Below are 288,358 nucleotides of genomic sequence, written 5' to 3'. Positions count from 1 at the left end.
GTAGGTTTTAGGAATATCTGAAAGGAGGAAAGAGAGTGGAAAGATTTACAGTTTATCGATAAATGCTCTTGATGTGCGTACCGTGATGTCATAAGAACATAAGAAGTAGAAATAGGAGTAGACCATTTGTTCCTTTGATTCTGCTCCACCATTCAATACCATCATGACTGATTTTCAACCTAAACCCCATTTTCCTCAACTCTACATCTATATCTTCCGTCTCCCTATCCATTCATTTCCCCTGTACTCAAAAACCTATCGACCTCTGTTTTGAATATAAAAATGTGGAATGCTGTGACTCATTCTTTCACAGTGGTCATACTAATCTTCCCTATATCAATCTAATTTTGGACCATACATTGAGCTGTTTTTGGGATCAGCACACAACACAAAGAGTTAAAATATCTTCCTGCTGAGTATGAAATGCACTCTGGAAGACAAGGGTGTCCTCTCAGATAAAGAAACTGAAGGACTGTGTGAAATTGACTTATTCATGTCTTTGATGATCTGGTAGATGTTAATCTGGTTGCTTGTGTTGATAGTAATAAAATGATCTGAAGAGTTTGTGAGGGCAGTAGAACCATGGAGCTTAAGGTCATATGCATGGAATGTAGAGATCAAAGACAGAAATAGTATAAGAGTTGTGAGTGAAAACTGTGCAAAGTGTTTACAGAGTCCTTATTTTTTTAGATTCATTCATGGGATGTGGGCATCAGTGGCAAAGCCAGCATTTATTGCCCACCTCTAATTGCTCTTGAGAAGGTGGTAGTAAGCCATCTTGTTGAACCACTGCAGTCCATAGAGCATTCATGATGTTCAGGAAGGAGTTTGACCCAGCAAGAGCGAAGGAAGTTGAGAATGTTGTATAACTTGAAGGTGTTCCCTTGCTCCTGCTGCCTTTCAGAAGCCAATTCTCTGTCTTCAGGCATCATGCCTTTGGCAACCATGGACTTCTGTGATTGGTCCATAGTTATGCTTGGCAAGATACTTCTGTGGTTTTTAAAAATTCATTCATGGGATGTGGGTTTCGCTGGTTGGGCCAGCATTTATTGCCCATCCCTACATGCCCTTGAAAAGGTGGTGGTGAGCTGCCTTCTTGAACCGCTGCAGTCCATGTGGTGTAGGTACACCAAAGTGCTGTTAGGAAGGGAGTTCCAGGATTTTGACTCAGCGATAGTTAAGGAACGGTAATATATTTCTAAGTCAGTGATTTGGAGGGGAACTTCTAGGTGGTGGTGTTCCCATCTATCTGCTGCCCTTGATAGTAGTGGTCGTGAGTTTGGAAGGTGCTGCCGAAGGAACTTTGGTGAATTCCTGCAGTGCATTTTGTTGATGGTACACACTGCTGCTACTGTGTGTTGGTGGTGGAGGGAGTGAATGTTTGTGGATGTGGTACCAATCAAGTGGGCTGCTTTGTCCTGGATGGTGTCAAACTTCTTGAGTGTTGTGGGAGCTGCACTCATTCAGGCAAGTGTGAAGTATTCCATCATATGCTTGACTTGTGCCTTGTAGATGGTGGAAAAGCTTTGAGGAGTCAGGAGGTGAGTTACTCGTCGCACAATTCCTAGCTTCTGACCTGCTCTTATAGACACAGCGTTGATATGGCTAGTCCAGTTCAGTTTCTGGTCAATGGTAACCCCAGGATGTTGATAGTGGGGAATTCAGTGATGGTAATGCCATTGAACATCAAGGAGCGATGGTTGGATTCTCTCTTGTTGGAGATAGTCATTGCCTGACACTTGTGTGGTGAGAATGTTACTTGCCACCTGTCAGCCCAAGCCTGGATATTGTCCAGGTCTTGTTGCATTTAGACATGGACAGCTTCAGTGTGTGAGGAGTCGAGAATGGTGCTGAACTTTGTGCAATCATCAGCGAACATCCACACTTCTTATGATGGAAGGAAGGTCATTGATGAAGCAGCTGAAAATGGTTGGGCTGATGACACTACCTTGAGGAACTCCTGCAGTGATGTCCTGGAGCTGAGATGACTGACCTCCAACACCACAACCATCTTCTTGTGTGCTGGGTATGACTCCAACCAGTGGAGAGTTTTCCCCCGACTCCCATTTACTCCAGTTTTGCTAGGGCTCCTTGATGCCACTCTTAGTCAAATGCGGCCTTGATGTCAAGAGCAGTCACTCTCACCTCACCTCGGGAGTTCAGCTCTTTTGTCCATGTTTGAATCAAGGCTGTAATGAGGTCAGGAGCTGAATGGCTCAGGCAAAACACAAACTGGACATCAGCAAGCGGGTTATTGCTAAGCATGTGCCACTTGATAGCACTGTTGATGACCCCTTCCATTACTTTACTGATGATCGAGAGTAGACTGATGGGGCGGTAATTGGTCTGGTCGGATTTGTCCTGCTTTTTGTGTACAGGACATAGCTGGACAATTTTCCACATAGCTGGGTAGATGCCAGTGTTGTAACTGTACTGGAACAGCTTGGCTAGGGTCTTGGCAAGTTCTGGAGCACAAGTCTTCAGTACTATTGCCAGAATATTGTCAGGGCCCTTAGCCTTTGCAGTATCCAGTGCTTTCAGCCATTTCTTGATATCACATGGATTGAATCAAATTGGCTGAAGACTGGCATCTGTGATGCTGGAGACCTCTGGAGGAGGCCGAGATGGATCACCCACTCGGCACTTCTGGCTGAAGGTTGCATCAAATACTTCAGCCTTATCTTTTGCACTGATGTGCTAGGCCCCTCCCTAATTGAGGCTGGGGATACTCTGCAGTGAGTTATTTAATTGTCCACCACCATTCACGACTGGATGTGGCAGAGTTTAGATCTGATCCATTGGCTGTGGGATTGCTTAGCCCTGTCTATCACTTGCTGCTTATGCTGTTTGTCACGCAAGTAGTCCTGTGTTATAGCTTCACCAGGTTGACACCTCATTTATGGTATGCCTGATGCTGCTCCTGACATGCCCTCCTGCACTCTTCATTCAGCCAGTGTTGAACCCCTGGCTTGATGATAATGGCAAAGTCGGGGATATACAGGTCTATGAGGTTACAGATTGTGTTCAAGTACAATTCTACTGCTGCTGATGGCCCACAGTGCTTCATGGACGCCCAGTGTTGAGTTGCTAGATCTGTTCGAAATCTATCCCATTTAGCATGGAGGTAGTGCCACAGAAAGATTGTGCGGTGGTCACTTCTACTGATACTGTCATGGACAGATGCATCTGCAGCAGGGAGGTTGGTGAGGATGAGGTCAAGAATGTTTTTCCCTCCTGTTGGTTCCCTCACCACCTGCCGCACACCCACTCTAACAGCTATGTCTAGCTACCTTTAGAACTCGGCCAGCTTGGTCAGTAGTGGTGCTACTGAGCCACTCTTGATGATGGACATTGAAATCCCCCACTCAGAGTGTATTTTGCACCCTTGCCACCCTCAGTGCTTCCTCCAAGTGGTGTTCAACATGGAGGAACACTGATCCATCAGCTGAGGGAGGGTGGTATGTAGTAATCAGCAGGAGGTTTCCTTGCCCCTATTTGACCTGATGCCATGAGACTTCATGAGGTCTAGAGTTGAGGACTCCCAGAGCAACTCCCTCCTGAACGTGTACCACTGTGCCACCACCAGTGGAACAGAACATACCCAGGAATGGTAATGGTGGCCTGGGACATTATTTGTAAGGTATGGTTCCGTGAGGATGACTATGTCAAGTTGTCTCTTGACTAGTGTGAGACAGCTCTCCCAATTTTGGCACTAGACCCCAGATGTTAGTAAGGGGGACTTTGCAGGCTTGACAGGGCTGAGATTGCCGTTGTCGTTTCCGGTGCCTAGGTCGATGCCGGGTGGCCTTCCGGTTTCATTCTTTTTTTATGACTAAGTAGCAGTTTGTTGCAACCGTGTGGCTTGCTAGGCCATTTTAGAATCTGGAGTCACATGCAGGCCAGACCAGGTAAGGACAACAGATTTCCTGCCCTAAAGGACATTTTACACCAATCGACGATGGTTCCATGATCATTGCAGATTTTTATTGAATTCAAGGCCAGAATTTTTGGCTTGGCGAGGGGGGGCGGGGCCCGTTCACCGAGGCGCAAAACGATGCGGGATGATGTCAGGCGTGCGTCCCGACATCACCCCGCGTCATTTAGATTTTCAGTTCGGCGAACCGTCAAAGGCCTGTTAAGCCCATTTAAAAACAAATTAAATTAATAAACTGAGCAGCCCATCCAACATTAAGGTTGGCGGGAGGGCAGGCGAAGAGCCCAGGCAGCCTTTGCATTTTTCATGGAACCTCATCCACAGCGGGATGAGGTTTCTTAAAGTGTTTATAAATTGAATAAAAGTTTTTATAAAAATTCATTGACATGTCCAAGCTCATGTGACATTGTCACATGAGGAGACATGTCTTAAATTTTTTTCTTTTCTTCATTTAGATTTTTAAAACTTAAACTAATCTCCCTGAAGCACCTCTGTGCCCTCAGGGAGATTTCTATGCTCTTTCACAGGCCCCAACTCAGGGACCCACCCCTCCTGCCCCGCCCACATAGCGCTCAGTGCTTCCGGGCGCACGTCACACTGGGCAGGCCTTAATTGGCCCCCCCTACATAAAGTGGCGGCGCGGACCCTATCGGGTCTGCACCCGCCCCCGCACAACCCCTCCAAAGGGGGGAAAATTCTCCCCCAAATTCCACCACCTGAACCTGGGTCCCCTGAGCATAACCTTGGGTCTCTGGATTACTAGTCCAGCAACAATACCACTACGCCATCACCTCCCCTTTGCCATTGCCTTCTGCAGATAGCTGACCAGGAAACTCTCCTGCTCTTACCACCTGCCATCGGCACATCAGAGGGATTTACAGATTGACAATCAACCTATTTAGTCACATTATGAACATGCCTTTCAAGCCATCAAGCTCTAAAGTGAGACGAACCCAGAGCTTCAGGTCTAGAGGTAGGGACACTACCATTGTACCACAAGAATTCATAGAAGCATCTATAAATAGCATAATTCATAAAGCTTTTTTAGTGATAATTTTGTGGTAATATGTTTTCATTTTATTTCAGATGCTGAAACTAATTGAAAGTGGCAACAGTAGAAGAAAAAGTGAAATGTATGTTATGTCAAGCAGAATTAGTAGCATTAACATTAAAAAAAATGAATTTGGTTTCATCTATTGTACTCCTACTGGATAGTGGAGTGTGGTGTAACAGTAGTCATACTGGAATTTTGAAGTGTGAGACCTCAGTATAGATACTGGGTCATGTAATATTATGTCTCATTAAAGACCTGATTCTACATTGTTATAACATGATGTGTGAGCACTCTGCTGTTTGAAGTAACAAGATGAATTAGATCAAAAAAGCAGTCCAACACAATTTGGTAACAATGTGCTTTCGCATGGCTCATGAGAACTGTACAGAAAGAGATCTCCACTGCCAAGGCAATCAGATCTTTCTAAAACCAGACAAATGTGAGTTGTTATATAATGGCTTTCGTGCACCTTCAGTAAGTATCTGTGGCTGTTGGCCAAGCATCTATTTATAACAGTGTACTTTAGTAAGGTGTTCTTGTCAAATATCCCTATCTCCAAACCGTTAACACACACACATATATATATATATATATATATATATATATAAAACACATCAATGTGCCACGGAAGCAGAAGGCTGTTTAGTTCATTAATACCTATCGTGTCCATGTGTTGCAATCAGTGTGTGACTCTGTGGTGCCATTTAGTCAGCTGTAATTTGTTCAGTATTAGCTGCTATCTGGCAAAATTCGGTAAATGTTCCTTTCTCCCACGCGTTAACAAAACAACCACGCTCTTCTTAAAGTATCAGGCACACTCAGAAATGTTGTTTCTCACCTTCTATATTGGACTTAACTTTTTTGGAAAGCTCCCAAAGCTTTGACAGCTTCCTGGCAGTGTGAAGAAAGATTTTTACTGAAAGCACAGCAGTACATTGCCAGAGAATGAATGCAACATAGAAGGATACAAGGCAGTTGGAGGCCAGGTTGAGAAGGGGAAGGATGGAGAAAGTAAGAGTGAGGAATCATGCAGTCTTGCTACACCTGATTGCTTTCCCAGGAACTTCCACTTTGAATGAGAACATGAATAGGGTTGACTGTTCTGCCCATTTATAGTTGGATAGCCTGCTCCTGTTAACTGTTAGGGTTTACAGTTGAAAAATGGCTATTTAGATGGGGTATCAAATAGAAAGAAAGAACTTATATTTCTCGAGCGACTTTCATGACCTCAGAATGTCCCAAAACCCTTTACAGCTGGTGAAGCATTTTTGAAATGTGGCCACTTGTAGAAACGGAGCAGCCAACTTGTGCACAGCAAGGTCCCACAAACAGGGTTAAGATAAATAAGATAACGCCAGTGAGCGGTGTTCAAAAAGGAAATGGGGAGGGTACAGGCTCAACACGTTCCCTCTAGGGTGATAGGAAGGAGTAACAAGCCCAGAGAACCATGGATGGCCAGAGATATTCAGGCTATGATGAGAAGTAAAGAGAGGCTTTTAGCAGGTGCAAGGGAAGCAAATCAGTGGAGGCATTAATGGAGTACAGAAAGTGCAGGGTGGAGCTTAAGAACGCAATTAGGAGAGCAAAGAGGGGATATGAGAAATCTCTGGCTGGTGAAAGTAGGGAAAATCCCAAGATATTGTATAAGTATATCAATGGGAAGAGGATAACCAGGGGAAGAGTAGGGCCCATTAGGGACCAAGGGGGCAATCTATGGGTGGAGCCAGAGGACATCGGTAGAGTGTTGAATGAATGCTTCACATCCGTCTTCACCCAAGAAAATGAGAATGAAGGTATTGTACTCGGGGAGAGAGACTGCGAGGTTCTTGAGCAAATTGATATAGGGAGTGACAAGGTATTGGAGGTGTTGGCAGGTTTAAAAGTGACAAATCTCCAGGTCTGGACGATTTGTGTCCCAGACTGCTGAGGGAGGCAATGGAGGAGACCGCAGGAGCTCTGACCCAAATTTTTAATTCCTCTCTGGCCACGGGGGGAGGTGCCAGAGGACTGGAGAACAGCTAATGCGCTTCAGCTATTTAAGAAGGGTTGTAAAGATAAGCCAGGGAACTACAGGACAGTGAGTCTCATGTCAGCGGTAGGGAAACTATTGGAGAAAATTCTGAAGGAGAGAATCTATCTCTACTTGGAGAGGCAAAGTTTGATCAGGGATAGTCAGCATATCTTTGTCAGAGGGAGGCCATGCCTAACAAATTTGTTTGAATTTTTTGAGGAGGTGACCAGGTGTATAGATGAGGGTAGTGCAGTTGATGTAGCTTATATGGATTTCAGCAAAGCCTTTGACAAGGTCCCACATGGGAGACTTATAAAGAAGGCAAATACACATGGGATACAGGGTAATTTGATAAGGTGGATTCAAAATTGGCTTAGTTGTAGGAGACAGAGGGTGATGACAGAAGGATGCTTTAGTGACTGGAAGCTAGTATCCAGTGGTGTACCACAGGGATCTGTGCTGGGTCCCCTATCATTCGTCTTTTATAGAAATGACATAGGTGACTATGTGGGGGGTAGGATTAGTAAGTTTGTGGATGACACAAAGATTAGCCGGGTGGTTAACAGTGAGGTTGAGTGTCTTGGGCTACAGGAAGATATAGACAGGATGGTCAAATGGGCAGATAAGTGGCAGATGGAATTTAACCCTGAAAACTGTGAGGCACTACACTTTGGAAGGAGTAATTTGACAAGGAAGTATTCAATGAACGGCATGGCACTAGGAAGTTCTGAGGAACAAATGGACCTTGGCGTGTATGTCCATAGATCTCTGAAGGCGGAGGGGCATGTTAGTGGGGTGGTGAAAAAAGCATTTGGGACACTTGCCTTTATCAATCAAGGCATAGATTACAAAAGCAGGGAGATCATGTTGGAGTTGTATAGAACCTTGGTGAGGCCATAGCTTGAACTGTGTACATTTCTGGTCACCACATTCTAGGAAGGATGTGATTACACTGGAGGGGGTGCAGAGGAGATTCACCAGGATGTTGCCTGGGATTAAACATTTAAGTTATGAAGAGAAGTTGGATAGACCTGGGTTGTTTTTGTTGGAGCAGAGAAGACTGAGGGGCAACCTGATCGAGGTGTACAAGATTATGAGAGGCATGGACAGGGTGGATAGGGAGCAGCTGTTCCCCTTAATTGAAAGGTCAGTCACGAGGGGACATAAGTTCCAGATGAGGAGCAGGAGGTTTAGGAGGGATGTGAGGAAAAACCTTTTTGCCCAGAGGGTGGTGACGGTCTGGAATGCACTGCCTGGGGGGCTGGTGGAGGTGGGTTGCCTCACATCCTTTAAAAAGTACCTGGATGAGCACTTGGCATTCATAACATTCAAGGCTATGGGCCAAGTGCTGGTAAATGGGATTAGGTAGGTCAGGTGTTTCTCATGTGTCGGTGCAGACTCAATGGGCCGAAGGGCCTCTTCTGCACTGTGTGATTCTGTGATTGTTTGAAATAAATATATAAGCTGTTTTTTTAGGTAAATTTGTTGCAGTGATAAATATTGGCCTAGACACCAGAGAGAACTCCCCTGCTAATCTTTGAAATAGTATTATGGGATTTTTTACATCTACCTGAGATTTCGATGCTGTCTTGGTTCAATGTATCACCCAAAAGACAACAACATCTTGAACTTATAAAGCACCTTTAATATAATAAAATGTCCTAAGCTTCTTTACAGGAGCGTTATCAGAGAGATGTTGATACCAAGTCATGTAAGGAGATATTATGACAGGTGCCTAAAAGTTTCATCAAAGAATTGGGTTTTAGGGAATTTCTGAAGGAAGAGAGGGGTTTAGAAGGGAATTCCAGCAAGGATGCAGCCACGAAAACTAGAACTACACAAGAGGCCAGAATTGGAGGAGCAGAGAGTCTTTGGATGGCTATAGAGTGATAGATAGCACCTTCAACAGTGCAGCACTCCCTCAGTACTGCACTGGGAATGTCAGTCTACATTATACAGTGTATGTTTTAGTCTTTGGAATGGGGCTTGAACCCACAACCTTCTGCCCCAAAGGCCAGAGTGCTACTCACTGAACAGCTAAGTGCAATTCATTAGAAATAGCTAGCATTTTTTACTCGAGTGAAAATTTGTCACAGCAACATCTTGGGAATATTATCCTAGGCCACTCAGGTACCCTGACTTATCTTTTTCTGGCCATAGTGTGCCTATTGAAATCTTCTGGTTCTGACTGCATCTTGATTAAACAGGCCATCACAAACAATTTGGAGCCGCACTCATCCTATGGCCCATCAGCCTGCAAATGTTAGACCTCAGAAGATGGCAAATTAATGTAAGTTAGTGTAAATTTAAAAGAAAGAAAATTATTGGTCCCATGACTGAGCAAATATTGAATGCACTGGAATTTAACAGTTGAGAAGGTTGATATTCTACTGAAGGAATCTGCTGTGTGTTGTTATTCATTTAATATCTCAATTTTATGGGAGAATATTTTGAAAATATTGCAACTTTTACTGCTTTTGGAATAATTTTGCAAACACTGAAGATGTGAGAATGTTTGTTACTTAATGATGCTTTGGAATTTAATCAACCTGCCATTTATTTTCTCCATGAAACAAAAAAAATGGGCAAGTTGAAATTGAATTACAATTCTTCCAGTATAAGATAAACTCAGCACTCTCATCTCTCAGTCCGAAGATTGCTGTTAAGGAGGAAATGTTGAATAGACTGTCGGTACCTAAAGTTGACAAAGCACTGGGATTGGATGAGATGCAGCCAAGGATATTGAAGGAAGTGAGAGTAGAAATTGTAGGGGCACTGACCATAATCTTTCAGTCTTCTCTGGACTCAGGGGTGGTGCCAGAGGACTGGAGAATTGCAAACATTACGCCCTTGTTCAAAAAAGGTTGTAAGGATAAGCCCAGCAATTACAAACCAGTCAGTTTAACTTCAGTGGTGGGCAAGATTCTAGAAACAATTAGTCGGGTTAAAATTAGTAGTCACATGAAAAAATATGGGTTGATAAGGAACAGCCAGCATGGATTTCTAAAGGGGAAATCATGTTTAACTAACTTGCTGAGTTTTTTGAAGAGGTAACAGAAAAGGTCGATGTGGGTAATGCTGTTGATGTGATGTACATAGACTTTGTAAAGGCATTTGACACAGTGCCACACAGCTGACTTGTGAGGAAAGTTATTGCTCATGGAATAAAAGGGACAGTAGTAATGTGGATACAAAATTGGCTGAAAAATAGGAAGCAGAGGGTTATGGTCAATGGATATTCTTCGAGCTGGAGGAAGGTTTGTAGTGGAGTTCCCCAGGGGTTGGTATTGGGACCCTTGCTTTTCCTGATATATATTAATGATCTAGATCTTAGTGTGCAGGGGACAATTTCAAAGTTTGCTGATGATGCAAAGCTTGGCAGTGAGTGTTGTGAACTGCGAGGACGACAGTGTGGAACTTCAAAAGGATAAGTTGGTGGAATGGGAAGATAGATGGCAGATGAAATTCAATGTGGAGAAGTGTGAGGTGATGCATTTTGGTAGGAGGAACATGGACAGACAATATAAAATAAGGGGTGAAATTTTGGTGGGGGTACAGGAGCAGAAAGACCTGAGTGTATACGTGCATAGGTCATTGAAGGTAGCAGGACAGATGGAGAGAGCAGTTAATAAAGCATATAGTATCCTGGCTTTATTAATAGGGGCATAGAGTACAAGTGCTGATTTTATTTAAGACACAGCTGGAATATTGTTTACAGTTCTGTGAACCACATTATAGGAAGGATGTGAATACATTGGAGAGAATGCAGGAGAGGTTTCCAAGAATGGTTCCATGGATGAGAAAGTTCAGCTATGAGGATAGATTGGAGAGGTTGGGACTGTTCTCCTTGGAGAGAAGAAGGCTGAGAGGAGATTTGATATAGATGCTCAAAATCATGAGGGGGCTGGACAGAGTAGATAGGGATAAACTGTTCCCACTTCTAAAAGGATCAAGAATAAGAGGACACAAATTTAAAGTGATTTGCAAAAGAAGCAAGTGTGACGTGGGAAAAAACTTTTTCACAACGAGTGGTTCGGGTCTGGAGTGCACTGCCTGGAAGTGTGGTGGAGGCAGGTTCAATCAAAGCATTCAAGAGGGCATTAGATGATTATTTGAATAGAAACAATGTACAAGGATACGGGGAAAAGACAGGGCAATGGCACTAGGTCATAATGCTCATTTGGAGAGCTGGTGCAGACATGATGGGCTAAATGGCCTCCTTCTGTACTGTTAAGATTCTGTGATTCTGTGGTTGAAGCACCACTCCAGAAAGTTGAGCGCAAAATCCAGGCTGACACTCCTAGTGTAGTACTGAGGGTGTGCTACGATGTCGGAGGTTCCTTCTTTCAGAAGAGACATTAAGCTAAGGCCTTGTCTGCTCTCTCAATTGGACACGAAAGATCCCATGGCACTATTAGAAACAGAACATGCAAGTTCTCCCTGGTGCCCTGGCCAATAATAAGCCCTTAATTTACATCATTAAAACAGATTACCTCATTATTTATCACTTTACTGTTGGTGGATCTTGCTGTGTGCAAATTAGCTGCTTCAATTCCCTACATTATAAAGTGACTACATTTCAAAAGTATTTACTTGGCTGTAAAGCATTGGGAACTGTCTAATTGCAAGTTATTTTTTTCTAAACTACCTTTTTAACACTTGGTAATAGTTATGAACAGATGTAATCTGATTGTGTAATCACATTAACTTCCTAATGTAAGCTATGGGGGCACGATAGAACACTTAAAGAGTCAGCATTCTCTTGATTCCAAACAGTAAATGAACTACACATGAACTTATTGCTTTTCAAGTTACTGGCAAGGATACTGGCTACAACAAGAGTAATGGGGAGCTCTCACAGGCTAAAGATAAATAGCTGCTTCATGGAAATTATTAAACTAACTGCATATACCCAGCAGTGAGGCAGGCAAAACCATGAGTACTCTTTAAAAAAAAATCAGAGAGTTTATTGAAAAGTGGATTGGGAATTCAGAGGAGAGTGGCTAAGTGGAATGATGAAACAGTAAGGGAAGCAAATAAATGACTGTGATTAGACTGATCGGGATATTAAACGATAAGGGAAGTGAGCAGGAGAGGAGGTTCAGATTCCTCCAACATCACCCCTGGGTATGTTCTGTCTAAGCAGCAGGCCAGACCTGCCAGATGTTGTGGTTCAATTGTATACAGTAAGAATAGAATCATAACAGCAGAGAAGAAGGCCATTCAGCCCGCCATGTCTGTGCTGGCTCTTCGAAGGAGCAATCCACTTATTGCTACTCCCTCACCTTCTCCCTCTCACCCTGTACATTTTTCCTTTTCAGTTAATAACCCAATTTCTTCTTGAATGTGCCAATTGACCCTGCCTCCCACACATTCTCAGACAGTGCATTCCAGACCCTACCCATGTGTTGTGTAAAAAAGCTTTTCCTCATGTTGCCATTGTTTCTTTGGTCAATTACCTTAAATCTGTGCGCCCTGTTTCTCAACCCTTCTATCAATGGGAACAGTTTCTCCCTATCTACTCTGTCCAGACCACTTATAATTTTGAACACCTCTTTCAAATCTCCTCCTTAATCTCTTCTCCAAAGAGAACAGTCCCAACTTCTCCAATATATCTACATAACTGAAGTTCCTCATCCCCGGGACCATCCTCGTGAATCTTTTCTGCACTCTCTTTAATGCCTTTGCATTCTTCCTGAAGAATGGTGTCCAGAACTGTACGTAATGCTCTAATTGAAACCACACCAATGTTCCATACAAATTTAACACAACTTCCTTGCTTTTGTATTCTGTGCCCCTATTGATAAAGCTTGGGATGTTGAATAATTAATTAACTGCTCTCCCAACTTGTCCTGCCACCTTCACTGATTTATATACATATACACCTAGGTCCCTAGGCTCCTGTATTCCTGTATCCCTTTCAGAATTGTACCCTTTATTTTATACTGGTGGGATTTTCTGGCCCCACCTGCTATCGTGATCATCTGGTCCTGCCAAAAGTCAAAGGACTTTTGGCTGGGCTGCCGAATCTCCCATGGCAGGCCCTGCCATGACAGGGCCGGAAAATCCCAGCCATTGTCTCTCTGCATTCTTCCTACTAAAATTAATCACTTATCAATTGTCTGCACTAAATTTCATCTGCCACTTAAGTGGCAACCCACCAACCTGTCTATGTTGTCTTGAAGCTCTACACTATCCACCTCACAGTTCATAGTACTTCAAAGTTTTGTATTGTCTGCAAATTTTGCAATTGTGTCCTGTACACGGTAGTATAGAGGGTTAACAATTGGGATATGCTAATGTATGATGTAGATGATGATGTGCCACTGACATACATACGAACGTACATGCAAACATACAAAGTAGGAGCAGGAGTAGGCCACTTGGCCCTCGAGTCTACTCCACCATTCAATAAGATCATGCATGATCAGAATGTAATCTCAACCTGACATATCTGTCGACCCCTGATAACCTTTTTAATAAAGAATCTATCTAGCTCTGCCTTAAAAATATTCAAAGACACAGCTTCCACCGCCTTTTGAGGAAGAGAGTTCCAAAGACCCACAACCCTTTGAGAGAAAAATTTCTCCTCATCTCTGTCTTAAATGAGCGATCCCCTGTTTTTAAACAGTGACCCCTGGTTCTAGATTATCCCACAAGAGGAAACATCCTGTCCACATCCATCCTGTCAAGACCCTTCAGGATCATAAAGGTTTCAACTAAGTCACCTCTTACTCTTCTAAATTCCAGTGGATAGAAGCCTAACCTGTCCAGCATTTCCTCATAAGACAACCCGCCCATTCCTGCTATTAGTCTAGTAAACCTTCTCTGAACTACTTCTAATGCATTTACATCTTTCTTTAAATAAGGAGACCAGTACTATACAAAATACTATAGATGTGGTCTCACCTCCCTACTTTTGTAATCAATTCCCCTCACAATAAATGATAGCATTCTATTAGCTTTCCTAATTACTTGCTGTACCTGCATACCAATCTTTGTGAATCATGCACCAGGACACCCAGATCCCTCTGAATTTCAGAGCTCTGCAATCTCTCACCATTTGGATAATAAGCTTCTTTTTTATTCTTCCTGCCAAAATGAACAATTTCATATTTGCCCATATTATACTCCATTTGCCAGATCTTTGCCCATTCACTTAACTGTCTATGTCACTTTGTAGCCTCCTTACATCCTCTTCGCAATTAACTTTCCTACCTATCTTTGTGTCATCAGCAATTTTAGCAGCTATTCCTTCGATCCCTTCATCTAAGTCATTGTTATAAATTGTAAAAAGTTGAGGCCCAGCACTGATCCCTGTGGCACGTCACTCATCACATCCTGCAAACCAGAAAAATACCCATTTATGCCAACCCTCTGCTTCCTGTTAGCTGACCAATCTTCTATTCATGCCAATATGTTACCCCCTACACCATGAGCTTTTATTTTCTGCAATCACCTTTAACCATTTTATCAAATGCCTTCTGGAAATAAGCCATCTGGACATCAGTCAGTCATGTGTTAGACTGTCTCGAGAAGAGATTAGAACACGATCTATGAGCAATGTGCCTAATCTGTAACCTGCTTAGATGTAGGACTAATAAACAAATATTGAGCAGGTACCAGACTATGTCTACAGTCTGCCTATGAACCAAGTCCCACGCCTAGAGTCCAAGGTAGAAGGACACATCTCAGAACATACACTAAAGGCTGTCAGGGTTGTCCAATGTACGGCCCCTGGGCCAGAATCCGGCCTGCTATGTCTCTTTACCCGGCTCGTGGACCCACTGTTCAAAGTACAGGTAAGAGGAAATGTCAGATCTACAAGGAAATGTCAGATCTGCAATAAAGGCTGTTTCTCTCCTGCATCTGCTGTGGATAGGTTCAAAACCTGTCAGCAGCAAATGCAGAAGAGAAGCAGTCTAGCAGCAAGCAGTGTGAAGATGAATGGCTTCTCTGTTGTTTTCACAGCCATAGTGCTTTCTCTCTCTGCCTTGGCCACACTCTCTCTCTCTCAACCTCCTGCACAGACATTGACCCCCTAAAGGGGCACAGGGATCAAGATGGCAGAATGGGCCAGGGAGGCCTTGAGGAACAGCAATCATTGCAACAGTGCCCACCCGGCCCCCTGCTCAGGGCAGCTGAAGCCCCATGTAGGGCAGGGTGAGGAAATGCATCTTGGCAGCCTCACATTCGCCTCAGTGTTAAAATGTCCAAACCTACTGGGCCCATGAGGGGAGTGAGTGAGTGTGTGTGTAAGAATAAATGATTGAGTGAGTGTGTGAGTAAGTGAGTGAGTCAGCGTGCGTGACTCCAGACCCCATGAAGTCTCATTGCATTAGGTCAAACACTGGCAAGGAAACCTCCTGCTGATTGCCATTTCCTGCCATCGCTTAACTGGTGAATCAGTACTCCATCATATTGTACACCACTTGGAAGATGCACTGAGAGTAGTAAGGGCACAGAATGAAGGGGGATCGTCAATGTCCATTGCCAAGAGTGATTCAATAGTATTACCACTGAATGAGCAGACTGTGTCCTGAAGGACGTGTCTGCCTGACTGAGTCTGTGGCAGGTACTGAGAGAACCAAAGAGAGAGGAAAACCTACTTGATAAAAGCAAAATTCTGTGGATGCTGGAAATCTGAAATATAAACAGAAAGTGCTGGAAAAATTCAGCAGGTCTAGCAGCATCTGTGGAGAGACAACCAGAGTTAACGTTTCGAGTCCGTATGACTCTTCTTCACAGCTCTGAAGAAGTCATACAGACTCGAAATGTTAACTCTGCTTCTCTCTCCACAGATGCTGCCAGACCTGCTGAGTTTTTCCATCTTTTTCCACCAGTAGGCTATATATGAAAAGCCTACTGACCTCATCTTCACCAATCTACCTGTTGTAGATGCATCTGTCCATGACAGTATTGGTAGGAGTGACCACTACACAGTACTTTTAAAAAATTCGTTCGTGTGATGTGGGTGTCACTAGCTAGGCCATCCCTAATTGCCCTTGTTCAGAGGGCAATAAAGAGTCAACCACATTGCATAAATCCCATCTTCATGCTGTGTTGGATAGATTCAGAACAGGCCTAGCAGCTTAGAACAGGGCATGCATGAAGCACTGTTGACCATTGGCAGCAGCACAATTATATTCAACCAACACCTGTAACTTGTGGTCCAGAATATCACTTCAAACCAGCAGACCTGTGCTGGGTCAATAAGAAGTGTCAGGTAGCATGTAGTATGTATGAGCAGCACCAGGCATGCTGAAAAATGACTTGTCAACTTGATGAAGCTACAGCCCAAGCAGCGGAAGTCACATGTTACAGACAAATATAAATGATCCCATAATATTCTTCACTTGCCTGGATAAGATCATAGCTTTGAAATCCTGCCACATTCAGTCATGATTGGTGGTTGACAATTAAACAACCAATAGGAAGAGGAGGAGACTCCACAATTATCCTTATCCTCATTGATGGGGGTAGCCCAGAATGTCAGTACATAAGAAAAGTTGCAAATTGCAAAAGCCTTCAGAAGTGCTGAATGGATGATCCATCTTGGCCTCCTCCAGAGGTCCTTGGCATCACAAATGGCAATCCTCAGCCAATTTGATTCACTCCACTTGATATCAAGAAACAGTTGAAGGATATAGCAAAGACTATGGGCCCCATTAAGGTCCTGGCTCTTGTGCTATCCAACAGCACTTAAACAACAATAACCTGCTCACCAATGCTCAGCTTGGGCTCCATGAGGACCAAATAGCTTCAGACCTCATTTCAGCCTTGGTCCAAACATGGGTAAAAGAGCTGAATTCCAGAGGTGAGGTGAGAGGGACTGACCTTGACATCAAAGCAGCATTTGCCCGACTGTGTCATCAAGGATCCCTAGCAAAATAAAGTCAATGGGAATTGGGGGACAGCTCTCCACTGCTTGGATTCATACCTAGCACAAAGGAAAATCATTGTGGTTGTCGGAGACCAATCATCTCAGTTCCAGGTCATCACTGCAGGAGTTCCTCAGGGTTGTATTATAGGCCCAGCCATCTTCAGCTGCTTCATCAATGACCTTCCCACCATCATAAGGTCAGAAATGGGGATGTTCACTGACGGTTGCAGTGTTCAGTGGCTATGCGACTCCTCAAATACTGAAGCAGTCCATACCTACATACAGCAATACACGAACAAAAATCAGGCATGAGCTGATAAGTGGCAAATAGCATTTACACCACACAAGTGCCAGGCAATGACCATCTCCAACAAGAGAGAATCTGACCACCTCCCCTTGACATACAACAGCATTACCATCACTGAATCCCCCACTGTCAACATCCTGGCATCCCCATCACCACCACATTCCCAAGGGCAATTAGGGTTGGGCAATAAGTTCTGTCCTTGCCAGCAACACCAACAATGAAGGAATGATTAAAAAGAAAAATCTCGATCAGCTCTCTCCTCAATCTTCTACATAAGAGCAAATGCGAGCCTAGTCTGTTAAGCCTGTCCTCCTAATTTAACACTTTCACCCCTTGTACGATTCTGGTGAATCTACACTGCGTACACCTCAAGGACAATTGTATCTTCCTGAGGTGTGGTGCCCAGAACTGAACACTGGCCAAAGATGTTGTTTTTGCCACTCCACACTCCTAGACTCCCTATTGACTTTGAGAAACTTGCTGTACAGAGTCACAGACCCCTGCCCATCTCAAATGCCCCAGGGAAAGTGGGTTGGACTGAACTCAGAGAGATGGATTGGAAAACACAACTTTCTGGATCTCCATGAACACCAACTACCTACCCCACCACCAACACCTACCCCCAACAGACCATAGCCATACAGGGGAGAATCCAACTCACTAAGTTCAACAGAGTGATATTGGTAGGAAGAATGAGAAGAGGCAATAAGTATACAATTTCAAAGGGAGCGCAGAAAGAGAGAGACAGAAGGTATAAGTACACAAGCGTTTGAAGGTTGCAGGACAATCAGTTGAGAAAACTGCTACAAAAAACAAGATCCTAGGCTTTATCAATAGAGGCATGGAGAACAGCTGGATTGTTGCGTTCATATCTTGAAACCACAATTTAGGAAAGATGTTAAGATCTTGGAAAGGGTGTAGAGGAGATTTACTGGAATAGTTCCAGGTTTGAGGAATTTCAGTTAAGTTGAGAGGCTAGAGAATCTGAGATTGCTCTCCTTAGAGCAGAAAAAGAAAATTGGAAGCATATTGGTAGAGTAAATAAGGAAAAACAGTTTCCAGTGGCAGGAAGATTTAATCTGTGGATGCAGGTTTTGGTAATTAGCAAAAGGACCAGAAGCAACATGAAGAAACATTTTCTTATACAGAGAGTTACTGTAATCTGGAACAGACTGCCTGAAAGGGCACTGGAAACAGATTCAGTCGTAACTTTCAAAAGAGGAATAGTATAAAAGCTTGAACATGAAAAATTAACAGGATTGTAGGGTAATTGGATAGCTCTTTCAAAAGGGCCAGGACAGGCATGATGGGCTGATGGGCTCCTTAGGAAGTGGAAATCAGTTATACAGGGAGGAGAGAAGGTTCCTTGTTTCTGTTTAGCAGACATGGCACTTTTAGCTGCCTAGTTACTTTACAGCAGACCAGAGGCTGTTTTTAAATGCCTTTCTCTGCCTCTCCGTGAGTTGAAGCTTCTTCAAGATAGCTCTCTCTGGATCTGTCCACTTCCTACCCTTCTCGATGCTTCCTGCAGGTAAGGCAAGGTGGCCACCATTGTCATGTGACCTGTGCAAGAAGGCCGAGTCACTTTCCACATATGGCAAATGGCTTATTAGTTAATGTCTTTGTGTTTGGAGGAAAATGAGTTTCTGCTTACTCTTTTGGAGCACTCATTGACTTTTAAATATATATGTCTGAGGAATGCATCCTTGTCTCCTCAGGAGGTAAGAGGAAGATGATTGAAATGCACAATTCTGTCCAGTAGCCTGGAGCTATTTTGAGAACAGTCTTTAACCTCAGTCCAAAGTTTTATTTAAAAAATGTGACCTTCAGAACAGTTTTTCTAAAAATTGGTAATATCATAATTGCACACTGTAATAGTAACCTGCAGCTAATTGCATGTAAACTGCTTCTGAAAGAAGAATTGGAGATCAGAAGGCAGCGTTCACCTGGTCTGTTAGGGATAGGTCATTCAGTCCCTCGAATTTGCTTCCCCCCATTTAATTACACTATGGCTGGTCTCCATAGTTATGTAACTCTTAATATCTTTACCTAAGAAAAATCTTAGTTTTGACACTTTTACAGCTTTTTGGGGGTGAGAGTTTCAGGTTTCCACTACCCTTGTGTGAAGAAGTTCTTCTTGACATCACCACTGAGCGACCTAGATCTGATTTTAAAGTTTAGTCCCTTTGTTCTGGACTCCCACACCAGAGGAAATAGTTTCTTTTTATCTACCTATCAACTTCATTCATCACCTTGAACCAATACTTGAAGTGACGGATTTTAAGCATGAAGTATTAAAAGTCAACAATACCACTGAACGCATCCATTCCCAGCCTTATTGTTCTCTGGTGTGGAAATACAACAAAATTATATTTTAGTCATTCTGTAACAAAACTTGTAGATTGGAAACTCCACTAGACCTCTGAGAGTTGTTTCTCCCATGTTTATCCCATTGGATGAAGATTCAACAGCTGCTGATGTGTCATTACACGAAATGAATGTGTACTCATATTTGTATTCAAGATGAGAATGGTGCCTATCAACAGTTAGCTAGCTTGCTCATTCCTTTTTCCCAATGTATCATGCCATTTAAACAACACTGGGGTGATTTGTCATATGTTATAATAAGGGACCTTCTTTAGATGTAATAAAATGTATGATATTGTCTCAAATTCACAAATCACTGCTGATGTCAATTTATTTGGCTGATATTTGCCAGTCTGTCGTATCAGTGGAGCCATTAACCCAATCAAAATGAACACATCAAGAAAGTACAGGATTGGTATGGGGAATCAGTGAATAGTTTACCCGCAAATATTGTCAAAAGTAGTTTGTTTTCTCTGTAAATTTTAAATGTTTGGTCATGGTCATTATTCAGTCTGCTCCAATTGATCCACCCAATTTTACCCCACACTCCTACTCAGTCCTCATACCCTTTAATATATCACCCAGTCTAATCTCACTCTCTTGCTCACTCCCCATACCCTTCTATTTAATTAGCTCATGGGATGTGGGTGCTGCTGACAAGCCATCATTATTGCCCATCCTTAATTGCGCTCGAGAAGGTGGTGGTGAGCTGCCTTCTTGAACCACTGCAGTTCATGTGGTGTAGGCATATCCACAGTGTTGTTGTGGATGTGGGGGTGGAGGGAGATGGGCAGAAGGGTGAGTCCAAGGTTTTTGACCCAGAAACAGTGAAGGACTGGTGAAATAGTTCCAAGTCAGGATAATGTGTGACTTGGAGGGAAGCTTGCAGATGCTGATGTTCCCATGCATCTTCTGCCCTTGCCCTTTTTAGGTGGTAGAGTTTGTTGGTTTGGAAGGCACTTTTGAAGAAGCCTTTGTGAATTGCTGCAGTGCATCTTGTAGATGGTACATACTGCAGCCACTGTGAGCCTGTGGTGTAGGAAGTGAATGTTTACGGCAGTGGATGGGGTGCCAATCAAGTGGGCTACTTTGTTTTAGATGGTGTTGAGCTTCTTGAATGTTGTTGGAGCTGCACTCATCTAGGCGAGCGGAGAGAATTCTATCTCACTCCTGATTTGTGTAATGTTTTGTAGATAGTTGATAGGCCAGGGAGGAAGGAAGTGAGTTACTCACTCAGCACAGAGTTCCCAACATTTGACCTGCTCTTGCAGCTACAATATTTATATGGCTGGTCCAGTTAAGCTTCTGATCAATGGTAACCCCCACGATGTTGATGGTGGGGATTCATTAATGCCTTTGAATGTCAAGAGAAGGTGGTCAGATTCTCTCTTGTTGAAGATAGAGTCATAGAGGTCAACAGCACAGAAAAATGCCCTCCGGCCCATCAAGTCTGCGCTGACCAATCAAGTACCTAACTATTCTAATCCCATTTGCAAGCACTAGGCCCATAGCCTTGTATGCCATGGCATCGCAAGTGCACATCCAAATAATTCTCAAATGTTTTGAGGGTATCTGCCTCCACCATCCTTTCAAGCAGTGAGTTCCAGATTCCCACCACCAGATGATGAAAAAATTCTTCCTCACATCCCCTCTAAGTCTCCTGCCCCTTACCTTAAATCTATGCCCCCTGGTTATTGATCCCTCCACCAAGGAGAAAAGTTCCTTCCTGTCTATGCCCCTGATAATTTTACACATCTCAATCATGTCCCCCCTCAATCTCTTCCACTCCAGGGAAAATAACCCTAGTCTATCCAATCTCTCCTCATAACTAAAACTCTCCAGCCCAGGCAACATCCTGGTAAATCTCCTCTGCACTCTCTCTAGTGCAATCACATCCTTCTTATAATGCAGATTCTAGAACTGCATGCAATATTCTAGCTGTGGCCTAACCAGCATTTTATTCAGTTCCAGCATGACCTCCATGCTCTTATATTCTATGCCTCGGCTAATAAAGGCAAGTATCCCATATGCCTTCTTAACCACTTTTTCTACCTGTCCCACTCCCTTAAGGGACCGGTGGATATGCACACCAAGGTCCTTCTGATCCTCAGTACTTCCCAGGGTCCTGCCATTCGTCGTGTATTCCCGTGCCTTGTTTGTCCTGCCCAAGTGCATCACCTCACACTTATCTGGATTAAATTCCTTTTGCCACTGATCAGCCAATATGACCAGCCCATCTGTATCCTCCTGTAATCTAAGGCCATCCTCCTCACTATTTACCACCCCGCCAATTTTCGTGTCGTCCGTGAACTTACTGATCAACCCTCCTACATTCAAGTCTAATGATGGTCATTGTCTGGCACTTGTGTGATGTAAATCTTACTTGACACTTATCAGTCCAAGCCTGATTTTGGTCCATTATTGCTGCATATGGATACAGAGTCCTTCAGTATCTGAGGAATTGCGGATGGAACTGAACATAATGTAATCATCAGTGAATATCCCACTTCTGATGTTATGATGAAGGGAATGTCAGTGATGTTTCGATGAGGTTTCCTTTATGCTATGAGTGACTGGAGATAGTTGGTAAATTTTTCTAGAACCTATTTATTTACACTATTTATAAGATTTCCAGCAGACCGATTGTGTCAGCCTGTTCCTGCCCCACGGAACTTATTGCTTGCTATCTTGACTCCATTCTCTCTCCTCTTGTCCACTCCCTTCCCACCTACATCCGTGATTCCTCTGACACCCTACATCATATCAACAATTTCCAGTTCCCTGGCCCCAACCGCCTCCTCTTCACCATGGACGTCCAATCCCTCTACACCTCCATCCCCCTCAGGGATGGTCTGGTGGCTCTCTGCATCTTCCTCGAACAGAGGCCCGAACAATCCCCATCCACCACTACTCTCCTCCGTCTGGCTGAACTTGTTCTCACACTGAACAATTTCTCTTTAAACTCCTTTCACTTCCTCCAAATAAAAGGTGTGGCTATGGGTACCCGCATGGGCCCCAGCTATGCCTGTCTCTTTATGGTGTATGAGGAACATTCCTTGTTCCAGTCCTACTCTAGCCCCCTCCCACAACTCTTTCTCCGGTACATTGATGATTACTTTGGTGCTGCTTCATGCTCTTGTCTGGACCTGGAAAAATTTATTAATTTTGCTTCCAATTTCCACCCGTCCATCATTTTCACATGGTCCATCTCTGACACTTCCCTTCCCTTCCTTGACCACTGTCTCAATTTCTGGTGATAGACTGTCCACCAATATCCATTACAAGCCTACCGACTCCCACAGCTACCTCGACTACAGCTCCTTACACCCCGGTTCCCGTAAGGACTCCATCCCATTCTCTCAGTTCCTTCGCCTCCATCGCATCTGTTCTAATGATGCCACTTTCAAAAACAGTTCCTCTGACATGTCTTCCTTCTTCCTTAACCGAGGTGGTTGACAGGGCCCTCAACCGTATCCGGCCCATCTCCCACGCATCCACCCTCACACCTTCTTCTCCCTCCCAGGAACATGATAGGGTCCCCCTTGTCCTCACTTATCACCCCACCAGCCTCTTCATTCAAAAGATCATCCTCCGCCATTTCCGCCAACTCCAGCATGATACCACCACCAAACACATCTTCCCTTCACCCCCCCGGCAGCAGTCCACAGGGATCATTCCCTCTGGGACACCCTGGTCCATTCCTCCATCACCCCCTACACCTCAACCCCCTCCCACGGCACCTTCCCATGCAATCGCAGAAGGTGCAACACCTGCCCCTTTACTTCCCCCCTCCTCACCGTCCAAGGGCCCAAACATTCCTTTCAAGTGAAGCAACATTTCACTTGCACTTCCCTCAATTTAGTCTACTGCATTCGCTGCTCCCAAATATGGTTTCCTCTACATTGGAGAGACCAAACACAGACTCGGTGATCGCTTTGCAGAACACCTTCGGTCTGTCCGCAAGCATTACCCAGACCTCCCTGTCGCTTGCCATTTCAACATTCCACCCTGCTCTCATGCCCACATGTCCATCCTTGGCTTGCTGCAATGTTCCAGTGAAGCTCAACACAAACTGGAGGAATAGCACCTCATCTTCCGACTAGGCACTTTACAGCCTTCCGGACTGAATATTGAGTTCAACAATTTTAGATCATGAGCTCTCTCCTCCATCCTCACCCCCTTTCCGATCCCCCCCTCTTTTCCCAATAATTTATATAGATTTTTCTTTTCCCACCTACTTCCACTATTTTTAAATGTATTTCCATCCATTGTTTTATCTCTACCTTTTAGCCTTTTTTTGATTCCTTCACCCCACCCCACCCCCACTAGGGCTATCTGAACCTTGCTTGTCCTGCTTTCTACCCTTAATTAGCACATTCCTTAGATAATATCATCACCTTCAACAGCTCTTTGTCCTTTTGTCTGTGGCATCTTTTGGTTTTCTCCACCTATCACTGGCCCTCTATCCAGCTCTACTTGTCCCACCCAGTTCCTCAACTTGAGCGTCATTTCTGGAGGTGTTTGTGATACAGCCCCGTGTCGTCAGTTTCATCATGATAATACTGGAATGATTATCTCCTTGCGGCCTCTAGGGGCATCAAGCCTCTCCAATCCTTCGTAGAACCCCGAGTAGTGTTTTGACAAGGTATGACTGTGGTTTGATCTATGATCTGATGGTCTCTGTTCCAGACCTTTTGCCCTGGTTCTAATGTAGGCAGTATTCTTGGTCTATGTTGGCGGTTATATCAGCTGGACATTTCTCTTTCTGTGAAAGTGATGATGGGCCTGAGTTTATGTTGGAGTGAAGGAAATTGCGTTTTTAGTTTTCTCTCCATCAGTAATTTGCCGGCAAAAAGCCATTTCTTAAAGGTTTCTCCCTCTGTAGTTGAGTAAAGCTAGTTCTAGCTTACTGTTCTTTTTCATCAACATTTTGATGGTTTTTACCCCTCCCTCTGCTTCACCATTCACCTGTGGATGATGTGGCGAACTGGACACATGGTGGAATGCGTATTCCACTGCAAATTATCAGAAATGTTTGTCCATAAACAGTGGACTTTTGTCTGAGAATCACTCATCTGGAGTTCCATGGATAGAGTAAATGTGTTTCCAAGCTTTTACCGCAGCTTTGGCAATTGTGGTATGGAGTCTGCTGATTTTCAACCAGCGAGAGTAATAGTCTATGACAATAAGATGGATTTTTCCTCCGAAGTCAAACGGACCCATTCCTAGCCTTTGCCAAGGCCTGGATGGAAATGTTGATAGTAGCAATGGTTCTGTTGGTTCTTGGCTGTTGATGGCACAAGTATGCCATGTCGAAATAAATGCCTGGATAGATTTCAGAATTCCTGGCCACCATACTGATTGCCATGGCTGTGCTCTGCATTTGGTAATGTCCAAATCACCACTGTGAAGAACGTCTTCTCACGTTGCTCTCGGGATTAATAACCCTTCTTTAAAGACAAGAAGGTCGTCAACAATTGTCATTTTGTTGTTCATGATATTGTCTTAATGCCTGATTGTTTGGGGCATATTCAGGCCAACCATCTTGGCAGAATATTCTGACCTGACTGCATTCTGAATCCTTCAGCTGGGAGTGTCTAATCACCTGGAATTTTTGCGGAGGCCGGTAAGGTGCCTGTAATTGATGGATAATATGTTTCCACCTCAGAAATGATGTTCTGTAGCCTGGTTGACTGTGACTCTCGACAGTGTGTCTGTCGGCAATGGTCTGACTTTTCCCTGGCTTGTATGCTGTTGTGGAATCATAGTGCATGAGTCTTAACTGGAAATGTTACAGCTAAGCTAACCAAGAGAGAAATCAGGAAACATTATTTTGCAAAAAGGATTGTATAAATTTGGAACTCTCTCCCCCATAGGCATATTGGGGTCAATGGGAGCTTTCAAAAGACTGAATGTTATGACTGCTGCAGTTGGTAAAGCAGAGTTATTTTAAAAAAATCCCAGAGGGAAACTTTAAACTGTCATAACCATTAATTTTAAGTGTTATGTTTGAGGTGCGACTCTAAACTCAGGAATCAGACCAGTAGTTCTCGAAGTTTTACATTAAATTAACTGAAACGTTTTATTAATTTACACAGATTAAAATATGTGTACACATGGCTACAAGTTACTACTATCATAACTTTTAACAAATTCCCAAACTAATCTCCATTAAGGCAACAGCAACCCATAGACTTAACCAAAAACCAGGCAAAGCATTTTCACCTTACAAATTCTAAATGAGCTTCTTTTCACTGTGCAGCCAGTTGGAGGCTTGCAGCTGCCTTTTGATCTTACATTGCCTCTGCTCTGCACACCCGAAAACTACTGAAGTTATACCTCCCACCACTGATTGAATTCAAATTCTTATTCTCCCACCAGCCTCTTTGAAGTCGACCATTTAACAATGAAACCCCTTTCATAATACCAATTTTATTAGTAATAAAAACATATGGATTGGTATCTGCTATATAGGCATCAGGATTTCACCCCACCTCTTGAATGCTCTATTCAAAAAATGCAAATACATGCTATCTCTCTTACATCTCAAAACTTGTATATATCAAAGCATCCAGACTAGCTGGCTTTAATCCAATTAAGACATATCCGCAAACTAAACCTCTATTTTAAAAGAAAAATATTTTCCAAAATATTATATACATTAATAGCTTCACAGCACTGAAATAGATAGATCATTGATAGTTAGCATTATTAAGGAATATGAAATAAAGATTGGGTCCTCCATGTCCAAAATGCACGGATGTGGCCCAACCAAGAGATTACATAGCACCCAAGCAAGATTTATCCAAACCTTTCAGGGCAGAAGGTGTAGAGAAAATTGATAATAAAGTTAAAATCACATCTATAATAGAAGGTGAGAACTTGTATTTCTAATGGAACCATAGCGTAGTACAACACAGCAGGAGACCATTTGACCCATTGTGTTTGTGCCAGCTCTTTTGAAGAGCCATTTCTCTTGCACATTTCTTGACCTCAGGATGGCACAAAGTTCATTACAGCCAATTAAGTTAATTAAAGTGTAGTCACTGTTTTATTGTACGGAAATACAGCCGAAAAGGTGTGCATAGCAATTCCCACAAACAACAACAAAATAATGAGCAGATAATTTGTTTTTCAGTGATGTTGGTTGAGGAATATATATTGATCAGGACACTGGGGAGAATTCCCCTGCTCTTCCACAAAATAATGTAATGGGATCCTTCTGTCCACTTGAGAGCACAGGCAAGGCATTTGTTTAATGTCTCTTAAAGACAGCACCTCCAACTGTGCAGCACTCTCAGTACTACACTGAGAGGTTTATCCTGGATAGTTGCTTATGTCTCTTGAATGAGACTTGAACCCACTATTTTCTGACTCAGTATTTCACTGACTGTAAAGCACTTTGGGACAACCTGAGGTGGTGGAAAGTGCTATATAAAAGCAAGTTCTTTTTTCTTTTACTGCTTGCTGAGGGGGTTGGGGGGCAGCACATAACATTCAATTAATGCTGATAATGTAAAAGTGTTAATTACTTATGTGAATTATTTAGATATCAAATATTACCATCCAAATTTTAGAAAATAATCATCAGCTACACCAATAGTTATGGACTGAGACCAATTAAATTAAGCCCAGTAACAACATTGCATCATTTCTTACTCATTGAACTTATATCTCATTAAGGCTCTATTTAGTTTTGGAGTAGAATTACTCAGTGACATATTTCCCATAAACCTAATGTTGCTCATCAGCATACATTAAGTTATATTGGCTTTCAATAGCTATGATTCATCCCTGGAGAATTGTACAAATTGGAAGCAATCCATGATGTATGTTTTTGACAGACTAGTTATGATGATGAGGATCTATTTAGCCGTATGTTTAACAAGTATCTAACAGGTGGAGGTGATACTCTATTCAATTAGTCAGGAGCTAAGTCAACACAACATAGCTCATCTTCTCCAGCTTGTAGGACAAAAATAATTTCTTTGTCGTAGATTTTAAGCTTGACATTCAACCAGCATGCTTTGGGAAGTTAGAAACAGTATTGACGAAAGAAATACTTGTGCAGTCTTTTTAAAATTAAACTTGCCAAGCTGAGACATGTAAACAAATATCATCAAGAGAAACAACAGAGGTAATAGAGGCCAGCAAGAGATGCTAGGGATTTAGTTTATGAAGACGACGCCTTGGATCGAGATAAGGTGAAACACAGTGTTCCAATAACATCCAAACATCTTTTTCCAGAATCTTGACTATAACGGGCTTCACATAATGAAAAATTATCGGAAAAAGTGAAAGGAAGATCGACAGTTTTCCAGGCAGATTTAAATCATGGTTTAAACACAAATCGCAGAATACAATTGGGTATTGTGTTTTTAAAATAAGCTAAATAGGATGGTGTGCATGGCTTGTCAATACAGTAAACTAACCCCATCCCCTGAAAAAGGGTTAGAAAAGATTGAATACATCGGAGTTCTTTACTGCAGGTGTGGGAGGGTAAGAGAAAAACCCAAAGAAGCATCGGTAGGAGGAATCCAATCGAGGATCAAAAACTTGACCAAGTGTCAAACATAGAGTCTACAATGAACAGGATTGGGCATCTTGGGTGATTGTATGACTAGCTGATATCATATTTGAACCCACAACTTGCTGACTCAGTATTTCATTGGCTGTAAAGCACTTTGGGATGTTTGGAGGCGATGGAAGGTACTATTGTATTATTTTTTTCACTGGGAGTAGTGTAACATTGTTGAAGTATTGTTGTTTTTTAATTATTTTCTTTTCTCAAACTTTTAAATCTATAATCAGTTTCTGTAACTATTTTACTTTTCGGTAATCATTTCATAGCAATGCCTGTTTTAGATCTGTAAACGTGGGTACAAATAAACTGACCCCATTAAACATAATAGTTTTTAGACTGAGTCATCAATTTGTTCTGTTGTAATTAGCAGGTCAAAATGAACTACAAGCAGAGGGAGTGTTTTACAAGACATATAAAAGGCCGTAACTTCCTCGGAGTGGCAATCAGCCTCGGAGTGCCACTTTGCGCCCACTGACCTATGCCAAATTTCTTCCATGCATGTCTCGCCTGACCTTCCAATTCAGGGTGGGTGAGATCCAGGCAGCATAGTTGACTCCGAAGTCCAGTGTTGAAGTCCAGCGGATTTGAACTGAAGAAGGACATGCCCCCTTTATTACAGCACTTTCTGCCATAAAGCAGGTAAGTTTAAAGGTCCCGTTGAAATTGACAGGCCAGGGAGAAGGTGAGTGCCTAATAAAAGTGAAAAAGATTTGGAGGGTGGGGGTGTTCGGAGAACAGATAGTGATGGGGAGTGGGATTCAGACATCGGGGGGTGGGTGCAGTGGGCCGGACATTGGGGGGGTGGGGAGGGGGGCTGCGGTGGTGGGGTGTCGGGAGGGGATCAGACATTCGGTGGGATGGGTGGGGGTGGTTCAGACACTGGGGGGGTTGCTGGGGGGTCGGACATTGGGAGGGGGTGGGGGGGTCGGACATTGGGAGTGCTGGGGGATTGGACATCGGGAGGGGTTGGGGGGTTGGAATTTCGGGGATATGGGTTGGATTTGGGGGTTGGGGAGTTGGGTTGGGTCAGAGGGTAAGAGTTGGGCCCATGGGGGGGGAGGGGAGGTGTTGGGTGAGGAGTCCTGTGTGACTGGGGCGAATTCCATAGGGGTTTGGCAGGTGGGGAATACTGCGGGGAGGGGTGGTTAGTCATGGTGGCGGAGTCCCTGGAGGGTCAGGGCTGTGGGGGGAGACCCTTAGGGGATTGGTCTGGGTCTTTACAATAGTTACCCAGAAGTTAAAAGAGATTTTAATTTTTCTAACTTTTTCTGGGTAACTATTGGTATAACCCTGGTGGAACCAGCCAAAGTTTGTGATTTAAACCGCACTTCCGAATGGTTCTCAGCACAGCGCAATTGTCCAGAGGAAGTGTGCGCTTCTGGGTACACCCCCAAATCTGACGCTGGTTACAGCCCAAAGTCTTAAAATTTCTACCTGTGCACCAGAAGGCAGTGATGATCTCAAGGGCAAACCTTTATCAGATCACCATGGAAAGGACATGAGAACATCTCTCATCATGACCTTACAGTAACAAGCATCGGGTGGTCTAATGTTGAGGTAAATTTACTTTAGAGATCTCGCCACCTGCTTAATAGCAAGAAAGAATTTGAATTTATGCACGGCCTTTCACAACCTCAGGATGTCCCAAGTAAGCGCTTTACAACCAATGAATCATTTTTGAACTGTAGTCACTGTTGTAATTTACGGCATCCAATTTATGCGCAGCAAGCTCCCACAAACAGGATGTGTATGTTGCCCGCAAAGCCAGACTTTATTTCCCATCCCAGGTTTCTCTTGAGAACGTGGCAATGAACCAGCTTTTTGAATACAAATCAGAGGATTGCTAGGCTATTTCAGATGGCAGTTATTTCTGTGAGTCTGGAGTCATGCATAGGCCAGACCGGGTAAGGGCAGTAGATTTACATCCCTAAAGGTCACGAATGAACCAAATAGGTTTTATGGCAGTCCAGTAGATTTATAATCACAATTACTGTGAGTAGGTGTGGAATTTTCTGGCCCCAGCAGTGCGGGCATCGTCACAGGTGGGACAGGAAAATTTGGAGAGCCATTAAAAGTCAACGGAAATTTTCCGGTCTCTCCATGAAGATGTCCATCAGTGTCAGATCCAGCAAACCCCACTGTAGATTTTACTTAATTAAATTTAAATTCCCAACTGCTGCTGTGGTAGAATTTGAACTTAAACCCAGGCCTCTAGATTGCTAGCCCAGTCATATAATCATGATGCTACCATTAACTCAGCATTTTCTGTTTTTATTTCAGGTTTCCAGCATTTGCAGCATGTTGCCATTTTGTTTATGGTTATTAGTTCAGCTCAGCCTTCCTGCTGGAGAAGTTCTAACAAGAAGTCAAGTTTACTGGCAAATTAAAAGACCTTACTAACCCAGAGTGTCATTGTATATCTCCTAGAAGTCATTAACAAGTTTATATGGAAAATATAGAAAAGAAGGCGACCAGTCAGGTGGTCAGGGAATCCCCTGAGAGCGTCTCACTCGCAAACCATTTTTCAGCCTTGGAAAATGGTGAGAGTGATAGTTCCTCTGTAGAGGCCAACAGAGCAAAGGCACTGTGGGTGGTCCAGCTGCTCAGGGCGAGAGGAACAATTGTGGAAGGGCAATAGTGTTAGGGGATTCGTTAGTGAGGGGAGTAGACAGATGTGGCCGTAGACATGATGGTATGTTGCCTCCCAGGTGCCAGGGTCAATGATGTTATGGAACGGCTGTAGGATATTCTGAAGGGGGAGGGTGAACAGGCAGAGGTCGTAGTCCATGTTGGGGCCAATGACATAGGAAGAAAGAGAAATGAGGTCCTCCAAGCAGACTTTAGGGAGTTAGGTAGGAAAATGAAAAAGAGGACTTCAAGGGCAGTTATCTCCAGATCACTCCCGGTGCCACACAGTAGTGAGTAAAGGAACAGAAAGATAGAGTAGATGAATGTGTGGCTAGGGAGATGGTGCAGGAAGGAGGGTTTTAGATTCCTGGGGCATTGGGACTGTTTCTGGGGGAGGTGGGACCTGTACAATTTGGATGGGTTACATCTGAACTGGAATGGGACCAACATCCTTGCAGGGAGGTTTGCTAATGTTGTTGGGGCGGATTTAAACTAAATTGGCAGGGGGATGGGCTCCTGAAAAGTAGTTCAGAGTGGGGAGAAGCTGAGACGGAATTAGAAGTTAAAGTGCTAGTAAGTGAGTTTGGAAGGCAGAGGAAACATAGGCTAGATAAGAAAGAAGTGAGTTTAGCAAGGCTAAATAGAATATATTTTAATCCAAGGAGCTTGAAGAATAAGACAGACAACTGAGGGCATAGATAGGCACGTGGGAGTATGATATCATAGCTATGACCGAGACTCGGCTCAAAGAAAGGCAGGATTGGCAGCTGAACATTCCTGGTTCTGGGTATTCAGACAAGTTAGAGAGGGGGATAGAAGAGGAGGGGAGGTGTTGCAATATTGATCAATTATAGCAATGAGGAAGGATGATATATTGGAAGGATCATTAAATGAAGCCATATGGGTAGAAACAAAAAACACAAAAGGGGCAAACACGCTGTTGGGTGTGCACTATAGGTTCCACAAAAAGTCAGGGAGAGATAGAGGATCAAAAATGTAATCAAATTTCAAAGAAGTGTAAGAATAATTGGGCAGTAATAGTAGGGGATTTTAACTACACAAATGTTAACTGGGATAGTTTCAGTGTGCAAGGTAGGGAGGGAGCAAAATTCTTAAGTTACATCCAGGAGAACTTTTTTTAGCCAGTACCTAGAAAGCCCAACAAGTGAGGGGGCAGTAGTTCTGGACCTAATATTTGGAAAGGAGCCTGGGCAGGTGGATGGCATATCAGTAGGGGAGCATTTTGGAGATAGTGACCATAATTCAGTTAGATTTAGGATAGTTATAGAAAAGGATAAGGTTGGGCTGGGAATAAAAGTTCTAAACAGGGGAAAGGCTAATTTTACTAAGATGAGATGCGATTTGGCCCAAGTGGACTGGTCGCAGCTACTTGCAGATAAAACTGTGCCAGAGCAGTGTGAGGCATTCAAGGAGGAAATAGCTAGAGTACAGGGCAAATATGTTCCCATAAAGACAAAGGTGGGGACCAAGTCCAGAGAACCCTGGATGTCAAGGAACATAAAGGTTAGGATTAAGAAAAACAGAGAAGCTTATGGCAGATACCGAGGGCTCAATATGGCAGAGTCCTTGGAGGAGTATAAAAAGTGCAGGGGGGAAACTTAAAAAGGAAATTAGGAAAGCTAAGAGAGTGCATGAGAAAGCATTGGTGGGTAGAATAAAGGAAAACCCAAAGGTGCTTTTTAAATATATAAAGAACAAGAGAATAACTAGGAAGAGAGAAGGGCCAATTAGGGACCATACAGGTAATCTGTGTGTGGACCTGGAAGACATGAATATAGTCCTCAATGAATACTTTGCGTTGGTCTTCACAATGGAAAAGGCCGACACAGATATAGACATCAGGGTAGAGGACTGTGAAATATTAGAGGAAATTAACAGAGAGAGAGAGGAGGTACTAGCGGGTTTAGTGGCCTTAAAAGTGGATAAATCGGCAGGCCTGGGTGAGATGTATCTCAGGCTGTTGAGGGAGGCAAGGAAAGAGTTATCAGGGGCCCTGGCAGTAATTTTCAAATCCTCTCTGGTGACAGGCGAGATGCCAGAGGACTGGGGGATTGCTAATGTTGTCCCATTATTAAAAAAGGGATGAAGGGAAATTACAGGCCAGTCAGTCTAACCTCAGTGGTGGGGAAGTTACTAGAAAGAATTCTGAGGGACAGAATATATCTGCACTTGGAGAGACACTGATTAATCAGGGATAGTCAGCATGGATTTGTTAAGGGAAGGTCGTGTTTGACAAATTTGATTAAATTTTTTGAGGCGGTAATCTGGACTGTTGATGAGGGTAATGCATTTGATGTGGACTACATGGACTTTAGTGAGGCTTTTGATAAGGTCCCTCATGGCAGACTGGTCAATAAAGTAAGAGCCCATGTGATCCAAGGCAAAGTGGCACGTTGGATCTAAAATTGGCTGAGAGGCAGGAAGCAGAGGGTAATGGTAGATGGACGTTTCTGTGACTGGAAGTCTGTTTCCAGTGGGGTTCTGCAGCTCACTGCTAGGGCCCTTGCTGTTTGTGGTGTACATAAATGATTTGGACTTAAATGTAGGGGGTATGATCAAGAAGTTTGTGGATGACATGAAAATTGGTAGGGTGGTAAATAGTGAGGAGGATAGCCATGAACTGCAGGAGGATATCAATAGACTGGTCAGATGGGCAGAGCAGTGGCAAATGGAATTCAACCTGGAAAAGTGTGAGGTAATGCACTTGGGGAGGGCTAACAAGGCAAGGGATTACACTATGAATGGTAGGACCCTGGAAAATACTGAAGATCAGAGGGACCTAGGTGTGCATATCCATAGATCCCTGAAGGTAGCAGAGCTGGTAGATAAAGTGGTTAAGGAAGCATATGGAATGCTTGTTTTTATGAGCTGAGGCATAGAATACAAGAGCAGGGAGGTTATGCTGGAACTTTTTAAAATGCTGGTTAGGCCACAACTGGAGTGCTGTGTGCAGTTCTGGTCACCACATTATAGGAAGGATGTGATTGCATTGGAGATGATGCAGGGGAGATTTACCAGGATGCTGCCTGGGCTGGAGGGTCTGAGCTATGAGGAAAGATTGGATAGGCTGGGGTTGTTTTCCTTGGGGCAACGAAGGTGGAGAGGGGACCTGACAGAGGTGTATAAGATTATGAGGGGCATAGATAGGGTGGATAGGAAGGCACTTTTTACAGTAGTAGATGGGTCAATGTCCAGGGACATAGATTTAAGTTAAGAAGTAGAAGGCTAAGAGAGGAGTTGAGGAGAAATGTTTTCACCCAGAGGGTGGTGGGAGTCTGGAGCCTGAAAGGGTGGTTGAGTCAGAAACTCTCACAGCATTTGAGAGCTATTTAGATATTCACTTGCATTGCCATAGCCTCCAGGGCTTTGGGCCAAGTGCTGGAAAATGGGATTAGTGTAGTCAGATCTTTGTTGACTGGCGCAGACATGATGGGCCAAATGGCCTCCTTCTGTGCAGTAGACATCTGTGAGTCTATGAAACTTTAGTGTGATAAACCAGCAAAAGCATTTCAAAGAAGAGGAATAGATGACAAGCAGTAAGCAACAAATTGCATAAAATGTACAGTACAGAAAGCGGCCATTCAGTCCAATTAGTCCATGCCAGTGCTTATGCTTCACATGAACCTCCTCCCACCCTTCCTCATCTCACTCTATCTGTGAATTCTTATATTCTTTTCTCTCTCATGTATTTATCTAGCTTCCCCTTAATCTATGCTTAATCCAATTCCCTTAATCTATTCATCTCCATTACTCTCTGTGGCAGTAAATTCCATATTCAAATCATTCACTGGGTAAAGAAGATTCTCCTGGATTCACTTTTGGATTCATTAGTGACTGTCTTATATTTATATGGCCATTAGTTTTGGGCTTCCCCACAAATGGAGGCATCTTCTCTATGGGCAGAATTGTCCCAGATTTGCACAAAGTGCGGTAGTGGGCGGGAAAAAGGACGTTTTACCTGCTGGCCTATTATGAGCACAGTTGGTGTTAACTGCTGTGCAAACCAAATCCTAGGAAGAAACTTGGCTCACGGGTCATACCCTTCATTTGTATTCTGAAAATGAGAAGTAGTCATACTGACCTCAGCAACAAGAAACCCAGCAACACTTCTGGGATTTTAAAAATTAAAAGCAGAAGTTTAATCAACAAGAGTAAAAGGAAACATAAGCACACAAGATTATAGTTACACAGTTAAACTTAGTCTTACAACAAATTCCCCCAAAAGACTCTCTACTTGGTCAGACCCACAGTAAATACCTCTTAGGCAGCATTCCCTTATAGATGTTTAACTATAAAAAAAAAGTCAGTAATATTACCGAGGCAAACTACTGAAGTTTTAATAAAGGCATACCATATGACCTGTAACTTTCTTCTACTCTGCTGTGGAAAACCAAACTTCAGAATAAAATTGCTTTTTGCAGCCCAAGACTTTCCTGGCTTGACTGGATGGCTGATTCAAACCTGTATCTTCTCTCAGGCCAGAGCTCCAGCTGCTACATCTCACACCTCCAGCTCAATAGCCCAACAACTCAAATAGCTCCAGCTCCATCTCAACAGCTACAGCTCAAAACAATTTCCTTCAGCTCTTGGCGGAAACTCTAAAATACCTGTTTATCCTTTCACCCTAGATTCCATTGTTCTCACAACTCTTTGTAACTCAAATCCCTTCAAGTAAAAGACCTTTCATGTTTCCATCTTGTCTTTCCTTTCAGGTCAATAAAATATAAAATCGCCTTCCTTCTCTTTACCAATGGAACTCCTGCAAGATGCAAACATGTTTCTTTTTACCTCTGACTCCCCTTTGATATTCAGAGAAGCTCTCAACTTATCTAAAATTGCAAATGGTAGATCTAACCTATTCACTTGTACCTCAAACCTAACACCTCCATCATTTTCATGTTTTAAACCCCCCAGACAACCTGTCTCCTAATAATCTCTGCCTAGCTTAATTAAATCACACACACACACACACACACACACACACACGGCAGAATTTTGCCATCGGCCAGCGGGGGCGGGCCTGACATGCTGATGTGTAAAATGACGCACGATGACACTGGACATGTGTCCTGACGTCACCGCGTGCCATTACAATATTTCAGAGGGTGGGTGCTATGAGTTCAGGACCGCGCTCACCATTAAATAACGGGCCAGTTAAGGCCCTTGAGGCAGTAATTGACAGTGATTTTTCGCAGCCCGTGCAATTTTTAGTGTGTCGCACGGGCACAACGAGCAGGCGGGTAGGCCACAATTTTAAAAACTTCATCCATGGGCAGAATAAGAGGGGCTCGCTGATGCGAGTTGTTAGTACTTTACTTTTTAAACTTACTGCTACTTGCTTGTGTGAGCAGGGCAACTTCAATTCTCTTCAGAGCTGCTTTGATAAAAAGAACAGCTTCAGTCCACGACTCTGGAGGAATCATAACACTTGGGGCCTTGCAGGTTTCAGACAGTCTCCCCTTACCCTAGGAATGGGGATCGTGCTCTCCACTGGAGGCTCCTCCTCTGAGGAGGAAGAAAGGGTCAAAGGAGGAGGAAGCCAGGAGTCCACATTCAGCCTCAGGGGAGCCACCTTTAGGAGGACAGGCGCAGGCACAACAGGAAGTGCAAGATGGAAGGGGCCGCAGAAGACGCCACTATCCTGCTGCCAGGGTTTACAGGCGGTGATGTAGCTACCTCAATATGTCTGAGGTGCAATGCCTAAGGAGGCTCCGCCTCTTAAGGGAGACAGTGACCTCCACATGTCAGATGATTGCCCCTGAGATCAGCTCCAACTGTGTGGGTGGACTCCCCATGCCAGTGGTGCTGAAGGTCACAGTGGCCTTCAACTTCTATGCCTCCAGCTCTTTCCAGGGGTCGGTGAGTGATCTTTGTGAAGTCTCCCAATCAGCTGTCCACAGTTGCGTTAAGCTGGTGACAGATGTTCTGTTCAGGCATGCATTGACTTTCATTCACTACCGCATAGACGAGGCCAGCCTGGCAGAGTGAACCAGAGGCTTTGCAGCAATTGCTGGGTTCCCTCACGTCCAGGGTGCAATAGGCTACACACATGGGGCCATCAAGGTGCCAGCAGTGAGCCCAGTGCCTTGGAAGAGCTGCCACTCCATGAACATGCAGATAGTATGTGATCACAGGATGCAGATTCTGCAAGTTTATGCAAGGTACCCAGGCAGCTCCCACGACGCCTACATCCTCAGACATTCCCAAGTGCTGAGGCTCTTAAGTACTCCAGCCCGGCTAGATGGATGGCTGGTGGGTGACAAGGGCTATCCCCTCAAAAGGTGGTTCATGATGCCTCTCTGCCATCTAAGAACAGAGGCTGTGCAGTGGTACAACAGGAGACACGCCTCCACAAGGTCTGTGGTAGACAGAACCATCGGTTTTCTCAAGATGTGCTTCTGATGCCTGGACTGTTCAGGGGGCGCACTGCAATACCCCCTAGATTGTATGTCACTGATAGTGGTTGCATGCTGCACTCTCACAATCTGGTGCTGGAAAGGGGGGATGCAATGGAGGAGGAAGATGTTGACGCAGCTGCTTTGGCTGCAGATGATGACTCCAGTAGTGAGTCCAAGGATGAGCACGCTCAGGAGAACGCTGAGGGGATAGATGCTGACCCGGGCAACCTCCAGAGAGGCAGGGACACCGGGGAGGCTTTGAACCAATGGTCCTTCAGCTAGCCTATCAAAGATGGAGCTCCAACACATGCCAGGGCTGCAGGCTCCATATTTGATACCTGAGAGTAACATGTGCTTGGTTAGGAACATTTACAATGTGCCTTGTCAATAAAGTTCAGTGACAAACAAGTCACTCATAACATCATGGGTTCCCCTTCACCTGTAGAACTAATGAAGCACCCAGAGGCTTGTTGAGAACCAAAACGTTTAATGATTGGATACCTGCATACAGAAATGAAGGTCCATTAAAAGGTGTGGAACAGCACACCGACTGAAAAACAACTGAAACGGGGGACAAAAGAAAACCACCAGTGATAAGCCTGTGTTGTGTTAAAGGTGATTTATGTTTTCATTTGCAGATGCTACGTCTAGGTGCTCCCCCCTCTCTGGCACCGGTATTGGAGACAGCCTGCTCACTCTGCTGTCCTGTTGGCCTTGATTACCTCAGCAGGCGCCCTCTGGCTCATGGAGCCTGTGCTGGCCCTAACTGGGAGGGAGCGGACAGTGGCACAGCTGGCATCTCCCCAGTTGCCGCAGCCTCATCAGATGCCATCAGATGCCATCACTGGCAGAGGGGCGGAGGAGTTGCTGCCGTCACCCGGAGTGCCCTGAGAGGAGCCCGCAGAGACCACAGGCAGCTCATGCACCAACATGAGGTTGTTTCAGACCTCCCTGCTCACCATTGATGGATGGGCATCTAGCTGGGATACTGGGTGCCCAATCCATCTCCCACGCTGACACTGACCACCTGAGGCCAATGCCGCTGTGAGGGCTTCCAGTTCCGAGCGCATCCCCAGGAAGCCCGATTGTTCTCCTGGAGGAGCCTCTCCATTAGAGGCACCACTATCTCCATGGAGGAAGCATTGTGCTTGGCCATGAGGGTCATTGCATTGCTCATGCTCTGCATGGACTCCTCCATCAAGGAGATCATGACACGCATTCCCTCATGTATCTCCGCCAGATCCTCCCGTACACCCTGCTGGACTTCCAGCATTTGCTGCCTCAGGGATGACTCCAGAGGCTCACCATCAGCCACCGAGTGAGCATGTTCCTGGTCCCCAGTGGTCCTCCGGCTGCTGGCGCCCTGGGCACTCTCTGCCTCCGCCTGCACCACAAGTGAGTATGAAGTGCCTTCACCACTGTGCCCTGGGCCACTAGCCGACGATCTTATCCCCACTGAGGTGCTGGTATCTGCGCTGGTGCCTACCTGGCTGAGAGGATGTGACGCTGGTGCGTTTATATCTTCTGGGCCCTCAGGGGTCCCTCTGAGGCAGGGCGTGCTCTGGTGAGGCTGAAAGGAAGAACAAGGATATTTGATTAGTAGAAGTTGTTACACTGTTAATGTACATGCCTGGCACCCGGATCAGGATGCGCTCGTCTTTCCATTATCCATGGGCAACCCATGTTGGAGGCTGAAATCAATATACAGTTAACAGTGGAATGTTTGCACTGACAGACATTGTGACCTCTGTGCACTGCACTCTTACCTCCCTGTGGCACCCCAACCTCACCGTGCCCGGTTGACCTGGGCGCATGGTGCCCCTCCAGCTCCATTGCCTCCTGCTCGTATCTGGTGATGTTGAGAAGGTGGGGCTTCCCTTCACCAGTCCACATCCGCTCTGCGTTATTGTGTCCTGTCTTCTCCTGAAAGGGGAGAGGAACATTGATTAGGCCACCCTGTACCTGCATTGCCATTGCAGCCTTGCCACCCCCACCTGAGTGAAACGTTGCAGGGTTCATCTGATTCATGACCCTGGAGCCACCATACACTCACTCCAAGCAGCCAGGGCTGACCCCCTTGCTCAGATACTGCCTCCATCACGTTTGCCACTCACACACTAAGACCTTCCAAACCCATGAGCGCTACCACCTAGAAGGACAAGGGCAGCAGGTAGATGGGAACGCTATCACCTGGATTTTTTCCCTCCAAATCACTCACCATCCTGACTTTGAAATGTCTTGGCCCTCCACCACTGTGGCAAGGTCAAAATCCTGGAGCTCTCCCCCAAACACTACTGTGGGGTACCTACACCACATGTAGCAGATACAGAAGGCAGATCAGCACCACCCTCTCAAGGCAACCAGGCATGGGCAATAAATGTTGGCCCACCCAGTGAAGGCCACATCCCGTGAATGAATGAATGCAAAAACAAAATTCTGAGTTATGGGGGGGGGTGCCAGAGGGGTGTCCTACCTAACTGCTGTGATAAGTGACCCATGCCAACACGGGTACCCACCCTTCCCGATCGCAAAAGGTCATTAAACCATTTCCGGTACTGCACCCAGGTGTTTCTCACCACATTGTGGGAGCTGACCCTTTCAGCCACCTCCTCCCAGGCACGTTTTGTTATGTGGGGGGGCCTCCTCCTCCTGTCCTTTGGCACAAGGATGTCACGGCATGCAGCCACCTCCTCGAGGAGAGCAGCGAGGTACTCATCCCAAAACTCGGGGGACACTGCCCCGCTGACCTGCCCGCCCCCGCCTGGTCTGCTCTCCGAGCGCACTGTCGGACATCCTCCTGTGCGGCATCGCTGGCAGCCTTTGGAAGGCTGCCTGTGCCACTTTTGAATAGGCCCGGTCGCCATTGGGCCCAGCGGTCATTGGACTACTGCCGGCGCCCGCCCCTTCCCGCTGTTCTTGGAAGCCGAGATTCACACTGGGCGGGCCCGCATAACATGGTGGCATGGAGCTGATCGCGGATGGCGATTGCCTCTGTGCTCGCCTGCGCCCACACCTGGCCAGCCCGCCCGCCATAAGTAAAATGCTGGCCACAGACACGCGCGGCCTTTTCACAGAATAACACGATATTCCCAAAAAATATTTTTAAAAACATCCATTTCTCATAGGCTGCAATGGCAGGTTTTTTGCGCCGTATCGTCCGATTCCCGGCGGATCCTGCCTCATTAATAATGCATTCACGGGAAACACACCGGATCGCTGGCGGGTGGGCTCGGATTTGCCAGCCCTGCCATGATCTCAGCGCTTCCTCGCTCTGGGCAACATATTTAAAGTGCACCAGTGCGCAGCCTACTTCATGTCTCCAGACCAGGACTGCTCCAGGCGACAGATGGCCCCGAAAGCTAAGAAGACGGCAGCCCCTAAATTAAGTGGCGCCTCTCTGGACCACCTGATGGACGCAGCGGAAGACTGCCACAATGTCCTTTACCCCTCTCTGGCCATAGAAGATCCACCAGAGTCACAGTCACTGGTGGTCACTGCCAAAGGAACAAAGAGGAGGTCAGCCATCCAGTGCAGGTAGTGGATGAATGCTCTTATCCGTTCCACCAGAGTTAGTCGATCACCTCATTGCTTTCAACTTACACACTCACAAACCCAACACACATCCATCGGGATCCCACACCTCAAGGGACAACATCACTAACTCTCACACACACCCCCATCAGGCTGATATCCTCTGGAGCTCGAATCCTCATCCCATCCATGGCTCCGCCCAACACACAAACATTCCTCGCAGTACCATGCTTCCCGCTCACACTCTCTTCATCTGTTTTCATGTAGGAGGAGCTGGCTCACAACAGCAAGGAGAGGTCCCAGACCAGGGTTAGAGTGGCCCACATGAGGGCCTTCACTCACTTTGAGGAGTATGCCATCATACTGTCTAGTGAGGAGGTGGACCATGCCTCTGGTGACGGTGAGGTTGGCAGTGAACACCCAAGTGAGGATCCTGTACCACATCATCCCTCTCTCAAAGCAACTGTGAGTGCTCTCCCTCCCGCTTTTGACTCTGCTGCCATGCACTCATTATCTCTAGCAAAAACAAAAATAAAAATAGCTGGAAAAACTCAGCAGGTCTGACAGCATCTGTGGAGAGGAGCACAGTTAATGTTTCGAGTCCGTGTGACTCTTCAACAGAACTAAGAAAAAGTAGAAGAGAGGTGAAATATAAGCTGGTTTAAGAGGGGTTGGGACAAGTAGAGCTGGATAGAGGGCCAGTGATAGGTGGAGATTGCAAAAAGATGTCATAGACAAAAGGACAAAGAGGTGTTGACGGTGGTGATATTAGCTAAGGAATGTGCTAACAGGTGACATTAAGGATAGAAAGCAGGACGAGCAAGGTTCAGATAGCCCTAGTGGGGGTGGGGTGGGGGGAAGGGATCGAAATAGGCTAAAAGGTAGAGATAAAACAATGGATGGAAATACATTTAAAAATAATGGAAATAGGTGGGAAAAGAAAAATATATATAAATTATTGGAAAAGAGGGGGATCAGAAAGGGGGTGGGGATGGAGGAGAGAGTACATGATCTAAAATTGTTGAACTCAATATTCAGTCCGGAAGGCTGTAAAGTACATAATCGGAAGCTGAGGTGCTGTTCCTCCAGTTTGTGTTGAGGTTCACTGGAACATTGCAGCAGGCCAAGGGTATGAGAGCACGGTGGAGTTTGACATGGTAAGCGACAGGGAGGGCTGGGTCATGCTTGTGGTCACCCAGTCTGCGTTTGGTCTCTCCAATGTAGAGGAGACCGCATTGGGAGCAGCGAATGTAGTAGACTAAATTGAGGGAAGTGCAAGTAAAATGCTGCTTCACTTGGAAGGAATATTTGGGCCCTTGGACAGTGAGTAGAGGGGAAGTAAAGAGCCAGGTGTTGCACCTTCTGCAGTTGCATGGGAAGGTGCCATGGTAGGGGGTTGAGGTGTAGGGGGTGATGGAGGAGTGGACTAGTGTATCCCGGAAGGAACGATCCCTGCGGAATGCTGCCGGGGGGGGTGAAGGGAAGATGTGTTTGGTGGTGGCGGAAATGGCGGAGGATGATCCTTTGAATGCAGAGGCTGGTGGGGTGATAAGTGAGGACAAGGGGGACCCCATCATGTTTCTGGGAGGGAGAGAAAAGTGTGAGGGCAGATGCGCGGGAGATGAGCCAGACACGGTTGAGGGCCCTGTCAACCACCTCGGTTAAGGAAGAAGGAAGACATGTCAGAGGAACTGTTTTTGAAAGTGGCATCATCAGGACAGATGCGACGGAGGCGAAGGAACTGAGAGAATGGGATGGAGTCCTTACAGGAACCGGGGTGTGAGGAGCTGTAGTCGAGGTAGTTGTGGGAGTCAGTAGGCTCGTAATGGATATTGGTGGGCAGTCTATCAGCAGAAATTGAGACAGAAAGGTCAAGGAAGGGAAGGGAAGTATCAGAGATGGACCATGTGAAAATGATGGAGGGGTGGAAACTGGAAGCAAAGTTAATAAATTTTTCCAGGTCCAGACAAGAGCATGAAGCAGCACAAAAGCAGTCATTGTTGTACCGGAGAAAGAGTTGTGGGAGGGGGCCGGAGAAGGATTGGAACAAGGAATGTCCCACGTACCCCATAAAGAGACAGGCATAGCTGGGGCCCATGCAGGTACACATAGCCACACCTTTTATTTGGAGGAAGTGAGAGGAGTTTAGGGAGAAATTGTTCAGTGTGAGAACAAGTTCAGCTAGACAGAGGAGAGTAGTGGTGGATGGGGATTGTTCAGGCCTCTGTTCAAGGTAGAAGCTAAGGGCCCTCAGACCATCCTGGTGGGGGATGGAGGTGTAGAGGGATTGGACATCCATGGTGAAGAGGAGGCGGTTGTGGCCAGGGAACTGGAAATTGTTGATATGATATAGGGTGTCAGAGGAATCATGGATGTAGGTGGGTAGGGACTGGACAAGGGGAGAGAGAATGGAGTCAAGATAGCAAGAAATGAGTTCCATGTGGCAGGAATAGGCTGACACGATCTGTCTCCCGGGACAGTCCTGTTTGTGGATTTTGGGGAGGAGGTAGAAGCGGGCCGTCCGAGGTTGGGGGACTATGAGGTTGGAAGCTGTGGAAGGAAGATCTCCAGAGTAGATGAGGTCAGTGACAGTCCTGGAAACAATGGCTTGATATTCAGTGGTGGGGTCATGGTCCAGGGGGAGGTAGGAGGAAGTGTCTGCGAGTTGACACTCAGCCTCTGTGAGGTAGAGATCAGACAACAACTGCATCACCCTTGTCAGCAGGTTTGATGACAATGTCACGGTTGGACCTGAGAGAACGGAGTGCAGCAAGTTCAGAGAGAGACAAGTTAGAGTGGGCGAGAGGAGCAGAGAAATTGAGATGACTGATGTCATGCTGACAGTTCTCAATGAAAAGATCAAGAGAAGGTAAGAATCCAGAGGGAGGGCTCCAGGTGGAGGGAGAATATTGGAGGTGGGTTAAAGGATCCATTGAATGGGAGAGGACTCCTGACCAAAGAAGTGAGCACGGAGACGAAGGCGGCAGAAGAAGAGTTCAGCATCGTGCCGAGCCCGAAATTCATTGAGATGAGGGCATAAGGGTATGAAACTGAGTCCTTTGCTGAGCACTGAACGTGGGTATAGTGAATACACGGCCGGGGCTGGGATTGGAAGATGGGATGGGGACAGAGGGACGGGCAGGGGTGGAGGGTCCTGGATGGGCGTTGGTGTCGATGAGTTGTTGAAGCTTGCGTTCCTTTGCACCTGAAGGAAAGAGACAAAGTTTCTTGTTGAGGCGTCGGATGAGATGAAGAATAAAATGAAACTGGGGGCATGGGCAGCTTAGAAATAGGGTGCGTCGGTGCTGCTGGAGGATGAGGTCGAGTGTGTTCATATGGCGGCGCATGGTAATTATCTCTACTTTGGTTCACAGGGAGCTCTACCAAGCTACCATGTCCTAGCCCGCCAGTCCCTCAGCTCCATCCAGGCCCACACTTCCAGCCAAGAGGACACCTCCTCCATTGAAGAGCTGGAAATAATTAGCCTGGCAGGCCTGACACAGTGCTTACCCACACCTTCCATCAGTGCAAAGACACACATCTTGGTGGAACCTAGATCTAGAGCAGGCTTAGGTTCACAATCTGGTGGTCACCGCAAAGACAGGTGTCTGCAGCAGGAGGAGGTAGGTTAAGCTGAGCTCCCTGGCACTCGGAGGACTGATGGGGAAGAGGCATCTGTGAAGTCCGAGACAGATGATGATTCAGCCTTCCAGCTCAACGTGAAGAGTCAGCAGAAGGCGGGGGAACATCATGCAGAGCAGTTGGAAGCCCTCATCAGAGTGTCACGTCAGTGTGTCTGCTTGCTCTCTGATGAGGTGGTGCCCACATGTGCACGTTTGGAATTCTCCATGGCAAGGATGGCGGATGCTATGTAGACCCTGGTCCAGCAGAACATGGAGATGCGCACAGACCTGCAGTTCATTGCAGTAGCAATAAGTGAGTTCCTGCAATGGCAACGCGAGAGGGAAACAGGACATCTCAACGTCCCTTCTAATGCTCCTTCCCCTTGAGGAGTCAGGCTGGGCCCCCTGAGCACCCAAACAGAGGAGGAGCAGCAGCTGGGCACCCCTGGGTCATCCACTCAGGAGTCTCAGAGGCTGTCCTTTCCCTCCAAGTCCCCTTTGCCTGTGACCCCCCCCCTCAACATTGTCCTCTGACATTGCAGAAGGAGCAGCCGGCCCAAAGGAGGACATTCAAAGCATGCCGGGGCCCTCTAGGCTTCAGCTCTCCAGAGGACACATGCCGAAGTCATCAGAGGCAGCAGGGTTAACCATTGCACAGGCCATCTCTGCCCCTCTTGCAGATGTCAGGGCAGCACCTAGAGGAAGTGGTAGGCCTAGGAAAGTTAAGAAATTCTGATCACATGGTTGCAGGGGTGAACACATTTTGTCACTTTATAACCTGAAAATATTCAATAAAATGTAATATCTTTCAGCTTCATTGACAGACTTTGCGAGTCCTCTCATTGCATTCCCCCCCACTAGCAGTTCAGCTACCTGTAGCAGGACCACAAGTGATTCTGGAAGGAGAAGTCTGAGTGTGACAGGGCCTTCTAGAGCCTCAAGCTAGCATTCTCCCACCCACATGGAGCATTCATCCATCACACTCATCTCACTGTCCCGAGTATTTTCAATGCTGCCTGCTGGGGTTCTCTTTCAGTTGTCCATCTGAGCTGACCTGCATCTCCGCCCACCCACTGATTGCACTCCCATGCAGCGCCTGTGCCCGTCCAATATGAGGCTCAGCTCACGTTTGACAACGATGGTCATAGTCAGATTTTTGCTCAACTCTCCCGTCCTTTCCCCTCCCCAATCACCCATGTCCTTTCCCCCATCACTGTTGACGCCCCTGCCATCACCTTCCATCTCCCCACAGACACCTACCAACCTGAACCCTTGTCTTTCCAGGATGTCCAGGTGAACATGCAAGTTCCCTATCTTCCTGAGAATCCCACCCCCACCCACATTGACCTCCTCGACCTCCTGCTATCCACCCCCAATGTCCGTGTCTGGCTCTGAGTGCCCACCAACCACCCTCGGCATCCCTTCTACCACTACGATGCCCCCTCACTCTCCCACCCTTCTAGCTCACTCTGCCCTCCCTCATACTCATCATTCCCTCCAACTTCTCAAGGGAAATTAGGGATGGGCAATAAATGCTGGCCTGGCACATCCCATGAAAGAATAAAGAAAAATCCATTCCAAAAATTCGCACGTAGATATTTCCAAATGCAGCCAATGTAATATAGAAGATACCACTGTTAACTTTCCGATGATCCGCATAGCCAGTTGCTCCACTATTACAGTGCACAGGCATTGCTTATGGATGAGATATTAAACTGAGGGCCTGTCTATCTCTCAGGTCAACATAACAGCTCCCCTAGCACGATTAGAGGAAAAGGAGGGAGAGTTTTCCCATGTGTCCTGTTTATCCCTCAACCAGCATCACTAAATCAAATTTGCTGGCTATTATCATATTGCTGTTTATTGTGCACAAATTGGCTGCCATGTTTCCTACATTCCAACTAAAACCTCAATGCAAAAGCATTTCATTGGCTCTGAAGGGCTTTGAGACATCCTGAAGCTGTGTAAGTCACTAAATAACTTGAAAGTTATTTCTTCTCTATTATTATTTTAAGGCTGCAATGTGCTAACAAAAGCTATTAGTAGACCTCCTTTGGTGTTGCTCATCAATCAGACTGTTTGATGTGGACAGGGGTCCACATATTTATTAATATTTATTCGCTGTATATGGGCTTTGCTGGTCTAATCCTTACCCTAACCTTAACTATTACCAGAGTTCATCCCTAGTTGTCCCTTGAGAAGATGGTAGTGGGCCTTCCTCAACTGCTGCAGTCTATGTAGTGAAGGCACACACACAGTGCTATTAGGTAGGGAGTTCCAGGATTTTGATCTATTGACAATGAACGAATGCTGATGAAAAGCTGGCTGGTTGCTGTTGAGGCAGCCTTTGTGAATTGCTGCAGAGGTACTTACTGCCACCATGATTCACCAATGGTAGAGGGAATGGATCTGTCAGCTTTTGAGTGAAGAAACTGGCTGTAATGCAAAATGTACTTATTCAAAGGTGATTTTGAACCTATGGTTCCCAAAGCTCTCCACCACTAAGGGTTTTCCTTGCCACATGTCTGGGTCTGTTGTACACTCATTGATAGAGATTAATCCTGTGATTGGTCAGCAACTTCATTATTGTTGTATCTGGAGACTGCCATGGACATTGAAAATTTTTCATTGAGCAATTCATGTATCCATATGTATTCTACTGCTGTTGTGAGGGGTGGTGGAGCTGGTACTGATTGATAGATTTGATCAGCAGACCCTTCTTGAGTGGAAACTTTAAGTTTATTTACAAAGGTACTCAGCAGCAACTACATGTATGCTTTCACTTCAAACCCTATCTCTACACTAACGACTACTAACTACAGAGGTAGCCTGCACTACCCTCCTGTTGGATACTAAAGTTCATGTGATCTTCCTTAACAAGCATTATTCTTAAAGGAATATTACTCTAAATAAAACCATTATTACCACATCCCTGCCCCTTTACTTGGATATACATTTTATATTTACAGGTATAATTTTCTCAAGACAGCAAGATATTTACGTTGGTAAGTAATTTACGAGTTTAGTCTTTTGGGGATTTCCTTATGTGTTTAGAGTGTCTCAGCTCTACAACTTCAGATGCTTTGTCAGGAACCTCCTTTCCTGGAGTTGTCTGAACATAAGGTGCTTCGCTGAGCACTTGCAGTTCTGAATCCTCAACTCTTACAGGAACACCAGACATGTCTGTATTGGATTGAGTTCTCTCAACAGGGAATGCTGACCCAGCCGTGAACACTGGTAGAATCAATTCTTGGTGATTTGTTTCTCTTTTCCTTAAATGATCCACATGTCTCTGTATGACTCGGCCTTCCACCTTCACGTGATAAGATAAGTCCAGTCACTGCATTTATTTCACCCGGTAACTACTTTGATTCTTCTCCAAAGTTCCTCATGTATACCGTCTCTCCCACAGTAAATATCCTCTCGCAACTATGCCAGTCGTGTCTAGTTTTCTAGCTTCCCTGAATCCTTTCCATCTTCCCCGCTAAATTCGGCATTATTAAGATCAATCTTGTCCTGAGACGGCGTTTCATCAATAATTCCGCAGAGGTGACACCTGTTGTTGTGTGAGGGGTAGTCCTGTAATGAAAAAGAAAGCGTGCTAACTTGGTTGCCAAGGAATCACTAGTTAGCTTTTTTATGCCTGCCTTGAATGTTTGAACCATCCTTTCAATCAGTCCATTTGAGGAAGGGTGGTACGGTAAAGGTTTTATATGAGTGATGCCTTTGAGGCTGATAAACCAATGAACTCAGCACTAGTAAATGCCATGCCATTATCAGAGATAAGTACTTCTGGTAGTCCGTTAATGGCAAAACTTTGACGCAGCTTCTCTATTGTGGCAGAAGATGTTGGTGACTTCACCTCATATATGTCCATCCATTTTGAGTGGGCATTCACAATGAACAGAAACATTGTTCCCATGAAAAGGTCCCATATAGTCTATGTGTAACTGCACCCAGGGTCTATGTGGTCACTCCCAAAGATGTAATGGAGCTGTCACTGGCAGCTTTTGCAGTTGCTGACAATGAACACAATTCTTCACTAAACTCTCTATTTCACCATCCATCCCAGGCCACCATATGTAGCTGCGGGCTATGGTCTTTGTTCAGGAAATTCTTGGATGTGCACTGTGTAGTTCAATTAACAGTGACTCCCTTCCTTTTGGAAGAACCATCACTCGTGTCCCCCTACAATAAGATGCCATCCTGGCTAGTTATTTCATCTCTTCTGTTAAAGTACAATTTCATTTCATCAGATACTAGCTCTTCTGACCAATTTGTTCTCAGACTTGAGATAGGATTAGGTCCTGATCTGTCCAGTCTCTGATCTGTCGAGCACATACTGGTGAGGAATCTCAGAAATTTAACAGTAAAACAAGTTCTTGTGGAACTGGAACACCCTCATCATTTTCTTGTAAAGGCAAATGACTAAGGGCATCAGCATTTGCAATTTGATTTCCAAGACTATGTACGAAAGTGTACTTGTTTGCTGCCAGGATTAAAGCCTTATTTGTGTTTCTGTGTCTTCTTTCTATGTGCCTTCTTCTTTCTAGCACTGACTTTAATCTTGGCCAACTTGTCTGAACCCAATGGCTGAGTCTCCCAAAATTTCATCATCTGTCTGCTTAGAAAATTCTGTGACTTTTGCCTCCAAAGTCTCTTTGGCTTCATTTAACTGATTCTTCAGCTCTTCCATCTCTTTTTTTGTATTTGTTTGCTGCCTCCTGGAAAATTGAGCATTGTTGTATCTTCCATGCCAACTCACCCTTCAGTTTATTCAGAGAAGAGCTGAATTCTTATGGTTTCGCCTTGTACTTTTCCAAAGTACAAACTTTGACCTGAGGGAATCTTGTATTGTGAAGGTCTTTCAGCAGGTTTTCTTTTTCCTTTTGAAGGTTGCTCACCTCATCACAAACTCTGTCATTAAGCACAGTCTCTTTGAGCTCCTTTTGCTGTTCTCCAGAGTTTGGCTTAAGACAGCCTGCATTTCTTCAGGCTGTTCAGTCCTTGCACACTCCTTTTTCAAAACAAGAATGCTTCCAGTTTCCTTTCGGAATCTCAGTGTCCAATCAAGGCTGATTTCCCTTAGCCAATTTCGCCCTAGGATACTTGGTCCTCTGCCTCTCAATAGCAACACTGGTAGTATTGCCAATTGGCATCCATAATGGGCAGATACTCTGCTTATGCTTTTTACTTGAATGTCTTCACCCATGCATGTTTTTAATTGGGCAGTTGTTTCTTCTAAATTTAATTGATGTTCCCCATTATTCAGATATTCCCAATACTGTAGTGGAACCCCATGTCCACTTCCATTCTAACAGGTCTGCTATTTACTTTCACCGTTACAAATATTGGTTCTGTCTTTCCAACCTTCAGATTAAACAACAAGTAAATATCTGAAATGGAAACAGAAAATGCTGGAAAAACTCAGCAGGTCTGACAGCAGCTGTGGACAGAGAAGCAGAGTTAATGTTTCGATTCTGTATGACCCTTCCTCAGAGCTAAAGAAAGCTCTGTCTTTAACTTTGAGGAAGGGTCATACAGACTCAAAAAGTTAATTCTGTTTCTCTCTCCACAAATGCTGTCAGACCTGCTGAGTTTTTCCAGCATTTTCTGTTTTCATTTCAGATTTCCAGCATCCGCAGTATTTTGCTTTTATCTTAGTGAGTAAGTATCTGACTTTGTTGCTTCGGGCTCTTCTACGTTGTATATCTCACAGGGCTTTTTCTATCATTTGAAAGTCTGCCTGACTCTTTCCTTGCACTGTCTCATTATGTGTCCATTTCTATGACAATAAAAACATTCAATTTTTTTAAACTGCCAAACGTTAAAAGACTGCTTGCTTCCACCTGTATTGACATTATTCCTTGTTTTCGCTGCTAAGTCATTTTTTCTCATTTTTTGGCTAGCAGGGGCTATTTCCCGCATCTCGGCAGACTCTTGCATTTTTATGCCCTTTTTGGCTGGGGTTTCCCATCAATGTGGAGGCCGGCACTATTTTGCTTTTGAATCTCTTACTGCACTTTCCATGGCCAGTGCTATCTCTAGCGCCTTCTTAAAATCCAGATTCACTTTGGACAATGATCTCTTCTGAATTGTGTCCTCATTCACACCACACACTAACCGATCTCTGAGCATGTCATTTAGAGATGTACCAAACTCACAATGTTCCATTAACTGCTTCAAACTTGCCACATAGCATGCAACTGTCTCCCTCACGGCTGTATTTCTCGAGTTAAACTTGAACCATTGCATTGTTACTGAGGGCTTTGGCTGATAATGACCTTTCACAAAGTTCACCAATTCACCAAACCGTTTTCAATCTGGGGCACTGGGTGCCGTCAAACTTCAAATCAAGCCATAAACCTTATTCCCACATGTACTTAGGAGGATTGCTCGCCTCTTTTCTTTCCCCGTTAACTCATTTGCTTGGGAAGAGAATGTGAGGCGTTCAATGTAATACGAGCAATCGTCCATGGCTGGATTGAAAGGATCAATCCTTCCGAATTGTAGAATCTGAGAGGGAATTACTTCTTTGATTTGAACAGAACTTCTACTTACAATTACTGGTGAGGTACAATGATGATTTCTTTTCAATTTGATTTTTTCTGTTTAATCTTGTTTTATCCTTGTTGGCAGTTTGGTGTGAGACGTGGTCGAGTTGGTAGTATTGATAGAGTTGATCAGCAGACACTTCTTAAGTGGAAACTTAAAGTTTATTTACAAAGGTATTCAGCTGCAACAACATGTGTGCTTTCACTTCAAACTCTATCTCTACACTACTGATCACCAACTACAGAGGTAGCCCGTGCTACTCTCCAATTGGATACTAAAGATCATGTGATCTCCCTTAACAAGCATTATTCTTAAAGGTATATTAAACACCAAGTAAAACCATAAATGCCACAGCTGCTAAAGCAGGACAATGTTCCTTCAAGAACAAAAAGCCAGAATGCCATTTGATAAATCCACAAAGGAGCCCCATGGTGAGAAGTTAAATGCCAGGCAAACCACAAGAATCTAGAATGGAAACCACATCTCTGGAGTTTTGACAACAAGGAATTTTTTTTTTTATATATAGCACCTTTAATGTAGTTAAAGATCCCAAGCTTCTTCACAGGTGCGTAATCAAACAAAATTTGACACTGAGCTACATAAGGAAATATTATTATTGACCAACTTCATGGTCAAAGAGGTAGATTCTGAGGAGATTCTGCAAGGAGGAGAGAGAGGTAGAGAGGCGGAGAGGTTTAGGGAGTGAATTCCAGAGCTGAGGTTCCGTTTACCTGTCACCCAGCTCTGCTCAATTACTTTTATGAGCTCCAGATTAAAAAGTAATGACTTGGCTTTAAAATTCTCAACCTTGCTTTCAAATCCCTCCATGGCCTCACCCTCTGTATCTTTGTAATCTCCTCCAGCCTCACAACCTGCTGAGATATCGATCCTGGCTGCTTGTGCATACTGATTTTAATCATAAGGCACTGGTGGCTGTGCCTTCCAGAGCTGCCTGGATCCTAAGCTCTGGAATTCCCTCCCTACACCTCTTTGCATCTCTAGCTAGCTTCCGTTCTCTAATTCACTCCTTAAGACAAAACCTTTGACCAAGCTATGTGGCTTGGTGCCAAATTTTGCTTTATAACGTTCCTGAAGTGCATTGGGATGTTAGATTATGTTGAAGGTGCTTTATAGATATAAGCTGATACTGTTGTTAATTATGGAGTAAGTAATAGTGGCGATATTCATAATGCAGAATTAGATGAGGGCGAAGATCTCGGAGGGTTGTGGGACTGGAGGAGTTTGCAGAGAGGGACACCAGGGAGGGAGTTGAAAACAAGGATGAGAATTTTGAAATCAAGGAATCAAGGCAGCGTTGGACTTGATATCAATGTATATCCCCGAGCATTAGGGTCTGGGGTCAGTGGCAGGGCTGGTGAACGAGACTTAGAGTGGAATCATCCCAGGTTTGCACCAAGAGAAAATGACATTTTACCCACCAGCTGCAATGGCAGCTTCTCACAGCGTATCATACCAAACCCACCGCATTAATTACCATTCTTGGGGAACACACTGTTTCGATGGTGCACAGGCTCTCATTTGCCCACCACGCTATCACCACGCTGCTTCATCACACCGGGCGTCACATTTGAAGTGTAGCTGTGCGCACACCTCTCAGTGCTCCCAGACAGGATGGCCCCGAAAAGCAAAAAGACTGCTGCACCCTGGTTTAGTGAGACATCCCTTGAGCATCCTTTTAGATGTGGTGGATGCCTGCTGTGATGTCCTCTACCCCTACACTGGCCGCAGGAGGGGCAGCGGCATCACCAATCCAGCATGGGAGGCGATGGCAGCAGACGTCACCACCAATTTTAAAAAAATAATTTTATTCATTTTACGGGGATGTGGGCATCACTGGCTAGGCCAGCATTTACTGCCCATCCCTAATTGCCTCTGAGAAGGTGGTGGTGAGCTGCCATCTTAAACTACTGCAGTTCCTGTGGTGTAGGTACATGCACAGTGCTGTTAGAGAGGGAGTTTCAGGATTTGACCCAAAAGTGGACAGCCACCCAGTGCCGCTACAGGGTGAATGGTCTCATCCGTTCTGCCAGGGTAAGTCACTATTCTTGTCACTCTCAAATCACACACTCACACCTTAAGGTACAACACCACTAACTCTCACACACACCCTCATATCTCCATCAGGCCCATATCCTCTCGTGCTCGCGTCCTCATCCTGTCCATGGTTCCACTCACCTCACAAACTTCTGTGCAGGAGAAGCCTGTTCACATCAATAGGGAGAGGTCCCAGACCGTGGGTGGAGTGGCCCACATTAGGCCCCTCACTCATTGGGCAGAATTTTACATCCTGCGAGCGGGCGCGTGCCCGACCTGATTGGGCATAAAATAATGCACGATGACATTGGGCGAGCATCCTGACGTCATCGCGCATTTGCCCAACATTTTGCTCAGCGGGTGTCAGGCTCAGTGCCAGCCATTAATTAACTGGCCACTTAAGGCCATTAAGAAGCCAACTGATGGCGATTTTTTTATTGCCCGTGCGAATTTTTGCTCATCGCATGGGCAAATGGGCAGACCGGGCAGCCCATAATTTCAAAAACCACATCCAAGGGTGGGATAAAAAGGATCAGCAGCATTGCCAATGGGAGTAGGGAGGAGAGAGAAACAGAAGAAGGGTAAAACTGACTTGAAACATTAACTCTGTTTCTCTCTCCACAGATACTGTTAGACCTGCTGAGTTTTTCCAGCATTTTCTGTTTTTGTTTCAGATTTCCAGCATCCACAGTGTTTTGCTTTTATCTTATATGAGTAGTGAGGAGTTTGGTAGTTAGTTTGCTGTCAGTGACTTATGGTACTTGGCAGCTTCATCTCTGTTCGGGGCTTCATTCTTAGCATTTCCAAACTTAATTTCGGGACTCCTTGGTGTCCCCAAAGGCCCCTGGAGGATTCAAACCATGCGAACCCTTCCAAGTATCAGACAAAGGGCCTTCCATTACTCTGGGAATGGGGATTGTGGTCTCTGCTGGTGGCATCTCCTCTGAGAAGAGAGGGGCAGAAGGGAGAGGAGGCCACGTGTCCCTATTCAGCTTCCAGGGGAGGGACCTTTGGGAGGAGAGGCACAGGCACAAGGGGCTCAGATCCAGCAGGAAGCCCAAGGGGGAAGGGGCTGCAGAAGACCCCACTATCCTGATGCCAGAGTTTAGAGGCAGCGATGTAGCTACCTCAACATGTCCGAGGTGCAATGCCGAAGGAGGCTCTGCCTCTCAAGGAGACAGTGACCTCCATTTGTCAGATGATTGGGCCTGAGATCAGCGATGACTGTGGGTAGACACCCCAAGTCAGTGGCTCTGAAGGTCATAGTGGCCCTCAACTTCTATGCCTTCGGCTCTTTCCAGGGGTCAGTGGGGGCATCTTTGTGGACTGTCCCAATCAGCTGTCCACTGTTACATCCAGCTGGTGACAGAAGCTCTGTTCAGGTGGGTACTGACCTTTATTCATTATTGTACAGATAAGGCCAGACAGTCGGAATGAGCCAGAGGGTTTGCAGTGATTGCTGGGTTCCCTTGTATCCAGGGTGCCATCGACTGCACACATGTGACCACCAAAGCGCCAATGGATCAGCTGGGTACCTTTGCTAACAGGAAGGGATTCCACTCCATGAATGTCCAGATAATGTATGACCACACGATGTAGATTCTGCAAGTGTGTGCAAGGCACCCTGGCAGCTCGCATAATGCTTACATCCTCCGATACTCCCAGGCCCTGAGGTTTTTCAGTGCTCCAGCCCGACTGGATGGAAGGCTGCTGGGTGACAAGGGCTATCCACTGAAAAGGTGGCTCATAAAGCTTCTCCGCCACCCAAGAGCAGAGGCAGAGAAGCGTTACAATAGGAGTCATGCCTCCACAAGGGTGGTGATAGAGAGGACCATAGGTCTGCTCAATAATCGTTTCCAATGCCTAGACCATTCAGGGGAGCCCTACAATACCCCTCAGAGTGGGTGTCACTGATTGTGGTTGCTGAGGGCGTGGAGACAGACCTCGGTAACCTCCAGGGAGGCAGGGACACTAAGGACGTCTTGATCCAAAGCTCCTTCAGCTAGGCTACCAAAGATCTGCTTCCATCTCATGACAGGGCTGCCTCCTCCATCTCGGGTGTCTGAAATGACCCTTTCATTTGAACCCAAAGTCCACTCAGTGCCTGTGCAATCATGTTTTGAGCCACTCATGTCCAGCTTTACATACTGGTGTACCTTTCAACACATTAAATGATAAAGGTGAAGCATACTTAGGCCATTATGACAAAAGAAAATTTATCTCATATTGACAGTCATAACAAATTAACAGAGCCTTCTTTGGTCTTCAACATCAGACCAGTTAAAATAAACAAAATATGGCACAACAGAAGATCCCCCGTGACCAGTCCCTTTTGTGTTCATGGTGCCTTAAACTTACATTTGCGAATGCTACGTCTTGATGCTCCCCCCTCACTGGCAGCGGCATTGGAGCCAGCCTGCTGACTCTGGTGTCTTGTTGGCCTTGATGACCTTGGCAATCATCTTCTGGCCAGTGGAACCTGTGCTGGCCCTGCCTGGGAGGGAGTGACCAGTGCCATGGCTGGCATCTCCCCAGTTGTCGCAGTCTCATCGGATGCCATGGTCACTGACAGAGGGGTGGAGGAGCTGCTGCCACCATCCAGAGCACCTTGAGAGGAGACCGGAGAGACAACAAGCAGCTTGTGTGCCAACGTGAAGTTGCTCTGGACCTCCCTGCTCACCATTGATGGATGGGCACCTAACTGGGATACTGGGTGCCTCATCCATCTCCCACGCGGACACTAACCACCTGTGTGAGGGCTTGCAGGTCCGAGTGCAACCCCAGGAACCCCTGATTCTGTTCCTGGAGCTGCCTCTCCATGAGAGTTGCCACTCTCTCAACGGAGGAGGCAGTGCGCTCGGCCATGAGGTTCATCATATTGCTTATGCTCTGCGTGGACTCCTCCATAACGGAGAATATGGCACACATACCCTCTTGGATCTCCACTAGATCCTCCCGCACACCCTGCTGGACATCCAGCATCTGCTGCCTAATGAACAACTCCAGAGGCTCATCATTTGCCTTCGACTGAGCAGTGCCCTGGTCCCCAGCAGTCCTCTGACTGCCAGCGCCTTGGGCACTCTGAGGGAGAAGAAGGACATGGCATTAGTTTAAGTCATCACACTGTCACTGTGCATGCCAGGCACCCTGGTGAGACCATGGAGATCTGTATCATAGTGCCATCGTCTTTCAATGATCAATGGGGAATGCAGTTTCGAGAGACTACACAAGAATGTTTGCAGCATCTGAAACTCTCACCTCTGTGCAATGCACTCTTACCTGCGTCTGACACCCCAGCCTTAGTGCGACCAGTTGACTGACGTGCGTGGCGCCTCGCCAGATCCAAGGTGTCCTGCTTGTATGTGGAAAGGATTAAGAGGTCAGCTGGGCCTCCACTGGTCTGCGACCTTTCAATGTTGTTACGGTAGCCGGCTCCTGATAGGACAGGGGAGCATTCATTATCCCCTCTCAACCTGCAGCATCATTGCAGCCTGGCCAACCCCACCTGAGGAACACCTTGCAGGGCACATCCAACTCGTGACCCTCGAGCTGCAAAGCACTCAAGCCAAGCAGGCAGGGCTCACCCCCTTGGCCAACTCCGATGTCGTCAACAATTTGCACTCAGACTCTAACACCCCTGAGCTCCACGGGGGAATGGCCAGACCTTAACACTTGGACACACTGATCCATGCCAACACGGTACTCACCCTTCCTGAGTGCAACAGGCTCTTAAACCTCTTGCGGCACAGGACCCAGGTGCGCCGCACCATCATGGCTGCTGACCAGCACTGTCACCTCCTGCCAATCTCCTTTCGTTAGGTGGGAGCAAGGGTGTCCCTCCTGGCAGCCACTTCCTCCAGGAGGACCACGAGGCACTCATCAGAAAACTGTGGGTCAAAGTGCCCAGCTGCCCTGCCCTCCTGCCTGGCGTTTGCAGCCGCATTACTCTCCATAATTTCTACTCACCTGCTCACAACACCGGACTTCTCCTTATTGCCAGCAGCCTTCCAGGGCCTGACTGTGCTGGTTTAAAACCTGCCGCCGGGTCGCCATTGGACCCGCTGACCAACAGGCCCCCACCCCTGCCCACTGCTTGCCGACCAGTGAACAGCTGCGTTTCATGCTGGGCGGGCCTCAATTGGCCCACCAGCGTGCAATCACGGTCGGGGGCCGATCGTGGACCTGATGACCTCAAAATCCTGCCCACTTTGAGGATCGTGCCATCGCGCTGACTGGTGAGGTCAGTGGCGACCACCCTTGTGAAGATCCTGCGCCACATCATCCATCTCTCAACACAACTGTGAGTGCTCTCTCTGCTGCTTTTGACTCTGCTGCCACGCACTAATTATCTCTACTTTGGTTCACAGGGAGTTCTGCCAAGTGACTGACACTCTCAGCCAGCCAGTCCCTCACCTCTATCCAGATCCTCATCTCCAGCTAAGAGGAAACATCTTCTATTGAAGAGCTGGACATAAGCAACTAGGAAGACCCATCACAGCGCTTACCCACACTCACCATCAGCGCAGAGACACCGTGGAACCTAGATCTATGGCAGGCTCGGGTTTACAATCTGGTAGTCACTGCACGGACATGTCTCTGCAGCAGGAGGAGGCAGGCTCAGCTGAGATTCCTGGTTCTCGGACGACTGCTGGGATGGAGGCAACTGTGAGGTCTGAGTCAGATGATGAGCTCTGGATTTGGCCTTCCAACTCATCCTGGAGAGTCAGCAGAAGGTGGGGGATCATCATGCAGAGCTGTTGGAAGCCCTGAATGGAGTAGCTAGTGAGATAGAGTAGTGCCTCTGCCTGTTCTCTGATGAAGTAGTGTCCATATGTGCGTATATGGAGGTCTCCATGGAAAGGATAGCGGATACTATGGAGACCCTGGTCCAGCAGAATGTGGAGATGAGTGCAGACATGCACTCCATCGTGGGAGCCATGGGGGAGTTCCTGCAGTGGCAACACGAGAAGGAAATGAGACACCTCAAGCACTCTCTCCAGGTGCTTTCTCTCCTCAAGGTGTCAGGCTAGGGCTCCTGGGCACCTAAAGGGAGGAAGAATAGTAGCTGAACACCCCTGGGTCATCCACTCATGAATCCCAGAGGCTGTCTCCTCCCTCTGAGTCCCCTTTGCCTGTGAGCCCCTCAACCTCGTCCTCTGTCATCACAGAGGGAGTACTGGCCAACGAGTGATTCTGGAGTGAGAAGTATATGTGTCAGGGTGTCATGAAGCTATTAATGTATATAATATTACAGGAAAATATTTTTCTTTTAAAATTGAGGTTTAGTCTGTGGGTGTGTCTTAAATGGAGTAAAGCCAGCTGGTCTGGGTACTTTGATGTGTACTAGTTTTGAGACGTAAAAAGAGAAGAAGAGTGCATTTGCATTTTTTGAATAGAGCATTCTAGAAGGTGAGTGAAATCTGGCACCTAGCTAGCAGAGACCAAGTAATATGTTTATATTAATAATAAAATTGGTACTATGAAGAGGGATTTATTGTTAGAAGAGGCTGGTGATTCAATGAGAATTTACATTCAATGAGCTGTGCTAGGTATAAGGATAGCAATTTTTGTGTGTGCAGGCAGAAGCAATGTAAGATCAAAGTAGCTGTAAGCCTACAACTGTCTCCACAGGAACCAAAGGGAGAGGAACTTCATTTCGTAAGGTGAAAATGCTTTGCCTGGTGTCTGCTTAAAAATCTATGGGTTGCTGTTGCCTTAATGGAGATTAATTTAGGACTTTGTTAAAAGTTATGATGTTAGTAATTTGTAGCCATGTATATATGTATTTAACTTGTGTAAATGAATAAAATGTTTCATTTAGTTTAATATAAAATCTCTCGAGAACTGGTGGCCTGTTTCCTGAATTGAGAGTTACATCTCAAACATGCCACCTAAAAATATAGGTTATGACAGTTGTTTAAAGTTTCCCTCTGGGATTTTTAAATAACTCAGCCTTACTAAAAGGCTGTCTCATAACAAAGGGCCTTTCGGAGCCTCGTGCGAGCATTCTCCCACGCACGCAGATCCTTTCTGTATCACACTCACTTCAATGTCCTGAGTATTTTCAATGCTGAATGCTGGGATTCACTTTCAGTTATCTATCTGAGTTGACCTGCATCTCAGCCCACCCACTGATCACACTCCCATGGCTGTTCTCAGCCATCATGACACTCGTTTCACTTTTGATTTAGATAGCTTGGTGGTGATTCAGTTTTTTATCCACTGCCCTGTCCTTTCCCCTCCCCCAGTCACCCATTTCCTTTCCCCCATCACAGTTGACCCCCACCCTCCCCCACTGCCCCTCTCGTCATCACCTCCACCTCCCCTCTGTGACCTACCAGCCACAACCTTTTTCCTTTGTGGATGTCCAGATGACTGTACATATTCCATTCCTTCCTGAAAATCCCACCCTCATTAACCTCCCTGATCTCCTCTTTCCCATCCTCAGGTCCCATGTCTGTCTCTGAGTCTCCACCAACCACCTGCGCCATCCCTTCTACCGCTACTGTTGAACCCTCCCCATCCCACCCAACAGACTCACTCTGTCCTCAGTCATTCTCACCATTCTCTCGTACCACACCCACCATCAGTTTGCTCCCCAGGAAGCAGTCATGGACTTATCAGATTCTTCCCTTTAACTTTCACCTGGACACCCCACCCACCACCCCCCCTGCTGGAACTCCTTCCCCTCCCTTAGACTACCCCTCCAGTTAGTCCCCACCCAACCCCCTGACTCCTTCCTCAGTCCTGACTCCTTCAGAAATCCTTACCTTCTTCCTCCACCCTTATACCCTCCTCACTCTGCACTCCTTCCTCCCCTTGGACTCCCTCCCATCTCTACACTCCTTCCCCCCCTCCGAACTCCTTCTCTTACACCTTTCACCTCCCTTACATTTACCACTCCAGCCCCAGTTGCCTTCTTCTTCCACGTTAACTTCCCTCCCCGCTGCTAACCTCAAACCCCGACACCTCTACCTCTGCCAGTCGATCCTAGACCTTCCTCTCCTACATCTTGCTCTCCCAATCACAGCTGGATCTTGCCCTCCACCCACTGACCATTATCCGTTGGGAGCAAGCTCGCAACGGTGACTCTCCAACTTCAGTGAGCCATGCCCATGAGTATCTGCCCAGCATGCTACGGACATTGCTCCAGGATCCTGTTGCTCTCGGGCTCCAGCGTCTTCTGCTCCTTGGAAGCCCGCAATGTGAGCAAGGCCCTGGCGGTAAGTCCCAACTTCTGCAAGTTACGCTTGTCGAGACGTGTTCTGCACCGGTGTGCAATCATGCCAACGTGGACAGATGATCTAGTGGGGGGAAGGGGGGTGGATGATTCCGGCGGGCTGGCCTTATAATGTTATGCAGATTACACCTTTGTGTTACAATGAAATGGGAAATGCGGCCTGCCATCGACAGGCTAAGCGGACGATCACAAACTGGTTTCACAATGTCTTGAAACTGATTTCTGGCCTTCTCGCCGTATTGTCTGCTCATGTCACCGAGCATGCCCGGCGCCACTGAGCATGGTAAATTCAGCCCTTAGTGTGAGTTAGGAATAGGGCAGCAGAATTTTGAATGTAATGGCTACATTACCATCACCCTGTGATGTTAGTCGATGGGCTCACTTAATTTGAGGCAATATAGCAAGCTAAAAAGACAGTACTTGATGACTACAATTAAACAAGTCCACAGGGTCCTACCAACAGAGTAGTAACCTTAATTAGATTCAAAGAATCTGGATAGATTCATGTTTCCTCCCAGTTTCCACATCCTTCAAGATCAAAGTGGGACATGTAGAATAATGTTAGAGGTCTTTCTGTCTCTGGGCTGTGTTCCAAGAAGCCGTGTGCTATCTTTGTTTTCCTTCCTGTGAACTGTCCTTCATAAAGATTATCAGTACAATCCATCCAGATGCAGGGGGCATGGCTAATGGAAGAGTAATTTCACCATCAGCCAAAGAGAGACAACAGCTGTGCCCTCATACCTGAACTTTCTGAATATCAAACAGTTTCATTCCACTCAACCTTCAGAAGAAATTTGTTAAACCATTCTTTTTGCTGTGGAACACTCTGACTTCTGACTTGGCAATTAAAGGAACATGTACAATGACTGACCTGTGCTCAAGTTGATAGCCTTACTTCTGTTTTGGTCTTACTGGCCACCTCTCTACCCCTCCTCCTTTAAGGTGCTCTTTAACATGTACCACTGTGGCCAATCTTTTAATTCCCTGTCCTAATATCTACTTATGTGGCATTAAAAATCTGTTTGATAACTCTCCTGTGAAGCACCTTGGGACATTTTATGATGTTAAAGGCATTTTATTAATAAAGTTGTTGGTACAATGTTGCTTGTTGCAAAACTGAGGTGCAAGGTGTGGTTTTTGATGCTGATCACATTCCCATGGTACTTAATAGAAGCCAGCAGCTTGTCCCTCACTACAATACGGCAAATTAAACTGAAGCCATGTACCACCTTATTGACACCTCACTGACATTGACTCATAGGAAGGTAAGGGCTAAATTTAACTACCCTTATCCAATGAGAAAGGGCATGTGGGTGGGGTTGGAGGGGGTTGTTGTAATGGAGTCAACTTCTTGCATCTGGTTTGGTCGCACACCCATTCTGGCTGAAAATTTAACTCCTGGTGTTTTGGGGAGCACACAACACATTTGCCACAGACAGACAAGGAACTTGTTAAAATGCCAAAGCCTGAGGGTTTGATGATGTCCTCAGACAGGATAAGCCACCGACCCTTGCCTTTCCGAGCTGCTGCTGAAGAAGGCAAGGAAGTTACGCTAAGATAAAAGCAAAATATAGTGGATGTTGGAAATCTGAAACAAAAACAAAAAATGCTGGAAAAACTCAGCAGGTCTGACAGCATCTGTGGAGAGAAAGACAGGGATAACATTTTGAGTCCATATGACTCTTCTTCTTCAGCTCTGCAAAAAAGTCATATGGACTCAAAACATTAACTCTGTCTTTCTCTCCACAGATGCTGTCAGACCTGCTGAGTTTTTCCAGCATTTTTTGTTTTTGTTAAGGAAGTAATGCTAAATGGTTATAATTTATCGGTTAGGCCTTAGCTGGAGTATTGTGTCCAATTCTGAGCACCACACTTTAAGGTGGACATGAACGTCCTGGAGAGGGTGCAGAAGGTATCTACTGGAATGGTACCAGGGATGAAGGACTTCCAGTTTTGAGGAGAGACTGGAGAAGCTGGGGCTGTTCTCCTTAGGACAGAGAAGGTTACATGGAGATTTGAAAGAGGTGTTCAAAATCATGAAGGGTTTTGATAGAATAGACAGGGAGAGAAATTGTTTCTAATGCCAGAAAGGTCAGTAACTAGAGGACACATATTTAAAATAATTGGCACAAAAGCCAGATGAGAAAAATTTTTATTTGCCCAGTGTGTTATGATGATCTGGATGACTGCCTGCAAGAGTGGTGGAAGGAGATTTAATAGTAACTTTCAAAAGGGAAAGTGATAAATACTTGAAGAGAAAAAGATTACAGGGCCATTTGGGAACGCATGGGGGAGTGGGACACAGGCCCGATGGACTGAATGACTGCCTTGTGCAATATAAGATTCAATGATTCTACAATACTGACATAATGCTGCAGTGACAAAAGTTGCCATCTTTCAGACATTTTGTGACACTTACCCAAGGCTCTATTTGCTTAGGTGGGCATGAAAAAATCCATGGTGTCATATGTCAAAGAGAAAATGGGGTTCTGCTGTTGTCCATGAACTAGGATTCTTCCCTATGACCAACACCACCAAAAGACTGCACACTTATTGCAGTGTTGTTTGGGGATCTTGCTGTGCACAAAATGGCTGTTGTGTTTGGCAGCAAAAACAATAGTGATTGTTTACTGTGAGTAATTAATAAGCTCTGAAGCATTTTTGGAAGTTCTGTGAATGGGAAAAGGTGATATGTAAAACCTTTCCTGTTTTGATTGCTTATTATATTACCATTACCTTAAGGGCAGAATTTTGCCCTCATTGGGCTGGCTCAATGGGAGTAAGCAGGAGCGGTTGGCAAGCTGACCGCCTGCGTTCAGGCTGTGACCATGATTTCATTCTGGTGGGTCAGTTAAGGCCTGTCCAGTGTGAAAAGCATGCTGTAGCGCTCAGTGCTTCCTGTGTGGGTGTGGGGAGAGGGAGGAGGGCAAGTACAGAAGTTCGCACATGTGTGCAGGTATGCGCAATGAAAGCTCCCTAAAGTACAGAGCTGCCTCAGGGAGCTGAAGACTTAAAAAGTTAAGAGGAAGAATTTTAAAATGTTAAAAAACATGTCCCTTGTGATTGTCATGTGAATAAAATGTTAAAATCTTAATTTTATTTTTAATTGCTGAGGTTTCCTAAAAAATCCAAAGGCCGCTTGGCTTTTTCACTGGCCGGCCAACCATAAAGTTGGGCAGACAGTGAAAAATTTAATTCAACTAGATCTTTAATAGCCTTAATAGGCCTGTTAACTGTCAGTGTCCCGTGTGCATCATTTTACGCTTGTCCGAGTCGGGTGTGTGCCTGCCCGATGAGTGAAAATTCTGGCCTGTGCCCATGAACTTTTTGTAACCATCAATTCTCCATAAACATTTAGCAGTAAATAGTCTGTGTTTGCATGCTAACTACTGTTAGTATGAAATTTATTTCTACTTGACCATTCTGACCTTGAAGGAGTGGAGGAATCCAACCCTGAAGAAGTGATCATGACCTACTTTCATTGTACAAGCTTTCAGGGTGGTGCATTGAAGAGAGAAAATCAGTGAAATAATATTACATCCTTCCAAATCATTTTGAACAAGAAATTATCACTATTGTCACATTTTAGCCTGTTCGTGTTGCGATTGTGACTTTTCTGATTAGTATGCTAAACTGTTCCGTATGAACATTCACCTGATAGTTCATCTCAGTAATTTGTAAAAAATGAAAGTAAATACTACAGCTGGATAGAACTCTGGTAAGACCCCATCTAGAGTAAACTGTGCAGTTCTGGAGACTGCACCTCAGGAAGAATATGTTGACCTTGGAGGCAACGCAGTCCAATTCATGAGAATGATAGCAGTCAAGCCACGACTCAATTTCATAATTCTCATTCTTGTTTTCATATCCCCCCATGCCTCCACCCCTACCTAGATCTGTAACTTCCTCCAACCCCACAATACTTTGAGATACCTACACTCCTCCAATTCTGGCCTATTTTACATTGTTAGTTCTAATCACTCCACCATTTTAAGTGGTGCCTTCAGCTGCCTGCGCCATAGCTCTCTACTATAGACAGCAGTGGACAGCAGTTCATTGAATATATTCAAGGTTGAGGTAGACAGATTTGTGATCTATAAGCGAGTCAAAGGTTGTGGGGACAGGCAGGAGAGTGAAGTTAAAGCCACAATCAGATCGGCCATGATCTTATTGAATGGTGGAGCAGACTCGATAGGCTAAATGGCCTACACCTGCTTGAAGTATCATTGTAAACTTTCCCAGGGCATGTTTAACATAGACTGCTGAAAACAAAGCATCTAGGAACTTTCAACCATTTATTAACTGTACAACTATGTATGGGGATAGATAAGCATGAAGCTCCTTTCAGAATACTCTCTCTTTGAGCTCTGGTCACACATGATCTGACATAACTGATTATGTATATTAGCATACTACTATTAACCTTTTATGCTACATCTCCCACCAAGTCTTTCATTCTACTCTTTAAATATTTACACTTCCTACTTTCCCCGCCCACTCTCAAAAGTCAATAACACCATTCTTGAGTCATAGGGGAAGATGCTGTGGTGGTTTGACCAGTCTGCCAGGTTGTGTTCTTATTTCCTTACAGGAGGTCTAGGATCACAGACTTGCTGTGGAGGGGCCAGTGAACCATCTAGCATGTTGGTCGGGTTGTCTTCTCAGTCATCCGGGTAGCCAACACAACCCTGTTAAGGCTGTCTGCTAGTGGATACCAGCGCAGATCTGTTTTGCCTGAGGGCACCCTAGTTAGTGTGTACTACTTGTACCATCCATAGGCAAGACCACAAGAGACCACTGATGGCATCCTCATTCTCATTGCGACAGTGGGAGCACCTCGGCATGGATCATTTTGTTTCCAAAGATAAATCCTTCCTTAACCTTGTGGATTATTACTACCGGTAGATTGAGGTCAAACAGCTACATGGGCTGATCTCGGCATTGGTTATTACCATGCTTGAGAATGAATGGAATGACTCAAAACCTGGCTTGGCTAGTGCTTGGACCCAGACAGACTCTCCTGGCTGGAGTGTTGGTAGATCCTGTGCTTTGTGGTGATGATTGTATGTCATGGTTTGGTTCACAGTGGTCTTCTTTCTCCCCCACGTTTTCTGTCTCTGTCACCTTGAGACATGGTCAAAAGGTATGTGGGAGACTCAAGAGCTGTGTGCGTTATCTCCTAGCCATTTAGAGTTCCGATGGAGCCAGACCGTTCTGCAATGGTGTAGACTGGAAACTCAGTAAAGCTAGGTTGACATGGTTATTTTTCTTTAACAAGGATTTGACAGTATAATCCCCTCCCCTCTTTCGGCCTCTCCATTGGTCTATGGGTACCTGGGGGAGCTGGTGATGTGGACGATGCCCTATGTCTCAGTGAAGCGTTTGAAGCAGTTATGTGCAAACTGCGGGCTGTTGCCAAGGACAACTAAATCAGGGAAGCCATGAGTGTTGTGGCAAAAATTTCCTTGAGCATGGCCATAACCGCCGCTAAGATGGGCCTGTGTAACCATTTGACCTTGATCTACCGAGAGTAATAATCGATAATGATAAGAAAGATTTTATCCCTGATGACAAAATGATCCATGCCAAGGCATTCCCATGGTTGTGATGGGAAGGAAGATGTCATCAGCAGTTCCTTGGTATGGGTAGCACAAGTAGTGCAATTGGAAATCATGTCCTCAATAGCTTTGGAGATATCTTGCCACCAGTTGGAATTGTAGGCCCTGGCCCTACACTTGGTGATACCCAAGTGTCCCTGATGTACCCGTTGGAGAATATCTAGCCTAGGGGCCCTGGGAGTGACGATTTAGTCATTTTAGACTAACAAGTCATCCATAATTCTAAGGTGACGATGCTGTTCAAAGTACTACTTCAGTTTACAATTGCAAGAAAAATATGCAGGCCATCCAGTGACACAGTACTCCCATATCTGTGCACACTGGGCATCAGCTTTCTGGGCTGCTCAAATTTCTTCTAATTTTTGGGTGGTCACTGGGAGGAACTTGGTAGACATGGACACATAGGACTCCACGTCCTCAACAAAGTGTACATTGTTCTGTGCAGGCTTCCCCACGGGAATGAGAGACAAAGCATCAGCTGTGGTTTGGTGTTTACCTTGGATATATTCTGTAGTGGCTTCAACTCTCATGAACTGCAGTTGAAACCTTTGAAATCGGGGTGTAATCTTTGCTAATTCTTTAGTGTTAAGTAGAGTGATGGATGGTTTATGATCTGTCTGGAAAGTAACCTTGAGCCCCAGGATGTAATATGAAAACTTACACAAGCCCAGGTGACTGCCAGGGCCTTTTTTTTAATGACAGCATACTGCTGCTCTGTATCTGCCAGTGGTGTAATGGCGGCATAATATACCCAGTCTGCGAGAACTGTCATGTTGAATTTGGAACAATACAGCCCCTAGGCCAATGGATGATGCGTCAGCCGTGACTTTGGTGGGAAGGTCTGAGTCCTAATGTGTCAGTATTTCAGTGGACATGAGCATGTCTTTGATTGTGTCAAATACAATTTGTTGTGTCAATACCAGGCTTGTTCTTGCTTCAGGAGTGGGGGGGGTGCGTTGTAGTGGTTTGCAGATGTGCACAAGATTGGGCAGGAACTTAGCCAACTGATTGACCATTGAAGCTCTGTAATGTTAAGGGGTGGTGGGAAATCCTTGATGGCTGCAATTTTCTGGGGATCTCCCTTGACGCCAGGTGTGTGAACAATATGGTCTAATAAGCTGATAGTAGGCTCAGAGAACTCACATCTATGATTGAGTGCACGGCCTGCAGCCAGTAAGCACTATAGTAACATTCTCACTCTGGCATCATGTTCCAAAGTGGTGGATCCATGAATGAGAATATCATCCATATGACAGATGACTCCTTCTAGCCCTTCCAAAATGTCAGCCATGGTGCTTTGAAAGCTCTTGGACACTGGGGAAAATCCAAATGGTAGGCAATTGAAACAATACCTCCCGAAGGGTGCGATGAATGTTGTTAGTAGTTTGGATTCCTTGTCTACTGGGAGCTGCCAGAAGCTACTATTTGCATCCAGTTTAGAGAAAACTGAGTTCCTTGTGAGCTTCAACAGATGCCATAGGGTGGATCACCCTTTCAACTGCCTTATTAAATGGTGAGAGGTCCACATAAATGTGTAGTAAGCTGTTAGGCTTGGGTACAGGCACATACCTGAGCACCAACAGGTGGATTGTGTTACTGGTGATATCACCTCCTGGCCTAGCATGGATTCAATCTTTTGTCTCACCTTAACCAAGAATGGGTGTGGGATCTTTCTTGGGATAAACAAACAGACTGGTTTAGCACTTGGTTTGAAGGTAATATGTTGGTAGCTTCCCCAGAGCTATGAATAGTTTCTGAAATTCCCTTGAGTTTCTGATTTGTCCTGGTTGTTCAACTTTTCCACCTTGTTAATAAGCTGTAAATCTGAGCAGCCTCTCCTGCTCAGTAATGAGCACTCCTGATTTTGCATAACTTTAAAAATTTCTGTAATTTCTCTTCCCTTATAACAAAGCGTGGTAGTCCTCTGCCCCTTGCACCTTCAGTGGTATGCCCCCTGGACTGTGGAGCTGAATGGTAAATGGCTGGAGAAACTCAAGGTTCAACCACTGGACTGCGTCAGAGAGAATTGACACCCCTGCTCCTGTGTCTAATTTAAAATTCATCTTGAGGCCACTGGCCCATGCACTACAAAAATTTCCCCTTGGACTTTGCAGCCTCGCCCAGGAACGACACTTCATGTTTGTCAGTATCTATTTCTTGGATATTGGTTGAACGGACTGGTCTCTCTGTAAGTTTTTGAACCGGAGTTGAAAGCTTTCTGCTGCAGCATGCCACTTTAAATGGCCCCACCTCCTGGAGGAACTGCGTTTTGCATTTATGGTAGGATGGTCTTCGAGCCGATGGGGTTTTCTCATGCCACAATGGGAGCACTGGATAATGGCGGCCACTACTCCCTCTGCATTCTGGGTCTGCTTTTTAGCGGGTGTGCTGCTGCATCTATTGCTCACAAACTGAACTGTATCACTAGTCTGACTCTACAAAGGTTCTCTAGCACCCTGGATTAAAACTTGGTCTGCTTCTGTAGCTCAGCCTCTCTCACTATTTGAACAGCCTTGGACAATGTTAGATCTTCCCTGGACTTCAGAAAATCAGATAAGGCTTCATCAAACACCCCCACCACAATGTGGTCTTGGATGTGCTCATCCTGCAGAGCCCCAAACTGGCAAATATCTGCCAAATGAAAAGGTCAATATTTTCTCTGGATTCCTGAATGTGCTGTATAATATTGTTCCTCCAAAGACTGAAATATGAATTGAAGGCCTTAATAACCTTTTTATAGGTTGCTGTATCCTCATTAACACACTGCACTGCTGCTAATGGACTCGAGGACTGTATTGATCTGTTCTTTATTAGGCTTCCGCGTTAACCCCGAAGTGGTCTGGTCACACATGATCTGACATCACTGATGATGTATATTAGCTATTAGCATAATAGCTATTAACCATTTAGCTCCCTAGCTCTCTAACTTCCTCTCACCCCACAAGACTTCGAGATATCTATACACCTCCATTTCTGGCCTCCTGTGCATCATCAATTTTAAAACAATTACAATCACCTGGGAAAGGGTATTGAGAAAATAAATAGAACTAAAAGCTGACAAGTCCCCAAGTCCTGGTGGACTTCACCCTAGGGTCTTGAAAGAAGTAGCTGCTGACATAATGTATGCTTTGGTTTGAATTTCCAAAATTCCCTAGATTTTGAAAAGGTCCCATCTACAGGTCAGTTAGTTTAACATCTTTCAGAGGGAAATTGCTGGATTTTATTATTATGAACATTATAGCAGGGCACTTAGAAAATCTCAATGCAATCAGGCAAAGTCAACATGGTTTTGTGAAAAGGACATCATGTTTGACTAATTTATTGGAGTTCTTTGAGGAAGTAACAAGCAATGTAAATAAAAAGGAACCTATGGATTTGCTATACTTAGATTTCCAGAAGGCATTTGACAAGGTGCCACGTCAAGCGTGACTAGGCAAAAAAGTGCTCATGTGTAGCGATACCATTTTAGCATGGATAGAGGATTGGTTAGCTAACAGGAAGCAGACAGTAGGGATAAATGAGTCTTTAGTGGGTTGGCAAGATGTGATGAGTGGAGTGCCACAGGGATCAGTGCTGGGCCTTAACTATTTACAATCTATATCAATGACTTAGATGAAGGGACCAAATTTTGATGACACAAAGCTAGGTAGGAAAGTAGTTGAGAAGGGGAAATAATGATTCTGCAAAGGGACATAGATAGGTTAAGTGAGTGGGCAAAAAATTGGCATATGGAGTATAATATGGGAAAATGTGAACTTGTCCGCTTTGGCAGGTATAATGACTTGACAGAGTGGACAGGTTTCAACAAGAAACAGATAAATTTAATTACAGGGAACTTTTCAGGTGCTACATACTCAGTCAGAACTCTCGTCAGGAAGCTCCACCTCCCCGATTGCTTGCGCTTAGGGGTCATTGGTTGGAGCCTCCCAGAACATCAAGTGACCCCTGATAGACAGCAGGAGAGGTTATACCTTCAGTTACTTGCCTTCTCTTTAGTTTTCTTTACAGTTTCCATTTACAGGGAAACATTTGAATATCTAACATATACAGTATACAACTTCAGGTGATTAGAGATCAAGTCTCTGAGGGGCTCTCCTGAAATGGCTAGAGTGGCATAGCTCTACCACTTGAGGTTCCTCAGCAGGATCAACAGGATCTGGAGTTGCAGCATGAAACATATCATTAGAAAATGGCAGTTCTGAGTTTGGCAACTCCACAGAGACAATGGGCATGTCTATTCTAGGTTAATCTATCACCTCAGGAATTGACAGTTCAACGTTAATCACAGGCGGAATAGCTAGTTGTTGGAATGTCCCTCTAGCATGAATATGATCTATGTCTTATGAATGATTCTACCTTCCACTTGTACTTGGAAAGATAATGGACCAATCTCTGAGACAATGGTTGCAGGAACCCAACAAGGTCCGCTTCTGAAATTTTGCATGAATACTGTCATGAATGTGCAAGCTTTGCAGTGTATATTATATCATGGTTCAATTTTTGATTACTCTGATTCTATCTTTCCCTCTAAATTTGAAAACACCAGGCTTAGCCGTGTAGGTAGGTGGTGTTTCGCCAATAATTTAGATGATCTAATGTGGCATTGTATGAAAATGAAAGCAGGAAGTTGAGGTTCTAGATTACCTTCTGACAACCTCCACATACCAGACTTGAAAGTTTGTGCAGCTCTCTTGGCTATACCATTTGATGAGGGATGGTAAGGGACTGTTTTAATATGCCTAATTCCATTCAGATTCATGAATTTCTGAAACTCTGTGCTGGTAAAGGCTGTACCTTTATCAGAAATGACAATTTCAGGTAGGCCATGTATATTAAAACAGTGATACAGCTTCTCGATAATTGCACTCAATGTTGGCGATTTGACTTTGTATACATCCGTCCATTTAGAAAGTGCATCTACAACCAACAAAAACATGGGCCTGAATTTTTTGTTCATCGGGTGCGTGCAATCAACGGGCCTGGGAGCAGAGGGGAAATGGGCCACCGGCTGTGATCGGCCCCCGACTGCTATTTCATGCAGGCTGGCCAAGAACCTATCCACCTCTGTCATAAAAATATTCAAAGACTCTGCTTCCACCACATTTTCAGGTACAGTTCCAAAGACCCCCTGAGTGAAAAATTTTTGCCTCATCCCTGTTTTAAATGGACGGCCCCTTATTTTTAAACAGTGGTCGCTAGTTTTAGATTTTTCCACAAGAGGAAACATCCTCTCCACATCCACCCTGACAAGACCCCTCAGGATCTTATATATTTCAATCAAGTTACCCCTTACTCTTCTAAACAAGCCTAGTCCATCCAAACTTTCCTTATAAGACAACCCACCCATTCCAGGTATTAGTCGGGTAAGCCTTCTCTGAACAGCTTCCAATACATTTACATCATTCCTTAAATAAGGTGTCCAATACTGTACACAGTATTCCAAATGTGGTCTCACTAGTGCTCTGTATAACTGAAGCATAACCTCCCGACTTTTGTATTAATTCCCCTGGCAATAAATGATAACATTCTATTAGCTTTCCTAATTACTTGCTGTACTTGCATACTAACCCTTTGTGATTCATGCATTAGGACACCCAGATCCCTCTGCATCTCAGAGCTCTGCAATCTCTCACCATTTAGATAATATGAGTTGATAGGGTAGTTAGAGGGAAACTATTTCCTCTGGTTGGGATAGTCCAGAATAATGGGGTATAACCTTGCTAGATTGTTCAGGTGTGATGTCAGGAAGCACTTCTTCACTCAAAGGGTGTGGAGATCTGAAACTCTTCCCCAAAAAGCTGTTGAGGCTGGCGTCAATTGAAAATTTTAATTTTAGCTCAGGCTATTCAGAGTTAAGGAACCTTCCAAACCCATGACCACTAAGCCCTAGCAGGACAAGGGCTGCGGGCACATGGGAACACTATAAACTTGCAGGTTCTGCTTCAAGTCACACACCATCCTGACTTGGAAATATATTGCTTTTCCTTGAAACATCCTGACACTCCCTCCCGAAAAGCACTGTGGGCATACCTATACCACATGGACTGCAGTGGTTTAAGAAGATAGCTCATCACCACCTTCTCAGGGGCAATTAAGGATGAACAATAAATGCTGGCCTTGCCAGCAACACCCACATCCCAAGAACAAATAAAACCAAGGCAGGTAGATGAAGTTAAAAATGCAGATCAGCCATGACCAAGAGATAATATAAACATTAACAATAATGATATGCATTTATACTTTATTTGTGTATCTTCTGTTGCTGACATTAAGTCAGACAATAAGCTGCATGATAATAATAAAAGCATTTCTAACATCTAACGAACAATGTATTATTCTGCTTTTAAGGTGGAGTTGTGCTTGAAGTGACCTGCCCGTTTAAGGTCACAAAATCTAATTCCAGTAAGTATAGTCTGAGGTCATTTAGAGTTTAATTGTTGTTTGGTGAAGGAACTCTTGCAGATTGGAAAGTGCTTGTAAATTTCAGTCCCCATCGCCAAATATAATGCTAGTCTTTCTGTTTCTTTCTTTGATGCCACTTTCATGCTAAATTGTGGCATGTTACTTACTGGCTATCCATACATCCTTCTCTTGTTTACCCATTGCATACCTTTCCATTCCTGCTTCCCTTTTCCTCTTTTATCTTCCAGTTTCCTATCCTCTTCCCTATTCCGCAACCTCTTCCCCATTCCTCATCCTCTTCCCTATTCCCTAACCTTTTCCTCATTCCTCATCCTCTTTTCTGCTCCCCAGTCTCTTCCCTGTTCCCCATCTTCTTCTCTATTTATTATATCATTCCTTATTATCTTCCCCATTTCCTTTCCTCTTCCCCATTCCCCATCACCTTCCCATTCCCCTTTCTCATTCCCCATCTTCTTCGACATTCCGTATGTACTTACTCATTTCCCATCCTCATCCCAATTTTCCAGCCTTTTCCCCCTTCCATTCCTGTTATTATTTGCCTCATCATTTTCCCCATTTTTATGTCCCCTTCCCCTTTTTCCCACATCCCGTCCTGCTTCATCCTTACATCCCTCAGATTTTTCCCTTTTCTATCCTGCAAAAGCCATGGATTCCTTGCTATGATACAGGAGTGCAGTGCAGCCTCCTGTGCCTCACTCAAGTGATCCTCCTACCTACGTGTTGTGGGACAATTCTATTCCACCATTGCAGCATCACAGCCTGATCCCATGCACTTGCACCCAGGGAGGAGAGTGGATATTTCTCAGAATCATGTGCATAGCCTCACAACACAGAGAGCTGTCAGGACATTGGAAATAATAAGTGACTCAAAGTCCTAGATTGCCACGGAGGGCTTTCCTCTCAACAGCCAGTAATATTGCACTTCTTTGGAGTGTATCCCTTGAGTGAGAAGCAACATTCTGTAATACGAAGAGCCAGTGAGTTCTCCCTGGTGTCCTGGACACATATTTGTTGCCCAACCGATGTCAGTAAGATAGATTATTTGATCATTATCACATTGCTTGTGGGAGCTTACTGTGTGCAAATTGGCTGCTGCGTTACTTATATTTCAACAGTAACTATACTTCAAAATTACTTATTTGGCAGTAAAATGCTTTGGAACATCCTGAGGTTGTGAAAGGTGCTGTATAAATGCAACGTAATTACTTGTCAAAAGGTGAGATGGGCGATGTGGAGAATTTTTCCTCCCTCACCACCTATCTCGTGCTTTCCCTCTTCCTCTCTCTTCCCACTTCAACTCTACTTCCCAACCTCAACCACTGCTCTCAAAGGCATTCCAGAGTGTTTTGGTAAGGTAAATGAAAAACTGTTGGCAGGAGGTTCGGTGACCAGAGGACACAACTTAAAGAAACTTCGCAAAAGAACTAAGGGAGAAATAAAGAGAACTGACTTTACACAATGAGTTATTATGGTCTGGAATGTGCTACCTGAAAGGATGGCAGAAGCAGGTTCAATAGAAACTTTCAAAAGATTGTTGGGTAAATGCTTGAAAAGAAAAAATGTAGGGTTATGAAGAAAGAACAGGGTGAGTAAGTAGGCTAGTTTGTAGTACTGAATGGTCCAGGATTTCACTTTTAGTAATACATGTGGACGATAGAGTGATACATTTAATATTTTTAGACTCAAATTACTAATGGGTGACATCATAAGTTTTAAAAGCATTAGCATGTTTTCAGTTCATTCCCATTTGAGAAGCATCAATAAATGACAGGCTACTGTCCCCAATAGTAAATGTATGAATAACTCTTGGTTATTTTTAGCAAGCATCATGTCAGGTGGAATACGTTTGGAAAGATCAGATTGTTAATGAATATTTTAAAGAAATGACAGTGCCCTTTGGGAGCCTGGTGCTTCACTCCTTTGTTTAATTATTTATGTTGTGATTTTTTCCTTCACCTACATCAGTATGAGCTCGACCCTGACACTGAGAATTTACTTGGCAAGGCTTCAAAGACCTGTATGGGTGTCGTAGTGGAGTGGTTATATTAAGAGGCTAATAATTCAGGAGAATGGGAGTTTGAGTCCCACTGTGGCCATTTGGAGAATTTGAATTCATTTTAAGAAATCACCTGGACTTAAATCTGGTATGAGTGAAAGTTGCCATGAAGTTGGAAACACTCAACTGGTTCGCTAATATTCCAACTTTAGAGAAGCAATTTTAACCTGACTCCCCGGCCAGGATACCCACAAGATTGGGTAGACCACTGTCATAGAGTCATAGCGTGGGATTTTCCAGCTCCAACACCAGCAGGCATCGTCTTGGGCAGGACAGGAAAATTTGGAGAGCAGTTAAAATCAACAGCTCTCCAAACTTTCCCATCCCACCCACAGTGAAGCCTGCCAGTGTTAGGGCCAGAAAGTCCCGCCTACAGCCTCACTACAGCACAGAAGGGAGGGCATTCAGCCCATCGAGTCTATGCTGGCTCTCTGTACAGCATTCCAGTCAGTCCCATTCCCCTGCTCTAGCCGTGTGGCCCTGCAAGTTTATCTCCTTCATGCCCATCCAATTTCCTTTTGAAATCATTGATTGTTTCCACTTCCACCACCCTCATAGGCTGCGATTCTGGGCCATTGCCACTTGCTGGGCAAAAATGTTCTTCCTCTCGTTCCCTGCTGCCCTGCATCTCTTGCCCCGAATCATAAATCTGTGCCCCCTTGTCCTTATACATCAGCAAATGGGAATAGCTTTCTTTATCTGCTTTATCTATACCTGTAATAATCTTGTACACCTCTATCTAATCTTCCCTTAATCTCCTTTGCTCCAAGAAGACCAATCTCAGCTTCTCTAACCTAACCTTGCAGTTAAAATCCCTCAGCTCTGGAACCACTTTGGTAAATCTCCTTTGCACCCTCTCAAGGGCCTTCACATCTTGCCTAAAGTGTGGTGGCCAGAACAATATTCTAGTTGTGGCTTAACTTGAGCTTTATAAAAGTTCAGCATAACTGTCTAATGTTAGTTGCCAGTGACTCCAAGAGAGACGGGTGTAGTTAACACTGCCCCCTCTAGTGGTACGAAAATTCACAGGCAGCCTGAAGTAAACCTTACCCGGTCTGGGCCTGTGTGTGACTCCTGTCCCACATCAATGTAATTAATTGCCCTCTGAAGTGGCTCAGCAAACCACTCAGTTGTATCAAACTGTTGCAAAGAAGGGGGCACACCAGCAGCTTACCAGGGATCTTAGGAATGGGAATGAATAGTGTGCGGCCTTCCCAGTAACACTCACTTCTAGGGGCTGAATAAACAAAATGTATTCTTGTATTGTAGTGATAAAGGGAGATGTGCTGTAAATTTTTTACTGGGTATTGTTGTCGCACTCAGGTCTTTTCACCAATAAGGAAAATATTTATCAAGTGGCCTCCTTATCTGCTCTAGTTTCTGTACCTATGCAGCTTTGGACAAAATGCTTGTTTAGTTTTGTTTTAGTTTGGTTTGCTTTGTAGCATAGAAGAGGCCATTTATCCTCTTGAGCCTTTTCCATTATTCAGTGAGATCACAGTTGATTTGTGACCTAACTACCTGTCTTTGCCCCATATCCCTTAATACCATTAGTTAACAACAATTTATCAATCGCAGATTTAAAATTAGGAATTGATTTAGCATCAATTACTATGTTTGCAGATGAGAGTTGCAAATTTCTACCACCCTTTAAGTCGAGAAACATTTCCTAATTTCACTTCTGAAAGGTTTGGTTCTAACTTGTAGACTATGCCTCCAGTCCTAGATTCCTCAACTGTTTGGATAGTTTCTGCCAATCCACTCTCTCTGTTCCTCTTAATATCTTGAAAACTGATCAAATCTCTCCCTAATCTTCTAAATTCCAGTAGAATACAACCCTAGTTTGTGTAATCTCTCTTTATAATTTCTGATAAATCTATGCTGCACCCCCGTCCAATATATCCTTCCTAAGGTGAGGTGCCCAGAACTGCTCACAGGTGTGGTCGAACCAGGGCTTTGTATGGCTGAAATTTGGGGCTGAATAATTCACTCCATGGGGGTGGGAAGGAGTCGGGCCTGGAAATAGGTGGCTCGCCGACTCCTGCCTCCGCCATTCCAAAAATGGCAATGAACCAATTATTGTCACCTGGGCAGGTTTCCAGCCTGCAACGGTACCCGGTTGTCTTTCCGTCCATTGGGAGTTGGAGGGTGGGATGTCCGGCATCCCAACTGGTAGGCCGTGACCCAGATGGAGGTCATGGCCACTTATTTAAAGGGGCACCTGTCATGGGACTTGTATCAAGTGCAGATGGAATTGGATTGAGCTGTAAATAAAAAGGATTTCAAAAGATTTGCAATCATTGGCTCAGGTGAGTTTGAATTTTCTAAATATTTTAACTATCTCCACAGAGAGTCAGCAGGCATGCATTGTGAGCATAATCGTAATGAAAAGTTGGGAATATGGAGCAGCTGCCTCCTAATTATATTTCTCCCTCCATAGATGGCTGAGAGAAGGGAGTGAGATCAGAGAAGGAAGAAGGGCCCACACCACCCCAAGGTTTAGTGATGGCTCCCTCAGAGCCCTCCTCCAGGCTATGAGTAACCAGCATGAGGTCTTAATGCCAGGTGACGGGAAGAGAAGAGCTCCTGCGATCACCTGAGCAGCCTGGATGGAGGTGGTTGCAGAGGTCAGCAGTGTGGGTGTAGTACTTTGAACCTGGATACAATGCCGGAAGAGGCTTAATGATGTTTTAAGATCTGTAAAGGTGTGTATGTCTCCACTGTAGACAAAGTGTACAGGGAAGATTATGGGAAGGCTCTATCTGAATAATGCCTTGTTTACTGCTCAGAAGTCTGAGGCAACATTATACACAAGTGACACTGTTCATGGCCCTGAGGCCTAGGTAAGGGTGGTGTTGAGTTGCTGGGGGAGGTGTTGAGGTGTGGATGGTACACAGGGCAGTGGCTGCTAATAATTGTGTACACTGTGTATTTCTCATAGCGTATCAAAGTGTGAAAAAATGATTGTCCCGGACAATCTAATTCATGGCACTATCTCACCTCATTGCAGGAAAAGTGGGCCCACAATGCCAGGGGAAGGAGCGGGACATGAGGCAGCATGGCTGACCTGGCTATCCTCACCCTCCTGGAGGAGGAGGTTCTACAGCTGTCAGCGAGTGAATGAAACTGGCCAAGTGGTAAAGGCGAAATCGGAGGAAGGCGTCAGGGTGCTGAGGTTCCAAGGGGCATTACCCAAAGTTGAAACAGAGAGATGTGGGAAGGGCCTGGAGGGAGGATGTATGATGCCTGGTATTCTGTTACAAATTGTTTTATGCATTCAAAGGCTCTCATGGGTCATGGAAGAAAGCGTGTGAGCATTGTGGAAATTGTTTAATGTCAGAAACAGTAACATCTCATTCTCCATATTATAGCTAACGTAGTTGAAGATTGTGTTGTTCCACACACTGTGAATGGCTTGTCTCCTGCGCAGGTGAACAATTGGCTGCTGTGACTACCAGTCCCGAAGGACCCACACTAGCCTCTGAGGAAGAAGACGCAGCCTCGAGGGGGTGCAACATCATATTCTCTCCCTGCGCCAAGCACCGGCATATATACAGGCACTTCACCAGGGTGGCGATAAAGGGCAAGCACAATTTGGTGAGGGCACTTCACAATCACATGTATAGTTGCCGGAGAGTGTGATGGTGAAGGCATCGGGCAGACAGAAGAGTGTTCGAGGAGATCCAGAGACTGAGTCCCAGTCGGATGGTGAGCCTCTGGAGCCACCCATAAGGTGGAAGATGCTGGATGTCCAGTGCAAGGAATGTGGAGATTTGGTTGGTTGATATACCAGACGGTTGTGTGCTCTGGCATGGACAGTGGAGGTGTCCATCCAGGCCATGTGCATTGCGATTATCCACTCTACAGAGTGCCAAGCTTCCTCCATGAACAGACTGACGACTGTCTTGGAGGAGCAGAAGCAATCCTGGGTGTGTGCTCAGACCTGTCCTCCACCACCCTGGCTCTATTCTCAGGGACCCAGGGGCCCAGAGCCAGGGCAACAGGAGGACTGGGAGCATGGACACTCAACCAGCTCCTGGTCCCTCTCAGGAAGTCAGAGAGGTTTAATCGGTCCTCATGGCATAGGTTGAGCAGCAGCTGCTGCCATCTGTAAGCAACTCTCAAGGCACCTCTGCTGGGGGCAGCCTCTCCTCTGTCCCTTTGCCATTGGCACAGTCAACCTCGATTGCTCTGGCAACAATAGGACCTCCTGCCACTCTGCAGGAGACTTCTAACATGGTGGGGCCCTTAAGGCCTGAGCCGCACGGAGGATGCCTGCCAAAGTCACCCAGGGCAAGGGGGCAGACAGATCAGCAGCCTCTCTCCAATGCATCTGAAAGTGAGAAGGGAGCACTTCCCACAGCACACGTAAGAAATTTAGGAAGAATCTATAATAGACACAAACTGATTCACATGGGTAGGTGTCAATTATGTATCCTTTAAAGGGGCTATTGGCTATTTGTAAATAAACCACCATCATGCGGAAGTCAAGCAGATTATTTATGGCTTAAGGAAATGTTGGGAGATGTGATGCATGGAGATTCTTATGTGAAGATGCGTCAAGATGCAGCAACTGTTAAGAGATGGAGATAGTAATTGTGCAGACAGTACTTTAGAAAAGAGCTCACGGTGTAGCTGGGATAAAATTGAAACAGTGGAAGTACAGGCAGCTTGACCAACTGGAACCTCTGTTAAGGTCTCCTGTGTGTTACATCCATCCATTTGCCTCTGTGCAGGCTCGTTCACTCCTCCATCGGGGTGTTCCCTCACCTCCTCAGAGGAATGACTGCTTTCTTGTGGTTCCTCTTCCTATAGGGCATCCCCTTTCTGAAGCACAAGGTTATGCAGAGCACAGCGCACACTGACCATTAGTGACACTCTGGATGGCTCATACTGTAGTGTTCCTCTTGATATATCCAGGCATTGCAACCTCATCTTTAAAAGCCCAATTGTTTGCTCAATGATAGCCCTAGTTGTGCCATGGCTGTTGTTGCACCTCCTCTCTTGACTGTTCTAGGAACCCTCACTGACATCATGAGCCACTTCTTCAAAGGGTAGCCCTTGTCACTCAGCAGCCAACTATCCAAGGCATCAGGTCCAGTGAACATGCCTGGCACCTGAGAATGTAGGAGTCATGGCTGCTACCTGGGTACCTAGTGCAGACCTGCATAATTCTTCGATGGTGGTCACATACTAACGGCACATTTAAAGAGTAACAGCCTTCCCTGTTTATAAACGTTCAGGGCTAGCCTGCTGGACCCTTTATGGCAATGCGTGTGCAATCTATCACTCCCGGAATCCTGGGGAAACCTACCATTGCAGCAAAGCTTCTGGCTCGCTCAAGTTGACTGTGGTTGTCCATTGAGAATGCAATGTACTGTCTTGTCCTTTGGAAGATTGCCTTGGTAAAGACTTTAATGCAGTGGTGGGCAGCAGATTGCATAATGCCACTGAGGTCTCCACAGGCAACAGACTGCATAATGCCACTGAGATCTCCACAGGCAGTGGTGGGCAGCAGACTGTGTAATGCCACTGAGATCGCCACAGGCAGCAGACTGTGTAATGCCACTGAGATCGCCACAGGCAGCAGACTGTGTAATGCCACTGAGATCGCCACAGGCAGCAGACTGTGTAATGCCACTGTGATTGCCACAGGCAGCCTGAAATGATCCAGTCACAAATAAATTCAGTGCCACTTTATTTGACTTTAGCAATGCAGGCTGCCATGAGTGGTGTTATCAGCCGTTATTAGTAGGTGTGTTTTGAGTGCATTCTTTCAGCATTTTAAGGCTAAAATTAGCCTGCAGACTTGTACACTTAGTGCCTCATCTGTACTTCTTGCTGCTTGGTTTGAACAAGATGGGGATAATTGTCTCCATGGTAGACACATCTTCCTGTGAGGAGGAGGAGGAGATTGAGAGGGAGAAGGCCAATTGCTTAGGGATAGGACGCATTGCAACTGCATGATGGTGACAGACCTGCACAGGAGCAAGGGGCTGCTGACTGGCATTGGGTGACCACCCATGCAGCTGGCAGCTATCTCCCTTGCCAGCATCACAGAGAGAGGTCACTGTGGCTCTCAAGAGCCTAATCTCTTCCAGCACTGCGTCTCAGACATTTGAAGGTAACTCATTTCCTCCCTGTATACACAGATGTGAGCATAAGGCCTTGTTCTGCCCCTCTGTGGTTGCAGTATCCTGTCCTCAGCAGCCCCTTGCTCCTGCGCAGGTCTGTCACTGTCATAGTGATGATGCATCCTATCCCTAAGCATCTGGCCTTCTCCCTCTCAATCTCCTCCTCCTCCTCACAGGAAGATGTGTCTGCCATGGAGACAATTATCTCCATCTTGTGCAAACCAAGCAGCCTGAAGTGCAGATGAGGCACTAAGTGTACAAGTCTGCAGGCTAATTTTAGCCTTAAAACGCCAAAAGAATGCACTCAAAACACACCTACTAATAACGGCTGATAATGCCACTCACAGCAGCCTGCATTACTGAAGTCAAACAAAGTACCCAACTGCTGTCCGTAAATCCACCCTTACGTCCAACTATTGCAAAAAAAAAGTTATTCCCACTCTCTGACTGTACTATTGCAGCCAACGCATATTATGGCAGTTGATTGGACTGCTAATAAGCTTAACTATCCAATAATTCTAGGGCTGCCCACTGGGTGTATTGCCACTTTCCAACGTGATGATATTGGGAACGTGTCCCGATCACAGGGCGCCTGATAATACGTCAGCGCAGGCGTGGGATAAGCCCGTGTTTGCAGCCCATGATGTCTACTCCCTTGCACTCTTGTCTACTACCTATTAAGTTCAGCATTCTATTAACCTTTTGGATTGTTTTCTGATATTTGAAAATGATATTTGAATGATCTATGTGCCTGGACCCCTAAAGTCTCTTTGAACCTTCACTGTTTCGAACTTTTCACAATTTAGAAAGTACTCTGTTCTATCCTCCTTCACTGACAATAGATGGCTTCATATTTACCTACTTTGTAATCCATTTGGCACAGCTTTCCCATTACCCTGTTTACAAAGTGGTTGTCTGAACTGACGTGATAAGACTTTTATGCATTGTCATGTCCATTTGCTGACTGGCATCATTCAGTAGCTAGGCAGATCAATTGGAAATGGTATTTAAAATTGAGGAACACAAGCCAAAGTATATCTTTGCTAAAAATTTAAAAAGTAGAATCATTGAAACATGGCACAGAATGAAGCCGCTCAATCCATTGTATTAGTCATTCTAGTCCGTCAACTGTCTACTTCAGTCCATTTTCCTCTTGTCATAATTATAGTTTTGGGAAATGAAGGATTGTAGCTTTAAGAATAATCCTGTGCTGTAAGATCACAAGATCTGTGGAAACCGATGTGTTTACAGCATGGGGAACTTCTACAGGAGAGTTCTTCTTTAGTTATGCAGTTTGATGCACAAGTGTAGTTGCTGCTGCTTTCTTGTAAATAAAGTTAAATGTTTCCACTAAGAAGAGTTGTCTGAAGATCAACTCTATAACAAACTGGCGATGAGGACAAATCAGATTCGGTGCTATACCTCACCCAGCGATTGTGAGCATCTAAGTTTATTAAAAATTAAAGAAGATATACTCATCTAAAATGTCGCAGTTTGGCAGAATCTACCCCTTTGAGCCAGCCACAGACGATTGGTCTCAATATATAGAATGTCTTGCGTTCTTCTTTCAAGCAAACAAAATCATGGGGGAGGAAAAGAAAAGAGCAATTCTCCTGAGTATTCTTGGGATCAAGATCTACAGTTTAATTCAAAGCTTGACAGCCCTGATTCGAAGACTTTCAGTGAATTAATAGACCTCGTTAAGGGACATTTTCAACCCAAGCCCTCAGTCACAATGGAGAGGTTCAGGTTCAGTTCACAGAATAGAGCCCCAGGGGAGACCATTGCTACCCATGTGGCGAAATTAAAACAACTAATGGAATATTGTGATTTCAGTGAAACCCTGAATGACATGTTCAGAGATCATTTAGTATTTGGCGCGCAGGAGAATGCTATTCAGCGAAGATTTCTGGCTGAAGTGAATCTTGATTTTAAGAAATAATTAGAAATAGCACTGTCAATGGAAAGTGCTGTAAGAGATTCACAAGCAATTCAAGGGGTGCAAAATGGCACCGTTCTCCTAGTCAGGATGGAATAGTCAGCCGAAAATGGCGTGAAAAGCCGCAAAGCAAGAAACAGCCCCCGATAACTGAAAAATAAGGAGAAACAGCTTAGCAATTAATTTGAAAAATAACTTTCATCGACATGGAAACGATCAGTCTTCTAGCGATTGGCAATTTTAAAAAGTAGAGTGTTATTTTTTGTCACAGAAGTGGACACATAATGAGACAGTACAAAGCGAGATTTAAACAGCCCTCCAAACAACAAGAAAGTCCAATGAAGTCTATAGTGTAGAAAAGCCAGAAACAACCAATTCTGACATTTATTCAATATTCAACATGAAAGTTGGGGAACACAGAGCCAATATTTGTTGAGGTGAAAGTGAATGGTGAACCATTAAAAATGGAAGTAGACACTAATAGGAGAACACAATTTCAGATATTTAAATAAAGGTGATCAACAATTAAATTTGCAAAATTTAAACATCAGCCAAATTGAAAACGTACACAAGTGAAGAAATCAAAGTGAAAGGTATCACCAGAGCAACTGTTCATTATCAACACCAATTGGCACAGCTACCATAGGTGGTGGTAGAAGGTGAAGAGCCAAGCCTTCTATGGCATGATTGGTTGAAGAAGATTAAATTAAACTGGTCAGAAATCTTCCAGTTATGAGCAGGTGGACTACTAGAGCTGCTAAAATAATATGACACCATCTTCAAGGATGAACTGGGAAAAATCCAAGGCCTAGAGGCCAAGATTTATGTGGACCCAGAAGCAACCCCTCGCCTCCTGAAAGCAAGACCAGTGACATACGTCCTAAAAGAGAAGGTTGACGCTGTGCTGAACTGACTGGAGAGGCTGGGTGTCATAAAAGCAGCTCAGATCTCAGAGTGGGCAGCACTCATAGTCCCTGTCCTTAAACCAGACCAGACCATCCGGAAGTGTAGGGATAAACTAACAGTCAACAAAGCAGCCAAACTGGACAGGTACCCTATTCCCAAGACTTAAGACCTCTATGCCAACCCAGCAGGAGGGACAACATATACAAATATTGACATGAGTGACACATATCAGCAACTGGAGCTGGATGACGCTTCCCAGGAATTCGTTACCATAAATACCCACAAAGGATTATACTAATATCCACGCCTGCCCTTCAGGGTTTCCTCAGCCTGTGCCATTTTTCAGAAGACAATGGAAAGCTTACTACAGGGACCACCTCAGGTTGTGGTCCACCTAGACAATGCACTGATAACTGGATTCACAGGAAAAGAATATGTGGCTAACCCAGAGGAGGTCCTGAAATGATTTTTAGCAGCAGAAGTGCACCTGAAGGAAAAATGCACCTTTCAAGCAAATGAAATCATTTATTTGGGTCACTGGGTAGATGCCCAAGGGTTACACTCAGTTGAAGAGAAGGTTAAAGCAATAAGGGAGGTAACTGCATCCAAGAACATCCCTGAACTTAAATCATTTTTAGAGATGATAAATTAATATGGATGATTTCTACCACATTTATCCACAGCTCTAGCCCCTCTACATTCATTGCTAAGAAAATAACCAGCATTGGTTTTGGGAGGCTCCCCATAAAGAAGCTTCATGAAAGTAAAGCAGCTCTTACACTCTTCAAATTTGTTAGTGCATTATGACAAGATGAAGGAATTGGTGCTACCTTGCGATGCGACCCCCAATGGACTGGGAGTGGTACTATCTCACAAAATGGATGACAGCACAGAGAGGCCAATAGACTATGTATCCAGGACACTTCCCACAGCTGAAAAAGGATACTATCAGATCGAAAAGGAAGGTCTGTCGATTATTTTTGGTGGAAAGAAATTCCACCAATACATGCATGGATGCCATTTCACGATAGTATTAGATCACAAACACTTTTAGGCCTGTTTAATGAGGAAAAGGCTATAAGTCCCATAGCCTCAGTAAGAATACAAAGATGGGGTCTAATTTTGGCAGCATAAAAATACACCTTTGTACAAAAACCAGGGATTCATATAGCAAAAACTGATGCCCTAAGTTGCCTTCCTTTGCAAGAGAATGATGAACATGTCCCAATACCACAAGAGCTCATGGTAGTGATGAATTTTCTAGATTCCTCACCAGTCTGTGCCAGGCAGATAAGAAACTGATGAATCGTGATCCAGTCCTGCCTTGAGTGAGGGACCAAGTGTTACATTGTTGGTCCCAGGAACTAATCGCTGATGAATTGAAGCCGTTTTTCAACTGAAGACACAAGATAAGCAGCCAAGATGGTATTCAATTATGGGATGCACGGGTTGTAGTTCCTGCACAAGGAAGGAAACCACATTTAGTACAGCTACACAGTGTTCATCCAGGGACCTCCCAAATGAAGACGATAGCGCAGTTATCTTTAGTGTTCAGGGATGGATGGTGATATTGAAAATGTAGTAAAACACTGTGTAATGTCAACAATTGCAAAAGTTGCTGGTGGCAGCCCCATTACACCCATGGAAGTGGCCTGGTAGACCCTGGGTGCGGTTGCATATTGACTATTTCGGTCCTTTCCTTGGAACCATGTTTCTACTGATTTTAGATGCTCATCCCAAGTGGTTAAATGTTTATGAGGTAAAGTCACCAAAGTCAGGTGCAACTATAGAAAAACTACACCAGATCTTCACCATCCAAAGATTGCCAGAGGTAATCATCTCAGATAATGGTACTACATTTATGAGCGTCAAGTTCCAATGACTTATCAGCCTTAATGGTATCAGCTATTGACCTCCAATAATTGTTTAGAAATGAAAATCAAAACCAAGACAGACTCCTTCAGACAGAATTTTAATGTTCATAAAACTCCCCATAGACAGAACTAGTCTCATCTGTTATCCCTTTTATACAACCAAATGGGTACTTAGGTTGTTAACTAATAATTAGCAATTGAACTCCTTTAACTGTTGCCTTCCCCAACAGATTCCCCTCTTCTTAAAAATTAATCCTTAAGCTTAAATGAGCATAAAAAACAATATCAATATGTATATTTTTCATTCAATAAATTCATCTTATTACCCTCCTTAAAAAAAGAGAACATGTACAGATATGTCCACGCAAAAGGAGTATTTTTTTCTTCCTAAAGAAAAAGACGTCCCTCTTTGAGGGTCTCTAATAACTTATTGAGCTCGCTGCTCTTTTGGTGAAGCAGTCAGATAATTGGTAGCTGCCATCAATCCATTTAATCTTGGCAATCTCTTTATTCTTGAGCATATGTTTTAAACTTGTAATGTCAATTCGCAATCTCTTCTCATAAATGCATTTCGTTGAGTGAACATTTTCCCAAAGTGATTTATTATCTATAAGGAATTTGATAGGTACCATTCCTGAATACCCTTTTCCATTTAAAATTTCTGCCAGTATCTTTGATATAAAGAATGCCTTTTCTACCGCCTCAACAAGGGCAAGAGTCTCCGCTGCCAACGTACTTTTTACAACCCTTCATATCTTTTTAGATTCCCATGCCAAAAGACACCATTTGCCTTTCCCCCGCCATGAGAAATATAAATCTTCCCACACTTGAAAATTCATCACATAGATTTGCATCACTAAACACCATCAGCTTCATTTTTCTAAGATCAACCAAAGATGGGAATTTCAAAACGCACTGCTCCATTTTTAATTTTGTCAATATTTTGTTTGCCTGAATGACTTCTTCAACCTTGGGATTGTTCATTTTAGTGCTCAATTCCAAGGCATCAAACTGATGTCTGGCCTTGTTTGTTTGCCTAGCCAATTGAGTTGCCCAATTAGACTTCTGAGTTCCTCTTTTTCCATTTCAGAAGCAGCTGTATCTTTCTGGGAGGCCTTACCATGACTAATTGCAATGTGATTGATGTTCTCCAAGTAGGATTGCTGATGTAAAAGCACATGTGGTCCTCTCTGCCTGATTTCCAATCCAATGTGCTCAAAGGCACCAGAAACCTGACTTCCAATTTTAAGCTCTGTTCTGAGTCCATTAATGACAACTGTTTTAAATTGGTTACTACCACCCCACAAAAAAAGATCATCTACATGCATCATAAAGATGCCTGCAAATTTCCCTCCAAGGTGCCAATAAAACATTGCCGGGTCTTCTTTCAACTGAAGTCAGCCCAATTTTAATAAAACTGACATCAGTGAGAAATACCAACCTCTAGAGGCATCATTTAAATCATATACCCATTTATTTAGCTTCCAGAGAGTCCATTCTGCATTGGGCACCTCTTTCGGTGGACGGAGAAAAACTTCCCTTTGAAATTGATGTCCCTGCAAAAAAGCAGCTTTAATATCAATGGAATAACAGTCCCAAGCATTTGTAGCTAATAGAGCCAAAAAGATCTTCAGCATAACTTTTCCTGCCAAAGGAAAACCTACTCATATCCCGGTCACCCAATTTTTCTTCAAATTCTCGTGCCACCAGCCTGTCTTTAGCTTTATAAGCCCCATCAGGAAGCACCTTTCTCATACATTCCATTTATGAGACAGAGCTGGTTGACCCCTGCCTGTGTATACCCCAAATTCTTTCCAACTATGTAATTCTTGCTGTTTTGTATCCTTGATTAATTTATCGTCTATCTTGTTTGAAGCTACTAAGACATTTTGATCACATGGCTTTTGCTTCTTGTAGCATTACCAGTCTGCTATATTCCTTGACTTTTTTAAGCCTGCCCTCTATCCTGTCTTCTACCACACTCCGGACTGTTACTGTTTGATCTCCCTCTCCCATTTATAGATATTTTTTCAACAGTTCGCAATCTCTCCCTAGAGACATGTTCGCTCCCAGACCCGGTGTCTAAACTGATACTACATTGCTGGGTCTTCTTTCAACTGAAGTCAGCCCAATTTTAACAAAACTGACATCAGTGAGAAATACCAACCTCTAGAGGCATCATTTAAATCATATACCCATTTATTTAGCTTCCAGAGAGTCCCTTCTCTCTTTTTTTGTACTTTATGTTCCCAATCCATTGGTCTAATTTCCTGTCCTTTATCTCGTACATTTAACCAATTTTTATATTTTCCAGTGACCTTCCCTGTTCTACTTACAATCGTCGCACTCCTCCATTGACTGGCCCCTTCTGGCAAGTACGTAGCTTTAGTGCCAGCTTTTGGCGGTTGTCCACTTGGACAAATTGCCTCATCTTGTTGACCTGGATTACTGTCTCCATCTTCAGGCACCCTGTCAACTTCAGCAACCTGGTCCTCACAATCATGCAACATATGGGTTTGAGAAGTACATGGTTCCTCATCCCTTCCTACAACACTTTCCAAACCCACAAATTTGTGTGCCAGCTAACCTTGATAAGTGTACCCGAATAGTCTGGTTCCTATGTTGTAAAATGACTTTTTTACCACCTTTGCCTATAATCTTTCTTGGGCCTTTCCACTCATTAAGTCCTTCTCTTTTGTAGTATACCATGGGCAGAATTTTGCCGTCGTCGGGCGGGCGCTGTGGGTGGGCCTGGGAGTGGTCGCGAAGCTGACCACTGTCTGTGATGGGGGTCCGACATGGACTTCATGCTGGTTGGCCAATTAATGGCCAATTAATGGCCAGCCAGTGTGAATCACGTGCTGCAGCTCTCAGCGCTGCCAGGGTGGGGACGAGAGGAGTGTGAGCGCAGAAGTGTGCACATGCACAGGGGTGTGCACAGTAAAAGCCCCCTGAGGCACAGAGCTGTCTCAGGGAACTGAAGAATTTTATCAATATAAATAAAGAATTTTAAAATAATGCAAACATGTCCTCTCATGTGACTCTGTCACATGAGCAGGCACATGTAAAACATGAGTGCAAAAAAATTTTTTTTAAATTGCTGGACGAAACCTTATCCCACGGTTGGATGAGGTTTCGCCAAAAAATGCAAAGGCCACTTGGCCTTTTTGCTCACCTGCTAACCAAACAGTTGGATGGGCAGCGAGAAATTCCAAACAATTAGTTGAGTAATGGCCTAAATAGGCTATTAGGGTTATGGTTAGCGTGCCCGCCGACCGAAATATCATGCGAGTGCGCGATGACATCAGGACACTCACCTGACCTCATCACACGTCATTTTATGCTCATTCAGGTCCAGCACGCTCCCACCTGACGAGCGCAATATTCTGCCCCATGTCTCCATGATCGAAAATAGTTTCTGATGGTCATATATTGTGTATTGGAGCTCGCCGAATTCTTTCTGAAACTTTGGCTTTAAGGGGCTCTCTTCTACTTGTGTGTAGTACATTTTAATGCTCAGAAAAGGTAGAGCTAATCATAGTTCCCTCCCAAGGCTGGGGTTGATCAACCAGGACTGAAAGAATTTTTGGGTTTCTACCAAAAACCAACTGATATGGACTTTTGTCTCCAACCATCTGCTGTGAATTCTTGGCATGGATAGCCCATGCTGGAGCTGATATCAATTTATAGCTTGGTCTAGCCGCCAATATTTTGCGAAGCATGATTCCTTTCACACACTCCGTTACTGAAGTAGCTTTCAGCTGCGGCATTCATAACTATTATATTCATGTTTTCACACACATCCTGAAACTCATCATTAGCAATATCCCCCCACATTTTCAGTGAGGAATTTTGCTGGTGATCCCAATCCAGTCCCTATCCACTTCTCCATCACCCAATCCACAATTATTTTCTTTTCTTTACTGTATATGATTGTTGACTGGCTAAACCTTGTTGCCAAATCCATGAAATGTAAAATAAAAATGTTCATTTCTTTATCCTACACCTTTAAATCCATTGCCACAGCTTCATTGAAATTTCTCGCTAAGGGTAGACTCACTATTGGCTGTAATGGTGTCCTCCTGTGTTTCTTACATATATCACATCTATTGCTTAACTCCTCTATAAGTTTAGTGTACTCTTCATCCCTTATTCCTGCATCCCTTAGCAAAGTTTTTAATCTTTATGAAGAAGGGTGGGCGAACTGTCTATGCAATTTTAACACAATTTGCTTTTTGTCCAAAGAAAGCTTGGTTTTCAATCTTTAACTTACAAGCAGCAACCATCCTCTGCTACACTGCTAAGCTCCGATAGTCATTTGGAAATGAAGGTCAAAACCAATACAGACTCCTTCAGACAGAGTTTTATTTCTGTTCTTAAAACTCTCCACAGACAGAACTAGTCTCGCCTGTTATCCCTTTTATACAACCAAATAGGTACTGAGGTTGTTAACTAATAATTAGCAATTGAACTCCTTTAACTGTTTCCTTCCCCAACATCAACCATGTGAAGACTGCACCATACCATCCAGCATCAAACAGACTGAAGGGAAGGGCAGTACAAATATTTAAGGCAAGAATGAAAAAGTTAACAGGTGAATCGTTGGAGACCAAATTTGCTTGTTTTTTATTTCACTACAGAACAACCCCACGACAGGAGCAACACCTGCAGAATTACTGATGAGGTACTGCCTTCAGACAAGGCTAAGCCTAATACTTCCCAATTTGGAGGGGAAGATGGAGAAAAGTCAAGGGTCAAATAGCGACTCATGATTTGCATAGTCGTGAGCGACAATTTACTGTTGGCAAAACAATATATGTAAAGAATTTTGATGGGGGACTAAAGTGGTACCTGGCAAAGTAAGTTCTGTGACCAGACCATTGTCATACCACATGGAAGTGGAGGGCCGGATCACCCGTTAAGCATGTGGATCATTTAAGAAAAAGAGAGATACCCCAACAAAATGATATTCCACCTGTAACCATTGCTGAACCTGTGTAGGTACTCAAACAAGGACAGGCATGCCTGATGTCTGTGTCAGAGTGGAAGATACTGAAATTCTGTGCCTAATGAGGTACCTGATGTTAATGCAGTTCCAGAGAACCTGTTTCCTACAAAACAATCTGAAGTCATGGAGCTGCGATGTTCCACATGGATCAGTAAACCACATGAAAGACTGAACTCGTAATTTCATGACCTGTGTAAATATTGTAATATGAGATAAATGTCCTTGTAAACATGAAAAGTACAGAAAAGTTAAAGCTGGGGTGGGTGGGGGGGCGGGTGGTGGAATGTAGTAATTATAGTTTTGGGAAATGTAGGATTGTAGTTTTAAGAATAATTCTGTGTTTAAGATCACATGATCTGTGTAAGTCGATCTGTTTACAGCACAGGGAGCTCTTCTTTGGTTATGGAGCTTGATGCACATGTGTAGCTGCTGCTGCTGTCTTGTAAATAAAGTTAAATGTTTTCATCAAGAAAAGTTGTCTGAAGATCAACTCTATAACATTTTTGCTTCTTCCTTGTATCTTATATTTTTCCGTCGTAAATAGTTCACCAGTTCTGTGATAAACACTCTGTTTACCTTGCCCTCAGATACCACTTGTTCCATTTTTGAATAGGCGTGCACAAAAAAAAGCTTATTCCCAATTTATCCTTCGGTCTTCTTAGTGCAATCCTCAGTCTGTGGCCCCTTTGTAACCAATTCACCAAACAGTGGAAACAATCCTCCACATTTACGCTCTAAAAACCCGTCATAATTTTGAAAAACGCTATGAGTTCCTTTATTAAACTTCTTTGTGATTTTTTTGAATCCTTTTGTTTACACAATGAAGACCGTTATTGTTTTGTTTTTTATTTATTCATTCATGGGATGTGGGCATTGCTGACTAGCCAGAATTTACTACCCATCCCTAATTTCCCTTTGAGAAGATGGTGCCGAGCCACCTTCGTGAACCACTGTAGTCCATGTAGTACACCCATTGTGCTGCTAAGGAGGGAGTTCCTGGATTTAGACCTAATGATAGTAAAGGAATGGTAATAAAGCTCCAAATCAGGATGGTGTGTGGCTTGGAGGGGAACTTGCAGTTGGTGGCATTTCCATTCATCTGCTGCCCCTGTCCTTCTATGTGGTAGCGTCATGGGTTTGGCAGGTGCTGGCGAAGGAACCTTGGTGAGTTTGCTGCAGAGCATCTTGTAGGTGGTACACATTGCTGCCAATGTGTGTTGGTGGTGAATGAGGTGCCGAAGAAGGCTCCTGATTTAGCGCATCTTCGTTTTCCAATCTTCATGTTCTCTGCACTTTGAAACAATGCCATTCACCCTGGTTTCTCAATCAAACTGCTGTGGCCTGTTTTGCAGCAGAAATTCCCCTAAAACCACAAAAAAGAAATATCAAATCTCTTGCATCTTAGCAATGATTCAAAACTCAGAAGCATTGCTAATGCCCCACTTCAAATTGCTTTCCATTGTTCTGGTTCCAGTGAAAGCAATTTTTAACACTTAGGTAGACCAGCAATCAAATTCTGGTCCATTAGCCGAATGGAATTTATACATTGCACGATCAATCAAGGATTAAGTTTGACTGGTTAGTGATAAATGGCGATGCCTTCATGGGTTGACAGGCAAATTGCACTGAGACAGAGAAATGGCTTGAATCAGATCATTATCTGTACTGGTGTTATAAATGGTCCTGTTTTTTAAATTCACTTTTGGACACGAGCATCACTGGCATTTATTGCACACTCCGTCTTTGAGAAAATGATAGTGAGCTGCATCTTGAACTGCTGCAGTCCATCTGCTGGAGGTGTACATACAGTGCTGTTAGAGGGAGTTCCAGGATTTTGACCCAGCCAAGGTGAAGGATCAGTGATATAGTTCAAAGTCAGAGTGATGTGTGGATTTGGAGTGGAATTTACAGGTGGTGGTGTCCCCATGCATCTGTTGCCTTTCTCCTTCTAGGTGGCAGAGGTTGTGCATTTGGAAGGTGCAGTCAAAGGAATGTTGGTGAGTTGCTACCGCGCCCCATTTAGATGGTACACACTTCAGCTACCCTGCACTGATGGTGGAGGGAGTAAATATTTAAGCAGGTGCCAGTCAAGCGAGCTCCTTTGTCCTGGCTGGTGTTGAACTTCTTGAGTGTTGTTAGAGCTGCACTCATCAGACAAGTAGAAAGCATTCCTTCACACTCTGATTTGTGGTTGGTGGACAGTGGTGAAACTTGATCTTTTGCTGGACAATTGCCATAAATCCATGACTACAGCTGACCTGTTATGTCCACTTATTCCTAAACAGCAGGGGGTTACTACCAAAGGTTGAGAAAAGAGTCAACAGATATATGGGCACAGCTGAGTTAGCACTTAATGTGGTCAGTTTTCATTAACATTAACTTCTGAAGAAAGAGGCAGGTAATAATTCCATATCAAAGTGGTTGAATGAGATGATGGAACTAATCGTTAGTCTATCACTAATTGGAAAATGCTAATGTAAGTATTTTGTCTGTCTGTGGGAAGTCCGCAAATCTTTTTATTGTCCTTACCAGCCCCCACCATCTACTGAGAGAGAAACGGGGAGGGGAGGGGAGGCCAGGAGTGAGACAAAGGGCAAGGTTGTAGAGTAATGTTAGTTTGTGCTTTGCCTAGTCATTGTTTAACAGTTTGTGGAGTGGCTTATAGCACTTCCGCCTGATAGAATTAAGGATCTTGGGGGAAATAAATCTGTTGGTGCCCAGGAGTGGGCATGGGGCAGGGAGTGGGTGGGGGCATTACACGGAATGAACCCCTGCCTCAAAAGATAGACCTGTGGGGTACCTAATATTGGGCCTCAGTAACACCAAAGCAGTGAGCTGCAGACAGCTAACAGATGCAGAGGAGTGGGAGATCAGGAGGGATCATGATGGTGGCTGGGATTGGATAGGGGGTGGCAAGGGCAATTGTGGTGAGCTGAGGGAATGAGGTCGTGATTGGAAAGGGTGATGGTGAGTGGTGGCTGGCAGTGGCTTCTGCGGCCGTGCCCTCAGCTGCCTGGCCCTAAGCTCTGGAATTCCCTTTCTAAGCCTCTCTGCCTCTTCATCCCTTAAAAGTTGCTCCTTAAAACGAAAGAAACCCTCGGTCACCTGTCCTAATCGCTTTCTGTGGATCATTGCCAAATTCTGCTTGATAACACTCCTCTAGATTGCATTGGGACATTTTACAACACTATAGACCCTAAATAAATGCAAATTATTGTTTCCAATTGTTGTGGGAAGGGGTGGGCACAGTTAGGATACACCTATTGCACAACAAATGGAGGGAACACAGAGCTGGGGTCAGTGGAGATGGAAGGCCCTGGAATAAAACCTTGAAGAGTAAATCCACTCACAGCTGGTAGTCATAGTTTGGGGGGGGTTCTCTAAGTTGTATTGAAACTGAGGCCTTGATGGACATGGTGAGTCTCAGCACACTACTCTTTGACAAAAGCAGCCACCCATTCGGCATCAGACATCCACCATCGGTAATACTGACCTCCACGCAAGAAGCCATTTAAAGACTAAGATGCCTTAAACTGATTTGTGTGAAGTATCTCATATCAATAATTAAATTACTTCCCATTTGGTATAATTTGGTAGAAATTTGATGAAGGAGATACTCAATAACGTGTAAAACATATCCTGAAAACTTATCAGAAGCCGAAGTCCATCTGCCCCCTATAATTTAGTGCTCATTAGTGGGGTGCTTCTCTGTGTATGTCTGTTCAGGCACTGAATGTCTGCATGAAATGGCACTTCAAAGAGACGGCTTATTTAGCTTCCAAAGATCATTAAAGACAGACTTGCATTCATAAAGTGCCTTTTACAGTCTCAGACCATCCCAAAGCACTTTACAGCCAACTAAATACTTTTGGAGTGTATTCTCTATTGTAGTGAAGGAAATGCGACAATCAATTTACACACAGCAATCTCCGACAAACAATGATTAGATTAAAAACAAAAACAGAATTACCTGGAAAAACTCAGCAGGTCTGGCAGCATCGGCGGAGAAGAAAAGAGTTGACGTTTCGAGTCCTCATGACCCTTCGACAGAACTTGAGTTCGAGTCCAGGAAAGAGCTGAAATATAAGCTGGTTTAAGGTGTGTGTGTGGGGGGCGGAGAGATAGAGAGACAGAGAGGTGGAGGGGGTTGGTGTGGTTGTAGCGACAAACAAGCAGTGATAGAAGCAGAATATCAAAAGATGTCAACAACAATAGTACAATAGAACACATAGGTGTTAAAGATAAAGTTGGTGATATTATCTAAACGAATGTGCTAATTAAGAATGGATGGTAGGGCACTCAAGGTATAGCTCTAGTGGGTTTTTTTTTTTTTTTTTTTTTTTTTTTTTTTTTATATAATGGAAATAGGTGGGAAAAGGAAAATCTTTATAATTTATTGGGAAAAAAAAAAAAAAAAAGAGAAGGGGGAAACAGAAAGGGGGTGAGGATGGGGGAGGGGACTCACGACCTAAAGTTGTTGAATTCAATATTCAGTCCGGAAGGCTGTAAAGTCCCTAGTCGGAAGATGAGGTGTTGTTCCTCCAGTTTGCGTTGGGCTTCACTGGAACAATGCAGCAAGCCAAGGACAGACATGTGGGCAAGAGAGCAGGGTGGAGTGTTAAAATGGCAAGCGACAGGGAGGTTTGGGTCATTCTTGCGGACAGACCGCAGGTGTTCTGCAAAGCGGTCGCCCAGTTTACGTTTGGTCTCTCCAATGTAGAGGAGACCACATTGGGAGCAACGAATGCAGTAGACTAAGTTGGGGGAAATGCAAGTGAAATGCTGCTTCACTTGAAAGGAGTGTTTGGGTCCTTGGACGGTGAGGAGAGAGGAAGTGAAGGGGCAGGTGTTGCATCTTTTGCGTGGGCAAGGGGTTGTGCCATAGGAGGGGGTTGAGGAGTAGGGGGTGATGGAGGAGTGGACCAGGGTGTCCCGGAGGGAGCGATCCCTACGGAATGCCGATAAGGGGGGTGAAGGGAAGATGTGTTTGGTAGTGGCATCATGCTGGAGTTGGCGGAAATGGCGGAGGATGATCCTTTGAATGCGGAGGCTGGTGGGGTGATAAGTGAGGACAAGGGGGACCCTATCATGTTTCTGGGAGGGAGGAGAAGGAGTGAGGGCGGATGCGCGGGAGATGGGCCGGACACGGTTGAGGGCCCTGTCAACGACCGTGGGTGGAAAACCTCGGTTAAGGAAGAAGGAGGACATGTCAGAGGAACTGTTTTTGAATGTAGCATCATCGGAACAGATGCGACGGAGGCGAAGGAACTGAGAGAATGGGATGGAGTCCTTACAGGAAGTGGGGTGTGAGGAGCTGTAGTCGAGATAGCTGTGGGTGTCGGTGGGTTTGTAATGGATATTGGTGGACAGTCTATCACCAGAGATTGAGACAGAGAGGTCAAGGAAGGGAAGGGAAGTGTCAGAGATGGACCACGTGAAAATGATGGAGGGGTGGAGATTGGAAGCAAAATTAATAAATTTTTCCAAGTCCTGACGAGAGCATGAAGCAGCACCGAAATAATCATCGATGTACCGGAGAAAGAGTTGTGGAAGGGGGCCGGAGTAGGACTGCAACAAGGAATGTTCCACATACCCCATAAAGAGACAGGCATAGCTTTATCTGTTTTAGTTGAGGGGAAAAATATTAGCCAGGACACTGGGGTTAGCTCCCCTGCTTTTTTTTGAAATAGTGTCATGGGCTCTTTTATATCTACATGAGAGGATAGACGGGGCCTTAGTTTAATGTTTTATCTGAAAGGCGGCACCTCCAACAGTGCAGCGCTCCCTCACTATGGCACTGGGAGGGTCAGCCTAGATGATGTGCTCAAGTCTCTGGAGTGTGTCTTGTTTGCACAACCTTCTGATTTAGTGGCGAGAGACATTCACCCAAGGCTGACACTCAACAATAGAGAGCTGTTACGCCCTCAAATGGCAGCACTTTGAGAGAAGTTGGCAGCCCTTTAATAACTGCTGGTGCTCAATGCTCTGGCCTGCTCACCCTCTCACTCCCTAACCACACTGACCTTCCCTGTACATCATACCCAAAGGACTGAGGATTGCACCACAAAAATACTTAAACAATTTGCATAATTACATGCAGCCCACTAAGTAGGATCTTAGGCAGAAAGAGTGTCTAGGACCTAAGGTTGTTGTGTAATTCATCTGGGAGAGACTTTGCGAGATAATCAAAGAAGGATAAAACCATTAGCCTTCAATTTGTAAGACTCAATTGCTTGATTCCCCGGTTATTAATGGCCTTGTCTAGACAGAATTGGATTTGATGTGGGAAAAGCTTTCAGTAATTAAATTCACAGCCAAGAGACACTGTGGCTACAAAAGCTTTCATTGAGAAGACAAAGGGGAAGCTGAAACAGGAATGCAGGCACTAAATGAAGAAAAAAATAGCGGTGATTGAAAAACTTGGGCTGTAAAGGGCAACATGCTACTGTTGCCAACCCTCAAGGCCTGCCCTGGAGTCTTTGTGAATTGATGATGATTCTCCAGGACAGTTATAGGAACAATACTCAGGAGAAAAGTTATTGAGACATTTAAAAAAAAAATCAAGTTTTGTTTTTAAGTTATTAAAATAGTGCCGACAGAAAAGGAAAGATGTTTGATTGCCAGTCAAAAATCACCTAATCGTTTAAAGAAGAGCCCGTTGGAGCCAGGAGGGAGGGGGGTGCGGGGGGAGATGGTGGCGTGCTGGCAATGCCTCATTTACTTTCCCCTTTGCCTTGCGGGCAGCCATGATGATTACAGGGCTATGACTGTGGCTGCAGGCTTTCCCATCGAGCGGCTCCACATTTTATTTTTACATATTGAAAAGTCTCCCGAGTGCACCTCCATCTTAAAGCACACTCGTGGTCCCCCACCTACTTTGGCAGTGCCCACCTCTAACCGTGGAGCTGCCAATCTTTTAGTGTTAGACAACCTCCTATTGGCGCTTTAGCCTTGGGAGCCCACCCTCTATCCTTAACTGGCTGCTTCCTCCAAAATTTCTCCGTGGGCTCTGATGCCGACATTGCATGGATACCTGACCCACATTTCATCCTGACAGCGTGGTCAGGACATGGGGATGAAAATCGCGCCCCTTGGGTCTACCTCAGAGTTAATCGAAACATTTTTAATGTTTTCACCTACAATGGTTTTGGCAACAAACTGGAGTTCAGAACTAGGGCCCATAAATGTATGACAACTACTAATAAATCCAATAAGGAAGGAGGAGTTTCTTCACCTGGAGAGTGGTGAGAATGTGGAACTCGCTGCATCATGGAACTGAGATAAATGGCATAGATACATTTAAGGGGAAGCTAGATAAACAAGTGAGGGAGAAAGGAATAGAAAGATACACTGATACGGTAGGATGAAGAGGGGTAGGAGGAGATATATATGGAGCATACACACCGGCATTGTCTTGATGAGCTAAATGGCCTATTTCTGTAAATTCTACCTAATTCTTTTTAATTATGTGTTAAAATTTCTAACACGTAGTCTCGGCAGTCTAGGTTCCCTCCCTCTCCAGCTCAGAATGCGGAGATTGAAAATGATCACCCATGCTTATTTACAGTTCTTATGATCCTTGGCCAGACCCCAGGATGTCAGGGGAGATCCAGTTAGGGACCATAACATAAAACACCTGCTTTTTGAATAAAGCTATAAGATCCCACGGGCTTTGATAGGAGAAGAACAAACTTTACTTTATAAGTTCAGAAAGATAAAATGATTTGTAATGTGTATCTTATACTCTAACAATCATGTGAGGTACATGTGAATTAGCAGACAAACTGTGGCCAAACACTACAAGTAAATGACAGATGCAACCAAGACAGAGTCCATGGATTTCTTAAGAACCCACCCAGACGTCAGTAAACACCAAGTCAAACAATCTCATTGAAACTGTGTCTCACGAGGGATTCCCAGCTTCACCTTCGAAGATCTTTTCTTGGACTTCTTCCAAATTCTTCCCACTCAGCTGGTTTTAACAAAGACCCATTTTGCAGAGTTTCAATCTCACCTTCCAATATTACGCTTCACTTATACAGAGCATTGGTGAATACTCTGTGCAGTTTAAGGAATGTAAATGCATTGGGGCACGTTCAGAGGAGGTTTACTAGATTGATACCTGGAATGAGTGGGTTGTATTATGAGGATAGGTTGGGCAGGCTGGGCTTGTTTCCACTGGAGTTTAGAAGAATGAGGGGTGACTTGTTTGAAGTATATGAGATCCTGAATGGTCTTGACAAGGTACACGTGGAAAGGATGTTTCCTCTTGTGGGTGGGTCCAGAACTAGGGGACACTTTTTAAAGATTAGGGGTTACCCATATAGGACAGAGATGAGGAGAAATTCTTTCTCTCAGAGTGTTGTGTGACTTTGGAACTCTCTGCCTCAGAAGGCAGTATTGGTGGGGTCACTGAATATTTTTAAGGGAGAGGTAGATAGATTTCTGTTAGGCAAGGGAATCAAAGGCTATCGGGGGTAGATGCGAATGTGGAACTTGAAACAGAAACAGATTAGTCATGATCTTATTGAATGGCGGAGCAGGCTCAAGGGGCTGAAAGCCCTACTTTGGCAGCTATTTCGTATGTTTGTGTGATTCCTTCTCCCTGGATTCCCAAGTAAACTCGAACACTAGCTTACAAGTACACTTTCAGATCTATGGCTGTCTCAAGCAGAAAACCATTGGTCCAAAGGGGCACCATTGCCCCCAGGGCCCTCTTTACTTAAAGTCTGCTCCCCACAGCCCTTTCTCTAACTTTTTAACTCAACTTGACTGGGCCCTCTGTCTGTCCCTGTCTTTGTGATACTTCTTGGCTGGCAGACTACCTGAAACTGAACAACTGCCTCAAACTCACTGCCTCAAGAAGAGTTGTTCACTGACCCTTGAACTGATCTGGTAACCTATCAAAACTCTCCCAGAGGGCCCCACCCTTGTTGCTAGGCAGGAACCAATTTAGCAAGCATTGAAATATCCTGTACCTTAAATGTTACAATCTCCACAGACTTATAATTTAGCATTCAATGGCACAAAGATCAATTTCATGGCACAGCGAATGGTGTTTTCAACATATTTACCCACTGAAATGTTTTTGAAAGTTATCCAACTCCTCTTACCTTCCAAAACAACATACTGCTATCGGCCAAGTTAGCAAGTCATATTTACCAGCCTGGACCAGCTGGGCTGAATGGCCTGTTTTTGCGCAAATGCTAAGTAATAACAGCAACAACAAATTCCATTGATTTGGCACCCTTCATTTGGAGGAAGACCCCAAATATTTCACAGAGGCATAATCAGAAAAAATGAACACTGAGCGACAGAAAGATATGTTGGAAGGGGCTTTTCAAATGGTTCATCTAAGAACTGCGGTTTAAAATAGACTAAAGAAGAAAAAAGAGGTAGTGGCTTTCGGGAATTCAGAACATGTGTTCTAGGTAGTTAAAGACTCAGTCACCAGTAGTGGGATGAAGGAAAGGAAGTCATACAAGTGTTCAGATACAGTGAAACAGAGAGTTTGAGGGGTGGGTAGAAGAGGCATTGTACAACTGTCGGAGGTTTCAGAAATAGGGTACTGGAAATCTGGAAAACCCTCCCTCGAAAAGCTGTTGAGGCTAGGGAGAGTGGGGGTGGGGGGTGAGATAGCAGTTGAAAATTTTAAAATTAAGATTGATATATTTTGTTAGGGAAGCGTTACGGAATCAAGGTGGGCAGATGGAGTTAAAGTAACGACTGGCCATGATCTAATTGAATGATGGTGGAAAGACTGAAAGGGCTGATTGGCCTATAGCTCTTCTGATAGGGAAGCTGCAAGTGGACTCATGATGATAATCATTTTAATATTTGAGGCATTGGGGAAACCAATCTCAGCAAGGACAGGGATGATAAGTGATCGGGACTTGGAGCAGGAAAGGGTATAGGTAGCAATGATATCTCCTTGACTTGTTATTCAGTGTTGCGAATATCTAGTTTGTGGTTCATATGTTTTAGTATATAATTTGTAGCTTTAAGAATTAAAGTTTAATTGTAGAAAATGGGATAAATGTAATTAAAGCAAGCTTGGAATCCATTACACTTAAAAGTTTGGGGCCATATTGAATTAAGAGGTCAACAATTAGAAAGGTAAGATCATAAAACAGCAGATGGGCTTACTTAGCTAAAGGACTGTGATGTCTGCAATGTTTACAATATGAAGTGTATTCCAGAGAGATGTTTTTGTTTTGTGAAGTAGAACTAAATTAGTTTAAAAGCATTCAGTAAATCTGAAAGGTTTTAAAATCCATTTACCTCATCAGGTCAAAGAAGAAATTGTAAACGAGTGATAATTAACTGAAAGGTCAGTTTGAGGACATCTCAGAGCAGGCTATATCATTAAGGAGATTGGTGGAGTTTAAGAAAGTTCTCTGGCTTCAATTTATCTGTTTTGTTTTGCTGAGTGTGTTTGTTGCAGTTTGGACCTCATGTAGTTTGCAGCTCACTAAAAGATAGCCAAATAAATGATATTTAGCAAGGCTTGTGTTGTAAGTAGAGTAATAAACTAACATCATTATTAAATGCATGGAATGCTGGTGAGGCTTAATCTCAATTTGAATTTTGTGAGAGAACAGAAGCTGGAAGAATGCCTAGTTTGAAGCTAATGGAAGAATCTACAATAGTCTTGACAGAATCTTGTGGCAAAGAAAGTAATCAGCTGAATTAGCTAGGAAGCATTGAAAGAGTAACCAGGGCAAGGAATTGAGGTATCCACAGTCAAAAGATGGTAAATGAAAGTTTTACATCTGAGAATAGCTGGAGCTGAGGAGAATTGTGCAGAAGACTATGGCATATTTATGGGAAGTCCCTACAGAAGTAAATAACTTTAAGATTGATGTGTCTTATAAGAGAATTCTTGGGGACAGTACCTGAGTGCATAACATACATAATTATAAGCTATAGTGTTAATACACTTATTTGCTTATTTAATTGTTCTATATAAAATAACTATTGTGTTTTGTTAAAGTAGTGAAATTTTATGGCAGAGTTCTATTGGCTAAAACAAGGTTTACAGATTTCTCTTTAAATGTTAACGGTACCTAACTGGATTGTAACATCAGTTATAATAATTATGAGCAACAGAAGCTTTTTTTGATTTGTTCATGGGATGCATATATTGCTGGCAAGGCCAGCATTTATTGCCCATCCCTAATTGCCCTTGAGAACTGAGTGACTTGCTAGGCCATTTAAGAGTCAATCACATTACTGTGGGTCTGGAGTCTTTCCCTAAAGGACATTAGTGAACCAGATGGGCTTTTAGGGCAATTGATTCATAGTCACCACTAAACTTTTAATACCAGATTTTTATTGATTGAATTCAAATTTCACTATCTGCTGTGAAGGGATTTGGACCTGGTTACCCCAGAGCATTACACTAGTCCAGTGACAATACCTCCCCAACTGCCTCCCCTTCAGAACACCATTATCTAGCTGGAATGATTTTCAATGATCATTGTTCTTTGCCCTGTTGTAAGAATTTTATTTTCAGTTTACAGGTTCTTATTTGACTTTAGAAGAATTTTCCCAATTTTGCTGCACCCCTTGTATGGGACATTGTTAAATACTTACTGGAAGTGTAAATATATAATATCCAGTGCTTTTTACCCATTAACGGAGATCCTGTCTCACAACGCTCCAGTAAATTTATTAACATAAACTCCATTTTCATGAACTCATCTGGCTTTGATCCCAGATGCTGATATCTAATTCACTTATTGTTTGATACTCTAGTGTTTTGTTACCTTTCCATTGCCTGTCCAGCTCTCCATAATTTAGGGTCATGTTTTTCAGATGAAACTTTATGCCTGCCTCTCAGCTGAATGAGAAAGATCCTGTGGTCAGTATCTTGAAGTAGACCAGGGGAGTTTCTTCTGGTCTCCAGATCAATATTTACCCCTCAACCAAGCTCACTAAAGCAACTTTTCTGTTCATTATCTCATTTCTGCTTGTGGGAGTTGGCTGTGTTCAAATTGGCTGCTGCATTTCCTGCAGTACAACAGCAACTACACATCATTTAATAGGCTGCTAAGTGCTTTTGGATTTCCTACAGTCAGTCATGAAAGAGTGGAAGATGGAAGCCATTGTCTTCAATCCCTACCACAAACTTCATTGCTTCCTCTCCCTGCCAACTGTCTGAGGCTGAACTGGACAATTTGCAAACTTGGGCCCGAATTTCCACTCTTGGCTTGGGAGTGCAGAGTTGGGACGTTTCCCAATGGGAGAAATTGCCCCGGAAGTTCGGATTTTTATTTTGGGGTGACGTGGTTCTCTGGCAGTTGGGCTGGGTGGCTCTGGAATGAGTGGGCAGGCTGCCAGGTGCAGAGGCTGGCTGTGCAGAAGGCCTGCCTTGGTGCTCCGGCACTATGTTTAAGTTTTTTTAAAAAAAGAAACAAAAACAACAAAAACAGCCCTCCAGCCCTCACCCCCCCCCAACCCCCCTCAATCCCCTGCACACTCGCTATGGCCCATCCATGCCCAACTTATACCACCTACCCAACACCCTTCACCCTTACACCTATCAAGCCAACTCACCCAGTATCCACCAAGGGCTGACCTCAGGAGCCATGCTGAGATGAAATCACATAAAGTTATATGGGCAGAATGGTTCCAGATTTGCACTAATGCAGTAGTGGGCAGGAAAAATGGTGTTTTACCCATCAGCCACAATGGCAGCTTTTCATGCCACAATGTCCCAATCCCACCTCATTAATTTTGCATTCCTGGGAAATACGCTGTTTTGGTGGCGGGTGGGCTCTCATTCACCCGCCACACCGTCACCTCGCCACTTCATCCCGCTGGGCGCCATATTTAAAGTGCAGCTGTCCAGGACACTCTCAGTGATTCCAGACAAGAGCTGCTACACAAAAGACATGGTTCCAAAAGGCAAGAAGACTGTAGCCCCTCTGATTCAGTGATGCATTCTTCAAGCTCCTGTTGGACGCTGCGGAGATCCACTGTGATGTTCTCTACCCCTGTTCTGGGCGAAGAACAGAAAGCAAGGTAACCAATCCAGTGAGTCATGTAAGATATACTTTCCATGAGTGGTTATGGGTACTGCTTAACTATCAGTAATAGAGGAAACTGCTGTATAGTACTTTTATTCACCAGTGATATCTTCAGTGGGGCATTGATGGTGAGACTGGCACCACATTGTGACTAATGTTCGGGTCAGGTCAGGCTGAGCTGGGTCAAAGGTTGCTCTGACTACTTGGAGTGTGGAAAAAGACAGATGCACAATACTGTGTGGAAGCATTCCATAAGACCATAAGACCATAAGATATAGGAGCAGAAATTAGTCCATTTGGCCTATTGAGTCTGCTCCACCATTCAATCATGGCTGATAAGTTTCTCAACTCTTTCTCCCGCCTTCTCCCCGTAACCTTTGATCCCCTTACCAATCAAGAGCCTATCTATCTCGGTCTTAAATACATTCAATGACCTGGCCTCCACAGCCTTCTGTGGCAATGAATTCCATAGATTCACCACTCTGTGGCTAAAGAAGTTTCTCTTCATCTCTGTTCTAAAAGGTCTTCCCTTTACTCTGAGGCTGTGCCCTCAGGTCCTAGTCTCTCCTACTAATGGAAACATCTTCCCCATGTCCACTCTATCCAGGCCTTTCAGTATTCTGTTATTTTCAATCAGATCCCCCCTCATCCTTCTAAGCTCCATCGAGTATAGACCCAGAGTCCTCAAACATTCTTCATATGTTAAATTCATTCTGTTCTCCATGCTACTACTGGCCCGAGGGGACATTTGGAATTTTGCATTCTGCTATGGTTTTGAGGTGAAACAATTAACTAAAACTAGCAGAATAATGCAAATCTTTACAGGGCTGAATGCTTAAATTATTAAAAGTTTAATTATGCACTTGTCTCTATGGGGTATTCTTGCGTAGCCCACTTAAGAAAACATCTGGCTTTCATACACGCCAGTTTCAGATAGCCAGACATGAGGCACTGTACCTGTATTAATATAGATGCATGGAGGATAATGCGCAATGTTCCCTCAACTGGTTGACCAATGCTCCTGGTTGCCTGATGGATGGGAGTCTGAAAGTTATGGGGTGGCGGCATTGGCGGGGAAGAATAAAGTTGACGTTTCGAGCCCTCATGACCCTTCAACAGAACAGCTAGACCTGCTGAGTTTTTCCAGGTAATTTCTGTTTTTGTTCTGGATTTCCAGCATCCGCAGTTTTTTGTTTTTATGAACGTTATGGGGGTCTGATTGATGGGAGTCTGATGGCTGGAGAGGCCTTATAGTTTGGGGGGGGTCTGATAGATGGGGGTCTTTCCCACCTGAAACCAGGAATGCTCAAAGTTCAAAATAATCTAAAAGAGTCAGTGTATTGGGCGTCATTTTTTAGCCTGAAATTTTTCATTTAATTGACGAAGACAGCACAACATGTCAACAATAAACAAAATGTTTAATTCATGAGAAGGATAGTGTCTACTTGAGAGTGATGCTGAATTCATAGACTACAGGATGTCCCAAAGCACTTTACAGCTATTAAGTACATTTGTAGTTTAGTCACGGATGTAAATGTAGCTAAATACAACAGCCAGTTTGTGGATAGTAAGGTCCCACAGGCAGTAGTGAGTTAAATGACCTGTTTTAATTATGTGGATTAAGGGATGAATATTATCCAGACTACCAGTGAGAAATTCCCTACTCTTGTTTAAATAATACTATGGGATCTTTTGTGTCCATCTCATTAGAAAGACAGCACCCTTGACAGTGCAGAACTCCTTCAGTACTGCTCTGGGAGCATCAGCCTGGACTGTGTGCTCAACTCTCTGGAGTGGTACTGACGGAGTACTTCATGTTATGGGGATTAGACACTATCTTTGAGGGTTGGGTTATGAAGATAGACCAATGTCCCTAAAACTATCTCCCTTTGCAATATAAAAGGGAGATACAATTTAGATTGAGAGGTTGATTGTTTTTCACAAATAGGTAGGACTGTGACAGAAGGGGACATATTTTCTAAATGAGAAAGTTAGTAATGGGACCTTTTACATTGATTTTGGAGGGTGTTTAGGACCATGGTTTAACCTGCCATTTGAAAGCTGACATCTCCAATACTGCAGAACCCCCTCAGTACTGCATTAGATGTGAATATTATCCTCAAGCCTCTAGGTGGGACTTGAACCCATAGCCCTCTGACTTGAGACGTGCGCCTGTTACTAACCGAACCACTGTTACTATCACTATGATTATACTGAAGCTTAAAAAATATTGATATTTCTGTACAGTGAAAGAACTTGCAATCTCTTTTTAAAATATATGTTAAATTTGTAGGTGTGGGCATTGCTAGCAAGGCTGGTATTTATTGTCCAACCTTAAAGACACAATACAGTGACTTGCTAGGCCACATCAGAGGGCAGTTAAGAGTCTCACATAGAACTGGGTATGAATGTTTATTTATTTATGTTCATTCATGGGATGTGAGCATTGCTGGCATTCTAAATTGCTCATTCCTGAGGCATTTGAATACCAACTCTTCCAGTCAATCAGTAATCACTCATTGTTCAGTAAGTAAATGACCTGATCATGCAGGAACTGATGATTGTTGTATTAATGTTTAATTTCTCTTAACTTCTTTCTGTGTGTACTGATCCATTGATTACTTTATTTAGGTTATTAGAGCCTTGTTTATTCTTCTCACTGGCAGACCGGATATTCCTCCATATTGAATACTGATGACAGCGATGCTTTTGTACAATGTACTCCCTACCTCTCAGGGCACCCACCAGGTGAAAAACACAGTATCTAGATCATCAGCTGCTGCTTCTGTCTAGCCTAAAAATATGAACATACAAAATTGATGGGCAGGAAAAGACAAAATGGTCCATTAAGACTGCCCCACACCATGATGGCTAAAGTATCATGACCAAACACTTCCTACCTTTCCTTGCCTCCCTCAATAGCCATGTGATTTTTAAATTTATTCATGGGATGTGGGCTTCGCTGGCTGGGCTGGCATTTATTGCCCATCTCTAGTTGTCCTTGAGAAGATGGTGGTGAGCTGTAGTCCATGTGGCATAGGTACACCCACAGTACTGTTAGGAAGGGAGTTCCAGGATTTTGACCCAGCGACACTGAAGGAACGGCGATATATTTCCAAGTCAGGATGGTGATTGGTTTGGAGGGGATCTTCCAGGTGGTGGTGCTCCTATCCATCTGCCGGCCTTGTCCTCATAGATGGTAGTGGTTGTGGGTTTGCAATGTGCTGTCATCAGCATCTCAAGTATCATCTTGCAGAAACAGCATTTTCAGCCCTTACTGGTGGGGAGGTCGGGGGGAGCGGTGTGCCGGGGGCAGACTCAGCACACACAGCAGGCATGCATGCTTCCCAACCTCTCCTCTGTCCCTTCTCATCACATCCACATCATTTTTCTTCATGCAGGCCAAACTTGTCCGCAACAAAACTGAGAGATCCCAGACTGAAGGAGTGACAGCCAACATCCAGGAGCTCTCCAACTTCAAGGAGGATGCCACCGAGTTGGCAGAGGAAGATAGAGATCGTTCCTATGGGGAAGGTGAGATCAGCCTCCCCCAGCAAGCCAGTATGGAGGAACCCTCTATGACTTGGTCACATCCTGACATTCACTGTGAGCGACCTGCAATGTTGCATTCAGCCTGCTCATGAACTAAATCTATCTTCTCTCTCTTACAGGCACCAGCATGTCCAGACCGACCTGCACAGGCAACATAAATTTAAGCCCCCAGGCCACCTCAGAGGAGGATGCTGAGGAACCATTTGAAGATGACCTTTCACAGCGTTCACCTACACTCTTCACCAGTGCAAAGGCACACACCCTGGTGGCAGTGACAGCCCAGGTCTCTGGCAATCAGAGGATTGCTGGAAAAGAGCCAGTCTGAGTCAAATGATGAGACTCTGGAAGAAGCAGCTGTCACAAACATGCTGGAGATATAGAGACAGGCGGCAGAACATCAGGCAGAGTTGCGAGAGGCAGTCAACAGACTAGAGCGAAGGATGGAGGAGTCCGTCTGTGTTCTGCCTGATGTCATGGATCCGACCTGCGAGCACCTCGAGGTCTCCATGGGAAGGCCTTGGAGACCTTGGTCCAGCAGATTCTGCCAGGTTTGCTTTCGGACCTGCATTCCTTCGCTATAAGCATCGGTGGGATCCATCGATCTTAGGCGAGAGGAGTGGCGGGGGACTTCAACCTCCCTTCAGGTGGCCCTCCTCCTCAAAGAGTCAATGAGGGGCCCTCAGGCACCCACAGGGAGATGACCAGCAGCTGGACACTCCGGGGCTATCCACTCAGATGATTTTGCGAGTGTGCAGCCGATCCTAATCCCCTCTGCCTATGACCCCATCACTTCCAGCTGCACAGGCTGAGGAGGGTGCATCTGCCTCACAGCAGAAGACCCAAAGCAGGCCAGGGCCCTCTAAGCCTCAGCCCTTCAGATGATGCCCGCCAAAGTCATCAAAGACAACAAAGAGCAGGCTGCCTCCACCTCAGCTGCATGTTGGGGATCCACCAAGACGTAGGGTTAGAAAGGTTGAGAAACCTTGATATCACTTTTAGGTCACAGGTGTTCACTCACTATATTTTGTAAATAAATTTATTATTCATGACAATGGTCTCGTCATTTGAATGTGCCGTACATATGCATCTATGTGGCCTTTTATTGCGAGGGTGACCCAAGCCCCCACTCCATGATTGCCTCCCTTTGTGAGCCTCACACTCATGTGAAGTCTAGCTGACTCATATTAGTTACTCGCCCCTTGTCTAATGTCAGGGGGATATGTCAACCTCTTTATTGAAAGTGACAGAAAATGGCGTTAGGTAGCGATATTCATTAAAAGACACCATGGAATTATGGTGTGCTCAATTGCATTGGAGAGTTAGCACTCATGTTGACACATCATCAAATAGCTGTCTTCATTGTTTGTGCCAAAGCACAAGACCTGCAGCCATGATGGTCTCTCCAGCCATGTGCACATCTCTGTGGCGGTAAGAAGTGTCTCAGTCAGGAGGCCACGACTGCATCAAGTCCACTTGACGCAGGCTTTGCACTGGGCTGATGCCTTTCACTTTCCAGAGTGGCTCCATACAGCTTTGGCTGCTGACCTTACCAAAGATTAGGGCCAGGTAAACATGAGGGTTGGGGCCCCAAGGCTCAATGCTGACATTGCTCTCGATGTCAGTGGTTGTAAAGGCCTTTCAGAACACTAAAGAATGGGAGAAATGTGCTTGGATACCCTGGCTTGCACTTTGCTCTTCCTGGAACCTTGCGGCTACGAGTGTGTCATGGGCACGGCTTCTGTGTCTGGCAGCTTCGATTGCATCCTCATTTGTAAGCTCCCCATCATCGTCCTCTTCAGGTTCCTGTCCTTTCAGTTCTTCTTCATCCGAGGAGTTTACAGCCTACTCCATGTCTCCATCTGGCAAGTGATCTCCGCTTTGAAGCGGCAGGTTGTGCAGGGTGCAACAAACCATGATGATGCGGGACACCCTCCCTGGAGAGTGCAGCAGAGCCCCACCTAAGTGATCCAAGTATTGGAAGCACATATTCAGGACGTCAGTGGTGTGCTCTATGATGGGTCTTGTCGAACCTTGCTGTATCTTTTCTCTGAGGCAATTTGAGGATGACGCACGGGTGTCATGAGTCATCATTTCAGCGGGTACCGCTTATCACCAAGCAGTCAGCCCTCTAAAGCACCATGGCCCTTCAAAAATCTGAAGCACCTGGGAATTACTCAGGATGTAAGAGTGATGGGGTCTCCCATCATATACATATATGAAGTGCTTCCAATGGTTGCACATCAGCTGAACGTTTAGTGAGTGGGACTCTTTCCTGTTAATGAACATCAGGGACTGCTACCATGGAACTCTCAAAGCCACATATGTGCAATCGATCACACCCTGTACTCTAGGGAAGCCAGAGATTTCCCTGAAACCCAGGAATCTAGCAACTTGGCTAGCTTCATCTTGTGTGAACTTCACATAATGATGAACCTTACTGTAGACAGCATCTGTCAACTCCTTGATACGTTTATGTGTTGAGGACTGAGAGATACCACACAGGTCCTCTGGAACGACTCCCTGGCAAAAAAAAATTGAGTGCGGCAGTAACCTTCAGGGGCATTGGCAGGGGATGTCCTCCCAGTCCATGCCGCATTAGCTTCCCCTCCAGAATGCGGCAGACATGAGCCACCAGATCTCTTGACAAGCATAGATGTGCATGGCATTGTCTCTCACTCATCTCCAGATAGGCACGGCGTCTTCAGTAGACTCTTGGTTGTGCGAGTCACCTCCATGGGATGGGTCTGACCTTCTCATCTTTCAGATCTTGCTGGAGCTCCCCAGACCATGGAGTTCAGGCTGGGCCTCCTCGCGAAGCTGTGCTAGGCGGTGCTGGGCCCTTCTCTTCCTCAATCGGATCATTGCCATCAAGGAGGCAGCATTGAGCACAGGCTTCATTATTCAATCCTCCTTCTCCCTGTGGATAGATAGATCCAGCAGATCAAAATGTAATGGGCAGCTATAGTAGATCTTCCATTTGTGACCAGAAAGCCAGTCGTGCCCTAGAGCTGATTCTGTGCTACTCGCCATTCCATGGTCCAGCATTCCCACTGAGGTATTACCTCGCAGGCCCAAGTGACCAAGGTGCCACCCCCAGCTACTTGACATTTTAATCTCAGAGAGGTTGGAAGAGGCTTGAGCACATCCAGGATAAGTTCAGCTTTAGCTAATGCATTCTGACTGTGTCCGATCTGATAGAGCTTCCCTCTAGCATGGCACGTAATTGGGAGGGGGAAATGTGATTCTAGTGAGATGTGTTTTTAATGAGTATTCGTGGCATGCAAACACATGTGAATGGCATTCCCGACATGGATCAGTGGCAAAACCAACTGGCCGTCATCCTGCCATTAAAGTGGCGAGGGGAAAATTCTGACTCGTTTTCACGTTGGCAAGAATCCAATTACTGGCCTCACTCTGAATTCTCTGCTGCTGCCCACGATGAAACCCACCGCTGGCAGGACCAGAAAATTCCACCCATTAACTCCGTTTCTCTCTCCACGGATGAGTATTTCCAGTACTTCCTGTTTTTTGTTTTAGAATTTCACAGTATTTTGCTTGTATTAAGGCAAGGCCGGTTTCTTTCCCTAAAGGACATCGGTGAACCAGTAGCATTTTTACAACAATCTAACAGCTTCATGGTCACTTTCACTGGTGCCAGTTCTTTAAAAATTTACAGATCTTATATAAACTGTAATTAGAATTTTCAAACTGCCCAGAATGGGATTTGAACTTTGACTTATTAGTATAGGCCTCTGGATCATTAGTTTAATAACATGTTCTACCTTACAAATGTTTTCTCTAGTAAACAGAAAGCTGAGGGATGTCCTGGCGGAGGTGATTAAGATTCTGAAAGCATTTGATAGACATAGAGAACGTGTGCTGGATTTTCCTGGCACTAAGTGGGGTGCTAAGAAAATAGGGGGTGCTATGTAGGGACTGCTCCTGATGTATTGCCACCTCTTATGGGCTTTCTCACTGGCAGACTAGAAACCAGGTCAGCTGCCCACTCCATGAAGACAGTAGGCCAATTGGTCCAATTAAGACCCCACTTAGGTGCCATTTTGCACCAGTACTGGTATTTTACTGACATTGGAGCAGCCCCTCCCCAGCCACCCCTCGACTGTATGCAGAAGCTGCCAGATCAACCGTGCCAGCCTCCCAAGAAGCTGGAGGCCATTAGAGCCAGAGGCTCCATGCACAAATGAGAGGGCCATAGGGGTGAAAGTTCCCATCCATGGCTGATCCTATGAAGGGTGTATTCCTTCCACCTTAATTGCCATTCTAACCTTGGGCCTCTTTATTTGTTGACTTTTCTGCAGGCAGCCGAGTGTTCCCCCATGTTAAAGTGCCCATGAGTTCACCTGCCTGGGCAGTTCCAACCTCTCCTGGTGGCGCTGCCAGCCTGATATCTCTGCAGGTCCTTCAATTGGGCCTGCAGCCTCGGGAGCCTGCCTGCCATCCTTAACAGGATGACGAGCGCAGAGGCAGCCATTAGGAGGCCACCTCCTGGAAAGCTGCACCAGCATGAGCGCTGACAACGTGAGTAGCCTCAGGACACCCCTATAGGCCTGATGTCAAGGTTTTGATGCCCACTATGCTTCTAGTTGCAAGTGATAGGTGTCATAAGGATAAGAGAGCCGCTAATAAATCCAACAGGGAATTCATGAGAAACTTCATTATTCAGGGAGCGATGAGAATGTGGTGCTTACAACCATAAAGGGTAGTTAGGTGAATAGTATAGATGCATATAAGGTAAATCTAGATATACGTGTGAGAGGGAAGCAAGTAGAGGAAATCTTCTGATGAAAGGCCACAGCCCTGAAATGTTTGGCAGAATTTTACACCAGCAGGATTTTACAATGGACCTTTGAACGGCTCGCCGCGTTTTCCGATGGACCTTTGAACGGCTCGCCGCGTTTTCCGATGGACCTTTGAACGGCTCGTCACGTTTTATGGCCCCGCCCCTGCCGAAATGGGGCTGTAAATTTCCGCCTGTTAAGTTTGTTTCCCTCTCCATTGGTGCTACCGAACTTCTTAGTGTTTCCAGCGTTTTCTGGTTTTAATTCAAATTTCCAGCATCCAGTGTATTTGGCTTTTGTATATCATTTATAGGATATGTTGATATGATGAGATTAAGTAAGGTGGGTGGAGGCTTATGTAAAGCATAAACACCAGAACAGACCAGCTGGGCCAAATGGCCTGTTTCCATGTTGTAAATGCTTTACAAGTTAACAAATAAAACTCAAGAACTTACTACAAACAGCTGCAGAGACGAGATGCTAATTAAGTTAATGTCAAAACTGTTTCTTTTATTAGGAACTGAGAATTTTTTTACATACCATATGTTTATAAAGAATAAATCACAGTACATTTAAATTGCCATTTGTTTTAATATTAAGAAAAAAGAATTTGCCCCCCCTAAAAATGAATATCACCAAAACTTCGATGAATGCAAGTGATGCCACATTTGTCTCAGGAGTAGAAATTGCAGCTCTCGTTACTATAAATAAAACATGCATATCCTGTATTAAAATAGTTTTGGCTTCATTTCATAGAAGATGTGTTTGATGTGGTTATAATGAAGAGTCAGACCATATAATACAGTCACATATTAGGACCATTAAAAAAAACACTGATGTCAGAACTCATTCTGGTCATGGTGAACCCAGAACTTGTCAAAATCACAGGGTCAGACGTTACTCAAGGAGTGATGTAGCGATGGTCACACAAAAACAAGGTATATATTATATATATATATATAATAAAATGAATGACCAACCAGCATGCAACTGAATACAATGTCTCCATGCACGGAAAATTAAAACAGAGAGAGAAAGATAGAGAGAGAGAAAACATTTCTAAATTAGGCAATTGTCACAGAACTCCCAGTTTTCAAGTCTTTCCCGATTACAAGTCTTCAGGAATGGTAGTGAGTGGGATCCCGTTAGGTACCTTGGCAAGTTGGACTGGAGGCGTGGCAGTTCCTCTTTTTCTCAAGGAGATGGCGGTGTCTTTAAAGAGTGGTAGGACCCTTGGTTGCCAACACAAGCTTGTCTCAGCCACTGTGTTACAAACACACACAAGCAAAAAAAAAGATACCACCAACGTTAACACTGAATTGGTAAAAGACCTGCATCCAGGCCCTGTGAACAGAAAACATCAATACATTCTAACTGCCCTCCTTGTTTTCATCTCCAGCTTATTTGTGCTGGATGTGTCTATTAACATTAATAAGTGGTCTAAAAATTGCAACAACTTACATTTCTAGTGCATGCATTAAGCGGAGCTAGATGCCTCAGATTCCTAAACTACAGGAGGCCATTCAGCCCTTTGTGTCTGTGTCAGCCCTTTTTGAAGAGATTTAAAATTAATACCGCTTCCCCTGACTCTTTATATAGCCCAGCAAATTATTCCCTTTTAAGTTATTTATCCAATTCCCTTTTGGAAGTTACGATTGAATCTGCTTCCACGTTCTTTCAGATCATAAAATAAACCCTTGCGTCTTATGCAAAAGACAGTGCAGTGCTCCCTCAGTACTGCACTGGGATCGTCAGTTTAGATTATGTGCTCAAACCTATGGATTGGGGCTTGAACTCATACTCTTCTTATTCAGAGGCAAGAGTGCCACCCGTTGACCTCTAAAGGTGAAATAGATGGTTGAAGAGGGAAGAATTAGGATACTGTCTCTAAGGTGGATAACCAGCAGTACAGGCTGGATGATCCCATTGCTTCCACATTACAATTTTTATGCCATTTACAATCTGAGCTCCAAAATAAGGACATGTTAATTTAACTTGTCTCCAATTGTGCCATGAACAGACCAAGGCAGCATGAATTGACATGTCCTTATCATCTGTATATTCTGTGTATTCTGCAAATTAATTCACAAAATCTGGAATTGAAAACGAGTCTCAGTAATGGTGCCCATGAAATTATCATTGATTGTTGTAAAAACCCAGCTGGCTCACGAACGAACTTAGGGAAGGAAATCTGCCATCTTGACCTGGTCTGGCCCACATGCGACTGTTGACTCTGAGCTACCCAGCAATCCACTAGGGACTCAACGGGAATTAGGGATGGGCAACAAATGCTGGCTTTGCCAGTGATGCCCACATTCCATGAGGAATAATTTTTTTAGAAAGTCATGTTCACTGATTAAAAATGTGATAATATCATGCAATGGTACTTTGTGTCCCTCATTCAATGGTATGTTAAATAAAATAATAAGCTGCTAATAGGATGAGTATAGTATCCCTTTGATCCTTTCTCTCCAAAATTCATATAATTCTCCTGCACTGAGGGAGTGCTGCACAGTTGGTGGTGCCGCCTTTCAGATAAGATGATAAACCAAGTCTGTCCTCTTAGGCAGATGTAAAACCTCCCATAAAAGATCAAAGAAGAGCCATTCAGTTCTCCCTGATGTGCTGAGTCAATGTTTATCTGTCAAATAACATGGCCAAAAACAGATTGCCCGGTCATTATCACACTACTGCGGTGGGATTTTGCTGTGAGCAAATTGGTCCCTGCAGTTTCTTACATTACAAAAGTGACTACATTTCAGAAGTATTTCATAGGATGTCACAAAATGCTTCACAGCCAAAAGTCGTGAAACGTGCTGCTTAATTGCAGTTACTCCTTTTTTATGTGAGGCCTGGGTAACAGGTCATTTAGAATTGTGTGTCCAGATTTGGTCCCCACACATGATGAATTATATCAAAGACCCTTGAGAACATCCAAAATAGAAACATTAGAATGATACCCAGACTTAGGCTGATTAGTTATCCAGGATTTGGGGCTCTTTTTCATTCAAGATGCCCCTGTCCTCATTGACCAACTTTGCCTCTCATTCTCCTAACACCTCAAATTTATAATTCCCTTCATGGACTCATCTCTCCCTACCTCTAGTAGCCACTTCTGGCCTACAACCCCACCCCTGGAAACTCTCCATCCTCTGACTCTGGTCTCTTGTGCATTCATTAATGCCGTCAGCCCCCTAAGTCCCATCCACTGGAAATCTCTACCTAAAACCCTCAGCCCCTCCACCTCCATCTCCCCCTTTAATGATCCTCCTTCAAACTCATCTCTTTAACCTAGATTTTGGCTGCACCCCCCCCACCTCCCCACCCCAATGCCCAACCCTCCCTTCATTGGCTCAGCACTAATTTTTTTCTGATTCTGTGTCATTGAACACTTTGAAGAGCTTTTCTACATTGAACAAACTTATAAATTCAAAAAACAGACAATGCTGGAAATACTCAGCAGTCAGGCAGGTCCATGCTTGTCTCACTACCACTCCTTTTGCCTTACACCATCATCCCGCTTGTCATTTAATCTCACCTACCCTTCACCCTATCAAAGACCTTCCCCTTTGTTGTGAAAAGCCTGCTGATACAGATTCCACACCAAGCACTGCCTGGCATGTACCCTCCCATCCGCACCAACCCACGCCCCATCCACCCACAACCCCACTGGGGAATATTAATGCAAAATGTTGTTCCTGCTGTTGTTACAGATGAGAGCATTCAGAGACAGTTTTGTGCTCCCACAGTCCCAGTGGGAAGTGGAACTCAAAAAGTCATCCCTTATATCAAATACAAGTCAGATTCAAATGCCAAACAACTTCTCTCCTCAGCAAGTTTGAAGGGTAAAGTTGGAACTTTCAGCTTGGCTGAGAATTTAAAACAGATGGTATTGGATCCATTCTGCACCTGTCTGATTTCAGTGGGGAGGGAAACTAGGCAAGCCAATCTGATCTCACCGGTTTCACAGCCACAGTAAAGTTTGTCTCGTGCAGTTGAGGCATTTGAGGAGAAGTTAGATAAACACATGAAAGTCAGATGAATAGGAAGATATCCTGATAGGATGAGGTGAAGAAAGGTGGGAGAAGGGCCATGTGGAGTGTAAAAACCTATTGTGCCAAACAACCTATTTCTGGACTGTAAATTCCATTTAGTTCTGTCATAGAATCATAGAATAGTCCAGTACAGAAGGAGGCTCTTTGGCTCATTGTGTGTGCGCCAGCTCTTGTGCAATACAGTTAGTGCCATTCCCCTTCCTTTTTGCCTCACCCTCAAATATTTATCTAATTCTCTTTTGAAGGCTACTCTTGAATCTGCATCCACCACCTTATCAGCAGTGCATTCCAAATCCTAACTAGAAGATGCATAAAGAACATTCGTCCTCATGTTGCCTCTGGTTCTTTTGCCAATCACCTTAAATTTGTGCCCTATCATTATCAATCCATCAGCCATTGGGAACAGTTTCGGATGATTTACTCTATCCAAACACTTCGTGATTTTAAAGACCTTTATCAAAACATCTTTAGCCTTCTTTGCTCTATGGAAAACAACCTCATGTTCTACAGTCCATCCACATAAATGTAATTCCTCATCTTGGAGCCATTCTCATAAATCTCTGCTGTGCCCTCTCCAAAGCCATCATGCCCTTCCTAAAGTGTCATGCTCAGATTTGGACACAATGCTCTAGCTGAGACTGAACTAGTTTTTTTTTGATATATAAAGATTTAGCATAACTTTCTTGCTTTTTTATTCTATGAGCTGGAGTTTCACTACTGAGGTGGGTAGCTTGAGTTTGGAAACTTCCCGACTCGCTGGACCCGCCTCGGAAAAAAGTACCCTGAATTGCTCCAGGGAGATGAGTGCGGGGTGGAGTCAGGCCTGTTGACCCCAGAAGCAGTGTGTAAGTAGCCACAAGAGCGGGTGAGTGCCAAGGCAGACTGGTTAGAAGGTCCACCTTGGTTCTCTGGGACTAGCCAACACCTGTAACATCCCCTCCACTCCAACCAGCCCCAATGGACTCTCATAACCTCTATGCTAAGTCCATAACAACTCAAGTCCCCCATTCATACCCCCTTGGCTTCTCATACCCTCCATACTAACTCAGTGCCAAATCATGCACCCCAATCAGCACCCATGGCCCCTCATACCTTCTATGCCACCTCCATAGCCACTCTCCCTGTATCTGTTATAAAGTTGTATGTTGTCTCATGAAGAGGTCTGGAGGCTTATATGGTTGAACAAAAACTGTCTATTAATAACATAACGATATACATATATGCAGGATATAGTCCTGACAAGATGCTATCTTCTTGATGGCTTCTACCAGACACATTACTACACTCTACTACTCCTATGGTGACTCTCCAAATCATAATGTGGGCAGTACTGTTTCCCCATTCCACAATAACCCTTACAGGCCTGAACACCCTAATACTACACCTCCCGACAAGTCTTTACGCAAATGTATTTACAATAATATTTACATGCTATCCCTTCTCTCCACCCTGCCCCCCCCAACAAGTCTCTGACTTTACAGATTCAGACAGTCTGGGGGCTTTACGACTCTTCTAGATCCTGTTCTTTTCAAGTTAAGAGAAGTAGTCTCAACGGCTTTGGGTTGACTTTGCTGGCCTGGAGTTAAAATTGTAGTCCTTGCTGTTTCAAACACTCGGGTGTCAACATATGGTGAGCTTCTTGCACCCCTTAGTGTTTCTTCTTTGTTGGCAGTCTGTCTTCCTTGGTTGGATATCATAAGCTTATCCCACTCCTTCCAGAGGGAATGTTCACTCCGTTCATTCATAGAGTGGACTCGGGTTTTCTTTCTCAGTGGAGTCTGCCATGTTCTTCCTGCAAGTTTAAGGTTTACCTCCCTTATGTATGTCGGGCAGGCTCGGTGGGGGTGGTCGGGAAGCCACCCGTCGCCCACGATCAAGACCAATTAAGGCCCGCCCAGCATGAACCGCAAGCACCTATGCGGGGGTGGGGGAGGAGGGAGAACCCGAGCTTCATGCACGAGCGTGAGTGCGCGCTTGAGAATCTCCCTGAAACGCAGAGCTGCCTTAGGAAGATTCTGAGCATGGACTCGTGAGTATGCACAAGCACAGAGCTGCCTCAGGGAGATGAAGGATTTAAAAAAAATAAAGATTAGAAAAATGTAATAAAACATATTATAAGTGAAATTTGAAAAATTTTATTTCATTTTATTTGAAGTTGGAAACCACATCCCGCCCGTGGATGAGGTTTCTAAAAAAGTGCAAAGGCTGATTGGCAGTTTCGCCTACCCACCAACTGGTAGGTTGGATGGGCAGCGAAAAGTTTAAGTTAATTAATCCTTTCATTGCCTTCATAGGCCTTTTAATTGTTGGCGGGTGTGCTGCTGACTCCGGCATGTGCCTGCTGACTGAAATATCGTGCGACTGCACGTTGATGTCGGGACATTCACCTGACATCAACGCGCGTCCTTTTACACTCAAACGCATTGGGTGCGCATCTGCCAACCGAGTAAAAGTTTTACCCCCTGAGTTTTGTCTTGGTGGTTGGCGGTTGCTTCTCTCGTGCTCTAGGATCAACTTCATTTGGGTGTGTGAGCTTGAAGCTCCAGCTTTGTTGCTGTAGTTTTTTCCTGGTCCTGTGAGGGCAACTGTTTGGCTCTGAAGCTCAGGCTCAACCTTCTGCTGCTGCTCCTTCTCCTCTGTATCTTCTGTTTTAATTATGTTGGTGCTCATCTGGAGGTTTGGCTGGCCTGACTGAAGAAGAGTACTTTCTGCAGTCTGCAGAAGAGTTGGATAGCTACATCTGCAAAGAGTGAAGACAATTATGAACTGAAGTCCCAGTCAAAATCATCAGCACTGGTGGATCTCTCTGGAGTCTCCAATTCAGTGGAGTTGACTGCAGTGGTTGTTTTGATGTCTTCTGCTATTTTGAGGAGGTTGAGGGCAACATATGCCTCTCTGCTCAGGAGAGAAAAGGATTGATTGCAGATGATGTACAGAATTTCAATTATTTGCTTGCTGCTGTACTGGAGCGGCTCTTAAATCATGTCTGTGACCGGTATTCAGATTCCTCTGGGACAATAGAGTGGTGTGCCTGAAATCAGTAGCCAGAGGTCTTATATAGCCTGTATATCCTCCAGGACTATAACACTGGTTCCTGAGCCTAACCTGAAATTCATGAGGTGACTATTTATATGTCAGCATTCCACAATGAGAATCTGGGATCCTTAATTTCTCCCAAGAAGTATTGCTGGGCTTCTTCTTGGTATGGCTCAATTATCTAATGGACTCGTTTGGGATCCTCCTCATGTCTCCAGGATTTGAACTTTTGAACTTCCACATCTTTCCAAAGTGTCCCAGGTGGTTGCAGTCAAAGAACTGCACAGTGATTGCTGGGCACAGCTCGTGCCAGCACTGGCATGGTCCGCCACCATCTTGGTTTTTGCCTGGGCATTGCTTCCCTTGCCCTGGAGCCTCCTTGACCTTTTGTTGCTCTATGAGCTGGAATTTTGGGGTTGCTCTGAACCATGGTTTAACTTCACCATGCAAAATGGATCAGTTTTGTTGGTGGACTTCTGATTGTCTGACAATTTAGATGGCTTTGTCCAAAGTCAGATCTTCTTTAGATTGGATTACATCCGAAAGAGTATTATCGGCCACTTCCATTACTATTCGGTCTATTATGAGCTCAGACTAAGGTAAACATAGTCACAGCCTTCAACCAATCTGTATAACTCATTCATGAAAGAGTCTATGGGTTCCTTGGGCCTTGGACTCTCTTGTTAAATTTTGCTCACTCCAAAATGTTATTGCTTCATAGGTTAAAGTAGGTGCCAAAGGATTTCATGACCTCTTCAAAGTTACTGAAAGATTCATTTATTCCTTGTCTGGCAATTATGTTGTCGGCTATTGGACCTACTGAATATAATAATGTATTCACTTGTTCAGCCGCTGTTTTCTTATTGGAGTCTGATGCTTTCATATACCTTTTAAATCTTTTCCATAACACCCAATTTTGCACCTGGTCTGGCCCTTCCATCTGCCTTAATTGGTCTAGTAGTGATGATTTACCATCCATGGATGTTTTCAGTAGAGGGGAATACAGCTTTAAGTTTTTTAAAATGGTGCCACAGTAACCTTTTTTCTTCCTCCGCTTGTCGGAATTTGATGGGATCCTGTCACAGTTATGCAGCTGTTTTAAACATCAGTAGTTCTGCAAAAAATAATTTAAACAAATTGTTTTGGCCAGCTAGTTGCTTTCCTGTACTTAGCGAATTGAATTGAAGCTGATTTTTTTGCTGTGACTTCTTTTAAAAACTTTTCTTTTTGTTCATGCAGTTGCCACATATTATGGCACTGGCGCTGGATCCGGGCTACAGTATTCTTCAGGCTGTGCTTGTTAAAACAATCGGTCTGTCAGTGCTGTCTGATATTGTGCTGAATTGAAGAGCATATTTCAGCCTTTTTTCGGAGTTTTCTCACCCTTTTGCTACCTAGGTTGTTTGACTCTGCTTTCTATCAGGTCTCGCAATGGATTTCCACATGCTCTGGTGAAGTCTTTTTACACTGCACAGTAGATCTTTCTTCTGCCCTTCAGCCTCCACCCCTGTAATGGAACTTCTTAGGCGATCTCCAACTGTGTGTTCGAGGTCTTTAAGTTAGGTGCACTTCTCTCAGACTGCAGTTTCTTTACTTCTTCATTCTTAGAGATTTTGGGCTCATTCACTAGCTGCCACCATGTTGTAAGCTTGTATGTTGTCTCATGAAGAGGAAATGAAGCTTGTATGTTTGAACAATATATCCACATATATATGTACACACACAGGATACAGTCCTGATTAGGTGCTATCTTCATGCCGATTTCTACCAGACTCACTACCATACTCCCATACTCTACAGCTCCCATGTACCTCTCTACATCATAATGTGGGCAGTACTGTTTCCCGAGTCCTATATTAACTCTTATAGCCCCAAACACCCTAACACTACATTATCTACCATGGGAAGACCTTTGGAGCAATGTAGAGATGGAACAAAAAACTTTTAACAATCTAATGCAGCTCTCACTCATACACAATTGACAGTGAAAAAACCTCCCATTCATAAAACATAAAGCTTTTAAATCTTGTCAAGTGGTTAATTTCTTATAAAAACAATAAAACTTCTGTTCAGATCCTGCTTCAAAAACAACTAATCCTTTAACAGTCTCTCTAAACTGTCAATCAAATTGTGAACTCAGAACCCCTTCTGAGATAACCGTAGCTTTTGAAACTTAGCCAAGCATTCATGATTACATCATAATAGCCCTTGGAGAAATGCCAACAAGGAACTCTATTGATGCTGCACAAACAGATGCTACTGTTTTATCTAAACTGCAGCAGATGGCCTGCCAATCAAAGCAGTCCAGCTTAGGGTTTTTTTTAATCTACAGTGATAGCTGCAGACTCTTTTTTTTAAATTTAAAGAGCAGGGTATTTAAAAAAAAACTTCAGATTATGAAAGTTGTACAGACCTTATCCATACTTCAACAATATCTATGTCTACTCCATCACTTTCTGACTCCCGCACTGCAGGTTAAGGCCCTTGCAACAGTCAAAACGGGGTATGTCTGAGTTCAGCATTGAGTTCAAATGGCCCTCCTAAGTTCAGAATTCCCTCCTGTGTGAATCACACTCTGCCCTCTTCCCCTTGCTGGCAAAAATCAGATCTGTCGGAAAAGGGGGAGGGACTTTCAGATTTGGGTCTTGCCTGTCATTTTTAAATATTCATAGGGTCTTCCTGAGTCTGTGAAAATCCAGCCCTATGCCTCTATTTATAAAGCCCAGGACTCCATATTCTTCATTAACTGCTTTATTAATCTTTCTTGCCCCCCTTAAAAGATTTGCGAACAAATAAGCCCAGGTCACTTTTCTTGCACCTTCTTTGAAGTTGTATCTTTTAACATGCATTGTTTCTCCTCATTCATCTTACAAAAATGTATCCTCTTTCACTTTTTGGACTGAATTTTATTTGTTGCAAATTTCCCATTTCTCCAGTCTGCCTACATTCTCTTGAAGTCTATAAATATCATCCTCATTGTTTACTATACTCCAAGTTTGTCATCTGCAAATTTTGAAATTGTGCCCTATATCACCAAGTCCAAGTCATTAATGTCGATCAAAAACAGCCTGTACTGAACCTTGGGGAATTTCACTGACTACCTTCCTCCAGTCTGAATAGCAGCCATTCAACACAGCTCTGTTTTCTATCTCTTAAACTTTTGTACACATGCCCTTTATCCTATGGGCTTCAACTTTGCTAACAAGCTATGTAAAAAGGAAATAAATACTTGCATTTCTGTAGCACTTTCACAACCATAGGATATCCCAAAGCACTTTACAGCCAATGCAGTACTTTTGAAGTGTAGCCACTGTTATAAAATAGCAAATGTGACAGCCAATTTGTATACTGCAAACTCCCACAAACAGCAGATAATCAGCATGACAAAAATAGATTATCTGACATTACAATACATTGCAATAGTGACTACACTTCAAGAGCACTTTGTTTGCTATAAAACACTTATATGTCTGAAGGTTATGAAAGGTGCAATAGAGATGAAAGTCTTGTTCTCTTTTCAAAATGGATGGCCTCATGTTTGCCTATGTTGAAATCTATTTGCCACGGTTTGGCCCATTCACTTAATCAATCAATTTCTCATTGTAATTTTACAATTCCATCTTCTCTTCCGGCAATGCCACATACCTAGTGTCATCGGCTAATTTGGATATGTGGCTTTCGTCTAAGTCGTTAATAAATACAGTGAATAATTGAGGCCCTAACTAGTGGAACACCAATAGTCATATCCTGCCAATTAGAGTGCCTGCCATTATCACTACTTTCTGTTTTCTGCCATTCAGCCAATTTCCTAACTAGGTTGATAATTTCCCTTCAATTCCATCGGTTTCATCTTTAGCTCAAAGTCACTTATGAAGGACTTTATCAATATGTGTATCTCAGATTAAAATCAGAAAGAACAGTTCTGGATAAACAGGTGGCCAAACAGATAGCTACAAGTCAAATCAGATTTATTGGGAATACATTATTTAAATTAAAGGGTTAATGAAAGAATTAAATCCTGGCTGTTACGCATTCCTTTTTACACATCAGAAGCCTGTGAAGTGGAAGCATGGAACTTCTGTCACATAATTCCCAGTAGGATACCACATATTCACAGGGAGAAGAACTGAGGAGGAGGAGGAGGAAAGGGAAAAAAAGTGTCCCATTACTCATCTGCAGCACTTCCTGAGTGTGGAACATGGAAATGAGAAGTTATATAGAATTAGAAATAATTCACAGCATAGAATCAGGCTATTTGGCCCAACCAGTTTATGCTGGTGTTTGTGCACCACACGGCCCTCCTCACATCCAATCAGTAAATCCTTCTATTCCCTTTGCTTTCTGGCATTTATTTTGCTTCTCTTAAAGGCATCTATGCTATTTGCCTCAAAGACTCACAGTGAGTTCCACATTCATCCACCATCATCACCTCTCTGGCTGGATTAGATGTTGAATCTGCTATTCTAATGATAGTAGATAGTATTACCTGTGGTTGAATAACAACAACAGCAATTTATATTTATATAACACCTTTGACATTATAAGAGGTTTCACAGGAGCATTACCAAACAAAATTTGACACTGAGCCACAAAGGAGATATTTAGAGCAGATGATCAAAATCTTGGTCAAAGTGACAATTTTTAAGGAATGTCTTAAATGAGGAGGGATAGGCTGAGTGTTTAGGAGGGGAATTGCAGAGCTTAGTTCCTAGGCAGCTGAAGACTTGACTGCCAATAGTGGAGTAGTGAAAATCAGAGATATGCAAGAGGCCAGAATTTGAGGAGCTGAAACTACGGAGGGTTGGAGAGCTGGAGTAGATTACAGAGAAAGGGAGGCAGCAAGTTCACAGGAATTGGTGGTTACATAATTCAGCTACTTCCATAACAGTGTTTTTGACCAGACAAGTGGAGGGTCAGAGGGTCCTTAAAGGAGGAGATGCCACCAAAAGATGGATGAATGAATCCTGCAATTAGCCAATGGATCAACAACCTGTCAGGGGTTAAGGGGGGGTGGGGGGGAGGGTTGTGTGACACAGCCAAAGTATAGAATAATAAAGGAATGACCATTGAGACTCTGATGATGTGAGAAAGTCTATCAATTATCATTTTTATTTATTCATTCTCTAGATGTTGGCCATGCTGGCAAGACCATAATTTTTCTGGCCATTCCCTCATTGCCTTTGAAGGGTTCAGGTGGGCTTCTTCTTGAACTGTTGCAATCTGTGGTGAAAGTGCTTCCAAAGCGCGGCTTGCACAATATCCAGGCTATTGTCTCAGCAACAATGAAAGAATGGCAATATATATCTCCAAGTTGGGATGGTGTGTGACTTGGAAGGGAGCATGTAAGTTGATCTCCCCAAGAAATTGCTGCTCTCTTTCTTAGGAAATATATCAAGAGTTAAACCATTAAAAATTATTTCAAATAAGCCAAAAGCCTGGTGTTTTCAAATGGATCAAAATCATCCCAAATTTAATTTGGATGTTGCAATCTGTTCAAATTTCACAAATGTCCAACTAGTGCACTATTTACTCAATAAAGGTCTTGAAAGTGTTTTCTTAATCTGCCATTTCGGTCTGAGGTATTTTATACTTTAACTTTAGATAAAATGAGTTAAAATTGGCAAAATCGGGAATCACAGAATCCATAAGCCAGGATTTGATGTGTACTCAAAAAGTGATATTAATGCTCCAACTGGAACACCTTTCACTACCTTGGAACAGTGAGACACACTTACAAGTCAAGCACAACATTGGTCAGAGGCTCCATCCAAATCACACTGACAACATCTTGAAATTGCAATATAAGATTGGCCCTTGGAATGAGAAGGCTGTTCTATGAAGAGAGATTAAATAGAATGATCTTATATTCTTCCATGTTTACAAGAATGAGAAGCAGTCTCACTGAAACATATACAATTCTAAGAGGTCATGCCAAGTTAAATGCTGAGAGGTCATTTCCCCTGGCTGGTGAATCTAGAACTAAGGGGCATCGTTTCAGGATAAAGGGTCGGCTACTTAGGACAGAAATGAAGTGAAATTTCTTAATTCAGAGGAATTCTCTACCCTAGAGAGCTGTGCTCAGTTCATTCAATACTGAGATCATCGATCTTTGGGCACCAAAGGAATCAAGGGATATGGGAATCAGGGAGGAAAGTGGAGTTGAGGTAAAAGTTCAGCCATGATCCTATTGAATGGTGGAGCTGGCTTGAGGGACTGTATGACCTACTCCTGCTCCTACTTCTTGTGTTCTTTCATGACAATTTTTTTCTGAGAGGCCTGAGGCCAGATTGCCTAATTAGTGCAGATTCTGTTGACATTGAGCAAATGTTACGAAGCCAAAGATCTAGGAGGCACCTAATAGAACACATCACACATTCGAACATTCACAGCTACCAATATATTCGTGCCATCTGGATTGGAACTGACCCCATATTCAATGAGCTTTGTTAACTCATTGGGGAACCAATCACCCCACTGAAAATCATTTTGCTTGCAATTGATATCATTATTGAAGTAATTGAAAATATGTGTATATTTTATGAGTTTCATCAGTGCATTGTATTCAAACTCTACATGATTCAAGTTTCCACTGGTAGGAGCATGAATAGCCATAGTACATAGAGTAATGTAATTGGCAATAGAACCAGAGGCAAGATGAGGAATTTTTTTTTACCATGAGTTGTAATGATCTGGAATGCACTGCCTGGAAGAGTGGTATGGAAGCTTTCGAAAAAGAATTGGATAAATACTTGACAAGTAAAAATTTGCAGAACTATGGAGAATACAGGGCACTGGGACTAATTGGGTAACTCTTTAGCAAGCATGATGGACTGAATGTGCTATAAGATGCTATGGCTGGGATTTTGCAGTCCCGCCCATGGCAGGAATTGTCGCGAGCAGGATGGAAAATTTGACGGACCCGCCAAAGATTCATTAATTTCGGGCAGGAACTTCTAGTCCTGCCCACGAAAATCCTGGCCTATGATTCTAAGCTGTTTGCTATATAGCACATCACAATTTGTGGAGAGCATCATTTAGCATCCATTGAAATGATCAGAGGAGATACCTCTAGTCCTTCACTCAGTTTATCAGGATTCACAAGTTCAGTGGAGATAAAACTTTACTGGAATCTGGATAACAAATTATTTAATTCAGTACTTAAGCTTCTGGACAAAGTATACTGGTTTCGTTCAGGCATTTGTTAAACTCAGATAGTCAAAAAGTAGACATGCAGATGGTCAAACACACAGGAACACAACAGGGGCCTTTTAATGCATTATCAATGTTCAACTCATATGCTTGTCTCCCATTTTAAAGCAGTTGTTAACCTATTTATTGATTAACGCTTCCATTAAAATAGGAAAAATCATAGAAACTATAGCACAGAAGGAGGCCATGCTGTCCATTATCTCTGTGCTGCTGCTAGCCCCACGGATCAAGTTATCTACTCTAATCTTACTTACCAGTCCTATCTCAGTAATCTCTTATATTCCTTTTCTAATATTATACAATTCCCTTTTAATTTAATTAATGGCATGGAATTGCTGTTGTGGGGCATCTCACCGAATATCCAGGTAGTTCGACTTTTTCAGCTCAAAATTCCTTTGCCCTGTAACTTACTGGGAGTGTGAGCTGATAACAGTGCAGTGAGGGCAATGCGGTATTTGTGACCTCAGTGAATGACAGGGCTAACAGTCTATCCTCTTAACAGTCTATCCTCTTAACAAATGAGATTTAAAGATTGAGAAAAGAAGAGATCGATGAATGACAGAGAAGGAAATGAGTGAGTTAGAGTCAGAACAGGTCCAGAAGGAGAAATAAAGAGAAGGAAAAAAAAGATTGCATTAAGTGAGAGAAAAAAAAGGCAGAAAGGAAAAAGTAAGAAAATAGTTTTAAATTTTAAAAATCTCTAACAATTTACTACCTGTGAGGAAAGCTCCACAGTTTAAATTGTTCTGCTACTTGGCTGCAGAATACAAGCTTCCTCATTTAAAGGGTCTTTACACGTTGACATGCCAGCCTTAACTTTCTGTGATGAGTTTAATGGACAAGGACAAATGCATCAACTTGTAGGGAGGTTGAAGGCGGGCTGCTATTTCTGGAACGCTAATGGCAGAGTGATATAAATCGTCCAGCAACTTGGTCATTCACAATGCATGGCCTATTCCTTCCTCGTTAAAAATTGCTGGGCGATTCACACATTATTAACAGCAAATGCCTTTAAATACTGTTACTTTCCCAGCTAATTCAGGTCTGCTGTCTTTTCCTTAACGGACAGTAAAGCATTCCATGTTCTGTGTGAAAAAAACAAGTGTTCTAACATCCCTCTTTATTATACGACTGATACCAGTAAATCATAGACTCTGCCCCCTTGCATTTTTAAAAATTCGTTGTTAGAATATGGGTATCACCAGCATTTATTGCCCATCACTAATTGCCCTTGAGAAGGTGGTAGTGAGCTACCTTCTTGAACTGTTGCAGTCCATGGGTACAGCCACAGTCTTGTTAGGGAGGGACTTCCAGGATTTTGACCCAGGGACAATGAAGGAATGGTGATATAATTCCAAGTCAGGACTTGTATGTGTGACTTGGAGGTAAACTCGCAGGTGGCGTTCCCATGTGTCTCCTGCCCTTTTTGTTCTAGTTGGTAGGGGTTGCGGATTTGGAAGGAGCTGCTGAAGGACTCTTTGTGAGGTGCTGCAGAACTCTTTTAGATGGTAGTAATTGTTACTAATCCACCAACCAGTGGGACCAATAATTCACCAGCTGCCCTCTCAAAGTCTTCATAATTTTGAAATCTTCCATTAAAATGAGAACAAAGAAAGACTTGTGTTTATATAGCACTTTTAATGACTACCAGGCATCTTAAAACATTTTACAGTCAGTTAATTATTTTTAAAATGTAGTTACTATTGTAATGTAGGAAACATGGCATCCAATTTGCATACAACAACTCCCACAAACAGTAGTGAGATAATGACCAGATCTGTTTTAGTGATGTTGAATGAAGGACAAATATTGGTCAGGACACCTGGGATAATCCCACTGATATTATTCAAAATAGTTCCATGGTATTTTTTACACCCACCTGAGAGGGTACATCAGTTGAATGGCTCATTTGAAATAGCACCTCGACAGTGCAGCACTCCTTCAATGCTGCATTGGAGTGTCAGAGTTGATTTTTGTGCTCAAGTCCTGGTGCGGGACTTGAATTCAGAATGTTGTAACTCAGAGGGGAGCATAACTGAACCACTGAATGAAGCTGCAATATCTATCCCTCTCTTCACAAGTTCTCAATTTTGCTGTCATCCTAATGGCTCATTACTATCCCCTAACCATAGCCCAATTATCCATCTTGGAATCAGGTGCCGAGAGCCATGCACATTACCCCAACTGTCTCCTAGTCAAAGTCTGATACAAATTCAACATCACTTTCTTGTTTCATATTCAATACATTGTGTTAAAAACCCAGAATCCTATTGCCCTTCTATTGGCCTCTTATATACCAAAGATTTATATTACACAATCCACGAATCTCCCTGGAAAGTCACACAAACACATTCTGTGTTTGCTTCTGTTGTCCACAATAATTTAGTTTGTCATGAGAGTATAATAATTTTCATAGTATTTTTCTGATTTATTGTAAAGTAGGATTATGGGGGTTGTGTTGTTCTGTGTGTGTGTGTGTGTGTGTGTGTGTGTGTGTGATTTAATTATATTTGGCAGCCAAGCAGACTGCAAGTTGAAGTTATCAAAAGAAGGTGTAAGAAGTATCTTTAATATGCTAATGAGTAAACATGGTTGGAGTCTTAGCATGTAAGGTGTAAAGGGAATTTGCATTTTTAGATAGATGAAGGGGAATTTGAATTTCAAAGAGGTTAATGAGAATAGTAGCAACATGAAAAGATTTATATTATGAGAAAGGGGGATAAAAGTTCAAAGACACATGGAAACCATGGAATTTACATATGAAAAAGGGTGAAACATATATAAAGAAGAATGAGGCTGTATGTCAGAGAAAGGCATTGTACAATCTAACAGAAGCCTCCAGTATTTGTGTAGACCTGCTGTCTACAGAAACCAAAACTGGAGAGAGCCATTTTGAATTCCACTGTCCAGGATATTGTGTTAATTTGCTGGATCTGTTTAAAATCTAAAATCTATTTTTGGACCATTGCCTTAAAGGGGGTGTAACTGGGGGCCTGGTTAATTAGAGACTTTAGGAGTGATTATAGTAGTGATTTGTAGACCTATGTATGTGCTTGAAACCTTTTCTTTTGTTCATAAATATTTTAATTTTAGTTTTTTAAAAAATCTCTAAAGTCTTGGTGGACTTATTACTTCTGAATTCAGGGCACGCATTCCGAAATAAATACAAATTGCAAAATTGTTGTGATAGCACAATCAAGTTTCCCTCATGGATTTGATCCACCTGGCACACACCATCTGCTGCGTCATAACAAGTTGGCCTTTATAAGAAAAGCTGCACAAGAGCACAGCTAACAACAGCAAATATTAGCAAGTCAACCCTTTACACAGAATTTTATAACACATAAAGAGGCTATTTGGCCTAACTGGTCCATTCAGATGTTCATGCTCCACAAGAACCGCCTTCCATCCCTCTTCATCCCACCCCATCACCATAACCCTCTGTCCCTTTTTCCCCTCATGTCCATATCTAGCTTCCTCTTAAATGTATCCATGCTATTCAGTGCAACTGTTCTCAAGTTCCACATTCACCCCACTCTCTAGGTGAAGAACTTTCTCCTGCATTGTCTATTGGATTTAGCAGTGACTCTATTGTACTTATTGCCCTTGCTCTGGCATCTCCACAAGTGAAAACATACTCTCCACATCCCCGTCAAACCCTTTCATAATACTCTATCAGGTCACCCTCTAGTCTTCTAGAGAAAAAAGCCCCGACCTGATCACTCTTTCCTGATAGGTTTAATCTCTCAGTTCTAGCATCTGCTTTATAAATCTCTTTTGCACCTTCATCAGTGCCTCCATATTATTTTTGTAACATGGAGACTGGAACTGTGCACCAGAACTCTAGTTATTTGCATATCTTTATAATAAATTAAGTTCTGTAACAAGCTGAGTGTTGAACTTGCTCATGGCCCTGAAGGAGCGAAGGGAATTTAGAACAAACAAAAACCACTTCGGAAAAGCTATATTGCAGTGAAAAAGTAGAAAATATAAAAGCTATTTGAGAAGTATTGCCATCTGAAACAGAAAACAAAAGGGTATCCATCTCAATAACTTGCTAATTTCCACACAGTAAAGTCACTATCAATGTTATTACACCTTTTATTTCAATAATACATGGGATTTGATCTTCTAGACTAAAATTAATTTAGCTCAAATTGCTTCAGTTATTGCTTCATTGGATGTTGTCTGGCAAATTCTCTATTTTACAAACCAGTTAGGGTGGCTTAATATGGTTGTGAATAATGCATTGCTTTTGTTTAAAGAGATCACTCAGTACACAAAAATTAGAAAACAAAATAGAGTGCTAAACATGGAGCATGAAATGGATGTGAAGGCAAATCAATGCAGAAATGGAGCACAGCAAGGCTTCATCAGACTAGGGGAGATCCCATTCCTCTTTATTCTGGTTTCAGTTAAGTCCTGACTCCATATTCAAGGCAAGGTTTATAAGTGCAGTGCCAGCAGGAAGTGAATATGTTACAACTCCAGAGGCACAGGAGGAAAGGCCAGTTCCATAATACATGGCAGACGTTCTAAGAATCATCCATAATTAATTGCATTGAATTGAAATTCACAGAAGAATAGCTCCTGGCTTCTTATCTCTAAATTCAAGTAGGAGGTTTGAAGTGAATAAACTAGCAAAGCGGCTCTGAAATATTCGTCTCCCTTTTTGGAGAGGCCGCAGAGGAGACTTACTAGGATGGTACCAGGAACGAGGGACTTCAGCTATGTGGAGAGTCTGGAGATGTTGGGATTGTTCTCAAGAGCAGAGAAAGTTAAGAAGAGATTTAATAGAGGCGAATTTAGGCAGTCACCTGAAAAATAACCTGCCCCAATTTTGGGTCAGGTGATTATCAGGTGTGTTTGGGGTGCAGAGTGGGGTTCCCCTGAGATTTGGTCTTGTGCCTATTTTATATTCAAAACAAGTGCAACAAGTTCCAATTTCTCTCCTAAACTACCTCACTATCTAACAAGGTTGCATAGCACAATCCAGTGTGTTCCACATACGCAGGCAGCTGCCTTGAACGATTCTGTCACATCATTATAAACTCTTTGCGTGTTAGTGAATACATCATTAGTTGCTTACCTCTGCCAGCTGATGCCAATGTGCTATAGGTTTGCGTGGGTAGCTGAGCATCTCATTCCAATGATCACGCCCCAGCCTCTCTGCATCATTCCCCACACGACACACACCGATGACCTCGTTGTGACCTACACTGTGAAAAATTTGCCATAATAATTTTCCTTAAAAAGTTAAAACAATAAACACATCTCGAATGAACAGCTCAGAAAGACTAGGAGACATAAAGTTTAAGAACTGGTAATGTCATTAAGCTTATATGAAGCTTTTTCTCATTTACATCAACTGGAAATTTGTGTGAGCTCTTTCTTCCCATCTTGTTTGGAGATGTGAGATGAGCTAGTTTTGTTGCTCATCAATGGGAGGCCCAAGGTCATTGAGAATCCAATTACCAGGCTTGAGTCAAGTGTAGGCCAGACCTGATCGAGAGTGTATGATCCCTTCCCTAAAACATTTTTTGTTTAAAAACTGCAATCTAGCAGTTTTCATGATCATTTTCTGATACCAGGTGACAAATTGTCTTTGAATACAATTTCACAAGGACCGACAGTGGGTTTTGAACTCATGATCTCAGGCCTCCTTGCCCACTACCGTGAAATGACTAGGCTATCCTACCTACTGGATTTAGAGTTGAGGCTGCAACTGATTCCAGAGTGAAGCATCAAGTTTCACCCTTGTTTTGGCCCATTATCACTCCAGACCCTGACTCTAGCACTTAGGCTCTGGGTAGATATCACCAATTTGTGCTGCAGGAGAACGGCTACATTTTGGGAAAGTGGACATGGAGATCTTTGGATTCTACAAAACAGGAAATTTTTGAATTCTTGAATTCCAACAATATGCTCCCACTTTGTGTAACTTTACAACTGAGAAGGCAAATTCTTAACTTTGGCATCAGTGTGAAGAAAGGTAATTTTGCATCAGCTCCAGGGTTGTCATGTAAATGTGCTCTAAGAGCCTGATTTTAATTCTTTCAAAACCAATCCACATGCACAGAACTAAAACCTGGCCTTAGAAGAGTTGCATGATAGAACAACTGTTAGGTTAAGAATGTTGGACGAATTTGGAAACTTGAGCCCCAGACCGGCTCCCATCCACACTGGGGCTTTCTCCAGGGGGTGGGCATTTTCCCAGATGAGGTCAAATTATTGGAGGTGAGAGGGTGTGAGGGTGGAGGGGATGTTGGGGGTAGGGTGATTGTTTGGGAGCAGGGCACCCAAACAGGGCAAGCATATGCCTCCTGGTGGCTCAATCGAGGAACAGCATTCAACATCATTAGCCATATTTGTTAGTTGAGCCTTTTTCATCCACTGAATGGAGTCACACCTTAGTTGGATTTACAAAGGGAGGAAAAGGAAAAGGTGGCTTCAAAATGAACAACTGGTATCATTACAAAATAGTCTATCTTTTCCGTGGTCTGTTAATTCTCATTTCTCCATAGTATTTGTAGAATTGAACTCAATCCTCTTGAAAGTAACAGTTTGAGGGCGGTACTTTTAATTAATCCTGGGTATATTATCATTGGCATGCATCCCAGCCTGGGCCTGAAATAAGCCAACGAAGAGGAACTTGAAATGAGGAATGAATAGACTGTTGTCTGGTACCTTTTATGTTGTTCAGGATAGGGGCTGTTTAATTTTCAGGATGGCAATGCCTGTCCCAGATACCTGTGAGGGCTTGGCTAGACTGGGACAGAGATAGAACACACCTGGATGTCTCAGTGGGAAATGTTGATTGCTGCAGACAAAGGCAAATAGGTGAGATTTCACCAGCTTCAGACTTTTGCAGAAAATACAGAAGATCTGAAAACACCCAGTTCACATGACTAGGGTTGGTCTGGGTTCAATATTGTTGGGAAAGTTAGAAAGGTTCTTACATATCTTCAAAGGTTTTTAACATGTTGAAATCCTTCACCAGGGACACATTTAAGCTTGTTTCAGGATAATTTCGGCTCTCAGGCTAGAAACCAACTTTCTGTGAATCTGTTTCTCAGGGAACCTCACTAGAACCATAAATATACATCCAGGGGCCTTGGTTACTTTGTGGGATATTTTAGATACAACTTCAGCCTAAAAAGCTAGAAAATGTTTCCAGGCTTATATCAGAAGGTTGAAAGTAGTAATCAGGGCTTATAGTTTGGACTCGTATCATTCTTCAGTCACATTTCATGCAAAGGTAAAAATAACGAGGCCCACCAACAGATTTGCCACCCATTGGTGGTACAATATGTGCCAAATTCCTATAAAGTGCTTGATCTCTCTCATATGTAGCAAGACCTGGACAGAATTCAGGCTTGGGCTGATAAGTAGCAAGTAACATTATGCTACACAAGTGCCAGGCAATGACCATCTCCAACAAGAGAGAATCAAATCGCCTCCCCTTGACATTCAATGGCATTACCAACCATGAATCCCCCACAATCAACATCCTGGGGGTTAGCATTGACCAGAAACTGAATTAGACCAGTCATATAAATGCTATGGTTACAAGAGCAGGTCAGAGGCCAGGAATCTTGCTGCAAGTAACTTACCTCCTGACTCCCTAAAGCCTGTCCACCACTGACAAGGCACAAGTCAGGAGTGTGATGGAATACTCTCCAATTGCCTGGATGAGTACAGATCCAACAACACTCAAGAAGCTCAACACCATCGAGGACAAAGCTGCCTGCTTGATTGGCATCCAATCCACCACCTTAAATATTCACTCCCTCCACTACTGACACACACTGGCAGTTGAGTGTACCATCTACAAGATGCACTGCTGCAACTCATCAAGTCTCCTTCAACAGTATCTTCTAAACTCGTGGCCTCTACCAGAAGAACAAGGGCAGAGATGCATGTGAACACCACCACCTGCAAGTTCTCCTTCAAGCCACACACCATCCTTGTCAAATTGTTAAGGTTCAATGACAATTTACATTGTTAAACAGGTGATGGATATTTGTGCACCTATAAATGGGAATATCTGGGACACCGGTGTGTTGGAGTAGTGAAGCCGATAAACTCTCTCCAACAAGGAAAGTTGTTTGTCTTAGGTTTAACTTCACCAACTGATGTGGATCCAGTTAACAATCCTGAATTGGCACTATAATCGTTATTCCTTCACCGTCGCTGAGTCAAAATCCTGCAACTCCCTTCCTAACAGCTCTGTGGATATACCTACACCACAATGACTGCAGCGTTCAAGAATGAGGCTCACCATCACCTCCTCAAGGTTAATTATAAGCAATAAGTGCTGGCCCAGCCATAGATCCCGTGGAAGAATAAATAAAATAAAAATAAAGCTTTTGGTGTAAGGCACTGAAGAGGGAAATCATAACAACGTCAGAAATGAGTGCATGAGGAAGTCATACAACCCCTTGAACCTGTTCCTCCATTCAATAAGATCATGGTCGATCTTGGACCACAGCACAATGCCTTGATTCCCCAAAGAGTGTAAATATCTATTGCTCTCATTCTTGAATATATCCAATGACTGAACATCCACAACTCTCTGGGCAGAGAACTCCAAAGAGTCAGGTGAAGAAGTCCAGCCTCATCTCAGTCCTAAATGGCTGACCTTTATCCAGGTTTCCAGTTGGATAGGAAGGTTGGGAATGGATCAGTTAGCGGAGCTGTGTCCAGAATGGACAGGGCTAGCTTCCTTTTTCTAATTGCTTGATCCTTCAGTGATCACTAAAGTGGATTTGCTCATTTGTCATTTGCATAATTTGACAAAGGGAAAACGCAAATTCTTGTGTCTTTCTTTGTCGAATTGTATCTGCAATTATTTGCAATTAATGGACATTAAAAAATGTTGGAAATACACAGCAGATCTATTGACACTGATAATGAGAAAAGGGCAAAGACTCTTCTTCATCAGAACCAAGAACTGAAAATCAAAAACATTATTTTGTGTACAGTTTCAGCTTTCAGTCCTGGCAAAGGATTTATACCCAAGACCTCAACTTGTTTTCTCCTTTCAGATGCTGACTGACCTTATGTATTTTCTGTTTGGCAGTTTTTCTGTTGTTGTAAAAATCAGTTATTGATACTATATTTTTAAACAGGTATCTCACCGATCGTAATCCATGACAGCTATTAACAAGCTCACTTGGTCAATATTTTCAGGGGGAACATCAAAGACTATGGCTTCATTGTACGCAGGATTTAATGTATTTCTCTTTGTTGATGTTTTCCTCTTCTTCAACCTCCTCCCATCGCACATCAGAGAGATCTTCACATATGGATCTGTTGGAGCAATAAGATAGTCAACAAGACCACCTGCTCCCATCTCTGCAACACCAACCATCTCTGCCTCAGCTCATCTGCTGCTGAAACCCTCATTCATGCCTTTGGTACCTCTACATTTGACTACTCCAATGCACTCCTGACTAGCCTCCCATCTTTCACCTGCCATAAATTTAAACTCATCCAAAACTCTGCTGCCAATATCTAAACTTGCACTAAGTCCCACTCACCCATCACCCTTAGGCTTGCTGCCTGACATTGGCTCACAGTCCAGCTACACCTTGATTTTACAGTTCTCAGCATTACTTTCAAGCCCCTCCATGGCTTTGCCCCTCCCTATATCTGTAATCTCCTCCGCTCTAGAACCATCTGAAACCTCGCACCCCTCAAATTCTGGCCTTCAGAGCATCCCAGATTTTAGTCGCTTCACCATTGGTGGCCAAGCCTGTAGCTGCCTGGGCCCTAAAGTCCAGAGTTCTCTCCATCAACCTCTCCACATTTCTGTTATCCTTTAAGACACTCCTTAAAATCTACCCCTTTTCCATCTTAATATCTGCTTGCATGGCTTGCTGTCAACTGTTGCCTGATAACTCTCCTGTGAAGTGCACTGGGTCATTTTATTATGTTAAAGATGCTATATAAAGACAAGTTGCTGTTTTAATAGGCTGTTTTCAATATTCCATTGTTCTCTAATGGTGGTATTCCTACCCGAAGCTCCGGTTATATCCATGGCCTTAAGATTGCGAGCCTTGATGACAGTGATAGTGAGCCGACCAGCAGTGGGAAGATAACACAGTGAAAACATCAGGTCTCCGAGGTCCACATTTTCCTAAAAATATTAAAAACAAAATTGAACAGTGCTGGACTGCATTTAATGGATATTTAGAAATGTATACCCAGATCCTTGTCTCATATTATTTTCTATGAAGTGTCCAATTCCTGCATCACTCAGGAGTCATCATACAGCCAAACATCTCTATCAAATCTGAGAAATCACATCTTCCTGTATTTACATGCATTTTCATTGGTTTTTATCTAATCATTGGCAAAAGGGTATGTAAATGAGCCACTTGAATTGCTTCAATCAAATTACTGTGGAAGCAATAAGCTACAATATGGCAGGTAGAAAATCAAGGCGGTCTTTCTACCTCATCAATTATCTGTCTGGGATATCTTATGAAAACAATTTCACCTCATTTATGATATTTAGAAGTGACGCTGCAGCAACTGATGTTATTTCTCTCAAACTGATTATATTTCAGCATACCCTGAATTTTATTTTTTTCCTCAAGAGGGTCACAAAATCTAGTGGCCCCTCATAGATTATTCACTTTGTCCTTTTTTTTGCATACTATTGACAGCTTTTCAGCTGCTGCCAAAAAGTTGTAGGAGGCTACAAAAGCTCAATTGTAATTGGTCTAATAATATCCTCATGGTTCTCAATGAACACTATGAAAATTAGAATGATAGCTTGTTGCAAAAGACAAATGTTTCCTGTCATTTATGAACAATAAAATCAGGTGGCATGTGAAATTGGTGTCAATTCATTATTGTCCATTTTGCATTACCACCCAAGATGAAGTTTGGTCTTGCCTCTCGGAGAAGACATTAAACTGAGTCTCCGTCTGTCCTCTTGGTGGACATGAAGGATCTGAAAGCACTATTTCCAAGATTAACAGGGGTCCTGATGTCCTGTCCAATATTTATCCCTCAATCAACATCACAAAAAATGATTATCTGGTCATTTTTTGCATTGTAGTTTGTGGGACCTTGCTGCGTGCAAATTAGCTATCGCATTTCCTTGCATTACAATAAAAAGCATTTCAAGACAACAACAACAACTGGAATTTGTATAGCACCTTTAATGTAAGAAAAAGGCCCATTGCACAATCATTATATAATACAATTTGACACTAAGTTGTACAAGTAGATATTAAGGTAAGTGACCAGAAGCTTGGTCAAAGAGATAGGTTTTAAGGAGCATTTGAAAGGAGGAGAGAGAGGTTTAGGGGAAGAGTGGTTTATGGAAGGAACTCCAGAGCTTAGCTGAAGACACAGCCACCAATGGTGGAGTGATGAAAAGTGAGGGTGCTCAAGAGGCCAGAAAACAATGAGTGCAACGATCTTAGTGGGTTGTGGCACAGGAGGAGACTAGGGAGATAAGGCATGAGGTGTGGGGAGATTTGAAAACAAGGGTGAGAATTTTATAATCAAAACATTTCTTCACCAATGTAGATAGTTGACACAATGGGAAATGGGTGAGCAGGGCTTGGTGTGAATTAGAATATGGGTAACAGAGTTTGAACAAGTTTGATGAGTGTAGAAAGAGGGAGGCCAGCAGGAGTGCATTGGAATAGTCAAACGTAGAGGTAAAAAAGAGTAAATCATTGGCTAAAAAATGCTTTCAGGAATGTGAAGGGTGCAATAGAAATGCAAGCTCTTTCTTTAACATCCTGTAAAAACAAGTAATTGTCCATAAGGGATGGTTGATCGTATATTCAATTAATTTCTGCATTCTCCTTGTAGATTATCCTGAAGCAGTAAACCCATCTAGGAAAGTTATTTGTTCATTTTTGGATGTGGGTATCAATGGCAAGGTCAGCATTTACTGCCATCTGTAATTGCCCTTGAGAAAGTGGTGTTGTTGAACTGCTTGAACCTTCTTGAACTGCTGCAATAGGTACACCCGCAGCACTGTTAGGTAGGCAGCTTCAGAATTTTGACTGATGAGGGAACAGTGATTCATTTCCAAGTTGGGATGGAGTACGTCACAAGGTTTGAGAGCCCCAATTTGTTCAAGATTTGCTCATTCCTAGGCCAATCTGGGAAAGCACATGAACTTAATGCTGTTACTGACTAATCTTTGAGGAAACAAGCTGTGAAAGATTCTCATACCTACATCATTACAACACTTTTGCTCTAGCAAACTGACTTGGCTCACTTATACTCTGAGGATGGAATCTTACCTAAACCGATCTAATTATGTGGAATATCTGGTTTGATACCTTTTCATTACCAAGTTTGATGGAATACCGATTCAAAGTGAGTAAAATAAATCTAGTTTACTGAGACAAAAGTGATAATGATATCCAAACCTACAAGCAGGCCACACAATATGAAAGCAGAGACGTCACATAATTAGATTGGTGCAAAACAGGGAAAGAATACAAGGCCTGTGAGCATGTTCTCTGCACAAGCTATAAATGATCTGCCTGTTACAAATATAACCTCACCTATTTAATCTCCTAATATGGGGGAGGGGGTGGTGAAGTATAAATCCTTCCTGATCCACAAAGGTAATCAAACAAATGGCAGAGTATTCGTCCCTCTTCACATCACTGCTGCATAGCTGAAACTTACTGTGACCTACAACGTTCTTCCACTGTTCCAAGTAATAGAGAACCATAACCATCTGGGGGGTTGTTGATCATCTCAGCCTGTTCCTGTTGCCATGTTGTGGGACTAAGTTGCATAGTTTTTTCAAAGAGCATATTGGGCTGAATGGCTGTCTTCTGTGCTGTAAGATTGTATAATCCTAAGATCTCTGATCTTCCTCACAAGCATTCCCTGCTCAACACAGTTAATTGATTCAATCACCTTAACTTGTGAAAATCCCAGACCCACAGCATGGGACAGCATCAATATTGAAAGGAAAGCAGAAAATGCTGGAAAAACTCAGCGGAGAGAGAAACAGAGTTAACCTTCTGAGTTCGCATGACTCTTCTCCTGAAAGGGGAGGCAATACATAGTGGTATTGTTGCTAGACTAGTGATCCAGAGACCCAGGGTAATGCTCTGGGGACCCAGGTTTGAATCACACCGTGGTAGATGGTGAAATTTGAATACAATAAAAATCTGGAATTAAAAATCTAATGATTACTGTAAAACCATCGTTGATTGTTGCAAAAACCCATCTGGTTCACTAATGCCCCTTACCTAGTCTGGCCTACATGTGACTCCAGACCCACAGCAATGTGGTTGACTCTGAAATGACCTAGCAAGCCACTCAGTTGTCACAACTTCTTCAGGGATGGGCAATAAATTCTGGCCCAGCTAGCAAAGCCCACATACTGTGGAATGAATAAAAAAAAATAAAATAGAGAATAGGAATAAAATAGAGTTCAGGGACCTTGTTACAGATGGAGAGGAAGAGACAGAGGAAGGGAAAGAAAGTCTGAAAGAAGTTGAGAGGCGAGGTGAAACATTACCTGACCAATGCCAAGCTTCTTCTAGGCCTTTGAAGGAAGTGCCAAAAGAGTCTGCCCAGTCTTGGAAACAATATTCAAATCTTGGATGGACCTGGAACTTTATAGTGTATCAGCAGTTGTTGAAGCGGAAAAGAAGTGTTTGACATGTAATAATGCCTGGCATAGTTTTCATGCTGTGAATATTAGAGCAGATGGTGCACAGAATGCATTCATTAAATAGCCAAATGTTAGCGACCATGTTTGAGAGCAGAGCTGGAGACTCAAAAGAACGCTAGAAGGGGCGAGACTGAGAGCAGAGTCGGGAGTTAAAAAATCTCGAGAAGGGCAAGAACGAGAGCAGAGTCGAGAGTTAGAAGAGCACAAAAAGGGGAGATAACTGAATATTTTAAAGAGTGGAACAAATTTGTGCAAGATTAATAGTTCCCTCAGTGGATGAGCATCCACAGGGTTAGTTAAAATTCTACACTGGCATTATTTAAGGGATTTTAGCCTTCCTCGTCCCCTGGGAAATGTGCTTGCAGAAAGACGTAAAATGGTCAAAGCGGACTCTTTATACACACCCGTCTTTAGGAATGGAAATGTCACCTGCTTCAGGAGAGGAAGCCTAATTTATATATTGCAGTCTCAGATCCCGATGTCATCTCACCAGTATTGACTGCTCACCCCCAATGATGACATCATTCCCATTAGCTTATTGAAGGAATTGGAACATGCAAATGAGATTCTGGAGGTAACTTCCTCCTGGTTCTCAGGTCTCAGGCTCCCTGGGGGTCCAGACGGTTTATCATCCACTTCAGATCCTCCATCATCCTGCTGCCCCCTCCCCCCTCCACCGATTCTAATCCAATGACAAGTGTTCCACCATAGTTTACTCATCTGGTAGCTTCAGCAGAGAGAAACGGAAATGTCAGGGGCTGGATGTGTAACTTTGATAAAAGGAACTCATTGGGGATTGGGTTAAATAGGGCAGCATTGAATGCAGACTGATCTTAGATAGTGCAAGCAACTTCTTTCTATTTCTGGAAAGGGAAAAGAAAAAAGGCAGATATTAGTGTATATAACGCTGTGAACAACCTCAGGAGGTCCCAAAGCACTGTACAGCCAATGAAGTACTTGTGAAGTGTAATCACTATTGTAATGTAGGAAATGTGACAGCGTATTCCTTGAACATCGTTAACCATTCATTGATCAAATAGCCATTGCAATAATCTCTAAAGCCTTCATTAGCTCAGTTTTGCATTTTAATAACAGAGGAATCACATTAAACAACAATTTTATGATATGATTTGGCTGTAACATTTTTCTTGCATAGATCCCAAAGACCTACACAAACTGTCACTGAATAATGAATTACACAACTCAAAGGTTTGACTTGTATTAGACTCGTTGGAACCTCCCTTGAAGACAGTGAAAAGTGCTCAGCCAAACCCACAGAGGGCAGAGGTGATTCAGCTGACTGCTCCACAAGTGGAAGGAGAAGGATGACCCTAAGTGTGGTTGTGGTTATGAGTCCCAGACCATGGAACACATCCCATCAACCTGCTTACTAAGATCTTGTGGGGAGCATCTCATTTCTATACAAGGCATCTCAGGAGGCCATTAAATGGATAGTCAAACTAAAAATCTCATTATAAACCTTTGCCCTCATATGAAAGTAGTACTAGAAACTCATGTGTAGAAAGAACAAAAGACTTGCATTTAAAAAGCATGACCAAGGATGACCCAAAGCAGTTTAAAGCCAATGAAGTATTTTGAACTGTCATCCCTGTTGTAAAATAGGAAATACAGTAACTAATTAAAAAAGAACAAGCTCCCACAAATAGCGGTGATAATGACTAATAATTCCTTTTTTAGTGATGTTGGTTGAGAGATAACATTAGCCCAGACAACAAGGGGAATTCTCCTGCTCTTTTTAAAAATAATGCCATGGGATCTTTTATATCCACCTGAGAGGATATACAGGTCCTCAGCTTGGCATTTCATCCAAAAGGTAGCCCCTCTGACAGTGCAATAGTCCCTCACTGGGAGCATCAGCCTGGATTATATGCTCAACTCTTTGGAGTGGGACTGATGGAGGAACTCCACACTACGGGTGGAATTTTCCATGCCTGCTGCCGGCGGGCGTGATAGGTGGCGTGAGTGGACAATGTGGCGTGATCGGTTTCATGACAGCAGGAAAGCAGGTCGTGATTGTCCGCTCAGCCAGCCAATGGCGGACCGTGTTTCCCGCCATTGGCCATCAGGAACCTCATTGTAATACATCAGCACATCATTATCAGGCCATCCTGCCAGGCTCTTGCAGCCCCGCTGGATTATCCGTTCACGTCGACAGGAAAGCACGTCGCTCTGTTTCACAACTGCACAGAGGTGACGTGCACTTGGCGGCCTGCACTTTGGGTGATCTGGAGGTGAGTGCACAGCAATGTTCTACAGAGCTCGCCAGGGTTGCCTATTGTCATGCAGGCTTCAGGGGCACCGGGGTGCGGTGGGGGTGGGGGGGGAGGGGGTGTGTGTGTGTGTGGGAGGGTTGGGGGGTGCGGTGGGATGGGGATTAAATGCCGCCCTACCTCGGAGGCAACTTTTGAGGGTGAGGGGGAGTGGGGGGCAGGTACAGCCCTGCCTCTGAGGTGACTTGTGAGGGGGGGGTCAAGTGCAACCTTGCCGTTGAATATAGCGCACAAGCAATTGGGGTGGGGGGATAGGGTGGGCAAGGGAAGTGGCCATGCATTTGGGAAACCTGTAAAAAGTGACCATTCATCTGCAACTGAGACAGTTCAGATTGCCATATTGATATGATTGTGGTCAGGCTCCTAGCTTATCTGCCCACTCAAGCAATACAGAGGCATCAAAGTATCACCAAGTTCTCCAGAGCAGTCTCTCCCATCGTTCAAGCTAACAGGGCAGCCATGCAGCGCACTAATCTCTGGCCATCTAATTGGTGGCCAGCACTGTCCAGGAAGCGTTAAGGGGCCGTCACACTTAACCAGGACAGGTTTTTAGTACACCCATGCTAACCACGTGTCTCTCTCTTTCATCCTGCAGGAGGAGTACATCAGGATCATGGAGCCTGGTGAGCTAGCTGTATGCCTGATGACCTACAGAGCATGAAGAAGACAGAGGAGCGAGTGACTGAGGCTTCTAGCTGTGCAGAGGCTGCAGCAGAAACCTCAGGAAGAAGGGGCAACTGGGGCTCCCACACATGCCTCCCAAGAGCCACAGTGAGCCATCGCAGGCAGCACCTAGTGACATGCAGGGACTATAGATGCCGCCTTTCATTTTTGCAGATGACTGAGACCAGTGTCACCGATGACTGCGCATGCTTAGGGAACTAGTTGCTCACATCTGCCATTTAATGCAGGATTTGGTGCCAAGGGGACATGGAGGGCATCCACTGCCAGTGGCTGTGACAGTGACCGCAGTGCTCAATTTCTACACCAGTGGCTCATTTCAGGGCTCCACAGGTGACCTCTGTGGGATCTCTCAAGCCTCTGCCCACAAATGCATCCATGAAGTCAAGGATGCCATGTTTGTGAGGGCACACAACTTTGTGCACTTGCCCGGGACTGACAGCCAGGATGCAAGAGTGATTGGATTCACCCAGATCTCAGGTTCCCCACAGGTGCAGGGTGTGATCGACTGCACTCACGTGGCTCTCAGGTCTCCATCGCAACATGTAGTGAACTACATCAAACACAAGAACTTCAATTTGTTGAATGTGCAGCTGGTGTGCGACCACCAGAAATGCATCCTGCAGGTGTGCGCACGGTTTCCAGGGAGTCCACGATGCCTACATTCTCAATCGGCCACAGATCCCTGGAGTCTTCCAGGGTCCACAGAAGCTGCAGGGATGGCTCCTCGGCGACAAGGGCTACCCACAGAGGCCATGGCTGATGACACCCGTGCCGCGGCCTCAGAATGCAGCAGAGCGACGCTATAATGAGGCTCATGCTGCAGCTCGCAACTTGGTGGAGCAGACCATCGGGACGCTGAAGATGAGGTTCCGGTGCCTGGACCGGTCTGCAGGAGCCCTGCAATACAGTCTACAGCGGGTGTCACGCATCGTTGTTGTCTGCTACGCCCTTTACAACCTGGCACTGCAACGGGGAAACAAGCTGGCTGAGGTGGAGATGGGGTTGCTGCACGTCTCCTCCGATGAGGAGCATGTCGACAGGGATGAGGCTGAGGAGGTGACAATGATGGGGATGAGGCCCTTGCACTGTCTAGATGAGGCAGGCACATTCGAGAGGCCCTTATAGCTGCTAGATTTGTGGAGGATGATGTGAACATCACATTTGTGAACGTTTGACTCCAGTCTGGCTCATGGCAGTGCGAATACCCTCTGTGAGAATGCTGCTATCACAGAGATGGAGTGAAGGCCCTAATAGTCACTCGTTTGCAGAAGGATGATGATGACAGGCATTGAGGACATGCCATATATCTTTACACAGCCTCTGAGGATGTGTGACTCCTGTCTGGCCGAGGGCAGCCCTCTTGCACTCTGTGATCGTATCATAGAGACGCAGCCATGAAACTTCAGAAGCATCTGATGCTTTGTCCGCCTTCAGTACCTGAGCTCTTCAGCAGCTGGACCGCAGCATCACTGGTCACAGATGCTTAAAGAGATGGGGGCTAGCCCCTCCATAATGGTTCTAAGAGCACACAGAGAGGATGACTGAACTCTGTGGCACTACATTCTGGCAGCAATGACAAGCACCACCGAGGTGCAGGCATCAGTAATGTTTCCAGGAAGTGTGAGGCTGGACCATCACTTTGGCCTGGAGGCTACACAAAGCACAGGGAAGAGGACCTGGACTGGGACACCTGCCTTTACATTATGCAGAAAGGTTTCACATCTGAGTGACAAGAACATTGCTCATCAGAACAAGGAGCCATAGGCAGTGAGACATTCTTGTGAGTTTATCGACAATGGTGAACACTATGTACAAATGATTAACACCCGTGCCCAGGCTGTGCAACTAATTCTCCTTAGCTTTCTTAACCCTGCCATTACATATTGGTGCTCCCCAGACATCCACAGTGGAGGTGAAGGCAGCCTGATGTCTGCAATTCTCTGTCTGTGATGACTTTGGCGAGTGTCCTCTGGAGAGCCGAAACTTGGAAGGCCCTGGCCTGCTTTCGGGGTCCTGCTGTGTGGCAGTGTCAACCTCCTTGGCCTGTGAAGCTGGAGCTGCCGAGGTCACAGGAAGAGGGGAGTCGGATTGTCTGGACACTCACGGAGTTACCTGGAGGGATGGGTCTGGAGTGTGCACTTGCTGATCCTCCTCCCTATGGATGCCCAGGGGGCCCAAGCTGACTCCTTGAGCAGCAGGGATAGCTGGAGTGAGATTGAGCTTCCTGGCACCCTTCTTGTGTACACACTGTTGGAGGCCAACTCTGGCATCAGCGATGGAGTTGAGTCCGCACAGCAGTGCAGGACCGAAGACCTGAGCAAGGTGTCCATGGCGGCTGCCACCCTGCCAGTGTTGACCTTAGTGCATTGCAATGCTGGCGCTATCACCTCAGCCTGAAGACGGACGGACTCCTTCATCATGCCTTGCAACCTGAGGAGGGCAGCGGACATCCCTTCCCGAGCTTGCCTTTGCAGCTCCAGCAACTGTGACATGACTGAGTCCAGAGGCTCACCATCTGACCCGGGCTCAGCAACATTCTGGCCTCCAGCAGTCCTCTGAGTGCCAGACACCTGGGAAGTCCATGCCGCCACCTGCAGTGGATCAGACAGTGCGGTCCAGATCCTCGCCAGCCAGCTTGATGGCTCTGTTTTTAAAGTCCGTGAGGACCTTAGTTTCAGGTGTCCCGCCACTGGTCTGCGACCTCTCCCTCTTGTTGTGTGCCAGCTTGTCTTGCACCGGTAGAGATGGAGGATGTGTAAGCAGGATGCCTGCCAGGCCTGATGACCAGTATGCCTGACCTGTGTGTGTGTTGAGTGGTCCCATGGATGGGATGAGGACAATGACGGTGTGTGTGTGTGAGAGAGTGAATGTGATGTCCCTTGAACCGGCAGTGAGTGCTGGCCCTGTGGATGTGTAATGGGTTTGTGAGTGTGCGAGTTGAGTGATGAGATGAGTGACTTACCCTGGCGGAGTGGAGGAAATCATTCATCCCCTTGCGGCACTGCATGGCTGTCCTGTTCTGCAGGGCGTTGGCACTGACCACAGCTGCCACTGCCTCTCAAGCTGGGTTAGTGTTGTTGCTGCTCATCCTGGGGCCAGAGCTGGGGTAGAGGACATCCCAGTGGGCCTCCACGGCATCCAAAGTTGCTCGAGAGATGCATCACTGAGCCTGGAGGCTGCAGTCTTCCTCAGTTTCAGGACCATGTCTTCAATGCAGCTTTGGTGAGCTGGAAGCACTGAGATGTGTACTTGTGGCTAGACTATAAACATGGTGCCCGACGTGATTCAGCGATGAGGTGATGGCAGGCGGGCGGATGAGAGCCTGCTTGCCATGGAAACGGCATGTTTCCCGGGAGTGCATAAATAATGAGGCGGGTTCAGGACGATACGGTGTGAAAACCCACCATCGCAGCCGACGGGTAAAACGACGTTTTACCCGCCCGCTACCACACTTAGTGCAAATCTGGGACAATTCCATCCCTACATTTGAATGACTGCTCTGTGAGTGTGTTATGAAGAGAGACTGAAGTAAAAAAAGACTATTTTCCTTTGCAATATGAAAGGGAGATACAATTTAGATCAAGAAGATGTTGGTTTCTCAGAAATGAATCAGGACTGTGACAGAAGAGGATGTGTTTTCTTAATGAGGCAGTCAGTAACAGGACACCAGTTGGTTAGCACACATGGAGTGATTCAATAATGCTGCCAACAACCTCGCCAGTACTGGAGTAAGAGGACTGAAATCTGTGTGGGCAATGTGAAGAGCTGGTCTCCAACTGAGTTACCAGCCCAAACACAGAACACAAAAAATTTTTAAATTAAGAAGAAAAATTAGAGGATTGGAAGGAACTATTAAAACAAAGTCAAGTGAGGAAAGAAAGGCATTCACAACCTCAGGACACCCCCTAAAAGCCCTTTACAACCAACAAAGTACATTTGTAATGAAATCAGCTTTGTAATATTGGAAACGTGTACAGAAAGCTCCCATAAATAGTATTGTGATAATAATCAGGTCACCTTTTTTCAGTTGTGTGGGTCAAGGGATAAATTTTGGCTACGACTCTGGGGAGAACTGCTGTTCTTCAAAATGACGATCTTTTACATTCAGAGGAGAGAGCAGATGAGGCACCAGTTTAACACCTCATCTGAATGATAGCACACTCACCCAGTACAGCATTCCCTTAATCGTACACTAAGTGTCAAACTAGAATTTGTGCTCAAGTTTCTTGATCCCACGACCTTCTGACTCAGAGGTGAGAGCATCGCCCACTGAGCCACAGCTGACACAGTAATCTCTATGTCAGTAAGGAATATGGAAAACTGAAATTCTTTCACATTCATCTGCCCTTCGAGCTAAAAGCAGCAAGTGCCCAAAATACATAGTGAATCTGTCAGAATTTGAATGGGTGAAAAATGGTTAATGTTTCAGTACAGCTTGTGTCAGGAATGGCTTATTCTACATGTTCGTTCCAGATTGAACGTCCGTGTGATTCTAGAATTTTTTCATCTTACATTTCCAACATTTCGGCTTTTTCTGATCTTACATTAATCAGCTGTTGACACGATTTTTTTAAAAGGTAAGAATCCCGCCAATCGCACAGAGCCGTATTCAGACTCCCCCCCGGGGAACTGTGTTTAGCTCTGTGCACTGCACCACAGTTAAGACATACTGGCCTTGGAGGGAGTGCAACGCAGATTCACCAGAATGATGCCGGTGTTTAAAATATTAAGCTATGAGGACAGGTTGCAGGCATTTGGCTTTTATTCCTTTGAGTTTACAAGATTGAGGGGTGATTTGATTCAAGTGTTTAAAACATTAAACAGATTTGATATGGTAGATATGAAGAAAGTACGTCCTCTGGTGAGGTGCAGAAGTCCAGAAGATGGAGGCACAATCATAAAATTAGAGCTATAGGCCATTCTGGAGTGATGGGAGAAAGCACTTCTTCACATATACAGTAGTGGAAATCTGAAACTTCCTCTCTTAAAAGCCTATGCAGACCAGGAGTAAACTGATAATTTCTAAACTGGAGGTTAATACATTTTTGTTTGGTAAGGGTATGAGACATATGGAACTAAGTTGGATAGTTGGATACAGATCAGTTATGATCAACCCGAATGGCAAGAGAAGCTGGAGGACCTAATCGGAGAGGCAATCCACGCCAGCATTCTTTAAGAAAAGTTTGAGTGGGAGGCCCAGCAGATTTTAAGACTGGGCCTCAATATGACAGTCAGCTGCTTGGCCTTTTTCTGGTAGATGTCAGTTGATGTTTGGGAAAGGATGGAGATCAGTCCTCCAGGCCTATCACCCCATGCTCACTGACCTACACTGGCTCCTCGTCTGGCAAAACCTCAATTTTCAGGGGCGGCGGTGGTGTGGCCAGCCTACCACCTTCCCATCCACCACCAACCTGTCTCCCATATTATGGTGGGTGGACATCATGTCAGGCCTGCCATTGGGCCTATTGGGCCCTAGATGGCCAAATAATGGCCACTTAATTCAATTAAATTTACTTTATTATTAATCATAAGGAAATTTATTCTGGGTGCATTGCTCATTCATTAAAATAAATACATAGAAATGAAAAATAACATTAGAAAAATAAAATTACCCTCTCACAAAGATCTAATTTCATTAAGTATGTATTTAAAAACTGCTCCAATGCATTAAAGCAATCAATCAGTCAGCGAGTCCCACCGAGTGCATATCCTCATCCACACAGCAAACTCCTGTTAGGAGTGCTTTTAGAGAAGGTCACAAACGAGACTAGGAACCGATTTGTCCCACATCTGAGGGATTATAGCTTTTCCCTGAACTCAACCAGCAGTAACACCGAGATAGGGGCTGGTTCTCATTGTTCATGGCACTCTTTACTTTCGTCAAAGTTCTTGAAGGGCAGATTTTGTCAAGAGAGATCCCCTCATCAAATGCCCTTCCTGCCTGGTTCAATAATCTCTGCACCCTTAAAGAGTCTGCTTTCCTAAGACAACAGTAACAGGCAAGGCATCAAAAAAGGATAGCATTCTTAACAACAGCCTCAGCCCTCATTCCGCCTCTGTTGCAATTTGACATGCAGCTGGGGAAGGTGGAGGCGAGGCGAGCAGTCCAGCAGCTTTCACTGCGCAGGCTGCTGTTGAGCAGAAAAGGGAAGGGTACTGTCTTTGGGGTTCCCCTGTTTCCATTGTGGGCACCACCCCCAACACTATATCCTTCATTTTTCCCTCTCCCCTCTCCTCTAAAACTCTCCCCCCACCCCATTGCTAAGGCCTGTCAAGCAAGCTCAAACAAATTCCCTGCCTTACCTGATCCAGGATCCATCATGTCTTGGACTGCCTGTAGTCCCAGCATCAGCCACTACTCAATTCTGGCGCTGCAGAGATTTTAGAGCTGTCAGTTAATCAGATTGGCTGGCAGCTCCCTGGGGCAGGACTTTCTCTCAGATGGAGGCAGAAGTCCCAGTCTGTCCCAATCAAGACTGCCTCCAATGTAATATTGCTGCAGTGCAGCCCAGTTTCTGGTTGGCACGTTGCTGACGGACTATTCAGCTGGGCATGCGAGTAATCCATCCTCCTATAAAATCCACTCTCAGCTTTTGGCATCATAGGAGGGCCACAAAGAGGGAAGGATCCTGGGGTCAGGAGAGGGTTGATTATTCCTTCTGGGCCCTGGAGTTACCATCCTGCTCCTCAAGCCCCACTAAGGAAAGAGTCTGTCTCAATTTACATTTAATAACAGCTTCCAGACAGCCACACCAAGTGGATTAGCTACAGAAGGCCCAACCCCCTCCCTACCTTTCATAGGAACATAGGATTTATGAGTAGAAATAGGCCATTTAGCACTTGGAGCCTGCTCCGCTATTCGATGAGATCATGGCTAATCTGGTTGTGGTCTCAACTCCAATTTCTTGTCTGCCCCCTGCCCCACCCCCCATAACCCTTGATTCCTTTGTCTATCAAAAATCTAACTAACTCAGCCTTGAATAAACTCAGTGACCCAGCCCCCCACTGCTTTCTGAGGAAGACTAACCACTCTCTGAGAAAAAAATTCTCCTCACCTCTGTCTTAAAAGGGAGTCTTCTTATTCTCATACTGTTCCCCCTAGTTCTAGTCTCTCCCACGAGAGGAAACTTCCTCTCAGCATCTACCCTGTCAAGTCGCCTCAGGATCTTATATGCTTCAATAAGATCACCTCTCATCCTTCTGAACACCAATGGGTACAGGCCCAACCTGTTCAACCTTTCTTCATTAGATAAGCCCTTCACCCCTGGAATGAGTCAAGTGAACCTCCTCTGAACTGCTTCGAATGCAATTATATCCTTTTTCAAATAAGGAGGCCAAAACTGTACATAGTACTCCAGATGTAGTCTCACCAAGCCCTGTACAGCACCAGGAAAACTTCCCTTCTTTTATGTTCTACGTCCTTTGCAATAAATACCAACATTCCATTTGCCTTCCTAATCACTTGCTGTACCTGCATACTAACTTTTTGTGATTCATGCATCAGGACAGCCAAATCCTCCATACCACCAAATTCAGCAATGTTTCTCCAGTTAAATAGTATGCTGATTTCCTATTTGCTCTGCTAAAGTGGACAAGTTCATCTTTTCCTACATTATACTCCATCTGCCAAATTTTTGCCCACTCACTTAACCTGTCTATATCCCTTTTCTGACTCTTTACTCCCTCTTGACAACTTACTTTCCCACTATCTCGGCGCCATAGGCAAATTTAGCTATCATACATTTGGTCCGTTCATCCAAGTCATTGATATAGATTGTAAATAGTTGAGGCCACAGCATTGATCCCTGTGGCACTTCACTAGTTACAGCTTATAAACCCTGAAAAATATCCTTTATTTCCCATTCTCTGCTTCCTGTTAGGTAACCAATCCCTTATCCATCCTAATATGTTACCCCTTCACCATATACTTTCTATAATAAGTTTTGATGTGGCTCCTTAGCAAATGAATTTTGGAAATCCAAGTTATCTACATCAAAGGTTCTCCTTTGTCCAATTTGCTTATTACTTCCCAAAGAACTCTATTAAATTAGTCAAACATGCTTTCCCTTTCACAAAACCATGTTGACTCTGCCTGAGCCCATTATAAGTATCCTGCTATAACCTCCTGAATAATGGATTCCAGCAAATTTGTCTGACGTACATCAGACTGACTGGCCTATTGGTTCTTGCTTTCTGTCTCCCTTCCTTTTTGAATAAAGGTATTACATTTGCTACTTTCCAATCTACTGGGACCCTTTCAAAATCTAAGGAATTTTGGAAGATTATAACCAATGCCTCCACTATCTGCAGTCACTTCTTTTAAGACCCTAGGATGCAGACTATCTGGTCCTGGGGACTTGTTAGCCTTTAGGTCTAATAGTTTTCCCAGCGCCTTTTCCCTAGTGATGGTAATTGTTTTAAGTTCCTCCCTCCCTTTCATCTCTTGATTTTCTACAGTGAAGACAGACTCAGAATATCTGTTCAATGCCTCTGCCATTTTCTTGTTTTCCATTATCAATTACCCAGACTCACTCTCTAGAGGATCAACACTAGGTTTAGTTACTCTTTTCCTATTTAAATACCTGTAGAAATGCTTACCATCTGTTTTTATTTTACTAGCTAACTTTCTCTCATACGCTACTTATCCTCTCTTTATTTTTCTAGCCATTCTTTGCTTGTTCTTAAAATCAGTCCAATCTTTGAATTTATCACTAATCTTCAGAGATTTTTACAGTGTTTGTTTCAATTTGGTCCAACCTTAACTTTCTTATTTAGTCACACATGATGCATCCTTCTGAAAGATTCTTTCTTTCTCACTGGGATAAAGCTTTGCTGAGATTTATTAAAAATCTCCTTAAATATCTGGCACTGCATCTCTATTGTCCTACCTTTTAACCTAGTTTCCCAGTTCACTTTAGCTCACTCTGCCTTTATATTGTCATAATTGCCTTTGCGTAAGTAAAAACATTAGTCTTAGACCCACACTTCTCCCCTTCAAACTGAACATGAATTCTATCATGTTATCATTGCTGTTGTCTAGAGGCTCCTTTATCATGAGGTAAATTGATTAATTCTGTCTCATTGCACATTACCAGATCTAGAATAGCCTGCTCCCTGGTTGGCTTTAGAACGTACTGCTCTAAGAAATTGTTCAAAATACATTCAATGAATTCATTTTCCAGGTCACCTTTGCCAATCTGATTCATCCAATCTGCATATAGATCAAAGTCTTCTGTGATTATTGTGGTACCTTTCTTACACACCTCATTTATTTATTCTTGTATCCTCTGTCCTACAATGCAATTACTGTTAGGAGGCTTATAAGCTACTCCTACAATTGACCTCTTACCTTTCCTATTTCTTATCTCTACCAAAACCAATTTGACATCTTGCTCTTTCAAGCTAAGGTCATCTTTCACTACTGTACTAATGACATCATTAATCAGCAGAGCTACCATACCTCCTTTTTCCAGATTCTTGTCTTTTCAAAATGTTCAGCACTCTTCAATACTAAGGTCCCAGCCTTTATCACCTTGTAACCATATTTCTAATGACTGTCAAGTCATACATATTTATTTCTGTGTTAACAGTTTATCCATTTTGTTACAAATGTTGTATGCATTCAGATATGGAGCCTTTAACTCTGTCTTTTTTAAACCATTTTTGCAATCTCTGGCCTTATCTGCTGGTGCAGTTGTAAGCTTATATGCTTTGTCCCTTCCTGCCACATTCTAGTTAACATTACTCAGATCATTGCCCTGCTCTATTACTTTGTTGTTTCCTTTTAAATCTACCGCATCTCTTCTCACATGATTTAGTTTAATTATTAATGATTATTTAGTTTAAATCTACCGCCCTAGTTATTTGCTTGGACACTGGTCCCAGCACGGTTCAGGTAAAGACCATCTCAATGGTACAGCTCCCACCTTCCCTAATACTGCTGCCAGTGAGCCATGAATTGAAACACATTTCTCCCACACCAGTCTTTGAGCCACGCATTCATCTCTCTAAACTTATTTACCCTATTCCAATTTTCTCGTGGCTCAGATAATAATCCAGAGATTATTACCTTTGAGAGTCTTATTTTTAATTTAGCCACTTGCTGCTCATACTACCCATGGAGAACCTCTTTCCTAGTCCTATCTATGTCATTGGTACCCATGTGGACCACAAAAATTGGATCCTCCCTCTCCCACTGTAAGCTCTTGTGTTATGGCACAGCCAATGGTAAATGTTTAGTTGTTCAAATCCCAGAGGGAATATTGAGACAACTGCCACAACTATTTTTCCAATTTGTATGTTTCAAGATGTGGGCTTTGAATTCAGTAGTAATAAGACCACTGAGCCTTATAGTTTTTACAAAACTAGATTAACATTTATTAATAAGAAAAATGATTTTAAGCACATCCATATGTCTACAAATTACTACAATAATAACTTCTAAATTCCCTAATTAATCTGACTCCCAGTTATACCTCCATTAAGGCAACAGTAAGACACATAGATTTTAAAAGACACAGGCAAAGAAACATGATACTCTGAACAATCCAATTCGAAGTGAGTTTCCTTAACTTCAGTTCTTTGTAGATAGCAACTTGAGGTGTAGATGCTGAAGGCTTTTCACACTTGTTAGAACTTAAAATGCCTGCCTTTACACACAGCCTTCTCTCCTTTATACATATTTCCCCTTTGAATGCAAATTCCCATTGTTTCACTATGGCTTTGGACTTTATCTCCCTGATCATAAAAATGTATCATAGTACCAATTTTACCAGTAATCTTTGGGAAGAATAAACACTTTTTCTGAACTTCACCTGGCTAGGTGACACATTTTACCCCTCCTTTGAAAACAACCTTGTTTAATTTATTTAAAAATGCAAACGTTCTTTTACACCTTACATTCCAAACTTCCCCCATGTTTACGTACTTAACATTTCAATCCTAGATTATCTTTTAATACATCAAAGCCTTCAGACCAGCTGCTTTTAATCTAATTAAATCTCACACAAGCACACAGACACATGTAGACACAGATACTGCTATTTTACAATAAATTCCAATAGTATTATTATATCTTCCTGGCACTTGTCTAGCCCAATCCCTAGCACTAGGCAAGCAGCATAGCTTTCAGGACTTTTGCTCTTGGCTTCAGAGAACTGTGTCTATCTGCCTGACTATACTATTTGCTACTACCAGTTCCTATTTACTACACCCACTTGAATGACTTCCTATACCACATCTGCCTTGTAGCCTCTGCTCCCATCCATACAGGCCGCAAGAACCTCAAACATGTTGGACAATTGCAAGGGCTGAGGCTCCTCCACTTCTCCCTTTTTGATCCCCATACCTGCCTCACTCATAATCACGTCCACCTGTTCCTAAGCATGGATCAAATATGATGACCCTATCTTAAGGGCTGTGGCTGCCTTCTGGAATAAAGTGAACAGGTAAGTGTCCCCATCCCTGATGCATCATAGTGCCCGTAGCTCAGCTCCAGGTCATTGACTCTGAGGCAAAGCTCCTCGAGTCGCAGACACTCACTGCGGATGTGGTTGCCTTGCATCATACAGGTGTTCATGAGCTCCCACATATTGCAGTTGCAACACATCACCTACCCAGTCATCATTATTGTGTTCTAATTAACTAATTATTTGTTGAATTACTTTTTAAATCAATGCCTCTCCTCACCGCCACATAGTGGCCTCAGTAATAAAATAAACTCTAACACTTAAAAATAAAACAGTAGACTCACCAGCATCCTACTCCCCTTTTGCTCACATCTCTTAATTATAAGGTAGCTACTTGAGGATTATTTTAAAATTTACGTTTTTCTAATTCCCCACTTAACAGACACGCACCCTAAGAGCAGTTGCTCACCAACCAATCAACTTCCAGCTTTCCTGCGATGTCACTGTTTACTTGTTTTTCAATCTCTGGGTGCACCTGAACTCCTCTCTGCTCCTCTCCCTGAAGGTTAATGGTGTGCCCCTCAGGCTGTATTTATCTGCTCCCCGATCTATGTTCCTCCCACAGGTTCACTTCTCTCTGCCCCTCTCCTTGAAGGTAAGTCCATTTTCTTAGGAGTGTATAAATGCTATTGGCGTTCCCATGTACATTATGGGACCCTGATGTGCATTTACCAATAAGGCTCGTAATGCAATATTGTGGCAGCGTCATTGACCTTCCTAACCAATGGCCTGAATTTTTAGGTCGTTGGGCACGCATGATTGGTGGGCCTGGGGAGCGGCCGGGAGATGGACCCCTGAGTGCAATCAGCCCCCAACCGCGATTTCAAGCCACCAGCCAGCGTGAGATGTGTGCTGAAAAGCTCAGCACTGTTGGGGTGGGGGCAGGAAGAGAGTGGCCGATGACGTCACTGCAGGCGTGGGTGAGCGCTGCAAGGGAGCTCCCTGAAGGAAGACAGCTGCATCAGGGAGCTGCAGACCTACAAATAATGAAATAATGGTGCAAAAAGCTGCAAAAAAGATCTCCATGCATCACAATCAAGCATCTGAAAGCATTCCTCATAAAAATGCTGTCCACAGATATTCATGTTCATTTTATTTCCTAACGGAGATTTCACCCTGCCCTTGGATGAGGTTTGATGAAAAATGTAAAGGCTGCCTGGCTGATTCACCTATCTACCAACCGTAAGGTTTGACGGGCCATGAAAAATCGCAAACAATCGCACCATTAATGGGCTTAACTGCTCGCTTAATTGTTGGCGGCCGCACTTCTGACTTTTGCGCTTGCCTGCCGAGTGAAATATTGAGCGAGTGCATGTTGACGTTGGGACGCTTGCCCGACATCATCTCACGAGATTTTACGTCGGATTGGGTTGGGTGTGCGCCCACCCACGGGACGTAAAATTCTGCCCGCTGGCTTTAAATTTGCAGGTCAGTGAGAGATTTATTGGGATGCTGAGCAAGAGACAAAGTGGGGGATGGAGGTGAAGGTGAAGTTAACTGCTTCCAATTGGAGAAAGTTAAAATTTCTCTGTTGAGATGTGTTTGCGCTTATCACTGACATTATCTTGTAATGCCTATCTTGGACCTTTGCCTTTAAACTACTTGCTGTGGGGTTGAATGCATGGTAACAGCTGTTACTGGTGCTGTCAACATTTGATTATACCAATTATACAGGAACAGTAGCTGATCAAACCCTGGCACTGGTACTGGCATTATTGTATTGGCACCAGATCCAAGTCAATTTGTAACAACTGCGTAGTTAGATTGTAACACTTACATGGGGCCAGTATCCGATCATTGTATTACATAGGCATCCGTATACAAGAGAAAATGTCCAACAGGACCATTCTTAAACAACACAGGCAATTCATAGGAACAGGAGTAGGTCTTTCAGCCTCTTGAACCAGTTTCACCATTCAGTTAGATCATGACGGATCTGTATCATAACTCCATCTAACCATTTTGGTTCTGTAAGGCGTAATGCACTTGCCTGAAAAAAAATTCAACTTTGAAATTTTTCATTGACCCCTAATCCTCAACAGCTTATTGAGGGAGAGAGTTTCAGGTTCCCACCATCCTTTGAGTGACAGTGTTCTCAAACCCCACCCCTGAATGATCTAGCTCCAATTTTAAGATTATGGACCTTTGTTCTGGAGTCCCCCAATGCCAATGAGAATGGAGATGAGACAGGAGAATGCTAAATATCCAATCAAAACAAGCCAGGTAAGGATTCAAGTAGAAAATTATATTATGTGGGGACTTTGTAACTACGGGCTGAATTTTCTGGCTGACGCGTGAGTGGCGGAGACCACACGTCAGCGCTTAAAATGTCGCGCGCTGACATCGCGCGGGTGTCCCAATGTCAGTGTGCGGCATCGCGATATTTAGCTGGGTGGGCGAGCTATGCAGCGCGACGCGCGCCCGCCATTAATTAAAGGCCTTGTTAGTGCCCTTATCTCAACAATTGAAGCTGATTTTGAGGAGCCCGTGTGAACTTTGGCTTTGCACACGGGCCCAACGAGCAGGCGGGTAACTGATTTTTTTTAACACACCTCATCTACCGGCGGGATGAGGTTTCATGTCGGTTTTAAAAAAGTTTATTAAAGTTTTGTGCCATTTATTAACATGTCCCATCTCGAGTGACATTGTCACATGAGGGGGACATGCTAATGATTTTTTTATTGTTCTATTTTCAAACTTTGAAAACCTTTCAGCGATCTCCCTGAGGCAGCACTTAGCCTCAGGGGGATGTGCACTCTTTCGTGCGCGTGTGCAAAGGAGCGCACTCTCGCATTTGGGGAATCCGCCCCCACCTGCACAGGAAGTGCATAGCGCTCCCCGGCAGATGTCACGCTTGGCGGGCCTTAATTGGCCCGCCCGCGCAAAATGGCGGCACGGCCCGTTACAGTGGCGGCAATCGGCTGCCCGCCTACCGCTGAGTCGGTCGGGCCCGCCTGCCCATCAAGGGCAAAATTCAGCCCTACAGGTAAGAAATTCTGCTACATTTTCGTTTATTCCATTTATCATAGAATCATACCGAGGGAGGCCATTCAGCCCATTGTACCTGTGCTGGCTTGTTGAAAGAGCCATCCAATCAGTCCCACTCCCCTTGCTCTTTGCAGAAACCACTGTAATCTTTTCCCTTTCAAGTATTTAGCCAATTCTCTTTTCAAAGTTGCCATTAAATCTGTTTCCACCACCCTGACAGGGAGTGCATTCCAGATACCAACAACTCACCGAGTTAAAAGTGTTGCCCATCTTTTCTCTCTGGTTCTTTTGCCAATAGCCATAAAGCTGCGTTCCTTTGATACTAGCCCTCCTGCCATTGAGAACAGATTATCCTAACTTACCCCATCAAAACTCCTCATAATGTTCAACACAATACTTGAGCTTATGGCTTGAATTTTTCAGTCGGTGGGCAGGCTTGGTAGGACCGGGCAGGCATGGTCGTGGAGCTGACCGCTGCCTGCAATTGGCTCTGCAACTTTTTATGTGGGTGGGCCAGTTAAGGCCCGCCCAGCATAAGTCGCAAGCTGTAGCGTGCTACCTGTGCGGGTGGGGGGAGGAGGGAGAGTCAGGGCCAGCGCTCTTTTGCGCCTGTGCGCGTAAGAGCATAGCAATCACCCTGAGGCACCGAGCTGCCTCAGGGAGATTGAAGCGCTTTTGAAATAAATAAATGAATGGTTTTAAAATTCAATTAAACATGTCCACTGTGTCACATGAGATGGGTCATGTGTTCATAATACAGAATTTTTTTTATTTAAGCAGTAAAACTTTAGGAAGCCTCATCCCGCTTGTGGATGAGGTTTCCTAACAAACGTAAAGGCCGCTTGGCCTTTTTGCCTGCCAGCCAACTGTAAGGTTGGACGGGCAGCGTAAACAAATACATTAATTGATTCGTTCATGGCCTTGATAGGCCTTTTAAATAATCGGCGGGGGTGCAACCGACTCTGGCGTGTGACAATGCGATGGCATCGGGACACACACCCAATGTCATTGCGCATCGTTTTATGCACTGGCATATCGGGCCCGCCACACGCGCTGAATGAAAAATTCAGGCCTATGTTTCTCAAAATATTAAATCTATGGGACAGAATATTGCGTTTTTCAGGGTGCGAATGAGCGAAAAATGACGTGCAATGGCGATGGCACTCGCGCGGTATTTCGGCTGGGAGGCCCGCACAGGAGTCGGCAGCCGGCCCACCGACAAGCACAGCCTTACGGACAGGATGAGGTTCTGATCAGTGATCTAAAATAAAAATTAAAATTTTTCAAACTAATTTGTAACATGTCCCTGCGCATGTGACAGAGTCACATGAGGGGACATGTTATTAACATTTTTAAATTCCTTATTTTTATGTTCAGAAAGCTTCAGCTTCCTGAGGCAGCTCTGTGCCCCAGGGAGCTTTTTCTGCGCACACCCTCGCATGCGCAAACTTCCGCACTCACCCTCCTCCCCATGCCCACACAGGCAGCGCTGAGCGCCGCAGCACACGATTCACACTGGCTGCCTGTTAATTGGTGCTTGCGGCCCAATCGCAGGCAGTGGTCTGGTTCACGGTCGCTTCCGGCTCACCTCCGGCAAGCCTGCCCAACGATTGGAAAATCCTGGCCATGGAATTATAGTCTGACTAACCTCACTTAAAAAAAAATATAGATTATCTGGTCATTATCTCTTTGCTTTTTGCAACTTGGCTGCTGTGTTTCCTGCATTAGTAACTACAACAGTAACTACACTTCAAAGGTGCTTCATTGGCTGTAAAAGGTTTTGGGAAATCCTGAGGTCATGAAAGGCACTATAGAAATGCAAGTCTTTCAGCTGGCCGGATAGCAGAAAGAATGGATTCCAGTTATATTCAAAATTAAAATGCTTAAATGATTGCTGTGCTTTTGAGCTAAGTTCATTGGGGAGAAGTTTGCAATATTCTTCAGAGTTCAGAATTTTGAAAAGGGCAGTGATGAAAGACGATGAGTGTTGCTCTATGCATTATTAAAATTCAGGAAAGGACTGTAATTACTTTAAACATTGCTTAAACCCTTCATTAAACATTGGATATGGTATGGGATCCTCTTCCTTAAGTTCTGGGATTATAAAATAAAATGGGAAAAGTTGGGAATACTCATTAGGTCTGACAGTACCTTTAGCGGAAGGGAAAAGGATCAAAAGTTCATGGCCAAAATGTTAATCCAACCTTTTCTCCATAGATGCTTCCTGACCTGCAGAGTGCTTCTAGCACTTTTTGGCTTTGTTTCAGAGTTCCCGACTGGGGCAGAGATTGCATCACACAGAGGGTAAGTGTCTTTATTGATAAGACTTGATCTCTGATCTCCTGAACTGGTGTCAACTGATTGAAGGGGTCGGAGAGAAATCCTCCAGAATTTATTCCCCTTTCAGTTCTCAACTGCTGAGGCCCTAAGCTCCTGGTATTCTCTCCCTAAACCTATTCCTCCTTTAAGATGCTCCTTAAAATACCTCATTGACCAAGCTTTTGATCGCAGGCCATAATATCCCCTTATGTGACTCAGCATCAAGTATCATAAAATTAGGCTCCTGTGACAGGGTGGATATTGAGAGGTTGTTCCCCTGACTGGAGAATCTGGAGCACAGGGGCACAGGCTCAGGATAAAGGGCCGATCAAGTTAGGACTAAGGTGAAGAGAAATTTCTTCATAGGATTGGGAATCTTGAATTCTCTGCTCCAGAGGGTTGGGGATGCACTATCATTGAGTATATTTAAGGCAGAGCTAACCGATTCCACAACCAATGGATCAGATCTAAGCTCTCCTGTCCTGTCACATCCAGTCGTGAATGGTGGTGGACAATTAAACAACTCACTATGCTAGGCTCCAGAAATATCCCCATCCTCAATGATGGGGGAGCCTGGCACATCAGTGCAAAGGATAAGGCTGAAGCATTTACAACAGTCTTCAGCAAGAAGTGCCGAGTGGATGATCCAACTCATCCTCCTCTGGAGTGCCCCAGCATCACAGATGCCAGTCCTCAGCCAATTCGGTTCACTCCACATGACATCAAGAAATGGCTGAAGGCACTGGATACTGCAAAGGCTATGGGCCCTGACAACATTCCAGCAATAGCACTGAAGACTTGTGCTCCAGAACTTGCTGCGCCCCTAGCCAAGCTGTTCCAGTACAGCTACAACACTGGCATCTACCCGGCTATGTGGAAAATTGCCCAGCTATGTCCCGTACACAAAAAGCAGGACAACTCCAACCTAGCCAATTATGGTGCAATCAGTCTACTCTCCAACTTCAGTAAAGTAATGGAAGGAGTCATCAACAGTGCTGTCAAGTGGCACTTGATTAGCAATAACCTGCTCACTGATGCCCAGTTTGGGTTCCGCCAGGGCCATTCAGCTCCTAACCTCATTACAGCCTTGGTTCAAACATGGACAAAAGAGCTGAACTCCTGAAGTGAGCTGAGAGTGACTGCCCTTGACATCAAGGCAGCATTTGACCGAATGTGGCATCAAGGAGCCCTAGCAAAACTGGAGTCAATAAGAATCAGGGGGAAAACTCTCCGCTGGTTTGAGTCATACCCAGCACAAAGGAAGATGGTTGTGGTTGTCAATCATCTCAGTTCCAGGCCACCACTGCAGGAGTTCTTCAGGGTAGTGTCCTAGGCCCAACCATCTTCAGCTGCTTCATCAATGACTTTCCTTCCATCATAAGTGGGGATGTTCACTGATGATTGAACAATGTTCAGCTCCAGTCATGACTCCAAATACTGAAGCAGTCCATGTGCAAATGTAGCAAGACCTGGACAATATCCAGGCTTGGGCTGACAAGTGGCAAGTAACATTCGTGCCATACAAATGCCAGGTAATGACCATCTCCAAAAGAGAGAATCTAACCGTCGCCCCTTGACATTCAATGGCATTACCATCACTGAATCCCCCACTATCAACATCCTGGAGGGTTACCATTGACCAGAAAGTGAATTGGACTAGCCATATAAATACTATGGCTACAAGAACAGGTCGGAGGCTAGGAATCCTGCATGAGTAATTCATCTCCTGACTCCCCAAAGCCTGTCCACCATCTACAAGGCACAAGTCAGGAGTGTGATGGAATACTCCCCACTTGCCTGGATGAGTGCAGATCCAACATCACTCAGGTAGCTCAACACTATCCAGGACAAACTAGCCCACTTGATTAGCATCCATCCACAAACATTCATTCCATCCAACATCAACAAAAAGTGGCAGCGGTATGTACCATCTACAAGATGCACTGCAGGAACTCACCATGTCTCCTTTGACAGCACTTTCCAAATCCACAACCACTACCATCTAGTAGGACAGCAGATAAATGGGAACACCAGCACCTGGAAGTTCCCCTCCAAATCACTCATCATCCTGACTTGGAAATATATTGCTGTCCCTTCACTGTCGCTGGGTCTAAATTCTGGAATTCCCTCCCTAACAGCACCGTGGGTGTACTTACACCACATGGTCTGCAGCGGTTCAAGAAGGCAGCTCACCACCACCTTCTCAAGGGCAATTAGGGATGGGCAATAAATGCTGGCCTAGCCAGTGACACTCACTTCCCATGAATTAATTTTAAAGAAGATAATTGACATGCAACATTGCTGCCTAGCACGTCATACATATGTAGAAAACACTGAAGAAACATATATTACAACAGACAGCATCTCCACCTAGGTAAATTGCATATCATGTGGAGATAAATATCAAGAGCTACCAACAGACTGCACACAAAACCAAACTGATAGATCATCAGTTGCAGTCAGAATAAACGCTGATTTTATCAGACAAAGATGAATAAAATGGGAGATTAATGACGCAGGTGAGATAAAATGATCTTGAATTGATTGTTATGGAATTAAAGCTCATAAAATCCTCGACCATGTGAATAAGTGCTTTTACTAAGGAAGCTGATGGTAAACGCAGTGGAGAATCAAGCTGAATACAGGAATGCAGGAGTCAACTGAAAAAAAGATTTAAGCAGGGAAAAGAGAAGAGAAAAGGTTAGCAGGTAGCATACAAGGGAACATTAAAGCTTCTTATAAACATACAAGGAGTAAAAAGGTAGGTAAATGAAAGGTGGGATCAATTAATGTCCTAAAGAAAATCTGCAATGGAGAGAAAGGTATTTAATGAAAACTTTGCAGTTGGCTTCACTGAAGAAGATGCTGTTAATGATACAATAAAGGAGAAGGGGAAAGAGGAATTGTAAAGAATAGAAATAGATCCTGAGGGGTCTTGACAGGATTGATGTGGAGAGGATGCTTCCTCCTGTGGGAGAGTCTAGTACAAGGGGCCACGGTTTAAAATTAAGGGGTTGCCCATTTAGGACAGAGGTGAGGAGAATTTTTTTTCTCTCAGAGGGTTGAGAGTCTTTGGAATTCTCTTCCTCAAAAGGTGATGGAAGCAGAGTCTTTGAATATTTTTAAGGCAGAGGTAGATAGATTCTTGATGTGAAAGGTTATCGGGGATAGGCGGGAATGTGGAGATGAGGTTACAATCAGATTAGCCATGATCTCATTGAATGGCAGAGCAGGCTCGAAGGGCCGAGCAGCCCACTCCTACTCCTAATTTGTATGCTCATATAATGAGGAGGAAATTAAAATATTGGCAGAACTCAAAGTAAAAAAGTCATCTTCTCCAGATGGGATGCATCCTTGGTTACTGGGGAAGTAAAGGTGGAAATTGTAGAGAATTTGGTCACAATCCTCATTAGATATGGAAGTGGTGGCAGAGGACTGGAGCATGGCAAGACTTACACTCCTGTTGAAGAAAATAAAGGGCAGCTACAGGATAGCAACCTAACATCAGAGGTGCTGAAACTTCAAGACCATAATCCATGGGAAAATCCATTGTCATTTAGAAGAACAAGGCCTGAATTTTACCCTTGCCGGGCATGCGGGGTCGAATGGCCCAAGAAGGTCCGGGATCAGCCCACAACTGCAATTTCACGCAGGGCTGGCCAATTAACAGCCAGTCAGTGTGAAACGTGCACTGAAAAGCTCAGTGCTGCTGGGGTGGGTTGGGAACAGAGTGGGCGATGACGTCACTGCGGGCGTGGGTGAGTGCTGCAAGCGAGCTCACCGAAGGCAGACAGCTGCCTCAGGGGGCTGCAGACCTGCAAATGATGAAATAAAGGCATAAAAAGCTGCAATAAAATGTCCGTGCATCACAATCAAGCACCTGAAAGCATACCTCATAAAAATACTGTCCCCAGGTACTTACTTTTATTTTATTTCCTAACAGAGGTTTCATCCCACCCTTGGATGAGGTTTGATGAAAAATGCAAGGCTGCCTGGCCGATTCACCCGTCCGCCAACTGTAAGGTTGGACAGGCCACGAAAAATCTCAGACAATTGCGCCGTTAATATGCTTAAGTAGGAATGTCTTACTACAGTTATACAGGGCCTTAGTGAGACCACACCTGGAGTATTGTGGGCAGTTTTGGTCTCCCTACCTAAGAAAGGATATACTTGCCATAGAGGGAGTGTGGCAAGGCTCATTAGGCTGATACCGGGGATGGCAGGACTGTCTTATGAGAAGAGATTGGTTCGACTGGGCCTGTATTCACTAGACCTTAGAAGAGTGAGGGGGGATCTGATTGAAATATATAAAATTCTATCATGGCTAGACAGATGTTTCCCCTGGTTGGGGAGTCTAGAACCAGGGGCCACAGTCTCAGGATACAGGGCAGGCCATTTAGGGCTGAGGTGAGGAAACATTTATTCACTCAGAGGGTGGTCAACCTGTGGAATTCTCTGCCACAGAAGGCTGTGGAGGCCGGATCACTGAGTATACTCAGAAAGAAATTGATAGATTTTTGGATATTAGGGGCATCGAGGGGTATGGAGATAAAGCGGGAATATAGCATTGAGATAGAGGATCAGCCATGATCCTACTGAATGGCGGAGGCAGGCTTGAAGGGCTGAATGGCCTGCTCCTGCTCCTAGTTTCAATGTGTCTGTGTCTTAATTGCCCTCTGGAGGCGTTCCCGCCGAACGAAATACCACGCGAGCGTGTGATGATGTCAGGATGTTTGCCTGGTGGCATCTCATACAATTTCACGCCCAATCATGTTGGGTGCTTGCCCGCCCATGAGGTGTAAAATTCTGCCGAGTGAGTAAACAAATAACGACTAGAATGGATTTGTCGAAGGTGACTTGTGTTTGACTAAACTGAGTGAATTCATTGATATAGTAACTGAGAGGATCAATGAGTGTAGTGTAGTTGATGTTGTGTATGTAGATTTTCAAAGTACCATACAATAGTCTTGTTAGCAAAATTGAAGCCCATGAGATTTATAGAGCAGTGGCATCATAAATGCAAAATTGGCTAAGGGACAGCAATCGTAGAGTGGTGGTGACTAGTAGTTTTTCAGGCTGGGGGTGGGGTCGCTTGGGCTAGTGGCTCCCTGGGATCATGAGGGATAATTCAGGATCCTTGGTTTTAGGAATAGAAGCATTGAGTGCAAGAGCAAGGAAGGACCACTAGAATGGTATCAGGAAAGATTAGATAACTTGGGAATGTTCTTAGAGCAAAGAAAATTAAAATAAGATTTTGTAGAGATGTTGGAATTATTAAGGGTTTTGATAGAGTGGATAGGGTGGAAACATTTTGGGCTGGATCTTCATGGAGACATGGAGATTCCGTCAAGGTGTGAAAATGGCGGCTGGAACTCAATTCCGAGATTCCTGAACTCATTCCCAGGGATTCCAATTTTAACCAGTGTGGGTTAAGAGCGTGGACTGCTGCATGCCTGACCTAGCTGTTTTTTTGGCGGGGATAGGCATGTCCTGGCTCTCTGCTCTTTTCATGGAGTCGGGCCAGCTTTCAAAGGTCTTGCGGTTCACAACACCCCAGAGATTCGGCTGAGGTAAGTTCAAAAGGTCCTCTGCATTCCCACCATGCCAAGTTCCACCCACCCCTCCCATAGACCTTCATACCCTTCATGCCACTTCATGCTCCCCCCCCGCCCAAACCCCATAGCTCCTCATATACCCATGTCAAGTTCCTTTCACTGCAGCCCAATAGAAATGTCGATCATCCAGACCCTTTAAAGTAACAATAGCTGAAACTGCAAGCACTTGAAACCTCTTTTTCTTGTGTAAATAAACATTGTGCAATTTACAGAATAGATCAGAGAGTAAAGGCTTTCCCTGGGGTGCAGCTGCTGCAACAATCTAATGGATTTCTGGGCTCTCAGCCAAGACCCATTATGCATTCTTGGGCACAAGCTCAGAAATCCTTTACACTGAGGGGTCAAGGGGGCTGGGTAGAGGGGCATAGGTTGGCATGTGAGCTATGAGGGGCCATGAGGGATGGGTGGGGAGCATGAGTTGGCATGGATGGGGCATGGGGAGTATGTGGTGTGTGAGGAAATGGGAGGAGTGAGGGCTGTCAGACTGTTTTTTGTTTTATTATAACTGGAACAAAGCCCCAGAGCACTGAGGTGGATCTTTAAGACAGTCTGCCTCAGCACCCGGCAGCCCCTGTGGCTGCCTCTGAACTCTTTCTCGGTGCAGCAGGCCTGACTCCAGTTAACAGCCATCCCCTTGGAACGAAAGTTCTGCCCTTGCTGGCACTTTCTCCTGACATGGGCATGCCAAGCCTTGAAATCCCCTACCTCCCGCTACCCACTTTGAGGATGTAAATCCAGCCTAATTCAAGTGGCAGGGGAACCGGTAACCTGAGCTCACAGCCTTAAAATGGTTCACCAAATAGGTAGCAGTGAATATGCGGAGAAATAGTCTTATACAGCGATGGCTACAATCTTGAATACACTGCCTGAAAGAATGGTGGGAACAAATTCAATAGCAATTTCAAAAAAGAATTGGATCAATATCTTGAAAATGAAAAATTTGCATGGCTATGGGGAAAGAACAGGGGAGAGCCTTTACCCCAAGGTTGACACCAATGAGGCATTGAGACATGAGTAAAAAGGTCACTTGTGTCATTGTCAAGTGACAGAAGAGAAAAATCTATGTATGCCCATTTAAATGGTTGAACGAAACACTACTGACAGGTTCTAAACTGCAATCACCTTCCAGTAGCTGACAGGACAACCTTCTCTTTTGAAACAGTAGAAACTAAGAAAGAACCCTTCCATGTCAGAGGTTAAAATACAAAAGTTGTGTTCGTACAACAACATCACCACTTCACAATAACATCACTGCCTCACAACAATTCTCTTAACACACAATGAATTGCTTTGGAAGTGCTGCCATTTTATGCAAAGTGAGCTCCCACAAACTGGTCAAGTGGTCTGTTTTTGGAGGTGTTGGTTGAGGGAGGAATGTTGGCCAGGACACGGGGTGAACTCTTCATATTCTTCTTCAATGGAAGATTTTACATCCACCTAAACAGGCAGATAAGAGATATTGTTTAACAACTTAACTGAAGGATCATTCCTCCAGGATTTCAGTGCTCCCTCAGCACTGCCTTCAAGTGGCAGATTAGATCATGTGCTAAAGTCCCTGGAGTAGTGTTTCAGCCCTATAAACTCAGTGTCAGGAGTGCTGAATACTAAACCAAGCTGACCTAATACAATGGGGATAACCTTAATCTAACCCACACCTACCTGGTTTTATCCCTCACCTTTCATAGTCCATTGATTTCAAGGGAGAGTCAATCCATTTCTTAACCTGTGGGTTAGGTTAAAATAGCTCCATTGATGATAAGTTTGTGAGTTCAAAGTGGATTTTGACTGGCAGATCTTACAATATCACCTCCCACTTGCACTTGGAGGATGGCAAGGGGGTTTTATACTGTCTTTTAGGAATCACCAAGCAGAGAACCTCAACATTACACTGACTGTCAAAGCCACAGTGCAGCAGCATTATAAAAGCAAGGATACTGATTCAAGGAAATTAATAAAGCATGTAGAATCTTGGACTTGATCATTAGAGACAGGGTACAAATTGCAGGAAGTTATGCTAAACCTATGTAAAACACGAGTCCAGCCCCAACTGGAGTATTATGTCTAATTCTGGACACAAAACTTGGAAAAGGATGTCAAGGCTTTTGGAAAGGGGACAGAAAAGATTTTCTAGAATGGTTCCAGGGATGAATACAGTTTCATGGATGGACTGGAGAAGCTGGGATTGTTCTCCTTCAAGCAGAGAAGGCAAAGAGAAGGTTAAATGATTAAAATTATGAACAGCTTAGATAGAGTAAGTAAAAGAAATTTGTTTCTAAGAGCTGAAATGTTTTTAATCAAAGTGTCCAAATGTAAAGCATTTGGCAATAAGAACCAGAGGCGACATGAGAAAAACTTTTTTATATGTAATGAGTGGTTATGATTTGAAATGTACTGCTTGATACGGTGGTGGATACATATTCAATAGTAGCCATCAAAAGAATATTTTGGGTAAATGCTTGAAGCAGAATCTGGGAAAGAGTGAAGGAGTGAGATTAACTGGATCGCTTTTCGAAAGAAGTGGCATAGACTTGAGATGGGCTGGACTATTCAAAGTGATTTTTTTGTTTTCTGGCAATTCTGAAACCGCAGCAAACAACCTCTTCCAGTAGCATGAAAATGGTAACACACAGGGGCCAGCTCTCTTATTCTGAGCTCCCAGCAGTGAATCATTTCCAAATGGAAAAGGCTGAAAAGAATCATAGGACAGCAGCATTAATTGCTTCAAGATGAAACTTATTTCCCTATCTAGTGAGGAAGTCCCGCCTCAGAGACTGCAAATTGATTAGATTAGCCAGCAGCTCTGTTGTCCCAGCAATACCAGGTGGGCATGGTGGCCAGTGCTGGAACTATAAGCAGCCCCACCATACTGAGGAGCCCAAGTAGGTCCAGGATGGGGGATCAGGTTCAGGAGGCCAGGGTGAGGGGGGCGTGGGGAAGGATGGCCTGGGGAGTAGTATCTCTGATGGGCCCAGGGGCCCTCAAAGGAGATTCCCCCTTCCTTGACCAACAGCAGCCCCTGTAGCTCATGCTACTGGGCTTCTTACATGGTGTGGGCTTACCCTTGGGTGCAGGGGCAGTGGATTGAGGCCCTTAAGTGGCCATTAATTGGCCACTTAAAGGCCTGAATAGGCCTAAGGTCAGGAAGGCCACCTGATGCCTCTCCTGTCCTTATAAAATTTCAGACAGGTCGGGGGCAGATGGATGGCAATGGGCAGAACACCCACTGAATTTTACAAGCACCCCCTGCCTTCAAACATGCCCTGGGGAGCTCATTGTTCCAGTGTTGTGCCTCATCTCCAATTCACACTCCTTTTGCATCCAGGTCATTCCTGGGAAGTTTCTTAATGTGTTCTTGAGGTTAAACTGAGATTGGATGACATAGCTTGCCGTTGATCGGCCCCCTGGCTGGGGGATCTAGATCACAGGGACATGGTCTCAGAATAAGGCGTCAATCATTTAGGACTGAGTTAGAGAGAAATTTCTTCATTTAGATGGCTATGAATCTTTGGAATTCTCTGCCCTCTGAAGGTCCTGGATGCCCCATCATTGAATATATTCAATCCTGGGGGAGGTCGATATTTGATTTCTCAAGGAATCAAGGGATATGGGGAGTGAGTGGGACCATGGAGTTGAGGCAGGAGATCAGCCATAATTGCACTGAATGACGGAGCAGCCTCAAGGGGTTGCATGGTCTTATGACTTAGCTGCGGTAAGGCTTCTTCTTATGATTATTATGATTATTATGATTACTGATGGATAATTACATGCCAACTCTGGACGTTATCAATGAAAATACAAATTTGGAGCAGGAGGAGACAAGCCTGCTCCACCATTCAATAAGATTAGGGCTGATCCGATTTTAACTTCAACTTCACATTCCTACTTACCTGCAATAACCTTTCACCCCCTTTCTTATCAAGAATCTATCCATCTCGGCCATAAAAATATTCAAGGACTCCACCTCCACCACCTTTTGAGGAATAGAGTTCCAAAGATTCATGACCCTCAGAAAAAAAAATTCTCCTCATCTCTGTCTTAAATAAACGACCTCTTATTTTTAAACAGTGACCCCTGTTCTAGAATCTCCCATGAGCGGAAGTCCTTTGCACATCCACCCTGTCAAGTCTCCTTAGGATCTTATATGTTTCAGTCAAGCTGCCTCTTACTTTTCTAAACTCCAGTAGATACAAGCCTACCCTGTCCAGCCTTCCCTCATAAGACAACCTGCCCATTCCAGGTATTAGTCTAAGAAACCTTCTCTGAACTGCTTCCAATGCATTTACATCTTTCCTTAAATAAGGAGACAAATACTGTACACAGTACTCCAAAGGTGGTCACACCAATGTCCTGTATAACTGAAGCAAAACCTCCCTACTCTTGTATTCAATTCCCCTTGCAATAAATGATATTGTATTAGCTTTCCTAATTACTTGCTGTTCCTGCATACTAACCTTTTGCTATGCATGCACGAAGACACCCAGATCCCTCTGCATCTCAGAGCTCTGCAATCTCTCACCATCTAGATAATACGCTTCTTTTTTATTCTTCCTGCCAAAATGGACAACTTCACATAATATACATCAGTTTCCAGATTTTTCCCACCCACCTAACCTATCTATATCCTTTTGTAGCCTCCTTATGTCCTCTTCACAATTCACTTTCCTAGCTATCTTTGTGTCCTCAGCAAATTTAGCAACCATACCTTTGGTCCCTTCATCCAAATCATTTATATAAATTGTAAAGAATTGAGGCTCCAGCACTGATCCACGTGGCACATCACTTATCACATCTTGTCAATCAGAAAATGACCCATTTATGCCTACTCTCTGTTTCCTGTAAAATTCCTAACATTGGTAAAAAAAATGGCAGCAATTCCAAGATATTTTCCAGCTATCACAATATTCCATAAATAAGAAGCAGCCCGGCATGATCTAAAAATTAGAAATTATAGTTGGCAACATCAAGGTCACTCTGTTCAAATGGCATTGTTCTTTCTTTTAATTTTGTGCAAATGTCAATCATCTTATGTTAAATGGGTTAACACCTCCATTGAAGTAAGAACTGAGGAAATTCACACAATTCATCGTTATCAGCAGCAACTTCAAGTCTTGTTCATTGATTTCTATTCAAGTTAAATTATGTCGAGCTCTTCTAATGGGATTAAATAGCAGCTCCGTTACTGCCTGTATCTAAATAATTTATCAGTTCCTCAAGATGGAACAAATGCATCTTGTTTTGCTCTTCCAGTATTCGTCCAGAACACACACTTAGGCTGCTGTCACTGGGACATGACTCCCTGAACAGTGATCCCCTGCATGATCTTTGCCCCTCCAAACACTTCCCTTTGCATCAGAGACTGTTCTTATGGCTGTTGGCTGATTCTTGGTGAAATTCTGGATGGGGGTAGGTGAGGTGGGGGGGTAGGGGGGACACTGGTAGACTTTAAATGAGGTTTGGGGAATTGTGACGGACAGCCTACAACATAATCTGGGTTCTCATCTGCAAACTCCAATGTTGTTTCCTTTTTCCTATGCCATTAGTTGACTTCTCCCTCTGAAACCAGTGCAGTAGCACTGATAGTAAAACAATAGCTAGTTAAAGGATACAGCTGAAAAAAACTGTACATGAAATGGAGACTTTTGGTTGGCTTTTATAATCAAGTGGTTGCTGAAAGTAGAGTTTTGCATTTTAATAATTGCACATCTCCAACATGTCTAATTTTCCATTTGCCTTTGGTGAGGGGCAAATGAGCTGAACAGGTGTGTGGACCCGTAAGTTAGGGCGCGTGTCGTCAGCGGCATTTCCGTCACCAGCTGTCCGCTTCTGCAATGATTTTATGAGCGTGGGGAGGCGTAGGGTAGGTCACCTGCCCGTAGCCCAATTCAGGCCCTTAATCATCGCTGCCCAATATGGCCCCCCACACCCCCCCCCCACCCCCCCCCCCCCCCCCCCCCCCCCGCACCCCTAGCCAGGGCCTGTCAGTCTGGACCCAGTGAGATCCCAGACATACCTGAATATACAGGTCCATCGCTGAATGCCACCTCCTTGGGCCTGGCTGCAACATCAGCAGTGGCCACCTGGCTGCTGCTGCCAATGTGCAGAAGTGCCAGCCTTCGATTGGTCGGCAGCCACTTGAGTGAGATAGCTGGCAACTTTGGGAATCGGTACTTTTACATTTCCATCCTAGGCTAGATCCCATTGTAGGTGGGTGTACCACAGCCAAAGTTTTATATGAAGCAAATAGTTATACATCAACACCATAACCTGTAGGCACCTTTTATCAAGGATATATTTTATGATTATTAGCTCAAACCAGTAGAGGAGAGAACCATCACAGTGCATTTTTCAAATCTATAATCTAATAGATCACAGCATTGGGAAACATAATGTATTTTTGCAAAATTAATGCAACAAAACAATTACAGAATGAATAATAAAAACTGCAACATTGATGGTCAATAATTGGTTCACATTTATATTTATGCTTTTGACAGTAGCGATAGAATTGCGATTCCTTTCAAACAAAACCTTTTAGCCTCGTCTCCTAGAAGCTAACTTAGATGATGATTTAAAGCAGGCAATATACTATTTGACTCATCATTCAGGAGGGGTGGGGGGAATTTTATTCACCTCTCCCCCATTAGAAAAGTTAGTCATAAACCTACCAACTTTAAAAAAGGCTGCCCACCAGTGTTCATCCACTGTAGACAGCCTTAACAAGCTCAGCATGGGACTTGCACCCCTTAGTGGAAGAAAGTCCCATCCTCAAGAGCTGCCAGCCAATCAGATTGGCAGCAGCCCTTACAGTCCCATCAGTGCCAGAACTCAATAGTAAGCACTGCTGGGATGGCCCATGAAGAAGACAGCATGAAGACCGGAGTGAGATGAGATTTTGAGCAGGGAGAGACCAGGCACCCTAGAGAAGTGCAGGAAGGTGGTGAGTGGTTGGGTTTTGGAGGCTGGGGTATAAGCACAAAGTTGGGGGGGGGGGGCGGTGGTGGTGGTGCTGGTACCATCTTGAGGGGGGGTTGTTTCCTCAGATTCACACAGGAAACCCTCTGAAGGAGGTACCCTCCCTTTCTTCTTATTTTTCACCTCAGATGGTGAAAAACCGGGCTTCTAACTCCTGCCCGCCTTCCACTGCCCAGTGTATTATGTCAGTGGAGGCGGAATGATGCTCTTAATTGTCACTTAGTTGGGCAGTGTCAGGAAGAGATATTAATGTATATAATGTTATTGGAAATTATTTTTTTAAATAGAGGTTTAGTCTGTATGTTTGTTAATTGTATTAAAGCCAGCTAGTCTGGGTGCTTTGAAGCATAGAAAGAAGTAGGTTTGAAATGATAATTAGATAAACATGGGGGCAATTTGCATTTTTAATTAGAGCATTCAAGAGTGGGAGTGAAATCTTGCACCTAGCTAGGAGCCACCAAGCAATGTTTATATTACTAATAAAATTGGTACTATGAAAGGAGTTCAAAGGGCCTGGTGATACAATAAGAATTTACATTCAAAGGGGAGTGCTGGCTATAACTGAAAGGAGTTTGTGTGTGCAGGTTAGAGGCTGTAATATCTAAGCCCATAAGCCTACAACTGTCTGCAAAGGAATCAGATTGAAAGGAACCTCATTTTGAATTCATAAGGTGAAAATGCTTTGCCTGGTATCTGGTTAAGTCTATTAGTTATTGTTGCCTTAGAGGAGATTAATTTGATAGTAGTAATTTGTAGCTATGTATATGTGTTTAATTTGTTGTAAATTAATAAATGTTTCATTTAGTTTGATATAAAAACCTCTCAAGAACTGGTGGTCTTATTCCTGAATTTAGAGCTACAGCTCAAAACATATCAATGGAAAATATAGGTTATGACAGTTGTTTAAAGTTTCCCTTTGGGATTTTAAATAACTCAGCCTTTACAAACTGCTGTGTCATAACAGGCAATTAAGGACCTCAATAGGCCTAAGGAAGGGCGACCTAGTGGGAGCCTTACCTACCCATCGTATTACAGGGAACCAGTGGGAATGAGCGGGAAGGCGGTGGGCTACCTACTTGTCACATTTTATTTGCCGCCACCTCCCTCCAAAACTATTCCCAGTGTGTGTGGAAGGTGGGGGGGGGGGGGGTGCCTTAAAATTCTCCCCCTGGTTTATAATTAGAACAGTAATTGAAGTCACTGAACGTGAAAATTGGGAAAAATGTACTCCAGGCCACTGATACTTTATTGCCTGTCACCCAAACTGAAAACAAATCCATTAGTCATTATTAAATATTCAGGGATGTTAAATGCTCATGGTATCAAATTTTGATAACCTTGGCTAAGAGTGCTGTAGATAGTTCACATCTCCAAATCAGAAAAAGGATATAGAAGCACTGGGGACAGGGAATAAAAAGATTTACAAGGAGTATATCAGAAATGAGAGGGTACAGCTATCAGGAAAAATTGAACAGGCCAGAGCTCTTTTCCTTAGAAAGGAGGAGATTAAGAAATGAGGCTTTTAAAACTACAAAAGGGTTTGATTGGATAGACATGAAGAAGATGTTTCCACTTGTGGGGAATACAAAACAACTTCTTCAGTTCTCTGCCCAAAGGCAGGTCCAACCACAGTGCCACAGACTCCACCACAGGCAGGGCAAGGAGACAGCTCCCGAATTCCCCCCAGCCACAACGGCTGTCAAACCCCTTACTGTTGACACGAATCTGATCCAAACCAGCCATCCAGCCAATTGGACTAATACTAAACTAGTGGCTATAAATGTAAGATAGCCTCTAATAAACCCATAAGGGATTAAGGAGAAACTTCTTCATCCAGTGAGTGGCAATAATTTGGCAAATAATATAGATGCATTTAAAGAAAAAGAACAGAAAGGAATAAAATAATATACGTTGATAAGGTGAGATGTAGAAGGGGTAGGAGGAGGTTTGTGTTGAACAAAAACACCAGCATGGAGGTGTTGGGCCGAATGGCCTGTTTCCATGCGCAGGACTCAATGTAACTCTGCACATTTTCATTTCAGTGCAATTCAAAGAAGTGAAGTTCATTTTCTCCTCTTATTAAAATAAAAATCAAATTTAGCATGGAAAATGTTGACTAATAACAATGCCTCAAACCTGTGTAAATATTTTCTTTAAGAACTTTGACGGTGACATCCTGCTGCATACTGCTTTTAAACTTGGGGCTGATTATAAATGAGCAATTATGAGTTATTTACCAACCCATCAGAGGTAGTGGGATGTCACAGCAATTTTAACTGGAGGGAATAAAAACAGAAAATGCTGGAAAAATTCAGCAGGTCTGGCAGCATCTGTGGTGAGAGAAACAGAGTTAATGTTTTGAGTCCAATATGATTCTTCTTTGGAACTTTTGTTTTTATTTAACAGGAGGGTCTCATTTTAACAGGAGTTCAGGAAAATCTTTTTTTACCCAGAGGGTGGTGTGAATGAGTACTTGTTATTTACAGGGAATGCATGAGGGGAATAGGACAGATGAATTTAAGGTGAAGCTAGATAAGAAGAGATGAAGGAGAAAGGAATAGAAGGATACGCTGAGAGGGCTAAATGAGGAAAAACAGGAGGAGGCTTAAGTTGGGCTAAGTGGCCTGTTTCTGTGCCATATCTTCTATGTAATTTGATGTAAGTGCCACCCACAATATGGACCAGAGCTCTGAGTAAAACAGGATCAGGTAGTTTCTGGTATCAGCCATGGTTTAGAAGGTAGTCTTCATGCCTCTGAATCAGAAGTTTGTGAATTGAATCCCCATTCCAGGAATTTAAGCACAAAATCTAGGGAGTGCTGTGCTTGAGGTGCCGACTTTCTGATGAGACATTAAACTGAGGCCCCACCTGCTCTCTAAAATGGATATGAAAGGTTTTGTGCCATTATTTCAAAAAAGAGCAGGGAAGCACCCTGCAGGCATCCTGGCCCATATTTATTCCTCGGCATCACCGAAACAGATTATTGGTCACTTATCTGATCGGTAGGTTCATTGTCACTTTCAGGGATGCACAAGAGACCAGAATTGGAGTAGAACAGAGATCTCAGAGGAGTGTAAGGCTGGAGGAGGCCACAGCAAGAGAGGACAATGAATACACACATAGCTGATGGTGTGCCAAACAAATCTTGTGTTTGTTCAGCTGTATCTCAGAAAGCTGCAGCTGCCCCTTCAGGCAAGCTGTTCCCATTTTCAAAAGAAAGATTATTATTCAGAGTCAGGTGTGATGAGCTCACAGCTGGACTTGTCTCTATTCCCCAGGACTCCTGGGAGCCGGAAACCTGGGAGAGCCAGCAACATTGAAGGGGTGGTGCTGCTTAATTCGGATTTAAAATGACATGTTTTATCTATTTTGCAAATAAAAGAAATGCTCGGAATGGATGCATTGTAAGAAATATAGATCTTTAATCTACACTGTTATTGATATTGAAAGCAGATATTAGAACAGAAAAAGGACTGTCACAACGAGGCAGCCAGACTTGTATTTATGGCCTTTTTCCGTTGGCATGCGGGGGTGGGCATGCCCGCGCGTAAAATGATGAGTGGTGACATCGCGCCAGCACGGTATTTTGTTGGGCAGGCACATGATGATATCCGATGTGGCCCGCCATTAATTAACAGGCCACTTAAGGCCCTTGAGGTGCCAATTGACGGCAATTTTTCAGCACCCGTGTAATCTGCGGGTCGGTGCACAGGTGCATTGGGCAGGCGGGTAGGACACATTTGTATAAACCTCATCCACGGGCAGGATAAGAGGGCTCATTGGGGTCATGAGTGTGCTCTGTCAAATACTGTTTTTTCAGAAGTTACTGATACTTGCCTGTGGGATCTGCAATATTTCAAAACACATACCAGCTGCTTGGTCTGGACTCACAACCTTCAGGTCAGCACTCTGCAGTGAGGAATCTTTTTTGAGCTTGCAGGTTTCAGGAAGCCTTCCCTTAGCCTGGGAATGGGAGCTGAACACTCCATTGGAGGCACCTCCTCTGAGGAGGAAGGGAGGGCTGGAAGGGGGAGGAGGCCAGGAGTGCACATTCAGCCTCCAGGGGAGCCATCTTTGGGAGGACAAGCGCAGACACAAAGGGTACAGGGCCAAGAGGTAGTCCAAGGCAAAAGGGGCCGCAGAAGACATCATTATCCTGCTGCCAGGGTATACAGGCGGCGAAGCAGCTACCTTAATATGTTTGAGGTGCAGTGCCGAAGGAGGCTCCATCTCTCAAGGGAGACAGTTACCTCCATCTGTCAGATGATAGGTCCTGAGATCTCTGCAAACTGTGTGGGCAGAGAGCCCATGACAGTGGCTCTAAAGGTCACCACTGCCCTCAACTTCTATGCCCCTGGCTCTTCCCAGGGCTCGGTGGGTGATCTTTATGGTGTCTCCCAATCAGCTGTTCACACTTGTGTCACGCAGGTTACAGACACTCTGTTCAGACGGGCATTGACCTTCAGCCACTACCGTTGGGACCAGGCAAGCCAGACACAGTGAGCCAGAGGCTTCATGGCCATTGCGGGCTTCCCCATGTCCAGGGTGCAATAGACTGTACAAATGTGGCCATCGAGGCGCCAGCAGGTGAGCCCGGTGCCTTCGTCAACAGGAAGTCTTCCACTCCATGAACGTGCAGATAGTGTGTGATCACAGGATGCTGATTCTACAAGTTTGTGCAAAATACCCAGGCAGCTCCCATGACACCTACATCCTCAGACACTCCCAGGTGCCGGGGCTCTTCAGTGCTCCAGCCCGGCTTGATGGATGGCTGCTGGGTGACAAGGGCTATCCCCTCAGGAGGTGTCTCATGACACCTCTCCGCCATCCAAGAACAGAAGCTGAACAGCGGTCTAACAGGAGCCACGGCACCACAAGGGCTGTGGTGGAGAGAGCCATTGGTCTTCTCAAGATGCGCTTCCGATGCCTGGACCACTCGGGGTGCACTCCAGTACCCTCAGAGCATGTCTCGGTTATAGTGGTTGCATGAGCTGCGCACTCCACAATCTTGCGCTGGAAAGGGGGGACACAGTGGACGATGAAGACATCGACACAGTGGCTACAGCTGCACACAATGAGTCCAGCAGTGAGTCTGAGGATGAGCACGCACAGGGAAATGCTGAGGGGGTAGGAGCTGACCCGCCATACCCCAGGGAGGCAGGGACACCCAGGAGGCTTTAATCCAACAAACCTCCAGCTAGCACACCACATATGGACCTCCAGGACAAGCCTGGGCTGCAGGCTCCACACTCGATACCTAAGTACAAAATATGCCTGGATAGGAACATTAACTAAGGTCCTTGTTAATAAAGCTGAATGCCCCACGAATCACTCATAACATTTTTGGAAACCATGCACTTGCACAAGGAAAGAGGCAGTCTCAGCCATGGTGACATGTCTGAATTTAATATGACAACCAAAGGAACTGAAGAAAACAAAGTGACAAAGGTGTTAAAAATCACACCAACTCATAAAGACCTCATTGCGGGCCAACACAAAAGCACCACTGAAAAACCCATGGTGTACCTAATGTACGTTATGGTTTTCAGGTGCTACATCTTGGTGCTGCCCCATCGCTGGCACTGGCATCTGAGACAGCCTGCTGACTCTGCTGTTCTGTTCTGTTGGCCTCGATGACCTTAACGGTCATCCACTGGCCCGTGGAGCCTGTGCTGGCCCCGCCTGGGAGGGAGCTGCCAGTTCCACAGTTGGCATCTCCCCAGTTGTCACAGACTCACTGGACGCAACTTTCACTGGCAGAGGGGCAGCGGAGCTGCCGCTCTCATCCAGAGAGCCCCAAGAGGAGCCCGCAGAGACGACAGGCAGCTGCTGCGCTGACATGAGTTCGCTTTGGACTTCCCTGCTCATCGTGGGTGGATGGGCACCGAGCTCGGAAACTTGGTGCCCAGACCATCTCCCACATTGGCACTGACCAGCTGAGGTCAATACCGATGTGAGGGCTTGCTGGTTTGAACGCATCCCCAGGAAGCCCTGATTGGTCGCCCGAAGGAGCTTCTCCATGAGAATCGCCACTCTCTCCATGGAAGATGCATGGCACTCGGCCATGAGGCTCATTGCTTTGGCGATAGTTCGCATAGACCCCTCTATCATGTAAACCAAGCCAAGCATAGCCTTATGTATCTCCATCAGATGCTGCTGCACACCCGGCCGCATTCCCTGTGTGTGTTGTGTCGCGGACAAATCCAGAGGCCCATCATCAGGCACCGACTGAGCATAAGCCTGCCCCCCTGCAGTACACTGACTGCTGGTGCCATGGGCACTCTCTGTCTCTGCCAGCTCCTCCAGCGACTGTGAAGTGCCCTCACCGCTGTGCCCCAGGACACTAGCCAATGTTCTAATTCCCATCGAGGTGGTAGTGTCTGTGCTGGTGCCTGCCTGGCAGAGATGGTGTGACGCTGGTGAGTCTGTGACATCAGGGCTCTCAGGTGTGAGAGGGAGGCCTCTGCTGCTCCTCCTCCCGGCCCTGCTCCGCTGATGCTGAAAGGAAGAACAAGGACATTGGATCAGTTAACATGGAGACAATGTCAATGTGCATCCCTGTCCTCCAGATCATTGTGCGCTCATCCTTTCACAAGCCATGTTGCAAACTTCAATCACTGAACATTCAGCACTGTTGGGAGAACAATGGTGACCTCACTGCGGGGCTAACATACCTGCCCGAGGCACCCCAGCCTCACCGACACCAGTGGACCTGGCACATAGCACCTCGCCAAATCTAGAGCCTCCTGCTCAAAGCAGCTGAGAATAGCCAACTGGGCTGGCCCTCCACCAGTCCTCACCCACTCGGTGGCATTGTGAGCATTCTTCTGCTGAAAAGGAGAGAAGAGCATTGATTAGTGCTACTTGTACCTGGACTCTCTTTGCGGACGGCCCACCCCAACCAGAGTGGGACATTGCAGGGCTCCAGTGTCTCCTTACCCCGCGCTGCTGATCACTCACACAAAAATGCTAGGCCTGTCCCCACCCCCCTCCCCCCACCCCCTTGGCCAAATGTTGCCTACATCACATTAGGCACCACATGGTCTAACCTACCATAGTCAAGAGGCGCAAGCACGTGGAGCGCAGAGGAAAGCAGATCAATTGGTGCCACGCCACTTGAAGCTCCCCCCCCCCAGCGTGTCATCACCCTGATTTGGACATATCCTGGAGTTCCAGCACTGCGCCTAGGTGCAGCTCCTCCAGGTTGCCCCCTAAACAGTAATGTGGGTGTCAGTGTACCACATGCTGTGGGTAGAGAACCCATCTCTTCACCGCCCTCTCAGGGTGACCTCGGCATGGGCAACATCTGCTGGCCCATCCAGTAAAGGACACACACTGTTAATGATTCAATGCAGTCACTACACTCAGACTTTGAAGTGGGGGGGGAGGGGGAATGCCAGGAGGGAAAGTCTACCTGCTGGGTTAAGTGACCATTGCCAACATGGTACTCACCCTTCCTGAGCACAACATGTCATTGAAACGCTTGCAACACTGGACCCAGGTGCACCACACCGTGGGAGCTCACCACCTCCGCCACCTCCTCCCAGGCACGTTTCGTCATGTGGGGGGGCCTCCTCCTCCCATCCTGGGGTACGAGGACCTCCCGCCGTGCGGCCACCTCCTCGAGGAGGGCAGTAAAGCAATCATCAGAAAAACGACGGCACAGTGCCCTCCTGCCCTACCCTCCTGTTTGGCCTGCTCACCAGCAGCACTCTGGGGAGCCCTTCCACTGACCATGATTCACAACCTTTGAAAGGCCGCAGCAGCTTTTTTGAATAGGCTGCCAGGTCACCACTGGACCCGGTGGTCATTGCAGTCCCGCCACCCGCCCACTCCCGCTGTCCTTGGGAGCCGCGATTCATGTTGGGCAGACCTTAATTGGTCTGCCCGCATAAAATGGCGGCGTGGACCCGATCACGGGTGGTGATCGGTGATTGGTTCTGCGCCTGCCCGTGCCCACTCCTGCACCAACCCCCACCACCGCCCCCGGCAGCCAGAAAATTCTGCCCTATATAGCACCTTTCTTGGCCTAAGGACATTGCAAAGCACTTTACAGCAAATGAAATAGTTCGATTTTTGAATCGTAATCCACGTTATAATGAAGAAAATGCAGTTTTAGATAAATGAACAGATTATCTGTTTTATTGATGCTGATTGAAGAATAATTATTGAGGCCCAGGACACAGAGGAGAACTCCCCTGCTCCTCTTCAAAATAGTGTCATGGGATCTTTTACATTCACCTGAGATGGGTTAAAGTCCCATCTGATAAAATGGCACCTCTGACAGTGCAGCACTCCCTCCTTGCTGCATTGGGAGTGTCAGCCTGAAGCACGCCTTATGACATTATCAGACTTAGATCTGTCTATTTAGAGCTGAACACTGCTGGTTTCAGTAATCATTGCCACAATCAATGAATTACTTTTAAAGTGAAGTCACCATTGTTGTTATATAAGAAAACGTCAAATTCTTCTGAATGGGTTTTCAGCATCTACTGAACCACTGTGAAAGGGAGATAGCATTGACTTAACTGCCTCTGCCAAGGCCAGCACCCCTGACAATGCAGCATTCCCTCCGTCCTGTGAGTGTGGAGTCAGTCTACATTATGTGCTCAAGTCCTAGTGCAGGGTTTCAACTCAACATCTTCACCTCAAGAAGTAGCAGAACTGCCAACCCAAACACTCATAAAATGACATTCGTTTTAGCTACAGCATCTCAGAATGGAAATTGGTCTGTGTTATAAGTTTATAAGTTAAATGGCTGATGATTTTACATAGTTTATACACTTATGGTATAAAATCACAAGGCTCAGGCAGTTTACAGTAATTGCATCATTTCCATGACAGCCCAGACTTAAAGTTTTGTGTTTTTATTTTTTTAAGGCAGCTATCTTCTGCAACAGAAAGTTGACAATCACCGAAGAATCTTCTCACGGATAGTGGATGAGAGCCAGCAATTTAGCTACATGTAACCAGGGGATAAGTAAGAGTCTGAAAAGTGGGTCAGGTCTATACTGATGGGATCTTAGTGCCAGTTTCACATGTTTCAATGCTGACAGCTGCGAAGTCTGAACATCTGACATGAAGTTAACAGGCAAAAAGCTGAAGGTGCTATTTTTAAGTGCTGTTTATTTTTAAACAGGTTAGCACTTCTCTGGAAGAATGTAGTGTGAGTGTGCCTGATATGGTGAGCATCAAACATTAGAATGGACACACTGGTTAGATTCTAGATTTTTATTTCATCCATTCTCGAGTTGTGGTTGCTGCTGCTGAGGTTGGCACTTATTGCCTTGTTGCCCTGCCAGTTGCCTTGAGGAAGGTGGCAGGGGTCTTATTCTTGAGTCACTGGAGTGTAGGGCAGTTAAGAGGCAATGATTTTATTTAAAATGAAATGGTGAGGCAAGCCAAACATGGTAATTGCCGAAAATAAAACCCATTCAGAAATAGCCCTTTCTTCATCAATTTAAATAGCAGAAAATTTAATTAGATTTGTTTGTTCTTGTAATGCTTTTCTTTCAACAAAGATAACATAAATGGGTTTGAATCCACTTTGCCTTCCTTCTTATTTAAAGATGTGCTATTGGCCAGCTGTTGTTAAGAATGCTGACTCTCTACATTGCTTCCAACAGGGACCTGGACGAGTTTCTGAGTGGAACATCTGGAGTGCTGCGTGCAGTTTTCGTCTCCACATTTAACACAAGATATACTTGCAATGGAGGCTGTACAGTGAAGGTTCGCTAAGTTAGACCCTGGGATAAGGGCGGTGTCCTCTGATGGGAGGCTGAGCAAATTGGGTTTATTTTCTCTGGAGTTTAGAATGAGAGGCAATCTCATTGAAAGGTGCAAGATTCTAAAGGGGCTTGATAGCGTGGGTGCTGAGAGATTATTTCCGCTGTTCAGGGAATCTAAGCATGAGGGCACAGTCTCTGGATAAGTGACCATAACTTCTCTACTTTTCAATTCTATTCTTCTAGAAATAAAACCGACTTCTTGGTTAGCTTTTTTTTATGGCCTTGCTAACCTGTGGTGCAACTTTTAGTGATTGGTGTATTTGTACTCTGAGATCCCTTTGTTCCTCTACCCCACCTAGGCTCACAATTTCCAAGTAATAATTGACCTCCTTATTCTTCCTATCAAAATGTGCTACCTCACATTTATCCGTGTTGAACTTAATTAGCCAACTATTTGCCCATTTTACAGGTTTATTAATGTTGCAGTGCTCCTCCATATTTATTCAGTCTCCACCCCACAATTTAGTCTCATCCATAAATTTAGAAATTGTGCCTTTGATTTGAGTGCCCAAATCGTTAATGTAATTTGTGAACAGCAGCAATCCTTGTGGGACACCACTTCCCAATTTCTGTCTCTCTGAATAATTACCCTTTGCTCCCAGTCTCTGCTTTCTGTCTTGAAGCCAGCTATCAATCTATTCTGCCACTTATCTATTGACAATTTGGCTGCTGTCAGAAATGTGTCACCATCCTCTGGCTGCTCCACAATGAGATGTAAACCATGATCCTCACCAATGAAACCACCAAAAACCCTATCTCAGTGAAAACTGGGGTCAAACAAGGCTGTGTCACTGCACCAACCCTTTTTTTCATTTTCCTCGCTGCAATACTGAAATTCACCCCCAGCAAATTACCCCTAGATGTGGAGATATTCTACAGGACAGAAAGGAAACTGTTTAACCTATGCTGCCTTCAATCCAAAAACAAAACCATTCCAACCTCAGTCATAAAGTTTCAGTATTCAGATGACACTCGTGTGTGCGCTCACTCAGAAACTGAGCTCCAGGTCATTGACAACTCCTCCTGTGAAGCATTTGAGAAAATGGGCCTTACATTAATAACCCAGAAAACTAAGGTCCTCTTCCAATGGTTTGGGCTCAAGTGAAGTTTTGGCCTGGATTTTCATTGAGTCGGATTGACTGGGGAGCCCTTTAAAAATGGCCGGCAGGTCCTCATTCTGGGATTGCTGACCTCATTCCCGGGCTGTGTTTTTTTGGGAGTGCCTTTAAAGGGTGTGAGCTGTTTTCCATTCCTAGCCCGCATACGTCACTCCCGATCTGGCCGGCTCCATTGTGGAGATATTTATTTCCTACTCCTCTGCAATTTTCAGGGAGTCAAGCCAAGTTTTTCACAGCCCTTTAGAGATGTTGTGAACCCTAGTGTGCATGAGGGGACTTTTAAAAGATATGTTTAAAAGGTTCCCCTCATGCCCCTATGCCAGGCTCTGCCCATTCGCCCACTGCATGTCCCATTATGCCCCCATATGCCAGGCTTTGCCCTTCCACCCATTCTCTATCTCCCCAAATGCACCTTATACTATTTTCTGGCAATTCCATGCCCATTGACCCACTGTACACTTTCTGCAACCAATGAACATCACAGTGTAACATCACACATGTAAAAAAAAGCTTGAAAAAATGTAATTCATTGTTCACTTTCTCCTATGAAAAATATTCTGGTGGCAAGCTAATAAAAGTGTCAATCAGCCATTGAATATGCTTGGCTAAGAGCCCAGACAGCTATTAGAATAACAGAACACTGCGCCCTAGACAAACATTGTTTGATTGATAGCTCAGGCTCTCTGATCTCTTTTGTCAATTTCACCATGTTTGTTGACATAACTCAAGTGGTTTCAAGTGTTTGTGGTTTCTGAAGCTTCAAAGAACCTGGATGATTGACACTTTTATTAGCTTGCTGTCCAGGCTTTTTTTCACAGGAAGTGATCAATAGATTACATTTTTCAAAGCTTTTTTTTTTTAAAAACATCCCACTTTACACTCTGGTATTCATTGGTTGTAGAAAGTATATAGTGGGTCAATGGGCATGGAAATGCCAGAGTGTAGCATAGGGGCCATGAGACATAATAGGAGTTGGATGGAAGGGCAGAGACTGGCATAGGGGGCATGAGAGGACATAGTAGGTAGGTGGGGACATGAGGTGGCATAGATGGGACATTGAAGAAGTTGCGGCTGTCATCCCTTTGTGAGGAGAAGTTTGAGAGGCGATTTGATAGAGATGTTCAAAATCATAAGACAATGTTATGATCCTGTTAGCGACCATTAATATTTAAAGAGAAATTCAACCACCTTATTTCAACCAATAAAACTATGCAACAAGATTTCCCTTTTTTTAAACAAAAACACAAACTTTGTTCTACATAAAAGAATTTACTAAAATAAACACTTAACAATATGGTTCATAACTACATATGTTTGGCTCTCAGGTTTACTTCTTACTTTCCCCATGAATTCTCTATACTACACATCAATGTTAAAGCTATTTACTTCTTCAGGGACCATCCATGAGTATGCCACAGTTTTCTGGAGAATTCTCCTCAGCTCCAAATATTCTTGGAGGTAAAACTTTTATTTACCATCTCTTGATCTTGTTCTGGTTACTTTTCAATATTTCCAAGTTAATTCAATTGATTTTTTCTTTTGCAATAAAACAGCAGAGACCCATTATAAATTCTCCCATTAACTTCAAACTAGGGAATCTTCAAGCTTCTGTCCCTTCACAAGATTCAACTGTGATTAAGCCTCACCTGCATTCTAGACAGACAACGATGAAGTTAGATTTTTTACTCTATTTACGGTGCATCTAACTGTCATCTACTTTGGCTTACCATCTCCCAGTGAGCTGCAAGCCACATGAGGTCCAAAATGCAACTAACTCTCTCAGCAAAAATACCCGGGTAAATTGAAACCAGGTAACTTCTAAGCTCCTCCCATCTCCTTAATGACCTAGTATGCTCTTGGATGTCCTCAAAATGACCTTTGGCTAATTATTCCTCATTCACAATTTCTTCCTTGAGTTGTTGAAGTAAATAGGTTATCCAACCATTCAAATGCTTTTAAAGTAATTTGGTTTGACCTCCCAAATCGATGAGTGCAAACATCACATCTCCAACTCTTTAGCTAAGTAAGCCCAACTGCTGCTTTATAGCTCTATCTCTTCTATTTTGACTTAATTAGCCAATCATGGGCCACCTTTACAACTACCATTTCTTGAGATGTTCTGGCAATCGCTAAAGCCCCTCATTTTAATTACTTTATCTTTCTAGCTGTTAGCCTCTTAAGGCAATATGGCCCCAATCTTTCAGGTGTATTAGGCTCCAAGCTTGCTTTAATTGCAATTATCCCATTTTCTACAGTAAAACTTTAATTCCTAAAATTAAGAATTATTGTCTAAAACATACGAACCATAAACTAGATATTTGCAACAACAGAGTAGAAAGGATTACATTGGATATATGACATAGGAACAAGCCATTCAGCCCCAACCAGTCTGTACCAGTGTTGATGCTCCACTTGAGCCTCTTCCAATCTTTTCTCATCCGAATATAACATTGCACCCTCTATTCCCTTTTTCATATGCTTGTCTAGCTTACCCTTAAATAGATCTACATTATTCACTTCAACCACTCCCTGTCGCAGTGAGTTCACATTCTCCCCACTCTTTGGATGAAGGGGCGGGAGGGGGGGCGGTGGTGGTGCAGGGAAGTGGACTTTACGGAGCCAGCAAGAATGAGAAATGTGGTGTTTGGGGTTATTAAAGTAGGTGGGAACATGGTAATTTCACGGCAACTGATTCATGTTCGTTTAAAGGTGGCATGCACCAGTCAGCTGTGCAGTTGTGCCTCAGATCAGTGATCTTCCTTGTTAAACTCTGTGGCACAAGGGAGGGAAGCAGGAGAATGGAGGCCTGAGACCAGTGAGGTGAGTCAATGGTGGGCAAGCGTGGGGGTTGAAAGGTTGGGGTTCGGGTGCATGGAGAAGTGGAAGAGGGATCCAAGGGAGGACAGAGGGTGGAGTCAGGGCTATGGAGAAGTGAGGTGGGAAGAGCCTGGTGTACTGAGTGTGCTGGTCATTGGGTAGGGGAAGGAGTGTTGCTGGGGACAGTCAGCCAAGGTAATAAAATGAGGGGCCTAAAGGGCAGAGTCTGTACTGTCCAAATGTGGGTCCATCTCAGGGTGGCAGAGTCCTTACAGGGCTTACAGGGCTTTGAATTCACTTACAACATTTCAGTTATCCCTACTGAAAGTGATCTCAGACAATGTCATTTATAATGCAGGAAAGGGAGGGACAGCCGAGCCTACAAGTTCAGCCATGTCCTTCAGAGTGGTGAGTACAACACTGGACACTAACATGAACATTCAATAAAGAGTGAACTAAAAAAACACAAGTTGTTTCTTTCACAATAAACACAATGTTCCTAAGTCCCCTGTAACCATCCATGCATGCCAACCATGAGGCATGCCAGTACTTCTAGCCCTCTGATTAAGTAGACTCAAGAAATAACAATGTTGCACACATGAATAAAATGAAACCAATGTAATAGGGGAGAACGTACCCCATGTCGGGTGGGCTGGTCGGGAGCGTGTGTGGGCGGGCGCGGACCTGATCGCCGCCTGTGATTGGGTCCGTGCTGCCACTTTACTCGGACGGGCCAATTAGGCCTGCCCAGTGTATTTCATGACTCCCACGCATAGTGGGAGTGGGTGGGCGGCAGCGGGCATGCTTAGCCCGGGTCCAATGGTGACCCAGTGGCCTGTATAAAGGAAGGCCTGACAGCTTTGGAAAGGCTGTTCACAATGGCTGGGCGAAGGGCTCTGCAGAGGGGCAATGTTGGTGACGCAAGTCCAGAGGGTAGGCCATCGGGGCAGGCCAGGCTGGAGGGTAGGCCATCGGGGCAGGCCAGGCCCGAGGGTAGGCCGTCGGGCCAGGCCAGGCCGGAGGGCAGGCCAGCGGGGTAGGTCAGGCCGGAGGGTAGGCCAGCGGGGCAGGCCAGGCCGGAGGGTAGGCCAGCGGGGTAGGTCAGGCCGGAGGGTAGACCAGCGGGGCAGGCCAGGCCGGAGGGTAGGCCAGCGGGGCAGGCCAGGCCGGAGGGTAGGCCAGCGGGGTAGGTCAGGCCGGAGGGTAGGCCAGCGGGGCAGGCCAGGCCGGAGGGTAGGCCAGCGGGGCAGGCCAGACTGGAGGGTAGGCCAGCGGGGCAGACCAGGCTGGAGGGAAGGCCAGAGGGGCAGTGTGCCCCTTGTTTTTCAGATAAGTGCCTAACTGGCCTCCTGGAGGAGGTGGCAGCGCGGTGGGAGGTCCTTCTTCCAAGGGACGGGAGGCAGAGGCCTCCCCACCTGACCAAACGTGCATGGGAAGAGGTGGCCGAGAGTGTCAACTCCCATGATGTGGTGCAGCGCACATGGTTCCAGTGCCGCAAAAGATTCAATGATCTCTTGCGCTCGGGAAGGGTGTGTACCATGTTGCTGCAAGTCACTTAATGCAACAGTCACCCTTTCCCCCCAAACCACCCACCCTCCCCCACACCCCCGCCAACTCTGAGTACAGTAACGTCATTGAATCCCTCACGGCATGTATGCCTCGCTGGGTGTGCCAGCAGAGATTGCTCATGCCCAGTTCACCCTGAGAGGGTTGAGCTAGGATGTGTTCTGCATCTGCAGTATGTGTGACACTGACACCCAGGGTATAGAATGGGGGTGAAAGTCAATGGTCTACACCTAGTCAGAGTGCTGGAACTGAGAAGCATGTCGAAGTCAGGGTGCTAACATACTGGGAGGGGAGCTTCCAGTTGGCGGGGCACCAATCCATATTCTGATGTTTGCACAACACGCGCTTGTGCCTCCTTGCTTAGCAAAGTGGCACATTGCGGTGACACACATGAAGGAAGCAGTATTTGGCCAATGGTGGGGGTGTGGGGGTCAGCCCTGGCTTGTTTGGGTGAGTGTGCAGCAGCTGCAGGGTGACGAAGAACTGGAGTCCTGCAATGACCCATTCTGGCTGGGTTGGCAGGGATGCGATGGGAATTCAGGTGCAGGCTGGACTAATCAATGCTCCTCTCTCCTTTTCAGGGAAAGATTGCACACAATGCGTTGGAACAAATGCGGACTGGAGGACAGCAGGCCCAGTTGGCCATTCTTCCGGCTTTCGAGCAGCAGGCCATGGACCTTGAGAGGCGCCATGCCCCCAGGTCCACCGGTGGTGGTGAGGCTGGGGTGCCACGGGGAGGTATGTTTGGCGAGCAGTCAGGTCACCATGTGTGCCACAGAAGCCATGGCACTGCTGAATGCTCCATGACTGAAGTTAGCCACATGTGTTTACCCTTAATTATGGAAGGATGAGCACATAATGATCTGGGGGAGCAGCATGCAAGTTGACATTGTCTGCACTGTAACTAATCAAATGTTGTTTCTCAGCCTACAGGGGAGCCATCCTTGGGAGGAGAAGCGCAGGCACAAGGGGTGCAGGGCCAACAGGAATTGCAAGGCGGAAGGGGCTGCAGAAGACATCAATATCCTGCTGCCAGAGTTTACAGGTGTGAAGCAGCTACCTCAATACCTCTGAGGTCCAGGTCCAGTGCCGAAGGGAGACAGACCCCCATCTGTCAGATAATAGGCCTGTGATCTCCGCAAACTGTGGCCAATGCCAATGTGAGGGCTTGCAGGTCTGAGCGCAACCCCAGGAGTACCTGGCTGATCTCCTGGAGGTGCCTCTCCACAAGAGTCACCACTCTCTCCACTCTTGGAGGTGGGCAGAAAGGTTCTAGCCATATTGCAAAGCCTTCCCGTTTGACCAGGAGGTTCTTTTATGGACCTTCCCCATAGCTGCAGCATTGTTAGCTGACGGTGCCACAGAAGTGCGGGTGTCTGCTGTGCACACCATCTGTACTTTAAATTTTAATTGTAGTCATGTGGGAAACAGTGAAAAGCAAAACTGAGAAAGTAGTGCACAGATCTGGTTCTGCTGTTGGGAACGATGCAGCACTGATAAAATTCCACCCACCCCCACCCCCCAAGTTTCCTCTGAATTCCCTATTGGATTTTTTAATATCAATGGACCCTAATTATTTTCTTCCTAACAAGAGGAATCATTCACTCTGTATCCACTCTATCAAAACCTTTCATAATTTTAAATGGAGTCAGGGCCAGGGAAAATTCAACTCCTGAGTTCAAATCTCACCACGGCAGTTTGGGGAATTTAAATTCAGTTAATTGAGTTAATCTGGAATAAAAACCTAATCTCAGTGATAGCGACTCGGAAACTATTGGACTGTCATAAAAACACACCTGGTTCACTCATGTCCTTCGGGGAAGGGAATCTGCCAGTCTTCCCTTGTCAAACCTACATGTGATTCCAGACCCAGCAACGTGTTTGACTCTTAGCTGCCCTCTGAAATGGCCTAGCAGATCACTCAGTTTAGGGGTTATATTTTCCTCTTGGAAACGCCTTTGCAAGTCAGGCATTTCGCTGCTCACAGACTTCCATCCCGACTGATATGCAACTTTTGTTTTTTTCGACAGGGTTTGGGTTTGCAGTTCAGTTTGTTAAACCGGGAACCAGTGAGCAGGACTGCAGGTGCAGAGGTGGGCTGGTGAGAAGGCTCGCCTCGGGTCCTGGTGACAGCAGCATTGCTTCTAATTGTTTAAAGGTCCCCTAACCCTCACACCCACACCCCCATCACCCTATGCCCCCTCCTTGCACCCCCATGTATCCTCCATAGCCACTCACCCAGTAACCACCATGTACAGCCCTCAGATTCCATGCAGTATTTGGGAAAAAGATAATGCTCTCACCATCTTGTTGTGACATTGTGTGCATGCCAATGCAAACAATGACATGTACCTTTAAGAAGCTGCATAGTGATATCAGTATGACATCACCATGTATAAGCCTGGAGGATAAAAGGTACAGCCTCCATGTTAGATGTTCACTATTGCCTGCAATCTCTACTGCAGATGTTCACTACTGTCTGTGAACCAGTATCAGTAAGACTTTATGTATACCTTATGAGTCAGGCATATAGCCAAGTAATCAACCTATGTCACTGTTAGTACTCAGGCTAGATCAAGGCCTGTGCAGAGCTGTATATAGTTGTTGCTAGTAATAAACTTTGTGTAATTGTGTTTGACCAGAACCCTGGTTAGTCTCAATATCTTACTTAGCATAGATAGTATAGGGACAGGTTCCTTGAGGTTTGCATCGAGACCCTCAATAAATATGGTGGCAGCAAATCGCATGAGACCATGACACAGCTAATAACAGCCTCCATTAAACACACTATCATTGATACTGAGAAAATTGCATTCTGCTATATGAAAAACACTTGTAACACTTGTAATCCTATTAGCTTGTGTCAACAAACCAGATATCTCACCAAAGGGACAATCTGTTATTACAACCTCTTAAAACTGTCATTTATTCTCACATGAATGAAACACCCACTGTGCTGAACCCCATTAGCACATAAAGTTCAGCCAAGTATTCATGATACCCACAGCTCTGCAAACAATAGAGTACTCACTAAGATGGAAAGAAAGGTGCTCATTTCAATTTCAAAGCTGCGTGTCTGTCAATCAGTGGACGGGAGCAGGTGGTTAGATTTTTTCAACTGTCAAAAGCAATCTTTTTTTCATCAGTCAGAGCTGTTATTACATTTAAATCATAGTTCAAATATGATAGCATAGGCGGACAGAACATGTTGTAACATTTTTCACTGCATTATGGTACTTACTCCATTGGAAAGGTACTGTAATGAGGGTCAACTTACCTTTAAAGGACAGATTCCTAAAATGAATCACTGCATTAAAGTACATCTGCTTCACAGGGGGAGGTGGTGACATTGTGGTGTTATCACTGGGCTAGTATTCTAGGGACCCAAGGTAATGGTCTGGGCACCTGGGTTCACAATCACATCACAGCAGATGGTGAAATTTGAATTCAATTAAAATCTGGAATTGGAAGTCTAATGAAGATGATGAAACCATTGCCAACTGCCATAAAAATCCACATGGTTCGCTAATGTCTTTTAGAGAAGGAAATCTGCTGTTCGTACCTGGTCTGGCCTACATGTGACTCCAGAGCCACAGCAATGTGACTGACTCTTAAATGCCCTCTGAATGAGGGCAATTAGAGATGGGCAACAAATGCTAGCCTAGCCAGCAACATTCCGATCCCACGAACAATTAAAAAGAAATACAGCATCTATTAATGGCATTTGAAGGTCTGGATCTGGCAACATTTTACACCTGCCTTTCAGACTATTCCTGACTCCTCAGCAGGCTTTTCTTCACACATTCTCAGACCTGGCATGCTTTTAAACATTGCAGCGCCAGATGAAAATGAGGCATGCGGGAGGAAATTCGATTTTTATGACCCATTTAAAATGGGGAACCCGAGCTCAGATGGGGTTGGGGGAGTTAGTGAGGGGCAGGTGCATGTCTTGCACACTAGGCATTCCCAGCCTATAAAAGGCTTGAGGGAAATGGCGCAATGTCGAGAATGTGGAGGAAAATCGGATTTCCCCCAATGGCCATATATGCACTAAAATTCAGGGCGTTTGGGGATTAGGGATGGACAATGAATACTGGTGTCTCCATTGATGCCTAAATCCATTGAATGAATAAATAAAAATGCCCTTGTTTTTTTAAAAAAAGCATAACTTGTGTAATCAGTACTTGTGTGTTTGAACAGCAAACTCAGGAGTCAGGATACACTTACCGAAGTGACATGTTGAATATCCCTCCACAGCATTGTCTCTCGGGGGAATTCAGACAAGTCAAGGAAATTGTCAACGGCCACTTGGCCAATCACGTCGTGACGGGAAAACCTGTCAAAGTCGTAGACGCTGAAGTGAAGCTTCCGATTGGCCAGCTCATTGTAGGGCACAGAAAAGAGGAAGGCTTCGTCAAAGACAGGGTTGAGGGTTTTGCGGTGGACTTTAGTCTGGTGTTTGGTTTTACGGTCCGGCAGCAAGTATATCTTCACATAAGGGTCAGATGTTCCTGAAAAATCCTTGGCTGGCAGGTTGACAGCCTTGTGGATTTTGACAATCAGCTGTTCCAAGTCGCAGTCGTACTTCAGCACAAAGTTAAGTTTGCCACATGTGCGGTCGTTCCTCCGTCCGTCATCAGTGTCCACTGACCTCTGTTTATACAACTCAGGCTTAATCCGTCCAATGTCCATTGGCTTTTCTTGCCTTTGGTACTGTTGGATGTCAAAGTCCGGGTTGGAAAGGTTTAACTGTCTTCTTATAGAATTGTGCCTGCAACCAAAGGCCATTATTATTCCGTGAAAGGTTGTGAAACATGTAGAGTCATAGTCATAGATTCATAACAGCACAAAAAAAGGCCATTCAGCCCAACAACCTCACAGCAATCTCACAAAATTTTGAATGGCCAATTTTTTTAATTATGATCATTAAATCATTTTTATTTTGCATTATTTCCATTCCAGACTAGAAATGTTCTTTTGCTTAATTGAGTCTCTTGGATAGAATCTTACAGCAAAGCTGAAACAAAGTTATACAGGGCATTGGTGAGACAACATCTCGAATACTGTGTGCAGTTTTGGTCTCCTTATTTCAGTAAGGATGCAAATATCTTGGAGGCAGTTCAGAGGAGGTTAACTAGGTTGATACCTGGAATGAGTGGGTTATCTTATGAGGAAATGTTGGACAGGCTGGGCTTGTTTCCACTGGAGTTTAGGAGAGTGAGGAGGTGACTTGATTGAAGTATATAAGTTCCTGAATGGTCTTGACAAGGTGGACGTCGAAAGGATGTTTCCTCCTTTGGGTGAGTCCAGAACTAGGGGGCACTGTTATAAAATTAGGGGTCATCCTCATAGAACAGAAATGAGGGGAAACTTTTTCTCTCAGAGGATTGTGCGACTTTGGAACTCTGCCTCAGATGGCAGTGGAGGTGGGGTTACTGAATATTTTTAAGGTGGAGGTAGATTGATCCTTGTTAGGCAAGGGAATCAAAGATTATTAGGAGTAGATGGGAACATAGAACTCGAATGGCAGAACAGGCTCAAGGGACCGAATAGCCTACTTCTGTTCCTATTTCATATGTTTGTATGTGAACATTCAGTCCATCGTACCTGTGCAAGCTCTTTTGAAAGAGTTTTGCCACTTCAGAGGTCAATCAAGAGTCAGCCATGTTGGTGTGGGACTAGGTTGTCATTCAGGGTAATGGGAGAACTCCCTGTTTTTATGTGAATGGTGTCTTGCAATCTTTAACATTCTCAAAAACAGAAAGATGTGGTTCTCAGTTTAACTTATTTTACAAAGATCAGCAACTCTGTGAAAACCACACTACCCCTCAGGACAGTACTGTGGTTTCTAATCTCTTTTCGATACGTAACTTTCTTCATTTCACTGGTTTCTCCCAATTGTCTTTCCATTTCTCTGCCAACTACCATATGTTCCGTGTTATGACCTTTTTACATTTATTCATGTAATGTGAGCATTGCTAGCAAGGCCAGCATTTATTGTCCATTTTTAATTACCCTTGAGAAGAACATGCTGCATAGTTGCCATTGACTAATAACAACTTGCTTTTATGTAGCACCTTTAACATTGCAACACGCCCCCCGGCACTTCACAGGAGTGAACATAAGAGATGTTAAAATGTATAAGGTAGGTTTTGAGGGGCTTATAAAAGAAAAGAAAGAGGTAATGGTGGAACAAGGAAAATCGGGAATGCTAAGAGGTAAGAATGCGAGGAGTGCAGATATCTTGGAGGTTTGTGGGGCTGGGGCATATTAGAGTGACAGGGAGGGGGAAAGACCAGGAGGGATTTGAGAAAAATTATGAGAATTTTAAAATTAAGGCACTGCTTATCAGAGCTAATAAAGGTCAGTTGAGCATGTGTGTGATGGGTGAACAGGACTTGGTGTGAGGTAGGACACAGGTAGAGGTTAGGATGAGTTCAAGTTTACAGAGGGTATCCACTACCAACCCATCAACATTTAGCCTCCACCCACACATGGAACATAATGTGTAAACTTTTGCCAGGGAATTGGAGAACAGCTAATGTGTTTCTGCTATTTAAGAAGGTTGTAGAGATAAGCCAGGGAACTACAGGCCAGTGGGTCTTATGTCAGTGGTAGGGAAACTATTGGAGAAAATTCTGAAGGAGAGAATCTATCTCCACTTGGAGAGGCAAGGTTTGATCAGGAATAGTCAGCATGGCTTTGTCAGAGGGAGGTCATGCGTAACAAATTTGATTGAACTTTTTGAGGAGGTGACCAGGTGTGTAGATGAGGGTAGTGTAGTTGATGTAGTTTATATGGATTTCAGCAAAGCCTTTAACAGGGTCCTACATGGGAGATTTATAAAGAAGGCAAATGCACATGGGATACAGGGTAATTTGATAAGGTGGATTCAAAATTGGCTTAGTTGTAGGAGACAGAGAGTGATGACAGAAGGACGCTTTAGTGACTGGAAGCCAGTGTCCAACCACAGGGATCTGTGCAGGGTCCCCTATTATTCATCATTTATATAAACGACATAGATGACTATGTGGGAGGTAGGATTAGTAAGTTTGTGGATGACACAAAGATTGGCCGGGTAGTTAACAGTGAGGTTGAGTGTCTTGGGCCACAGGAAGATATAGACGGGGTGGTCAAATGGGCAGATAAGTGGCAGATGGTATTTAACCCTGAAAAGTGTGAGGTGATACATTTTGGAAGGAGTAATTTGACAAGGAAGTATTCCATGAATGGCGTGACACTAGGAAGTTCTGAGGAACAAAGGGACCTTGGCGTGTGTCCATAGATCTCTGAAGGCAGAGGGGCATGTTAGTGGGGTGGTGAAAAAGGCATATGGGACACTTACCTTTATCAATCAAGGCATAGATTACAAAAGTAGGGAGATCATGTTGGAGTTGTATAGAATCTTGGTGAGGCCACAGCTGAAGTACTGTGTGGAGTTCTGGTCACCACATTATAGGAAGGATGTGATTGCACTGGAGGGGGTGCAGAGGAGATTCACCAGGATGTTGCCTGGGATGAAACATTTAAGTTATGAAGACAGGTTGGATAGACTTGGGTTGTTTTCTTTGGAGCAGAGAAGGCTGAGGGGCAACCTGATTGAGATGTACAAGATTATGAGGGGCACGGACAGGGTGGATAGGGAACAGCTGTTCCCCTAGTTGAAGGGTCAGTCACGAGGGGACATAAGTTCAAGGTAAGGGGCAGGAGGTTTAGGGGGGATGTGAGGAAAAACCTTTTTACCCAGAAGGTGGTGACGGTTTGGAATGCACTGCCTGGGATGGTGGTGGAGGTGAGTTGCCTCATATCCTTTAAAAAGTACCTGGATGAGCACTTGGCACGTCATAACATTCAAGGCTATGGGCCAAGTGCTAGTAAATGGGATTAGGTAGTTAAGTCAGGTGTTTCTCACATGTCGGCGTGGACCTGATGGGCTGAAGGGCCTCTTTTGCACTGTGTGATTCTGTGAATTGTCAAGACTCAGTCAATAAATGATTTCGACTAGCAGGTTTCTCTGTAGTCTGAACTTACAACCATTTGACTGGGATTTAAATACTTTCACGATTGAACTTAAAGCTGTTTTGTTTACTCTACTTCTAGCCTTTTAGCCCCAGTTTCACACTAGAACCAGAGTTACCAACTCTGGTTCGACATAACCTTGTTTCCAACTGCCCCCCTCCACTCCTCAACCCTCTCAGCATTGGCTGCCCGATATGTCCATCCACCAATCAGAACAAACCCTTTCTTGACCAATTCAAGTATGCTTGATTGAAGCAGTCTATTTTCTAGTTTTAAAACTAAAAAGAAAAAAAAATCAAAGAAAATATTTCAAAAACTCAATGTTTTCTTGCCTGCTATAATCTGTCCCCCCTACATTTTTCTTGTAGCAGTGTCCAGAAAATCAGTTATTTCCTGAAGCAGTTGGCAGCACCAACTGGAACACTGGTTTCTGAATTACAAATTAATGGGCCTTTTGTCAAATCTGTGGCTTCAACAATCTTGGAATCCAGTCAGAGAGTGTCTTAATTTGCTTGAACCTCTCGTGGACCACACGAACCACTGACCTGGAAGATGACGTGGGTTCCGTGACTTGCCGATGCATCCGCACATTATGGGTGCAGTTCTCCTTGTTCTTGGATTGGGCATCCACGGGAATATCTGGGGAAGTGTGGCTGATCTTCATCGCTGACTCTGGGTAGGAGGCAGGTTCAGTCATGAAGTCCTCGCTGTACTCATGCCCATCTGTCTCGTTATCTGTGTAATGCTGCTGGTCCTGTTGGCTGTCCTTGTTGTTGGATGATTCGCTGCGTTCCCGCCACGGGATCCAGCACAACTTCCAGGAGACAAACAGCGAGACTCCAAAAAGTGCTAGGCCACAGGCAGTAACCACCAGCGACAACAGGCTAATAGAAATATCTGAGAAAACAAGGAACAGCTCATGATTAGAACCATCTTTTCATTAGAACCATAGATTTTTAAAAATTCATTCATGGGATGTGAGCATCCCTGGCTAGGCCAGCATTTATTTCCCACCCCTAATTGCTCTTAAGGAGGCAATGCTGAGCACCTTCTTGAACTATTACAGTCCACATGGTGTAGGTACACCCACGGTACCATTAGGAAGGTAGTACCAGGTTTTTGACCCAGCAACAGTGAAGGAAAAGGTATATGGTTCAAAGTCAGGATGGTTTGTGACTTGGAGGGAAACTTACAGATGGTTGTATAAACACATAAAATATGCATCTATTTCAAACACTGTTTTCAAGGGTTGTATCTAAAAAGTTTGAATATGTAGTAAGAGAAAGTTTGTTTCCAAAATGAAATACATTGCATCATCTTGACTTAACTATCCAGCGCACTCCTGGCCAGCCTTCCATATTCTTTCCTTTTTAAACTTGAGCTCATGCAAAATTCTGCTCCTGTGTCCTTAATTGGACCCAAAGTCCTGTTCACTCATCACCCCTGTACTGTCTACCTGGACTGATTTCTGGTTAAGCAACACCTCAGTTTAACACACACACACACACACACACACACACACACATGCATTGCCCACAAGTTATTCTACCACTTTTCCTTGATGAACCATTATAATACACTGGTTAGGTTGCAGCTGGGAACATTGTGAGCAATTCTGGATACTGCTCTTTAAGAAGAATGTGAAGGCCTTAGAAAGGGAGCTCAGAAAAAGATCATGAGAATAGTTCCAGGGCTGAGGGATTCTATTTATATGGATAGATTGGAGAAGCTAGGGTTGTTCTCCTTAGAGCAGAGAAGGTTGAGGGAAGATTTGATAGAGATGTTCAAAATCATGAATGGGCTAGACAGAGTAGCTGGGGAGAAACTGTTCCCACTGTTGGCCGGGTTGACAATCAGAGGACACAGACATAAGGTGATAGGTAAAGAAATCAAAAGCAAGATGGGCAGAAACTTTTTAACACCGAGTGGTTAGGATTTTTTTTATTCATTCATGGGATGTTGGCGTCACTGACTAGGCCAGCATTTATTGTATCTGTGATGCCTGAGAGTGTAGTGGAGGCAGATTCAACCAGGGTTTTGAAAAGGGAATTGGTTAAGCACCTGAAGGGTGTATTTGCAGGGCTGGAGGGAAAAGTTGGAGAAGTGAGACTAGCTAAATTGTTCTCACAGGAACATGGGCTTGACAGGCCAAATGGCCTCCTTCTGTGCTGTAACCATTCTTTGACTCTATGTGCATCTGAAGTTGCCTTGTGTTAATGTGTAATTGGCAGTATAACTGTAGGTTCTACAGGACTCCTGCAGGACAACAGGAGTGATCTAAATAAGCTCCAAGCTGATGTGACACATAGGATAGACAGAAAGTGCTATCATAAGGACGCAAGCTTGTGTTTGTGTGCAAGTGATTAGGACAGATTAATTATAGAACTGCACCTTTAGTTAGATGAATTATAATGTAATTAATTACAGAGCTGCTCTTAGTGGTTGTACCAATAAACTCACTGTACTGACTCCGTTCATCCATTTGTTGGCTATCACATTGATAGCAATACATAATTTCTAACGTCTTGTCAAAATGAACTAGTGCTGCAATGCTGAGCACAGCAGAACTGCCATCATAACATGAGTTTAAAGAAAGATTAATCCAATTGATTGAGAAATGAAAACAAATGCGTCTGGATTTTGGAATGGTGAGGTGATTAGCGCTCACCTTTATTATGGAGAGAAACCTCTGGAATCCATATATGTGTAGCTAACACAGAGATCCAAATATCGCTGTTCCATTTGCCATGCTCTGCCACAAACTTCACTACATTGTTTCCTCACTAATATGCTCAGCACTCAAGCACAGGGAATAGAGTGAAGCTGGCGTACTTACCTACTAAACAAGTGAGAAAACATTGGGCTGGGACATTCAAACCCAAGTGAATTTTTAAATGGTGTGATAAATCTTAATTACCAAACACCAGCCCCAAAAATTCAATTTTACAAGCGTTGAAGAATTGTAAAAGAATTAAAATGTTTTAAAACTTTCTCTTTCTGTTTATTTCATCTCTCTCTCTTAACCCATCTTTCTTTGCCTCTCTTTACTCAGTTTTCTTCACTGGGTTTTATATTGTGTTAAATATCCCTGGTTTAAACTCAGCGAGACTCAGTGAAGATTCTTCAATCTGATTCGTTACACTATTTCTTGTCCTGCTGACACATAATGCAATTGTCCTGTAGTTGATGTCATGCTCGATTGGACTCCGGGCGACAGCATATTGCCACTCAAATGCCTGGAAAAAAATCTGTGGGCAGCTGTAAGTGCGATATATGGTGAGGGCCATTCCTTTGCTGCAGAGAGCTAACATTCAAACATTCAAGGTCTCACAGCCTCTCTGCAGTAGTTTGAAACAAACTGTATGAAAGTGTTTTGTGTTTGTGAGCATGAGCACAGTGGTCGCTGTCGGGCAATCTGAGAGCACAGTGGTCACAGTGGAGAGGTTACTTTTTGGGATTAATAATCCAGGGAATGAGAGTTCAAACCCCACTGTCATAGCCTGACATCCATTACCTTGTGTTTTGATTCCAGTGCTGTTGGAATGTTAATTAGATTGTTGGTATATGATGTGTGCTAAAATTGTCTATGTTTAAATATTGATTTTGAATGAGTTTTCAAAAAGGAAAAATATTAGGTTCAGCAATTAGAATATAATTTTATATCACCTCCATGAAAGTGAACATATATAAATTGAGATTGTATTGTTACAAGTCAAGCCCCACACTCTTCTATTTGAAAGTTAAACATGTGAGAAGAGCTGTGCATTGATGGGGAAAAGTAGCAATGGATCATTATCTCAGTTTTGAGCTCAGCTGTTAGAATTACTTATGAACAGTTGGGAAAAGAGGTCAACAGAATGTGTTAATGGCATGTTAAGTTTCATGAATGATTTTCTGGTGTTGCATTCTGCAGTTACAGAGGCAAATCATTAGGATTTTATTGATAAAGCCTTCAGACCTACTCAAAGGGAGAAACGAGAGCCTAATGAAGAATTGGCCGTGGGCAGATATTGGCCCATTACTTTCAAGATCTGTTGCAGTGTAACTGGGGGTATGCCAAAGATACGCTGGGGAATCCCCTCCGGAAGTCCCACGTGGCGATTATACATTAATTGCCCGGGAATTTCAAACTTCCATTGAGCAATTGACCGGCAATGGGAACCATCCGATACTGCAATTTAAATGGCAAACTTCAGATAGTTCAGACTGACTTTGAGTAATAGTTAGCCAGATAAAGTTAAGAGAATTAAAACCACTTCTAACTTCTAGGTAACTATAGTCCTGACATCCCCAACCTCCCACTGGACTACCCCTGACCCCTCCCCCATGGGACACCCCCTCCAACTTCCCTCCGCAAATCCCAACTATCCTTTCCAAACCTGACAACACTTCCACCTCCACAAATCAAATGCTCTCCCCACCCCCCAACTACCCTCCCAATAACCTGACTACACCCCCACCCCGCCGACTGCCCTTCCCACCCCTGACTACCCCAACATCTGACTAACCCCCCTACCCCCGACTTCCCCCACTGACCATCCCCTGCACTGACCATCACCCCCACCTCTAACCATCCCCCCACTGACCACCCGACACTCCCCCACTGACCACCCCTCCTCCACTGACCACCCCTCCCCTACTCCACTGACCACTCTCCACCCTGAGCACACCTCATTGGTCACCCAACCATCCCCCACTGACCACCCCTACTGAACCCCCCCACACCCAGCAATGACCATCCGACCACCAACATACCCCACCCATCGCCCCCATCCTACCCACTTACCTTGCAAACTTATCTTCTTCTTGGCTTCTCAAAGAGGCTGGGACTTTTAAACTTAACTGCTTTATGGCAGCTGGTGTGTAAAAAAGGGGGTGTGCCTTCTTTACCTCCAACTCAGCTGCACTCGACACAGGTGTGGCTTCATTTTAGGGTAAATAACTAGGAATGGAGTGGCAATCTGACTCTGATTGCCACTCCACAGAAGTTACAACCCTAAGAATTTAAATTGCATTCGTTACTCCTATGCTTGACTATTCCAATGCTCCCCTGGCTAGCATCCCATCCTCCAAAAAGTTGAGCCTCTTCTGCCTGTGTCCAATTTTCATATTGCCCTTCACCCTTGTGCTCGCTGATCTACATTGATTCCGTTTGAGCAACACCTTGATTTAAAAACTGCCATCCTCATTTTCAAAGCCCTCCATGGCCTCACTCCTCTTTATCTCTGTAATCTCCTCCAGCTCCACAACCTTCTGAGATCTCTATGTTCCTTCAATTCTGGCCTCTTGAGCATCATCACTTTTAATAATTTCACCATTATTGGCTGTGTCGTAAAGTGCCAAGGCCCTAAGCTTGGGAATTCCCTCCCTAAACCTCTCTGCCTCTCTGTCTCGCTACCTCTGTCTCTGCTTTTAAGATGCTGCTTGAAACCTACCTCTTTGACCAAACCTTTGGTCGCCTGTCCAATTATCTCCTTATGTGGCTCAATGTCAAATTTTGTTTAATAATGCTCCTGTGAAGCCCCTTGAGATGTTTTATTATGTAAAGGTGCTATATAAATATAAATACAAGTTTGTTGTAATTCTTGTTCACAACTTCAGGATGTCCCAGGATGTTTTACAATGGAGTACTCCTTGAAGTGTTGTCACTCTTGTAATGTAAGAAAAGCAGCAGCCAATTTGCACGCAGCAAAATTCCACAAACAGCAATGTGATAATGACCAGATAAACTGTTTTTGTGACGTTTGCTGAGAGAATAATCCCCTGCTCTTCCTCGAAATAGTGTCATGGCATCTTTCTCATCTACATGAGAGAGGGCAGATGCTGCCTCATCTGAAGTATAATACCTCAGTGCAGCACTCCTTTAGTACTCCACTGGGAGGGTCAGCATGGATGATATGCTCAAACCCTTAGAGTTGGACTTGTGGGGACCCATAACCTTCCATAAACTTGCAATCCCAATATCTAGAGCCATCTTTACAGCCAGCAACACCTGGTATTCTTGCAAGTGACGAGCCATCTTATCCTTCAGGATGGGCAATGGTGTCTGGGCATTATTTGCCTCCAAAATATAATATTCTTCCATTTCTTGAATTTAACTCTCAAGAGATCCATTTGTTCCCTTAAGTGCATCAGTATCAGTGTCAGGATTTGTCTGCAGTGGTCACTATTCTCTTGTTTGGCAGACAATGATGAAGTGAAGGGAGGTGCTGATGTACAGGAGACCAGAGTCAGACAACAAACTGCCAGATTTGGGATAGGGGAAGAGAGGGTGTGTGTGTGGGGGGGGGGGGGGGGGGGGGGGGGGGCAGAATTTTACGTTCCAAGGGCGGGCACACACCCGACCTGATCGGGCATAAAATTGCGCGAGATGACGCTGGGCGAGCGTCCCAATGTCATTGCGCACTCGTGCGATATTTCGCTTGGTGGGTAGGTGCGGCAGCCACAAGCACGCTCGCCAACAATTAAGTGGACAATTAAGCCTATTAACGGTGCAATTGAATGCCATTTTTTGTGGCCCATCCAACCTTACAGTTGGCGGCCTTTACATTTTTCATGAAACCTCATCCAAGGGCGGGATGAAAGCTCTGTTAGGAAATAAAATAAAAATAAATATCTGGGGACAGCATTTTTATGGAGTATGCTTTCAGGTGCTTGGTTGTGCTGCATGGAGATTTTTTGCAGCTTTACTTTATTATTTGCAGGTCTGCAGCTCCCTGAGGCAGCTGTCTACCTTCAAGGAGATCTCTTGCGGTGATGTCGTCACCCACCCTCTCCCTGCCCCCACCCCGGGGGCCTGTTTCCCGGCCGCTCCCAGGCCTGCCAGTCGCGTACACCTACCAAGGGAACACTTAAGGCCTGCGCGCGCACATTTGTGTGTGTGTGTGTGTGTGTGTGTGTGTAGGGATAATTGGGGAAAGAAGATGGTAGTGCTCAAGCAAATTACACAGATAGGGAGGGGTGAGACCAACAAGGGATTTAAGCACAATGGCGATAATTTTAAATTTGACAGATGAGAGGAACTGATGAAGGTCAACAATAACACGGCATTAGATGGGTCAAACTTGGTGAAGTGCTTTGGAGTATTTTACTATGTTAAAGGTACTACATAAATGCAAGTTTTTCTTGTTGGTGGGACTACGATATGGACGGCAGAGTTTTGGGCTCTCATCACCACAAGCTTGGTTGTAGTTCTTCTCAAGGGCAATTACGGATAGACAACAAATGTTGGCCTTGCCAGCGACATTCATATCCCATGCCATTGCTGAATTTATTGCAGATTTGGGATGATAGAGGTGAAGTAGTCATAAATGCTCCTGGGTTGCAACCAAAATGCTAGAAAGGTAACAGGACACCTGCAATACAAGGAGCTACATAGGCATAGCTGTGTAACTTGTGCCAGAGGAGACTGAAACTCAGTGTGATGGTTACAACTGTTGCCCACCATTTTAAATTCAGTACCAACTAGTGCCTTACGTGGTTAAGCCATGTGAAGCTTTTGGATACCTGTAGTCTGCATGCTAGAATACTGAGGTGCAACTGCAAATCTGCAATGCATAGAACTGAGAAAAACAGCTGCTGCAGGCAGGGGCACAGGTGCATGACCTTTATTTTAAACTCACAAAAGCTTGCTGTTGACTTGTTTAATTGGAATACACAATGCAAGAGTAAGAAAAGAAACATCTTTCCATACAAATCATACTGATTATGGGCAGTAAGAGAGCAGAAACATTCTGTCTGCAACAGAATGAACTGAATTCACTGTACCTTTGCATACTCTCATTCTCAATGCAGAAAGATTACTGTTGGTTTTCCAAAGGCCAAGCAAGATATGTGCAGTGTGCAGCAAATATATATAGAGACAGCAATCAGCAGATTAATGATTGACAATATGTCCAAAGGTGAAAATAAGACTGCTTTCTCTGGCATTGTAGTGATCCATGTCATTATTGGCACATTTAAGGAATTAATTGGCAGTACCTGCCTCCCATGCTGTTTTCCCATTTATCCTGTAGCTCAGTGCTTGGACTAGGAAGCCTCACTCTATAGCAATTACATAGTTTACTGGACAATGATTCCTTCATGCAAAAACAAAAATACCTGGAAAAACTCAGCAGGTCTGACAGCATCTGTGGAGAGGAATACAGTTAGCGTTTCGAGTCCATATGTGAAGAGTCATACGGACTCGGAATGTTAACTGTGTTCCTCTCCACAGATGCTGTCAGACCTGCTGAGTTTTTCCAGGTATTTTTGTTTTTGCATGAAGGAATCATTGTCCAGTAAACTTTGTAATTGCTATAGAGTGAGGCTTCCTAGTCCAAGCACTGAGCTGCAGCATAAATGGGAAAACAGCAAGGGAAGCAGGTACTGCCAATTAATTCCTTAAATGTGCCAATAATGACATGGATCACTACAATGCCAGAGAAAGCAGTCCTTATTTTCACATTTGGACATATTGTCAATCATTAATGTGCTGATTGCTGTCTCTATATATATTTGCTGCACACTGCACATATCTTGCTTGGCCTTTGGAAAACCAACAGTAATCTTTCTGCATTAAAAATGAGAGTATGTAAAGGTACAGTGAATTCAGTTCATTCTGTTACAGACAGAATGTTTCTGCTCTCTTACTGCCCATAATCACTATGTTTTGTATGGAAAGATGTTTCTTTTCTTACCCTTGCATTGTGTATTCCAATTAAACAAGTCAACAGCAAGCTTTTGTGAGTTTAAAAAAGGTTATTTATTCTCACGCACTTATCCTGAACTAATGCAACATCACATACTCAGTCTCACGCATGCACAAACACACATGCACACACATTCACACACACATTCAGTGATTGGATACAAATAAAAATAGTGCACCTTTACAGTTACAGTTAACCCAGTCTCCAATTTATGATTTCCAATCTCTCATATGACAGTCTATAGTTTCTGGAATAGATTTGATGATTTAAAGTTGAATTGAGGATCTTGTAAAGTGAAGGTTTCACAGCAGTGAGGTTTCTTATAGTCTAATATCTAGGAGGTTGAGGAGGAGGTCTTGGTTCTCAGGTGAACTTTGAAACTGGAAGGTTAAGTACTTTGCTGTTTGATGACTTTGAAAGGTGGGTTCTCAGACTGGCTGACAGCTGATGGTTCTGATAGATCTGCTGGGCCCTGGGGTAATAAGGGTGCAGTCTCTGAAACCAGCTTTAATCACATGACTGCTGGATTAGCACTTCTGAGCCCACCAAGTCTAATTTGGATGAGGAAGGCCATCGTGATACAGTGGGAAGCTGATAGTGGCCATTGAGTTTCGATCTTCCCTTTTGTCCAGTGTGAAATATGGAGGCAGGCATGGAAACTCCATAACCTTTAGGTATTGACCTATCCTTAAACAATGAGAAGTGTGAATTCCACATCCAAATGACAATAGCACCTTTAACATCATAAAATATTCCAAGGTGCTTCACAGAAGTATTAACAGGCAAATTGTGACACTGTGACATACGGAGATATTAGGACAGATGATCAAAAGGTTTTAATGAATTTCTTAAAAGTGGAGAAGGAGATGGAGAGCTGGAAAGGCTCAGGAAAAGAATTCCGGAGCTCAGAGCCAGGCAGCTGAGGGCATGGTCACCAATGGTAGAATGATTAAAATTGAGGATACTCAAGGGACCAGAATTGGAGGAGCTCAGAGATCTCAGAGGGATATAGGGCTGGAGAAAATAACAGATTTAGGAATGGGAAAGGCCATGGAGGAATTTGAAAACCAAGGTTAAGAATTTTCAAATTGTGGCTTTTAAGGCACTGCCTACAATCTAGCTTTTCAACTTAATGATTAGTCACCTGTCCTAATGTCTCCTTCTTTGGAGGGATTTAAACACCTGGATGAGAATTCTAAATGTGAGGCATTATCAGGCTGGGAGTCAATATAGGTCAGTGCGCAGAGGGGTGTTGGGTGAACAGGGCTTGGATTAAGTTAGGATAAGCAGAGCAGATTTTTGGATGAACTCACTTTTGTGGAGAGCGGATGCATGCTGCCCAGGGAAGCATTGGAATATTTAGGTCTGGAGGTAACAAAGGCGTGGATGAGCTCTTACTTGTCTATTACTTGTATCAGAAAAGACCCAGTGTTTTTGATCGGGTATTTTTTTTGAAGTGGGTTCTACTACCATCAGGTGCTTGACTCCATGATGACACCTAATTCATGTTGTGGGGTGTGCGAACTGGTTGTTGCTTTGGTACTTAATACTTGCCATTGATGGAAGTGTATTCACAACTCACAACTTCTACAGATCTGTATGAAAATAGAGCTGCAGCAATGTTCAGCATTCACCTACCACAGTCATCTCTAAAAAAGTTTAAGCTGGTTCTTACTGCACATTGGACACCAAAGGCTATATTCCAGCAGTGGAAGCATTCAAGAAAGATGATCCCACTGTGCCAATAAAAAGATATATCACAGAAAGGGGCTTTTTGCCCCTGTGTGCTTATGTCAGCTCTCTGGGGAAAGATTAATTGGATAACTCTACCATAGTGTTGCTCCTTCAAGGATTTACCCAATTATCTTTTGAATATTACAGCTGAATCTGCTTCCATCAACCTTGGAGGTAGTGAATTTCAGATCGCAAAAATTTGCTATGTGAAAAAAATGTTTCCTCTGGATTTTAATCTATTCACTTTAGATCAGTATACTTTTGGTTATTGGCCATTCTACCACCAGAACAACTTATCTTTACTTACTCTCAAAGCCATTTATAATTTTGAACACCTTTACTAAATCTCCTCTTATTCTTTTCTACTCTAAGGAGGACAACCCCAACATCTCCAGCCCCTCCACATAACTGATGTTTCTCTGGTGCAATTCTAGCGAACCTCTTCTGCACCTGAGATATCCTTCCTAAATGTTGGTGCTTAAAATTGAACACAATACTCCATCTGAGGTCTAACCAGAGTTTTATTAAAGTTTAACATAAGCTAGAGTACAAAAGTAAAGAAACTATGTTAGACATGCTCCATTGCCAATACCACTGGCATTGCCAAGTGCTCATAGCTGTTGGCAAAAGCCCTATGTGAACTCATGGATTTTACGTTCAAATGTAAATTGGATTATTAGATAGAAGAGTAATGTTCAGGTAGTTCAAAATGTCTAGATTTTAAAACTCTTCTAAACTTGTTTTGGAATATAAACAGAAGAACACAGTAATCACATGTTCCTGGATGACCTAACTTTAAAAGGAGCTATTTTTCACAATTGGGTCCCTTGCTAGGCTACTTAAGAGAGTGTTTTAAAGACACAGAACAGGGGACTGGAATTATATGTGAGAGTGACAGATTCCCTTCCCCCAAAGAACATTAGCAACCAGTTGGCTTTTTTGAAATTCTTAACACTTTTAAGAAGAAGGAATGATTGGTTTCCACTTTAACAGTTTTGTCACCGCCCTGAGGAAGTTCTTTGCATTTACGCAAAAAAAATTTACGCAATTATGGAAATGACGCAATAGCCATTTTATATTCAGCAAGATTCCACTGATGAGATGGATCAGCAGTTAACTAGTTTTGCTTTAGCGATGTTAGTTAGTTGAGCTGATCAGGCAGACTGGTACTCAAATTGACATCTGATGCACAGCTAGTACCTCTGATAACGCGGCACTCCCTCAAGACTGCACCAAAATGATCAGTCAAGATCATGGCCAGAATTTTCCCGTAAAATGACGCACGGTGACATCTGGCTGGTGTCCCGACGTCACTGCGCACCAAGGCGATATTTGGGAAGGCGGGTGCTATAAGTTTGGATGCATGCCTGCCATCAATTAATGGGCCAGTTAAGGCCCTTGAGGCAGCAATTGACCTCGATTTTTCACAACCCATGCGATCTTCAGGACATTGCACAGGTGCAATGGGCAGGCGGGTAGGAGGCATTTGTATAAACCTCAGTCACGGGTGGGATAAGATGGCTGTGTATGGTCATGAATGTGATGTTTGAGGTATTTAAGTGTGAAAGTAACTTACTTGCCTGAGTGAGCAGGAGACTTCAAAACTCATACCAGCTGCTAGGACAGGAGTAAAAGCCTTGGTCAGGACTCTACAGTAGAAAATATTTCTGAAGCCTGCAGCTTTCAGGAAGCCTTCCTTTAGCCTGGGAATGGGAGTTGTGCTCTCCACTGGAGCCACCTCCTCTGAGGAGGGAGGGAGGGCCAGAAATGGGGAGGAGGCCAGGAGTCTACGTTCAGCCTCCAGGGGAGGAGAGGCACAGGCATAAGGGGTGCAGGGCCAACAGGAAGTGCAAGGCGGAAGGGGCTGAAAAAGACACCACTATCCTGTTTATAGGTGGTGAAGCAGTTACCTCAATATGTCTGAGGTCCAGTGCTGAAGGAAGCGCCATCTCTCAAGAGAGACAGTCACCTCCATCGTCAGATGATAGGCCCTAAGATCTCCACAAGCTGTGTGGGTAGACACCCCATGCCAGTGGCTCTAAAGGTCATGGCTGCCCTGAACTTCTATGCCTTTAGCTCTTTCCAGGGGTTGGTGGGTGATCTCTTCAGAGTTTTCCAATCAGCTGTCCACACTTGTGTCAAGCTGGTGACAGGCGCTCTATTCAGGCATGCATTGACTTTCAGCCACTATGGCTGGGACAATGCCAATCAGGCACAGTGAGCCAGAGGCTCCACAGCCATTGCTGGCTTCCCCTGTGTCCAGGGTGCAATTGACTGCACACATGTGACCATCAACGCGCCAGCAGCTGAGCCCGGTGCCTTCGTCAACAGGAAGGGCTTCCACTCCAATGAATGTGCAGATAGTGTGTGACCACAGTGTACAGATTCTGCAAGTCTGTGCAAGGTACCCAGGCAGCTCCCATGACATTGACATCCTCAGACACTCCCAGGTGCCAAGGCTCTTCAGTGCTCCAGCCCGGCTGGATGGATGGCTGCTGGGTGACAAGGGCTATCCTCTCAAAAGGTGGCTCATGACGCTTCTCCGTCATCCAAGAACAGAGGCTGAGCAGCGGTACAATAAGAGCCACAGCACCACAAGGGCTGTGGAGGAGAGAACTATCGGTCTTCTCAAGATGTGATTTTGATGCCTGGGCCGCTCAGGGGGTGCACTCCAATACCCCTCTAGATCATGTGTCACCGATAGTGGTTACATGCTGCGCTCTCCAGAATCTGGCGCTGGAAAGGGGGGACTCAGTGGAAGGGGAGGACATGGACGCAGTTGCTCTGGATGCACATGATGAGTCCAGCTGTAAGACCAAGGATGAGCATGCACAGAAGAATGCTGAGGGGGTAGACACTGAGCCGGGCATACTCCAGGGAGGCAGGGATACCCGGGAGGCTTTAATCCAAAGAACCTTCAGCTAGCACACCACAGATGGACCTTCAACACACGCCCGGGCTACAGGCTCCACACTCAATACCTGAGTGCTAAATCAGCTTGGATAATAACATTAACTAAGGCCCTTGTCAATAAAGCTCAATGTCAAACAACTCACTCGTAACATCATGGGTTCCTGTACACATGCAGAAGCAAGGAATCACCCTGAGGCATGGCAACATGTCAAAATGCATTGAGCAAAGAAAAGTCAATTCATAAAGTGAAACAAAAATGGTGTTGAACATCACACCAAGTCTTCGACTAAGTACTATCGGCCAACATAAAAGCACCAGTGAGAAATCCGTGGTGTGCCTAAGATGCCTTAAATTTACGCTTATGGGTGCTACGTCTAAGTACTCCTCCCTCACTGGCACTGGCATCTGAGACAGCCTGCGCACTGTACTGACCTGTTGGCCTCGATGACCTTGACAGATGCCCTCTGGTCCGCAGTGCATTTGATGGCCTCACCTGGGAGGGAGTGGCCAGCTCCACAACTGGCTTCCCCCCAGTCGCCGCAGCCTCATCGGATGCTACGGTCACTGGCAGAGGGGTGAAGGTGCTGCTGCCCTCATCCAGAGCCTGCAGAGACAACTAGCAGCTGCTGCGCCGAAGTGAGGTTGCTTCGGACCCCCCGGCTCACTGTAGATGGATGGGCACCGAGCTGGGATACTTGATGCCCAGACCGTCTCCCGCACTGGCACTGACCAGCTGTGGCCAATGCCACTGTGAGGGCTTGCAGGTCTGAGCACAACCCCAGGAGGACCTGATTGTTCTCCTGAAGGAGCCTCTCCATGAGGGTCACCACCCTCTCCATGGAGGAAGCATGGCGCTCAGGCATGAGGCTCATTGCATCAGCGATGCTCCATGTGGACTCCTCCAGCACAGGCACCATGCCACGCATAGCCTCATGTATCTCCATCAGATCGCCCTGCATACCCTGCTGTGCTTCCAGTGTTCACTGCCTCACGGACACATCATCAGCCTCCGACTGAGCAAGTACCTGGTCCCCAGCAGTCCTCCAACTGCCAGCAGCCTGGGAACGCTCTGTCTCTGCCTGCACCTCAAGCAAGTGTGAAGTGCCCTCACCGCCGTATGCCGGGACACGAGTCGAAGATCTAATTCCCATCAGGGTGCTAGTATCTGCACTGGTGCCTGTCTGGCTGAGATGGTGTGATGCTGGAGAGTGCATTTGCTTGGGGGCTTCAGGGGTGAGAGGTGGGCCCTCTGTCTCCTCCTCCCGACCCTGCTCCGGTGATGCTGAAAGGAAGAGAAAGGACATTTGATCAGTTACAGTGCAGACAATGTCAACTTGCATGCTGCTCCCCCAGATCATTATGCGTTCATCCTTCCATAATCAAAGGTAAACCCATGTTGTTAACTTCATTCATGGAGCATTCAGAAGTGCCGTGGCTTCTGTGACATGCATGGTGACCTGACTGCTCGCCAAACATACCTCCCCGTGGCACCCCAGTCTCTCTACCACTGGCGGACTTGGGGGCATGGTGCCTCTCAAGGTCCATGGCCTGCTGCTCGAAAGCCGTAAGAATGGCCAACTGGGCCTGCTGTCCTCCAGTCTGCATTTGTTCCGACGCATTGTGTGCAGTCTTTCCCTGAAAAGGAGAGAGGAGCATTGATCAGTCCAGCCTGCACCTGAATTCCCATCGCATCCCTGCCAACCCAGCCAGAGTGGGTCATTGCAGGACTCCAGTTCTTCGTCACCCTGAAGCTGCTGCACACTCACCCAAACAAGCCAGGGCTGACCACCACACCCCCACCATTGGCCATGTGTTGCCTCCTTCACATGTGGCACCACAAGGTGCCATTTTGCTAAGCAAGAAGGCACAATCACGTGGAGTGCAAAGACCAGCAGATGGATTGGTGGCCCACCAACTGGAAGCTGCCCTCCCAGCATGTTAGCACCCTGACTTTGACATGCTTTGTAGCTCCAGCACTCTCACTTGGTGCAGACCATTGACTTTCAACCCCATTCTATACCCTGGGTGTCAGTGTCACACATGCTGCAGATGCAAAACACGTCCTAGCTCCACCCTCTCAGGGTGAACTGAGCATGGGCAATATCTACTGGCACATGCAGTAAGGGATACATGCCGTGAGGGATTCAATGACGTTACTGTACTCAGAGTTGGCTGGGGTGTAGGGGGGTGGGTGGTTCGGGGGAAAGGATGACGGTTGCATTAAGAGACTTGAGGCAACATGGTACACACCCTTCCCGAGCGCAGGAGATCATTGAATCTTTTGCGGCACTGGAACCATGTGCGCTGCACCACATCATGGGAGCTGACACTCTCGGCCACCTCCTCCCACGCACATTTGGGCAGTTGGGGGAGACCTCTGCCTCCCATTCCTCGGAAGAAGGACCTCCCACCGTGCTGCCACCTCCTCCAGGAGGGCAGCTAGGCACTCATCTGAAAAATGTGGGGCACACTGCCCCACTGGCCTACCCTCCGGCCTGGCCTGCCCCGATGCCCTACCCTCCGGCCTGGCCTGCCCTGATGGCCTACCCTCCAGCCTGGCCAGCCCCGCTGGCCTACCCTCCAGCCTGGCCTGCCCCAATGGCCTACCCTCCAGCCTGGCCTGCCCCGATGGCCTACCCTCTGGCCTGGCCTGCCCCACTGGCCTACCCTCCGGCCTGGCCTGCCCCGCTGGCCTACCCTCCAGCCTAGCCTGCCCCGATGGCCTACCCTCCAGACTTGTGTCACCAACATTGCCCCTCTGCAGAGCCCTTCACCCAACCATTGCGAGCAGCATTTCCAAAGCTGCCAGGCCTTCCTTTATACATGCTGCCGGGTTGCCATTGGACCCAGCAGGCTAAGCATGCATGCCGCCGCCCGCCCACTCCTGCTATGCATGGGAGTAACCTGGGCGGGCCTTAATTGGCCCACTCGCATAAAATGGCTGTGTGCACCCGATCTGGGGTGACAATCGGGTCCGCGCCTGCTCCCGACCGGCCCGCCCGGCATGGGGAAAATTCTCCCCCCCTGTGTTCAAGTCTCTGGGTAGGGGCAAGAACCCACAATCTGCTGACTCAGAGGCAAGGAAGTGTTAACCACTGAACCAGGCTGACATAATGCACCATTGAACCAAACTTCATTGCCTCCTGATATAATTAACATTGCCTTCTTATTTTAATAACATTTCAGGGGAAAGCCACACAAACACAGGGGATAAAGGAATAGGATGATATGCTGATAAGGTTAGGCGAAGCAGGGTGGGAGGAGGCTTGTGTGGAGCATAAACACCGGTATAGACCAATTGGGCCGAATGACTTGCTTCCATGTTATAAAATCCTGGACCTCTTTCCCTAACAGCACTGTGGGTGCACCTGCACCACATGAACTGCTGTGTTGCAAGAAGGCAGCTCACCACCACCTTCTCATGGAAAATTAGGGATGTACAGTAAATTCTGGCCTAACCAGCGACTCCCACATCCTATAAAATAAAGACAACAAAAAAAAAATATTTTGGAGCCACATGGAGTTTACCCAATTAGACCCATATGAAAAAAACACAAACCGTGCACCCACTGGCTCAGTGTGCGAATGCACTGCCTGGTTTAGGTTGGAACCAGAAAGATGGGGAAGTTTTCACCTGCCTGCACAGCGTAAGCTGAGCCCAGTTAAGAGTCAGCAGTAGGGGCATTACAATTCACTCTCAGGGTAGAGGGGGAAAACAGGTTCCAACCTCCAACATGTTTATAGATGCTGGCGAGGAGGATAGGATTAGACTTGGCTGTGAAACCACCCATTCTTCCAACACAACACTCAAGGCAGATGGCAGCAAATATCATGCCACCACTCCGATCCAACATCAGTCAAGACCCACTCTAAAGCACAAAATCTAGGCTGCCATTCCCACTATCAGGACTGAGGGTGTGCCATACTGTCCAAGGTGACACTTTTCAGTTGAGACATGAAACTGAGCCCCCATCTGCCTTCTCGGGTGGATACAAAAGATTCCATGGCATTGTTTCAAAGAGCTTGGTGGATTGGAGTCCTGATCCCCTTTATGACTCTTGATCTGCTCTCCGAACCTCTCTCGTTCATTGTGATAGGGTGAATATTGAGGTAATTGTGGCTACAACAGAACTGTTTAATTCAGAAAAAGTCATGCTCAAACAATGCAGTGTGCCAGACAGGCCACTCTACTATAATCCAGTTCTAGAGATACTAGGAGATCATCAAATACTGCTGGGAAAGCTCACAAGATTAATTTATAGCATTATAGTACGAGGTATGTGGAATACTACAGAATTATGTTCTTTATTATTGTTGAAAAGAGACATCTAAGCAATAATTTTGTAGGGATATGCAAAATGGATTGAGATATAGAAAAGTAAAGTCTGGAAAATAACCTGAAACCACATTAGAAATATAGGACAAAGCATAAACTAGGAGAAAGCAAATTTCAGACTGATAAAGTTCATCCCCAAAGTTGGTTAATGCATAACTAGTAGGAGCACCAGAAGGAGAAATCTTGGAATTGTTTAAGAAAAGATGCAAGGAATGGCCAAATAATTTCCTTATTAGCATTTACCTTATGAACTTGTGCTGAAATGCATCATCATTTTATTAAAACAAAAGCAGCACTGATAGTGAAGCATTTTTAACAACACTTTATTTTATCAATTCCTTATTTATCACACTGAATCTCAACATCATGGTCTGACTATGCAGAGAAACATCTTCTAAAAGAAGGTAGAAAAGGCATAACCCAAAGTGTTGAGTAAACATTAAATTTGTAGACGCTTAGCATTAATTTGGTGAATAAAACAATGCTATGGGATCTTTTACATCCACCTGAGAGGACAGATGAGGCCTTTGTCTTATCCAAAGGACAGCACCTCAGAACTATCAGGGATTGTGTTTCTCATCCACATTTAGGTTGAGTTGCTCCTTAATTTCAATCTGTGTAGCATTAATTATTTATTGTGGTGCAGTATTAAAATGAAAAACCCCTAGAGATATGTTCGAATTTTGCAGTGGCTCAAATGAATATTACATCATGCTATACAGAAGACTGCAAAATCATGAATGAGCACAAGGAAGGAAGGAAAGGCTTGATTGCGACCTCTGGATGCCGCAAAGTATTTTACAGACAATTAAGTATTTTTGAACTGTGGTCATTGTTGTAGTGTAAGAAATGTGACTGGCAATTTGTAAGCAACCAGCAGTTTGATAATGGTCATATAGTCTGCTTCAGTCATGTTGGTCAAAGGATAAATGTTGGCCAGGATATCAGATAGAACTCCCTCTCTTCAGAGATGAGGAGAAACTTCTTTAGCCAGAGAGTGGTGAATCTTTGGAATTCATTGCCATAGAAGGCTGTGGAGGCTAGGTCATTGAGTGTACTTAAGACTGAGATAGATAGGTTCTTGATTGGTAAGGGGATCAAAGGTTACGGGGAGAAAGTGGGAGAATAGGGTTGAGAAACTTATCAGCCATGATTGAATGGCGGAGCAGACTTGATGGGCCAAATGGCCTAATTTCTGCTCCTATGTCTTATGATCTTATGTTCTTATTCAGAATAATGACCGTGGGATCTTATACATCCACCTGAGAAGGCAGATGGGGCCTTAGATGACACAAAACTAGGTGCAAGTGTGATTTATGAGGAGGATACAAAGATGCTTCAAGGGTATTTGGAGACGCTAAGCCAGTGGGAAAAAAATGGCAGATGGAATATAATGTGGAGAAATGTGAGGTTATCCAATTTGATAGGAAAAACAGAGATACAGAGTTTTTCTTAAATGGTGAGAAGCTGGGAAGTGTTGAACTTCAAAGGGACTTGGAGGTCCTTGTTCATGAGTCACTGAAAGCTAACATGCATGTACAGCAAGCAACTAAGAAGGTAAAAGGTATGTTGGCCTCTACTACAAAAGGATTTGTGTATAGGAGTAAAGATGTCTCACTGAAATTATATAAAGCCTGGGTGAGACTGCACCTTGAGTATTGAGTGCAGGTTTGGTCTACTTACCGAGGAAAGGTATACTTGCCATAGAGTGGGTGCAACAAAGGTTCACTAAGCTCATTCCTCGGATGGATGGATTGTCGTATGATGAAAAATTAAATACACTGGGGTCTTTATTCTCTGGAGTTTAGAAGAATGAGAGGTGATCTCATTCAAATATACAAAATTCTTACAGTGCTCGACAGGGTAAATGCAGGAAGGATGTTTCCCCTAGCTGCGCGGTCTTGAACCAGGGGATACAGTCTCAAAATAAGGAACAAGCCATTTAGGGTTCAGATGAGGAGGGATTTCTTCAGTCAGAGGGTGGTGAATCTTTGGAATTCTCTGCCCCAGAGGGCTGTCGAGGCTTAGTCATTGATTATGTTCAAGACTGAGATCGATATGTTTCTACATGTTAAAAATATCAGGGGATACAGGGATAGTGCAGGAAAATGGTGTTGAAGTAGATCAGCGATGATTCAGGGGAGGCAGTGGTGTAGTGGTATTATTATTAGGCTGGTAATCCAGATGCTCTGGGGACCTTGGTTCAAATCCCACCAAAGCAGATGGTGGAATTTGAATTAAATAAATTAAGAGTCTAATGATGACCATAAAATCATTGTTGTAAACACCCATCTGGCTCACAAAGGAAATCCTCTATCCTCATCTATATGTGACCCCAGACCCACAGCAATGCATTTGACTCTTAACTGTCCCCTTTGGGGATGGGCAATAAATGCTGGCCTAGCCAGTGACACACACCTGATAAATAAAATGAATCTCATTGAATGCTGGAGTGGGCTCTTAAGCTCCTGCTTCTTATGTTTTTCTATGGATGCACCTCCAACAGTGTTACACTGGATTAGGTGCTCAAGTGCCCGGAGTGGGATTTGAACCCACAGGCCTTGGACTTTGAGGCAAGGGATGGAATTTTATGGGACTTTAAGGAACAAGAAGCTGAAAGCTTGGAAGGGAGGCCAGGGGATGGTGTATCTATTGTCTTCCTGCCACGGCATTTTTCCAGTTGCAGGAATGATGATAGATGACTATCCCGCCCAGAAGCTAATTGAAGCCCTTAAGTGGCAAATTAAAGGCCTCTTCCTCCTGTGGAAGGGGGACCACTTGCCACATAGGGAAACGGCCTGCTAAATGGCCTGTCCAGCATGAATCTGATGGCACCCACCTCTTGTTCACTACTGCCTCTCTTGATTCCTCCAAATCCTGACCTCATTCTCTCTAGCTGTATGTCAAGTCACTGATGTACACAGAAGTAGCCTCAGGCCTGAACTCTAAGGAACATCAACTCCCACTTCCACCCACTGTGAAACAATGCCCTTAACTCTAAAACTCTAAGAAGGGAGAAAAATGAAGTTGGCTATCTACTTTTCTAGCCTCCTCCTAATTTCATACCCCTTAATCTTCTCTTGTAATTTTCCATGTCAATGGCTTTCCTTAAATCGATGTAGAACACATACATTTCCCCCATCTAGCACACCTGTTACCTATTCAAAGAATTTTTAGGTTTTGTTAAGCATTATCATTTCCTTACAAATCTGTGCTGGCTTTGTCTATTTTCCCTATTTGCAGATTAATTCAATTTTAACCTTCATCAAAGGCTCTTGAAATTTTTGCCAATACTGGTTGCTAGCATAACAGATTTTTAATTGCTTCGAGTCTTTCAGTCTCAAATTTAAAAAAAAATGAGTTCTACCTTGGCGATTCTCCAGCTCTCCAACACACGTCAACAGCCAATCCTGAGCTTCAGCAATGTCCTGACTGTTCTCTCAGGGAGCTTGAGAATGTATCTCCTCAGGGCACTATTGCTTTGGCTTTCTTTAGCCTAACTAATTTAACAAAAGTTTTCCATTTATCTGTTGCTCATCTTTCTTTCAGCCACTTCAGGATTGATCTTCTCTCTGATAACCTTCTCATCAGTAAAGACCAATGTGAAATACTTGTTAAAAAGTTCTGCCATTTTCTGCTCTTCCTCTACAAATTGACAATCTTCTCTCTCAGGGACCTACAACACTTTTAACAACTTTCTTTTTACTGTTCCTTGAAATTTCTTTCCCTTACACTCCCCCCAGCTTTATTTAAAACAAAATCCTGCTCTCCTCACAATCTCCGTTAGTTCCTCATCATTTATCTCATAGTCCTTCTTCTATTTTAATTGGTTGCTAGTCTCATTAAATCATAGCATCCAAAACATTAGTGTTATTCATCAAAAAAAAATATTTACTCCATATCTTTGCAACCTTTTTTTTTAAATGTCCAACTTTTTCACTACACAATCCATTATGCTGATTTCCTTCTATCTCACATCACTCACCTTACTAAACTTTTCTCATCCGACTCCTCAACAAGAAACTTTTTCTCTTTCTCTCAAGTGCTAAGGACGCAAGCTCCAACAACTCATCGACACCAACACCCATCTAGGACCCGCCACCCCTGCCTGTCCCTCTGTCCCCACCCCATCTTCCAATCCCAGCCCCGGCCATGTATTCACTATAACCCCTGACCTTCCCCTCTCCAATGCTGAACGTTCAGTGATCAGCAAAGGACTTAGTTTCATACCCTTATGCCCTCATCTCAATGAATTTTGAGCTCGGCACGATGCTGAGCTCTTCTTCTGCCGTCTTCGTCTCCGTGCTCACTTCTTTGGGCAGGAGTCCTCTCCCCGTTCAACGGATCCTTTTACCCACCTCCAATATTCTCCTTCCACCTGGATCCCTCCCTCTGGATTCTTACCTTCTCTTGATCTTTTCATTGAGAACTGTCGGCGTGACATTAGTCATCTCAATATCTCTGCTCCTCTTACCCATTCTAACCTGTCTCTCTCTGAACTTATTGCACTGCGTTCTCTCAGGTCCAACCCCAACATTGTCATCAAACCCGCTGACAAGGGTGGTGCTGTTGTTGTCTGGCGCACTGACCTCTACCTTGCGGAAGCTGAGTGTCAACTAGCAGACACTTCCTCCTACCTCTCCCTGGACCATGACCCCACCACTGAACATCAAGCCATTGTTTCCAGGACTGTCACTGACCTCATCTCCTCAGGAGATCTTCCTCCCACAGCTTCCAACCTGATAGTCGCCCAACCTCGGACGGCCCGCTTCTACCTCCTACCCAAAATCCACAAACAGAACTGTCCCAGTAGACCAATCTTGTCAGCCTGTTCCTGTCCCACAGAACTCATTTCTCGTTATCTTGACTCCGTTCTTTCTCCACTTGTCCAGTCCCTTCCTACCTACATCCGTGATTCCTCTGACACCTTACGTCACATCAACAATTTCCAGTTCCCTGGCCCCAACCGCATCCTCTTCACCATGGATGTCCAATCCCTCTACACCTCATCCCCTACCAGGATGGTCTGAGGGCCCTTAGCTTCTTCCTCGAACAGAGGCCTGAACAATCCCCATCCACCACTACTCTCCTCTGTCTGGCTGAACTTGTTCTCACACTGAACAATTTCTCCTTTAACTCCTCTCACTTCCTCCAAATAAAAGGTGTGGCTATGGGTACTCGCATGGGCCCCAGCTATGCATGTCTCTTTATGGGGTATGTGGAACATTCCTTATTCCAGTCCTACTCTGGCCTCCTCCCACAACTCTTTCTCCGGTACATCAACGATTACTTTGGTGCTGCTTCATGCTCTCATCAGGACTTGGAAAAATTTATTAATTTTGCTTCCAATTTCCACCCCTCCATCATTTTCACATGGCCCATCTCTGACACTTCCCTTCCCTTCCTTGATCTCTCTTCTCAATCTCTGGTGATAGACTGTCCACCAATATCCAATACAAGCCGACCGACTCCCACAGCTACCTCGACTACAGCTCCTCACACCCCGCTTCCTGTAAGGACTCCATCCCATTCTCTCAGTTCCTTCGCCTCCATCACATCTGTTCTGATGATGCTACCTTCCAAAACAGTTCCTCTGACATGTCCTCCTTCTTCCTTAACCGAGGTTTTCCACCCACAGTCATTGACAGGGCCCTCAACTGTGTCCGGTCCATCTCCCGCGCATCCGCCCTCATGCCTTCTCCTCCCTCCCAGAAACACGATAGGGTCCCCCTTGTCCTCACTTATCATCCCAACAGCCTTCGCATTCAAAGGATCATCCTCCGCCATTTCTGCCAACTCCAGCATGATGCCACCACCAAACACATCTTCCCTTCATACACCCGGCGGCATTCCGTAGGGATCGTTCCCTCCGGGACACCCTGCTCCACTCCTCCATCACCCCCTACTCCTCAACCCCCACCTATGGCACCTCCCCATGCCCAGGCAAAAGATGCAACACCTGCCCCTTCACTTCCTCTCTCCTCACCATCCAAGGGCCCAAAGATTTCTTTCAAGTGAAGCAGCATTTCACTTGCATTTCCCCCAACTTAGTCTACTGCATTCGTTGCTCCCAATGTGGTCTCCTCTACATTGGAGAGACCAAACGTAAACTGGGCGACCGCTTTGCAGAACACCTGTGGTCTGTCCGCAAGAAAGACCCAAACCTCCCTGTCGCTTGCCATTTTAACACTCCACCCTGCTCTCTTGCCCACATGTCTGTCCTTGGCTTGCTGCATTGTTCCAGTGAAGCCCAACGCAAACTGGAGGAACAGCACCTCATCTTCCGACTAGGCACTTTACAGCCTTCCAGACTGAATATTGAATTCAACAACTTTAGGTCTTGAACTCCCTCCTCCATCCCCACCACCTTTCTGTTTCTTCCCCCTTCCTTTTGTTTTTTCCAATAATTTATATAGATTTTTCTTTTCCCACCTATTTCCATTATTTTTAAATCTTTTATGCCCTGCTTGTCTTTCCACCCCACCCCCATTAGAACTGTACCTTGAGTGCCCTACCATCCATTCTTAATTAGCACATTCATTTAGATAATATCACCACCTTCAACACCTCTTTGTTCCTTTGTCTGTGACATCTTTTGATTATCTGTTCCTATCACTGCTTGCTTGTCCCTACAACCACACCACCCACCCCCCCACTTCTCTCCCCCCACCCACCCCCTCACCTTAAACCAGCTTATATTTCACCCCTCTCCTAATATTCACTCAGTTCTGTTGAAGATTCATGAGGACTCGAAACGTCAACTCTTTTCTTCTCCGCCGGTGCTGCCAGACCTGCTGAGTTTTTCCAGGTAATTCAGTTTTTGTTTTTCCCAATCTGATCTGGCGATTTAGTCCTCGTACTGACCTTTTCCTGTTTATAGTTGAATCCACCAAGAAGACAGAAGGTGAATTCAATGGAATCCACAATTCCAATGGATACACTCTTAATACCTGAAGTTGCTGTTTCCTCAATTAACTGATAGGTTATGAATGTGTAATGAATACGCACTGTTCCGCAACAAAACCCTACATCTCATGAAGTGGTTTTTCAAGCATAGAGTTTGCCCACTGCTCTTCCGTTGTGGCAACAGAAACATTACTCAAGGTTGGCAGTCTCTCAAACAGTTTAACATGATTAAAGGATTGAAAAAAAAAATCATTCTTGGAATGTGAGCATCACTGGCAATGTTGCAAAGGTTCGCTTAGTCTCTCACTACATACATATTTCAGGTACTGCGATGTATGAGCGCTACCTCTATGAGGGCTCCTTCCAGACTCTACTCCCAAAATCTACATCATGTGACTCTATACATCAGACCCTGGACGGTACTATTCTCCAGTCCCACATTAACCCTTGCTCTACTGAACACCCTTGGGCAGAATCTTCTGTTCCGTGTGTGGGGGCGGGCCCCGCACGCCAACGCATAAAATGACGCCGAGTGAATTCGGGCATGCATACCGGCGTCACCGCACATCATTCCAATCTTTCATTCGGCGGGCATGCATCGGAATTGGCTGCGCATCCAATGAACTGTCAAAGGCCTGTTAAGGCCATTAATAAAACAATTAATCAATTTGACAAGGCTGCCCGTCTAACCTTAAGGTCGGCAGGCAGGCAAAGAGCCCAAGCAGCCTTTGCATTTTTCATGAAACCTCATCCAAGGGCGAGTTGGTGTTCCATGAAGGGTTTATTAAATTAATAAATACTTCAATAACATTTGAGGCAGCTCCACGCCTCAGGGAGATTTCTGCGCTCTCTCGCACGCATGTGTGAAAGTGCGCAGGCCCCGGCTCTCCCTCCTCCCCCCACCCGCCCATGTAATTGGCCCGCCCACATAAAATGGCGGCATGCAGCCGATCGCAAATTGGCTCAGTACCCGCCTGCACCCGTTCCCGACCTGCCTGACCGACAGGGAGAAAATTCTCCCCCTTTATATTACAATGGCATGCTGCTACCACTTAATGGCATTTACAACAGGGAAGACCGGTATTTTTTGCACATCCCCTAGAAGGGCAAGAGGGTAAAGAAAGAAAAACTGTTTCTTCTGGTGGGGGAGTCCAGAATAAGGGGATGTAACTTTAAGATTAGAGGCAGGCCATTCAGGGGTGATGTCAGGAGGCACTTCTTCACACAAAGGGCAGTGGATATTTAGAATTCTCTTCCCCAGAAAGCTGTTGAGGCTAGGGGTTCAACTGAAAATTTCAAGACCAAAGAATGATAGATTTTTTTGTTACTAAGGGATATGGAGCCAAAACGGGCAGATGGAATGATGATAGAGATCAGGCATGATCCAATTAAATGGTGGAACATTTGGACCTGCATCTTGAGACTTCATCAAAACAGTTGGCGCGATCTTTTGGCGAATCTTGCTGGTCTATTAGATGCAGATCATTCGCAGAAAAGATTATCCCACAAATCCTTTCCCAATTCTGCGTCTTCAAGTTTGCACCACCATTCAATTAGATCATGGCTGATTTATACCTTATTTACCCACATTAATTCCACAGTCCTTGATATCCTTATCCACCAAAAATCAATTGATGTTGGTCTTCATTGCTCCAACTGTTCCCCAGCATTCATTGTCTTTTTGGGGTAAGAAAATTCCAGATTTCTACAACCATTTGTGTGATAAGTTTTTCTTGATTTTCCTCCTAAATACGCTAGTTCTGATTTTAAGATCATGTCCCCTCATTCTCCCAACAGGGGAAATAGTTTGCCCAAGGTTCAGCTGGAAATCAGAAATCCTTATTGATTTATAAAAATTCAAACTCAGAAATCCTGATTTGATTATAAGCCCCCCTCACTATGTTTAACAAAGTGTTTAATAGTCTACCATGATTAAACTGTTTCTAGATTGCAAGCACAGTTATGTGGATTTAATTGCATATAAGGTTCTTGCTTCAAAGAATTCATTCATCTGAGTGTTATCTGTGACCTTCATCAGATTGGAGTGAACCAAGCTGCAGAAACTCTCATTTATCTATTTTGACACTTTGTGTGCATTTCAGAAGATTCTAAGCCAATTTCTTGCTGACTGACAGATGAAGATGTTAACCTATCTTCATCAGGAAGAGGAAATCCAGTAATTTGATCCTAGTTTCTGTCATCCTCTCACCCAACACAGGGATGTATCGCAAAGAAAGTTCATTTTTAAATATCGGAAAAATGGAACTTTGTAGAAAATTAAATGTACAGCAGACTGTTGATGCTTCTTACTCCCAATGTTAGTCAGGGCACTTTCTCATTAATTAGATTATTGCAAATGGACACTGGAACTTTACTGCCTCTGATTTCAATAGGAAAATATTTAACATGTCCATATGACACTTGCCCATCTGCTACTTTAATGCTGGCAGCAAGTGGTTTTATTATAGGTTTTATTATAAATGGGATAACGTGCCCACTAAAACAGCAGACTAGAGGAATGTCAGATGAACATATTCCTTTGCTGATATTACATTGATTTATACAGGGAATTCAGATCAAATTTTGAGATTATTTAGAAGGTGTTCAGTTTAGAAAGAGCTAATGTCATCTTTGATGCGGACATGTGTTAACTGGTTCTTCAAATCGCACCAGTGTGCTATGTTCTTTCTTATGTGGTGCCCCTGTTGGTCTTTGTGAAAGTGTGCCAAGGTTGGCAGAGGAAGAATGTTATTAACACAGAGGAACTGCATCTGCTGTAAGAGAGAAAAATTATTCCACCATAAAAAGGAACAGGCCAACTTGCATTTATATAGAACGTTATGTTCTCAGTAGATTGCCATGTGCCCTACAAAGTCCCGAGTCAGTGCTAGAATATAGGAGGCACTGTGCAAAAAAAGATTTACAAAGATTATACTAGAACTGAGTAGTTATAGCTATCAGAAAAGACTGAACAGGCTGGTGTTCATTTCTCTGGAAAAGGGAAGGTTGAATGATGCCTTACAGATATCTTTTAGATTATGAAGGAGCTTGATGAGGTTGGTGAAGAGAAGCTCTTTCCACCATGGCGGATTCCAAAACTAGGGGCCATAAATATTAGACATAGGTAAATCCAATAGGGAATTCAGAATAAACTTCTTTACCCAGAGGGTGGTGAGAATGTGGAAACTGCTACCAGAGGGAGTAGTTGAGGCAAATAGTATTGATGAACTTAAAAGGGAAGCTGGTTAAGTACATGAGGGAGGAAGGAATGGAAGGATATGTTGGTCAGAAGCATGAACACTGGCAGACACAAGTTGGACTGAATGGGTTGTTTCTATTCTGTAAACTCTCTGCAATTCTTCAAAATACCAAAAGTGCTATGAGGAAAAGGGCACATTTGGCTGGAGACTGGTAAATAGCAAGTGAGACTACAATCAAACAGGCTTCGAAAGAAAAATTTAAGAAATTTGAATTTGGTGCAAAAATATTATCACATTTCTTAATGACTTCATCCTTCAGTGTTAGCTTGACTTTCTTGCATCACTATTGTCTGTTGGATGGTGGTCAGTTCATGTGCTACTCCAGGATTGGCACAGTTGATTTAGGCTAACACTTAGAAGTAGAACTGAGGAAGTCTGTTGTCATTAGCAATGCTCTCCTGTGAGATGTAAAGAACCCCAGAGCCTGATTTAGGGGATCGGGGATTTATTCTATTTTCATAGAATGATACAGTGCAGAAGGGGGTCATTCAACCACTGTGCCTGTGTCAGCTCTTTAAAAGAACTTTCCAATTAATCCCTGCTCTTTCCCCAAAGCCCTAAGATTTTCAAGTATTTATCCAACTCCTGTTTAATGTTACTAGTGAATCTGCTTCCACCATCCTATCAGGCAGTGCATTCCAGATAAAGTAAGCTTGCTATGTAAAAACAATTCTCCTCATCTACTCTCTAGTTCTCTTGCCAATTGTCTTAAATCCGTGTCCTTTGGTTACTGACCCTCTCATCACTGGAGACAGTTCTTCTTAATTAAGTCTATCAAGGCCTCTCAATTTGCAATCAGTCTGATGAATCTTCCTTTGCCTTTCTCTGCCCTAGGGAGGACAATCTCAGTTTCTCTAGCTTTTATACATAACTGAAGTCTTTCATCCAAGACCATAATTTCTTCAACACATCTAAACACAGATTAATTGGTTATTCATACCATTTACATTGAATTTACACTACAGAAACAGGCCATTTGGACCATCAAGTTTATGTCAATATTTACGTGCTACACCAGTCTCCTCCCACCTTATCAGCATAATCTTCTATTCCTTTCTTTTGTTTATCCAGCTTCCTTTTAAATCTTTGCTATTTGCATCAACTACTTTTTGTGACAGTGAGTTCCATATTCCCATCACTCCCTGGGTAAAGACACTTCTCTTGTATTTCCTATTAGTTTTATTAGTAACTATTTGATATTTATGGCTCCTAGATCTGGTCTTGCCTGCATCTTCCCCACATCTACCCATCAAAGCCTTTCATAATTGTTAAGAACTCTATTAGGTCACCCCCTCAGCTTTATTTCCTCTACAGAAAAGATACTCAGCAGCCTGTTCAATCTTCCCTGATAGCTATAACCCACGGGGCAAACTTTTATTTGTTAGAACTTACTATACACAAAAGCATTGCTTAAATAAAAGAATGACTGCACTTCAAATGTAATTCATTGATTGTAAAATACTTGCAGACAATCTGGAGGCACTTTACACTTCCAACTTCTTTCTTTGTAATAATTTTCCCCTTGTAAAAATGCAACAAATTATTAAACCACTGACAGTTGGTTAGGTCTGTGGGGAATTCTGGCTATACTGAACTCTATTGAAGATAGCATAGAAAATGAGTAAGTGAGATCATGAGGCCTCACTCAACAAGCAGTATACAAGTCAGCTTCTTAAAAAGAAAGCAATTCTTAAAGCAATTCTGTGCCATGCGCTAGTGTAGGTCACAGACTGAAACACAATTCCAATTGTTTCTTAAATGTAATGAGGGTTACTGCCTCTACCACCCTTTCAGGCAGTGAGTTCCAGATACCTGCCAGCCCCTGGGTGAACAAAGCTGTTCCTCAACTCTCCTCCATCATTTTACCAACTAGTTTAAATCTATGACCCTGATTATTGACCTCTCCACTCTATCTAGGCCCCCCAAAATCGATACACCTCAATTAAATCTCCCCTCAGACTCCTCTATTCCAAAGAAAACAACCCCAAGCTGTTCAATCCTTCCTCATGCCTAAAATTCTCCATTCCTGCTGGCAATAGCCTTGTAAATCTCCTCTGTGCACTCTCTAGTGTGATCACATCCTTCCTGTAATGCATTAACCAGAAATGGACAGTGATCATAGTTCTGAATTGGAATGGTGGGCAGAATTTTCTGCCTGCCGGGCAGGTGGACCGACCCAATCTCCGGTGGGCAGGGAGTCGATCCCCGCCGGAGAAGTTGGCTGCGCCGCCATTTTACATGGGCGGGCCAATTGAGGTCCACCCAGCATGATGTCCGCCGGGAAGCATTATGTACTCCCTGTGCGGGTGGGGGGATTCCCCAAAAGCGAGAGTGTGCTCTTTCACGCATGCGCACAAAAGAGCTCACATCTCCCTGAGGCTAAGTGCTGCCTCAGGGAGATCGCTTACACTTTTAAAAACATTAAAAATAGAGAAAAAAATATTCTTAACATGTCCCCCTCATGTGACAATGTCACACAAGATGGGACATGTTCATAAACTAAGCTAAAACGTCATTAAACTTTTAAAATCCCAACATGAAACCTTATCCTCCCGTGGAGGGGGACATGTTAAGGATTTTTTTTTTGATTCTTGACATTTTTAAAACTGTCAGCGATCTCCCTGAGGCAGCACTTAGCCTCTGGGGGATGTGCGCTCTTCCATGCGCATACGCGAGAGAGCACACTCTCGCTTATGGGGAATAACCCCCCTGCCCGCACAGGGAGCACAAAGCGCTTCCCGGCGGACGTCACGCTGGGCGGACCTTAATTGGCCCACCCACGTAAAATGGCGGCGGAGCCCGCTTCTCCAGCGGGGATTGGCTCCTTGCCCGCCGGAGATTGGGTCGGGCCTGCCTGCCCGGTGGGCAGAAAATTCTGCCCGAGGTTTCATGTTTTTTCTATTGCTGGCGGGGCTCCTGGCCTGCCCGCCAACCTTAAGGTTGGAGGGGCAGGTCCTTTAATTGTTTTAATGACCCTGTCAATGGCCTCAATTTGCCATTGACAGGTCAGCGGGCGCACTGCTGATTTTGCTGAGCCTCCGCCTTCCTGAAAATTTAAATGGGGTGGGATGATGTTGGGTGTTCCCCCCGACATCATCCCGCATTGTTTTATGCGTCGGCAAGCGGGCCCCGCCCCCTGCTCGCCGACAGCAAAATTCAGCCCGGTGTGTGACTTGGAGGGGAACTTGCAGCAGTGTTGCCCATGTTATTCTAGGTAGTAGAAGTTGAGGGTTTCAAAGGTCCTGTCGAAGAGTTGTTGCAGTGCATCAGTTAGATGCGGCCTAGTTAGTGTTTTATACAGTTCCAGTGTAACCTCCCAGCTCCAATATTCTAGGCTTCAGCCAATAAAGGAAGGTAAGCCTTGATGCCTTCTTGACCACATTATCTACCTGTTCAGCCACCTTCAGGAGTTTGCGGACATAGAAGGACCTTAGAGTCTGTTCTTCAACACTTCTCAGAGTCCTGTCATTTTTTGTGTATTCCTTGCCTTGTTTGTCCTCCCCAAATGTTTCCAGATTAAATTCCATTTGCCATTTCTCTATACCAGCAAAAACAAGACACCTAGTACTGAGCTCTGCAGAACCCCATTGGAAACGTTCTTCTACTCACAAGAACACCTGTCAACCATAACCTTTCAATTTTGGATGCGACTCACCACTTTCCCTTGGATCCCATGAGCTTTTAATTTTCTGACCCAGTATTCCATGTGGGACTTTGCCAAAAGCCTTGCTAAAATCCACATAGACTACATTAAACATGTTACCTTCATCGACCCTGCTTGTTACCTCCTCAAAAAATTCAATCAAGTCATTCAGACACAACCTATCCTCAACAAATCCATTCTGACTGTCTTTGATTAATCTGTGTCTTTCTAATTGATGATAAATGCTGTCAGAATTTTTAACAATAATTTGCCCACTACCGAGGTTAGGGTGACTGTGACTCTGCCTATATCTTCCTCCCTTTTTAAACAATGGTAAAATGTTAGAAATCTTCCAGTCCTCTGTGACAATGCTTGTAGCCAGAGAGGATTGGAAAATGATGATCAATGCTTCGACTAATTCTTTCTTTAGCAACCTGTGATATATGTCATCTGGGCCTGATGATTTATCCATTTCCAATGATGCTAAGCACTTTAATTTTGTTTCCCTCACGATATTTGTCCCTAACCTGTCCACCGTCTACAAGGCACAAGTCAGGAGTGTGATGGAATACTCTCCATTTGCCTGGATAAGTGCCACTCCAACAACACTCAATAACATCCAGGGGTGCCAATCAAGCATCCATTATCATAAACATTTCACTTCCTCCACCATTGACATACTGTGGCTGCAGTGTGTGCCATCTATAAAATGCACTGCAGCAACTTGTCAAGGCTCCTTCCAAACCCTCAACTTCTACCATCTAGAAGAACAAGAGGAGCAACAGGGATATTGGGAACAGCACTGCAACAAGTTACCCTCCAAGTCACACACCATCCCACTTTGGAACTATAATCACTGTTCTTTCATCGCTGTTGGGTCAAAATCCTGGGACTCCCTTCCTAACAGCACTGTGGATCTACCTACACAAAATGGACTGCAACAGTTCAAGAAGACGGCTCACCACAACCTTCTCAAGGGCAATTAGCGATAGGCTATGAACAAACAATAATTTTTTAAAAATCAATCTATTGGTGGTAACAAATTGCTAACTATATCCACATTTAACAAAAATGGTACATTAGTTCTGCCTAATATCTGGCTCCAAAGTGTCTTTTTCTCCATCTTCCTGATCAATGCAAGCAAAATGAGCAACTTAATGCCTGGAAATCACCTAGATAGAGGAGCGTAATAGTTGACTCAACACTGGCCACATCTAGTCATTGTAAAGCAACAATCAATAAAATAAATTGAAGGTGGAATGACATTGTCAAAACAGTAGGCTATAACACAGAGCCACCCTATCATACTTTACAGTGTTTTGGTGAGGTCTTGTTTTCAATGTGAAGCACTGCACCTCTGACAATGCAGAACACTTCCTGAACTCAATTTCAATACTGTGTTCAGATCTGGTGCTCATGGCAAAACCTTGACTCTTCCATGTTAAAAGGAAGTGACTGAGGAGGCCTTTCAGGAGGCATAGAGAATACGAAGGAAAATCAAAAATGTTAAGTCATAGCTTCAGGACAACGCAACGCAGAAATGGCAGAATGAGGAAAAGCTTTTTTCACATTGCAAGTGGTTAGGATCTGGAATGTGCTGCTTGAGGGTGCGGTGGGGGCAGGGTCAATTGAGCATTCAAAAGAGAACTGGGTCATTATCTGAAAAAGAAAAAGTTGTAGGGTAATGGGGGAAAGGCAGGGAGTGGCATTAGGTGAATTGTTCCTTCAGAGGGCCAGCACAGGCACAACTGAATGGGACCTTCTTCTGTGTTACCATATTTTGATTCTATGATTCCATATTATGAAACTAGTAATTTAGAGGACTTGGAATAAGGGTCTGAAGACAGGAATTCAAATTCCATCATAAGATCTGTGGAATTTCAATTCAGTTTATTAAATCTCTCTGTGTCAGTAATGGTGACCATCTAACTACTGGATTGTAAAAACCCATTTCACATCTCATTAATGCCTTTTATGGAAAGAACTCTGCCATCTTGACCTTGTCTGGCCTCAATGTGACTCCTGACTTAAAGCCATGTAATTGCTTCTGAAATGGCCTAGCAAGTCACTCAATTACAGATCATCCTATGAGCAGTGAAGCTGTGACCTATGCTGCGGATGGCATTTTAAATTTGGTTCCTACCATTCCCATTGACTACAATGGGAACTTCCTCCCATGGCTGCAGTGTGGATCAATTATCAAGGAGAAATGCGAGACTAAGTGGCATTGCATAGTTGAAGCAAAACCATGTTCCCTTTGTTGTCATGAACTGAAGGCACATGCCTTGAAGTTTATCTTCAATTCAGTATTGTCATTTATAATCAATTTTTAATTCTAACTCCTTTCTCACTCCACATACCTGGTGCCGCTCACCCACCTCACATCTGCCTTCACTGCCAATTTCCCCCCAAATGGCACCTCTGATTCAGATCTGACATCAGTGGGAATAAGGAGCCCTAGGATTCCAGGGCAGGGGTGGGATGCAGGAGGGTGGGTGAGCAGCATTGTGCTCCTAGCAGAACAGCTCTAAATAAATCAGGGTAAAATTAGGTAAGTCCTGGGCAAACAGCCCAGGTTTACTTGCTGATAGATTCCAGCAGTACCATCAGGAGGGACTCCCATGAAGCCATTTCTGGTGAATCAGAAGTTTGTGGTTCCTGCATAAGCCAGCTCCCAAGAACATCTGACTCTGTTGTGCCCTTCAATACTTGCAAATGTCTCAGTGTTTGCACCTACTGGGACTGGATGATCTAGACCAACATTTCAGATGATGACCTTTCATCAGAACTGAAAAAAAATCAAGCCTGACACACCTAGTGCAGGGCTACTACACTGTTGGAAGTGTTCTTTTCAGATGGCGTGTTAAACCAAAGCCCCATCTGCACCTCTCAGATGGGCATGAAAAAGCCCAATGACATTAGTGTGAAGAAGGAACAGATATGCCCTCATCAGTGATTTGGCTAATATGTATCCTCCAACCAACATCACTAAAATCAGATCGCATTATCATCACATTGCTGGGAGCTTACTGTGCACAAATGTGCAGCCATGTTCCCTATATAACACAGTGACTACACTTCCAACAGTATTTCATTGGCTGTGAAGTGTTTTGCAACATAGTTGAGGTCATGAAAGGTGCTTTTTAAATGTAAGTCTTCCTTTTTCTTTTGACACCATGAGATCTTTTACATCCACCTGAACATACTTAACATCTCATCTGAAGTATTTCTGACAATACAAAACTCCCACTAGGCTGCACTGAAGTTTCAGCGTGCATCACGTGCAGATTGCTGCACAGGTATTTTAAAAACTTTCTTCCAAGTGTTTTTCTCAATAAAGAAGGGAAGGCCAACACAAAGCAGGAATGAATGAAACTACAAAAGCAGAAGGATGAGATTTTTGCAGGAGGAAGAGTGAGGTGGAGCTGGTAAGAGGGTGCTTTCCTTTGCTTTTGTAGTTTGAGCAGTTGGAGCTCATTAGTGTCCATGCTAGTAGAAGCTCTACATTAACTTCTCTTAATGTAGCTGAAATTCCCAAAAAGATGGGTTTACTTCAGCTGAATAGATCACATTAATAAACACTTATAATGCAAATGGGAGACAAATTACATTATCTAGTACTAACTCTTCATTTCAACCATGAACATAACTTTTGTTCAAGGCTCCCAAGTTGGTTTCTGGCATCCTGCTGTCTGTGAGTATTTCTGTTGTTAAATTTGGTTTCTGTAAATTGGTGGTAGGTTAAACTGAGCAGTACATGTCTGCCATTTCTCGACAGAAACATCTTAGCAGCCAGAAGTTCGTTCCCAGATAGAACACAGAAAGCAGCCATTCAGCCCATTGTATCTTTTTGAACGAGGTAGCCGACTAGTCCCACTCTCCTATTCTTTTCCTCATAGTCCTGCAGTTTTCCATTTCAGATAAATATTCAATTCATTTGTCCAGGCCACAAGATCTGGAATACTCTTTTTACATCTCTCTGTCTCTCTACCTTGCATTCCACCTTGAAGACACTACTTAAAATCTACATTTGGTCATCTGACCTCATGTCTCCTTATGTGGCTCAATGTCATACTTTGTTTTATAATGCTTCAGTGAAGCACCTCGGGGCATTTTATTTGCTTTTGAAAGCTACTGTTGAATCTGCTTCCACTGCCCTTTAAGGTAGAGCATTCCAGATCATCACAACTCACCCAAAAATGAGTTGAAAGGTCAAAATAAAAGATTCCATACTTTGCCCTGCAAAATACCTGAACAATAAAAATGCTTCCTGCTGCACCAATGATCTTTTTCTTTCATCTTATAAGACAGTTATCCCTATATCCTCCTAATATCTTTGTGTCAAATTAGTGCCAGTGTATCCTGACTCAAAAGCAATTAAGTGCTGTTCACCAGCATCTACCAGGAAGTGGATTACCAATAACGCAAATTAATTAATGGATTCAAAGTACAGCTCTAAAAGCTTTCGCTATCCAATTCCCCTCCCCAAAGCTGATATAGTTACCGTTATTATAAAGATAGCTTTAGTGTATATCCAATCTATCAAAAAGAAAATGCAAAATTTTAAAAATGGCAACTATACTCATAGAAAGTAAAAACAATTTAACTCCAAGAAACAGTTGACGATATTTACAGAACGCATTTTATATCGTCAATATCAATATAAGCTGTCATTACATGTACAACATATAGCAATACAAGCCCCAGATCCTAGACCCTAAAGCAACAACCCCACCTTTCCCCAGAGCAACTCCAATAAACGCATAAGTTGGATGGACAAGCAAAGTAATAATTGATGTTGATTTCTCCATCACTTCAAGAAAACTTGGCTTTTCTGTGATTTGCACATTCGGGGAATCAAAATGGCAATAGGGCGTGGCAACGATATATAAAGCTGTGGTTAAATTAATGTTAAGTCGCGTATTTAACAGTGCCGCATAAATCAAGGCCGGCTAAACGTAGCTGTAAGCCGTGCAATGAATGCAAACATTGAATAGTTTTGCCTCCAACTTTGCGGCTGAAATTTATCGCTTTTTCCCGCAGTTGACTCTCCCTCCTATCTGGGTGAGGATCCAATCACTCTTCTCCTTTGTAAAACATGCACAATGCCTGGTGGAATTTTATTTAAACCATTTGGTTATCGATTATGTCTGGAGATTCGGCAGGGGCCTGTGAGTCTGGCGTTCGAAGATTATAGAGAAGAAAGCAACAGAAGGCACAGCAAACCCCGATTAAACGGTCGCCGTTTAAAGGGTTCATGAGAGCGGCGCTGCATCATTATCAAGACCAGTCCATCCAAACTTAATTCTTTAACATGCGACCAATGCTTCCATTTCCTCTCTCCCAACACAGTCCAGATAGGTTAGGGTTAATTTTAAAACGATTAGTAATCGGGTAAATAGATTAGTGAATGACCTACATTTTTGTACCACTCCCACAATGTATCCAATACTACTTTCCCAATGAATTTGGACAGTTTTAGGAAGCAAGATTTTATAATTAAATTAACTTCAAAGATTAGCTTCCAGTCGATGATAAACAACTTCAGACAGTTATACTATATTTGAACTAAAATATAAGTTGCCGATAACAGTCCTCGAGCTCACCGCCGCACAAACTTTTCTACGAAGCAACACTTGGGAGCAGTCACTTGGTCAGATCTTTTGCGTAACTGGAGACTAAGACAAATGGCAGCTACGATTTAACTCTTTAGGTGCTGGGACTCTAAATGCCGAGATGCAGGAGACTGAAGCAACACATCAATTATATACATGGCAATCACCTGTAATTCGCTTCAGGTAAGATGTAAGATGTTCTTAAATATGAGAGAAGTCGGTGGTGGTTGGTAAAATGGACAGTCCGAGCAGTTTACTATGTTTAAAAATGAAGGGTTAATCTATTCATTCGCACAAGTAGCAAGATAAGAATTTGCCCCGCTTGTACTTTTAATACACGTCAAAAGGGAACAACTAGCCCAATGTTGTACCTGAATCTGTATGGCGTGGTCGGCCTCGATCCCGGAGATAGTAAGAAAAATCCAGACAGCTTTCGTGCTCCACCAACCCTTTAAAGCAGAGTTCGGTCACTATATTGAGCGCTTTCTGACAAAGCTCGTCCTCTCTGTCTCCAGTCATTTCCCATCAACATCCTTCTGAATGGGGCTCAACGGCCGCTCCACAGGATAGAGGAAGAGGAGTTCCTTCTCATCGGCGTCTATAGTCCCAACATCAAGGCTTCAGGTCCGTGGACAGCACCATTGATTTCTTCCCCTGTTCTTGGTAAGCTCAGCCGCACCCCTACCAAGCTCTGTGAGTGTGTGTGTGTGGAAGCTGCTTTTGGCCTCTTGCCTCTCAAATCTGCTCCCCAGCCCACCACCTAACGCCTTCTTGGTCGGCCGGAGGCAGCTTTCTTTTTTTTTTGTTGATACGATCAGTGCTGCGAGGGAGTTCCAACCCAGTCCATGTCCGAAACACAGTCAGCGGCCCCTGTCCAGCAGCACCGGCTGTGACCTGCTCACGTACATCGGAGATAAATGGCTTCCAAAGCTCGGCTGCTCGCTATCACTTGGCAGATGTGATCGCTGGGGATTTGCAAAACTGCCCGCCTTAAAAACGCCGTGCTAATTACTCAGCGCGGTTTCTCTTCAGTTCCCTCCAAGGATCCCCGAGGAATTTTAGCCCCTCGAAATAAAGTTTACTTGGAAGGCAAAAAAGTGGCGGGGTGGGGTGGGGGGACGTTGGTGGGGGTGGGGCTTATGTTCCTTATCTGATCCACCATACTCTTAAGCAGTTATTTCAGTGCACTTTCCCCCTCCTGATTGAAAGTCTCCTTACCCCACCCATCTGAAATGAGAATGAGTGAGTTACTTCATCCCCCTCTCCTCAAGCTATGTCGATGATGCCAATTTAAATGGGACAGCAATGCGTAAGAAGGGTTTGGCTTGAATCAGATCTAATACAATTTAACATGCGCAAGTTAGTATTTCACAAATCAGGAACGCGATACTCTAGGAATTCAGGCGCTCTGAGAAGTCTGGCACCAGTAGCACGGTGGAACCCTCTGGGAGGTGTTGCTAAAGGTAATAACAAATGTGCAACTGTAGGAGGAAATAAGATTCCGGAATATAAAGTGAGGGATAAACATCTTAAGGATCTACCTGTTGCCAAGTGCTTGGGCGCATAATGTACAGTATTAGATTATATTTAAGGTGCTGACAATTTAAAGGAAACACTGCATGAGGCAGCTGCAAGTATGAGAAAATTAAAGCTGACTCGGTCCCTTGTTAGCTCCAGTTTCAGTGTCAGAGTTCGCGTTTCAGAACTGCTTCTGACTAAAGGGCATCGACCTGAAAACGTTAAGTCTGCTTCCAACTCCACGGGCGCTGCCAGATCTGCTGAGTATTACCAGCATTTTGCTTTTGAGTCAGTCGCGCTGTTTTTCAGCACCACCTCGGCGGACAGCAACCCGCAGAAAAGGTAACACTTGAATGGAGCGAGAGGTTGCCAGTCAAACCGGAGGTGGGGGGTTGGAGGGGGTTAAATTAATATCAACTGGACCCCCGCCCCTCCTCCTTTAGATAGACAGACACGCACACACACATACACACACACATACACATTGCCCTGGATAAATTGAAGCCAGAATGAAATGAACCGAAACCTCATCATCTGACTGAACCTAACCTTCGCGCAGAAGAATTATGTTTTCCCCAGCAACAGTCATGTATGACGTAATGACCCTATCATTTTCAAATTGAGATAGATCTTTAAAAAGCACGCAATCCTGAAACAAATGGATCATTACGAGTAATATGTTACTGAGCAGTGGCTTTCAATTTAGTTACCACAGCCCTGAGCTCCTGCTGGACTAGGAGGAACTGAAAAAGGGGATGGGAGGGATTTGACAATTTAATTTGGAGGATTAGCACTTCATCCCTTCCCTCAAAAAGATGGTATGAGCTGTCTGTCTAAACTAAATCAACTTGAGGTGTCTGTCAATCTAACAGCGAATACAGCTTTAGCGAGAGAAAACTATGTATCGAAAGTTGATTCTTACATTAAAATTTAAGTATTTAAGTTGTTATTCTTCTCAATACTTTACGGAGAAGTTAGTTCGGTATCTTACCAGAAGTGCTTTGTTCCATAGTTCTGGCTGGTTGCGGTGTGCCGACCAAAAGGTGGGGTGCTTCCAGCAACATTTCGAATTGCAGAAGCCTCTTTTTATTTTCGGCCAGGGCAACTCACTTTCTAAGGAATGAAACTTGCACTTTTTTTTTGGCAAAACGAGCTCTCCGCTTGATTGCCCCTTCACCGCTTCAATCTGAATGTGTAACTTCAGAAGCGCGGTCCCATCGCAAGGCTGCATCAGCCGGGTAAGGTATTTTCCTAGAGTTAGCAAATCTTAAAAAAAAACACAGGGCTACAAAGCAAATCATTATATACTTTCACTTCAAAGAAGAAAAAAATAGTTCTACTAATAAGGAGACGTGCTGCTGAGGAATAGCATCGTGTGTCAACCACCTCCAAACTTTGAATTGAACTGAACCTTTGTTTTTGTGGCCATCACTCAACTAATCTTTTAAAGCACAGCCGTGCATTAATAATTTATAAAGTGCTTGACTAAAGCAACAGGCTAATCCTACAATAACAAAAAAGGAACTCTGCACACAATGCAATTTATGACGCTAATATTTAGACTGAAAACCAGTGATGGATGTTTCAATCAAAAGCTAACCCACAGAAGGACATAATTAACTCCCCTGGCTGCTCTATGAAGTTATTGGCAGTAACAATACAATGGAGTTACAGTCCTGGTTTCAATCTATTTCAACAGCAGAAATAATTGGGCAGTTGGACATGTTAATCTGACAGCACGGTGGGAATAGTCACTAAACATAGATAGTGGTCAATTTCAGTTGAATACCAAAACAAAAACAGAATTACCTGGAAAAACTCAGCAGGTCTGGCAGCATTGGTGGAGAAGAAAAGAGTTAACATTTCGAGTCCTCATGACCCTTTCACAGAACTGAGTGAATATAAGGAGAGGGGTGAAATATAAGCTGGTCTAAGGTGGAGGGTGGGGGGGGGGGGAGATGGGGGGAGAGAAGTTGGGGGGGGTTGGTGGTGTGGTTGTAGGGACAAGCAAGCAGTGATAGGAGCAGATAATCAACAGGTGTCACAGACAAAAGAACAAAAGAACACAGAGGTGTTGAAGGTGGTGATATTATCTAAACAAATGTGCTAATTAAGAATGGATGGTAGGGCACTCAAGGCACAGCTCTAGTGGGGGTGGGGTAGAAAGACTAGCAGGGCATAAAAGATTTAAAAATAATGGAAATAGGTGGGAAAAGAAAAATCTATATAAATTATTGGAAAAAACAAAAGGAAGGGGGGAGAAACAGAAAGGGGGTGGGGATGGAGGAGGGAGTTCAAGATCTAAAGTTGTTGAATTCAATATTCAGTCCGGAAGGCTGTAAAGTGCCTAGTCAGAAGATGAGGTGCTGTTCCTCCAGTTTGCGTTGGGTTTCACTGGAACAATGCAGCAAGCCAAGGACAGACATGTGGGCAAGAGAGCAGGGTGGAGTGTTAAAATGGCAAGCGACAGGGAGGTTGGGGTCATTCTTGCGGACAGACTGCAGGTGTTCTGCAAAGCAGTCACCCAGTTTACGTTTGGTCTCTCCAATGTAGAGGAGACCACATTGGGAGCAACGAATGCAGTAGACTAACTTGGGGGAAATGCAAGTGAAATGCTGCTTCACTTGAAAGGAGTGTTTGGGTGAGGAGAGAGGAAGTGAAGGGGCAGATGTTGCATCTTTTGCGTGGGCATGGGGAGGTGCCATAGGTAGGGGTTGAGGAGTAGGGGGTGATGGAGCAGTGGACCAGGGTGTCCCGGAGGGAACGATCCCAATGGAATGCCACCGGGGAGTGAAGGGAAGATGTGTTTGGTGGTGGCATCATGCTGGAGTTGGCGGAAATGGCGGAGGATGATCCTTTGAATGCAGAGACTGGTGGGGTGATAAATGAGGACAAGGGGGACCCTATCATGTTTCTGGGAGGAAGGAGAAGGCATGAGGGCGGATGCGCGGGAGATGGGCCGGACACGGTTGAGGATCCTGTCAACGACCGTGGGTGGAAAACCTCGGTTAAGGAAGAAGGAGGAGATGTCAGAGGAACTGTTTTTGAAGGTAGCATCATCAGAACAGATGCGACGGAGGCGAAGGAACTGAGAGAATGGGATGGAGTCCTTACAGGAAGGGGGTGTGAGGATCTGTAGTCGAGGTAGCTGTAGGAGTCGGTAGGCTTGTAATGGATATTGGTGGACAGTCTATCACCAGAGATTGAGACAGAGAGGTCAAGGAAGGGAAGGGAAGTGTCAGAGATTGACCATGTGAAAATGATGGAGGGGTGGAGATTGGAAGCAAAATTAATAAATTTTGCCAAGTCCCGATGAGAGCATGGAGCAGCACTGAAGTAATCATCGATGTACAGGAGAAAGAGTTGTGGAAGGGGGCCGGAGTAGGACTGGAACAAGGAATGTTCCACATACCCCGTAAAGAGACAAGCATAGCTGGGGCCCATGCGGGTTCCCATAGCCACATCTTTTATTTGGAGCAAGTGAGAGGAGTTAAAGGAGAGGAGAGTAGTGGTGAATGGGGATTGTTCGGGCCTCTGTTCAAGGAAGAAACTAAGGGCCCTCAGACCATCCTGGTGGGGGATGGATGTGTAGAGGGATTGGACGTCCATGTTGAAGAGGAAGCGGTTGGGGCCAGGGAACTGGAAATTATTGATGTGATGTAAGGTGGCCACATGCTCCATCTCTGACACTCCCTTCCCTTACTTGACCTCTCTGTCTCAATCTCTGGTGACAGACTGTCCACCAATATCCATTACAAGCCTACCGACTCCCACAGCTACCTCGACTACAGCTCCTCACATCCTGCTTCCTGTAAGGACTCTATCCCATTCTCTCAGTTCCTTCGCCTCTGTCGCATCTGTTCTGATGATGCTACCTTCTAAAACAGTTCCTCTGCCATGTCCTCCTTCTTCCTTAACCGAGGTTTTCCACCCATGGTTGTTGACAGGGTCCTCAACCATGTCTGGCCCATCTCACGCGCATCTGCCCTCACGCCTTCTCCTCCCTCCCAGAAACATGATAGGGTCCCTCTTGTCCTTACTTATCACCCCACCAGCCTCCGCATTCAAAGGATCATCCTCTGCCATTTCCGCCAACTCCAGCATGATGCCACCACCAAACACACCTTCTCTTCACCACCCCTGGTGGCATTCCGTAGAGATCGTTCCCTCCGGGACACCCTAGTCCACTCCTCCATCACCCCCTACTCCTCAACACCCACCTATGGCACCTCTCCATGCCCACGCAAAAGATGCAACATCTGCCCCTTCACTTCCTCTCTCCTCACCATCCAAGGGCCCAAACAATCCTTTCAAGTGAAGCAGCATTTCACTTACATTTCCCCCAACTTAGTCTACTGCATTCATTGCTCCCAATGTGGTCTCCTCTATATTGGAGAGACCAAACATAAACTAGGCAACCGCTTTGCAGAGCACCTGCGGTCTGTCCGCAAGAATGACCCAAACCTCCCTGTCGCTTGCCATTTTAACACTCCACCCTGCTCTCTTGCCCACATGTCTGTCCTTGGCTTGCTGCATTGTTCCAGTGAAGCCCAACGCAAACTGGAGGAACAGCACCTCATCTTCCGACTAGGCACTTTACAGCCTTCCGGACTGAATATTGAATTCAACAACTTTAGATCTTGAACTCTCTCCTCCATCCCCACCCCCTTTCTGTTTCTCCGCCCTTCCTTTTGTTTTTTCCAATAATTTATATAGATTTTTCTTTTCCCACCTATTTCCATTATTTTAAATCTTTTATGCCCTGCTAGTCTTTCCACCCCACCCCCACTAGAGCTGTGCCTTGAGTGCCCTACCATCCATTCTTAATTAGCACATTTGTTTAGATAATATCACCACCTTCAACACCTCTGTGTTCTTTTGTTCTTTTGTCTATGACATCTTTTGATTATCTGCTCCTATCACTGCGGGCTTGTCCCTACAACCACACCACCCTCCCACTTCTCTCTCTCTCTCTCTCTCTCTCTCCCCCCCGCCCCCACCCACCTTAAACCAGATTATATTTCACCCCTCTCTTTATATTCACTCAGTTCTGTGGAAGGGTCATGAGGATTCGAAACGTCAACTCTTTTCTTCTCCACCGATGCTGCCAGACCTGCTGAGTTTTTCCAGGTAATTCTGTTTTTGTTTTGGATTTCCAGCATCCGCAGTTTTTTGTTTTTATCTCAGTTGAATACCATTGGCTTGGGGATAGCAAGCACCGATCTCGATTCGATTGTGTTGAAGTATAGGTGGGGAATGTTACTTATCAGTGCTGCTGGAAGGCCGTGGTTCGGTTTTATTACTGGATTAAAGCGCGGGAGGAGGGAGAGTAAACCCAATCGCTGGTCCAGGCGAGATCAAATAATGTTATACCTCGGGTCTGTATAAATGAACCCAAGATTTGGGATCTATACTTTAGACCATCATTCTTCTGGGGTTATTTAACAGAACTTTCACCACAACCAACATTAAATGGCAGATTTTTGGGGTGTGTTAACAATTAAAGTGCACATCAACCATGGTCTAATTGAATGGTAGATTCAAGGGGCTGGATGACCAACAGGTGTCCCTATGTCTTCTGTCATTTAAGATAATGGATACGATTATTATCTGTTGTGTATTAGTTTGGAGGGCGGTCACGTGGAATTGAGTCTTTTCCGGTTTTTTGCCTTTCCATCTCTCTCTGTAACAAAATCGAAGTGTGGGTGAGGTGAAACTGGATAGACGATAGTAAGGCAATCAATCAAGCTAAGCCAGAGGTTGCCTATTGTATTTCTAACAGACTGGTTAGAATTGAAGGCTCATTTATTATCAATACGCTATAACCTCATTAGGGGGTTCTTAGAACTATTTTCGGCTTTTCTTTCTGTATCAGAAGTTAATATTCAGCAGCTTTAAGGGCTAACGAGAACATTTTTAATTCATCTTGTAAATCACATCTTTGTTACCAACCACTAGCTTTGAGTGAGAGGTACCCCCTCAGTGAATTACCAATGACATGGTCTATGCAGGGGACGCCCATCACAGTTTGTTTAAGTGTTGGCTGTGGCCATTACTCAATCGTTTGAGTCTGAAGGTCATGAGTTCAAGTTCCAAACCGAGACTGAACTCCTAACTAAACTGATACATAAGTGTGGTAGTGACGGAGTGCTTCATTGGTGGAAGGGCATCCTTTTGGATGTGAGGTTAAACTTAAGTCTGTCTTAGGTGGACATAAAAAGTCCCACAACACTATTGGAAGAAGAGCAGGGGATCTCTTTCCACTGTGTTTTGGTCAATAGTTATTCTTTGACCAACATAACTAAAACAGATGTTCTGGTCATTATCACACTGCTCTCTGTGGGAGCTTGCTGTCTGCAAATTTGCTAACTTGTCTCCTACATTACAGCAGTGATTGCATTTCAAAACATACTTCATTAGCTGTAAAGCACTTATGGGGTGTCCTGAGACCCTGAAAAGTGCTATATAAATATGAGTTTATCTTTCTTTATTCATGAGTACCTTTTAATAGATAAAAACGCATAATTCAAGTTCCATGCAAAGTTCTGATGAAGAGTCATAACTCTGTCTTTCTCTCCACAGATGCTGTCAGACTTGCTGAGTTTTATCAGCAATTTTTGTTTTTGTTTCAGATTTCCAGCATCCGCAGTATTTTGCTTTTATCCATGTAAAGTTTGCTCGACGTTATATAGGCCCAGCAATCAACATTAGCTTCAGCAGAATGGAGGTGACAAAATGCATCTTACAAATCCGTAGATATAATGGTGCAAAACAATAACGAATAAGTGGAAACCGATTGAAATAAGCTCTCCCTGCATGTAATTCTGATTAGGAAGGAATAAACTGCATTTTTGCTCAACACAGATCTCATTAATCCATGCAAGGAGTTCCAAACATACAATGAAGATCTCCTTTTAAATTGTAAGAGAATGAAGAAAACAAATTAAAAATATCCTTTGAAACTTTGGATAGAATAATAATTCCCAGAAATCTGTTAACTCATAAAATGTACATCAAATGAAGGAAAAAATGATACTATTTTCAGCTAGCACTAGTTCCTCAGTTGTGATAAAGTGACAATGGTATATGAGTATTGTATCTGGTAATGTAGTTTTATCCTTCCTCTCAACCTAGTTCTCCCCCCTAAGGCTGCTAGGCAGGTGGAACCTGTTCTGCTTAAGTCAGTTTTTATTTTCTCTATCCATTTGCACATGTCCTCCAGCACCAACACCACCCCCCCCACCACTCACCCACCCAGCCACCAACACCTCCACCCCCCCACCCCCCCACCCCCCCACCAACCCCCTCCATGGGGTATTCACAGATCCTCTACATATCATTAATTTATTTGATGATGCCTTGATCATGTTGATCTAAAATCAGTTCAGCAGATAAATGAACTCTACTAAGGAGCAGAACTACAAGAACAAATTACATTTATACCGCATTTTTACTGAGGGAAACCACCCACGGCACATCACAAGAATATAATCAGATAATAATTGTCACTGAACCAAATAAGGCGACATCAGGAGAGCTGACCAAAAGCTTGGTTAAAGAGGAAAGTTTTAAAGAAGAGAAAGACTTACATGTACTGTAGTGTTTCTATTGACATCAAGGCATCCCAAGGCACCTAAAGCCAATGAAGCACTTTGGAGTATGGTCACCAGTACTGTAGGAAATGCACACAGCAAGCTCCCATGCACCACAATGTGATAACGATCAGGCAATCTGGATTTTTTTGTGTTGTTTAATTGAGGGACCAATATTAGCCGTGGCAGAGTGAATAACTTCCCTGCTCCACATAAGAACACACAAAATAAGAGCATGAGTAGGCCAGTTGGCCCCTTGAGCCTGCTCTGCCATTCAATAAGATCATGACCTTAACTGCATTTCTTGTCTGCACCCCCCAAAGTGCTTAACTCCTTGGTAGATCAAAAATATGAATCTATGTAAATCAGCCTTAAATATATTCAGTGACCCAGACTCCATTGCTCCCTGGGGTAGAGAATTTCACAGATTAGTGACACCTGAGAGAAGAAATTCCTCCTCATCATCATCTTAAATGGGAGACCCCTTATTTTTAAACTGTGCCTCCTGGTCCTAGATTCCCCCATGAGGGGAAGCATCCTCTCAGCACACACCCTGTCAAGCCCATCAGAATCTTATATGTTTCAATAAGATCATCTCTCATTCTCTGAACTCCAATGAGTATAGGCTCAACCTTTCCTCATAGAGCAATCTCATCATCCCAGGAATCAACCTAGTGAACCCTCTCTAATGCAAGCATATCCCTTCTTAAATGAAGAAAACAAAACTGTATGTAATCTTCAAAGCATGGCTTCATAATTCCCTTTCCAGTTGTAACAAGGATTCTGAACTTTAATTCTCCATTCCCCTTGCAATAAAGGTCAGCATTCCATTAACAACGTGCTTGTACCTGCATGCTAGCCTTTTGAGATTCGTGTACAAGAACACCCAGATTCCTCTGCACTGCTGCATACTGCAGCTCCCGCCATTTAAATAATGTTTTGCTTTTCTATTCTTCCCACTAAAGTGGCCAACCTCACATTTTCCCACATTATATTCCATCTGCCAAAGTTTTCCCCACGCACTTGACTTATTAATATCTCTTTGCAGTCTCTTTGCGCCTTCCTCACAATTTGTTTACCTACCTATCTTTTTAATGTCTTTGAATTTTGCTGCAATGCACTTGGCCTATTCATCCAAGTAATTAATATAGTTTGTAAACAGTTGAGGCCCCAGCATTAATCCTTGTGGTGCTCCAGTAGTTACAAATTGCCAATGTGAAACAAGCCCATTTATCCCTTTTAGTTAGCCAACCCTCTATCCATGCTAATATATCATCCCCAAAATCATAAGCCCTTATCTGCTGCAGTAGAAACCTTTTATGCGGTACCTTATCGAATGCCTTTTGGAAATCTAAATACACTACATCTACTGATTCCCCTTTATCCACCCTGCTTGTTATACCCTCAAAGAATGCTAATAAATTTGTCAAACATGATTTCCCTTCCTTAAAACTATGAAGACTGCGTATTGTATAATGATTTTCTAAATATCTTGCTGCCTTAATAAATGCTTCCAATATTTTCACAATGACAGATGTTAGGCTAACTGGCCTATATTTTCCTGTTTTTTGTCTCCATCCTTTCTTAAATAGAGGTGTTACATTTGTAATTTTCCAATCCACTGGGTCTTTTCCAGAATCTAGGGAATTTTGGAAGATAACAACCAATGCATCCATTATCTCTGCAGCCACTTCTTTTAAGACCCTAGAATGGGATGCAGGCCATCAGGTCCAAGAGAGTTGTCAGCCTTTAGTCCCATTAGTTTTCCTAGCACTTTCTCTGTACTTTGAAATTGACCCATTATTCCTTTGGGTCCACATGAGAGGACAGGCTTGTTTTAACTTTCATCCAAAAGACATCACCTCTGAAGGTGCAGCACTCTCTCAGTAATACACTGAGTGTCAGCCTAGATTTTAATATTCACCTCCTGGAGCATGACTTGGAACTGACAACATTCATAGCTCAGAGCCATAGTCAACATATAGTACTTTAAGGAGAAGAGAGAGGGGTGATGTAGGGAGGTTTAACATATGTTGAATATGAATGTTTAATTGATTCAAGTTCTATAGGCAGGTTCTTGTTAGAATACTAAAACGCATGTTCTGCAGAAGCCCTTTTGTTCCACGGAGTTCCATTGTTCCAGGGAGGTGGATATTATTCAAATTGGATTTCACTGAACCATGCAACAATAATTTTTATCTTGGCAGGTAACTATCTTTTCTGCAATGCTAAATAGATCTGTTTCTTGAAGAAGCACTCAATTGTTTATTGTCTTGATTCAAAACATAACTAAAGTTAAATATTTGAAATTGTCTCACTTTTATTCTCATCCTATTCAACTGATTTCTATGGCCCTTGATTAAAAATAAATTTAAAAATATGTGAACAAGGAGATGAATCAAAGTGATGGAGGATGTTCTAGAGAGGACTATATTGAATATGTATAATGGGAAAATCAAGGTCAGAAGAAGGAGGACTTGAATCTCTCTTGTACATTGTAACACAAAAGTAAGGAAGCTATGGTGCACCTTTGTAAAACATCAGATGGAATATTGTGTCCAATTCTGGACACCACATTTTAGGAAGAATGTGAAGAGCTTGGAGAGAGTGCAGAAAAGATTTGTGAGTATAGTTCTGGGGATAAGGGACTTCAGTTATGTGGATAGATTGGCAAAGATTGGGGCTGTTCTCCTTGGAGAAGAGAAAGTTGAGAGGAGATTTGATAGAGGTGTTCAAAATCATGAGGATAGAGTAGACAGGGAGCAACTGTTCCCATTGGTGGAAGGGTTAAGAACGAGAGGACACTGACTTAAGGTGATTGGCAAAAGAACCAGTGGAGACACGAGCAAACCCTTTTTATGTAGCAGGTGTTTAGGGCCTGGAATACACTGCCCGAGACTCTGGTAGAGAAGGATTCAATCATGGCTTTCAAAGGGGCATTGGATAATTACCTGAAGGGAAAAAAAATTGCAGGGCTACAGCAAAAGGCAGGGGGATGGAATTAGCTGAGTAAGCTTTTAGCAATTGTTGACATGGACACAATGGGCTGAATGGCCTCCTTCTGCACTGGTACCATTCTATGATTCAATGAGTTCCTTCATCTCAGGATGTCCTGATGCAGGTCTCAGACAATGAAACACTTTTTGAAGTGTACTTATCTTTGAAATGTAGAGAAAAGGGACAACTAATCCACACACAGCAAGATCCAGCAATGAGATAGGTGAGCAGATGATCTGCTTCAATGATTTTGGTTGAGGAATAAATAGTTGCCAGGATAGCCAGAAAACTCCCCTGCTTTTCATTAAACAGAACAGAGAAGGTAAAAATGAAGATAAAAAAGAAACGGACCAAAACACAATGAAAAAGATTTGAGAATCTGACAGCCATAACAGCAAGTCACCAGGATCTTGTATAGAGAACTTGAATTTGACTCTCAGCTACCAATAACAATTTGTTCAAGGACTTCCACAGAGTACCAATCAGGTTGTTTAGTTCTGGCAGGAAAAATTACTGGTGATGGAAAATAATATTAATTAGCATTCCCAAAGGAAGGCAGTACTGACTCTGAGCCACAATGATTTGGGTTTAAGTCTCACTCCAGGGCTTGAGCACAAAAATCAATGATGCCCTCCAGTGCAGTACTGAGGGAGCACTGCACTGTTGGAAGTGCTGTCTTTTGGATGTGATATTAAGCTGACTGCTTGGGTCGAAGTAAAAGATCCCATGGGCACCATTTCAAAGAATATCCTTGGTGTCCTGGCCAATATCGCTCAATCAATATCACAAAGAAAACAGATTATCAGGTCATTTTGACTTTGCTGTTTGTGGGAGTTTGCTGTGTGCAAATTGGTTGCTACATTTCTTACATTACAACATTGACTACACTTCCAGTTCTTCACTGGCTGCAAAACACTTTGAGGCATCTGGTAGTTGTGAAAATTGCTTTAGAAATGCAAATCTTCCTTTGCTTTCTTGGAGCTGCTAATGGGCAGGATGCTTTCATCTGCTTTTAAAGAGGAAAATAAACACTAGAGGCATGTTGTAATTTGGAAATGGGGAAAGAATAGGTGGGAAAAATATTATAGTAAAGGATGGCAGAGAAAACTGAAAGAGCAACCGGGAACAGCTTTAAGGTAATTGGCAAAAATCTAGGAAGAAAATGAGGAGACATTTTGACACAGCGCAGGTGGTGGAAGCAGATGCAATGGCTACTTTCAGCATAGAATTTGAATTTGAAAAGCAATTTGATAATCACAGGGTTTAGTCCATCTTGATCTGTCCCGCTCTCGCTTGCTGCCATACTGGCATTGCACCTGACCCCACCCTCTGCCTTGCAGGTAGTGGGCCCGCAAGACGGCTCCATGGGTGGCCCGGCCACCAGGTGCTCACGGGTGAACACCGCCCCAGACCTGGCTCCAGGGGTGGGTCCCGGTATTTCTGTTTGGGTGAGGTCCTCTGTGTTATTTGTAGAACCATCATGAGGGTTTTTGGTGGATCGTTCTTTGTCTGGAATCTTACCCTGGACCTATTCGCTGAGGGAAACCCTACCAGGAGCTCTAACCTCCAAGCAACATGCTGCAAGGTTCATTGGATCACACAAACCACCCCCCCACCACCACCGTGACAAGGTTACTTGGAGGGGATCCTCGGAGCTAGGATGGGGAAATGCCGTCCACAACTGGGGAGATTGCTGAGAGGTAGAAGGAACACTTTGAGGAGCTTCTCAACCTAGTGGACATGCCCTCCTTGCAGGAGGCAGTCCCAGAACCCTGGATTGGATCTATCACTGTTGCTGAGGTCACTGTGGTGGTCAAAGGGCCTCTGTAGCGGTCTGGAGATGTTGGAGGCGCTGGACAATGTTGGGGTGTTGTGGTTAACATGCCCCTTCAAAGTTGTGTGAAAGGCGGGGGCAGTACCGCTGGATTGGCAAACTGGGCTGGTAGTCCCCATCTTTAAGAAAGGGGGCCAAAGGGTTTGTTCCAATTACACTTGCAGCCTCCCCGGGAAAACCTACACCAGAGTACTGGAGAGGAGACTTCATCCGTTAGTTGAACCTTAGGTTCAATGTGGATCCCGCCCTGGCCGTGGAACAGTGGACCAGCTCTTTGACCTCACCTAGATATTTGAGGGTTTGTGGGAGTTTGCTTATCTGGTCTACCTCAGTTTTGTAGACCTGGAGAAGGCATACTACTGTGTTCCTCTGGCTATTTTTTGGGAAGTGCTGCGAGAATATGAGGTGCCAGTGTCGCTTCTGCATGCGATCAGGTCCCTCTATTCATGGAGTGAGCATTGTGCCCGCATTCTCAGCGTTAAGTCAAATGTGTTCAAGGCGGGCATTGGACTCCGCCAAGGGTGCTTCTTGTCTCCACTCCTTTCGTGATTTTCATGGACAGGATATAAAGACAGAGCTGAGGTTCGGAGAGTGTCCAGTTTGGGAGCTTGAGGGTGGCATCTCTGCTCTTTGCAGATGATGTTGTGCTTCTTGCCTCATCCAACTGTGATCTTCAACATGCACTTGAATGTTTCGCTGCTGAGTGTTACACGGCTGGGATGGGGATCAGCACCTACAAATCAGAGGTCCTGGTTCTCTCCTGAAAACGATTGGGTTGCTTTCTCCACGTGAGGAGAGAGCAGCTTCCCTTAGTGGACAACTTCAAGTATCTCGGGATCTTGTTCATGAGTGATGGCAGGGGGTGGTGAGAGATTGACCAATGGATCAGTGCGGCGGCTGCAGTACTGCGGGCACTCTACCCATCCATGGTGGTGAAGCGGGAGCTGAGTATTAGGATCAAGTGCTCAGTTTACCTGTCGATCTATGTCCCCATTCTCACCAATGGTCATGAACTGTGGGTAATGACTGAAAGGATAAGATTGCGAGTACAAGCAGTGGAAATTAGGTTTCTCCGTAGGGTTGCTGGGCATACTCTCCAGGACAGGGTGAGGTGTTCGACAATCCGGGAGAGCCTGGAAGTAGGGTCGCTACTTTTCTGGATTGAGAGTGGCCAGTTGACGTGTTTCAGGCATCTGATAAGCATGCCCCCCGGTAGGCTCTTTGCTGGAGCTGTATTGGGCACAGCCCACTGGACGGAGACCTCGAGGCCGATCCAGGATGCGCTGGAGGGATTACATCTCTTGGCTGGCCTGGGAATGCCTGGGAAACCCCCAGGAGGAGCTGCAACCTGTGGCTGAGGAAAGGGAAGTTTGGTCTGCTCTCCTCAGTTTATTGCCACTTCACCAGGAGAAGCGGTGTGAAAATGGATGGATGGGTGGATAATTGCAGGGCTATGGGGAAAGATCAGGATAGTGGAACTAATTGGATTGCTCTTTCAAAGAGCCAGCACAGGTGCAATGGGCCAAATGGCTCCGTCTATGCTGTGACATTATATAAACATAATATTTATGCACAATGAGGAAGTGTACAAATTGCTGACTTTTTGAGGGGGATGGTTTCTAACACTTGGCAAATTGTTCTAGATTGAACGCAAATACATATGAACATTGAAAACATCAGACAGGAAAAGACTAGATAATCTATCCAGTTTTGCCCATACAGTTGATGAGGTGGTGTGGTATGGGCAGTGATGGGGGTTGGTGGGGTGGGGGAAGCAGATCAAATAGCCAATTAGGGGAAAAAAGTCTAGAAAATGATTCCTCAATCTCTTCAGAGAATTGAAACACCCAAAGCAAAGATCTGAAGATTAAGACTCTCTATTGCAAGACTGCATTATGATAAGAATGAAGATCATGGAATTAACAATGCAAATGGTGAGAAAGTGGAAATTACTATCAAATAAAGTGGTTGAGATGAATAACATATACATTTAAGTGGAAACTAAATAAATGTAAAATGTTATATTAGTAGCTTGGGAGAAGCCTTGTGCGCAGCGTGAAAACCAGATAACCTGTTGGACTGAATGGCCTATTTTTGGCTGTTAATTCTTTGTGAAGTGATGAGTAAGGTTACCTCGTCTGCTCTAGATTTTGGATCAGGAGAATAACTTGTTTTACCTGAGGTAGCACAGAGAAACTAAGAGGGCCAAAGAGTCAGATCTGGAGAAGTCGATGGAATCACAAGGTAGATGAAAACATTAGCCCTAGGGGAGGAAGTGACCCTGTCACATCAGGCAGGCAATAGTGGAAATGAAATAACTGAAATCTGATCTAACATGAAAAATAAGCAGTGACTGATGGGTTAAGCTGCAGCTATCAGTCTGACTGCAAATCAGATTCCAGACAGCCAGTACATGCCCTATTTATACCACCTGGCTGCTGCCTGGCTGAATATTTGTGAACATTTTCAGGAGTGAACTGTGCACATACCTGAATAAATACATGCAAGCTCTGAGTATTCTCCTAACAATTGGATATTTACATGGAGAGGTACAATTCTTTCTCTTTAAGTTTTTCAATTCTTAAAATCCTGAACTCCCTCTCTAACAGCACTATGCATAGCATACCTACATCACATGAACTGCAGCAGTTCAAGAAGGCAGCTCACCACCATCTTCTCAAGAACAATTAGGGATGGGCAATAAATGCAGCTATGCTCCCATCCCATGAATTAAAAATAGTCAGCTGATTTAAACATAGCAAGAAATTAAGAAACTCAACACCTTCCAGAGCAAAGCAGTCCATTTGATCGGCAATCCATTCACTAACTGAAATAACTGGTCACTCCACCACTAGTGCACCATGTTGCAGTATGTACTATCTACAGCGAGTACTCAGTAACTCACCAAAGTTCTTTGACAGCACACCCCACATCCACGACCTTGACTATCTAGAAGGACAAGAAGCAGCAAGCACATGAGAACTTCAACTCCTCCAAGCTCCCCTCCAATGTTCATTACTGTGGCAGGCAGCTCAAGTTGGGAAATTTCCCAACTTGACAGGCCCACCTCAATTTAAAGGGAACCGTTATGTGCAATCTTCACCCCGGGGAGACAGAGGCGGGAAAGAGTCGGTTCTGCAACCCTGGAAGCAGAACGTAGGTGGCCACAGGGGTCTGCCTCGATCCTGTGGAAATTTGTCCCAGTTATATTACTCCTCCATGCCCCTTCCAAGCCTCCCATTCTACCTCCATGCCCATTAATCTTGCTTTTCAAAAGGTTATCAAGACCTGACTACAGTTCACAGGGCCTGTGAACAATGAGCCATGGAGAAGCTGGCCCAATTCCACAAAAATTGCAAAGAGCTATGAGATACCTACCCCCCACAATGGAACTGACTAGGTTGGCAGTGCAGGGCACGGGCTTTCCCTCTGCACTCTTATCCTGTGCTTGCGAAAATTGCTGGTGCTGGGAATGGGGATTGGAGTCTCTGAATCAGGTGCCACCTGCCATTTTATTGTCAGGGCTATGGGCCCTGACAATATTGCGGCAATAGCACTGAAGACTTATGCTCCAGAACTTGCTGCGTCCCCTAGCCAAGCTGTTCCAGTACAGCTACAACATTGACATCTACCCAGCTATGTGGAAAATTGCCCAGGTATGTCAAAAAGCAAGACAAATCCAATCCAGCCAATGGCCAACCCATCAGCTTATTCTCCATCATCAGTAAAGTAATGGAGGGGGTCATCAACAGTGCAATCAAGCAGCACTTGCTTAGCAATAACCTGCTCACTGACACCCAGTTTAGGTCCCACCAGAGTCACTCAGCTCCTGACTTCCTTCCAGTCTTGGTTCAAACATGGACATAAGATCTGAACTCCAGACATGAGATGAGAGTGACTGCCCTTGACACCAAAGCCGAATTTGACCAAGTGTGGCATCAAGGAGCCCGGGCAAAACTGCAGTCAATGGGAATCGGGGGAAACCCCACCCCCACTAGGGCTATCTGTAACTTGCTTGTCCTGCTTTCTACCCTTAATTAGCATATTCCTTAGATAATATCACCACCTTCAACACCTCTTTGTCCTTTTGTCTGTGACATCCTTTGGTTATCTCAACCTATCACTGGCCCTCTATCCAGCTCTACTTGTCCCACACCCCCTTAAACCAGCTTATATTTCACCTCTCTTCTATTTTTACTTAGTTCTGTTTGGTGATTCGGACTCGAAACATTAACTATGTTCCTCTCCGCAGATGCTGCTAGACCTGCTGAGTTTTTCCAGGTATTTTTGTTTTTATTTTGGATTTCCAACATCTGCAGTTTTTTGCTTTTATATTTATGAAAACTCTCCACTGTTTGGAGTTATACCTAGCACAAAGGAAGATGGTTGTGGTTGTTGGCGGTCAATCATCTCAGATCCAGGACATCACTGCAGGAGTTCCTCAGGTTAGTGTCCTTGGCCCAACCATCTTCAGCTGCTTCATCAATGACCTTCCTTCCATCATAAGATCAGAAGTGGGGATGTTCGCTGATGATTGTACAATGTTCAGCACCATTCGCGACTCCTCAAATACTGAAGCAGTCCATGTCCAAATGCAGCAAGATCTGGACAATATCCAGGGTTGGGCTGAAAAGTGGCAAGTGACACTTGCGCCACACAAGTGCTAGGCAATGACCATCTCCAACAAGAGAGAATCTAACTATCGCCCCTTGATGTTCAATGGCATTACCATTACTGAATCCCCCACTATCAACATCCTGGGGGTTGCCATTGACCAGAAGCTGAACTGGACTAGCCACATAAATACTGTGGTTACAAGAGCAGGTAGAGGCTAGGGATCCTATGACGAGTAACCCACCTCCTGAGTCCCCAAAGCCTGTCCACCATCTACAAAGCACAAGTCAGGATTGTGATGGAATACTCTCCACTTGCCTGGATGAGTGCAGCTCCCACAACACTCAAGAAGCTCGACACTAACCAGGACAAAGCAGCCTGCTTGATTGGTACCCCATCCACAAACATTCATTCCCTCTATTATCAATGCACAGCAGCAGTATGTACCATCTACAAGATGCACTGCAACAACTTAGCAAGGCTCCTTGGACAGCACCTTCCAAACCCACGACCACTACCATCTAGAAGGACAAGTGCAGCAGACACATGGGAACACCTCCACCTGGAAGTTCCCCTCCAAGCCACTCACCATCCTGACTTGGAATTATATTGCCGTTCCTTCACTGTCGCTGGGTCAAAATCCTGGAACTCCCTTCCTAACAGCACTGTGGATGTACCCACACCACATGGACTGCAGTGATTCAAGAAGCCAGCTCACCACCACCTTCTCAAGGGCAACTTGGGATGGGCAATAAATGCTGGCCCAGTCAGCGAAGCCCACATCCCATGAATGAATAGTAAAAAATAAAATGGCTCCAGAGTCGGCCAGTTTCTGAAAATCTGGCCCCAAGTCATACACTATCTTGACTTTGAGCAACTTGGCCATTCCTTCACCGTCTCAAGCTAAATGTTTTGGAACTCCCTCCTTGACAGCACTGTGAGTGTACCTACAGCAGACAGATTGAACCAGTTCAAGAGGAAGGCAGAGTAACTGCAGTCATAAAGTCAATTAAGGATGCAGAAGAAACCAGCTTTAAGAAGTCTTTCTTCATTAAAAGTCTAATCAAAGATGAATTGCTTGATCAATTTAAGATCTATAGGGTTGGCTAGGTAATTTTTAAATACCTAATTTGGTAACAAATCCATAATAAATTAATATTATTTAATTCTGACACTTGCAATCAATGTTTTCAATTAGACTTTCTGGAATAAAAAGAGAGGGCAATTGATTTCTTATCAAGATAAACTTAGTGCACCGTGTGACATCTTTCATTAGAGTAACACTGGAGTGAACGTACTCAAGGTTTAAACTTCCATTGATTAGAATGTTCACCTTTGCTCTTTAATTCCCCTCCCATTATGTCTGAGCAGTGGTATCATTCATCCTGACCAAGACCTGTGTCTGAAGCAACCAATTCCCTAAGCTTACTTTTAGAAACCTGATTAATCTATTGTTCGATCAATGGCTTCTCTTCCTGCTCCCACACTGTTACCTCTTGTGTCTCCTGAAGATCTATCTTTGGTCCCTTTCTACTTCTACTTCCTCTCTTTGGCAATGCATCTGAAAACACATTAGTTTCCACATGTACGCTGACAACACCCAGCTCCACCTTACCACCACCCTCCACTGTTTCCAAATTGGCAGACTGCTGATCTCACCTCTAGTACTGGATGAGCAGAAATGTCCTCCATTAAATATTGAGAAGACTAAAGCTATTGTCCTTGTCTCTGCTACAAACTCCATCTCTCTCCCTGGCAACTGCCTGAGGCTGAATCGGATTGTTCACAATCTCAGTTTCATTTTTAACCCCGAGATGACCTTTCAACCACATATCCCCACCGTCAATAAAACTGCCTATTTTCACTTCCATGGCATCACTCATCTCCACCCCTGCCTCAGCTCTTTGCTGCTGAAACCCTCATTCATGCCTTTGCTACCTCCAGACTTGACTATTCTAATGCATTGCAGACTGACCTCCATATTCCACCCTTTGTAAACTTGAGGTCATCCAACATTCCATTGCTTGTGTCCTAACTCACCTAACTTATCACCCTGTGCTTCCAGTTAAACAATGCCTCAATTCTAAAATTGTCATGCTTGTTTTCAAATCTCTGCATCACCTGGCCCCTCCATAATCTTCTCCAGTTCTACAACATTCCCAGATCTCTGTACTCCTGTAATTCTGGCCTCTTGAGCATCCCTGATTTTAACTGCTCCACCATTGGTGGCTGTGCCTTAAGCTGCCTGGGCCTCTAGAATTCCCTCTCTAAACCTCTCCCCTTCTCTACATCACTTCCATCCTTTATGACATTCATTAAAACTTACCTCTTTGACCAAGATTTTAGTAATCTGCTCTGATATCACTTTATGTGGCTTGGTGTCACATTTTGTTTCATAATGCCTCCGTGAATCGCCTTGGGAACTTTATTTATATTAAAGATGCTATATAAATGCAAGTTCTCGTTGTTGTAGTTGCTAGATGCAATTAATGTATAAAAAAGGGAATTTTTGCACATTAGATTCATGAACTAATCTTTATGATATGATAGGCAGAATGCACAAATTTTACAATTGTAACTGTATGGTTGGGAACTAAATGCCAGTTCAAATCGTAGAACTTTCACCTTCTAAATTAGAAGGTTTGGGATTCAAAATTGGGAGAGCTGTCTTACAGACTAATCAAGCAACAGCCTGACATTGTCATCCTCTGGAAACATATCTAACTGAAAATGTCCCAGACTCCACCATCACCATCCCTGGGTGTGTCCTGTCCCACCAGCAGTACGAACCCAGCAGAGGTGGCGGCACTGTGGTATACAGTTGGGAGGGAGTTGTCCCGGGAGTCCTCAACATTGACGCCGGACCCCATGAAGTCTTGTGGCATCAGGTCAAACATGGCAAGGAAACCTCCTGATGGTCACCGCATTCTGCCCACACACAGCTGGTGAATCAGTGCTTCTCCATGTTGAACACCACTTGGAGGAAGGACTGAGGGTGAAAAGGATGCAGAATGTACTCTGGGTGGGGGACTTCAATGTCTATCACCAAGAGTGGCTCAGCTGCACCACTAATGATCAAGTTGACTGAGTCTTAAAGGCCATAACTGCTAGACTGGCAAGTGGTGAGGGAACCAGCAAGAGGGAAAAACATACTTGACCTCATGCTCACCAGTCTGCCTGCCCCGGATGCATCTTCCATAAGACGATAAGATGTAGGAGTAGAAGTAGGCCATTCGGCCCATCGAGTCTGCCCTGCCATTCAATGAGGTCATGGCTGATCTGCTAATCCTCAACTCCGCTTTCCTGCTTTTTCCCTATAACTTTTGATTCCCTTACTGCTTAAAAATCTGTCTATCTCAGCCTTGAATATACTTAACAACCCAGCTTCTACAGCCCTCTGCGGTAAAGAATTCCACAGATTAATAACCCTCTGAGAGAAGAAATTCCTCCTCATCTCTGTCTTTAATAGGTGACCCCTTACTCTGAGATTATGTCCTCTGGTCCTACTCTCCCACAAGGGGAAACAACCTCTCAGCATCTACTCTGTCAAGCCCCTTAAGAATCTTATATGTTTCAATAATGTCACCTCTCATTCTTCTAAACCCCAGTGAGTACAGACCCAACCTACTCAATCTCTCCTCATAAGAAAATCCCTGCATACCTGGGATCAACCTAGTGAACCTTCTCTGGACTGCCTCCAATGCCAGTGTATCTTTCCTTAGATAAGGGGACCAAAAATGTTCACAGTATTCTAGGTATGGTCTAAATAGTGCCTTGTATAATTTTAACAAGACTTCCTTATTTTTATACTCCATTCCTTTTGAAATAAAGGACAACATTCCATTTCCCTTTCCTATTACCTGCTGAACTTGTATGGTAGCTTTTTGGGGTTCATGCTCGAGGATCCCCAAATCCCTCTGTGCTGCAGCTTTCTTCAGTCTTTCCCTATTTCAGTAATATTCAGCTCCTCTATTCTTCCTGCCAAAGTGCATAACCTCATACTTACCCACATTATATTCCATCTGCCAAATTTTTGCCACTCACTTAACCTGTCTACTTCCCTTTGTAGACTCTATGTGTCACCCTCACTATTTGCCTTCCCACCTATTTTTGTGTCATCCGTCACTTGGTGATAGTACAGTCACTTGCCTCATCCAAGTCATTAATATATTGTAAATAATTGTGGCCCCAGCATTGATCCCTGTTGCTCTCCACTAGTTACAGGTTGCCATCCTGAAAATGCCCCCAGTATCCCAACTCTCTGTTTTCTATTAGTTAGCCAATCCTCTATCCATGCTAATATACTACCCTCAGCACCATGGGCTCTTATCTTATTTAGTAGCCTTATGTGTGGCACCTTATTGAACGCTGGGGAAGGAATGCTGAATTGCAAGAAGACAAGCTACAGAGAGCAGGGAAGTAAATACTTACATTAGTAAATGTTCTTGCATACATATACTTTTTATATTGTTTGTGCTTACAATTTTGTTAAATATATTTCCTCCCATAAGTGTGTACAATAGTAATAAAAATGTGTCTGTACAGGTTGTCCGTGTCTTGTGGCTCTCGAATGTCATGAACATTATTGTATGAGGCTCTAAGGTTCAGAAAGTTTAGCCACCCCTGAAAGGTAGGCTTGGACACTGGGGAGAACTCCTTAATGTTCTTTGAATAGTGCCGTGGGATCCAGCTGAGAGAGCAGATGGGGCATTGAAGCGACATCTCATTCAAAAGACAGCGACTCTGACGGTGCAGCACTCTCTCAGTCCTGCATCATGGGTGGCCAGCCTAAATTTTGTGCTGAAGCCTATGAGGTGGGGCTTGTATCCATGATGTTTCCAATGGAGCCATGTCTTGCATACCTACAAGTTCTTCTTGTTATTGTAAGATCTATTCATTAATGAATTCAAGGTTAAATACATGCACACAATGCATATAAGTGCAAAGTTTACAAATGGTCATTTGCAGTGAGAAGTCTTGTTCACTGGAAGTGGATGCCTGGAAATTAGAATCATAGAATATTTACAGCACAGAAGAAGGCAATTCAGCCCATCATGCCCATGCAAACTTTCTGCAAGAGCAACTCAGTTAGTACAACTTCTCCAGCCTTTTTCTGTAGCCCTGCAAATTTTTTCTCTTCAGATAGTCATCCAATTGCCTTTTGAAAGCCATGATTGAATCTACCTCCAACACACATTTTCAGACAGTGCATTCCAGATCCTAACCATTTGCTGCATAAAAATATTTTTCTTTGTATCGCATTTGATTGTTTTGCCATTCATCTTCAGTCAGGGTCATTGTTCTCACTTACCAATGGGAACAGTTTCTCCCTATCCAACTTGTACAGACTGCTCATGGCTTTGAACACCTCTATCCTATCACCTCATAAATTTCTCTTCTTTAAGGGGAGCAGCCCCAGCTTCTCCAATCCAGCCAAGTAAATGAAGTCTTTCATTCCTCAAACTATTCTCATAAATCTATTCTGATCCTCTCAAATACCTTCAATTGCTTCCTAAAATATGATGTCCAGAATTGGACACAATACTCCAGATGAGGCCAAAACACTGGGCAGAATTTTATGCTCCCCTGCCGCTGAGATTGGAAGGTGGACAGTGGCTGTAAAATTCCTCAGGTGGTCTTCCCGCTAGGTTCCTGCCTGCTCCAACCTCTCTGTAATTTTACGCTGGGATGAGCGAGACCTATAGGCTGGTCCGCCTGCCCTTGGCCCAGTAAAGGCCCTTAAAGAGCTACAGAAATTCCATTTGCATTTGATAAGCCAAACTTGCTGGTGGAGTCCATGAGCCTGCTGAGATAATGGCTTCCTAAACACCAGAGCCTCAACACAAATGGCACCCCTTTCAACCCATAGGGCAGAAATTTTCACTCGGAAGGCAGGCGCGCGTGCACCCAACCCACCCGTGCGTGAAATGATGCGCGGTGATGTCGGCCGAGCATGCCAATGTCAAAGAGCATGATTGTTCAGTCGGTAGCACGCTCGCCAACAATTAAAAGGCCCGTTAAGGCCATTAAATAATCAATTAACCTAGATTTTCCACTGCCTGTCCAACCTAACGGTTGGCGGGCAGATGAAAAGGCCAAGCGGCCTTCGCAGTTTTTTTTTGGAAACCTCATCCACAGGCAAGATAAGGTTTCCAAAAGCAAATAAAAATAAGATAAAACTTTTACAATTGAATTAATAACATGTCCCTGCTCATGTGATGGAGTCACATGAGGGGACATATTCTATTACATTTTTAGTTTCTTTATTTACTTCTTTAACTATGTTTCATCAGCTCTGTGTCTCAGAGAGATTATGAAGCGCTCACTCGCGTGCATGTGCGAAGTTTGCACTCGGCCCGCTCATCCTCCTCTTTCCCCACAAACCCCCTGCCCCCTCCCGGCCACACAGGCAGTGCACAGCACTGCTGCTTATGTTTCATGCAGGGTGGGCCTTAATTGGCCTGCTAGCATGAAATCATCCGGTGCCGATCCTGCTGAGCCCGGCCACCAAGGGCAAAATTCTGCCCATAATGGCTGAAACGTTATCAGTCCTGAAATCAAAACAAATTCCAGAAGCTGGATATACATCCTTTGCTGAAGTTACCGTGGAGAAGGAAGGTCACATGATCAAAGACTCTTGTCTTTTGAGCTGTTTAATATTACTTCCTGAACTGTGCAGCCAGTCTGCTGTTTAACACCCAATTGGCAGGTCACACAGAAGCAAGCTCAGTCCAGGTTGGACTACCGGCCCATCTAACTTGACTGCTGGAAGATTTCATATCATTGCCTATAGGAGTGACACAACTCTTGTATGCTTACTTCATCTTGCGACATCAACGCCACCTGAAAATTGAATCTTACAACACCGGCCTCCAGCCAGTCGACCATCGAATGTCTATGTGAAAGACTTCCTCATTGAACTCTGACTTTGGGGCTCTGGGATTGATAAGAACCTCATTCACTTTACTCTGTGGTCCTTGCACTATAAAACCTCCTTTTCTGCCTTGACTGTGTGAATGCGGAGTTGGACATTGCTAATACTCCTTTTTGTGGGTTTTGAATGTGTACAATAAACCAACCTGCTGAGTTAAACCTATCACAAGTTTGCTGTGGGCTAATTAGTAAAATTGGGTCACAAAAAAAGTGAGAGGTTGGGAAAGTATGGGCAGAATTTTCTGACTGTTGGGTGGGCCTGACCCAATCTCCGGTGGGATGAGGAGCCGATCCCCACCGGAGAAGTGGGCCCCGGTGCCATTTTACATAGACGGGCCAATTAAGGCCCGCCCAGCGTGAAGTCTGGTGGGAAGCGCTATGCGCAACTTGTGTGGGCAGGGGATTCCCCAAAAGCGAGAGTGCGCACATCTCCCTGAGGCTAAGTGCTGCCTCAGGGAAATCGTTTCCACTTTGAAAAAGATTAAAAATAGGAAAAAAAAATTCCCTAACATGTCCCCCTTATGTCGCATGAGAAAGGACATGTTCATAATTTACATAATAACTGTATTAAAAATTTTAAAACCCTGCATGAAACCTCATCCCGTCACTGGATGAGGCTTCATGTTTTTTCTATTTGCCCCTGGGGCTCCTGGCCGACCCACCAACCTTAAGGTTGGACGGCAGGTCCTTTAATTGTTTCAATGTTCCTGTCAATGACCTCAATTGGCCATTGGCAGGTCGGCAGGCCCGCAGCTAATTTTGCTGCACCCCCACCTTCCTGAAAATTTAAATGGGGCAGGATGACATCGGGGGTTCTGCCCAACATTATCCCGTGTCATTTTATGTGTCGGCGAGTGGGCCCCGCCCCCCTGCTCACCGATGGCAAAATTCTGCCCTATGCCTCTGCTTATTTTTTAAAAAATGAATTCAAAACACCTTCTGGTTACAGACAAGTGGTAAGAGGAAAACAGTGCTGTTTGAGCTGACACCCTCCTGCCCGTCACAGTATCCTTTATCTTATATTGGTCCTCCTTGTTCTTTCTACTAAAATGTGTCACTTCACACTTCAAAGTTCATTTGTCATGTGTCTGCCCATTCCACTAGCCTGCCTATATTCTCTTGAAGCTTATTACCATCCTCCTCACAGTTCACAATGCTTCTAAGTTTTGTGTCATCTGCAGATTTTGAAATTGTGCCCTATGCACCCAAGTCAAAGTCATCAATGTAAATCTGGAATACAGTCTTCCCAGTACTGACCCTTGGAGAACCCCACTGTATATCTTCCTCTAGTCTGAAAAACAACCGTTCAGAACTACCCTCTGTTTGCTGTCACTCAGCCAACTATGTATTCACACTGCCACTATTTCTTTTATTCCCTGAGCTTCCACTTTGCTGACAAACCTGTTCTGGGTCAATTTATTAGACGTCTTTCAGAAGCCCATGTATACCACATAAACCATATTATCATCTGAACCCTCTCTGTCATCTTATTAAAATGTTCAATTAAGCTTGTGAAGCATGATTTGCCTTTAACACGTTTATGTTGGCATCCCTTAATTAATCCAGATTCATCCAAGTGACTGTTAATTTAACGCAGGTTATAATTTCTAATTGCTTTCCTACCACTGAGGTTAAATTTATGAATCTATAGTTGCTGTATTTATCCTTACAGACCTTTTGAACAATGGTGTAACATTTACAATTCTCCACTTCTCTTGCACCACCCCTGTATCTAAAGATGATTGGAAGATTATGGCCAGTGTCTCTGCAACTTCCATTCTTGCTTCCATCGGTGTCCTCGGATACAACTTATCTGGTCCTGGTAACTTATCAACTTTAATTTCAGCCAGCCTTTCTAATGCACACTTAATCAATGTTTAGCCCATCCAATGTCTTAACTACCTCTTCTTTCATGATGACCTTGGCAATATCTTTATCCTTGATAAAACATATGCAAAATACTCATTTAGTTGCTGAACCATACCCTCTGCTTCCATGGGCAGAATTTTACATTAGATGTGTAGGCATGCGCCTGACATGCCAGAATGTAATATGACGTGCGATGACATCGGCTGCGTGTCCTGACGTCATTGTGCTGTCTCACAATATTTCATTCGGCGGGCGTGTGCCAGAGTTGGCTGCATGCCTGTCGATATTTGAAAGGCCTATTAAGGCCATTAATGAACTAAGTAACTTCAAATTTACGCTGTGCGTCCAACCTAACAGTTGGCAAGCAGATGAAAAGGCCAAACGGCCTTTATGTTTTCTCGGAAACCTCATTCACGAACAGGATGAGGTTTCCCAAAGCTAATACAACTTAAATAAAACCATTATTTTCAAAATAAAAACATGTCCCATCTCATGTGACACAGTCACATGAGGGGACATGTTTCATTAAAGTTTTCAAGTCTTCCTTTATTTTTTTTAAAAGCGCTTCAGGCAGCTCTCTGCCTCAGGGAGATTGAAGCGCTCTTTCGCACACATGCGGAAACTGTGTGCTTGGCTTGGCTCTCTCTCCTCCCCCTGCCCGCACAGGTAGTGCTCAGTGCTACCACTCATGATCCACGATAGGGAAGCCTTAATTGGTCTGCCCGCATGAAATTGTGGTGCGGAGCCGATCGCGGGCAGCAGTTGGCTTCGCGCCCACCCCCGCCTTCTCCTGCTGAGCCCGCCCAACCAATGTAAAATCCTGGCCCAATGTGTAGGTCCCCTTCAGGCTTCCTAATTGGCCCCACATCTTCTCTTGCTATCCTTTTACTATTTTTATGCCTATAGAAAACTTATGGATTCCCTTTTATATTATCTGTCAGTCTCTTCTCATACGCTCTCTTTGCTTCGCTCATTACTTTTTTCACTTCCCCTCTGAACTTTAGCCTGATTCTCACTTGTATTACCCATCTGAAATCTATGATATCTAACCTTTTTCTGCTTCATCTTACTCTATATCCCTTTTATCATCCAAGGAGTTCCGGCTTTGGCTCCCCCACCATTTCCCTTCGTGTGAATGTACATCAGCTGTACCTGAACAAGCTCCAGTTTAATGATGATCTGTTCTGTTAGAGTTTTACCTGATAATCCTTGATTCCAATATGCCTTAGCCAAGCCAATTCATGATACTATGATAACTGTTCTCTAAATGTTCTCCTACTGACACTTGATCCACATGACCCACCTTATCCTCCAGAACCAGAACTCACAATGCCACTTTTCTCATGGGCTGGAAACATACTAATCAAAGATATTCTCCTGGATATACTTCGGAAACTCTTCCCCATTTTTGCCTTTTACACAATTACTATCCCAGTCCATAATTTACAGAAACACTTGATAAAGTATTAGGGAACACAGTTTCATCAGATGTTCTACATGACAGATAAATCTGCTGTTTAAAGCACAGAATTGTAACAGTTTCCCATAGGTGCAGAGTTCAGAATATATATCTGTCTGCTTTATGAATTTGGGAGCAGGGAACGACCATTCAGCCCTTTGAACCTGTTCCCCCATTCAAAGAAATTATGAGTTGATTTGTGACATAATTCATTGACCTGTTTTTGTACCATAACTTCTAATACATGTCAATTAAAAATCTATCAATCTCAGTTTTGAAATTTTCAGTTGATCCCTAGCCTCAACAGCTCTTTATGGTGACGTGTCAGTAAGACATGAAAGAAGTCATAAACTATGTAAATCAAACTTTATTCTTTTTTGCTTATTTAAAAGTGAACTTTGCTGGACCAAAAGATGGCTCCCACACGTCACAATTGCTGACATATTGCTCATGGAATCTCGCATTTGGGGCTGTCATTTAACAAGGAACCATTGAAAGGAAATGGAAATCCCATGCACCTTTATAAACTTAACCCTCTAGCAGAGTCTGATGGCCTACAAAGGCAAGGCTATGTGGAACAGGGTCATTAGTCTGATTAATTACTTTTTCAGAGGCTAATGACTGGGACATTATAAACCATAAAACAAAAGCCAGGTCCAGACACCAGATAAACATCCGTTTATGAAATCATTGTGGCGGAAGGAGGTCACATGACTCGAGTGACCATTTTGAAATCTCTATATACAGTTGAGAACTTGAAGCAGGTCAGTCTACTGGTTTATCTCCAAGATCCAACAGCAGGACTCCAGGCTGACCAAGCATTCTGTAACAAAACCCCCTCAAAGCCTGTTTATCTGGAAGCCACTGGCCACCACCTGCCAAGCAGAACAAGTCTCTGAATATCAATGGCATCTCACTGCACCACCATCATCAATAACAGATTTTCTGCCTTCTGCCTCCTGCCTTCAGCCAGGAACCCACCTGAATTGAAACTTCTCCATGAGGGAATCCCTTCTGATGTGGACTTTCTGGACTCTGGAAATCACATGAACTGACATCTGTTTCTGTGGCTCCTTTTACTGTTAACTTATAGTTGTAAAATCCCCTCCTTTCTATCCCCCTTATTGTATACTTGGGTGAGTGTGAAATTGCGATCACCCACCCGGGTTTATGTATGCGAATAAACTAAACTTCTGGTTTATCCCTAAGCAAGTTTGCTGTGAGTTTGTTAAAAATTAACTATATAGACCAAACATTTTTTGGAATAAGCACCACAGCCTATTTTAAACAAAAAGTACCTCTGCTTATGGATAGATTGCAAGAGAATAAAGGAGTTCAGTTATGCCTGTCTCTTCTCTCCGTAACAATGTTGGGGTGGACATCCAGATTTCCACTACCCTTTGAATCAAATTCCTGATGAGCTGCTTGATGCAGAACACTTGAAAAAATTTTATTCTTCCCATGGCAATGGATCTAATGCAATGGTATCCCTGGCAACGTGAAGAGGGAACTGACTATCTGTAGCTGTTACTGACACTCTGTGTGTAAATGGTATCAGACATATCAATGGATTTAAGGTGTGATTGGGACTGAAGTATGCATCCCTCCAGCTGCCATAGATAAAAACAAGAAGCAAAAATTGTTGAAGACCCACAGAGGAAATAATTGTTAGCAAGTCAGATGTAAGATAAGAGGCATTGTAAGCTGTGTATGGAAGTTTTGTAAAATTAAAAAGAGATACTGATAGATTAAGTAAATGGGCAAGACTGTGGCAAATGGGTTTCAATGTAGGGAAGTGTGAGGTCATCCACTTTGGACCTTAGAAGTATACAACAGGTACTTCTTAAATGGTGAAAAGCTAGAAACAGTGGAGTTCCATGTAAATGGATCATTAAATATCATGCACAGGTGCAGAAAATAATCAAAAAACTCATGGAATGATGGCCTTTAAAACTAGTTGACTAGAATACAAGAGGATAGAAGTCATTGTTCAGTTTTACAAAGCCCTGCTTAGACCACATCTAGATACTGCAAGCAGTTCTTGGCACTACATCTTAGGAAGGGTGTGAGATGTAGATTCATCAGAGTGATGCCTGGTTTCCAACAGTTCAGTTACAAGGAGAGAATATACAAACTGGGTTGTATTCTCTGGAATTTCAAAGACTAAGGGGTGATTTGATTGAAATTGTCAAGATATTAAGGGGAGCAGAGAGAGTAGGTAGAGAGAAAACTACTTCTGCAAGTTGAGGAATCTAGGACTAGATAGCATAGTCCAAAAATGAAAGCTAGACCTTTTGGGAGTGAAATTAGAAAACACTTCTACATACAAAGGCTGAGAGAAGTTTGAAACTCTACTCCTCAAATGGCTATTGATGGTAGATCGACTCTTAGTTTTAAATTTAGGTTTCAGTTAACCAAAGGGTTAAACTGGGGCAAAGGCGGGTATATGGAGTTAGGCTGCAGATACACCATGATCTCAATGAATGGAGGAACAGGATTGAAGGGCTAAATGGCCTCCTCCTGTTCCTGTTCCTTTGGCTGAATTAGATTCTGAAGGATTATAAGCAGTGCTCTCATTTTCTTTTCAGAAAGCAGGTGCTGGTAATGATTCTGCTGTTGTACCTCCTCCAGACCCATCTTTTGCTTCTCTACCATTACCATCTCATCCCCTTTTACCTTGCACCATCATCCCTTTTATTATTTAATCTCTCCTTCCTTCTTCTCTGCTTTGCATTTTTTGCTTCCCCATCCCTCCTTCCCCTGCATGCCTCTGGACTTGCTTAAATCCTATTACATCTCTAACGTTTTCCAGTTCTGAAGAAAGGTCATTGATCTGAAATGTTAACTCTGTTCTTCTCATCACACATGTGCCTGACCTGCTAAGAATTTTCTGTTTTATTCCATATTTCCAGAAGTATTTTGCTTTTGGATGATAAGTCCCATTGAAGGATTAAAATGAGTGAAACAGTGGATAAAAGGGTCAGGACTGGTGATTCCTATCATAGAGAGTGGTTGAGTCAGTTGATTGACCAACAAACAGGTTTTGTTGTTTTTCAAAGTTGAAAGTCTTGAATGGTAGGTAAATATCATCACAGTGAGACAACAAGAAAACACAAAAGGCACAGGAAAGCATGGACAGATGCCAAGAATGGAATGATATGATATAAAAGCAGAAGATGCAGGGTACTCTTTCTCACTGATTGACTACCTGACCAGCGATGCCCCGGCTTTAAAATTCTCATCCTTGTATTCCAATCTTTCCATGGCCTCACCCCTCCCTCTCCCTTTGTAACCTCCTCGAGCCCTACAACCTTCCCAGATATCTGTGCTCTTCCAATTCTGTCCTCTTGTGTATCCCCAGTTTTATTTGTTGTACCACTGGTGACTATGCCATCAGCTACCTAGGCCAGCTCTCCACCTCTCTTTCTCTTTTGTCTCTTTAAGACACTCCTTAAAGCCTACATCTTTGACCAAGCTTTTGGTCAACTATCCAAATGGCTCTTTATGTGACTCTGTGTCAAATCTTGATTGATAATCACTCCTATGGGGCACTTTGGGACATTTCACTGCATTATAAAGGTGCTATATAAATACAAATTGTTGTTACAGTGGTTAGGTTACTGTTGTGTTTTTATAATGATTTAAAGGTACCAATTGCTCAAAAGGGAATGTGCAAACATGTTGTGGGTTCATTATTAATTCTAGGCACATGGGCATAGATATACATGGATAGAAAGCTTGAAGGCATCAGCAGCAGAGCTGTCTGCGTTGTGCTTTGCTTGAAAGCAAAAGTGAAACTAAAACTCAATCACATGTTGCACTTCCTTTCTAGTGATGCCATGCTGCAATCCCTTAAGGGCATATTAAAATAGTTACTAGATTAGTAAGTCAGAGACTTCAACCAATATTCCAGAGATTGTGAGTTCAAATGCTACCATGATAGTTTAACAATTTGAATTCAATGAACAAAACCTGGAAATAAAATGCTGTTATTAGTGAATATGATGGTGAAGCTGTCACATTGTTTTAAAAGACAAAACTGGCTCGCTCATGTCTTTTAGGTCTGGGCCTATATGTGACTCCAGTCTCTTACCAAGGTTGCTCTCAACTGGCTAAGCGAACTACTAAGTTGCATCAAACTGTGATCTGCAGTGGTTCTAGAAGAAGGCCATTCACCACCTCCCCGTCAAGAACAACTAGGGATGAACGATAAGTGCCACCCTTGCTAGCAACACCTAAATCTGATAATGAATTTAAAAAAAGACAATCAGTACATAGGATTGCACATAATTACATGATGCAGCATAGAAATGGGCCAATTGGCCCAAACTAAGCTCTATTAGAGCCCCTTCCAATCTTTCCCCATCTAAATCTATTATTGTCACCCCCTATTTTTTCCTCCCTCAAATGCTTGTCTAGCCTCCCCTTAAATGCATCTATACTATTCACTCCCTGTCGTGGTGAGTTCCACATTCTCACCACTTTTTGGATAAAGAAGTTTCTTCTGAATTGCCTGTTGGATTTTGTGGTGACTACATTATATTGATATCCTCTAATTATGCTCTTTCCAATGAGTGGAAACATTTCCTCTGTTTCCAATCTGTCACAACCTTCAATCATTAGGCCACCCCTCAGCCTTCTTTATTCAAGAGAAAAAGTGGGCACATGAGGACCTAAATAGAGAAGGTACTTCCCAGCTACAGACCATTTTCCTTCCCAACCCACAACTCTGTCAAACTAAAATATGATGAAGGATCTATGACACATATGTCAACAGACCTCCTCTTCCCTAGTGGCAAATGGTCCGACTGACGCAGCCAGGAAAATGGAAAATAGATCTGAAACAGTTAACATCAAAGTTCAGCTCAGCCGGATAGAAAGTGCCCCAGAAAGGAAATGGAGGTACTGGTCTTGGGACAAAAATGGAGAGATTGCAATTGGAGTGTGAATTGACACTTGGAATTAAAGTGATAAACGTACTTGGTATTGCATAATGCATTAGCCTAAATTTTGTACACAAATCTCTGGAGTAGCACTTGAACCCACAACCTTATGACACAGAGGCAAGAGCTATAGCTGATTTGTGAGATTCATGTAATTGACTGAAATGATCTCTCCTTCCCTCAATGAACATGAAAGATATCCTCCAGTCTCATTAATTTAGTCACTTTGATGGTCTGTGTAGGCAAGTCATACTTGGCAGCAGGAGAATGAGTAGTTTTTATCTTACAAAAGCTACAATAGGGCGAAAGACTTTGGATTGGTAACTGGGGAGATAATGAGTGATGCATTCAATGGTACATATTACAGCATTTAAATTGTAATGCCATTCTGCCGTGAGTAGCCTCTGAGTTGAAAGGTTGTGGGTTTGAGACCTGCTACAGAAATTTGAGCACAAATTCAAGGGTGGCAGCATTGAGGGAGCACTGCACTGTCAGGGGTGCCATCTTTCAAATGAGACATTAAGCCAAGACCACTGTCTGCCCTCTCAGGTAAGAGTAAAAGATCCCATGGCATTACTTTGAAGAAAAGACTACTTTGCCCAATATTAGCCATGATGTTATTGAATGGTGGAGGAGGCTCGATGGGCCATCTGGTCTGCTCCTCCTGTTTCTTAGGTTCTGCCTGATGTCCTGGTCAGTATTCATCCCTCAATCAAATTACTTAAAAACAGATTATTTGGTCACTATCACATTGCTGTTTGTGGGAGTTTGCTATGTACTAATCGGCTGTTAAACATCTACATTACAACAGTGACTGCACTTCAAAAATACTTTATTGGCTATAAGGTGTAAAGCAACATCCTGAAGTCATAAAAAATGCTATGGAAATTAAAGTTCTTTCTTCGGTCAGGAATACTAATCATTGGCTAAAAATGGCTGCTGTAAGCTATCAAATGGGAACAGTGTGCACAGGGAGCTAGGTGTTGTGTGGCTTAAGCCGTGGCCCTTAAAAGGGCTCACACAAGCTGCTCATAAAGCAGCCTAGGTAAGTTCTTTCAAAATATTTTGTGGGAATTTTCTGGTTTTCGCACCCCTCACCCTGCCCACAAAGCCTCCCTCCCCCATTATACTCTGACTGGCAAGCTGCCTGGGAGCATTGTTTTTTCCAAATAAAAAGGCCCCACTCTCTAAGGCATTAGGGCAAGAACTCTTCCTTTTGCTCACTCTGTACAAGGAAGCTAAAAGATTTAACACTTAGAAAGAAAAGAAAGATTTGCATTTATATAGCATCTTTCGTGACCTCAGGATGCCCCAAAGCACTGCATACAGCCAATGAAATACTTTTGAAGTGTAGTCCCAGTTATAATTCTGCATAGGAAATGTAGCTGCTAATTTACTCACAGCAAGGTCGCATGAACAATAATTAAATAAATGAGAAGTTAATCTATTTAATAATGTTGATTGAAGGATAAATATTTGCCAGGACACTGGGGAGAATGCTTCTGCTCTTTTTCAAAATAGCGCCATGTGATCATTTATGAGCACCTGACAGGGCAGATTGGGCCTTGGTTTGACAGCTCCAACAGTGCAGCTGCTCCTCTGCTTAAGATTATAAGATCTAACTGTGTCATTTTGAGGCTAATTCCTGCCATAGGTGATTGTCAACTGGTGGTCGGCAAAAAGTGACAATAAATGACTGGCTTTCTTTATATGTTATTTTTAAAACATAACTAACGGTGGGTGTAGCGTGTTTGGGAGGAACAGGTAACTTTAGACCGATGGTTCCCAAAGCTCTCCACCACTGGATGTTTTCTTTACATCATATCCAGGTCTGTTGCAGTCTTATCAATATAGATTGATCACTGTGATTAGCCAACAACTCTATTATCATTGGATCATGTGAATATCAGGATGGACCTTGACCTTTTGTCATCCAGTAATCCCTATGTTTCTAGGACAAAATTTGCATGTGTGTCTTAAGTGTGAGAATGCGTGAAGCACATTTCAAATCTTTTCAGTTCCAATGTGACAAATTTTCCTCTGCATTTATAGTTACTTCCCTATCCTTGACTTTAGATCTCCAGCTATCAGTCATCATTCTCTGTAACAAAAGAGTAGACAACCTTGCTCCTCAACCTTTGTCAATTCAGCTCAGTAATTACCTGCTGAATGTGTGCAACTCACGGATATAGAAGATTAAAAGGTGGTCTAACTGAGATGTTGAAGATGATCAATGAGTGGATAGTGTAGAAAGAGGGAAACCATTTCCTCAGTACAAGGGAGCCAAAATCTTCAAATTAATGTCAGACTGTTCAGGGGTAATGCCAGGAAGAACTTTTTCACACAAAGTGCAATGAAATTTTGGAACTCTCTCCTCCAAAGTGTTACTGAAACTGTTATGAGACAGTCTTTCGGTAAAGCTGAGTTATTTAAAAATCCCAGAGGGAAACTTTAAACAACTGTCATAACCTATATTTTTAAGTGGCATGTTAGAGATGCAACACTAAATTCAGGAATCAGCCACCAATTCTGGAGAGGTTTTTATATTAAACTAAATCAAACATTTTATTAAGTTACAACATATTAAACACATCCACATGGATATAAATTACTACTATTATAACTTTTAACAAATTCCCAGACTAATCTCTCCATTAAGACAACAGCAATCCATAGACTTTCAGCAGACACTAGGCAAAGCATTTCACCTTACAAATTCAAAATAAGGTTCCTTTCACTTTGGTTCCTGTGGAGACAGTTGTTGGCTTGCAGCTACTTTGATTTTACGTTCCCTTTGCCCGGACACACAAAATTGCTGAAATTATACCTAGCATAGCTCATCGAATGTAAATTCTCATTGTACAATCAGCCTCTTTGAACCCACCTCTTCTAACAATAAAACCCCTTTCATAGTACCAGTTTTATTAGCAATATAAACATATTGCTTGGTCTCTGCTTGCTGGGTGCCAGATTTCACCCCAGTTCTTGAATGCTCTATTCAAAAAATGCAAATGCACTCTATCTCTCTTACCTCTCAAAACTAGTACACATCAAAGCACCCAGACTAGCTGGCTTTAATCCAATTAAGACACACCCGCAGATTAAACCTCTATTTTAAAAGAAAAATATTTTCCAATAATATTATATACATTAATAGCATCGTGACAAGACTAGGAATCAATTGAACATTTCAAGACCAAAATTGACAATTTTTTGTTACTTAAGGATGTTAGGGGTTAGGAGCCAAGGTGGATAGATGGAGAGAAGGTGCAGGTCAGCAATGATATAATTAAATGGTGGAATAGGAATGAGAGGCTGAATAGCCTGCTCTGGTTTTTAACTCAGTCATGGGATGCAGAGCTGCTGGCAAGGCCTGCATTTATTGCCCATCCCTTATTGTTTGTGAACTATCTTCTCAACGGCTGAGTGTCTTATTGGTACATTTCAGAGTCAACCACATCACTGTGTATCTGCAGTCAGATATAGGCTAGGTCAGGTAATGATGGCAGATTTACTTCCCTAAAGGACATTAGTGAACCAGATGAGTTTTACACCAATCTAGTAGTCAAATAGTCCCCATAACTGATTATTCCAGATTTGTTTATTTAAAAATTCCACAGCTGCCATGGTGGGATTTGGGTAAAAATGCCTCCTGTCCACCTGGTGTGAGGGCCTGAGTTATCTTTGAATGTTGAGTCCCATTTGCATTTAGAAAATGAACTCTGAGTGATGACTTCATGCTCATGGGCAGGAAATCCAAAACCTTGTCCATCAAGCCAAGTTGAACATTTTACCTGCTAGAGAGAAATGGTTGAGTGCAGGTGACCAAAAGGCTAGTGAAAGAGGTAGGCTTCTTGGAACATTTTAAAAGGGGGGAGAGAGTTTCAGAAGCTTAGAGTGAGAAATACAGAGCATAGGGCCCAGGAAGCTGAAGGCACGGCCACCAATGGTGGAGAGATCAAACTTGGGGATGCTCAAGAGGCCAGAATTGGAGGAGCGCAGGGATCTCAGAAGATTATAAGAGTTGAAGAAGGTTAAGGAGACGTGAAGTTATGAAGGCTTTTCAAAACAAGGGAAACAATTTTAAATACAAGGTGTTGGTGAACCAGGAGCCAATGTAGATCAGTGAATTTGGGGTGATGGATGAATGGGACTTAGAACACATGGAACAGAAATTTGGATGAGCTCAAGTTTACAGAGGGTAAAAGTTGGGAGGCTGACCAGGAGACCATTTGAATAGTTCAAGGGGTGACACGGATGAGGATTTCAGTGGAAGATAGGCTGAGGCTGGTACGGAGATGGGTAATGTTACAGAGGTGACAATAGGTGGTATTAGCAATGGAGTGGATAAGAAGAACAGCCTTCATTCATCAGTAACAATTCAATTTGAATAATTACAGGGACTTGCCAGGGGTAATGTATTGATTTTATCTATTGAAAACTACAAGCAAACATATGTTTGCATTTTTGGAAGTAATTGCACTCTGTTACAGCAGACACTGCATTCTGCTATGCATGTTTCTTGTTAATTGGATGGGTCTGCTTTATGCTCCCTCTTGGTTATATTCATGACAGCCTTAGGAAATTGACACTAACACTGTGGATTCAAAAGATAATTAGTATAAGCAAAGAGATTTTCACACAAACTGGCTCGCTGCCCATTCAATTGGAGTTGTTTTATTTGTTAATCAGTTCTCTTGCCGTCGATGTTAATTTTTTCCCATGTTGCCCAGTGGCTTCTTGACATGTCTTAAGTTAACCAGGTACAAGACAACTGTTATGTGAAACTGTTGTGTGTCTCTCTCTCGCTTACTCTTGGGATGACTGGCATGTTTACTAGGTATGTTTGAATGAGCTAATGTGGTGGATAGTCTTTGCTGACACGTTGCTTATATATGTTCCCGATTACTAGAAAACAACAACTCCTTGAACTGTGCTCTTCCTTGTAACATGAAATAAAGGACTCCCATTATAAATTTGTCATGAATTCTAGCCCCGTTAAAGAAGAAGATAGGACTTGCATTTATATAGCAATTTTCACAACCTTAAAGTGCCCCAGCACACTTTACAGCTAAAGTTGGAATGTAGGGAATGTGGCACTCAATTTGCTTACAGCAAGCTCCCACAAATAGCAAGGTGATAATGACTAGATAATCTGTCTTTTAGTGAATGTTGATTGAGGGATAAATGTTGGACACCAGAGAGAACTCCTCTGCTCTTCTTAGAAATAGTACCGTGGGATCTTTGACACTGATCTAAAAAGGCAGACACAGGAATGTGGGAAAATAGAAACAATGCGAGACCATTCAGTCCTTTAAGCCTGTTCCATCATTCATTTTGTTCATAGCTAATCTCTTTCTTAACTCTATCTACCTGCCTTGTTTCCATATCCCTTAACACCATTACCTCATAAAAATCTATCAATCGCAAGTTCAGAAATTTTCAGTTGACCCCCTTAACAGCATCAACAGTTTTTTGGGGAAGACAGTCCCAAATTTCTACTACTCTTTGTTGTGAAGAAGAGTTTACTGACATCAGGATTATATGATGGGGTCAGTTGTTGGGTCTGTGTTTTAACCAGATCAGATGGGTATGGCGGGTTTCTGCTACCCAGGGTGGAGGAGAAATGACCCCAGGAACCTCATCATAATATATGGGCTATGTTGAGCATTGGATCAGGCACTGGCAGCAGTTCAGGAAGTGGAAAGTCAGGAGATTGTTGGCTGGATTTTACCAGCTTTTTGAAAACATTTTTCTGGCATTAGGACTGGCCCCCGCCACATGGATGACCACAAGGTATATCATGGTAGCCTCCCAACCGGTCACTGGGGTGGGGTGCTGTAATGACTTGATAGATCAGACAGGTTTCATCAAAAAGCAGGTAAACTTTATTACTGCAAGCTTTTCAGATGCTACATACTGGATCAGGACTCTCATCAGGAAGCCCCACTCAGGAATTAATCAACGTTAATCACATTTGGTTGTTGGAATGTCTCTCTATCACGAGTATGGTCCACGTGTTTTTGAACAATTCTGTCTTCCACTTCCATTTGGAAGGACAAAGGACCAATTTCTGAGGCATTGTTTTAATAGGTGTGATTCAATTTAACTTCATGTATCCCTGAAACTCTGTTTGGTAAAGACTGTACCATTATCAGAAACAATGCTTTCTGGTAAGCCATGTATGCTAAATCAATGACGCAGCTTCTCGATAGTTGCACTTGATGTTGGTGATCTGACTTCATGCACATCCATCCATTTAGAATGTGCATCTATGATCAACAAAAAAATGGTACATAAGAATGGTCGTACATAATCTATATGTAGCCTAACCCAGGGTCAACCAGGCTCCGCCCACAGATGCAGTAGAACTGAAACAGGCAACTTCTGTTGTTGCTGACAATGGTGACAGTGCTTGACAATGCTTTCAATGTCACTGTCAATGTCCAGCCACCAGACATAGCTTCGTGCAAGTATTTTCATCTTCAAAATTCCTGGATGTGCACTGCGAAGTTCTGTCAAGAGTGGTTCTCTTCCTTGTGATGGGACAACAATTCTTGATCCCCACAACAAGATTCCATCTTGACAACTTAACTCTGTTTTTCGAGCATGGAATGGTCTTATCTCTTCAGACACTGGTGAATTTGCAAAGCAAGGGTGGATTGGATCTCTGTTCATCCACTTTCTAATTTGCTTCACACACACAAGCAAAGAATCCAAAAAATTCAGTACTAGCACAACTTCTTGTAGCACTGGATCATGTGCAATGCTATCTGGTAATAGGGAATGACTGAGAGGGTCTGCATTTGCAATATGTAAGCCACGACAGTGCATAAAGGTATACTCATGCACAGATAATATCAAAGCCCAACGTTGTATTCTTGCTGATGGTATTGGTGGAATGGCCTTATCCTCACTGAATAAACCCATTATTGGTTTATGGTCTGACACAATGGTGAAATGTCATCCATGCAGGTACTTGTGGAATCTCTTCACCTCCAATACCACCGATTAACTTTCCTTTTCTGGCTTGGTATAACGCTTCTTAGCTGTGGAGAGGGTTCTCGAGACATAACCAATGGGCCTTTCTGATTCATCTTCCATTCTATGTGATAACACAGCTCCCAAACCATAAGGAGAAGCATCACATATTAATTCCAATTCTTTCGATGGGTCGCAGTGTACCAATAAACACAATGAATGTAGCAGTTGCTTTAACTTTCACTAAGGTTTCTTCCTGTTGGGAATTCCATGACCGACAGTGATTCTCTTTTAACAACAAGTGCAGTGGTGCCAATACAGTTGATAAGTTTGGCAAGAAGCGGTTATAGTAGTTCATCGTATCCAGGAAAGGTTTGAATTCGGTTACACTGGACGGTAAGGGCGGATCCTTTATTGCCCGAACTTTCTCTTCTGCTGGCTGCAAACCCAGGTAAGTAACATCTGGTGTTTGAAATGTACAATTTTCTTTCTTTAACTGTATGCCGGCTTCCATGAATCTTCTTAGCACCTCCTCCAGGTTGGCCAAGTGTTCGGCCTCGGTTGACCCTGTGATCAGAACATCATCTAGGTATACTACCACCCAGGGACGTCCTTACAAAAGACTCTCCATTGTTTTTCGGAAGATAACACATGCAGGTGATACTGATACAGACCCTTGTGTGTGTTAATTGTCATGCTATCCCGCTCTAAATGTTGGTAAACATGGCTCATATCCAATTTTGTATGGGATTTACCTCCAGCTAGCTTTGCATATAAGTCGTCTATCCTTGGAATGGGGTACTTATCCAGTTTGGCTGCCTTGGTTACGGTCAATTTACAGTCCCCACAGATGCATATGGTTTGATCAGGCTTAACCACTAGAACGATGGGTGTTGCCCATTCCGAGAATTGGACAGGCTGGATGATGCCCAGTTTTTGTAACTGGCACAGTTCTGCCCCCACCTTCCCCTTCAACACATAAGGCACAGGTCTGTCCCTAAAAGAAACGGGGTGTCGCCTGAGAATCCACAAATATTTTTGCTTGCAAGTCTTTTAACTTCCCTAATTTGTCCCGAAATACACTGTCACATCTCTTTAGCAGTTCAGGAACTCCACTGGTTTGCAGGTGGAATATTTCTGACCAGTCAAGCTTGATTTTCTGTAACCAGTCTCCTGTCACTATTACCACTGGAAGCTGAGCTGTCTGTTGCCTATAAGACACTGGTACTGTGGTGATGCCCTTTACCAGTGTATGTCTTCAATTTAGTGGTTGCCCACTCAAGATTCAGTGGCTGGGTATGTTCATTTAGGTACTTAAATGTGTGCCCTCTCACAACTGTGGTTGAGACTCCCGTATCTACCTCCATTATTAGTGGTTTTCCATTAACTTGGATTGTGACAGTGATATATTCGGTTTTTACAGCGGTTACATTGTACAAGGAATTGATGTTAGGTATCGGCAGTTTCAGGTTATGCTGTATTTTTCAATTCAATCATGTTGGTTTGTTGCTTTATGGGCTGTTTCGACTTTGCCCGGCATTGCCTTACTGCGTGAACTTTCTCATGACATTAATGGCAATCTGCCTCCTTGAATCTGCAGGAGTCCGGTCCGTGGTCACCTCTATGCCTATAACAAATTAACCTTGGATTCATTACTGAAGTGCTTCTACTCGGCCTTTTCGTGTTTCCAACAGTGAACTTTGCCTCTTGCTTCGATGCTGTCTCTCTGGTTTTTGCACCACGCCTGACAGTTGGTTCCCACCCTGCCTGAAGAACAGTGCCATGTTTTATGTGTTGCAAAGGCTGTGAGCCTCTTGTAGCACTTTCCATGGTGAGGGAGATTTCTTGGGTCGGTTAAAGTTGATGTTAACCTCGGTGAGTAAACGGTGCTGTATGTCGTTGTCTTGAACTCCACAAACTAATCAGTCCTGCAGCGTATCATTTAACGTGTCCCTGAAGTTGCAGTGCTCTGTCAGTTGCTTCAGCTTTGCTACATAGTTTGTGATGGACTCTCCCTGGACCCTAACTCTGGAATTAAACTTAAACCGCTGCATTATTACCGATGGCTTCGGCTGGAAATGCGCTTTCATGAGATCTACTAATTCATTAAAGGACTTAGAATTGGTCGTGTTTGGGGCCATCAGGCTGCAGATGAGATTGTGTGTCTTGCTACCACGTAACTCAAAAGGATTGCTTTCTACTTTTTCTCCGTGGTATTTTTGTTTGCTATGAAATAAAAAGCAAGGCGCTCTACATACTGGCTCCAGTCTTCCATAGTCTCATCGTATGGATAGGTTCTGCTGAAGAGTGGCATGACTGGTGAGTAGTCTTTTCTTTTTTCTTAAGATTCTATGTACTTACATTAACAAGGCGAGGTGCAGTGTCGGAGCTATACCATCCTCGTTGCCAAATGTAATGACTTAATGGACCGGACAGGTTTCAACGAGAAACAGTTAAACTTTATTGCAGAGAGCTTTTCAGAAGCTACATGCTTGATCAGGACTCACATCAGGAAGGCCCACCCTCCTAGGCTTGCCCGGGCTTAGGGCTCATTGGTCAGAGCCTCCAAGAACTTCACATGACTACAGCAGGAGAGGCTAAACCTTCAGTAACTATAGGTGCCTTGCAGCACTGACACCGCTGCTGGACGGTTCAGCCCTCCTATCGCTGAGACTTGCCTGCCACCCCCAGAACATTGAAAAGAAATCTTACCTACCTTTTGAGAGTGCCTCAACATGGAGGGGCCCTTTTCATCTGCCTGCAGCCCCAGCAGTGGCCACACCTGTCAGTGGTGCTGCTGAGTCTATTGATCTTCTGGCCCTCTGATTGGGCTGAGAGGTGGACTGCTATCCTTAATTGGTCACTACTGGTAAAATCCCCACTACTGCACCCCCAGCTGGGGCCCCACCATCTATCGCTCAGTACCAGTGTTGGGAACTTGGACCTTCCGATAAAAATCCAGCCTATTCATCAGTTGCCCTCGCCCCACAGTGGCAAGAATTACTTAGAAAATTTAACAGGATGTCTCCGTTGAAGGAAATGTCCATCAAGGAGGACAGATGGGGTGTTAACAATTTTGGTCCCCTTATCTAAGGAAAGATATACTGCCATTGGAGGCAGTCCAGAGAACGTTCACTAGATTGATCCCAGGTATGGAGGGATTTTCTTTTGAGAAGAGGTTTAGTAGGTTGGGCTTGTACTCGTTAGAGTTTAGAAGAATGACAGGTGACCTTATTGAAACATATAAGATTTTTAGGGGGCTTGACAGGGTTGATGCTGAGAGGTTGTTTCCCCTTGTGAGAGAGTTTAGGGCCAGAGGGCATAATCTCAGGGTAAGGGGATACCCATTTAAAATAGAGATAAGGAGGAATTTCTTCTCTCAGAGGATAGTCAACTTGTGGAATTCTTTACCGCAGAGGGCTGCAGAGGTTGGGTCATTAAGTATATTCAAGGCTGAGATAGACAGATTTTTAATCAGTAAGGGAATCAAAGTTATGAGGAAAAGGCAGGAAAGTGGAGTTGAGGATTATCAGATCAGCCATGATCTCATTGAATGGTGGAGCAGACTCAATGGGTCGAATGGCCTACTTCTGCTCCTACGTCTTATGTTATTCTTTTAAAAGTACCGTTTGAAGTGTATATTTCAGCCTGTCCAAAGGCTGTTTGGAGCAAAGACAACGTGCAGAATTTTGCCCTTGGTGGGCGGGCAGGCCCCACTGGCTTGGCGGCGGATGGGCAGCCGAACTCCGCCGCCGAAACAAGGCCCGCCGCCATTTTGAGTGGGCGGGCCAATTAAGGCCTGCCCAGTGGCATGCGCATGAAAGAGTGCACTGCCCCCGAGACCAAGAACTGTCTTAGGGAGATTACCGACAGATAAAACAAAACTCCAAAAATAGAAAAATATTAAAATTATTAACATGTCCCCCTCAAGTGCCAATGTCACACGAGATGGGACATGTTAATAAAAATGCCATAAACTTTATTACACTTTTTAAAAACAGACATGAAACCTCATCCCACCAGTGGATGAGGTTTCATGTATTATCAGAAGCCCGCTGGGGCTCCTGGCCTGCCCGCCAGCCTTAAGCTTAGATGGGCAGGGTCTTTAATGATTTTAATGAGCGTGTCAGTGGCCTCAGTTGGCCATTGACAGGTCGGCGGGCGGACAGCTGATTTCGCTGTCCGCCCACCTTCCTAAACACTTAAAGGGCCCGGAATGATGTCATCCCACGTCATTTTCCCATCGGCAAGCGGGCCCCACCCCCAAATCGCTGACGGGAAAATTCTGGCCAAGGCCTGATGAAATCCCTGATAAATGCGGTGGCAGAACAGAATGTGTGGCCCCTGGTGGAGTGGAGCAGCAATCAAACCCCTGTTTTGACAGAATGCAAAGCCCATTAGTAGGGGGGGTGGCATGATTGCTACATGAAGGCACGTGGGGCACATTTTCTCCCCATCGGTGGGGTTGGGTGGGAGTGGGCGCAGGCGGACGCGCAGCTGATTGCTGCCCTCGATTGGCTGGGCGCTGCCATATTGTGTGGGCGGGCCATTTAAGGTCTGCCCAGTGTGACGCGCACCCGGAAGCACTGAGTGTTCCCTGTGCGCGCGAACGAGCGCAGAAATCTCCCTGAGGCACAGAGCTGCCTCGGAGAGATTACTTTGATTTTCAAAAGTTTTAATATATTAAAAAAAACTGAAGACATGCCCCCTCGTGTGACAGTGTCACATGAGCTGGGGCATGTCAATGAATTTCAATAAAAAAATGTATTTAATTCATAAAGCCTTCATGAAACCTCGTCCCACCCGAGGATAAGCTTTCATGATAAATGCAAATCCTGGGCTCTCCACCTGGCCACCAACCTTAAGGTTGGACGGGCAGTTCAGTTAATTATCTTACTTGGAATCTAAATGGTCTTAATAGGCCTTTGAAAGTTCAGCAGGCACGCAGCCAACTCTTCTGCGTGCCCGCCGAACTGAGGGTCAGAATGATGCACGGTGATATTGGGATCCACATCCGATGTCATCGCCCGTCATTTTATGCGTCGGCGAGCGGGGTCGGGCCCAACTCGCCAAACAGAAGATTCTGGCCCGTGTCTCCAGAGGACAGCATGGCACCATGTCTGGCAGGTGGTTGGTAGCCATGCTATGGACCAGATGGAGATGGGGTTCTGTAAACCGCCAATGGTAAGGCAACCCAATGGTTCCATTTACCAAGCACAAGTTGCACACAAATGAAGCCACAAAGGTATGCCAAGCAACTTGCTGTACATGTACTACTGATCCATGAAAGTGCATCATACAATCTCACAGCTTTTCCAATCTTTGCCATGTACATTCACCTCCATTTCACACAACAACCTGCATTTCTATAGCACCATGAAACCATTCCGGGGCAGTTCACTGAAGCACCTTTAAACAAAATTTGACACTGAACTACATAAGGAGATATCAAAACAGATGACTAAAATCTTGGAAAAACAGGTGGGTTTCAAGGAGGGACTTAAAGGAGAAGACAGAGATAGAGATGGAGAGGTTAATGGTGGAATTTCAGGGCTTAAGGCCAAGGCAGCTGAAGGCATGTTGGTGCAGCATTGGTGGAATGATTAAAATTGGGGATTTTCAACTCAACAGCCCTTTGAAATCTCTGTGCTACACAAATATCTGATTAGGTCTTCCCTCAGCCTTCTGTTTTCAAATTTTGTCTGGTAATGCTCGTGCCCTGGGACATTTTCCTATGTTAAAAGGCACCATATAAATGTAAGCTGTTGTCGAAATAGGACAGGGCTAGTACGGATCCAACAAAATCTAAAAGCTGGGAGCCTCAGAAAAATAAAGAGGTGGCCCTGAAGGTGAATCCATCTTTATGAGGTTTGTGAAACAAAGCAAAGGCAAAATAATTAGCTTGCCCCTGTCTAATGTTAATGGGATTGCTGGTCGATGTAACACAGCAAACAAACATGTCAGATCCATCCTTCTCAATCAATAGCAATACATCTGTCTCACTGAAAAACAAACAGCTTTGCAAACAAAATGTGGAATTCAAGCATAAACCCACAATGGAATTGCAAGAGGCACTGGCCCTTAAATGTGATTATAAAGTTAATTTTTAATAACTGAATTACAGTACTGTCTATAATTAGGTTACTGTGAAATTAAAAAGGCACTGAAATCTCTGATCTACCTATCAACACAATGGGAATAGGATGAAGGAAAGATTTGCACTTCTATAGCACCCTTCATGACCTCAGGATGTCCCAAAGTGCTTTGAGCTAACAAAGCACTTCTGTCCTGTTGTCACTGCTGTGATGAGTGAAATGGGGCAGCCATTTTGCACACAGCCAGTCCACAAACAGCAATGTGACCATGACCAGATCATCTGTTTTCAGAGGTGTTGGCTGAAGGATAAGTAATGGCCCGGACAACAGAGATTCCTGTCGAGGGATCAACTGAGAGGGCAGGCAGGGCCTCAGTTTAACATTTCATCCAAAAGACAGAGCCTCCGACAATATAGTAGGGGAGGGTCAGGCTACATTTTGTACTTGAGTATTGGATATAGAACTTACAACCCACAACCTCTGAGTGAGAAGTGAGAATGCTACCCACTGAGCCATTGCAAGCACCTTCTCCATATGGACCACAGTGCTTGAAGAAGATGGCCACTATCACCTTCTCAAGGGGCAACTAGCTATTTAACTAGCTTAGCCTAGGCTAACGGTGGTTAACGCCAGCCTTGTCAGCAACACCCACGTCCCAAGAGTAAAAGAACTCTATAACCCATAACCCAGGAAGTAAGTTAATGGATCCAGATCCCAAGAGACACTGGAGTGTGAAGGTGCGGAAAGCTTGTCTTGTGTCATACAAGGATGCAACTGCTGTACACAATATAATCAAGGTGGTGTTAAAAGACAGCAGGGTTCGATGCTGCAGTTTGTTTCTCTTTGGAGTCAGTGGAAATAATGTAACAGTACATGCTCAGTTAAAATTCCAAAACAACTCACACAAACCAAGCAATGATTACTAAAAATGTAGTCTAGACACCAAAACACATTAATAAGAGCTAACAGAGTTGGATTTAAGAGAATGCAATTGGTAAACTATTGATATGGAAGCTGTCACAATATTTCAGCTGTGTCATCACTTTACTGAGTGAGGGGAGGAGGTTAGTGTTGGAGACCATTCGGTGCAATTCCAATCAAAAATAAAATGAAAAATGACTTTCCTGAAAGGGCGGTGGAACAGATTTGATGGCAACTTTCGAATGGGAATTGGATAAATAACTGAAAAAGAAAAGTTTGCAGGGCTATATGCAAAGAGCAGGTGAATGCACTAATTGGATAGATCTTTCAAAAAGGTAGCACAGGACTGAATGGCCTTTGGTGCTGTACTGTTCTATGATAATTCTATGAAAAGAAACGTAAATGGACATTTTGAAACTCAGACCCTGGTTGGCATTTGATTTGTGTAGTTTCCTGAAAGTAATACTCGTACTATTCAATTATTTTGATGACATTTTAGAAAGAATTACAGAGTAAGAGCATAAGAAGTAGGTGCTGGAGTAAGTCATCGGGTCCCCAAGCCAACTCCGCCATTCAGTTAGATCATGGCTGATTTATTTTTATACCTCAACTCCATTCCCACCCTATCCATATTCCCTGAATCCCATAGTGCCCAAAATACTATAGATACCAGTATTGAATAACCTCACTGACTGAGCATCTACAGTTCTCTGAGGTAGAGGATTTCAAAGATTCAGAACCCTCTGAGTGAAGAAATTTCTCCTCATCTCAGTCCTAAATGACTGGCCCCTTACCCTGATGATATGTCCCCTAGTTCTAAGTTCCCCAGCCTTGCCGCCAGCAATTTCTATCAATCCTGACCTAAAGGACAACCTCATCTAACACCCACATTGACGATAACAGAGTAATTGGAAACACGATCCAACCTGGGTGGTAGATTATAATCAGAATATAGATGACCTTCTAATGTCAATGAATTTACGGTTTGATTTACATCGGGGGTAGCAGAGGCCACTGGGGGGACCTTGTCCCAACTGCAGTAGAGAATAAATTCAACATCACAGTCATGAACCAGGTATAATCCTGACAATATGACCCCTAGCTAGATTCCCCAGGTGTAACAATAACTACTTTAGTGTGTTAAGGGCCCACACTTGATTTGCCTCTGCATCCAGGGCACCACTCACTTAATTGGACTCTTCTTTTAGGTGTCCATGCAGTTGCCTGAAATAAGCACTGGCCTCTTTTCAATATATTAACTTCTTATAGACTGCCCTCCTGACTCACTAAATCCTGTACACCATCTACAAGACGCAAGTCAGGAATGTGTTGGAATACTCTCCACTTGCCTGAATGAGTGCAGCTCCAACACTCAAGAAGTTCAACACCATCCAGGACAAAACAACCTGCTTGACAGATATTCTACTCACTGCCTTAAATATTCACTCCTTCCACCACAGGCAGCAGTGTGTACCAGCTACGAGATGCACTGCAGCAACTCACTGAGGCTTCTTCAACAGCATCTTCTGAACATACAATCTCTACCACCTAGAAGGACAAGGTTGGCAGTCACATGGGAGCACCACCACCTGCAAGTTCCCCTCCAAGCCACACACCATCCTGACTTGGAAATATATTGCAGTTCCTTCACTGTCGCTGGGTCAAAATCCTGGAACTCCCTTCCTAACAGCACTGTGGTTGTACCTACACCAGATGTACTGCAGCAGTTTAAGAAGGCAACATCATCATTTTGAAGCCAATTAGGAATAGGCTAAAAATGCTCACCTTGTCAGCATGTGATGCCCACATCCCATGACTGAATTAAAACAAAAGGTAGGGTTGCCAACTCTGGTAGGTTATCTTCTAGGAGGTTTCATCCTCCCATCTTCAACACCCCCTACCTAACTAATAAATGAAAATGTTACAAAGAAAATGAAAAAAAAAACATACTATTCTTTTAATAAACCTACGACTTTTATCATGGGGCTGCTTGCAACAATGACAAGGAGAATTGTTTTTAATTCCCTGGGACTTCAGGTCAAGACTGAAAGAATGGCAACACTACTTCCAGGGAAAAAGATATGCAGATCAGGACATTCCATGGTGGGGGGGGGGGCGTGGTTCTCGTTTTTTTCCATGCTTTCCTGGCATATGGGCGTTGCTGGCAAGGCCAGCATTTGTTGCCCGTCTCTAATTCCCTTGAGGAGGTGGTTGGTAAGCTGCCATCTTCAACCACTGCAGTCCATGTTGTGTAGGTATACCCACAGTCCTGTCAGGAATGTGGGTGACAAGTGAGACCCCTGCTAAAATGGTGGATATGCTCGGGCTCCACTGATCTTCCATCAAAATTATAATGGGAGACATGGGGGAGGATTTTTTAAAAATCTATATTTATATAGATTTTTCTTTTTCCACCTATTTCCAATATTTTTAATGTATTCTACCGATCATTTATCTATACCTTTTATGCCCTTTTAGTCTTATTTCACCCCACCCCCCCCCACTAGAGCTATCTGTAACTTGCTTGTCCTGCTATCCATTCTTAATTAGCACATTCGTTTAGATAATATCACCACCTTCAACACCTCTTTGTTCTTTTGTCTGTGACATCTTTAGATTATCTCCTCCTATCACTGCTTCCTTGTCCCAACAACCACCCTCCCCTTCTTTCTAAGCTGCCCCCTCCTTAAACCAGCTTATATTTCACCCCTCTCCTATTTTTACTTAGTTCTGTTGAAGGGTCATGAGGACTCGAAAAATCAACTGTGCTCTTCTCCACCGATGCTGCCAGAAATTCTGAGTTTCTCCAGGTATTTTTTACTTTCTGTTTTGGATTTCCAGCATCCGCAGGTTTTTGTTTTTATCTCCGTGTTTAATTGACTGCCACTTCTCTTCAAGAAATGTCTACCTTGAAGAAGTTTTGTTCTACTCTCCGTCAGGATTTTCGAATCTCTCTCTTGCCTTGTTCATCTTCATTGCTTTCTATTTCTCTCCTGGTGTTTGACAAGGTGGTTACTAAAACCTACTTTCACAGCCATATCTCCTTTCTCAGTGACTGTGTCCATCTCCGACTTACCCCATGTGGATTTCAACTGAAATTCCATCCCTCATGTTTCGAACCCACCCAGGATTACAGATATCTCCGGGACATACAACGTTCCTCGGATTGCTGTTCCTGTCGCATTCTCAGATCCACACTCAGTGTCATGCACCGCCATATGAACACACTCGACCTCTCCCTCCAGCAGCACTGCCGCACCCTTTTTCAAAGCTGCTTGTGCCCCCAGTTTCATTTTATTCTTCGTCTCATCCGACGCCTCAACAAGAAACTTTTTCTCTTTCTCTCAAGGGCTAAGGAACGCAAGCTCCAACAACTCATCGACACCAACACCCATCTAGGACCCTCCACCCCTGCCTGTCCCTCCGTCCCCACCCCATCTTCCAATCCCAGCCCCGGCCGGGTATTCACTATACCTCCTGACCTTCCCCTCTCCAACGCTGAACGTTCAGTGCTCAGCAAAGGACTTAGTTTCATACCCTTACACCCTCATCTCGATGAATTTCGGGCTCAGCACGATGCTGAGCTCTTCTTCCGCCACCTTTGTCTCCGTGCTCACTTCTTTGGGCAGGAGTCCTCTCCCCGTTCAATGGATCCTTTTATCCACCTCCAATATTCTCCCTCCACCTGGACCGCTCCTTCTGGACTCTTACCTTCTCTTGATCTTTTCATTGAGAACTGTCGGCGTGACATTAGTCGTCTCAATTTCTCTGCTCCTCTCACCCATTCTAACCTGTCTCTCTCTGAACTTACTGAACTCAGTTCTCTCAGGTCCAAGCCTAACATTGTCATCAAACCCGCTGACAAGGGTGGTGCTGTTGTTGTCTGGCACACTGACCTCTACCTCGCGGAGGCTGAGTGTCAACTCGCAGACACTTCCTCCTACCTCTCACTGGACCATGACCCCACCACTGAACATCAAGCCATTGTTTCCAGGACTGTCACTGATCTCATCTCCTCTGGACATCTTCCTTCCACAGCTTCTAACCTGATAATCTCCCAACCTCGGATGGCCAGCTTCTACCTCTTATCCAAAATCCACAAACAGGACTGTCCCGGCAGACCGATCATGTCAGACTGTTCCTGCCCCATGGAACTCATTTCTCGCTATCTTGACTCCCTTCTCTCTCCCCTTGTCTAGTCGCTTCCCACATCCGTGATTCCTCTGACACCTTACGTCACATCAACAATTTCCAGTTCCCTGGCCCCAACCGCTTCCTCTTCACCATGGACATCCAATCCTTCTACATCTCCATCCCCTGCCGGGATGGTCTGAGGGCTCTCAGCTTCTTCCTCGAACAGAGGACCGAACAATCCCCATCCACCACTACTCTCCTCCATCTGGCTGAACTTGTTCTCACACTGAACAATTTCTCCTTTAACTCCTCTCACTTCCTCCAAATAAAAGGTGTGGCTATGGGTACCCGCATGGGCCCCGGCTATGCGTGTCTCTTTATGGGTTATGTGGAACATTCCTTGTTCCAGTCCTACTCCGGCCCCCTCCTACAACTCTTTCTTCAGTATATCGATGATTACTTCGGTGCTCCTTCATGCTCTTGTTGGGACCTGGAAAAATTTATTAATTTTGCTTCCAATCTCCACCCCTCCATCATTTTCACATGGTCCATCTCTGACACTTCCCTTCCTTGACCCCTCTGTCTCAATTTCTGGTGATAGACTCTCCACCAATATCCATTACAAGCTTAGCGACTCCCACAGCTACTTCGATTACAGCTCCTCACATCCCGCTTCCTGTAATGACTCCATCCCATTCTTTCAATTCCTTCACCTCCGTTGCATCTGTTCTGATAATGCTACCTTCCAAAACAGTTCCTCTGACATGTCCTCCTTCTTCCTTAACCGAGGTTTTCCACCCACGGTAGTTGACAGGGCCCTCAACTATGTCCAGCCCATCTCCCGTGCATCCGCCCTCATGCTTTCTCCTCCCTCCCAGAAACATGATAGAGTCCCCCTTGTCCTCACTTATCACCCCACCAGCCTCCGCATTCAAAGGATCATCCTCTGCCATTTCCGCCAACTCCAGCATGATGCCACCACCAAACACATCTTCCCTTCACCCCACCCGACGGCATTCCATAGGGATCATTCCCTCCGTGACACCCTGGTCCACTCCTCCATCACTCTCTACTTCTCAACTCCCTCCAACGGCACCTTCCCATGTGAACGCAAGATATACGACACCTGCCCCTTCACTTCCTCTCACCTCACCATCCAAGGGCCCAAACACTCCTTTCAAGTGAAGCAGCATTTCACTTGCATTTCCTTCAACTTAGTCCACTGCATTTGTTGCTCCCAATGCGGTTTCCTCTACATTGGAGAGACCAAACGCAGACTGGGTGATCGCTTTGCAGAACACCTTCGGTCTGTCTTCAAGCATCATCCAGACCTCCCTGTCGCTTGCCAGTTTAACACTCCACCCTGCTCTCTTGCTCACATGTCTGTCCTTGGCTTGCCGCATTGTTCCAGTGAAGCTCAACGCAAACTGGAGGAACAGCACCTCATCTTCCAACTAGGCACTTTACAGCCTTCCGGACTGAATATTGAGTTCAACAATTTTAGATCTTAAACTCCCTCCTCCATTCCGACCCTCTTTCTGTTTCTTCCCCCTCATTTTTGTTTTTTCCAATAATTTATATAGATTTTTCTTTTCCCACCTATTTCCATTATTTTTAATGTATTCCACCGATCATTTATCTATACCTTTTATGCCCTTTTAGTCTTATTTCACCCCACCCCCACTAGAGCTATCTGTACCTTGCTTGTCCTGCTATCCATTCTTAATTAGCACATTTGTTTAGATAATATCACCACCTTCAACACCTCTTTGTTCTTTTGTCTGTGACATCTTTAGGTTATCTCCTCCTATCACTGCTTGCTTGTCCCAACAACCACCCCCCCACTTCTCTCTCCCCCCACCCCCAATCTTAAATCAGCTTATATTTCACCCCTCTCCTATTTTTACTTTGTTCTGTTGAAGGGTCATGAAGACTCGAAACGTCAGTTGTGCTCTTCTCTGCCGATGCTGCCAGAAATGCTGAGTTTTTCTGGGTATTTTTTATTTTTTGTTTAGGGTTTTTCCGGGTTCGGTGGGGGTAGTCGGGAAGCTGATCGCTACCCATGTTCGGGGCTGAACCCCGATTTCACCCTGGCGGCCAATTAAGGCCTGTCCAGCGTGAAACATGAGCGGCAGCACTCAGCGTTGTCTGTGCATGGACGTGAGGAGGGCAAGCTCAAACTAACTACGCGTGTGTGCGTGGGTGTGCACTTGAAAATTCCCCTGGGGTACAGAGCTGCCTCAGAGAGATGAACATTTTTCAAAATAAAAAATAAAGCTTTCTAAAATGTTATGAAACATGTTCCCTCATGTTGCTCTGTCACATGAGCAGGGACATGGTATTAATTACATTTTTACATTTTAAATTTATTTTTATTTGCTATTGGAAACCTCATCCCGTCTGTGGATGAGGTTTCCAAAAAAATGCAAAGGCCCCTTGGCCTTTACACCTGCTCGCCAACCATAAGGTTGGATAAGCAATGAAAAGCTTCTTTTAATTACCTTTTTAACGGCTCTAATAAGCCTTTTAATGGCCAGTGAGCACGCGCTGGAGTCAGCAGCGCACCCGCTGACCGAAATATCGCGTGAGTGCGCGATGACATCAGGACACTTGCCCGACATCATCATACATCATTTTGCGCTCAGTTGGGTCAGGTGCACACCCGCCCGACAAGCTAAAAATTAAGCCCCTGAGATCACATCCAGATTTTCAGAGCTAGACTATTGAGTAATATACATATTGCCTATAATAAATCAGACTGTTTAAAATAGATTACACTGTCTAGAATAAACTACCCTGTCTAGAATAAATTAAAATAATTTGAATAATTTACAGATTAAAGGCAGCATTTCAAGTTGATCAGGCTGTCATGAAAACTCGTAGAACTTTAGGAAGAAAGACTTGCATTTATATAGCACCTATCACAACCTCAGGATTCCCAAAGTGCTGTAGGCAAACAAACACTTTTGAAGTGTAATGACTGTTGAATGTTGGAAACCTGGTAGCTGATTTGTGCACAGCAAACTCCTACAAACAAGGAGATAATGACCAGATAATTTGTTTTTTAGCGATGTTGGATGTGGGGTAAATATTGTCTACAATACATTACAAACAGGGTATAAAATTTTAAAAGAAAGAAAATATCATTTTGGGATAAAGTTCCTGAGTAATGTGAGATGTGACACGTGGGGAGCATAGTAAGCTTGAGAGCAACAGATAACTTTGGATCTCTGACTCCCTAAAGTTCACCAACGCTGGGGGGTTTTCTCACCTCATGCATGGCTCTGTTGTAGGCCCATTGGTAGAGATTGGCTTTGATTAGTCAACAACTCCATTATCCTTGTATCATGAGACTACCAGGAACGTAGATGGCAAAGTGGATGGCCTTTGGTCAGGCAATAGCAAAATACCACAGATGCTGGAAATCTGAGATGACAACAGCAAATGCTGGAAATTCTCAGCAGGTCAGGAAAGAAACAATGTCCCATTTCACCTGAAACATTAACTCTGGGCAGAATTTTGCCCTTGGTGGGCAGCCTCAGCGGCGGGTGGGCGGGGACAGGTGGGGCCTGTCGGGAAGCCGACCACCACCCTTGATTGGTACCGTACCATGATTTCACATTGGTGGGCTAATTAAGGCCTGCCCAGCGTGAAATGTGAGCAGAAGTGCTGAGTGCTGCCTGTGCAGGCAGGGTGGGGCGGGGTGTGCGAGCAGGCAGAGCGTGAACTTCACGCATGCGCATGAGTGAGCACTGCATAATCTCCCTGAGGTAGCTCCGTGCCTCAGGGAGATGCATAGATATAAAAAAATGAAGAAAATAAAAATGTAATATAATATGTCACCTCGTGTGACTCTGTCACACGAGCAGGGACATGTTATTAATCAAAAATTAAAGTTTTATTTCATTTTTAATTGCTTTTGGAAACCTCATCCCGCCCGTGGATGAGGTTTCCAAAAAATACAAAGGCTGTTTGGCCTTTTCACCTGCCCGCCAACTGTTAGGTTGGATGGGCAGCGAAAAATTTACGTTAATTTATTATTTAATGGCCTTAACAGGCCTTTTCATTGTCAGCAGGTGCGCTACTGCCTCTGGAGCCGGTAGCACACCCGCCAACTGAACTATCGTGTGACCACACCTTGATGTTGACACACTCGGCCGACGTCAATGCGCGTCATTTCACGCTCGAGCAGGTTGGGCTCACGCTCGCCTGCCGAGCGA

The 288,358-nt window shown here is 44.3% G+C and overlaps 1 protein-coding gene across 1 annotated transcript; it reads right to left on the bottom strand.

Annotated features, from left to right (window-relative positions):
- Positions 1-112,725: 112,725 nt before the first annotated feature.
- On the bottom strand, positions 112,726-232,767 carry syt9b (synaptotagmin IXb). Its single transcript, XM_041196628.1, has 7 exons — positions 232,620-232,767; positions 195,697-196,048; positions 191,360-191,903; positions 135,852-135,972; positions 134,972-135,143; positions 130,921-131,050; positions 112,726-112,794 (listed from the first exon to the last, which is right to left on the bottom strand). The coding sequence occupies exons 1-7, from the start codon at positions 232,765-232,767 to the stop codon at positions 112,726-112,728; spliced, it is 1,536 nt and encodes a 511-aa protein (XP_041052562.1).
- Positions 232,768-288,358: the final 55,591 nt, after the last annotated feature.

The sequence above is a fragment of the Carcharodon carcharias genome, chromosome 10 (genome assembly GCF_017639515.1).
Source record: "Carcharodon carcharias isolate sCarCar2 chromosome 10, sCarCar2.pri, whole genome shotgun sequence".
Taxonomy (NCBI): Eukaryota; Metazoa; Chordata; class Chondrichthyes; order Lamniformes; family Lamnidae; genus Carcharodon; species Carcharodon carcharias.
Note: the sequence above shows the minus strand (reverse complement) of the source record. Positions and strands in the feature narration are given on the sequence as shown.

Excerpts from the sequence above, each read along its gene's own strand:
- syt9b (XM_041196628.1), bottom strand. The coding sequence starts at position 232,767 with ATGACTGGAGACAGAGAGGACGAGCTTTGTCAGAAAGCGCTCAATATA. Across the intron at positions 196,049-232,619 it reads ACCACGCCATACAGATTCAG|ATATTTCTATTAGCCTGTTG; the intron begins GTACAACATTGG and ends TTGTTTTCTCAG. Across the intron at positions 135,973-191,359 it reads ATATTCAACATGTCACTTCG|GAAAATGTGGACCTCGGAGA; the intron begins GTAAGTGTATCC and ends TAATATTTTTAG.